Source organism: Diplotaxodon limnothrissa, linkage group LG10 (genome assembly GCF_057381915.1).
Source record: "Diplotaxodon limnothrissa isolate DT_005_m linkage group LG10, D_limnothrissa_male_GT1.1, whole genome shotgun sequence".
NCBI lineage: Eukaryota > Metazoa > Chordata > Actinopteri > Cichliformes > Cichlidae > Diplotaxodon > Diplotaxodon limnothrissa.
This window is the reverse complement of record NC_140605.1, coordinates 5,146,925-5,435,282: the sequence shown is the minus strand read 5'-3', so window position 1 is coordinate 5,435,282 and position 288,358 is coordinate 5,146,925. Positions and strand designations below refer to the sequence as shown.

Below are 288,358 nucleotides of genomic sequence, written 5' to 3'. Positions count from 1 at the left end.
CTGCACTGAGAAGCCCGGCCAGAGTAATGACAGGTCATACTCTCTGAGCATGCAAAGCAGAGAGTGAAGCGAAGGCAACTGGGATCTTGGTTTGGTAAACCTGTTTCTATTTTATTTTTTTCAACAGTAAGCCAGTTCTGTATTTCATGTAGTAGTAGATTGTAGCAGATAAGAGCTTTGATTTCAATGTGAATTTACTTTGACTCATGTAGACAAAAAGGAAGTGATAAAAAGTCTTGATGCATTCTCAATCATCCAGGAAAATAAATCTCCAAAAGTTGATTCTGTTCATCTGGACGTAGCATTTTCTGGGAGAAACGTTTCGTCACTCATCTAAGTGACTTCTTCAGTCTCAGCTGACTGCAGGTTTCCCCAACCTTATAAACAGTTTATAAACTGACTGCAGGTTTCAGTCAGCTGGAAACCTGCAGTCAGCTGAGACTGAAGAAGTCACTTGGATGAGTGATGCAACGTTTCTCCCAGAAAACGCTACGTCCAGATGAACAGAATCAACTTTTGGAGAAGTGATAAAAAGTATTTATCACTTCTTCACTTCCAGTATTTAACATTGGATTTTTGTTTGAAAATGAAAACATTGGGGAAAAAAACTTTTAAAGTACAAAAAAACAATACAACAAGAATTGGAAGAGTTAATTATCTCCTATGTGAAGGTCTGATGACACAGAATATATTTTAACTGAAGCAGAAGTGAGAATAAAGCTTAGTTATGGGAAATCATTTTTAAACTCGATACTTAAATCGAAACCTAAATCCACTAAATTCTAAACAAATGTGGATTCCAAGAAATTCAGCTGAATTAATTTTAATTGATTTTAATTCATTTCCAACAAAAGTCACAGAAGAAAATGCTCATTAATACTTAGTGGTAAGTAAACCACTGTTTTTCTCTAGCTGAGCACCCAAAGCACTTTCCCACACAGTGGATGTATGAATGGGTGAATGAGGTAAGTTGTCTAATGTCATACCAGCACAAACAGTCTGTCCAGCCAAACATTCGTCCACATTCATACTCTGATGGATGCATCGGGGAGCGACTTGGGTTTAGCATCTTGCCCAAGGATATTTGGCATGCAGACTGGAGCAGACAGGGATCAAACCACCAACCTTCCAATTAGTAGATGACCTGCTCTAGCTCCTGAGCTACAGCCGCCCCACAACACCCCACTGTTAAATGTCAAAATAAACAAGAGAAGGTAGAGATAATATCACTGAAATAATTTCAATCAGACTTCCATGCTTTGATGTGAGGAAGGTTACTTTGCTCAACACTTCACAAATCTAATTTTTTCATTGTCTTTTTAACATTTCTCTCTCTCCAGAGTGCAAGCTTCAGTGCATCACACATTTATCTTAGATCATTTAAGTGTATTTCCATTGGACGTGAGTAAAAAGCAAAAGAAAGAAACATACATTTTGCATTTCAAACTTTTCATCAGGTTTCATTACTTCCAGTTGGGAGCTTTTAAGTGCAAAGTGAAGAAGGGAACAGTGGGGTGATCAAAACTTCATAGTTTTATTTTTCTTAAACACTGGATTAAGAATATAGTGAGAACATTTAAAAGAAAACTGCAAGGCGCTCATGTTTTGCACTTTTGGGGCAGTCATTTTGTATTTAAGTTTGTACATTTCCAACTGAATAACAGGGTATCAGGGTACCACAAGCGTATCAGAGCTTCAAGTAAAAATAACAGCTGCACATCATCAGTGAAGCATTACTACTCACTGCGCAACAACTCTGATAAAAACTAATGGAAAGCAGAGGATGAACATCCTGTTTACATCCTAAGACGGTAACATATGAAGCTGTTTTTAATGTGCAGCAAAACTGTCTTACATGCACTTTATAAACTGTAAATACCATATGGATGTCATCTAATTCCTTTCACAGACCAGCTCACATAAGACATGCAGGTGCAAGTAGATCTAAAACTGAAGCTATGCTCATAAGAAGGGAACAAACAGAAAATGAAGTGCTGTTGGATTCATCTGAAATGTGAAGACCAAATAATGAAGCCAACACCAGCAGTGTTTGCTGCTCTTGGCTGGACAGGCTCTGTTTGTCTTAGTGTCGGGGGGCAAAGAGAGCTGGCAGCTGAATGGAATTCTTCGAAACACCAAATAAACCCATATTAAATTTCCTCTGCAATGCTTTAGGGAGAGGGCTGAATATGACAGGGAGGACGGACAGAAAGGAGGACAGCAGGAGCTCATTGTGTAGAGGCGAAGGTACACTGCAAAGTAGGTAGGTAAAGAGCTCAAAATATAGAGATGGGAAGGTGAGAAGAGACTGAGAAAGATGTTTGCAGGCTGTGAAGGGAGGATAGGGAAAAGGTCCAGAGGGAAATGGAGAGCGCAAGGTCGCAAAGGATGTAGAGGAGAAGCTGTGAAAAAGGTGAAAAAGAAAAGAATAAGAACGGTCATAGTAGAAAGACACGCCGAACAAATGAAAGTCACTATGTAGGCCCCAAACTGGATTCCTACCAGAAGAGAGGCACTCTGGGCATTTACCAGTCATAGTCATAGCCCTGCTTTTGTAATGGTTAACGTTACTGTGCACAGGTCTGAAATGAAGTTGAGTATCACACAGCTTTTTGTGGCCACTGCTGCAAAAAGTGAATATCTCATTCATGCAGAACAGATGGTGTGAAGTCTACGCACATCACAGTTTTGGCAAAGTGCAGTGCTGTGAAAAAACAATTGCCCTGTTTCTGGGTTATAGCTGTCACATGTGCATGTTTCAGATGATCGAACAAATGTTAGATTTAATATCAGACAAAGATCATCTGAGGTTATGATGATTACATTACATAGGGCCAATCTACTTGGCCCTATGTGAAAAAGTAATTGAATTAACTACAATTAACAACATTTGCTAGAAACCTTAGTTCAGTCTTACTGGCCACACCCAGTCCTAATTACTGCCAGACCCACTGAATCAAGATATAAAAGTAGACTAAAAAGCAACAAGTCACGTCACGATCTAAAGACACTCAAGAACAGATGAGAAACAATATAACAATAACACATCCAGGAGGTGAAGAACCCAAAACATCATCTAAAGTAGTTAAAGATACGTGTGGATGTCTGACAATCTGGAGCTGCTTTGCTACTTAAGGACCGGGACAACTTGCTGTAATTGATGAAACCATGAATTCAGCTCTATACTGGAAAATCCTGAGAGAGAATGTCTGGCCATCAGTTTGTTCCCTGGAGCTCAAGAAAACTAGGGTTGTGCAGCAGGATAATAATTGGAACACATCAGCAAATCCACCTCTGAACAGCTCAAAAAAAAGAAGGTTTTGGATGGACAGGCCACAGCTGAGGCTTAAGTCAGATTGGGATGCTTTGGCATGACCTTAAACATCTTGTTCATACTTAAAAAAACAAACAAACAAAAAACTTTAATGTAGTTAAATTAAAACAATTCTGCAAAGAAAAGTGGGACAAAATTTCTTCAGAGTACTGTGAAATTCGCATTGCCAGTTATCGCAGGTACTTCATAGTCCCCTCAAAGCATGCATGGGGTTAGGTTTGTTTGGTGATTCTAAACTGACTGTTGATGTGACTGGTTGTCTCTATGTGTTAACCCTGTCCCAGACTTGCTGACACGTCCATGGTGTATTGTGCCTGTGGCCTTTATTGGATAGACAGAAGAAAATTGATATCTGGATCTGAAACATGTAGCTGTGACTAACATGTAAAGAAATCAGAAAATACTTTTCACAGCATTATAAAAGTGAAACCTAATACATAGATGTTGGAAAAGACTTGTTACAGTTGAATTCTCCAGGTGTGATATTTAAAAATGAGAGCAGATTAACCCTCACAGTTAGTGAGTTGTAAAATAAGGTTTCCATGGAACAGTTCGTCCAGTGGACCCCGGGGGACTTTTGGATGCAGAGAGTGTGATAGAGTAGACTGAGGAACCTGGTCATTCAAGAGGGCCCAGAGTATAGCTGCCGCTCCTCTGCACTGAAAAGAGCCAGTTGAGGTGGTTCAGACGTCTAATTAGGATGTCTGCTGGATACCTCTTAGGTGAGGTGTTTCCAACATTGACTGGAGTCTCCAAAGCAGACCCAGGACACTCTGAAGGGATTTTTGGCTGACAGGCAATGCCTCAGTTTCACCACAGAAGAGCACGAGGAAAAGTCTGAGCTTAGAATGTGTCGCCCACAACCCTGCCCCAGATAAGATATCAAATACAAGGATGGATGGAAAACTCAGAAACTTCTCCGAAAACTGCACTCATTAAAATTAGCAACCAGAACAAGAGTACCATATGAGTACTGTGTTAAATAACTGTCACAGTTCCACAACGCCCCCCCACCCCCACCCCCTTAGCAACTATATACTTAGCTGTTTGTCTGCTGATGACATGGGAAGGAAACAAAGCTAAAGACAAAAAATGATATATGTAATCACTATTATTTTGAAATGAAACTCAACAGCACAAAGCCCCAGGTGCACCGGCAAGAATCCCCCAAACCAGAGCTATAGGCTGTGAGACAGCTAGAGGTCTGCTTTGAGGATTATAGCCTCCAATTCTCTCTCTGCCCCCCTCTCACTTCTCTCTCTCTGTCTCTCTTTCTTTCAGCTGAAGGGACATCTGGAGTGCATTAAAGCGTTGAGGACATTGGATCTCCCCAGAGCGCTCAACTGGATGGGTGGCCCACTGTAGCCCCTTTTCAGCAGCAGGACCCAACCCTTCCTGATTGATAGAGGGAGCCCCACATGCACACTTAACACTCACACACATCCTACATGGCTGACATACACCATAGACCACTGAAACACCGGTAGTGCTGCTAACGTGGATTAATTTGAACACATGTTTTTGCTCCTTTCAGTGTGTGCAATTTGGCCTATCAATCATCCATTGATACATTTTATGTGCTGTACATTCCTGCAGATTTAGGCCATATATTAGTGAAGTGACTTTGAAGCAAGCATGTCGACACTAAACACAAACCAGCTTGGTTTAATGGAAGCTCCTGACATGTGGAAGTAATATAGGAACACGGATACTCTGATCCTCACTGACAACATGCAGTGACTAAGGCTTTTTACAGCAATCCTCGACACCTCATTCACAGACATAATGAAGCAAATCAAAACCCAGAATTGTACTTTCTCATTAAAGTACAGGATGGACAATTCTATAAGAGTCTTTCCTACACACGATTAGAAAACACAAACTTTCTCAAAGAGGGAAAGTTCAAAGAAGCTCCTCATTTCCAGTAAATTGCTTTGCCTGATTTGCCATTTCAAATAAATTGCAGCGTTGGCCAAAATTTGCAATTCACTGGAAGTCGTCCCCTCAGCCACACAGAAGAGGTTAATCCATATTTCGCGTTTGAATATAAGACGGAAAAAGAGAAAAAGGGAAGATAGGTAACTCTTTGCCCGGAGATGGGGAGCTGAGGGGAGGGGAGTAGTGAGAGAAACTGTGGGAGTGGAGGAAAAGGCGAGAGAATGGGAAGAAACAGGCGTCATTTAGAGTAAATGGCATCCAAAAACCCTCTCCAATTATCTTTGCCTACCATGCCAGTGAGACTGACTTAATTAAAATGACTTGAGAGGGAGGGGAGAGAAGAAGAATCTGCCAGTGATTGAGGGGGCAGGCAGGCGACATATCTGCACTGAAACACAAAGCTCAGGCATCGTGCAGGCTGTCGACCACTCTCCCTTTTCAATTCTCGACTTCAAAAGTGAATAAAGAAATACTAATAAAAAGAGAGGGGCTCTCACCATTTGCAGCCATGTAATTGCGCTATTTAAATCCTACATTTTTTATCATTGTTGGAATATTGGTCGGGAGGGGGGTTGAGTGTATAAAAATGGATAGTGAAACAGCCCCATACCCTCACCACCTATAATCTCCGTGCCTTCTTTCTCAGAAAATCCTCTGACAGTGACCTTTTCGCATGAGGTCTGTTTCTATGGAAACAACGTCCAGCCCATCTACGTTTGGTGTTTTCCTGTCACCGGTCTGCCAGAACTGGCCCACTTGTGACTAAGAAGAAGAATGTGGCACATTTCAAGATCCGTCTCCTGTTTGTTGTTTCCACTGGTGTGCAGCCACAGGCCTGGGAAGCAGCATGGAGCATCTGCTATGGTAAACACACGTGTGTGATGTCTGAAGCCTAAAATGTTGCAGTCCTGTGGATGTGAAATCATACAAATTTCATGTTTTATGATGATTTCATGTTTGTTTTTTGTGCATCACACTGCAGCAAAAATTTTGAGTTATTATAAAAGTATTTTCCAAAACAACAATTACCAAAAAATGGATACTAAAGATATCCAGGTTGACAAAGATATAGTGACATAGTTACTCTAGCAGTTTTACAAATAGATCCCTCAGTTTATTATTTCAACTCTACGTCTTCATCAAATAAGATTTACTGTGGGTTACCCACTTTTCCTTTCTTGTCTTTATTTTTGCAGCCAGCTGGGGATGTATATGTGATTTATTTGAAGTGGCAGTTCATCTTATCAGTGTAAATCTAAAATAAAGCCAACGTTTTGCAGTTGTTACCACAGATATAACATACAGAAGAACAAGACGTCATTGTAAGAAGCCATTTGAAATCTGATATAGGTATCACCAACAAGGTGCACTGCAGAAATACTACTTAGCTTATTCCAGTATTATTAAAACTATTATGACATTTACTAACTAAATGTCCGTTTTTACACACGTTCACACTTAGCATTAACATGTGCCATGGATAATTGGTAGATAAATCTATTGTGTCTGTTTAGGAAGTGCAGTCACGAGCATTTTCGATAGCTCTGTGTAAATGGATCTCATCTTTCTCTTTTGGTTTGCAAAGACTAACTATTCTCTTTTCAACTGTCAGAAGGCAACAATTCAACTTCTGTTACCATTTTGTCAAAAGAAAACGAAGAAGCATACATCCATCTTCTTCCCTTTATCCGTGGCCGGGTCGCGAGGGCAGCAGCCTAAGCAGAGAAGCCCAGACCTCCCTCTTCCCAGCCACCTCCTCCAGCTTGTCCAGGGGAACACCAAAGCGTTCCCAGGCCAGCAGAGAGATATAATCTCTCCAGTGTGTCCTGGGTCTGCCCCGGGGCCTCCTCCTGATAGGACATGCCCGGAACACATTAGCCAGGAGGCGCCCAGAAAGCATCCTTGTCAGATGCCCGAACCACCTCAACTGGCTCCTTTCGCTGTGGAGGAGCAGTGAAAGGAGCTCTGAGCCCCTCCCAGATGTCTGAACTTCTCACCATATCTATAAGGGAGAGGCCAGCCACCCTTCGAAGGAAGCTAATTTCCGCCACTTGTATCCACGGTCTCATTCTTTCAGTCACTACTGACAGCTTGTGACAATAGGTGAAGGTAGGTCGACTGGTAAATTGAGAGCTCTGCTTTTACACTCAGCTCTCTAGAAGAAGAAGCAATCCATTGATTGATTTGAACACGCAATCAAAACAATATAATTCATTATAAAATTGTTGGCATATCACTGAGTACTTCAACTAATACACTGTACATCAAAGAGTTAGGCAGAACATTAACACAGCCCATGATACATTAATATACACTCTAAATAGCAACCTGCAGGCTTCAAAAATTAATAGCAAAACTGCACTTTCCATAATGGCCATTGCTTAAAAAATGCTAAGAGTACAGTGGGTGTTTTTTTCTCCTTATAGCCTGTGCACTGGAATGTTGGTGTCTGCTAGGCCTCAGCTCTCCATGTCAACGCGGTTTATTATAAGAGATTAATGAGCATATCAGCTTTGGGCATTGCCAAATAATAAAAGATTTGCTCTTTTAGATTTCATGAAGTATCTTTTGTCCATCCTATAGACATTCTAGACTTTGCATCTTTATCAAGAAAATACAGCTAGTGCGCTGTGGCAGCTGCTCTTTTGGAATTTAAGGCTCAGTTTGCTTGCCAGCAGATTCAGACACACTCTGGCTGATGAAAGAAGGTCGTTTTGTGGTGTAGTGTACACTGGGGACACGTAGCAATGTTAAAAACAATGTAAACGCTGATTTGAACAATATGTTCTCTTTAAGTGTTGTCTTGTTCAAATGACAAATGCTTTAAACACGTTTGTCACAGCCACTGCAGAAATTTCCATTTAAACATGAGCATTGTGCCATTTCAGTCTAAAATGTGCTTCTCTTCATAAGTTGCTGGCTTAAAATAAGGAAGCAAAGAAAGAAAAAGTGAAGTAAATTGAAATTCATTTTGCACCAAAGTACAGTATGTGCTGCCAGTGTCAATAAAAAAAGCACTTCTCTGTCGCAAATACACACACATTCACAGACACACACACACACACTCCTCTCACACCTTGATCAGCCAATACACAATACTGCTCATGTGTCACAGCTAACACCTGTTACTGTGCTTTTGCCTTGTGAGCTTATTGTAACGGACTGTACAGAATCTTCCACTGAACACAATACAAACTCGCACCTGTCTCAACAAATGTGTTTGCACAGAAGGTTGGTGGGCGCTATAATTTCAAGTTAAAGTGCCAGGATGCACTGTATAGGATAATTGCCAAGACTCAGCAACCACTGTATCAATATACATTGACTGGAGTGGGCACAGACAGCTTGGATATAAATCAAAGCTTAGAGGAAAAAGACACAAACACACACACACACACAGCAGTGACTAAAACTTTGAAATCACCTCTTGGAGCATTTGTGTAAAAGTTAGTGCATTTTCAAGTCAATGCAAAACATGACATTTTAGCAAACAGAAAAAGAAGAAAGAACTCTTGACAACAAACTAATCTAAGGCAATATACTTGTTTCCACTTATAGTAAAAGATTCATTCTTAAAGGTATAGTAAGTGATTAGACAATGTCTGAGAGCTCTGAGGCCCGGAGATGAAGGAGCACCTCAGTTTATGTGAAACAGAAAGGGAGGAAAGGGGGTGGAGTTAGCATGACAACTGCTATTTTGATGGGGCCAAAGCCAAGTACCATCATTGTCCATCCCCCTGCTTTTCCATCTCCAGAGCCCTCTCGTCTCCTCTCCTCTGCATCCCCTTGTTTTCTTTCTCATTCTCGTCAATATTCTCTCTTCATTCTTCTCTAAATTCACATCTTCCTCTTTCCACTGCTTTTCTCCTCCCCCATTTTCTCTATTCCTCCCGTTCTCAGTATCTTGGTCTTAGAGAGCTTCACATTCCCTTATGTTGAGAAACAGAGGGAGAGACCGAATATTAATCATCCCTGTGTGGTTTCAGCGGGCTTGTTTGTTGTTTTTTTAGGGAAGGAAATTTTACACTTCATGAACTCTGTTGACCTCATTCCATATCATCTTAGGGAAACATTTGATGATCGTTATATTGAAGGTGGTACTGAAAAAAGTAAGGAACAGCTCGGCACCTTTACCTCCCTAAAACTCACATGTACCGCATGCACAAACACACAGACACACACACGAGACCGCAGTCAGTCTCAGCTCTGGTTGCCAGGGAGACCGCCATACCAGGGCTCTGACCCAGGAGGTTTGGGACTGTTTTTCAGCCTCCCCACTGGCACCTCCCCCTCTGAAGCAGAAGAGATGGCAGCTGTAGGACAGCTGTTCCTACCAGGATCGAGCCTGAAACCACAACCACCATCCCACCATGAGCGCAGCCAGGACAACATATCAGGGGACAAAAAACACTGAAAAGGCCCAAACGATTACACACATCTGTTTGTTTCACGATAAGTCTGTGGAAAAGATTCACACTGAATTTATTCTATATTTCAGTATGACTCAGTATGACTTTTTTCTATCTGGAAAATGATCCTTTTAGCTTTTGTTTACATTGTTAGTCACTATATTATTATATAAATAATGTAACCTGGTAGCTCAGCTGACTGTGAAACTTTAGGACATAGTTATAGTTCTGCAATTACTGCATTATCCTAAACTGGCATCAGTTCACATGTCGCTTTAGATTTGGTACCGGTAAGTACTTTAACCCTTACCATGGGCCTTTTGCTGGGCCCATTTTACAAGCTTTATTTAACTGGCTGTAACTCCATTAGTGTTTGTTGTAGAGACAAAATTCACATGGTTTTGCAAGAAGAAGATGAGTTTCATGGGGATATTTAATGCATCATAGTCACACAAGGCATTCACGAGGTACTGCTGTCTGAACACAGACAGAGTTTACCATCTGTGCTTCACATTACCTTACTCCTGAACCATTTTGACCTAGAGAGAAACTTCTACTTGCTACTGGAAGATGAGAATTTTTTTATTTTAAAGCAAAAGTAAAAGTAAAGTAAGTCCATTAGCTTGTGTGAATCTTGGTTAATAAAGAGATAAGAATAAAAAGTATAACAGAGTAGTATAATTTTCAACTTTGGCAGGTTCTGTTCTCAACTGTTTTCTTAGTATTATTATTGTTGTTAATTATTGTTTACCTTACAATATACAGAAAAGTGCCTTGAGACAGCTGTTAGGTAAAACTGAGTGAGAAAAGAAGAATTTAGGCAGTTTGACTGAGGCAGATCATGATTTTCCTTATATTATGGCTGTTCAGACTAATACAGGATGGATTCCTACACTGTTCCAAAAAATACTAATGTCAAATTATTTTACTGTGTATTTTACAGTTGTGTACTGTTTTTCTAGAACATCATTACATTTACATAAGTAGACTGTGATCTGACACGTCAAATGTAAAATAACATAACATCACTGTAAATGTAATAAAACACAATTTACTTGTTTGTTAAATATATTTTGTTGTACATATGCATATTTAGATCGTAAAAATACATCCAGGAATGTCTCCCATCATGCCTTGGGACATGTGCTGCTGTTTAGATGTTCTTGTTTTATTGTTTATGGTTACGTTACTTTAAACTGTTATCTTGAATGTTGTGTTTACGCCGTGGTGCAGCGTCACTGATAGTTGTTGTTTTGTAGAGAGAGTGCTGTACCATGAGTGACTTCTGTTGTGCTGTTGTTGAACCTTGAGGCACATTGTAGCACCGCAAGTGTTTTAATAAGGAGCTCCCCCTACCAGCTTGGGGTTAAATAACAAGCTCAATCTCTCTCTGTGAGCTTCTTTGTTACGATTTCTCTGCATGCCACAATGTAAAACATTGCACGGACACGCTGTGCTAATTATATATTTTGAAAAAGAAATGTAGAGGTAGGAATTGCAATAATATAAATAACATGACGCTAAGCATCGGCCAATGAATGTGAACTAACAACAAGGTCGCGGGTATGGCTGCGACCGTAGGAAAAAAACCCTAATATGAAGGTATTTTACTGTGCATTTTACAGTAATGTTCTGTTCTTCTAGAATATCATTAAAGTTACGTAAATAGACTTTGACTTCACATTTTGAATGTAAATTAACGTTAAATCACTGTAATGTAATACAACATAATTGTCATGATTATTAAATGTATCTGTCTGTGCATATGCATATTTAGATTGTTAAAATACATTCACAAATGTATCATGATTTCACAAATATCTGTCCGTTATTTGAAAGATTGAACTGTTGAATTCAAATGTAATGCTATGGAAAAGTATATAACATGATCCCTATAAGCGTGTGTTACATCACATAAGTATTATTATCGTTGCTAGTTAGGGCGATCGTGGCTCAAGAGTTGGCAGTTCGCCTTGTGATCAGAAGATTGCTGGTTCGCGCCCCGGCTCGGACACTCTCCGTCGTTGTGTCCGTGGTCAAGACTCTTCACCTACCGCCTACTAGTGATGGCCAGAGGGGCCGATGGTGCAATATGGCAGCCTCGCCTCTGTCAGTCTGTCCCAGGGCATGCAATCAATTATTATTTAAACCAAATGTTAACTGTATATTTCTGTACATTTACGTATTATGATTCATATTTCCACATTCAGTGACCTTATTTATAGGTAATTTCATTGTTTGATCGCGTAAAAATGTTCCTAATTTAATGTCTAAAAGCACTTGGAAAAGGCAGAATCCCATGTAAAATTAGCGCAACAAACTGTATTTTCATTACTGAAAATGACCGTATTTTTATGGGACAGTTATTTTCTGTTATTTTACGGTCGTATTTTTGGCGCCCCAGCTGCCGGAATATTACCGTTTTTTTAAGATGTTTTTTTTTCCTATTTATAGATGGTTTCATTGTTTCATCACATTAACATGTTCCTGATTTAATGTTTAGTGGCACTTGAAAAAGGCGAGATCCCATGTCAAATTAGCGCAACTAATTGTATTTTCATTACTGGAAATAACCGTATTTTTATGGGGAGTGATTTTCTGTTATTTCACGGTCGTATTTTGGCGCCCCAGCTGCCGGAATATTACCGTTGTTTTAGGATGTTTTTTTTAACAGTGTAGATCAAAAATATGAAATAGTAAGAAAATAGTGCTTTTTGCTTGAAATGTCAGAAATGAAGGTCTGGCTTTGGAGTAAATCACATTTTTCTCTATGGAATTAAACATGTATTTAAACAACATTTTAAAAATAAGGACAATTCTGAAGCTTTTTGTTATAGCAAATTTATCAAGTTGAGAACAGGAATTCTTCCCAGCACTTAAAATTGGCAGATTTATAAACCTCTTGGAGGAAAACGGGTCATATGAATATATGTGTGACGAGCTGAGGATACATATTTGATGAAGTGTTTGAGAATCTAGAAGGGTTTTGTCAGATAATCAGATCAGATATTTTAACCTTAAGTCTATTAACTGTAAGCTACATTTGAGCCTAAAGTCTAGAGAACAAAAACACAAGGATCGATGTATTTTACTAAAAATGTTCATTTTATTGTAGCTTCTATGGAACACTGTTTTTAAATTATGGTGGTTTATAAACCTGGCTGGTGATTTTTTTTGTCCATGGCACAATAATAAAACCAACCAATTCAGTTTACTATGAGCAGACTTCTTTGCAGTGTATTAACACAGGTTTAGTTCATCATTACTTGATTATGCTTGCTCTGACTTAAAAACACCTTGGGTATATGTCACACCTGTATGTATATATAGGCAGTACACCTGTAGAACTTAAAAACGCATGATTCATTATTTAATATGTCAGTTTTAAACTAAACATTATGTTCTTAAAATGAAATAAAGTCAACATTGTATTGTTAAAAAATGAAATAAAAACTCAGTTTTACCTTTCTGGAATCCACAGCAGATCTAGCTTCTGGATAATTGGCCTTATTTCCACTGTGTCCACATACACTTTGCAATTCTTCACCACTATTTATATCACTGAATTTCCTTGGATAGCGGTTCTGGGATTCATATTTGCATGTTGTCGAAAGAACAGATACATTTGCATTGTCTCTGATCTAAAACAAGATGACTAAAATTAATTTAAAAAAAGAAACAGTCGACCAGTTGACAGCAGATCTTTCAAGAATTGCTTGTATGTCTCAGTGCAGCACTCACAACCCCACTATAAAGTTTATGCTGCATAATGTTTGATTTGTTTTGTAATTGTCGTTTTTCAGAAATTCATAATAATTACCCCTGCCTGACCCACACACACAAACACACACACACAAAAGAACCTCAGAAAATAAAAATAAAAAATGTTTCTATTGTGTAAAACTAAGTAATCAATTGAACCAATAAATTAATCAGGATAATGTTTAACAAGGTTACAGATAACATTAGCTGAAGAGATGTTTTTATATGGATTTCCACACAACTGGACTTTTTTCCAACCAGAGGAGAGGTGAATTATTGGTTAATTCTCATAAACCTGGAATTTATCAACTAAAAATACATAGGAGGGGGGCACTGGTTTTTGAAAGCTGCCATGTTGCTCGACCATCTTGAATACAGTGACTCAGATGGATATTGCAATTCTACCTAATCAGGTTCTATGTAGGTGATGGGTCAAATATGTATTACGTTAAAGGCAGAGAAGAGAACTTGTAGGCGATCACGTGCCGCGGAGGCACATTTGAATTTGTTTCTGCACTTTCCAAGACAACATATCAAGGATCATATCTACGATTAGTCATTTGTAATTGAGGTCCTTTTTACCAAAGCAAACATGTGAAGGAAAGAAACAGCATGACCAGTATCATCTTCTTCCATACATAGGTGCATTCTTCAGGAGGAAGATGCAGGAGACACATCTATTCTGATATTTAGAAAGCGTATCTATGCACTTCTATATGTGAACATGATAAAGAATGCCTGAGAGCCTTACTGTATTTTATTATATGTTGAACTGTTACCTGTTTCCTTCTCCCAAATGTAGAGATTTTAACCACTACATTGATGCAGAAAAAGGAGTTGCAGTAAAAATCCTCAGAATGTAGGAAATAGTGTTTGATCTTTAACGTTTCTTGGAAAAGGACTTCTAAGACCAACTTAATGTACATTCCCCAATGATGAAGTGAAACCTGCACCCAAGTACATATGTTTACAACAATACATCATAAGATAATCACAATACCAGCTCTGAAATATTACGCGTGCCCTCTCTAGTTTCTGGTTTCGTGATTTAACTTGTATGCAGTTTTACAGTATTGCTTTGGTCTCATAACATGGTTTTGTGTGCATGCTATGCATTCGCATCTTTCTCTGTGAGAATAACGTGTGAAAAATGTGGGAGGACTTGACCTCGACGTTCTAGTCTATCCACAAATATATCATTTATATATACGATGTTACTTTGCCAATAAAGAAACAGTTGCCTTGAGACTGTTTCCAACAGCCTGAGATACATAAAATTGCTGCTTTTTATGATCAACTGGACAACCAGAGAAATGATGCGCACTTATCTCTTTAGCAGCGTCTGTTTTTTCATTGTAAGGCACTGTGCAGTTTTCAGTAGCACTGTATTTCTCTATAATTAGGTAGTATTCGTGTGCAAGAAGAGTAACCTGTTCTTTTTTGTCATCGGAGTGCCATGGAAAGGAGCAAGCTAAGTTAGTGTGGTGGTGATTTGGTTCTCCCCCTCCATCTGTTTTGTTTTCCTTCCATCTCCCTCTTTTTGATGAGCTGGGTCTTCAGTCCCCCTTATAAAATCCCATTAGATCTTAATGAAGTCAGGCTCCTAGCCTCTCGGCCTCACCTCATTTAGCACGATTGTCTGGCGGCCATTAGCATGGAGGCAATTACAGCCGCACGACAAGAGTAATTGGAAATGCCGACAGGGACCCTGAGAAATTGGAATAAATAAATATAAAAAAAAATATTCAAACTAATAAGCTTCCATTCAGATGGCAGGGAGGGAGCCGCATGTGTCTAAGTTAAATCAACGTAATTACAATTAGGGTTGGTAGGGTAAAGAGCCCGGGTGAGAGAGAAATGGATATGGATGGATTGGAGGATGTTGGTTAAGCACAGAGGTAGCAAATGTGATGGAGGGGAAAGCATAGTGAGGATATTAATGAAGAACTTAAGTGTCAAACACATTCAAGTCACAGAAGTTTGGAAGAAAATATCTATCTGAAGGTGAATTTTGTATTTTGTTGCCCAACTAGTACCTAAAATCATTTCATTACTTCTTAAAATATCAGCATTATTATTTGTAGTCTGTTGTGAAAGCTATAGTGCACATATACAGCTTCAGATCTGTCAAAAGCAACCAGCTAAACGACATGAGGTATACCTGTAATAGATACAGTGTTAACATTTTTGTCCTTTTTTTCCCCAGTTACAGTAACTGTAGTTATAAAGTAGATATGTATAATATGCACTGTCTATTAGCATCTCCATGCTAGTTTAACTAAACCAGCAACAATCTATAAGCACCTAATTCATAATAAATATGTTGGGCTACTGAGAATGACTTACACCAAGGGATAATTATTAATAGTATAACATTTTTTTGGAAAAGGATGGCCAAAAGAAAAACCCCATCTAGATTTGCTAGGCTGCAATAAAAAGCCTCTGGCCATCATAGCAAATACAACGTTGGCAATAACCAACATGGATTTTTCTTTGAGTCCACTGAACTGCACTGATTGTGTTCTTTCAATCATAGAGAAGATATGTACCTTATTGTGCAGGAACTTTAAGAAAAAAATAAACTGACCAAAAAGGACCGCTTGAGTCTGAGAGGCTCTGAGACTACTGAAACAGCAGTGGGCTGCAGGACCTGAGCCAGATTGCCATGGCATCTCTCCTGTGCTGCCACCCCCCAAGTCCATCCCCAACCCTCTCACTCCACACCACCCACTAGCAATCTTGCCCCCTTTCCTGCCTCCTAAACTGAATGACAGGTGGCAGAAATCCGATCAGCATGGGCCTTCATCAAGGAAGCACTCACATCTGAAACGGGCACATTGCCCACTCGCCCACCCGAGGGCCACAGCACACATGTGAGGCTGTTTGGTGTGTATGTGCATGTGCATAAATCAGACAGAGGATGGGGGAGCAGGGCTACAATGGACACAGAGGCTTCAGAGGGAGAAGATGGGGGAGTGTTAGGGCTATAATGGACTTCTTGGCCAGGGAGCCAAGCGGCGAAGCTGGCACTAGGTGTCCGGGACTCAAACGGGAAACAGGAGGTTGGCTCCCACTATAGTCATTGCAAGAGTCCCATTGGGTCATCCACAATAGCAGGGCAACCGGCTGCTGTCAACAATGACCTCCAAGGCCTCACTGCTTGAACTGAGAGAGTCCCACCCTTCAGCACTTCCCTTTTAGCACTCCAATGCAGCTAAGCAGGGATTATTATTAGGGACATGTATTTGGAACATGTGTGCATGGTTGTGATGACCTGTCACTTGGAGTTGCTTTAAAGCTTTGGCTACTGTGCTTCAAAATATGGCTGAAGAACAGCAGTACTGAAGTTAATACACATAAACTGCCACTTCTATTGTATTGCAGCTCATCTTTTCCTGCCCTTACAAACCCAATCAAATTTGAAAAACTCCCACTGTCCTGTTTCTCATAAAGAAAGTTTATTTGTCTAAAACGAGCACAATCTCCATGGGCAGCAGTGGTAGTAAGTGGAAGGGGGGTAATGTAAAGGGAGGTAGGGGGTCTCCTCCAACCAGGAGGAGATTTAATTAGTGAAATCTCATTAAGTCTAACAAAATTAAGCGTAAAACAATCCTTGGTGGGGAATCGTGGTGGAGGTTCTGGGTGTAGAGGGTAGGAGGTGGGGGACACTTAGGGGCTGAGAGGACATGAAGACTGGCTGTGCGATTAGTCTTGCCTGTGTGTACGAGGAGACAAATGGCTTAGTATAACCAGACACCGCTTGGCAAAAAACTAGATTGCCATGTGTGTACAGCTCCTCCATTGTTTTAGTTCTTAACTCTTAACTTCTTAACTAAGCTCTTCCTAGGGAAGGTACATTTATAGAAATTGATACATAGAGTAGCTACAATATAGAATCAGACATTTCAAACTGGAGGCTTGATGAACGATATCAAGAGTGACTCTGAAACCTTCCTTTGGTGGAATACAGGTGGCTGGAGAGGATATCATCTGGACAGCCTGCCAATCTGACATACAACTAACACTTAGAGACAGGCATTCATTCACATTCACATTCACAGCTGTAGCCAATTCCCAGTACATGTGACAGAGAATATGCCGACTCCATAGAGAAGGGCCCCTGGGTCAATCTCTTCTTGACTTGAGCATATAGTTCTACCCACCATAACAACATGCAACCCTCAGATACTACAATCCTATCCTTATATGGACTATGACTATATAGGACTATGACTTTCACCATTTGCTTCACAAACATTTTAGAGTTGATCCTGCGTGAAATAGCACTAAACTACTGCTGTACTGGGTAGCAGTAGTACAGCTGTAATGTAATGCTGTAGCATGCTGTGGTGCTATGTGATCATTTCCATTCTTCCAACGTACGAAACTGACAAACAAAAACACCAGTTAGTGTATTTTTTACATCAAAGAGAGAGATAGAATCTGAAATTATTCCAAGGGCAAAGTAACTTAAGCCACTGGTAAATGTAGCCTACTAGCCAAAGAAATAATGTTACAGCTTAAAGCGTTGTTACCCACTATGGCAACATTGTTGATTGTTGGCTTTTTTTTTTCCAAGAAGTACATGTCTGCTCTGTTTTAAAACCATGAAAGTTCGACTTCTTCGTTATAGGAAGTACCTTCACAGCACAAATAGGCAAAACATAGTCTTTACCTGCCTTAGAGTAAAAGCTGTCCAGTACAGAATGTACTATACTGGCTTTGGTGTTATGCTACTGAGTTTTTCCATTTTCCTCAAATAATTCTAAAATAGCTAATTAGAAAATAACCTAACCTGTTTTTTTCTCCCAACAACCCCTTTGATATCAATGTCCCCAGTGAAAAACTAGATAAATGAACTGTACACTAATGAGTGCCTATAATTTACTAAAAGTGGAACGCTACAATTTTACTTTGCTGTCTCAATGACTCGGCAGCAAACTAAGTGTTTTGTGGGAAGAAGTTCCAGTCATGAGGATCTAAAAAACAATTTGAGGGCATTAATGGGTTGTTTTGTCATGTAAATGTAATATAGAACCACTATCCAGCCCAAAGTAACATTCAAAAGCCAGACAATTGTTTCTTAGAAACCAATGAAGTGCCCTATTCTTGGTCTCCGGGAGGTCCAGGTATCATTAGAAAGTAATGGTCTTTTTAAAGATGGTGGTTTCCATCGCCACATAATTTCTGCTCAACATTATAAACAACATACAGAAAATATATGTTTTTCCCATCACCTGATTTTTCTAGTTTATCATTCATGACTAGGACACTTTAACACACTTTATATTTAACTAGTATAACTTTAAAGAAAATGAAGTCACATTTTTACATGAGATTGCTAATATAAGCCTGACCTCACCAGTAAAATAACAAGAGCAATAACTAATTGTGGTAAATGGCTACTCCTCAGGTGACCTCTTGCTGTCTTCTTAGTGCACATGCACCTAGGGTGGTATGTCTCAAAAGCCTGACAGAGGAGGCTCATAATGGGTAATTTAAGTAAAACTATCTGTTCCTAAACTTCCTAGTTTTGTTGACTAACACTAACTAAACAGTAGCTAAAGACAACAGTAATAAACAAAAAAGGAAAGAACATGGAATAAGTGAGTTACCTAAAACCCAGGTCTTCTTTTGTGTGGATGTGTCATTGGTAACTGACTCTATTGTTTACTTGTAACATGTGCACAAACAGTTCATTTACTAAAGGGTTAATCATAATAATCAACAACTTCAAAAAACAGAACCACAGACAAACTACAGCAAGAAGCGAGTAAACATAACAATTCAGGGGTTGAAGAAATAGGGATAAAGTTTGCTCAGGTGATTGAAATTCAACTGGTTAAACTGAACTTCAGCAGGGTAATCAGTCACAGTGTACCCAACAACAATATGCCACCATGTGTAAAGTATGAATTACATGTGACTCTGTGCTCCTAAATTATTACAAGAACTGATCTTGATGCCGCTTTCTCAACATTTCTCTACAAAACAAAACCGCACATAGATTTGCTTCTGATACTTATAATAATATCCAACATCACACAACAGGAAAATGGCACCTTACAATTAGCTTTCCCACAACAACGCAGCACCTTGTTGTATTATCTTCTGTCTGTCTGTCCTCCACTCCCAGCCTATTGAGACATTATAGAATTATTAAACATTTAGCAAAAGTTATTATTAATACTGAAACACTATTAAATAATAGGAGCAGGAATGCAACTGGTCAATCGTTTGTTTAAGAAGGATATAAAGTTGTCATTCAAACCAGATTTAACCTCTTAAAACCAGTCTGCATCATAAACTGTCACATTAAAATAATAAAGCCAGAATGTTCCAGATTCTAGATCGACTTCTACGAAAACTGGTCTAAAACAAGTTGTCCTTTTAAAAACTAGTGAAACTATATTGTATCCAAGATGGCCGACTTCTAAATGGCCACCATGGTCACCACCCATCTTGAGGAGTTTGCCCCCTCACATATACTAATGTGCCACAAACAGGACTTTAATATCACCAACCATTCCCATTTTATGACGGTGTATCCATATAAATGGCCCACCCTGTACAAATGTGATTATAATTTTGAAGAGGTGAAAACAGGGAGGTCAGTAAATGGCTGTGGTTAAAATTCCATTGAATAGTTGACTGGCTGGCTGTGACTGATCCACACGGAGCATTTTTGGTGCACATGTAAAAGATTTAAGTTCAATCAGGCATTCAGGCCTGGACACCTGATCTTTCACTTAAAGCTCCCCCAGAACAGTGGGAGTGTGGTTCGGCCTCACAGCAGGCCACCTACCTCCAGCAATCTGTGAACACAGAGCTTCTTAAGGGATGGTATTTATCCAGTTCTACACAGCTCAGTCGGGAGTACTCTGTGTGGTATGCAGGTACCACCCTATGAGTAGGGAGGACTGGTATGAAATCTGCTGATGTCTGAGCCCAGATACTTTTCTCACTTTAAAGTTTATCAGTCTCACTAAGAAAATGGAAAGAGATTTTTTATTTATTTATTTATTTTGAGGATGCAAACAAAGTGGTTAATTTAATTTAACATTTAATTTTACTGGGCAAATTGCCATGTCATCCAAAACCCATTTCATTTCCATAATCCATCTAGTTTATCGCTACCTATGACAATTCAAAAAGGAAGAAAATCCTGATTATTATTGTTGTTGTTGTTTTAAATTGTATAGAACTTGTTATTTCTATTAGCTCTTTCTCAACTTGAAAATGTCAAGCCTGTTAATGTAAAAAGGACAATGTGGGGATGGGCTGTGATATAGATATAGGCATAGGGCCACTCCAGTGATAAAATACATCAAAATAAGTTGAACACATTTACTTTTTATACAGGAAAATGAAGCAGCAAGACTTTAATAATGCTGCGGCCTTCGTTTTTCAGCTGCTCCCATTGGGGGAACATGTGCCTCCATCTCACAATCTCTCTACTATCCTCTTCTTTCCCTGTCCTCCTTCACTGCATCCTTGAATATTTTCTGTGGTGTTTTTCTTTTCCTTCTGCTTGGCACCTCAAGCTACATAAAACCTTTGTCAGCCATGTCACTATCCCTCCTCTGCACGGCCATACCATTTTAGCTTTGCATCTCTCATTTTTTCTGATATACACTCAACCTTAGCGGCCCCTCTGTTAGACTCATTTCTAGTCTTGTCCAGTTTTGTCACTCCAAATGAAAACTTTAACATCTTCAACACTACCACTTCCAGCTCCGCCTCCTTTCTTTTGGTTAATGTTCCTGTAGGTCTCGCTGCCATCTTATAAACCTTTGCTTTTGCTCTTCCTGCTGTCCTTTTGTCACATAACACTCCTGATGCTTCACTGCATTTTCTTCTACACCTTTGACAATGTTACTGTTGTTACTGCGCCAAATGTTATTTTCAACAAAAGTCAACTTGGATCATTTATAAATTTCAAAACTGTGTGTAATTGAGTATCAAGTTTTTGGGGGTTTTTGCTTCTGAAAGGGGGCGTATCAGAAAACAGAGATAGTAAAGAAAAACTTAAATCTGGGGGGAAACAAATATGTTGAGGATGTACAGTGCCAAGAAAAAGTAATTTCCCCTCCCCCTGATTTCTTTGGTTTTTGCATATTTGTAACATTTAAATATGTCGTATCATCAAACAAATTTTATTATTTTGCAAAAATAACTTGTGTAAATACAAAATGTAGTTTTTCAATGACGCTCTCATTCATTAGGAAAAAATATTTTAAAAAGTAATTGCTGCCATATTAAAACTGCATTTTATATTTACATGGTGGCAGATATTTTTCACTAATATTAAAATTTGTTTGCTGAAACATATAAATGTGACAAATACTGAAAATTTGAAGAACTCAAGGGAGGAGCAAATATTTATTCCCAGTACTATCGGTTGAGTTTCGCTGTCAAGCAGCCACTTCAGACCAGAGATTTGGGTAAGAGCATTTCTTAGATTTCCTTCAGCCACAAAGAAAACATTTTAGCCTTACGGTAATCCTTCCCAGAGCCCTCCCTAAGCTCAATGGCTCTTCCTCCCTAGGTGATCCCTCTGGCCCCTGTGTGTGATCCTAGAGGGGAATCTCTTTATACCAAAACCCACCGTGCACACCATTCCCCTCCTCTCGCTCCATGGCCCTTCTGAGACCCAGCTGATCTTCCTGTCGACGTCAAAGAAAAATCAGAGTGGAAGCTAGAGCAGTGAGGGTCTCCACCCAGGAGAGTGGAGGTCTAATCACCCTGTTCCTCACGAAATCCACAAGAGAAACATTAGCATTCCTTAATCTGCCCAGTATCAGGTACAATCGCTGGATCTGTACTTGCGCTTTTCTACTTCCATTTTCCTCTACGGAAAATAACATTTTACTTCAGTATAGATTTATATTTCCCAAGAAAATTATTTTTGCAACCAGACATTATAAAACAGAAAAGTTTGCTCTCAGTCTTGGAGTCTTGGCTGTCCAGGCATGTAAACCAAGCAGCAAAGTGAAAACGAAGCAACACCGAACAGCCAAAAATTGTTGTTCCTCTTCCTCTCAGGGCAATTTAAGCTTGGGTCCAAAGGCAAGTTAATCCCAACAGACTCCTATGTTAAAATTCCAAAATTTACACCAGTAAAAATCATTATATACAGCTGAAGCTTAAAGTTGGTTTGACATGTGGAGCAGCGGCAGCCAATAGCTAGGCCCCACCTCTGCTAATTCATGTTACTGAATTTCACCTGAATGTGTTTGCGCTGTATATACTTTTCGGAGCACTTTTAGTACTTTTAGTACCTTTAGTACTAATCAGCAGTTTTGTTTTGTTTTTGTTGTTGTCTCTTTTTTTTTTTGGGGGGGGGGGGGGGGGGGGTCATTTGTTTCAAGGTGTTTTTTTAGGATTAAGGATAGCTACTAATACTACTACTACTACTTAGCTACTCCATAATGTGTGTCTGTGGATTAGTCATTAATCATATAGTAGGGGACAAATTGTTAATGCTGAGGTTTTGTCCAGAAACCAGTTGGTTACATCATGTTGGCTATGTTCATTTTTTGATGTTTTTTTTCAATGAGTGAGAAGTGATAGCTCTCATTTTAAGAATTTCCAACAGGCTTGTCGCAATTTTGCAAGGAAAGTGCAGCAACACATCCTATTTTTTAATAGGATGTGTTTTAAATGTATATTTAAAAGGAACGTATAAAATATTAAATATCCAAAGCACTAGAATTCTCACCATTCCCCTTTATCCATTATAACTGATATTCCCAATAACCAACTCAAAGCCAGAATGAAATTTAGATTGCACCTGTTTACAATTTCTGTTTGTAAGGGGCAACCAAAAAGAACTTAAAGGGCCCTTTTCGCAAATTTAATCAGATGAAATAAGGATTATTTTGAACTGGGAATCATGCAAAGCTAGTCTAGCAGAGTCCAAAAAGATAAATATGGAGTACAATTACTGTAAATATGTAAAGATTCTGCCTTGCTTTCAAAAGAGTCTATGTGCAAAAGCATTGTAATGCTGAACGAGTTACAAAAAGGTAGTATTCGATGTAGTGATAGGTTCACACCACCCCAGTCAGCTCTGCATTAAATCAAATAGTGGGAGGATGAGTCTTTGCTGTTGGTTCACGTTTCAGGGTTTATTATGACTGAAGGAGTGGGGCTCACAGAGTGCTACTCCCTGGACAAGTTGTGCTCCTTGTAAAATGATTGCTTTATTGTTGCACTGTGTACAACATTTGCTCATATCAATAATGGGATATGCTCCAATGCATCAGGCAAACCCTGGGAGAGAATGTAGCCTCATTTGGTTCATTCAATTTTCACTGTTCGCTTTCATGGCAAAGCAGGTTTTGGGTAGCCACAGGAATGAGTGAATATTCACAACTTCTTGACTAAACTTTATCTCTAATCATATGGAATCTCTGTACAGGGAGCAAAAAAATTCCAGATGGGCATCTTTAAGATATCTAAATCCCCCTCCGTTTGCTAGTAGGTTCTGGGGTCAAGGTGTGAAGGGAGGACCAAAAGACCTGTTTCCCACAATCCCTCCACAGCTATAGCCCCCCAGCTGTTCGAGGGCTTTCATAACAACAGCTGCGCAGAGGTTTAGTGGTTCATGTTGCTATGACAACAGCAGGATCAATTGGCATGCACAGACTCTCGGTGCTAATAGCAAAAGTGACATTATGGCATAATTTCATTTCAATAAAACACAGACAGCATTTTTGGTGCACAGAGATTCAGGGGCACATAAAAGGATAAAAGGAAATAATTAATTTTGCACGACAATTCTAGCAGCTCATATGTACAAAACTTACAAGAATCTCCCACACATATTGACAAGCCAGCAACATCTCATTTCAAAAACATTCCTCTGCGTTAAAGATAAGCTCAGTACAGAGCATGACTGTGTCCAAACTCATACAATAGAGGCTAAATATGTCTTCATGCCCGGCAGCTGTATTTGCCACAGATCGCTAACCGGCAGGATGTGCAACAATCAGAAATATTTCTGTTCTCCTGACAAACAGGATATCAGGTCACTTGGCCTCCTCAACAGTGAGGAATCTGATTGTATGGGGAGATTAAAGTATTGCGCAGAGTCAAGAACCAGCCCCAGTTCTACTTGAGGTTTACCAATGGAGGACATCTTTATTACTTAAATACACTCATTGTTCCTTCACATATATTCAACAGTTAGTTAGAGTTTAGTTTTATAGCTTTAATCTGGCCAGTGAATGACAATAGTAGGTATTCCCGAGGGAGTAACCGGAGCTGGCATGGCGTCACCACGGATTTAAGCCCAGCATTTAATGAGCATGCAGCAGATACAGGCAGCTGTGCCAGACAAAACACAGCACAGGCAGCCTATTCGCACACTGATGTGAGCATGTTATCCAGCTGCTACACTGTGAAACACAAGGTTTTTTAACTTTGTATGTACACCACTAATCATCATTCGGCTGATATTTGACATTGATTATTCCTCTCTGTCTCAAAGAATATGATAGGCCTTGTGAACGGTGTGGGGAAAGCCAAACCGGAATTTACAGCTAAAAATACCCACAGTGATGAGTCAGGATGGACTGAGCAAACAAAAAGAGACCCGTCTAATTTCCTACAGTCTGGCCTTTCAGTGAAAAAACTTCCAGAGTCCTTTCTAGTTAATGAGAGCAGCATCGAGAAGAGAGAAAAGATAATCTATAGACTAGTGGAATAAAAAGAGATTGTCCAATTTCAGTTCAATTCAATGCAATTTGATTTATAGAGCACCAAATCGCAACAACTGTTGCCTCACAGCACTTTACACTGTAAGGTAAAGACCTTAAAATATTTGAGAGAAAACTCCAACAATGAAATAATCCCCTATGACCATGCAGTTGGCGACAGTGGAAAGGAAAATCTCATAACAAGAAAAAAAAAAAGAAAAAAAAGAGCAGAGTTTAAGTCAAAGTTTAAAAATAATTACCCAGTTTGTTATCATATTGTATCTAGAATTTTCAGGTGAAAATGAATTTAATTAATTTTTGGAATAAAGCTGTAACATAGTAAAAATGTGGAACAATTTGACCTGTGAATACTTTCCAGAAGCACTGTAAAGCAGGGTATCATCTGCATAGCAATGAAAGGTGATCAGGTATAATGTAAATAGCAGTGGTCCCAGCACAGAACCTTGTGGAACTCTGTGACGAACTTCTGTGTGCGAAGAAGCCTTCACATTTACACGAACAAATCCGTTATTCTTTTACATAGATATGATTCAAACCATAATTCCTTTAATATGGTGTTCTGCTTTGTAATTAAATATTATGGTTAACAATATCAAATCACTGCACTTAGGTGAGGTTTAACATGAAATGCACAGAGATCCACTGTCAGAAACCATAAGACTGTCATTAGCAGCTGTCTGTTTTGATAATGAGCTCTGAAACTTGACTGAAATTATTCAAATAAGCTATTCCTCTGCAGATGGTCAGTTAGCTTTTTTACAACTAGTCTTTTAAGAATTTCTGAAATAACAGGAAGGTTGGAGATTAGTCTATAAATCGCTAAGACAGGAGGGTAAAGTAAAGGCTTTTTAAGTAATAGTTTAATACCACCATCTTAAAAGCATGTAATCTGTTGTGGCAGGGCATGGGCTGTGGCACCGCTGCGGGGGAGGCGGACTCACCTGAGAGGCATCAGCGATCACGTCTCACCGGCTTAGAATGATTAACTGGGTCCTGACTGGGTTGTTGTTGTGTTGTGTGTGGATGGCAGCTGAAAAAGAGCCAACAACCGGGAAATAAAAGTGTGTAAAGTGAACTATGTGGTTGGGTCCATCGCAATTTCCATTCCACCCGTTAACAGAGATAGATTGACTACTAATGGTATGACTTCTTTCAGCAGTCTAGAAGGAACTGAGTGTAATAGACACATTGATGGTTTGAAGGAAGTAATTACTGAACAGAACAATCAGAGAGAGTTTAAATAAATATCAGCTGTTTTAAAAGTTTTGGATTAGCTGTTGGATTAGCAGTTGGATTAACAACTTCATTTTAAAAATCCTGCGACTATTCAAATTAGCCACACCGTGGGCTGTAAGGAGCTCTCTGATTGGTTGGACAGACACAGGCTGTCTGTCTGGATTTTTCTAGCTCATAGCTTCGCCCTGCTAAGTAGCGTGTGTGCTTTTACAAAGGCCGTTCAGCCTCAGGATTTACACTCGACTTGACACGGATATGTGAAAACCCTGCAGCAAAACAAACAGCGCAACCTCTGACTGAGTGCCTGTTTATTCAGTCTGACCACCTGTTGAAGGTAACGTGCTAACATGGCTAACGATAGCATCACCGCACGTCGCCACGTTATTTTAAGGTCATCTTAGTTTATGAAAATTTTACGTCACATCTGTACGAGCTGGCTACATGTTTTGTAAACTGCTGTGCTCTTCACAAATAAAGCTGGAAGCAGCTCAGACTATTAGAACCAGCACTGAGCCCTGTTACATTTACACAGTGTTAGAGCAACGGCTGCAGCCTACAGCCTTTAAACTAGCGTGTGCAGTTCCTGCTTTAACCTCCTAGGACCTGGCGTCCACATATGTCGACATCACATTTTCACTCATTACATCCCACGGTGTGGCTAATTTGAATAGCCGCAGGATTTTTAAAATGAAGTTGTTAATCCAACAGCTAATCCAAAAGTTAATCCCTGAGCGAACAGGAAAGGGAAATGGATTTTGAAATGAGGAGTGGAATCGCCATTTTAAAAAGCATTGTGAAAATCACTTTATTAAAGTGCAATTCGAAAAAGGGTTTTGAAATGAAGTTTTTAAAAAGCATTTTAAAAATCAGTTTACTAAATTGGAATTCAAAAATGAATTTACAAATGCAGAATTTATTCTACAACTCATTATTTAAGCACAGAATTCTTTATTTCCATGCGCATGGCTCTTGTGGTCCTCCATATTTGTTAACCTGGCTACAGTACTGAAAAGAAACCTGGGATTATTCTTTTTTCTTCTATCAGTGATGAATTGGAAGATGTCCCAGCTTTACAGAAGGCTTTTTTTATAGAGCACAAAACTATTTTTGCAAGCCAGACAAAGGTTTTCTAAATTAGTGAAACACTATCTCCTCCTCTTCAGCTAAAGGTTATCTGCTTTAAGGTGTCCATTTGTGAGTTATACCAAGGACTTTGATCTGGAGCTTTCTTTTTTAGAAGACTCATAGTATATATGTGTGTAGCTCTGCTTTGTGTGCCCAACTCTGAATAATCACACTTTGGGGGCTCAATAATTTGATGAGATTACTAGAAAAGAGAGCTGCTCCATGTAAAGTGGAATTGATGCCATTTCTCCTAAAAAAGACCACATAAATTTTTTGAACATGACACAGCCAGTGGTTTAAGAAAAACATGCAGCTAAGCATGTCACTACTGTTCTGAATGGAGAGGATGAGTCTGGTATTTTTTAAATCAAAATTACATACTTTGTCAGTTTCAGTATTAATCAGTAATAATTTGAGTGACTTAAGTAATTTCAAAATTAATGCAAACAGGTGCTTTACTGCTAAAGTGAATTCCAGTCTTGCAAAATCTAATTTATTCTTAGTTGGCAGTTTTATATTTCCTTCAAGGGGGGCTACTATGACCCCAGGAACAGAATCAACTATGGCTGCTCAAGTCTCTAGTGTTATGTTTCACAGACTAGAGTTTTTAGCTTGGCAGGTGTCTCATGAGAGGGTAAATTCAATTTGAAACATGAACAGGTTAGTGGAGTAGCAGGGGTACAGCTAACTGGGGTTAGCTATCTGGGAGTCCAAAGCTACAAGTTTTATTAAAGTACCACTGATGCTAAAGGAAGCTGAGAAGTAATTAAACATTTGAAAAACTGCACAGCAGCACGAGGGTGTGCTGCTGGTGCTTCATTTAAAGGTGTTTCTATAAAAGGGGCATCATTTTTAATTCTTCTTATCACCAAACTATTCACTGAGCTGTCGTGCCCTATGGATTGGTGCCAGTCATCTCTGAAGAGACCAGACAACTTCAGAATAAAACTGCTTCATCACAAGATGAATATGATAAAAGTGACTGCCCTGAAAAACATAATATTAATTTCTGTATTGAATTTGAGAAACTTGCCTTTAAGAAACGATACTAGTAAAATGCCTCTTATCAACTGTCATTATAGGTATCAAAAGTTAATACCACTGTTCTCTCGACCTACGTCACACATCTGCTTGTCTAGTTGAGAATATAATGAAACTGACTATATCTTTACTCTTTGCTTATGTACGAGACGTCAAAAGGAAGGCAAAAATGTTTTTATTTTTTTTAATACCATGATATTACTTGGCCTTGCCTCCATGTACTGGGATAAATATTTTTACTTGAGAATACATTTATGTCCGATTCAAAACTTGCCCAAAAAAGTTTATATCCCAAGGCACCAAAGTGCATCTGTTATGCAAAATGTATATCAAGATTTACATGCATTATCTTTTGAGGCAAACACACAGGTAAAAACACACTGAAAACATAAAGGATGTGTTTTCACTTCATTCCAGCTGTCAGACTGTCAGATCTAACACACAGAGAGGAGACACAAGAGGCATTTCCCAGGTGGAATCCTGCCTTGATTCTCACAAAAATGAATCAAACAATCCAGACAGACAGCAGGCCAGTTAAAAGAAGTTGTCTTGGCTCATATTATGCAATATCCTGCAGAGGTATCTCTATAATGTGACTGCACAAGTTTAGATATATTTTGAAAAATATATATTTTGAAAACTCCTAACTGATGTACATGTAAGTCAGTGAAATGAATCACATCTTTAAGATGTGGCCTCTGTGATAAATCAATGGAACTGCTGTGTTCTGTGGTAAGTACAAAGCACTGAATGGGAAGACTGAATGGATTAAACAGCCAGTGACCACAATTTACATTATTTTATATGGGTACATTCATTGTCAGATGAAGTGATGAACTGCAGTACGAACATCACTGATTTCTGATTATCTTTTTATGAAACTACAATCAGTGTTCTGCTTGAAAACCTTTGGCTGCTGTTACTCATATCCTTTCCCAAACATATAAAGGTAGGTTTTACTGCTTAAACCTATGTTAGGGACTAGAAAGGTGCTCGTGTAGTACCTTTCTAGTCAGTTGAGCATTCAAAGCACTTTCTTACTATAATCTCAACCAGTGACACACACATTCATACAACACTTATTTACGCGTAAGCACTTTCTAACATTCACACTCCATTGGATGCATCCGGGGCAACTTGGATACTGCCCAATGGCAGTTGCCCTTACACAGCATCAAAATGCATGTTATTGGGTGTATTGGACCAATACAAGTGCTCAATACTTTCACCCAGCTTCTCAACAAGCACATTTGATCAAGAGGTTTGCTGGAATATGCCCAATCCACAGCGCTCACAGGATCCACTGCCAGCATCACAGTTCCAGACACTACAGGGCACGCACAGAGGTCCCAGGCCCATGCCTTAGGGCTGTTTTGGTGGCACAAAATAGAACTAAAATATTAAAAGGTACTTTTAAATTTGTTGCTAATAATACATCATAAAATGACTTACAGATTACAGATTTTCACATCTTGCACATAAATGATATAAAGCATGAAGACATGATCTGTTATTTTAATGTCCATCTTGTATAAAATGTCAGAGTCATGTGGTAGAATGAAATTTATACACTACAGTACACGCTGATGACAAAGTCATAAATGTAGTGAAGAATGTTGATAATCTCCTCAGCCTGGTGCTGTATAGCAGTAGTAAATTTTGCACATAATCTTTCAATGTCTCTCAGACAGAAAAAAGTGCTTCCCATATGTACATTAAAGAAGATGGATGAAGGAAGCACAAAGAAAGCTTCGGTTACAGCAGACTCATTCTCTCTGAATTTAAACAGCCAGTGTCTGCCCATTATATAAATAATGAGGCCATAGTAGGAATAAAGGTAACACTTTTTTTTGCTGCAAATTTAAACACTCTTTCATTGTCTGAGCATGAAACAGCTCGGGAAGGCAGAAGCACAATGGACTTGGCAGAGGCGGCAAAGGCAGAACAGACAGAGAGGAATTCCCCATCAGTGTCTGAAGCAAACTAACCTTTCTTTTTTCTTTCTGACTCTTCCCTCCTGGTGAGAGTCCAAAGGAAGAAAGTTAACTCTTTCACTGGCACACTGAATGTCTGCTTCAGTTGTTTGTTCAGAGTGCACAGCTCCTAATAATAATTCATGACATTCCTGTGGACTGAGGCTGCAGAATTTACTGACACCCTGGTTCTCTCTGTAGCCTCCACAATGTTTTTCCACACATTAGAGATGCACCACTTAACCCCCCCCCCCCCCCCCCCTTCGCCACCACCACAATCCAGCTCCATATCCAGGTAGTTAAATACAAAGTACTTTCTGTCCTTTTCCCAGTACAGAAAATAGTGTCTTGAAGGTGCTTCTCTGTCTGTAAATGTCGGCTGGTGATGGTTTATAAATACCACTGACCACGGGGGAGAAGAAGAACAGTAGCATGCCATTCACTGAGATTGAGAGATTCACACAAAAGACTTATAAGAAAACCTCAAAACAGTAAACCGCTTTCTCAATTTCCCAGCCCTAGCTTGTACAAACACACTCTCATATCCTGGAAAGATAAGCAGGCCTGTTTTGAAGAGGGCATCAAGAAGGCAGGTGTAAGTCATCCCTCATCTCCTGTCATGGTGGGTCTCACCTTCACAGTCCAACTGACACTACGCTGCAGCCAATCCTTTCTGAGAAGCTTAACCACGCGTCTCTTTTTGAGAGTGGCCCATTGGTCAACTTTGCTCTGAACAAATGGGGAAAAAAAACAAGAACGAAAGCAACCACAGGTAAAATCACGTGTTCCACGTCCACATTTCCAGCAATAAGTCAGATTCATTCCCAGTAGATGCCGGACTTCACCAGGGCTGCCCTCTGTCACTGATTCTATTTACAATTTTTATTAATGCCAAGTGGTTTAAGGCTTCCACCTTGGTGGCTGCAGGATCACGTCTTTGCTTTTTGTGGATGATGTGGTTCTGCTGAATTTATTAGACTGTGGCCTCACACTGAAGTGGTTTACAGCTGAGAGTGAAGTAACAGAAATGAAAATTAGCACCTTCAAGTCTGAGTCCATGGTTCTCAGCAGAAAAAGGGTGGAGTGCCAAATATAGGTAAGGATGGATGGATGGACGTGTTACAAATGTTCTAACAGAAAAGTTTGATATTTTTCATATTCAAGCTAGATAAGAAGACTTATCTAGGTTACCACTAGATCTATAAGAGACTGGCAGCCAGGCACTGAACTTAGTTTGGCAAAATCTGTAAAAAGCAACTCACAACAAGTTTTTGTGTTGTTTGTGAACAAAGACTGCAGTCTTGTCGTCATCAGCTAGCAGGAGATCCAGGATCCAGGAGACCCACATGATTTTATTCTGTTTGTATGCAAGCCCAGTGTCCCAGGTGTCACATGCCAGTTTTGATGTCACATCATGTCACCTTGCCCAGTTGTGTAGCTCTTGATTTTTGTAACCTGGCGTGTTGCGCCACAAGACTTTGCAACAACAACAACAAAAAAACACTTGGCAAAGTCTTTGCTTACAGTTTTGAGTTTTTCTCTTCCTATAACATCACTTACATGGCAGTATTGTCTAAGTGGCGACACCTATCGTTCTGCAGAGGCTTCCTGTGCCTTAACAGTGGGCATAAATAGACTTCAAGATGATATTGCAAAGCAACCTTAGCTGTCAATTTCCAAATGGGAATGAGGAGTGAGTAAACCTGAAGATGAATTTTGCAGCATGAAAGAATTTTAAATATTCCAAATTCTATCCTTTGGTGAATATATCATTTCCAACATGAGTTCTCTGACGGAAAACCTTCAGTTGATCCAAATGCTTTAAGAGGGAGCATTTTTCTCTAATACTGGGTTCTCTTCCCTGTTCATTTCAGAATCAAATTTCAGCTCCTACTCCTCCCATACAAGGTATTGGATAATCAGCCACCGTCTTATCTTAAGGACCTTACAGTACCATATCACTCCAATAAAGCACTTCACGCTTAGACTGCTGGCTTGTCTACGGCTCCTAGGATATTTATTTACAAAGGTAGAATAGGAGGCAGAGCTTTCAGTTTTTAGGCCCCTATTCTGTCAAAACAGCTCCCAGTTTGGATTTGGGAGACAGACACCCTTGCTACTTTTAAGATTAGCCTTAAAACCTTTCTTGTTGAAAAAGCCTAGGGCTGGATCAGGTAACCCTAGGCTGCCAGAGGCTTCCCATGAGTGTTTCTTCTTCACTTGTTTGTTTTCACTGCGTTTTTATACTTTATTTAATCATTCATTATTAGTAATCTCTGTCTCTAGTATGTCTTTTGTCGTGTCCCCTGTCCTAATTCCCAACCAGTTGCAGCAGATGGCTGCCCCTCTCTGAGCCTGGTGCTGTTGAAGGTTTCTTCCTGTTTAAAAAAGGGAAGTTTTTTTTCCTTTCCACTGTCACTAAGTTCTTGCTCATAAGGGCTTGTCTAAATTTTGGTAGTTTTCTCTGTATCACTGTAGGGTCTGTCCCTTACAACATAAGGAACATCTTGGTAAGACTGTTTTTGTTGTTACTATATAACAGGTAATAACATGGAACAGAAATGATTGACCTATTGCAGAAAAACCTATCTAAAAGGCTTTTTCCTAACAAGAAGTTTTTTTCAGAGGAAACATTGCAATCTAGAAAAAAAGTCTTCCATAATGAGGCCAATTGGATTAGCAGTGGTGTGGTCTGAATCTGTGCAATTATTGTTTTAGACATAATGGCGAGTTGAAAGAGGCATACTGCAGGCTTCAGTTATTAGAGCTAAAGGCTCATTATTGGAGGCATTAACTCAGTTATTGCTACCAACCAGAATGGTTGGGTTTTCATACATCTTGGATAAACTACAGGACTTGCTCTGGCTACTTAATGCTTCCCCAACCAGGCCAGAGAGACATTTTTAAAAACTTCTGTGCCACCAAATCCAAATGATAAATCACTTAACAGGAGCCTTATGAGTCTATGAGACTGTTGTTGCTGAACTTGTTCTAAAAAGATAAAGACTGAGACACGGTCTCCATTTGAACCATTTGGAGAATCCCCTTACAGTCCTGGTACAAGACTAGTGTTAAAGTTCAGATGTGTGGTACTAATCACATTTAAAAACAATGTCACATACAGCAATCTTTAGGTGTGAGCACAGAGCACTAATGAAACACTGATGATTTCAGTGAGGCTGTCGAAATTACTTATCCCCTCTGAAAAGCTCTTTAAACTAAAAAAACAAATTTCATCCACAATCAGCACTATCAGATTTCAAATTCCCATTTACACCACACTAACATTACAGCAATGCCAAGGCAGTGCCAGCAGGGATCCAGGCATAGATACAGCAGAGCGGTATGGAGACCTTGACCAGATGAGAGCAGCCAGGGGGAGGGGGATCTGGATAGCTGTCTTTCTTCTCCCAGACTCGAGCCCAGACATACAGAAACACACTTGACTCTGTACCGTCTCCAGACGACGCCAGTTCCACAGCTGTTTATAACTCACTTTTAGCACAAAACCATCATCACTCTTTGGAGATGAACCTTTATGAAGTCACATAGTGCGTGGGAGAGCTGTGTGGGTGCGTGACTATGTGTCATTTTTCATTCTTTTACTCAATTTTTTTTTAGTCGCTGGTAATTAAAGTGCTCTTTCCTATGAACTCCTCTGAGGTGCTTTTTCACCTCTTAGGCTGAAAACTTCTCTGTCTGGATTGATCTCAGTGGAGTTTGTCAGATTCTAATGTTATTTTCATTTAGAAATATAATAATGTATAATAGTGTGGGTTTTATGAATGTCTACGTGGAAAATAGGTGGGAAATTTTTTCTCAGCTAGGTATTGGAAACATTGCATGTTGCACCACCCACACCCACAGCCCGACACATGCACACACAACATTTTATTACAGAGTTAATTATATCTGATAGCAGAAGACACGCTGATTTTAATTGTACAAACTCTGAAACTTTCAGGATTTTGTTTGTTTGCCTTTCTTCTTTTTTTTGGGATTTTTGTTATCGGGGGAGGGGAGGGGTCAAATAAAGCCACTGGGCACAATATGGATATGGCTTTTTATTTTTGCTATGGCAAAATATAACTCCTTATTACGGTGTATTGCAGGTTTTAGGCACTTATCAGTGACAGGTGTTAGTGCCAAAAATATTGCAGGACAAAGTATGTACCTGAAAGTATCCACAATGTCACTTTCAGCCTTGAAATACTGATTTATGAGCACATACTGACACATTAAACTTTTTGAATTAATGTAGCTGCATGCTTCCTGCATTTAAATACATAAAACTATTTTAATACCGTAAACGAAACAGTCTAAATTTAGGCTCGATGATGGTTTCTCTGCAGAGTAGTGACATCACCTGTATTTTAAGTTCACGTTTTTTTCTCTGTTTATTTACATGACAGACACTGCATTTTAATAACACTTTTTGAAAATTGGACTTTAATTGAGTAGTAAAATTTGTAGCTATTGCATTTTCACAAATCCCAGTGTCTTTATAGGCAATTCAAACTGCCGTCCTGATTGGCTCCCCTTATTAAATAATAGCTGAACTGTTTCCAAGCAGGCAGCATTAAACTAGGATGCATCCAGCAGCAGGTTTACTTATTTCAATTGAAAGAGTTGCTGTTGTTCATGACTAACAGCTGTATCACAATGTTATTTTTTAGTTAGCCTTTAACTGACTTTCATTTATTTGTAAAAGGCAGGATAAGTAATGTTGTATTATAATGGAAGCTTGTTTGAAGACAACCTACAAATATTCTGAAAATGTCAAGAAGTTTAAGAAATATTAAATGCCTATTATATTAACAGCACACTATAACCTACTTACTGAAAGCTTGACTGAAGTGCTGCACATCTGTCCTTTGGACTGAACAAGATCTATACAGCAGACTGCTGCCAAAGTCAAGCATTTACAGTAGTCTCCATTTTCCTGCCATGTCTTTTTGCATCTTACGCATATTAACTACTCTGTGTGAAACCTGGAGTCCAAGATAACATTACTTCTTATGAGAAATGTACCCGAGATGTGAGTGCAAACACACACAGAGAAAATAAATAGACACTTTATAGAGTGATCATCCAATATTTCAGTTCTTTCTGCATTTCTCACTTTTCAGGAATGTCTTGAACAATAGCCTCTTTGAGAGAGCGAACCTCTTATCGTGGCACATATCCTAACATGCTAATTACCCACACAGTTTGAGTTCATTTATTATGCATGAAATAATCTAATATGATGACTGTGATAATTATGCGCACATAGATAAGATAAAAGAGTAGTAACCAATTATGGCACGGGAGTTGGGAAAAGTAATTATTCTTTGTAGTGGAAAGAAGTCTCGGTAGAGAAAAAGGGGGTTCGGTCTGTTTTTCTTTTTTTCTACTTAGTACTGGATTTAACATGTGAAATCATGTCTACACTCCCAGATAATGTTTAAGGGATATTTTCGTGATTTAAAGTCTTATTTTTTAGCAGGCATTTCATTGACCAAAATGAAAAAGTAAAACTGCAGTAGACCAGAATTTGCTTCAGCTGCTGATATATCCACTTACAGTGATGTTTCTGTTATAATTGCACACGCTCACCCCCCCCAGCAAACTCCATAAATCTGACATGTTTACATTAAGACTTGAAAGGCAATGCAACTAAATGTCTTGGTTTTCATCGGCAGTAGCAAATCAGAAAGGACACCAAAAGGAAGGAGTGGTGCTCAGAGTCAAGTACTCACAAATCAGACGGGTGTTGTAGAGTCATTAAATATTACCACTTCTAAAATCAGAGCTGGCATGCGGTTAGCCCGCACCACTGTACAAACACACTTAACACAGCACAGCTTTCTTTGACAAATTATGTGCCTGCCACCACAAATCACAGGAAACAGAGACTCAGCAGTAATTTTGTTTCTCTGTGACTGTTTTGGCTCAAATCTTCTTATGAATTAAACTTTTATGTAACGGAATGTGGCAGCCTGGAAACGGTGCTGAATGTGGATTAATGTGTCGGCATGCTCACACAGACAGAGAAAGAAATGTTTTACGGTTGCTCGTAATGTCTTTAAATGAGAACCAAACTTGACTGAGTCACTGCTGCAGGCCAAAATAATGAGATACGGGAACGATAATTAAATGGGGGAAAAAGAGAAATTTTGCTAATTGCAAAATTTGTGCTATGTAAAGGAGGACTATTGTCTCTGACCTCAAACTAAAACCCAACTGAAAGTGACTCAGAAGTGCACACGTCATGGTCACACTCATCAACCGTCAACCGTGTCCCGGACCAAGTCTCCTGTGGACTCCTGTAGCTGACTCATAATTATTTGCAGAGTCCAAGCTTCAGGCCAAACACGAGTCCAGAACCATCCAGAAGACAGCTTTTAAAAACAATACTGCATCAATTTCGACAGGTTTTTCAAATCAGCTCAATTTCCATTTCCATCAGTGTCGATCCCGCCCTGTTTCAACTACACACAGGTCTGAACAAAGGGACTGGCTCTCTGTGTGCTCTGTCACTTTAAACTGGAGGTTAATGTCAGTGGTGCTCATGTTTCCTTACACACTCAGCAAAGTCATAATGTTCTAAATGCAATGAAGTGAGGAAAGGAGAGAGCAAGGACGATGGATACGGCTAAGACGGAAGCTACTGCATATCATGCATTTCATATGAACAGCTGATGTTTGGAAAACATTTTCATGGATTTTTTGATGGATATTTTTTAGGGGCATTAATCCATGTTATTACAAGCTTGCAGTGAAAAAGAAGATTACTTCAGCTCTCTAAAAACAGGTCATTCTTTGGTCCAAATAAAACAAGAAAGACGTATGGACCATAAAGCCAGTTTTAACTGCTGCCTTAAGTTAAAGTTCAACAGGAGTATGAATAGACTGTTCTTGGTTGACTTCACTAAATCATTGATCATCTCTTAGACATCATTTTCAATATACTGCCAGGAATAAGTTCACCAACATGTTTTCAATATGTAATTTTAGAATAAGGCTGTTGTAAATGCTTGGGGTGTGTAAAGGACAATTTGACTCTAGATCTATCATATTGGTTCCCAAGTGTGGTGGGGTTTAGGTCCCAAAAGCTCTGGTTCAGATTAGGAAAGATGCAGGTTTCCACATTAATAAATAGACTTGTCCTTTCCAAGTTATTCTTGGACTCTTTGATAAGTTCGCAAAAACCCGATCTTTCTAATCTGCATGTTTTTCTCCAAAACATAACCACCAAAATGAATATTTTATCATGGAAAGGAGATTACTCTTATGAGCTGAAAACTCATGTTTTGTCATTGTCACTGGACAGTGGTAATCAAGGAAGTGCTTAATGCAGTAATGTGTGTTTAGCATTGTAAAACTATGTACTTTTATTCAAACTGTGGTTTTTCCTTCTATAACCGAAAAAGCTATTTTGGTGCCTAAACCCAACCAAACAGAAAAAGAAAGAATGTGGAGTTAAAAACAAAAGTGCAAAACCAGGAGAACAGAAGAGTTTCCCAGGAGAACTCCTGTCTGGCTGTTTTCTTCTCTTTAGAGGGTGTGTAATTATGTCATCCATCGCCCCACCTAACACAGATTTTTGTAGGTTTTTATTGTTTTCCATGTTGAAAGCTGAACGCTAAAGAGTTGTCCCAATGCATCAGAATTGAGGCTAAGTGAGGGTGAGTTAAAAAACAAATACTTGGTCTTTTTTTAAAGTGAGACAGGTTTTTACATCTACACATTTCCCCCATATCTAACACTCTGACTAATAAGACTCGGTTAATTATTTCCACACCCAACTTGTTTAGTCCCGACTTTGAGAATTTCCACGTTGATATCAACCAAAAATGAAGTGTGAGACCTCAGTGGACTGAGAAGTGGATCATGGTCAAATGTTGGTGGCTCCCAAATCAAACTCATCCATGATTTATTATTTTTCTTTTGATGTTTCAGCCTTTCACCAATTACAGGACGTTACAGCCGGCTATTGTTAGACTTGGAAAAAAGAAGCACAAGAGCAGAGGATGGAAACAAGTTTTATTTGAAATATGGTCTGATGCTGGTGGGGGGAAATGGTGAATTGACCGATGAGATGGACACTTGGTTTTGTGGGGTTTTTGTTTTTTTGTTTTTTGCTTGTTGAAGACGGATAACAGTTGGGCTGCAGCTTATTATTATCTTATTATTATTATTTTAACAACTGGATATTCTGTTGATTATTCCATAGGTGAATCGAGTAATCGGATATGTTCTCAGTGGTTTCCATTTTAAAAATTTTAAGGTTTTTAATAGTTTATCTGCATACAACATCTGTCAAAAAACTAAAGCCTTTCATTGTCTTTATGTAAGCTGTTAACTTTCTTAAATGCAAAAATAAATAAATGATCGTAAGTGCGGTAATGTCAAAGAAAATAAGGTCTACATGAAATCTAAACTAAGGCATAAAATAAAACTGCCTTTGCTCTTTCTCCTTGGAGAGCTTTCTTACATTAGTACGAGGCAAACAGAGTTCTATGTTGCATCTTTTTGATGTTCGTTCGTGTGTGTGTGTGTGTGTGTGTGTGTGTGTGTGTGTGTGTGTGTGTGTGTGTGTGTGTGTTACTGAAAACAGAGGCTCTGATGATTAATCTTAATAACAATTCTGTGTCCACCCTAACAATAATAGGTCACAGGCTCAGAGTATTACTGGCACAGGTACATTTTTATCAGCCTGTGAAGAACCACTTTTAATTCTATATTTTAAGATATTTTTGTTTACTTTAAATATGAAAAAATGATGTAAAAGCCTTAAATATGGTTTAGTACACCCCTGCTTGCTGCTGGTATCACTACAATAGAAAGCATGACGCCTGTAGTCGGCCTTCAGCAAGCTCATTTAAATATCGTATAGATATTGGAGCTTGCTAAAGATGTGGTTTGATCACGGACTCCTGCTGACTGTTTCTAGTAAAGTTTTTAATAAGAAACAACTATTTCCGTGGTGACAACTAAATGCTACAGAGCCTTGGATTAAACAAAGCATGAAGCAAAGAATTTTCATAGAGGATTTTTTTTAATAGTCGAATTATTCAAGTTACTAGATGAATCACTGCAATCCTGGAATAGAAAAAAAAATATGAATGACAGAACACCTATATCAGACATGTCTGTCTACAAAACCAGTCAATATTAGCATGTATAGTGTTGATGACAGAATGCAGTATTTCACTCATATGTATATAGTTAATAGTTAATAATTAATAATTTAACATAATGCATTTTATGAATGTAGTTGCTAGGGGACTGGCCATTTTGTTAGGTTACCGTGTAGTTATATATATAAAATGTTATTTCTACTTTACCATTAGCATCCCTTTGGATGAAAAAGCTGCTGAAATTTAGCAGCAGTTCGACATCCAAGATGGCTGATGTTTAGTGAAATATAATACAGGAATGAAAGAGTGTAGTGCTCCTTTCACATTTTAGGAGTGACAAGTCTTGTGAAACACTGTGACAGATATAGCCTTCCTGTGGAAAATGAAATGCGCCTCGACTCAAGCCTGTACTGTCATAAAATCATGGCACTTTTATAGCAGGGTACTGGACTATGTAAAGGAAGTCATTTGCAGCTAATAAGAACGATTACTAAAAAGCACTGGGACAAATCATTGTGTCCTTGCCACTGCATAATGTCTTTACTAGTCTTACTAGTCTGCTGATAAGTCACAGTTTTAACTAACGACTTGTGCATTAACAAGAATTTCCCCGGGTGCCTTCAAAGACCTCTTAGAGATTAACAGCAAAGTATACAAATGGATTTGAAGAGACGACTGCTTTTGTTCAACTCTAATGCCAAGAATAAAGGAACAGCTATAGACTGAGTGAAAATATTGTCCTTCAGATCAATGGTGTCCTAGAGTGCAGTAGGCTGAAACATTCAGATGAGTGGCAGAAAGAGCAACACACTTGAATAATATCTTTGGAGAGGACTGTGGAAAATGGAAGTGTACTCCAGTAAATAGCCATTTGGAGGTCACAGCTTTAGCGTTGGTGTATTTCTATTCACAGCGCAGCAGACTTCAATGAGCTGCTGTGCCAACAATCAAAGGAAGCTGATATCTAAAGATCATCAACCACCATTTCAAAAAGGCTAATTTCCTCATCTTCTTGCCTATTGCCTTGTATCTCAATGTGTTGGGGTTTTTTTTCATCTGTATATTAATTTAGCTGTAAAACAAACAAACAAACAAACAAACAACAACAGTGATCTGAGATAGCTTAGTGCTCACAGAAACAGCCTGAATTCTTGTGTACCTGGTTGTAAAACTAATAAAAGCAGATCTGCATCACATAGAGGAGACAACGCTTTTCTTAATGGCAACTGCACTGCAGTGCCGAAAACCAGCTGGAGCTGTACCTGCAGTAAAAAGACGCTGGAGTTTCAATAAAAACAGCAATTTTTGAAGTGACATCAATATAGTTGCATTAAGCTAATTGAAGCTCCTGCCTCTGTATCAGTGCATGGTGTGAAGATGGCTTCATCAAAATAAGTAACAGTTCTGAGGAAACTTAAATATGTTTTATAGAATATTGCAGTGTGTGAAATTCCCAAAAGTGGCAACAGCATTTTGGCCAATGCATTTATTCATGTATTCATTCTCAATATGCAGCCACATAGTACTTGGTCGGATTTACTCTGCTGTGATCTACTGTTGAATTCAAATCAAATATTTTGAACCTCACCCAGCTCAGCTGTTACCAGGACTCTGAAATATAATAAATTCAGGATTTGCTGGCAGGATTCATATTTCTCTGTGAGAAGCTCTACTCATTTATTCGGATTATCTACATTCCACCAGAGATAAGAAGCAAAGGCACAATGAGGTTCAGAGTCTTGCTAAAGGTCTTCAAATGCAGAATATATAATGTGCTGTAGCTAATTTGATTGCACGCTTGATCTTTGAATAGTAAGCACCAATGTCTAAAAATATTATGTTTTAATTGTTTTCACTGCAAAAATAATGACATCAAAAGCAGCTGATATTAACACTACTGAATACTGACGACATGAGAGAGAGGCCGCAGCCTGTTTCTGAAGAATCTTTGAAATACTTTTCACCCCCAGTAAACAATGCACATGCATCCTGCTGCTGGTGGAAAAACTAAGCTGTATTGGACTTTCCATTCTAAGCCACAACTTTGACTCATTTTAGGGAATGTGTCCCTGCTGGGCTTTCATTTCCTCTGTCTGAAAAAAGGAATGCAATCAGAGAACTGATGCTAAAATCATTATCTAATGACTAAAGCCCTTATTTGACTCCTTCCATGCTGTCGTGTTCACTGTTCAAGCACACATCTGTGATTGTTATGTGAAGAAGAGTATTTCTAAAAGTTTAAGAACGATCTGCAGGGTAAACTGAATGTGCTACACACTATCATTCAGTGAATAGCAGTCTGGAGGCAGACATGGATTTTTCTTACTTTTTTCCAGCTGGAGATGAGCAGTGCTATACTGAGAGAACATTGTAATAACATTTTGTGGAGTAAAACAACACAAGAAAAAAAGAGTAGCCTGTGTCGTGTAGACAAGTATGTAATCCTCCACATGCTCATGTGCAATGGAATCACTTTTAGTTCATATTTTAAAAAAAATAAATGAAGCAAAACAATCTATGCATTTAAATAGTCATTAGGAATACTGTTTTACATCAAGACTTGTAAGTAATGTAATGACTGCCTTAAAAAAGTGACTATGAAGTGTAAATGGTATCAAATATATATTAATTCACATTTTCTCACTAACTTTATCTTAAAAATGCTTCCTTAATGTTTGCTTTTGCATTGCAGTTATTTGTAAATTCTACAAGACATACATCTGGAAACACTCATTGCTAAGGCACTAAGAGGATGTCTGTTGTTATACCGATCACCAACTGGCACTGGGGAGGAACCAGCTAAATGTACTGCTGTTTGCTATTTTAATAAAAATGAAAATAACTACAATTGTGCTCAGATGCAATTATGGGGCAAAAATGTTAAATTACATATAAATGTCAAAATGTTATTGATTACTATGGGGTTATATACCACTATTCAGACTACATCATTTATTTATTGTTATTAAAGTAAAATGTTTTAATCGCTTTTTCTGCCTCACACTCTTTTCATTGTTGAGCGTTTAGATTAAAATACATTTCAGCAGTACTGTATGCCGTTACTGCCTGATTCCCTTTTTAAATTAAATTACAGTTCTAATCAACATGCCTATTCATTATAGTTTGTTTATGTCTTTCCAGAAACAAAGTCTGTAATGTTGACACTATATGGAGAATCGCTAAATTTGCCTGCTGTTCCTCTTGAAGCATAAATCAAGCCAATCCATCTCTCTCCGAAGCCCACTCCCCGGTGGCTTACTTAGAGCCGTGCCAGCACAGCACTGGCTGCGGAATGAGCATGGGTAAGCATGCAAGGGCTGTCCTTAACCTGTGCTATCTGACGATATAAAAAGGTCTCTGCCTCCTCCTGAGAGCAATAGGGATCAAGCAGGCTTAGTGGGCATGACCTACGAGGGCCCAGACAGGACCAAAACATGCAGCGCAACACAATTGTCTAAAGAACTGCCGCGCTATCGAACATGAGAAAACTAGACTACATCACTTTGCTCATGGGCCAGAACAGGAGCTATATTCACTTCGCTGAGGATACCCAGCAGACTAAAACCCTATGAATAATTCAAAACATCCGCTGTTTTTCCAGCCTGATTTTAAAAAGCCGGGCCCTCAAAAAAAACAACAAATTAGATATTTCACAATTTGATTGCTAGAAAAAAGACTCCTGCAAAGTAAGCCCTATTAGTCTTACAAGAAACCCTGTGAAAAAAAGAGAAAGAAAGGAAAAAGACTGTCTCCAAAAATGATTCCACTGGCTCCATGCAGGGAGGAATTAGCAGCAAAGGCGAAGAAAATGACAAGACATTCGCTCATGGTTTAATTTCCTCAATTGCTTTATGGCCATACATAAATGCTTAAATTGGTTTGTAACATATGCTCTCCTCGCTCTGTTTACTTCCTTCATTTAGTGTGACTGACTCACTTTATTAGTGATTATCCCCCAAAAAGCTGTAGGAATGCACAGCATCACATCTCATCATGTAATTTACCCATATAGTAAGAATGGGAATATGCAAATGGTGCCGGAGTATTGTGCAGCCCTAAATGTGCCCCTGGGCTGCTTGTCCAATGACACAAATCATCAATTAAGATCTCAGCAGGGTTTGGTGGATAAACTAAATTGGCATTATCGCCTTTTGACAATATGTAGAGCTGCGTGGGGTACATAACAACAAAGAACAAACATCTCTGAGGGTGACTAGTGATGCGTATCAACTCGTGTGCTTGCGTATTTGTGTACGCCGTCTCGATCCATTCGCAGGTAAATCATCTACTGACAAAGGGTGATTTGAACGGTGTAAAAGGTAAAAGGGCTTCTCTTGCTCTTTTAACAGCAATTCACAGAACAACAGCAGTATCTTACAAAGTGTTTACTTTCACAGTGGGTGCAAATTTAGCCCCTCGTGGGATTTCATGCTCAGCATTTTGCACCTGGTGAATGTGTCTGACAAAGGGACCTAAAGTGGTCCAAATCGCCATCGTGATTTCTCAGGGAAGCAGATGATTAGTAAACAAATGGTTCAGGCATATTTAATTAAGCTAATGTACTCTTGATGTTCACACTATGGCCTTAGTTATTAGGCCCTCAGTTAGCTTTGTATAGCCAGAGCATTTTACCACTGAGAGAAAACAACTGTGTCAGTTGTCAGTTTAAATTTTATATCAAGAAAAGCGTTTCTGTTTTTAAGTCACATGTGTTTATCAAATCTGCGCCTGCCTATATGAAATACTGCCCAAAGGGACACAGGAGTTGGCTGAATTTGACTCAAAAAAACTACTAAGACAGAGCAAAAGACCAGCAAATCTGGGCCTCTCTAACTCAAGGATGTAAGTCAAATCATACAGGCTAGCAGTGCTGAAAACTAGCTGTCTCGCAGACAGTGTTTTGTGCCAGTCAAACAAGCTCTACGGTGAGCAAAACCGTCATTCAAGCAATTGTGGAATAAACAAGTCATCTGAAATAGAAAGTGGTGAGCGGCACACAAAGAGGGCCAGTGTTCAGACTAGGGAGGTTTTTGCAGGGCTGGGTAGGCTGAGTGTAAACTTTAGAGCTCACTTCAGTCAAACATTGATTGAGAAAATAAGAAGTCAAACATGCCCCTATATGAGGACAACTTAAATTACTACATGTAATATTTTAGCTTTATATATTGTTTGTTTTACTTTAAAATACTGCTGCTACACTAATTTCACTGAAAAGCTTGGGTACTTTTGTAAGTCATCAGCAAAAAAATGTAATTTTAAAGGTAACTATAGTTCACTTTTTTCAGTTTGAGATTGAAAAACATGCAACCATCTATTTTTCCTGCAAACCAAAATAATTACACACGCAAAACTCACGAGCATTAAGAAAAATAATAATAAAATTCAGTGAATTACATCAAATTGCAAGTGTGCTACATGACACCCCCCATTTACACCTCACCTAACTCGGTCAGTCAAAATAAAAGCCTTTTTAACAGCCCAACAACGAAACTTCAACATCAAGAAAATTGCATTACATTACAACACAACACGCCTTTTGCACGTTACAGACACGCCGTAAAATGAAGTGTTAATTTGCGATTAATTAGAATGGGATGAGGCGTTCCGAAGCTTTTTGACAAAGAAATCAAAGCAAACAGAACGCCAGCTTCCTGCACGCTTTACTGCTTTTATTCTCTTTAAACTATTACATTTGCACTAAAACATCCGCTTTATACATTTAAAAAAAATCTGAGATAACCGCATCACAAACATTACCGCGACAATTTCAAAAATCCAAATGCCGCATCAAGCAAAGGAAAAAAAATCCACTGGTCTTTGAGTCCAGCACAAAAATGCTTCTCCTCTCCTTTCCCTCTCTCTTTTTTCACCCCCTCCTCTAGGCCCCCTCCCTTCCCTCAGTCTCTCGCTCTCTCTTTTTTTTTTCTTTCTCCCTCCCTCACTCTCTCTCTGTCTCTCTTTCCCTCCCTATCTCTCTCTCCCTCACTCTGGCCTGGCTGGCTGTCTGACTGTATGAATAATGTCCTGCCTTTTGTAATGAAGGGGGGGAAAGGGGGAAAAAGGACGCTGGAGTGCTGAAGCCCTGCTCCCATGCACTGACATTGAAAATGAATGACAGCTTACCTGCATGCCAATCTTCATCAGACTGACACTGGGCTGACAGCACAGCCTATACTCCTCCACACAGTCGCTGACGTCAGTCATGTCAGGCCCCTCCCACCTCCATCTTCATCTCCGCTCCCCGTTTTCCCAACACCGGGCTGCTGATGCCTTCCAGTGTCCATGGGAAATACCGCAATCAGGTGTAGGGCTCCAAACACACGAAACCCCCAAGAAGAGCGCATTGACATTTGCGGTCGAGTTACGGTGGTGCAACTCGTTTACAACAATCACAGTAACAACAACAGCAAACAACAGTTCATTTCAATAAAAAAATCTAAAGAATTTAGTTGATTTTGAATCAAGAGAATCAGTCTGGACCAGCTTAAAACGCAAAAATGTGAACATTTAAATGACATTTTCAAATGATTTAATATATGAACACATTCATTGAGCTCGGGCGGACTCTGTTATAAACCTGAAAAGTAAAGTGACCTACATCTGTTCGGTCATCCTCTGTGCTTTCGGTCTTTATACAAACATAATGTGACAGCCTTTGTCAGGAAAGTGTGTCCAGTTACAGGCAAGCTTGAACCTTTTTAGTATAAGAAACCTAATTCACTGCGTGTTGATTTCCTGCTGTTCTAATCCCTACAGGAATCCCCAGTTTTATATTCACTTCATTGGCTGCCCGTGCATTTTAGGATCCATTTTAAGCTGCTTTTATTTGTCTTTAAGTGTTTGTCAAATGCTGCCCCTCTGTATCTCTCTGAGCGTCTTCATCCATACATAACTTCCCGGTCCCTCAGGTCGGCAGACCAGCTCCTCCTGAGCGTGCCCAGGACAAATCGTAAGCTCAGAGGGGATCGGGCGTTTGCTGTGGCAGCACCAAAATTGTGGAATGAGTTGCCTTTACATGTTAGACAGGCACCTTCATTATCTGTTTTTAAATCACGTCTTAAAACTTATCTATTTACCTCGGCTTTCAGCACAGCAGGACTTGTTGATGTCTCTTAATATGTTTCTAATTAATTATATTATTTTTAATTTTAAGATATTCTATATGTAATTTAAACTGTTTTCTCTTTGTTTTATATTTGTAGCACTTTGGCCAACATTGTTGGATGTAAAGTGCGTTATAAATAAAGATGCTATGCTATGCTACAGCTGTGGGTAGCTGCTTCAATGTTAAATGTCTCAGTTGTAGTCACCACAGCTCCACTTATCCTCGTTCTTTTTGTTATATCCTCACTTGTTCAGGTTTACCACTGATTACAGTTCTTCGTTCAAACAGAAAAGACCTGAGTTTAGACCTTCTTTATCGGGAATGTTCAAGCACCCCTGAATTTGGACATAGAACCCCTAAAAAATGTTCTGTTATCATTGTCTAATTTTGCATTTATATTCCCACCTGGTCTGCTGGAGACAGTGCAGGTTATAACAAGCACAGATTTAGATATCCAGTGTTCTTAATGTCATGATGTTACAGTGCACTCATACATGCTTCAACATCAACAGTGTGGATTTTTATTAATAGATTTGTGTTATTTTGACAGAAAGAAGATGAAGAGGTCATTCCACGACACCACTCACTTGTGAAGATTGAAAACACACATTACCTAAATATGTAAACATGCAAGGAAAAGTGTAAATTGTCCTGATAAAACAGGGTCATTACCATCAAAAATGTTAATGTAGGCTAGATTGTTAGAGTCTATTAGCTAATTTTAGCTTTCTGAGCCTTAGGTCTGCTGGTATATATGCATGTGCTTTATCAATTTCCTATTTCTGTTCTGGTGAAATCGGGGTGCAGTGTTTGTTTACAGCAAAGCAGACCTCTAGACAGAGAGAAAACAGCTAAGAGTGAATATGTAGTGAAAGCCAACAAAAGTTACAAAGCCATGGTAGCTTCTGCTTTGCTCACACTCATTAATAATGATTTCACATTCTAAATAGAACATATTAATTGATACGAACTGAATAGGGTTCCCATCGCTAAACATGGCTTGAACAGGATGGATGCCATTACAAATCTATTCTCCACTCTTGGATCAGGGGACCTGATATCATGTGTCCTGCAGAATAAATGAAGGGTTTGCATGAATTTGGAAACTTTAGTGTAAAATAAACTCTACCAACTCCAGGTGTATGGGGTGGCAGAGTGATGTTTTTTTTTTAAATGTTTTAATTTTAATTGCAATTTAATTGAAGTAAACTGAACTGCCTGTACGTGGTTAAGAGACTGAAAAAAGAGAGTGACAAAAGGCTGTGCATGTTTCTTCTCATATCTGCTTTGTATAGTTCTTTAATGTACCGTGGTCATTTCTGGTCAACAATTGAACACAATTGAGTCTTTGCCTTCAGTTTGCCCGCTATAAGACTGGTGTTTCATATGGAAAACTGTGATTATTCATTCCAACTAATTGGGTTGCTTTGAAGGTAATATTGTAATGTGCATTCCTTTGAACTGAGGGTTGTAAAGGGGAAAAGGACAGCAGCGCATGTTTACAAACAGAATATTCCGCTAATATTAATTGCAAGGAAGTCTGTGCATGTCATTATGATAGGGGGCTGAGCCCCCTTCAAGGTCTAATCCCAGAATCGCCCCTTCCTGGACACTTTGATACAACATTGAAAGTGAGACGTTTGTGTGCGCTTTAATCTGTTTGATTGCAGTGAAAGTGTAGAAAAGATCAAATCGCCCGATGGAAAGTCAGGCAGGCACAGGCAAAACACAAAGAGCGGTTTAAACTGCTCTAAAAAAAATGTAAATATCTAATAAGGCGACATATTCATAATTTCTCTCACACACGCGCGCTAGAATGCACATGCCTTTGAATCGCGGACCTGGCTAGCCCCCTGTTGGTCACCATGAATATTACCCATGATAAATCTTAGCTCGGAGTGCACGTGAGACATTCAGTCACTACTATTAATACACTTTGTAGATCAAGGAGCAGAATATTGTTACGAATAAAAACAGGAGTTTAAAATACGGCGGGATACTTTATGGACACGTGTGATAATCCCTTGAATTAAATGTGTTTTGTGCAAGACAATACTAATACTCCTTTGGGCTTACTCTGGGGATACCTTCAGATAAGTATTCATACAAGACTTTATGAGTGTTTCAAACACCGCCGGTTCATAAACTTTAAGGAAATCTACCTCAGTGAGCCGAACCTAACATAAGGCGCTGAAACGTGGCCTGGCTATAATGCAAGGACCTGGCTGTAAAATGGGACCCTTCCTCGGAATAAATGGGGTAAAGTTCGACATTCGCATAAGAAGGCTCTACTTCTTCTCTGGTGTTGTGTGGCAGCTTCACAGTGGGGCTTAACGCTTAAGTAACGACGCATTTGATTGGTTAGTCGTCTGGCTCATTTACCCAATTACATTACAGTTTGTTGTTACCAGGAAGCAGATGAAGCCATAGAGAAGGCTTAACCGATGCTAAGAAAAAAAATAAAAGGCTTAACCGATGCTCGGCTCGTTTTTATGTGAGAAATGGCGAGTTAGCTGGCAACATTAGTTCGCAACTGTGTCGGCCTGATATTTTAAAGCCTTCTGTCTCAGCGCTAGTAGAGACAGCGAACTTACTTGTAAGGCAGTGTCTCGACTACCTTTAGCTGCTGCAGCTGTCGGTAGTTCGATACCGCACAGCGTTGTTAAGTGTACAATTAGCATTTTTCATAAATACAAAGGATTGGGCGTTCGGTGTGATGAGTTAGCTCCCTTAAAAACGTTGCTTTAAAATGGCAAATACTGTCCTTGAAGTCGGTATCGGCGTTTTCGTTATTGTGGCGGTCTGGATTGTTGCTCTTGTGTTTGGGATTTTGCTGCTGAGAGCGCCAGGGTCCGCAAAGTGAGTGGCATAACAGCACACACACAGGCTTAACTCTGATGGAATATAGGAATATTTATAACGAAAAGCCGGGATAACATTTATCTCAATGGGCGCCGCATTTCCTTGAAATGCGCGCCACTTGTCTCATAGCTGGGCTCCAGTGCACCTAGGAGATAACACGTTGTAACCACTAATGAGGCTTCCTTGTAAATTCGGCATACTTTTGCATCACACAGTAACCACAGTGTAATCCCAAAAAATGTCCTCTGCTTTCCGCTGCTCCCTTTAGGGACCTGCAGCGGGTTATCTGGCTCCATTTCAGCCTTTCCCTACCATCCTCCTCTGTCTTTCAGTCCTCTTTCACTACATGCATGAAGCCGAAGATCTTTTTTTTGTCCTGCCTGACAGCTCCATCTGAAACATCCTTCGTCCAGTTTATCCACTGTCCCTCCACTGTACATGTCCCAACATTGTCAGGCGTGCCTTTCTAACTTTGTCCGTCCTGGTCACTCCTAAAAAAAAAACCTCAGCATCTTCAACTCTTTCACCATCTGTTCTGCCTCCTGTCATTTTGTTAGCACTGGCGTCTCTACAGCCAGATGTATGTGATGTATAGCAGGTCTACACCTACACCCCTCCAGGCTCTTTTCCACCTGTTCTCTACTCTCACTTTAGATTACAATGTCTTCTGTAAACATCATAGTCCATAGAAACCCCTGCCTGACCTCGTCTGTCGGCTTGTCGTACACCAATGCAGACAAGAAGGGGCTCAGACCCATCTGTAATCCCTATAATACCTGTAATACATGTCCTGCACCACCCTCACATACCTCTCTGTCACTCTTGACGTCCTCATGCAGTACCACAGTTCCTCTCTTGGAACCCTATTATATCATTTCTATAGATCTAAAAAAAAAAAAAAAACACGGTGCAACTCCTGATTGTCTCTATACATTTACTCCCCCCCCCCCTTCAATGAAGCAGCTCATCCTTCATGACTACTCCTACTTCAATATACTCTCGGCCTTGCATTCCTTTCACCTGGTCTCTTGCACACACAATATATCTACCTTATGTCTCTCTATTCTGTTAGCCACTTTACCAGTCATTGTCCCCAAATTTATAGTTCGTAGAGTCATTTCCAGATTTCTGTCTTTCCTTTTTCTGCCTCCTAAGTGCCCTATTATACCTGCTTTTTGGTCCCTGGAGAAAAGCACCGTATGATAATGTTGACTTAATGCTTTAATGCCATTATTAGTTCACTGACTTGCGGCCACGTCCCACCCCCGTCAGCTGGGTTAAAATTACAAAAATTATAATGTCTCAAATATCATTAAGGGCTGGAGCTGGGTGTTTGAGAGGAGGCGAGGGACAGAGGAGGTGTTAAGTGCTCAAAAACAATCTAATTAACACCAAGGGAAGGGATTTTTGCACAGTCACCATGAGACATGTTGAGACATTGTTTTGCTTTATAGGCTACTCAGTGAGACCAGCAAAAATCAACTTTTCCATCAAAGTTTTAACAAAACACACGCTGCGTCACTGGTTGAGTGCTGCAGCGATACACCTTGCACTCCCTGCTGATTAACATTTGTGCAATTACTCAATATTGGACCATTATACCACTAAAGTCAGTAAAATTTGAACTCCTGTAACACCAAACACTGTGCAATTACAGTAAAGTTTAAATGTGTGAAACATGGTGCTATTTACTTGATTGGAAAGTTAACAACTTTTGAAAACCACAATAAAGGCTGCCATTGTTTAGATTGCTATTGGCTATGATGACATTAGCCCCAGGTAACCCTGCATGCCTTACAGATCATTAACTCAGTAGTGGAGACCTCATCCTCAATCCTCTGTCTTTGAATCCCATGTGTCTTCTCAGGTTAGGAGTTCTTCCTGTTTTCCTCTCGGCTCTCACGATCACTTTGGTGTTGGTGTTTTTCCCCCGCAGCCCAGAGACACCTCTGCCTTTCAAAGATATAGAGGTGAGCTTAATTCACTAATCACAGACACATTAACATAATATTAAAGAGTGTGTCAGTGTCTGTATCTTTGTTTATTGGGTAACTCAACTCGACTCCAAGTCTCATGTGCCACCTGGAATAATAATTAGTATGATTTTGCTCATCATTTTGTTCACTAGTTTTTACTGTAAATCTGCTGCAAAATCGATGTCAGGAAAACACAGAACACGATACCATTTATTGAAAATGTATTCATTAAAACAAAAACACATTTGCTATTATTATAAAACCTAGCTAGGGATGCATTGATTGATCAGTCACAGATCAGTACTGCAGTTATCCACCATACTGAACAATATTCATCTCAGTGGCTTCCCGTGACGTAAATATTGCTGATTTTCACTAATAATATTTCACCAGTAGCTGAATTTGAGGCTATGAGTTGAGGGCATCTTTAAAGAGTTTAAGCAGAATTGAATCCTGCAACATGACACTGACCTAAAACATACCAGTAAATCCACCAAGAACTGGTTGAAAACTAAGAAATTGAGAGTCCTGGGGTGGCATTGTAAAGACCTATTAATTGTTGAGATGACTATTGAGAGTCTGCCACCACTGATGGTATTCTGCTATATTGCAGACTGATGTCAGAGACTGCTGGATGACTACAAAAAGCGTCTCTGAAGTTATTTTAGCCCAAGTCAAAGGGGGAAAACTGGCTATTAAGTGGTGGGGTAACCCTTTCCTCAGTTAGAACATAAAACAAGGTTCATTTTTGTTGTTTAGCTGTGATTAAAGCACTTTTCCCCCAGAGATAAATAAAAACAAGATTAGATATTAACATGTAAACCTTTTTAAATAAAGTGCTGAATGTTCACTGAGGTATCCAAATGTTTTCACATTGATGTATTTCAGCTGGCCAGTGTAATGTCGTATAAAAACTTGCATGTCTTCTCACACAGAGATTGCAGTTTTTGAAAACACATGGTATGGAAAGAGTGACACACATGTAAGAATATTTTGCAGACAAGTAAACTGGTAACAAAGATGGTGAAGAGGTGAATCACATTGCCCTAGAGCAAATAAGAAAGAGCCAGTCATTGGTGGCCATGACAAATGGTTTAAATGAACAGCTTATGTTGTTATAACCCACACTTATGCACAATAAATTTATAGTTTGGCAATAAAGCCACTGACAGCACTCTTTACACTACACCATATATATTTGAGTGCTTATGATATTGTGGGCTAGGCTAGACATTCAATAGTTCTGTATTTTTTAAATTTTTTTTAGTATCCCTCAACTGTAAAAGGCTGATACTGCTGTCACCCTGCTAGGTGGGCAGTGTGGACAAGCAAATTTGTAAATGTGATAACTTGAGAACAAAGTGACGTAGGATTTTCAAACTAATAACAGAGGTAGATCTACTAGGAGGCTGCTCAGTTTCAGTTAGCCTGCCAGAGTATGGTTTGCTTGTTTTTGTTTAGTTTTTGTTATTAAAAAATGTTTGCTTCTGGTTTGGTTTTAATAGTTCAGTACAATTCAGTTCAGAAAATCAGTACAGTTATTACAAAAAACTCTGTATAATGGCTTTTTTCGAGCAGTTGACTCACAGTCTTATAGACATCAGCAGTCGCAATAAACACATCCATCAATTCCTTTTTTAATTTTTAATTTTATTTTACTTCCTTTTCCAAGTTCACAGAATTTTTTGTTTTAATTTTTTTAAGAATCTAGTTTTTTATTTTAGTTATTTAAAATCCTTTGTTTCAACATCTAGTTTTAGTTTTATTTTAGTTTTAGTTAATCATAATAGAAAGTTGTGGCTCAGAGAGTCTGATTGCTGTAAGCATGGAAGTAGTGAGGTGACACTCATACGTAATACTGCATAATGCCTGCACTGTCACAGACAGAAGGCAACGTGACTAAAAGAGCCCCTGATCAGTAGGTTCATCCACACCTGGTTCAGTCGGAGTCAGATTTATTAAGAGAACAATGCATGCAGGTATGTGTACATGTGTTGTAGAAATCAGATGTACTTTTTTTTTTAAAATAAATAAGGTCCCAGAACTTTACAATTGGTGTGTCCCTACTTGTGTTTCCTGCTTAATGACAACATAATGTAGTTCATTTAGAAATGATGGGGGTCTGCGATGTCATCAGTCTTGATGTAAGGCCATGTGGCATTCATTTCCAGCCAATATATTGGGTGCAGAGGGAAAAATGAGGATTTAGAGCCCACAAATTAACAGCAAGCTTTAGCTGAATGTTTATCTCATGTTCAATACATTATGTTATTTATTCAGTTAATTATAGTGCCTGCAATCCTAATTCTCAAAGACAATTTTATCATAGACGGTGTTATTATGTAGAAAGGTGAGTTATATTTAGTTCTAAATGGCAAAGCTCTGATCATGCAGGGTTGTAAAGTAAAGCATTCGCTACATTCATTTGTACTAATTAAAGATCTACATTCTACTTAGCTTTAAGATGCAGTGAGTGTATATAAACAGCCGATGCAGAATGAAAGCTTAATTTTACTGTAATGTAAGGCAGTATCTGCACAACACTGTATGCCTGTAAATAGTGTCAGTGTGTGCACTTCTGTGCATGTGCTTGTCGTAAAAGGCCTGGTCTGCTTTATCTTAGACCAGCAGCAACACAGAACAAACACTCCCCCATGCTGCCTCGGGGTCGTGCCAATAAGCCGGCTAGATCTGCCAAGCAAGCTGCCACCCCATAGAAATAGCAGAGCGGAGCAGCATTCTGGCCAGCTCATGTTTTATATCCTTTGTGCAAAGGCAGATACCAGACCAACAACAGAGAGAGGGGGAGGCAGCAAAATCAGACTTCCTGGATTTCTGTACAAGGTTTCCAAATAAAATGAACCTATGCTGACTAATTATCACACACAGGTTTTCTTACTTCTCAAGTCATTATTGAGACGCACATTATTTCCCATGATTTGAGATAAAGATTTTTAAAAAATCAAGTCCTAAAAAGGGTTCTCTCATCATCATTTTTACAAAAACCTCAAAACAGAAAGATGCCACCAGAATTCAAATATTATAATAGCAAGACGCAAATTGCTTAAAGAAAAGAAAAGAAGAAAAAGAGGCGTGAAGAACGTCTTCATCTCCGTTCTTTGGAGTATGTAGTAACACCTGTAGAAAACAGATCATCTACCCTCCCCCGTAGGATCCAAAACGGTATTTAAATGAAGGCAGATATGCATGTTAAGGTAATAAATTGATCTACTGGGCACAGTTAGTGACTTTTTGTGTTTGTATCATGTTGTGATGTACACTCATTTTTAGCTAATACACACAAAGACACACAAAACTTTGTAACCTATCTGCAAGCAGAAAGATAAGTGAGAGAAAAGAATGTCTAGCCTCCTGTTAAAGAAAAGTAAAATATCATAGTGCCAATTAGGCCAGTCTTAGAGCAGGAGTGGGGGTGGTTTGTACCACACCCCATAGTTCTCCCACCTCCCCCACCGGCTGCATGCTCACACTGTGCATCCTGTGGCACATTAATAAAACATGGGCCGCTTTTTGGGCTCCTGCTTGCTGCGTAATTGGCAAATTAAAAAGTGAGATGTGTTAAATGCACCTATAAGAAACAGCATACATCAACCCCACCTCATGCACACCAGTGGGTTTACACGCGTGCACACACACACACGCACACACCTTCTCTCATTTCACAGCAGACTCTGTGAAATCCTGTTTAAGACTGCAGTAGAATTGCAGCTCTCCTCCCATTATTTAGCTTAAGGGCGTTTTCTCCGTTTGTCTTCTTGTATTCATGATCCAAATTATAACATGCAGCCATTAATGACGTGCTGATGAATCTTTTTGATGGCAAATTTTAAAAATCCAAACTTCCCCTTATCCACGAAACAGCATCATCAGTGTGGCAGATGTGTTGTTTTTCTGAGCCCTGCATCTTGCTCGCTTCACATCTCTTAATTGACATGTTGCTTGGGTGAGCTGCAGTGCTGTGTTGTTGGTGTCCCTGCTGATCATCTGTCTAGATAGGGAACAGCAGGATTCCAAAATAAAGAGAAGCCCGAATCAGCATTAAGTTGTGTGAGAGCGAAACAACAAACATGTTTTCAATCACAGCTTATTCCGTGAACAAACATAGCATCAGAGGTTTGATGACCAATTCTCGGCCAGTGGTTTAAAGTGACATGACCCTTCCAGCATGTTCAACCTATTCCACCTATTGAACTGATTTTCTTGTTATGCTATCTGGGATCATTTTTCTATGTGTAAGATAATAACGGGCTGTGTGGCTGGATAAGTTCTAAATGTGCACAGGACTTCTTTTAATGAGAGTCTCTAAGCTTATATAATGGCAGCTTTGTAACAGCAGGGACTCAGAGACAGCATTTAATATGAAAAAGTGCAGCTGGTTGTTGTGCAGTCTGTTAAAGAAGGTCAATTTACCACAGACACCCGTGCATTACATCAAATTAATTATTGCACTAAAAGTGTCAGATAGTGAACTATTAGTATGGGGGAAATGATCGTTTCCAAATGCAAAGAGAAACAAGAGTACAGCAGGGATTTTTTGTCTACTGTTTGAACCCAAAAGTGGCTGAACCCATAGAAGGTCACACTATATCACACTATATACTGAATACTGTACTACCTGCTGCCTTTAATAGCCAGCCAGTGGTGAACACTGTGAACACACAAAGTGTTCACCACTGTGAGTGAGCGTAGGCCAGAGCCAGCAAGAAATAGATCTGTCTCTATGCCTGCGAGTCACAGCCTGCATCATGGTTTTCTCCCATCTGCCATATAACGAACTAAACTGAATGTTCACCAACACCAAATTAACTAGAAAGAGATCTTTGAATACTATATGTATTTATAGCATCACAGTTAACCAAATGTTTCAGGCTTGTCTGAGTTATGGAGTGATGTAGTTGTCAGAAAAGGCTTTACTGTTCAAGGATCTCATTGTTGTTTCCATGGATGCTTTTAACAAATAGGGCTTGACAGATACTAATAAACTTCAAGTCATTTTTTCAGCACTTCTTCATAAAGAGAGACTAAAAGCTATTGTGGAGCCATATTTGCTCTGTATATGAAGGGAAAATGTATAGCATATGGAGCAGTGGTTTGTGCTTAGTAAGACTAGAAAAGCACCATACAAATGCTAGTCCATCCCACTCCTTTGATACAGGTGCTCTTGATTATTGCTCATCGTTCTTCATGTCACTGCTTACAACACTCATCAAACTTGTCTGAAGTAGGTGAAAGCACAGATTGTGCCAGAATATGCAATGCAATCTGAATTTGGGGGGGAAAATGTGAAAATTGCAAAAAATAAATAAATCCAGCACCGATTTGGGGAATTCAGCGATTTCCGGCCACCTGAAGCCAAATCAAACTGTGTTTCCTGTCAAATGCTCAATTTTGCTCTGCCTCCATAGTTGACAGCAGTCATGAGGTTGTTGGTAAAGAAAGCCAGGTTAAGCTTAACTCGACAAAAAGAAATCCAGATAATGTTTTACTATCCATAGAACAATTTAAGAAATGTTAAATGAGTGACCTTCTAAAGTTGATTTCTCACTGAGAAATTTGCACTTGAGCCTTTATGAAAGCCCTGCCATGACATCTAGTGGCTAATAGAGGAACTTTATGTATAACCCTGTGTTTTCCATACACTAGAAACTACAAACTTCTAATGGATTTACTTTATTTTGCTCTGTAGATAGTGGACACCTTGTTCATCGGCCGCTACGTGCTTCTGGCTGTGGTGAGCACCATCTTTCTGGTGGCATTCTTTGTGCTGCTTCCCTTTCATTTCCTGGAACCCGTGTATGCCAAGCCCTTAAAAACACACTAGAGTTGGCGCCTGAATCACAGGCTGATTTACCCAGTCTGACAAGTCCTGAAGACCCCAGCCTGCCTTCACAATAGATTGTGGAACACATGTGAATGGAAGATCCAGTTTTGTCTTAGCACTGCTGTTTGTGTCTTCATGATTTTGTATACAACAATATAAATTGATATATTTGGGTCAAGTTTTCATATTTTGTATCACTTAGCACAAGTAATGACCACATCCTTTAAATTTTGTATGGAACAAGCCAGTAATTCTTTGTCATTCAACTTTTTCATCCAACAATAAATAAATAATTAAGTATGTGATTATGACTCTCAAGTTTTTGCTTCTGATTAATTTCTGCAGTACTCTCAAAGTACGGTAACTGATAATTGTGATGGTACATGATGCACATTTAGCCCAGAGTGAAAATTGCTCAATTTTCCACGATCTGCCATTTACAGCTGGATTATTTTTGCCTTTTGTTCTTTTGCTTTAAAGCTCAAGTGTATGCTGGCGTAATATGACTTGTGTTTTCCAGAGAAGCGTTCCTAAATTGGACAGTTGAAAAAGCTTAAATAGGACAAGGCAAACTATAATTAGACTTCGCAATGCAAAACATAACCTTGTAACTATATTAGGCAGAGCTTTTTTTGCCTGTAAAACAGGCCAGTTGGGTTTACTTTAACCTAGCACCAGTTGCTGAACATAAGCATGCCCAGCTATCAGGGAACACCAAGAACTGATCGTGATGCAGGCTGGTTGTTGGAGGATTTTGCTGCTGCAGTGTCTAGTGACCACAGACGTGGACTGAGTGCTCTGATGTTGAACAGACATTAAAGAAAGTTGGGTTAGGAAAAAAAGACTCCAGACACGCTCTTGGAGATTAGCTGTTGAGGATAGCAATGATACTCTTCTAAACTAAGATTTTCTAAATACACATTTAAATGTAAGTGTTGGATAAGTCAATCATGTCATATCGTGTAAAGTGTTGTCAGTACATTGAAGAACAGGGGGATGCATTCACACAATTCCACAGGGTCGCAATAAGCGGATGATTCCATAGAGTAATGAGCTTTTGCAGTCCAGAGGCTCAATTATAAACACTTACCCCCCTCCCGCCTCCATTTTAAAAGTGTGAAGCCTGAGGAGACATGGAGTGGAATTCCAACCAGGCCGATGAAAGAGAATCTAATGAATCAAAACCAATCCTATTAGTTCCAGCCCACATCTCCATACTATGGTCCTTTTTCTGCATAACAATCCACTGCATGATTTCGCACAACCTGGGGAACTGGGGGGATTTCATCACGGTGGGGTAAGGGATCCGAAATCTTTTCAACCTGGAGGGACTTGTTGGCTGTAATTGACCGCATGAATACCGCAAAACATGATCTTAGCCCCAGTAGAAAGTGCCACCGAGTGTCTTTAAAAGCAGTGAAATTGAAGAAGAGGCTTAGCTGGCTGACTTTAACTTGATTGAAAACTTTTTTGATCTGTTCCTTTTACTTATCAACAGAATGGTCTTTTTGAGAATATTCCGCTGCAGTTTCTGTTTCAAGGTCATAATGCAAAAGGTATTTACACCAACTCCTCACTGCCTTTGCAGCCTCCACGCTCAAGGTTTTACATTCCCTGAAGTCTGGGCCTTGAAGAAGCCAGTATTCCCTGGCTCTCATTTTCACACACCCTCTCACTCTACCTCACCTTTTTAATCTTTCTCTATCCTCTATCCTTTCCTCATTTTAATTTTTGCTGTTAAACTCCATCTCTGGGGAGTGGGAAAATGAGCAGAACAAAGGATGTGGGGGTTTAAGGATCATTTGGAGCTGGGAGATGCAGTCTTTGTGGCGCAGCCAGCTGGACATATAAAGAGATGGGGGGTGGGAGAGATACAGAAAGAGAAAGCTATGCAAGGGCAAAGAGGTGTGAGCATGGTTTTGAAACTGCAGAGGGGCTGGTTGCTCTCCTTGGGGTAGATCCTGCATTTAGATGCACTCAAGCAGAACTTCTGGCTTGCCCTTCACATCCTTAGCCATCTTTGTTTGTGATATGGACACTGTCACCACCCCACCTAGCTCCCACAACATTCACAATCCATTAAAGATTTCAGGCAAAGTTGATGCACTTATCCCAAAAGAATGACATTCAGTTCGTGTTAAATCAAGCAGATGGCAATGTTTGCTATCCTTTCAGCAAGTTTGGTAAATAAAACCTGATGAGACTTTCGAAGGGAAACACAAGCAGGGTCATTTTAAGTCCTTATAAAGTCTTGAATTAGATAAGGACTGATTTGCCAACATGGGTGTCTGGCAGTGTCTGTTGAAGACACTAGAGTTCACTGTCTGCGGCTTTCACTGAGGTATGAGAGAGTTTGTGATAGAATGTGAAAATGAACCAAAGCCTTGTCGCCCAAGCAACAAACTATGCCGTTTTGGGGCCAAGAAGAGGGCTTTTTTTTCTCAGCACTGCCTGGTTGTGCTCTATTGTGCACTTTTGTATATCGCTAGGGGATGCTATAATTGCAATACACACTAGGGGGGCAAAACCCTCAAACTGAGATCCTAGTGTGGACTTAGCCTTTTACCTCTTGCTCAGGAATGAATTAATGCATAGCTCTTTCCTTTGGTAAGAGGATGGTGGCCCAAATTGGGGGTCAGGTTGCCCACGAACAGCCCTTTGCTGTTTGGACATGACATCTCCTTGAGGGCCAAAGCTTGGCCTATTTTCCATTCTGACAGTGCTGAAGACCTTATTGAATATTAGCTGGGTGTAGAAAGGCAATGGCTGCAGAGATCAAAGGCCACACGGGTGGCCTTGGTATTGCACAGAACATGCTTAGTTGTTACCAAAGTCACCTATGTTTGAATTTATCTAGATCTTTAGAAGCTATTCCAAAAAGTTGATTGTGTTCATCTGGACTTGGTGTTTTCAGTGGGAGAAATGTTTCATCACTCATCTGAGTGACTTCTTCAGTCTCCATTCTGTTGGCTATATATAGCCAGCTTTAAGTTTTTAACTGCCTTGTGGCACACATATTCTGATATTCCAGGGTTTGTGGGATTTTAAAAAATGTATTTTTGTAATATAGGAACAATTTTTAGTCACAAAACAACCTTTGATCCTTCATGTTGACTTTTTGGGATGTTTTTTAAAGCCAGAAATGAACACATTTGTCAGGATAGAGGTGGTGATTGATGTGAAGGCCAACAAAACGCACATCAGAAAGATGTTGCAATTCCCAGTAATTCTGGTGTTTCTATACAATGTATGATTGGTCGTAACAGAAAGTATAAAGATAACTTTTTTCTGTAGGAAACACAAGTGACAGATGCACTTGTACAGTGCAGTCCGGGTCTGACGGAGAGCAGAGTTTCCAGTCAACTTGAAAATAATTATAACCAGCCTTCTGGCAAAGCTCTTTATTTTTATTCACGCAGTATTTTTAGACTTGTGCATAGGCAATGAAAGGCCCATCACAGGCATTAGATAAATGCACTGAATATGTCTGAGATTGGTCACAATTTGAGATTTGTTTGTCACAAATTACAGACATACTGAAAGGAACTGGTACAGAGCAGAAAAAAATGGCCCAAACTGCTACCTATCTGTGCTTCTCTGTTTGGAAGCCCATTTGTTTTTGTTGATAGGTTGATGTAATGCAAATCAAATCAGGAGTGTATTCTTTGTGCACTCTGGGAGGCCACTCAAAGCAGGCGAACTGACTGCGTTTGAATTGCAAGCAGAACATTCTGACAAGGTTGACTTGGTACTTTTGTTTGCCTCTTGTGGGCGAGCCAAGATGATGTATGAGACTCATACTGTGCAGACAGGCAACTACAAATTTGCTTGGCTACTTGGCTGGTGGGAGGTTGGGTAGGGAGTGTACGGTGGTGTTGATGGTGGTATGGGATGTGTGTGTGTGTGTGTGTTTGGGAGGGGGGGAGTGTCACTTTAAAGCAAAGCAGTGAGAGAAAAAGGAGCCTTTGTACCCATTTTGTCCTTTTTTAAGCTATTGTTTGTCAAGCGACGCAGCATTCCTCTGGTGTTATAATTCACAATTGAGCATGTGAACTTAAAATAATATTTCAGATGTGCCTTTGAGCAGTCCAAATAAAGGTTCCTCTGAAATCTGACGAAATGAAATAACTTTCTGTCTGTTCTTGTGCATTTTCTGAAAGTTATAAGCCTCAGCTTCAGAATGATCAAAATAGGTCCAGTTATTCTGTTTATGAGATGATCTCCATATTTAGACACTGTTACGCTGCATTTCATCAGTCAGTAGGTAGACATTTGATTGATGAAAGTGACCTGACTTAGTGAACACAGGCCTCACTCTCTTACCTCCCACTTATTTCATCTTTCTCTCCCCTCCTTCCTGCCCTACACTGAGCCCTGTTTTCTGTTCCCTCTTTATCCCAAGACAGTACCCCCTGGTCCCCTTCTCCTCACTATGTGCTCAGCATGAGGTCTGAAACTTGTTTTTTTTTTTTTTATCATTGTTTGCCCCCAACCCAACCCCACATCTCCCAATTTCTTACTACTCAGAGGGGGGGGGGGGGGGGGGGTGGAGACCAAAGAGGAGGGAGAGAGTGAGAGCAACCAGAGTAAGAAGGGAGGGAAGAGGAGCTGAGGAATATGGAGAAACATAAATCTCCAAATAAGAAGTGGGGCGTAAGATAGGTCACATGTTGAATGTCTGTGGAGTGCCACGGTAGAGAGTAGACTGAGGGGATGGTTGATACAGCCGAACCACAGTAAGGAGTTGGGGAATTGCATCCTGGACCCGTAGCATGAAGATGCGTGTCTGTGTGTGGCTCCTCTGGGTGTCCTGGTTCTGCACCTGTGCAGAGTACTCCAAGTGGTGCAAGTGTCATGGCATCGTGCCGGCAGAGCCAGGTTTAGACAAGAGGTCAAAGACCCTGTTCAAGGAGCGTGCTCATCACAGTGGGGGACACCAGCACACACCTCACAGGAACAGGGCACACCGGAGAAAAGGTGAGTGCTAAACTCACAGAGCTGACAGACAGCACTCTGCTGCAGAAGAGCTGAAACTTTTCGTGCAAGACCTTTAAGTGAGAAGGTAGATGACAGCACCTTATAGGCTGGCATGTAGCGCATCTGACAGGCTTAGAGCTGCAACTAAATTTGTGATTTTAAAACAGATAAATATCTTCTATGTTACTAACATTGCCTTTTGCATCCTTGTTACATAAAGTGTAAGTATTGAAAATCAAAAGTCATCATAACTTTTCTTCAAAATGTTTACTTTTTTTACTCTTTTTTACATTTCAAACTCTAGATCTATAAATGCATTAAGTTAATGACCAGATAAAGTAATGTAACTGTAAATGTAATCCAATGTTTATTTAAATCTAACTGTTTTACTAAACAAAACATATTTAAAATTTGTGATGTGTACTATATATGTCACAGCAAAAAAGTCAGTTCACAATTATGTTTCAAAGTAAGTCTCATCAAAGAGAAAACACATTGGCTGTATGTAATAAAGTCTCATCTATATTTTTTCTTCATAGTAGTTACATCAGCTCAGATTTATTAAGTGTATTAAGATCGGCATTTCGTTGTTGTCTTCAGTCTTTAATTATTATCTTAAGCCGCCAAAAAAGACAACCTATTTTGGGTTAAATTAAGTTAATTCAGCCTTTTGTGTTGACAGTGATTGTTAATTCCTTTACAAGCGAATTTACTCTGAAGTCACATTTTGTCACATTCCTCACTACAGCTGACACATTCTTTCTTTTTTCTAATGCCTTCCCACCCTCTTTTCCTCATTTCCAACACCTTTGCTGACCTTTTGGTCTACAGCCTGAAAGAGGTCCCTTCCCTCCGCACATCTTGGTCCCAGCACCATTCCCATGGGCTGTGTTTTTGCAGGGGCGACTCATCCTTCATCCTCTCTAAAGCCTTTGTTGTAGGCTGAAAGCTTGCCGATGCTGAGGCCATCCAGCCTAAGTTGTTGGATCAATATAAACATCCATCACTTAGCCCCGGGCCTTTCTGACCTTCACAATGCACAGTTCACTACACAATGCTTTATTTATGTGCGCCATTAGAAAGAATGAACTAGTGGTAGTCCATTTATTTGGGAGTTGTCCTCACTGTGGAAACTTGGAAGTAACTCAGCATCAGGACTGTTTTCTGTCTTTAGGAGATGTAGTAGAACTTATTCTTATATGGCATGGTTTTTTTTATAATCAAAAACTCAATTTATTGTATATTTGTACAAAATCTCTAACCTGTTTTTAGTTCAGTAATTTAAGATATCTACAAAAAGCTATAGTAAAACCTACTGTGACAAAGCCTTCAAGCTGAATTGCTGGACACAATGAATGAGGAGCAGATGTACAGTTTCCTTCTATTGTTAAATAAAAACATGGAGAGATTCAAAACTTCCTGCCACATAGGAGTGCTAGCACAAAAGCTGAAAATGGACAACAGCTCATGATTAAATGGAAAATGTAATACTTCCTCCTCCGTTCCTTTGATTAAACCTAAAATACAATATTTAAAGGCAAAACCAAACTCTACTGTTGAAATTGATATTAATATTAGTGTGAAGTTTTGCTTGTTTGTTTATAGCAGTGTTTACAGTGGTCATCAGAAATGTATTTTCTTTTATTCTATTTATTTTATAACTGACTCCACAGAATATAAATTAGTGCTGTGAGAATCACTGGCAAATATATTTTAATTCGACAAGGTTTTCATTTATTCATTACTTTTCTTTGTTCAATAGCTGGTTATATTCTGTAATATTGTGGCATGTAAAAATCCAAAGAGCGTTGCTGGTCTCAGGTATTTCTGATAGTGTTATGCGATTTACATTTGGTTGTAAGGCAAGGCAAGTTTATTTGTATAGCACAATTCAACAACAAGGTGATTCAAAGTGCTTTACAGAGACATTAGAAACAAAAACAAATAAAAAGCATGATTTAAAATTGATTAAAACAAGCAAACAAACTAACTAATTAACAAACAAACAAAACAGTATATAAAATCAAAACAGATAAAATCAGAACAGTAGATAAAATCAGTAGTTAAAATGTAAGTTTTGAAATTTAAGCTTAAGTGCGGATTTGGTGCTTTATTCAAATGCAGCTGAGAACAGGTGAGTCTTCAGTAGTAATGTAGTAATTAAACGTTTCTTCCACGATGACATGTGACTTCTTTTTACCCTGAATTTCTTGCAAAGTATCTGCAATAGATACAACGAGAGAAAAGAACTTACTAAAACATAAACACAGGGGACACAGATTCATTAATCTAGATAGTAGTTTGCTTCATATAATGTAGCGGTTAACTTTCTGTGGTCAGAAAAGCGGAAACAAACCTTGCCATTTTGAATACAAATTAAAATCACATCAATTAAAATCACAGAATGCAGTTTTATGGACTAAAGCAAATAAATTTATTATTTATTTCCAAATAAAAATAATAACAATAATAATATTTATTTCTACACTAATAATAATTTCTATTCTAACATTGCGGGTTTTTTTCGTGGTCTTCCCAGGAAGTTGATTCTGTTCACCGAAAACGGAATGTCCCGGTGAACAGAATCAACTTTCAGGGACGATTGAGCCTTGTGCCTCGAGACCTTTCGTGGTTTTATTTTGAAAACCATTCCATCAGGAAGCTAAATTTCACTGCACCTCCCAGCTGTGTGGAGTTGGGACTGCGAGGGAGTAATCGTTATAGAGCAGTAATTAAGTTTAAGATATATATATATATAGTTGCGGTAACTTTAAAACAAACAACAACAACAAAAAAACAAAAAAACAAAAAAACCCTCAAATGGCAATTTTGTGAAAATGAGGCGTAAATGCTACGTAACAGGTTAGCTTTAAATTTAATATCAGAGGAAAATATCCTGGTTGTTGACTTGGCTGCTCAGAATGATGAGCAGAAGTTATTTGGAGAACATATTTCTACCCGTGTTTGGAGTTCTCCTCCTCGGTAAGTACTGTTGGAACTCTTCCTGTCAACTAAACAACCTGTGTTAGAAAAGATGAGCATGCCTTTTAACTGTAATGTGTTACTTTGAATCCTTGACATGAAATGAAAAATCTAAAAAGACCTAACGTAGAGTTTTGAGGGGGATGTTTGTAATACTGCTGCAGGGTCTGTGTTCAGGGTTCCACTTGCTTTAATTCTAGCAGCTTCACCAATGCACAGATAAACTGTAAAAAACTGTAAGACAATTAATGTGTCAAAGTCACTAACGAGACCTCACAGACCAGTTCCACAAAGAAGTGTAAAATGATCTTTCGGCCGATTTGTTGTGTGACCTCTCCTGATGAGTTTATGGTCTCAAGTTACTCACCAGTTTGAAGTGTACATATATGCATGGATGTTGTGTAATTTCCACATCCTGTCTGCATTGTGCTTCTGCTGCATGAGCTGAATGGATTTGTTTTTTTAAATATAGTTACAATTATAATGAATCTGTTGCCAGCTGATCTTTGGGTAAACCTCTAACAGTTTATGAATTCATAATTTGTTACCCAGCTTGTGCAGCTTGTTTGAATGGAAATGTTGGTGACGTTCAGGAGCGTCCTGATTACCACCTACCTCCCAAGAATAAAGCATTTTAGAAATGTCCTGAGAGTGTTTTGACCACGACATGCTGGTATTTTGACTGCATCCTGCCTTTGCTCTGAATGTGAAAGGACACAGTGACAATGAGGTTGGACAGCTTATTGTTAGCTGTAATGGGAAGGCATTTCCGCCTATAGTAAATGAAAGAACAGCTCAAGAGGGACAAGAGCTGTTTTGTTGATTGTCCTTTCCCATTTCAGACTCCCAAAATGTTGGGTCAGATTAAGATAATATTCAGTTTAGATGTGAATTCAGTTTCCTGTTTTCCTGATTATTTTCTTTAAACACAGCTGGTATAAATTACATTGAAAGCATGTGTTTTTCATAGTATAAATTAAATAAGAAGCAGCGTCTGTGCTGTAACTTGCCTTCCCAAACCTTGCTAACCTAAGATGATTTAATGATGTAATTTAACACACTTGTAGGACTTTGTTTCTTCCCACATTTTAAGTTTTCAAAAGTGAGTGTTAAGTGTCTCTTGAAGATGGTCTTTTGTTCTGTGGTGGATGTCCCGTTGATGAGGAAGTTCCCGTCAGCTTTTGTTGGCCTGGATGTTCCTGAGAACCTCTGACTTCCGCTCCTGTCAGGAAGCTGATCACCATCTGTGCACCGTCTTTGGGTATCCAGTCCCATGGGAAGCTCAAACAATGGCATTCCATTGCAACTGGCTGCAAATACACATTGTTTGTTGGTAGCAGAGCATACGTTTGTTTGTTGTGGGTTTTGCTAGTGGCTGGAACTCAGGGGTGGCGATGTGTAGGGCTGAGGTTTGCTTCTTACAGAGAAAAGTGCTGTAATTTACACCAAATCTCCTGTTGTGAAACACACAGAAACAAACTCAGGAAATCAAAGCTAACATGAGCAGCATTGCTTAACCAATTCTCTCTTTATCCTCCTCAGGTTCCAAGGTTCGAGCAGAAGAGAGACCTCCCCGCATTGTCCACCACCCCTCTGATGTGGTGGTGAAAGTTGGCAATCCTGCCACCCTCTCCTGTCGCGCTGACGGAAGCCCGAAGCCAACTATTGAGTGGCTACGCAACAATCAGCTGCTAGAGACCGCAAAGAGAGATGGCCAGCTGCAGCCGATGATCCTTTCAGACGGGAGCCTCTTCTTTCTGAGCGTGGAAGGGGGAAGACAGGGGCAGTCGCATGAGGGTGTCTATACCTGTGTGGCTAGGAACAGTGCGGGGAAGGACACCAGCCGTAATGCATCGCTGTTTATCGCAGGTGAGACTGGGACATGTGTGGCTACTCATAGGACCTGCTGTACCACAGAAAATATTTCCCTACAGGCATAAAAAGAACTGTCTGTCTAACTGACAACTAAAACACTTTGATTAGATTAGTCTTTTCATATACAAGGCTCCACAGAAACATGATGTGCACGAGGTAACCAATCAGAAGAAAGTTGGCTTAAAGGGTGGTTGGCCTTATAGATAAATGAGGGTCTGCAAGAACATCTGGTGTCTGCGTGTATGTATGAATCATGCAAAGATGTAGTCCTTAAATAATCATATCGTAGTGCAACTACACTGTAGTCATATTTCGTATTTATTTTATATTTTTACAACGTATCAATAGTTGTTTGCCTTAAACATGAGTAGTAACAACCTTAATAATTTATATAATACATTTAAAATACAAGACCTATGAAGTGCATTACAAGACACCACACAACATAGAAACACTGAATTAAAAGCAACATAAAGTTAAATGAAAACCAAAATGACACTGAATGTTCAAATATACAAATACTGCAAAAAAACTGAGAGTAATAATAAAAAATAACCACTCAAAGTATAAAAACTGGTGTCAAATTTTTTGCACACTCAGAAACAAACTTGTTCTTTATAAGCAGTCTGTTCAAGGTCCAATCATGTTTTCTTCTGTGGGAACATCGGCCTCCCAGAGGCACAGAGTTCAAATGTTCATGACCAGTGTTGGTCAAGTTACTTGAAAAAAGTAAACTGATTACTTCTCCAAAAAAGTAATCCAGTTGATACTGATTACTAATTTTCAAAAGTAATTAGTTACTTAGTTACTTTTAAAAAACATGATACACAACTTCAATAGGTAATAAAACAATACACCTTTCATTTTCCATCATATAAAATGTAATCAAATGAAAAAGTCTCTTTTTAAAACTTGTGTTATTAGTTTTAATCCTTTAACTTTATGCACATTGCATCAAGCAAAAATGTAATTATATGCAACAGTCTTTGACTTGAAGAAATTCATTTAACATTTGAACCTATTTTCTGCACAGTCCAGCATATTAAAAAAAATGTTTTGTGTTTACACTCACTCTTTCAAATAGATGCAAGTAAAACACAGCAGAAAATAAATAAAATCAAAGACTTGGCACTGAGTCCTGTCGTTCGTAAATCTATTTTCACCTGTTTAGCAGGAGTGGAGCAGGTGGAGGTTTGCCCAGTGCCGCAGTGGTCATGTCAGTGGGGGGATCCGGGGGTTTCTCTTCTATTTTCTATTTCACATTCCCGTGGCAGCGTGCTTGGTACTTGCTCAGAAGTTTAAGGGTTTTTTTGCTGTAAAAATAAGTTTTCTTCCCCCGCACTGTACAGCAGACGCTAATGTTTTTGTCACTTTTTTCAAAATCAAACTCAAAGTAAGGTCAGTACTTCCACGCTTTAAACGCTGTGTGCTGGTCATACTCTCCCCCACTCTATATATTATCCATTGTTGATCTGCAAATGTCTGTTACCATGAACGTCGCACGCGCCTACATCATTGCTATGAGACACTCTCACAAGCAAAATCACGGTTTAGTAACGCATTAACACAGCATGCTTACGGGAAAGTAACTGTAATCTAATTACTTTTTTTGCAATAGTAATCCCTTACTTTACTCGTAATTTCAGGATTTTACTACTGATAAGCACCTCGCACACAGTCATTCACATTAGAGTAATGAAGTAACAGATAAGCAATTAGTTCCTTTTGTTTCAGTCTCTACTTTATCAGTGTCTGTTTTTTACAATGTATCCAGTTAAAGACATAAATAAATAAATAAAATAGGAAATGTTCTTTGAATTAAGGAAATTAACTAAACTTCTCTACTGTTACGCATTTATTTCATACAATTCAAGCCCAACAGTCATGCTGACAGAGTTTACTTCATTACTTCATTTACTACAGCATCATTTCTTTATCACGTAGAAAAACGGCATAGTAAGAGACGCTGTTGAAATTGCACTTTTGTTTCCTTCTTATATTGAGATATGTCAGGGACTAAATGTGCAGACAAACTGCTTCACACTGCAAGAAATGAGATTTTCACAGGTCTGGCCCACTTTTGGGCAGTATGTGTAAAATTAATTTGATCTAGGGGGTTTATGTCTATATTTTTCACATAGTTTCATTACTGAACCAATCAAAACACATTTCCTGTCTCCTGTTCTGGTTTGTCTCTAGACTTATTTCCAACTCCATTTTTAGCAAAAATAGTAATCAGTAATGAAGTGCTTTAGCAGCTGAGATATTTGATATTCTCAGTTGCTAAAGCACTTAATTGACAGTAGAATTTCTTCCAAGCACATCAGCCTTATTTCCACAGGAGAATTCTGGGTCTTTGAACATCGGAATGCTTTTTAAGCATCCATTCTCAAGTCTCGCCCGAGTACAGACAAGTGTTTGGCTGGATGCATGCATCTTAAAAATAATTTCTAGATGCGCTTATAATTTGTTTTTCTCTAAAAAAGACAATAGATGAAACCCTAATCAGAAAACAGAGGTGGGGCAATAAAGACATCACACAGACACTCGTACAGAGAGGTGATGAAGACGTGCGTGGTTACAGTCACAGAGAGACAGTGTCAGTGTTTGCTGGAGTCAAACAGTGTCCCAGTGAGCTGTTGATTTAATTCAGTTCACTTCAGGTAAATTCAGCTCAGCTGGATTTATACAGCACTACTTCACAACAACAGTCCCTACAGTATGAGGACCAGAACTCCCAACATTTCAAACCACCTGGCTCAATATCACTCCCTAAGCCACCCTGTTACCTAGTCATCTTACTCCAGTCTCACATGGTAGGTCTGACTCATCAGCCTTTATATCACAGTCAGATTGATGGTTGTTCATGAATGTTCATTAATGCATTATTTGTAGTTAAAATAATGTATTCCTTTTTGGAGTTTATTTTATAAAACCTTCTATGTTTGTATAGCTTTTCACTATGTTCATAGAATAGATATAATATATAATGATATGATTAATATAATAGATAATATCCTTCATATTCTGGCGTCTAAAATTGCAAAATGTCATGTGGGTCAACTGTCTGATTAAATAAACAGACTAATATGATTTCTGTTTAAATAAAAATGTATTCAAAATAAATTAAAAAATAAAATGTGTTAATGAGAAAATGTTAAAAATGTTGAGATCAAACAAATTTTCTTAAAAAGTAAAAAGCAATAAGAATGAAGAGGATATTTCCCCATTCAGAGGATGGCCATTTATGGTAGATGTCTGGTTATTTTACTTGGGAAAAAAGGTTCAGTAATGATGAGTAAAGCCCACAGAAAATATGAATTGGAGTTGATGGGAGCAGTGAGACACATGAATTTGTCTTGCTGGAAAAGTTGCAGTACAGAGAGGAATGCCTCTCATAAAGGTTTCCGACACATTCACAAGCTCAAACTGAGAGAAAATACACTGCATGCTTGTTGCATATCTTTCTTACATGCGAGTGAGTCAAGGCTGTTCTGTGGTTGAATATGAGGAAATGTCACTTGTCCAACCCTCTGGGCTGAGGGTTGGACAAGTGCAGAAATAGACATTTTATCTCATGCAGACAGTTTATCTCTCAGTGTATTCAAAGATATAGGTCTCAGGTAAGCTTAACCTGAACTCTCTGATTTTGCAGTGTTGAAGGAGGAGTTCAGTATGCAGCCTACTGATGTGGAAGTGGCAGAGGGGGAAATGGCTGTTTTAACCTGCAGCCCCCCAGTGGGACATCCGGAACCTAATGTTGTCTGGAAGAAGGATGGGCTGCCCATCAGCAGTGCTGATCATCATTACACTGTGAGCTGTCTGCCCCTAATAAATCTATTACAGCTATATAACCTGTGTAAAATAGATTCTTACAACTGTTTGAAATGGAACTTCTCAACTATTAACAAATGCATCGGGCACCGTCACATGATGTTTCCTCTTAAGAACTTGCACTCTGACCTTTAGCATCCACACCTTTGTGCATGTTCCAACCCTTTTAATGACCCTGCAGGACCTCTTTCAGGGCAGTTTCTATGGTAGGAAAAAGCTGGATCCAAATAGGTGAATGTCAAAACAATCCAGTATCAGTGTGAAATTTGTCATGTCGGCTAAACCAACAAACAGCAACACAGCAGCCAGCTCTTGGAGGAATTCTCATCAAATTGACAACAATATTACATTCGTTTGACAGTAACGCTCTAGAGGGTAGAAACGGATCAGATGAGGAATACTGGCACTGAAATCAGCCTTGTAGATGCAGGTGCAGACATCGCTGTCAGATTAACATAACAGCAGCAGCAGGAGGTAAATGCATAGTTCTTAAGGTAACACTGTTTGCATTGATAAGAGCATAGTACTGGATTGAATTCATTCACTAAAAATCACCATTGTATTAAAAAAACTGGAAAAAAGTCAGATTATAAATTCTCGATAAATGCATTTGCAGAGGTTTGCCTGTGAAAGAAGGTCAGTACAAATCAATTTAGCTTTGAGGTCTAAAAAGTGCATGCTTTTACATTTCCAGCAGGGAGTTACTTCTGGTTCCACAAAGAAGTCTGATGGAAAATCTTCTGGCTGTTTTGTTGTGTGACCTCTACTAATGAGTTTATGGTCTCAAGTCACCAGTTTGAAGTGTACATATATGTATAGATCCTGTGCGATTTCCACATCCTGTCTGCATTGTGCTTCCGCTGCAGAAGCTGAATGGGAAGCTTATCATCGGTCCTGCAGAGAAAAGTCACTCTGGTGCTTACGTGTGTGCGGCCATCAACACTGTGGGGGAGAGGGAGAGCAGGGCAGCTCGGCTCTCTGTGCTGGGTGAGACAGGAACTGAAAACAACTCATCACTGCGTTAGCATCGCTAGTTTCCAATGCAATGTCAGGATTCCAAAGCAATATTACCCTATGCAAGTTTTCCTTCTGCAAACAAAACACTTTGATACATGCAAAGCATAGTTTTGAGTTTCTCTTCTGTTGTACTGCAGCCAAGCCCGTACTGGTGCTGAAGCCAGAAAACGTATCAGTAAGAGCGGGAGAGTCTGCCCAGTTTTACTGCCAAGCTAAAGGTGACCCTCCACCTGCTGTGGTCTGGAGCAGAGAGCAGGGACCACTGCCCAATGGCAGGTAATATAGAACCCTTTCACATGGTCACTGGCTAATATTCATTTATGCTTTATGGGTGTGGAAATATTGCAGACTGTGGCGATTTTAAGTGTTAACATTTTATGTAAAACAGACACAAAACACCAAAAAGCACTGCGCTTCAGAGCAGTCTTTGTTTTTCAAATTCAAAAGTCCAAATTATTCTTAATCTTTGTCTACATCAAGCTGTTAAGTTATATGGAGGCTTGTAAATGAAATCAGTTGAATCTATGCTATGTCTAAATGTTGATTCTTTTAGACGAGATGAGGGGGACGTGAAATTTCAAATCCATGTGTGCACATGGATTTGGCAGGGATAGCTCAGTAGGTAGAGTGGTGGCCCCATGATCGGAAGGTCGGTGGTTCGACTCCACTGAACGGCTACCCTGAGGTACCCCTGAGCAAGGTACCGTTCCTACACACTGCTCCCCGGGCGCTGCATTGGTGGCTGCCCACTGCTTCACTGGGTGAATGGGTTAAATGCAGAGGAACTATTTCCCTACGGGGACTAACATGCACACTTTACACTTTACTTTACTTTACACAGGTACATCGTAAACCCAGACCAGACTCTCCAGATCCATTATGTGACAGCCCTGGATGCCGGGAAGTACACCTGCACTGCTCTCAATGATGTGGGTGTGGTCACTGCCAGTGCACAGCTACTAGTTGAAGGTGAGGTTACATGATAATGCTGTTAAAATATATCTGGTGTCATGTGTTTTACAATCACTCGATGAATGTTAAAAACACTCTGCTTCAGTGTGGGCCATCAGAATGTTTTCCTACGATTACTCTAAGTGTAGGAAATGAGTGCTTCCTTCACACAGTGACATTTCTGTTTTACAGCAGTCAGAGCCACAGTTTAGAAATGATTGTTATGATTTGATATGCTGAAACTAATTCATTTCATCATGTGGTGTCTACGACTTTAGTTGTAGTCTTCTGAATTCTGTAATTTAGACGCGATTGTAGTAAGTCCACACTTGGGAAGTAGGTTTGTGATTAGATTATTGTTCGTCTTTGTGCAAAGGTCTGCACATGAAGGAGAGAACAGTAATTTCCCAGAACGTGCTGTAGGTTTTTTATTAAAACAAAGTGACATTATATACAGGATGCAAAGGCAGAGGTGTTTTTCATAAATTAGCTGATTTGGTCAGTAAAAAGCTGAAGAATAGCAGAAATGTTAAGCACAGCTGCTCATTCTGGAGTAAGATCTTATAAGCTGTGGGCGTGCTTTGCTGCATGCATTTGCATTTGAATGAGTTGAAGCAGTTTTTGAAACTCGTGTTGGAGTTGTCCATGACAATCAACTGTGTTTTCTATCATCGAGTATCTGTTGTCTAACTGAAAAATAACTTACCACAATTGTATATGCAAAAATATGATGCAAAAAATACCTTAGTTCAGCTTCAGACATTATAATATGCTCACTTGCAGATACTAAAGTGCTTATGCATGCCACAGTTGAAGATATTTATTCATCTCATACACCTTTCTTAAACACCTCTCCATAAAAAAATCCTTATCTTTGCACTGTCCAATGCACATGATGTTAAAATGTTTACTCATAGATTTGAGCAGTTAATGAAAAATAACAGAGAGGGAACCATGTGAATCATATGTTATGGTCTTCATAACTGCAAAATCTCCGTCCATCTGAACAGCTGTGAGGGTTTAGCAATCTCCCTACCATCATCATTGCACCAAATGAGGGTGAAGAATGATGTTTATCCTTTGGTTAGCAATTGAGGGATTTGAAGTATCAGTGGAAAGACTTTATGAATCTGTAATGTAAGTTTAGAGTCTTTAGGAACATGTTTGTGTTCAAAGAAACCTTGCAGTTCTATGTCAGCGGTAGATTCTTGCTGTGTGAATGAATTCATGAAACAAGTATGCTCTAGGTTAACGTTGGCTAGTGAATTTTCACTGCACAATCTGGCCAGCAACAGAGAGGTCCTCACACACTGCTGCAATCATCTGTGGTTAATGCAATGGGTTTGAATAAACCACTTGTGTTTCCAGAGGCTGCCAACACTGAGCAGAAAGACCTCCACAAAGAGCTGTCATCCCTGCGTGTGATTCTGGAGAACGTCACCGTCATGGCCCCTGATTCTAACATGTCCTTCTTACAGTGGAAGGTAAGGGAAAGCTGTTGCACCACGTGTCAGAAAGAATGCAGGAGTATGACACGTACACGATCCACATTGTATTTTCTCCCTGACCAGCTCCAGTCACTCCCAGCGCAGCCGCATTACCTTGATGGCTTTGAGGTTCTGTATCGCTCTCTGCTCACTGCCAGCTCAGACTGGGCAGCAGAGAAGGTGACATTCCCCAGCTTCCAGGCTCAGGTGGGCCCCCTAAAGAGAGGCTACAAGTATGATTTCAAAGTTCGGCCTTATGGCAGCGGCTTATATGGGAGGGAGAGCAACACCCGGCACCTGAGAGTTTCTGAGACAGGTGACAAAGGTTTTTACTTTATCTTTGTGATGTGAGAATATTCATTGTGTTTTGCTGGTAATAATAAGTGCTCTGTTTACAGTGCCCAGTGCCTCTCCTCGGGCTGTGTCAGTAACAGTCAATCATGAGCAGAATAACACCATCCATCTGAGCTGGGAGCCTCCTCCTCCTGTAACCCACAATGGGATCTTACAGGGATACCAGGTAATTACAGTAGGACTGCACGACACAGTTATCTGCTCAGCAGACTGTTGAAACCCTCAGGGAAACATAAATCCTTACAGATTGTAATGAATCATGCTGGAGTCATTTTAAGAGGGAAACATGGGATACAAACAGTCCTGCATACAAATATATGGAAGAATTAATCAGCAAGTGGAACAAGAAACAGATTAACCAATCACTGTGCACTAAGATTCTGAGGCAAACTTTGTGATGGAAGAAATGTGTTGTATTGTAGACATATTAAATATTTAATAAAGAAGAGCACATGGTTCTTAGTAGGAATGTTTTATTCTGTTATAACTGGAGTCTCAGTTACTGGTATGTCCATGTGGAGCAGCTGATGAATTGTTTAGTGATTAAAGCTTTATCCACACAAATGATTTTGATCATGTTTGGGGTGGATACAAGCTTCAATCTCACTCTTAAAGATGCAAACTTTCTTCAGGTGTGGTGTGTGGAGCCCGAAGAGCAGCAGTACCAAAACTGGACTGTGGATAGTAGCCAACTGAGCCTTCATATCTCTAGCCTCAAACAAGGGAAGCAGTACTGGGTCACCATAGCAGCAGTCAATGGGGCTGGAGTAGGAATGCTGAGTGACCCTCATGGATTTGTCATCAGTGAGCAATACAGCTGTCAACTTTTTATTTCTGTATCAGGACAGATAAAGACCAGCGTGTGTTCTCAGACTGGGTTGTATTCATTCATAATGTGCTTCCATTCTGCTGCTCAGACTCACAGTTAGGTGGACTACCCGAGGCAGATAGCCAGAGGCGGCGTTTGTCCCCGGTCCTGGCCTTTCTTCAGGACCCTGTGTTGCTCGGCAGCATCGGCGCCGTCTTGTGGTGTGTTCTGATGGGTGCAGCGATCTGTCTCTTCAGACACCACAGCAGGACCGGTCAGCTGATACCAAGACCTGGCAAGGCTAAAGGTATGAGTTTAAGGCTTTAATGTTCACCATAGTAAAAAGAAAAAGCTGAACCTCCAATACACCCACAAAGGCTTTGTGATAAACAATAATATGCATATTTTGTTGATACTATATCTTCCTTTATTTTTAGGTTTGCGAAGACTAGCCGGTGAAGATCTCATTATAAAACACAGGTAAAATGAAAAGAAGACGCATATTCGATTCTGTTGCGACAATAAAGTGACAGGAATACATTCAAACCACTAAAACCAAGTGTGGATGAATCAGCTTTACATTCATTCAAGTAGTGTCTTGAATGTATACAAACCACTTTGAATTATAGTCAGCAAGTCAGCTTTTAAAGTGTTGGTAAGACAGCTGGTTAAATGTATTACATTCATTCTCTTAGATGTTTGTTTACAGACAAAAAAACACCTGCTTTTAGTTGATGGCGCGTTGAAGAAGCACAGGAAGTAAGCAGTAGGCGGAACAGAAGCAAAATCTGTTTTCACCACCTAAAAGTATTCACCTGGAAAAGAAATGTTGGGGGGGGGGTAGTGTAGGTACAAGGTAGAGCAGGTCTTCTGCCTATTGGAAGGTTGATGGTCAGATCCTTAACTTAATGACTAAGCATTTTTGGACAGGATACTGAACTCTCTGTAATGCGTTCATCTGTGAATGTTAGTGAAAAGCACTACGTAAGAACCAGTCCTCTTTGCTTTTCCTCCATCCAGTACTTTCCTAAATCTATCTGTGTGAGCTTTAAAGGGAACGACTCCTTTTACTGACTCAATACTTTACACAGGAATTACTGAGTGACCTAACCCTTCGAAACACGAGCATCACAAAATATTGAACAGAAACCACCAAATGGTGTTACAACTTTTAGTAGAAAATAAACTCACCAACCCCTCAATTCAATTCAATTCAATTTTATTTATATAGCGCCAAATCACAACAAAAGTCGCCTCAAGGCGCTTCGTAGATGGCTGCATTCACTCTAAAAAAAGTTCAAAATTGTTCCAAGTTACCTTCATTTTTTTCTCTTGCTTCCATCATTGCATGGTTTGCAGTACTGGTGCCTTCTTATTCAAACTCGGGATGTGCCAGCCTCTGACATGACTATGGTTAGGTAAATACTAGAGCACCACTGCTTCTTATATAACGCTTTTCTACTCTGAGCACTTACGGCGCTTTACATAACTCGCACAAGCACTTCTCCTACCAAACATTCACACGTATTCATATGAAGCAGCTCGGGGTTAGTAGCTTGCATGCAGACTGGAGCAGACGGGGATCGAACATGCTTCATCTTCCCCTCTACTGTCAGAGTGTTTTGTACTATTCAAAAGCAAAAAGCCATTTGTTAACAAGAATTCCACGGTATCCATGGTAGAGAACACAAAGTGAGATTCTTATAAATATTATATGGAGATAATGAATCTATGCTACAGCATAAAAACGTCTCTAATATTTGACGTTTGGTTACAGCGAGTTCATTTTGGTTTGATTTGGTTTCTCTCCAGGATGGCAGCTCCAGATTCACCGTGGATCCCCGGAGGCTGGAGACCTTCTTTGAGTCAAAAGTACCATGACCTATGGGCCCAAGGTCAGCATCACCCAGGAATCCGAAGCACCAGTGAGTATGGACTGCAAAACAGTAGACTGATGATGACTTCTTTCTCCCAAACTGCTGTCCTACAGCAGACCTGACTAGATTTACTTGTTTGGGTTCGTGGTGACCTCTTAAAATCCACCAAAGATTTTTTGCTTACAGTTGAGGAAACGAAAAAAATCAACCAATGATTCTGATGATGCTACATAAGCTGTTTTCAGACGTCATGTAAAACAATCTGGAGAATTAGGTTAGGACATTGTCTGAAATTGTGCTGCTGGATTGAACTTACTGGACTACAACATGTGCTATTCTCACATAGACATTACACTGTGTGTAACATTGTATGTACACGAGAGGCGTGTGGTGACTGTGGTACAGAAAGGCAGTTTAGAATCAGAATACTTTATGAATCCCTGAGGAAATTATTTGGCTACATTTGCTTCAAGACAATAACAGTAACAGACTGAACTAATTAAATAATACAATATATATTACACAGTTTACAAAATATAAGAAATGGCTTTAATATATACAAATTGCTCAAACAAAAATGAAATATATATGATTGATATTCTATTTTCACTGTAAACACTCCATCGGTGTTAAAAGAATTACTATTAATCCTGGATATGTTTAATATTGAGCTCATTTTAAGTACAGGTAAACTGTCAATATCTATGCGGGGAATCCAAATATTAATGAAAATGACTGTGGAGTGTTGGCACAGCAGGTGGGCAGACATTTAATTGGATGTTAATTTGAAACTGTTCTGATGCTGAATCACCAAAGCATGTTTACTGGCTAATGCAAACTGCGTTTTCATACAAAGTGGAGATCCTAGCTGATTCCAGAGCAGTGATAGCTGAGCCGGTATACTTTGTGCTCAGTTTCCAGTGAGCATAAGCACAGCTTTCAGTGACAATACCTAAATGTAGCCACAAGATGGCAGTAATGTAAAGACTGGATCCAAACATGGGAGGAGCTTTATGACAGCACTGTTTGAGATGAACAGACACATTTATGCAGAGCTTCTTTTATTGACCATCTTTAGCTTCCTCACATCCACAGTCATTTTAGAATATCCAGTTAACCCAGTATGCATGCCTTTTCACTATAGGAGGAAGCCAGGATACCTAGAGGCACAGGGAGACCATGCAAACTCCACAGAGTTGCAAACTCCAGTTGAGGTTCAAACCAGGAAGTGACACTGCTAACCACCTTATGGCTGTGCCACATGAAGCTGCAAGAAGGGAAAGCAGCAGCAAGACCCAGAGTAGAACAGAACAGGCCTTAATGGCCACAGCTACTACAGTGATTAGAAAGACAAAGCCTGAAAAGAAGTGATGGTTGTAGAACAGCTTGAAGGTGCTACATCTGTAAGATTCTTAGGCATCTGTGTGCAGGCTAAAGCCGCTCAGATAGTTCGTCGTATATAAGATTTGACAGCTGTGTTTGTTCAACTCATTTCTGGGATTACTGCCGAGCTTGACTTTGTGGCCCAATGCGTGAAACATAGAAACCTTTTAAACCCATGCAGTATTTTGCAATTTGGGATGCAGCCTTTTGTTCTACTTGTGTTCTTATAAATCTCTCTGTTTTCTTAGGCCTCCCAGTCTCATCCAAGAAGGACAGCAGCTGCCTGGAGTCGACCGTTCCCATTGTGACCGATAGCTGCGGTGTCTACGGCACCTTTTACGTGGACCTCATGGGCAGTGGTCTTAAGACCTTCAACAGTCCGGGACGTGTCACTAAAATGTCTCATGGTTTGCCCCACAAAGAAGGAGCCGAAACTATCCAGATATTTACTCATCCTGCCAGCAAGCCCTCACCCATCATCAGCAGGGAGGCTCTGCCATGGAAACAGGCCATACGACCCCAGCCCAAGATGGGTGTGCTAAGGGAATCATGGGAAAAGAACCACAGCAAGCAAGGTAGATATGGAGCAGTGGATATCTGGAAATGCAGTGTTAATTTCTTTCTTTCTTGAGTAACGTGAATTGGCCAATTGGTTTTCTCCACAGAGCTGCATGCAGTGAGCAGTGTCCCTATACTTTCAACAAGAACCCAGGGACATAGTCACATACCAGCTCTCCAGCACGGTACTTTCAATCTGTGTAATTAAATCATTATTGTCCACAAACCTCGTGGAAGTGTAAAAAACATTTTGTACACAGATCAAACTTTTTTGTAGTCCCGAAATTTAAAAATATACTTATAGAATCTGGAATAAAAGGAATTATTGGATAATTATACTTTGCTATGGTTTGCTATGGTGTATCCAGGTGGACATCCAGACAGTGGTAAACCTGTGGGTTGTCCTCGTCTGCTGCATTACTCAGCATCACTACATCTTATGAACATGTTGCTGCCCCCTCCCCCAGTACCCACCGAGGACGCCACTGACACGCAAAGCCTCACCTCAGATGGAGGGTGAGATAAACACTCAGACTGGGTGTTAGAGGGTTGAATGGAGATGTTGTTCTGGGAAATGCAGGTGTTGTGTAGAAGGGGAATAATGAAAAAAAAACAGATTTAGTTGTTTCTGACTCCTCATCAGCAACTGAAAAATTAGACTTGACAATGCAGGTTTTCAGATAACCCTATAAAAACCAGTGTATACGTCAGTCTTTAGGATAGTTTAGTTGGCATAAAGGTAGTACATTATCTATATAATACAGGATATTTCCTTCCTATAGTGCAGCTAGAATGCAGACTACCTTTAACTCTAAGGCTGTGAGTTTGTTTGTTCAGGTACTTTTGAAGAGTAACAGTAAACTCTTCAACAGTAAAACCTCTGTTTTTGTAACCTCTCCAATTCCACTGATAAAAACAGAATGTATTTACTAATCTGTAGCAGACACTAGCTGTCACTGTGACAGCGATGTGAGATTAACCTTAATATGACCCTCAAGTCAGTTTGGGACACACTGTTCAAACTCTGAAATTGTTAAATAGATGTGATTGTGGTTCACTCAGTTGGACAGTAGTATGCTTTAGTTTTGTCACAGTGGGAACTTTGAGCCCTCTGAAAATGTTAGCTAGCTAGTCCAGAATGAAAGACTGAAATTCAGTTCAGTTTTATTTACATAGCACCAGACGACAACAACAATGTCCTCAATTCACTTTATATTGTAAATATCCTACAACAGTACAAATCCTCCCACCTTCTCTCATACCTCCTGGATATGTCCTGCCCCTCTGGTTGCAAAGCATTACAGTAGTGTGTATTTTAATATTTCTTTCTATGCAATGTTTCAGTTGTTTTATGCAAATAACCAGCAGAAATGTTAAAAAATCTAGCAAAGTTTTCCTGCTTCCTGCCATGTATCTTCTATTTTTTTAGCCATCCATTAATGGCCAGCGATGACTTAGACTTCGGTGCTTTGAGTATGTTTCTGTCCCAGAAAGTGCCCACTTTAGTGGAAACACTTAAGGAGAACAATGATAAGGATCCTATTTGCAGATATGTGTAACACTGAGTTTAAAACACAGGACACAAGAAGACTGCTAGTTTGGAAGTGTAACCAGTAAAGTTGTCATTAATTTATGACACCTTGTATATTTATAATTGTGGTTGTTACTGATCCCAGTACTTCCAGTAATTAAGCTGCCTGATGCAGAACATTTTGATCAGTTCAACTACTTGTTTATTTTTGTAGTAGTCTATTCTGTATTAGTCTAGTATTGAAGGACCTCAGGGAGTTGTTTCAGATATTGGTTTGCATGGACATAAATGAGGATGAACTGATTTATTTTGTTAGTTAAAGGCTTCTTTGACATCGTGTCACATATTAAAGGATTAACTCAATATTTCATAATTAGGAAGAAATTCACTAAATTGTTGAATAGAGTCAAATATTTGTTTTGTTTTTTTAATTTGCAGAAGTCAAACGCACAGATCAATGTTCAGCTGCATGTTAAACAAATCTTTTATATTCTCTGTACTTGCTTACAAAGCATTACACTATATCACAGACATACCAGGTTGTTTTTGCCCTTGTACTAGGTACTCGCTTTGAAACATGGAATAGTTTAACGTGGTGGTCTTTTCTTGTCACTGACTTCTTGTGCTCTCTGTTTAGCACTCTGTTACAAGTCACTTCCTACAAGTCACTGTGTGAATGTGTGTGTGAATGGGTGAATGACTGAATGTAGTGTAAAGCGCTTTGGGGTCCTTAGGGACTAAGTAGAGGGCTATACAAATACAGGCCATTTACCATTTACCATTCCTGTGTAGAACCTAATTACCGTATTTTCCGGACTACAAAGCGCACCTAAATATTAGCCGCACAAGCTAAAATCAGGGGAAAATCCTGTTTTGTACATACATTAGCCGCACCTGACCAAAAGCCGCAGGTGTTTCAATGTTGACTTATCATATGTAAGAGAATATGCACAAAGGGAATTGTCAGGAAAGAGATGGCTGTTTGGAGACATCACTTTTATTAATATTTTGAAAAACAAGTTATGGGTACATATTTGCACATGTAGTACATAACAGTAGCCTACAGCACACCAGAAAAATAGATTCGGACTACCTTTTAGGCTCAGGTGCAGTGACACAGCTTTAACAAGAAGAAAAGTCAGTCATTCACCACCATCTTTCTCTTCTTCCTGCGCACTAAAACCACCAAAGTCCTCTTCTCCAGTGTCGGATACAAACAGGCTCAGGATGGCTTCGTCATCCACTCTTCTTCTCTCCTTCGTTGTCACTTTCAAAACCAAAGAAATCCTCATTGTCAGTGTCAGAGTCGAACACCCTCAGAAGGGCCGTGGCGGTGTCCTCCTCTCCATCATGCAGCAGTCCAGCCCTTCAAAATCCGTTGGTGATCGTGGATGTTTTCACACTTTTCCACGCTGTCAGAATCCACCGGTGGAGTTGGGCATAACTTGCTTTTTGGGCATAACTTGCAAGTTTATCGCCGCTCATCATCCACGCCTCCCGCTGAACGCGTAGCGCTACTTTGAAGTTTGTTTTTCGCGCTACTTCGTATGGCACTACGTTGCCTGGCGGACGGACATGTGACTAACATACCACTCTTGAACCCCGATCCTTCCGCCAGGCAACGTAGTGCCGTACAACAGCGGAACACACAAAACAAATCGTCTTACGATATGACAAAAATCACGGACAATCCATAGAAAAGCCGCACCTGACTAAAAGCCGCAGGGTTCAAAGCTTGTGCAAAAAGTAGCGGCTTATAGCCCGACATTTACGGTACTATACAGAGCAGAAAAGTCAAAGCTCTGAAGTTTTTTTTCTTTTATCATATTTGAATGGTTATTCTTTTCTTTATGTAGTTGGTAGACTTTTATGTATAGAAAGGTACAAAGATAAAGACAGCTAAGAATAAGCTTATTGGCATGAATAGTGTTTGTGTCTGACCTCAGCAGGACAACTGAACTCTTATATACTGTAGTTCTGTTATGTAGCAAACCTCACTTTATATATATGTTTGCGAATTGATTAAATAAAGGAGATAAAGACAGCAACAACAATTTTTATGAACAAGTGGTGGTTCACTTTATTAACTTAGCTATCTAATTTCACATTTTCATAAATATATTTTATGTAAAAGAAAAACTTCCTGTGACAATGAATTGCAGCTACGAGCACTTCTAACCTCAATAAAATCATACATTAAGTCTTACATGATATATTTTGTTAAGCTTGTGTTACGTTATGTTTAACAAAATGTGAGAAGAAAGCATAAAAATCAGTGATACCATTTATACAGTGTGATGTATACAGTGGTTTCCTGTATTTCTAAAGGTTGTTTGACAGAAAAAAAAAAAAGACACAAGTCTTACAGTCTGTTTGCGTCTCCCTCAGCTCTAGTCGTTCCACAAAGCTAACAATGGACATGGGCTCTCTTCAGTCAGTGTGTCCTGCATCAGGCCCCCATGGACAACTGGGACCCAGCAACAAGAACATCTGCCCATCCTACAGCCACCTGTGCACTGCATTATCTTCTGTGTCACAGAGTGATGAACAGGGCAGCATGCTGACAGCACAGGAAGCTGCTGAGTACCTGGAGCTCACTCCTAAACCAGAGAGATGCAGGTAAAGCCATAATGAATCCATTTACAGTCAGCACTGAGCAAAGGTGAACACTATAATGACTATTCCATGATATTATTCTGCGTATCGGCTTAGTTTCTCCTGTATGCAGCCTACATACAGATGCATGCACAGTTACTGTAGCTGACCATTCTGCTCCTTTGTGTCAGCAGTGCCCTGCCAGAGCAGCGTCCTTCCCTGTCCCGTCATTTTGCCTCGACGCTGAATTACATCTGCGGGCCGACTCGCTCTGCTCAGGTGCACGACGCCTTCACTGAGCCCGAACCTCCATTAAATAGTCTCCGTCATGCCTGCCGTCAGAGCTCGCCTTCCTCCTGCTACAGCGAATGGGACAGCTCTCTGTGGAACACGATCAGCTCAGTCATGGACAGCAACCTGTCCAGTGCCCGAACCAGCCTCATCAGCTCCGTGGACAGCTGCTACACTAATGACAGTGCTAACTTTGCTCATCTCCTGGCCATGGCAGCGGAGAGCATGAGCGGAGCCTCTTTGTCAGGTAAACAGCAGAAATGTCACTTTTGAAATAGGAAAATCAGTTGTGGCAAAAAAATGTATAAAAACATCCGTTTTCATGAGATGATGGTGGAAATGAATGAGATTTAACTACGCACAGTTATGTGAGCTTTTTTGAATGACCAGCTAACCTAACCCCACGGCACTTAGTGGGTGGGGTTAAGTTATAAAATACTAGTAAAAATACTATTTAAAAAACTACAGAACTCCCACAAGTGATCCTGTGGAGTTGTTTTTTAATCTGCTACTTTCAACAACTTGTAGTCCTGAACCATCAGTGTGTTCAGTGTTGTCACCCATCTATATTTTGTCTGTGTTTTAAACTCATTTACTCACAAAAACATTTGTTTTTAAAAAGTTTATATTTTAAGAAAACAATTTGGAGGCTGCTTTCCGAAGGATTCGTTTAAGTTTTTATAGTATCAGGACAAAAGATACGTAAGAAGGAGAAATACCTAAGTCAGCATAAACTGTGGCTTATAGTTTTTACTAAAGGATAAACAGACTCATGTTTATGTCGTACTTTTTAGTTCATTCATTCATTTAGCACTTTAGTCTATGCCATAAACTTTTGCTAATTATTAGACGCACACACTCTAACAAGTGTGTGTCTCATTTTAGCATGTGGACTCGAGAAAACAGGGGATCAAACTACAGACCTTCAAAATAATAGAAGGTCAAGTGTACCTCCTGAGGCACAATGGAGCCCTGTAGCACACAGAACTTATACAGAGCAGTGTCTCAATACACTGACAAGTTGGTTTGGTTTAGTTCATTCCTACCAGTGGCTCCTCATGAACTGCTCTATCCTTTGGAGCATTATTATTTATTTATGAATGATAAATAAACAAAGATCAAATGATTCAGTTACTAAAAAAACAATTTGAACTTTGAAATGATAAAGTGTAGTTGCCAGCTGATGTGCTGTTGTCTCATAGCGCAAAAGTTCAGGTTCCATGTGCAGAATCACTGATTTTTCATGTGACATAAACAAAGCTGTGAGCTGCTGCTTTTAGTCTCTATTGGAATGGATGAAAACAAACAAGTGCAAAACCACTAACGCTGTTGTACTTACCACTTTCCCCCACTAGATGGGGCCTTTCATCTATGAAAGATGCTCAATGGTAAGGAAGAGCAGCCCTAAGTTGGTATGGAGGGTTACAATGTTGTGAAAATGCTTTGTGGAAGTAGCTTGGCCTCTCTGGCCTTCTTCGTATATTTCTGATGTCTCACTGTGTGCAGAAACGTGTCTGAGCAGACTTTCTGCTTTGGTCCACGTGCCCCCTGTGCAAAGACAAAAACTCATTCAGTCTAATATCTAGTGGCACCAGGCAATTACTTAGGGACCTTTCAACAGATTGAACCTCCAGATGAGTCATCTACTTCCCTCTTTGTCAACTCATCAGTCACCCTGCCCTCCCTCGGGGTCCGTGCAGCTTTATTCCACTCACTACACTCACTTTTGGCAACGTTCTGCCTTGCATGATTTTCACTCTATCACACAGTATGAAAACTCTTGAAGTGGCTTCTCTGCAGCTGATTATGTTCCCTCGCAGTTACTCTGAGTTACTTTGAGTACAAAGCTGTGGATCACATGCAGCCAAACCGTACCCGTTTTTAACATTTGTGCAATGATGGAATCAGGTCATGGGTTCATTTTATTGTATGTCAAGTGAAATTTTCTGTGTGTTCAGGACATCCTATCAGTTGTGTTTTCAGTAACATTTAAAATGTTTTGCTTTACAGTTACCAATAAAAAAAAAGTCTGTGCAGTTAAGTGCACACACAGGTTCAGTGTACTTATCTGAGACCTAGCTTGAAGGGTACAGTGTGGATTAATCCTAAGAAAACAGCAGGAAGAGGCTTGTCACAGATTGGTGCACTTTCACACTCTCACATTAATTGGCAGAGCCTGTATAGCTTCAAGGCTTCAGCGTCGTTTTTGTGTTTTGTTTCTGGACATGAGCTCGGAGCTCTTTGAAATTTGTTGCTACCACTGGACTGCACAAAGCGGTTGGTGTGAATTGGCTCGGTTTGTTTCAGAGCCTCAAACAAATTAGAAAAGTTTTATTTTCAGGGACAAACTGCTGCTTCAAAGAAGCTTCGAAATGTTCATTTCACCCCTGAGAATCATCATGAAAGGTGCTCCTCAGAGGGCTCGAAATGTTTGCTTCTCCAAAGGCAAATAAAGTTTCACACGCGCACACACAGACACATGCTTGATATTGAAATGTCAACATGTTGTCCTCTCCTGTGTTTAGATTTCTCTCCGCCTGCCTCCCCCCTCAGCGCCTTGTACCCATCTTTCCATGCAGAAGGCGACTCATTCGGCGAACTGGAGCCTGTTTCTGCTTGGGACTGGAGCATGGCCTGGATGGAGGAAATGGAGGCCCAGTACTCAGAACACTATCCTGACAGAAACACCAGACCCTTCAACAGTTAGGGACTCTGCTACAATGGTGACTGAACTACCACAGCTGAAGTTTAAGAGCTGCAGATACACCTCCCAAGACCAAGGGACAGACACTGATCCATTCACGTTCTCAGAAATGTTGGTAACAGTTACGCGGTTGCGTTTATTCAGGTTTTTATTTTTGTTTCTGTCTGATCTGGTTTCATATAGCTCATACTGTATATGTTTGGGACACCTTCGCAGGCAGATGCATGCCTCTCTTTTTTTAAATACTTCTCCCCACTTATCTCAGGGTAGCATCCTTGAAATGACTTCCACAGAGTCGAAGAAGTTCTCTTTTTTCCTTCTCTACATCCTTTCCGCTCATTAGAGAAACAATAATGAGATACTTCCCTCAGGATATTCTCACCCAGCAAAAGGCCAGAGAGATGCAAAGGCAGGATGCTAGATGGTCAGAAAACAGTCATTAGGCAGAGATCCTGTGCTGGAGGTTCCCTCTCAGCACATGTCTGTATTTTTTGCAGGACATTTTATTTGGTGCTGAAGTCGTATGACACAGAGGATTTCACTCACTGATCAAACATGTGTATATATATCTATATATATAAATGCAGCATATTAAGCAAATATTATTTAAAGAAATCCAAGACACTGCATGTCCTGAGTTTATTGTTGTTTTTATAAACCCTGTTTGCAATAAGCTGTAGGTACAGAACTAGGAAAAAAAGTTAAAGTAATTAAGCGAGTTAACCTTTTATCACCAAATACCTGGAACTGTAGTAAGATTTGAAGTATTTGAAATGAAAATGCTGCGTGCATAGTTTATCCTTTTATATATGCAGGTATTTCACTAATTCTAGCAGAAATGTACTTGTATTTTGAATTTTATTTTGTTCACATTACATTGCAGATGGTTTTATAGTTTGGAATAAAGTAATTTTATTGATTGAAAGCCACAAGAATAAGTTGTGAAATAAAATCATTTTTCTACTCAACAATATTTCACTGAAGCTGCTTTTCCTTTGACACTAGTAGTAACAAATCAAGCTAAAATGATCTTCATATGCTCTTTAAATAGTATATTGATGAAATTGTATTAATACCAGTACCATTATTGATTCTGTTTATGGCTTCCCTCATTGATTCCTGTTCACAGACACATTACAAACACTAAAAGTCTTGCTGTGTGCATGTTCTCAGTCATATGACGACTCCGTGTATTGGTTCTTAGTCATCAGAAATTTGAGCAGCCTGAGTGTGAGTTGGCTAACTTCAGACTGCCCCTCTTTGGCCTGTGGGCTGGATTTTTAATTGACCTCCTGCTGTTCTTCATAGCTGTGCAGAGCAGGAAGGGTGATGTATAGAACTCATCTGTTTGGCTTGAGTAACCAATAATGCTGCTCTACCTGATATTGGCTTCTAATTACAAAGCCACTGGAGAGAATAATTAAAGCTTAATATGTCTGTGTTTAGACGGGAACAGGAAGAGTGTAATTTTTAACTCTCCCACACTCTTCCTGTGGTGTCTCCCTGGAGATTGTGGAGATTATGTTGCAGCATTTTGACTTGATGTTTCAGTCAAAGTTCAGCTTAGTTGACGAGGAATCGGATTTCCTCAACGACTTTTGAGTTCTGGATGAGCCAATAGAGCCACAAATCACAGCGTGCTCCTTTTATTTGCTTTTTCAAATGTAACCCGCGCCTGTATCTGTGTTGACCCGGTCAAATCAAACTGGGACCGCAGAACGCTAAGAGCCGTTTTGTTGTCTGTTCCATTTCTAAGCTGCACAGTAGCAAGTGCGTCGGGAACAGAATTAATGTGTGGAGTATGAAGAAAAACGTGTGGGGCATGAGGCACAGGGGTCATTTATAGTGTTTCCTTTATGCAAAGAATGGGGAAGGCTCTTTAGTTCCATCCTAAAATCTAAAAGGAAGAAGCTGGAGCTCTTCTCATGTCAGCCTGCTTGATTTACTGTCAGATAAAGTGCAGCAGAGCAGCAAGCTAAAGCAGGCTGAAAAAACAAGTAATTAAGACAAAAAGCAGACCTTCGAGGACCAAGCTTTAAACGGTGTTAAACTCACAAAGCACACATATGCAGGACTAGATTATGTGTGTGTGTGTGTGTGTGTGTGTGTGTGTGTGTGTGTGTGTGTGTGTGTGTGTGTGTGTGTGTGTGTGTGTGTGTGTGTGTGTGTGTGTGTGTGTGTGTGTGCTAGACTGCCAAAGGGATTATCCTTCATCTGTCTCCCTCTCTAAAGACCATATGTTTTCTACATGAAGCCCCCAGCTCCACTGAGCGGTGCAGGCACACATTTCCTGGTAGAACAGACCACACAGTACTTACATAGTAATGAATCAAAGCCTACTGTATGTTTTCTTGTCTTATTAGCTCACATTCACACACACACAGGCACACTGCCTTTGGGATTTGTGCATCACAGATTTTGGCCCATGTCAAAATACCAGCTTTATATAGCATGTCAGCAAACCAATGACCCATATTACACATGGCCTGTAACCACACACACACACACACACACACACACACACACACATGTAGATTTACAGTATCCCTTCCCTGTAGTCTGTTATTTTATTTTAACAAATGGATAATTACCATTCTAAGACCAGACGTGTAGACACAGGCAGAGTATTATTTGCTGGATTTCTAATTGTTTTACTTCAGCTGCCTATCAAGCATCGTGGGATATGACACTACCATTTGTGTCACACGTATTTGTATTACCAGATTATGTCTAAATCCTCAGTTTGAATCCATAGCCACATTTGGATCCAGTTACAGGACCGAGAGCTTAAACAATACAGTGGAGCTTTATTGATTCATTTACAGTCATAAAAAACAGCACAGTAAAAGAGAATGTACACACAACACAAATGGAACCTAACGTAAGGAGAAAATAGGCATAGCGATAATACTAGCACAGTAATCCCCCAAAAGTACATTTTCGAATCATACAGCACACTCACCGCATATTGATTTGATAAGTTGCTTTCATAAGAAGCATGTGCCTGGGGCAACACACACCAGCTACAGCGTTTGCACGTGTGAGATGTAAACCTGCTCTCGCTGTTGCACAGACAGCAGCTCAGGTGGCAGCGACGCATTCGTGCTGATTGACAGCAGAGGTTGGCTGTGGTGGTGCATGCTAAAGTGGTAATCATTCAATTAACTGGAAATCAATGGCAGCCATATGGGTGGTGTGTTTCAAGATTGCTCTGTCAGTCACACCGCTACACTCGTGCACACACGCACACGTTTCTATCTTTGTGAGTACCCTCGCTGACACCTCATATGGAAAAGATATATATAAATCGTATAAAGTTTGTATCTGTCTTGTGTGAAACTTGTATGAAAAGCATACAAGAGTGAAAACAGATATAAGTAAACTTGTATGTTTTGGATACTTACTAAAACAATATATGAAAGTGGCCACTTTCATGAGTAAATCATATAAGCCTTATATGATTCACTATATGAAGTCTTTTATAAGTTTTTTCTATTTCTTTTCCATATAAGACATGTCCTCACTTTCAAAGCTGCTGTACAGTACAACAACAACACATGCATCCACGTTTTCATATTTACTTGCTGCGTCCTCTAAAACCCTCATATTTCCATAATGTCATGTGAAAAATAGCTCACAGCTTTCATTCTTTTTCTTTCTTTTGTGCCATTTCCCATTTCTTGGTGTTTTGTCTGTCGTTTGCTTTTGTCTGGTACAGTAGGACTGTGAATATTAGGCTTCTAAACAGTTATACGATTAAAAAATACATGGGGGTGAAATATTGATCATTTTGCAACTTCCCCTAAATGTTGAATATTCCCTCACATATACAAACAACACACATGTCCTACTTTCAGTGAACTAGCAGCCTCCTTAATAGCTTCATTTGAACTCTTCTATTGCTGCATCCCATCAACCAGCCAGCCACTAACATCCATCTCTGCTGTCACAAAGCAAATTAACATGGAAATTGGTGTGTTGTATTGTGGAAGATGGGAATGTGGCTTTTAACGACGCCATCCCCTTTCTTTTAATCCTTCCTCTTTCGGTCGGTGGTTCTGTGCTCTCGGGCAGCCGGCCCCTCTTCCTTCAGGCTCAGTGGGCGTTACAGCGCTGACACTGACCTAATGAATGAGTGAGGTGATTTATAGTAGAGGAGGAGAGAAAGAAGGGAAGGATGGGAGGATGGAGGGGAGTCTGGGGGTGTGGTAGAAGGTCAGTACATACTAGAAGGTCAGTAGCGTAAATCTTCTTCTTATCTGCGGCTGTCCTTTGCTCTCTGTTGTTTCTACAAGCTTGCTTGTGTAAGAACTAATGAAAGCTAACAAACTGCAAACAAAAGCATCCTGTGTGCTTGGAGGACAAATTTAGACAACCAAGTTTATAACTGAGGCAGCAAGTTTCCAATCATTTAAAAAATCCACTGTGTATGTGTATGTGTGTATACACTGTACTTTAGCAGGAACCACCATATAGATACTTTGATATACTTATTACTCATTTTGGAATTTATTCAGGTATTTATATGGGCATGAATCTGCCTCATAGAGTTAGCGGTGGATCAGGTGACGTTGAATCCTCCCTTAGTTATGCTGCAATCGGTGTAGGTTGCTGGGGAATTCCCATGATGCATTGAGTATTTCTCCTTCAGTCACCTTTCTCACTCACTATGTGTTGATCACCCCAACGGCAGATGGCCCCGCCCCTCCCTGAGCCTGGTTCTCCCAGAGGTTTCTTCCTGTTAAAAGGGAGTTTTTCCTTCCCACTGTTGCCAAAGTGCTGCTCATATGGGGTCATATGATTGTTGGGTTTTTCTCTGTATGTATTATTGTAGGGTCTTCCTTACAACATAAAGCACCTTGAGGTGACTGTTGTTGTGGTTTGGCGCTGTATAAATAAAAATTGAATTGAATTTTAATTTCATCAAGACTGCATGTATAAACTCGGTTCATTATGATACCACAAAATATCAAAAGTTTCAAGTTTTCACTTTTGTTAGCTCTGCCATGGCATGACCCAGCATGAACACATCTATGTTGCTGATGGTATTCAGCTAGCCATGAAAATGCTGTGTTTGATTAGAAGTCTCTACTTTTTTCTTTCTTTAGCACATCATTCTCAAACTAAACTAAAAAGTATATTCCAAAGATCCAGAAATAAAACATTACTCATTATTTTTGGAGTAATGCATCCTATTCATACTGCCGTTCATGGTTTATCAAGTATATTGTCTATGACCTTTGTTCACTTTCCTCAGTCTATACTTTTCACTGTCAACTTCCAACCTGATACTGCCCCATTCTGCCGGGGTCCTGGGTTTTTGGTTTGTGGACTTTGGATTCATTTATGTTATTATATAGATGTTCTATTTGATCTCAGCTATATACGTTTATACTTGTTGATCATGCCCCTTTATATCTTAGTTCACTGTTTCATTTGCTGTATTCTGCTAAGTCTCGTGTTATTTTCTTAGCCTTTTCCTTGTGGCTTTCTGTGTCAAGGTTGTGTATCACTCTGTCATCTCTGTTTATCTACCAGAGCTATTATAGTTTTATATTTTATTTTTGAAAAACAAATTATTTCATTTTGATTTTTTGGTTTCAGTTTAGTTTCAGTTAGTCTCCAGAGTGGATTTTCCATAATGACTGGTGGATGGGGGGCATGACAAAGGATACACTGTGCAGGAGAGCCAGAGATGAATAATAATTAATGATAATGATTAAATGCATAGTGTGAATAAACACATAATAATTGGAAAAGAAAGTGCATCATGGGAAGCCCCCAGCGGCCTATTGCCTATGTCACGGTACTGGGCCATGAGGCCCAGGGTTTAAGTTCTAATGCATATTTTTGTATCCACATGTGTAGTTTAACGCATCTAGTTGTTTTCTAGTTTGCAGTTTAGTCCTTGGTTTCTTAGTCCCTTTTGTCATCCCTCCCTGGTCCGTGTGTCTACCTGTCATGTTTCATGTCTCTGGTTAGGTTAAGTTCATGTTCTATCTCCATGTCTATGTCTCTGTGTTTCCTGTTTTATTTTGAAAGAGTATGGTGTTCTTTGTTCATTGTAGTTAGTGTTACTCTCCCCTGTATTGTCATTATGTTTCCTTCTAGTCAGCTGTGTTCTCATGTGTCTCCACTTCCCCTGATCACCTCATGTGTGTATTTAAGTCCTCAGTCTTCCTTTGTTCGTTGCCACGTTGTCTGTTCAACTTCCCCCATGTTACGCCAGGTTTCAGGACTCTGTGCTGCTCATGTCCATGTTACTTACGTATATACGTTTCATAGTTCCTTGTTGTTCCAGCACAGTCCTGTTCACAGTTGCCTCCGTCATGTGCATCATTGTCACCCTGTCTTAGCCTTCCCTGCTGTCTGAGTTAAGTGTCAGTTCTTAGTTTTCCCAGTTCAGCTTCTAGTTTAGTTTTGCCTCAGTGCTTTCTGTTGTTTGCCACGTTAATCAGCCCAAATAAAGGCTCGCTTTTCGTTTCAAGTTCGGTAATGTCTCCTCGTCTGTGTCTGCACCTGGAACCTCACACTCCCACACTCGGCACCACCCACCGCAGACCGTGACAGCCTATAATCAAAAAGGAAAGTTTTAAACCTAATCTTAAAAGCAGAGAGGGTGTCCGTCTCCTGGATGTAAACTGGGAGCTGGTTCCACAGAAGAGGGACCTGAAAGCTGAAGGCCTCCCATTCTACTTTTACATACCCTGAGAAGCACAAGTCTGAGAGTGAAGTGCTCTCAGATGTGGTTGGTGACCTGATACACATGACTACTGAAGACTACTGTGAGTAGAAGGATTTAAATATTACTGAGAGTGTCTGTTTTCATTCCCCATGTGTTTCCCTGTGCTTTAGATTCATTTACGATTCTCTTTTGGACTTTGTCGTTTATGCTTCTTTTTGGAATTCATTTGGAACTCAACAGCAGCTCGCTTTTTTTTCTTTCTTTTTTTTTTCTTTTTTTTTAGAATTTCTCATACACCCGGTCTCACCGGACCTGATGCATTTCATCTGTAGTCGTTCTGTAAAGCTGCTCTGCTGCAAAATCAGGTCTAAATCTGATTTATGCAAGTCCTTCAGCACAATCAAAAACAGAAGCTTTAGCAGTCTATATTTTGGTGAATCAAATCTGTTTTTATGTAACTGAGACCATCATGAAATAAAGCCTGTTGAGAATCCCATCTTAATAAGCATGGAAAAATCAATTTAGCACCTAGAATATTTTCCCCTAAGGCTGTGCGCATTGCTCACAAGAATACACTGTAACTGTGTGTGGGTTATTGTAGTTTTTGCCAGTCAAACACCAACACATTCATCAAGTTTAAGCTCATCCTGCATCTATCAGAAGATTTCTTAATGTATTCACTTGGTTTCCACCTCCAGCATCTTTATCTGTGGAAGTCAACAAAGCTATGCTGCAGCATCTTATCGTGCTCCATTCAGGTAAGAGCTCTGAAAGAGGAAGTATACCCCTGGCTGTTCATGTGTGCCTGAGCCTGCAAGCCATGATGCCAAGACACAGCGAGCATCTGTAGAGCAGTGGAGGGTAATGCATGCCTTGTCTCTGGTGGACAGAGGGGAGAGTGTGTTGAACTCTCCGAGAAGTGAATTTGGCCAATTTCATGCGTGTACAGTACTCACCCAGGTGCAACGCACTGTGAAGCTGGAGAAAGAATTAGAGAATTAGGCATTAGGAGAATAAGAAGCAAACAGAACTTCAGCAATAAGCAAGAGCTTTTGTTTATTTATTCATGTAGTTCTAGCTGGAAGTGGTGGATGGGGAGTTAAAGACTGCATGCTTAGATGATGCATCTTTTTAGAAGTTTGCACCAGAGTAAATAATTTTCAGCCTTCGTTGTATTGATTACTTTCTGTATGTCAAGAAATCTACTTGAATGTGCTGCACATCCAGGAAAATCCCATAAGAATGGTAGTGAAATACCAGAGTATGGCTGGAAAACTAAGAAAATTACCTTTCCTATCTTTAGAAGGTCTTTTCAAGAATTCACACCATCAGACATGCCCCATCAGTATGACTTTTTAGCAGCCCCTGAAAGAAGTCCATTGTGGCCTTATTTTCTTTTTCTTTTTTTTTCTTTTTTTGCTGCAGTTGTCCCCTCAAAATCAGCTCCAACCCGTGTCTTATGGTATCAGACACCAACATTAGCAGCAGATATCAGGAAGTCTCAGAAGGTGTAAGAGTGATCTTCCATGGATGGCACTTGTATTTCGTGCACATCCCCAAGAGTAGAAATGAGATGTGGGGAAACAGGAAACATTGTCCCAAATTGTTTGTCATGTGAGCAGCATGGACACAGAGCTTCACCCTAACAGGGGTCAGTTTTTTGCTTTTATGGTAAATGGACTGGTTCTTATACACTTATGGTCAAAAGTTTTAGAACACTCCAATGTTTTATTGAAAATTATGCAGTTTAATGTCACATTGCGCTCTGAACTGAACTTACAAATAAGCAACTGGAGTGAAACCAGAAATCAGTGAATCAATTTTTAGACCAAAATGTTTTCTAAACTTTTGACTCATCAAAGTATCCACCTTTGGTAGATATAACAGCTGAACACACCCGTGGCATTCTTTCAACAATAGAAATCAAATATTCTTCAGAAAGTTCTTCCCATATCTGTTTCAGAAGTTTCCATAAATGTGGCGCTTGTAGGTTACTTTGCTTTCACTCCTCTGTCCAGTTCATCCCAAACCAGCTTGATGGGGTTTAAGTCTGGAGACGGTCTTGGGCACCCCATGTTTTCAAGCTTACCATCTTGTTCTTTTTTCCTGAGGTAGTTCTGGCATAGCTTAGACTTATGTTTTTTGGGTCATTATCTTGCTGTAGGATGAACCTCTGACCAACTACATGAGGGTATTGTGTGGCGCTGCAGAATGCTGTGGTAGCAGTTTTGGTTCAGCGTGCCTCTCACTCTGTAGAAGTCACCAACCCGAATCCAGCAAAACAGCCCTAAACAATCACACTTCCTCCTCCATGTTTGACAGTTGATGCCACCCACTGAGGAGCCATCGTTTTGCCTTCTTGATGGCGTACAAAGATCTTGAATGATGAACCGAAGATTTCAAATTTTGATTAATCCGTCCATAATACCTTCTTCCTGTCTTCAGTAGTCCAATGGCCGTGTTTCATGGCCCAGGCAAGCTTCTTTGTCTTATTCTGACGTCATAGCATTGTCCTGTCAAACCTGGAGCTCAAAGTCTTCTCTTCACAGTTGAAACTGAGATTTGCTTACTATGACCACTATTAAGCTGTGCTTTAAGCTGTTGTGAGCCGCCTATCACGCAAGCTGTTAACTCTCAGAAATGTCCTCTGATTCACCTGTGGCTTTGAGTCTGCCAGACCTCTTCCTTTCGTCAAAGTTTGGCCCAGTTTCTGAGTGCCTTTTGATGGTGAAGGAAACTGCACTCACTGACATCTTGACTTTCTTTGCAATTTCTCTGTTGGAAAGACCTACATTTTTAAGTGTTATGATGGTCTGTCTCTCTTCCATTTTTATTTTTATTTGCCTTTATCTCACCATTTTTGTCACACTACTTTCTGCAGTACAATACTGTTCAACTGATACTTCAGTTCTAAGGTCAAATGGTGTCGAGTCCCAGATTTAAACCTAGTGGGAGTATCCCACCTAGTGGGACCATTTACCTTAGAACTGAAGAAGCTTCTCGGATGAGAGGTGAAACGTCTTCAAGCAACTTAAAGAAGTCCAGACGCTTTTCTTTGCAAGCTCCGTTGTCAGTTTTGAGTAAACTTACCTTTTTAAAAAAAAGTCTCTGGCGGTTTACCACTTACCCTTTTACAATTTTAAGCTGACTTGAACAACTTGAATTGCAATAAATTGAATTGCCTGTTTACATTCTGAGTCCATGATGATTCATAATTTAGCAGCCTATCCTGTTGTGCAAATACGATCACCTTAAAAAGTAAACTAAAAAACATGACAGTTCCCACAACACATATACTTACACTTCAAAATCTGTAGTCCATAAACCAACGGATAACATACATCCTATATACAGTTATGGGCAGGAGTTAGACTAACCAGGCATTTCATTAGGTACACTTGGCTAGTATCAGTTTGGATCCGTTTGCTTTCACAGCTGCGTTCAATATCCAAGACTCAACAAGGTGCTTCAAACCTTCCTCAGAGGTTTCATCATAATATGTTCATGATAACATTAGAACACATACTGCAGATTCATCATGATTTGAGTTGATGTGAACCTCCCATTCATTAACATCCCAGTAGTGCTAAATTGGATGGAAATCTAGTGACTGTGAAGCCCATTTGAGTAGTGAACTCATTATCACATTAAAGAAACCAGAAAATTGTGACTTTGGTACAGTGGTCGTAAAGGAAAGGCAACGTCAGCACCAGCACACAGGTATGTTGTGGCATTCAAATGAGGCTCAACTGGTACTAACAAGCCCAAAGTATAAACCTGATATTAAGGCCAGAAAAAAGATTTGCACAAGGATTGTTGTTACAGTGAGTGTCACAAGCTATTGTTATACGTTCATTCAGACCTGAGATTACAGGTTATGATGCAATGTAGTGATGTGGAAATACATAATATTTAAAAATGTTCTTTTAAAAGGTTTTTATCCACAGAGTTGAATGTTGTTGAACTGAGTGGGAGGATTTAATTTGATTTACGTAAAAAATATAGAGCTCTTATAATCCCTGTGAAAAGTTATGCCAGTTTGCATAAAATTGTTTTTCTACTAAATAACTGATTAGTGTTTGAGGTTAGTTATTCCGATGTAGATCAGTTATGAAGCACGGTCATTAAATAAGTAATAGTGAAAACCTTTCAGAAACTGACTCTGTGTGCGACAGAACTTACCTTCACCTAAGGTAACTTTGTCATTCACTGCAACACAACACAAAAAATCCAACACACATGCATGCACACACACACACACACACGCCGCTAAATGCAGACAAAAAGTCTTAATACCCTTGATATAGAGTTTTTAAAAAGCCACCACTGAGGCAACTAATGGCAACTGTGGCACAGTTAAAAAACAAACAAATGCATGCACTGTCTTATGCTTTCTGAAAAAAGAATGAGTACAGGCAGAGGTCATCAAATGTGTTTTACTGTACATTTACAAAACAACAAGAGTACAAAAAAGTCAGTCCACAGACATTTTTTGTTTGTTTGTTTGTTTGTTTGTTTTGGAGGGAGTATATTGACATTTCATCTGACAAATGCAGCAAACAGCCTCTCAGACAGACAAGAGGGGAAGCAGAGGGATTACAATCAAACTTTCATAAAGTCTGTCTGTCAGTCTGGCTGCAGAGTGGAACACTTTGCAGCAGAGAAACCAGAGGAAACATAGAAAAATATGACATTCGTAGCGGACAACATGGCAGCAGGGATCCTGGTGGGGAAGCGCTGGGGGGCGGAGACGTCCATCTGGGAGCGAGACCCAGCTCGTTTTGGTTTTTCTGACCCCCCCCCCACCCCTCATTCTCGACCAGAAAACACACTTTGTGCTTCATATTTTCTGTTGTTTTGCCATCACAACAAGAGTGCAACAGTAGTTAATGCTTTTCCAAAAAGTATACATTTTGAGAAAAAAAGTTGGCACATTCAAGAAGACTTTTTTTTTTTTGTTTGTTTGTTTGTTTTTTTAAATATCAGACGTTTGTGGTTTTTTAATCCTCATAAATACAATATACATCTTTTACCCCTGTATCCAGAGCTCACAAAATACAGACACAGGTATTTACAAACCAAAGGTGAGGAGTGATCAGAGTGGCTCATAAATATTCGGAGCAATACCAAAAGCAGAATGTAAAGTCTGTTTACAGCAATAACATAGGTTTGACTCTAGGTTCCTGAAACCCTAAGCTCCATGTCTTGTTCAGCTTATTGTCTCCACAGTGGTTAGATGGGCGGGGAGCAGGAGGGTGATCAAATCATCAAAGGTACACTGATAGAATTTCTTTATCTTAATTCCTGAAAGAGAGAAATATAACATCAGTAGCTTAAACAATCAGTCTCACAGAACGAGTTATCAGGACACCGTAGTACACAACTTATTCTAGCAGCAACTTGGTATCAGGGGCCAATTTAATCCATCCATGGAGATTGAATCAGTTTTTATCAAGACTGTTTAGCTGTCAGGGTGAAGAACTTCAGACAATTTCCTCTCGATCTGAGCCACATTCCTGCAGTAATCATCTATCTTGTAAATTTTGGGTCAGCACCACTTAACAGGAAGTTAAGTGACTTGTTGACATTTCCACGATGTACCGGAGGATGCTGAAAACAGCTTCAAGCTAAAATCTGTTTCTGGAAGCTCTGCAGTAACACAAAACACATGCAAGTGTTGCAAATAATATGATGCAATGTTTAATACTCATCTTTTAATGTGAAAATTAAGCTTTCAGCTCCATGCTGATCACAGTGAAGTTGCTACTACAAACAGGAATTCCTCTCCAAGTGGATCTAAAATGCATTTCCTTATTTTTTTAATCGCATCTACAGTATACTGCTACAGTTATGGATGTAAACCAAAAGCATGCGGGGCAGCCAATCAGAAGAAAATTAGCTCAAAGGGCAGAGGGAGGCAAAACAGCTTGTCTGAGGCAGTCTTTTATGCATGTAGTGCATTTTACTGACTGTCAATCAATTTATTTATAAGCACATTTAAAAACAGCACAGATTGACCAAAGTGCTGTACAAACAATCATGTGAACTATGCTTGAGCAGACTAGGTTCCCCATATTAAACACATATTAAAGCACTGCCAGTTGTTCCAGTTTCTGAAGATCGTGTCATGCACTGCATTTTGATTGTCATTATTCTGCATTCAGTCCAGAAAGATTGTTTCAAAAGAATCAAAAGTGATGCTACTTACTCTAATTACTCTAATTAACTTCATACAAAGGTCAGGATGGATGGATTTCACAAAACATGCTATGAAATTAAAAGGAGATATAAAAAGTATGAAAAAAACTTCAGTGTCTCAAACGTTCATACACACCTCTCTAATACCACTGTTACAGTGGCCTATTTAGTTCCTAGCCTCGGAGCATTTTTTAACAGGCTTGACGACATCTGCTGCCCTTCCGTCGCCCATCCTAGACTGGCCGTCTGCATCAAAGGCCACATGATAAGCAGGCAATAACACCACATGAGGAAGAGGTAACCTAATCCAGGCTTCCTGTAACTTTATTGCAAAGGAGGATTGTGCTTTCATGTGCCTGGGAAGGTGTGAAAAAGGTCAGCGTGGGTCAGTTAGGAGCATGTGGAGCAGGGGTGAGGTGTTCTTTAGTTCTCCACCGAGGGGGTGGAGGGGAATATAAGGAACCTTTGTGTGTGTGGCAAGAGAAAAGAGTGATTGTGCATGTGTGTCACTTTTACAAGTTGCTTTGCAACACTCATGTCTGATGTGCACTGAGAAGTGACCCGTGACAGAGCCATCCTTTCTCTGTTTCCTCACACATGCAGCTTTATAGTGATGCCTCGGGTTACAGCTGTAAGCTTAACAGCTACAGCATTAAAGGAATGCATCAAAGCTGCTGCACTAACCATGTCTCATAAACCACTGCGTATGTAGGTTAACACTGAATTTTGAAAGTAACCAGAGTCAAAGTTGTGGCTGAAAGCTATTTTATCCATTTAATTACATAGAAGAAAATATTTGTCCTGATCCTTTTCAGCATTGTGCCTGCATGAAATTAATTAACACAACCTTTTCAGTTTTTTCCGTGCAGTTAACCAATCCAAAACACAGATTACAAACTGAATTTACATACAATTTGAATTTAACTTTAAAGAGCTCCCATCACTTTGGATTAAGCTCCTGTTGGGTTACCCAGCTTGCTGCCTACCTACAGTAATGTCAAACTTTGTAAGCACAAATTCCCTTCAGAGCCTTCCATTCAGCTGGCACAGCGTGCTCCACCATAAAAGACACTAGCACGTCGCAAGGGAGCCTGCAGGGAGTGCATTTAAAAGAGTGCTCCCACAGTTAAGTGTGCCCTCAGAAGTGTACTCCAGAGAGAGCAGTGGTTGTGTAGGCTTAACATTGTTTCTTACTGTAAAGGTTTTGAAGCAAATGGTAGTGGCAGATCTGTATGAATGGGCCTGAGAGCATGACGGTGTGAGTGTGTGTGGGGGGGAGTGTAGAAGCCCTCTCTGAAGTGCCTTCACATATTAGTAATGATATGTAGATTAAACTGAATCCCATGAAGAGGCTTTGTTCTCATATTCATGAATATATAAAAGAATCAATTATTAAAACCATTAGAGGTGCACAAAACTCTATAACTGGTTTTTTTTGCAGAATTTTACCTCATTGTGTTTCCTGGCTGAGTTGAGCCCCCGGGAGCCTGTGGAGCCTCTCGATGAGGAACTTCCTGTAGTTGAACAGTTACTAGACATCTGACCTCTGGAGAGGTAACCGGCCTTGCTGCTGTACAGGATCATCTCCTCATCTGGAGAGACAGATGCAAATGGGAAAATAAAGGTGCATTTGGACATTTTGCAGCTGATCTGGACAACACTTTTTCAGATGTAGGCTACGTCTACACTAATCCGGATAAATTTGAAAACTGCGTTTTCGTCTAAGAACGCTCCACGTCCACACTATCGTTTCCAAACAGTTGTTCATCCACACTGAAACGCTTATGGTCCTCTATTGCGCATACGTGAAACGTAAGATGATTTGACCTGCGGTATTTCTGTCTGCTGTTTATTTACTTTCCGGCTCTTTAAAACGCCGTGGCAAAATGTCGAGGAAAAGTTTTTTAAATGGACTAACAATGAGGTGGAGGTGTTGCTGCGAGTAACGCAAAAGTACAAAGTTGCAAAAGTGAGTGAGAATTAAACAATTTGAAGAAAAGCTATCTGGAGCATGTACAGGCTGATGTCAATCTTTAATAGAGCAAACAAAACAACGCCCTCTGCAATCTTAGTTTAATTGGTCACATGACTGGATCATATGACTAAAATGCGTCATCGTTTCCGAAAGTCTGCGGTTACGCTGTCCACACTGACTAAATGACCTCCTCAGCAGGTCTTGAAGTTCTCCAGAGGCCTGGTAATGACATAGTCATTTGATTCAGGTGTGTTGACCCAGGGTAATATCTAAAACCTGCCTTCAAGGCCTGGAGTTGGACACCCCTGCCTTACAATATAAAGCACCTTGAGGCAACTTCTGTTGTGATTTGACGCTATATAGTTAAACTGAAATTGAATTGAATACATTTCCATCCAAATGAATTCAATAACCACACATTTACCCAGATTTATTTTTGGAGTTGGGTTTGGAAAAACAACACTGAGTTTTCACATGATATTCTGTGAGGGATACACGCTGGAGGGTTTTTAGATTCTCTGAGCCATGCCTTTTGTTTTTGAAAATGGCCAGGAGAGCTGGCTTCACGGTTATTTTGCAAAGTCATTTATAAAGAATGACATGTTGCAAACAGACCCGTTTCACTCTCCCGTGTAACACTGCAGTACAGTAGTGGACCGTGGTGCATCATTATGTGGAAGAGGCTTCATCAGCCGAGTGCATAAGTGCTGCCTTTTCTTCCGCTTTCTTCTTCTGCAAGAAGCACAACATTTCCAAGAGAGCCCACACTCTCTGTCCTAAATTTGATTTGTCTAACCTTAAACTGCATTATGGCTGAAATTCAACACACTTACTGTCAGTGTGTCTCTGTCCCGAGCCTTTTCGCTGCTGGCTATTAATGCTATATTCAGTCCTCTCCAGGGAGGACAGCGTGCCGTTTGTCACACAGTTGGCCTCCATGCACCCCTGGGGGTCCTGTAACCGGCCCTCTTCTGGGGGTGGTTCTGGAGGAGGGGGCAGGTCTAAAAAAAAATTAGATACAGGGAAAGAGCATTAAAACTTTAAGAAAGAACTTTGTTTCCATTTTCATTGTTAGGTTTCTGTTAAAAAACAGTTTTCTTAGTTTCCAAAAAATGACAGCTTTTTCTTATTTCTCTCTTTGTTTTCTTTGCTAAGTGAGAAAAGTGAAGAGACTTACAGTCTTGATTTCTTGATGGAAATTGAAATGATTATTCACTTATTAAGATGAAAGGTCTTGTTCTTGTTCCTGCCAAGGCTATGGATTCACAGTGGACTGCAATTTCAGATTTTTATTTCCGTTTCCAGTGATAATAATCATGCTTATCCAGTAAACATATTACAGTCTGTAAACTGAGATTACAATTTCCATCCATAGTCAGGAATGCCAGCCTCTCATCTTGCCTTTCTAACAGCTGTGGACAGTCACAGTATCTGTGATTCACATATTTGAATCTGCCCACCTCCTTGTATGTCTCTTCTGTAAGCTGAAGTCTTAGACACTTTTTTTTTCACTCTTGATTTTTGGTTTGGTGGAGTACTTGTATCAGCGGGGGAGGAGCGACTGTGCACTGTGGGTGAAAAGGTATAAATAATCAATAGCAAGGAGACGATGCAGAAGGATTACTCACATGACAAACACTAAATCAACTTTAAATCAGCTTCCAGGGTGGGGGCTGCTACTCTGTATTCTGTATGCGTGTGCACGTCAGCCACTTTACCCGGCGTGGTCGTGCTGATGCTGTCTTCATTCAGAGCTGGGCCCTGGCTCTGGAGGCAGCGATGGGCAGGACTCTGGCACTGCAGCATGCCAACTTCTGATGAGCTGTGATGCTGTTGGCCGGAGAGGCTGGGGTTGGACTGGGTGAGCAGCGGGCTCGGTGCCTGGGGAACTGGCATGGGACCGCAGGGTAACCTTCTGCTTTGGGAAGTGAGGGCAGCATGTTACTGGAGCAAAAAATAAACTGAAGCAGAAGCTAAATCTTGTAATGTTTAGGAGTGAGGTTTACTATACAGCTAAACACATGATTTTTGGCATGATTAATAATGTGATTTTATTGGTTTTGTCATTTTATTCTGTCTGTCACATCTGACAATAGCACTCGATTTAGCTAGGCTGCTTATCTGTAATTGTGAATTCTACTGAGAAGTGAATGAAGCACTAAACAGTAAGCAGTAAAATGACTGTGATTAGCAGAGAAATCCCCTTCCATCAGCACATTTGCTGAACTTAAACACATTGACACAGTGCAGTTAAATGGACACAACCTTTAGAAAATACAGTAAGCACGTACCGTGACAACTGCTGGCTGTTTGATTGGTTCTGACGGGGGAGGTCATGGTGGGCTTGGGGCTCCTCGTGCGGTGACGGAGTGAGCGTGGCGGTTGACTGGTGACTGTAGGAGGTGGCTGGAGAGGAAGCGTTGTTCCTCTGAGGGGGCGAAGGTCTGTCCTCGCAGCCTTCCATCAGGTATGTCCTCTCAGGGAGGGGTGGACACCATTCCTCATCCGATCTAGATACACAGTGAAGCAGATTACAGCTCAGCGAGGCCGTGTGCGGCTCTACACCTCGATGTGTTGCATAATTATTGTCGAAGTACAACCTGTTTACTCAGTGATACCTTCAAATCCAACTAGCTAAGAGGCTATTTAAAGATTAATGATGTTCTTTCAAGTTAGGAGGCTTCGCCAACGGCAAAACTGCAGGAGGCTAAGCTTCCCATTGAATGGTACTGCAGCTATGAGTTTTGCTATGAGGCTGCAGAGTGCAAGTGGTAAGGGTCAACATTGCTAATTGCGTTTCATGGGTGGGGAAAACAGCTAAATCAGTCAAGGAGTTGACCAAGGCTGAGATAATTGAGTTGTTAAGGGCAGGGCCTTAAGAGCAATGCTGGCTTTTATACTTAATGCAGCTGTTAGAGGTGACACTAAGTCTAAGTGATGATACAACAGTGTCATACTAATTCAGAGAGATGTGCATCTGAGGAGGCAGGACTGTGACTCACCCTAGGTCCATGTTCTCTGGAAGTTCGTCATCTTGCTCACACTGCTTCAGCTCTTCTATGGGCGGAGGCGGGGGCAAGGACTCCATCCAGGTCAGAGATGGGGTCTTTACAGCCTTACCCATCACCTTCTGCTTGGGCTTACCTAAAAAAATGACATACATAAATAAATGCAGCGATTCAATTGAAGGGGAGGTTCTGGCACAATAAGCTGATTCGTCATGACCGTATTTTGACACATACCCCAGCAGGCCTGTGGCTCACAAATAGCAACACGGAGGCAGCAAAGTAGGATTTGTAGCATGACTGAGTGCATGTTGGCCAAACTGCTTCCACGAAGGAGAGCACAAACCTCAGCTCACTCTCTAAGGGAGTAGTTTTGTATTTTGTACATTTTCATTTTGTTTTCTTATGAAGTTTGCAAGAAAGGCAGGTGTGAAATGTAAAAGTGACATCACTACATGCTTTTTGTCAATTTTCAACCAATATATCCAAATAAACAGATAAATAAAGTTGACCGTGATGGACCATTGGTGGACGTAAGGCAACTTTTCATGGATTGTTAGCACAAGCCCACTCTACCCCCCTACAAATTTTTATCAGCATTCATTGAAAACTTTTCGATCTGTCACCTTGGCAGATAGAACGATTGCTCTCTTTCAGTCTTGTTTTTGTGTTCCTTTGTCTTTCATTGTTACCCAAGTCCACTCCTGCTGTCTTGCCCAGAGTCACATTTGGATGTGTATTCCTGTTTTACGTTGGTAATGGTCGTTCTCCGTGTCTCAAGTTTTCTTCGTCATCTCGTTATGTCTGTTGTTGCATCCCACCTGTTATCTGTCCCCTTGTTATTCTGTGAGTGTGTGTTGTTTCTGTCTTCCTCTGTTTTTTGTTGCATTGTCCCTCATCCTTCACAGCTGTGTGTACCCTCGCTCTGTGCCTCCCTGCTTCGAGTTTCCCAGCTATTCTATTTCTCCTTGTGATTCTGTTAGCTTTTGATTCCCCTGCTCACCTTGGTTCTGTGTATTTTGGACTTTCAGAATTAAATGCTCATTTTCAATTTGCTCTGTATTCAAGTCCACAAACAAGCTTTTACATAGCCCACAAAGAACAAAAACACTATTTTCTGATTAGTATTTTTCATTAGAAAAGCAGAACAATCTAAAATCCGAAGCGATTCTGAAGGCAGATGCAGACTGTTTCAAATCTAATATCAATAATCCATCCATCTTCATCCACTTTATCCGTGGCCGGGTTTTGAGGGCAGCAGCCTAAGCAGAGAAGCCCAGACCTCCCTCTCCCCAGCCACCTCCCCCAGCTTATCTGGGGGAACACCAAGGCGTTCCTCCGGATAAGCTGGAGCTGATTTCATATCAATAAGTGATGACAAAATATCCATGTAAAAGGAAGGAAGGTAAGGAAGGAAAGTAAGGAAACACTGGAATCTAAAGCCATATTTTTGGCATATTTTGGGTTTACATTTCACCTTTTTTTTCTTATTTCCTCGAAGTAATCAACGCAAAAGGAGACAGACGTGTATTTCAAATTCACAGAACTGAAATCCTTCCTCACCACTGCAGCGGTCCAGCTGGGCGTACTGAGCTCCAGATGGACCGGGCTGGGTAATCCAGTGGCCGTCGTCTTGCTGCTCACCGCCGTGGGGTGGAACTTGTGTCTGGTTGGTGAAAGGCATGATGGAGGTGGAAGCGTAAGGAGTGGTGGAGTTGTGCTGGGCGTAGGTGAAACTGTGCAGGTCCTCGCTGGTGGCGTCAATCGTGCTGTAGATGGGACCTTCGGTGGAGCCTCCCATGCTGTACTTCTCAGTCTGATTCAGGTAGTTGGAGATGCCAGCTTCTACACAGGGATGGAGGTAGGATTTAGCAAAGCTCCTGTTGTTGTAAGCACAGCATCACAAAAACAGACACTCCTACCATTGTAGTATCTCTCAGCTGTGTCGGGATTGGCCGGGCAGCAGTTGACGGCCTCTTTGCCATTGTGAACCAAGTTAGTGGTGGGCCAAGAGTCTGCCAGCCATGGGTAGTTGCCCATGTTGCCCCCAAGCACTCCTTGCCTACAGAGACACTCTGGCATTAGCTGAAGTCGTAGTGGGGCAGTACAACATCAAGTATAACTGTCCAGATGGAATTAGAGAGTGGCAGAGAAAAAGCTGCATGCATGCAGTGAGAAATGTGGTGTGAATTTAAAAAGATTCACATAATAAAATATCACAAAGTTCAGAGATATAATTCTAGAAATGTCTGTATGTCTTTGCTTAGCAACCCTATCCTACTAGTTCACACAGAAACAGCACTAGTAGGATATAAACCAGTTACCTTCCATTTAGTCCCGGTCCTTCTCCATGAGGGAAACCGACTGCAAAAGCAAGAGAGAAAGAGAGTGATGAGCAGAGGAACAGGGATTCACAAACAAATTATTCTGTTATCCTTCTTACAGATCCTTCAGTCTATATCCTATTCTAATAATGTAGAGTCAGCTGTTCTCATGTCCACCAAAAGCACAAAAAAGTGCATCTATGTTTTTATTTTTTGATTATTATAATTATGTGAGTTCATACTTAAACTTCTAGTCATGTATTAAAGCTTATACTATTGCAGTACAGAGAACAGAACCTAAATAGTAGGTATATATAAAGATTATTAAGTATTCAAGCCCAAATTTAGCCTAGGAGGGAATTACACTGAAACTATTTGTAAGTTTTTCCTTTTATTTGGCTGTACATATGTCAATGGCAGCATTCTGGATTCGACTTCCTTCATAAGTATCATCCCAGCTTCAGGTCATCTTCATCATCCTTCATCCTTACCTGCTGGTGTGTAGGCGAAGGAGGCCGTGTAGTGGCTCAGCTCCTTCCTCTTCTTGCGGCGGCAGTAGATCCAGACGCTGAAACCCATCAGGATGACCCAGCAGGCTCCTCCGATGCCTGCGATGAACGCCGGCTGCTTGACCACATCTGTAATCTGTTCAGCTAGACTCACGCTGCTCTCCTCACCACCATTGGTCTTGTCACCACTGCCTCCGCTTCCACCTGCTAATGAGGGCTGTTCAGCTGGCAGCTCTACAGGAGAAAAACAAGACCAAAGATTACTGAACCATTTTATTTTTGGCTGGTTTGTTTAGTTTTCATACTCCAAAAAATAGCAATCAGTAAACCGTGTGTGTCTTTAATAAAGTGAAACTAAACTAAACTATTAACCGTGGACATAATTACCTCTTTCCTGAATAAACCTGAAGCAGGTGATGATGACATAACCTGAGATGTAACATTAATTAGCATCTTCTAATAACAAGTTTTTGGATGTTTTAGGTATGTGATTGCTGGAGCCGCACTATGGACTTCAATATTTTCCTGCGTCCTCTGGGATTAGTGTCTACTTAATTCATCTACTTTCGCACCTTGGCCCACTTTTTATTCTCATTATTTTTGTGGACTCACTGATGAGGACGGGCACCGGCTGACTGCGAGTGCCAATCCCGGCGCTAGTCACTGCTGCCACCTCCACTTGGTAAAGCACTCCGGGCATCAGGCCCTTCAGCAACGTGGACAACGTGTTTCCATCCACTGTCTTGTTACTGTAGTATCGGGTCTGGTTGTCATCACCAGTGCTCATGCACCAAACCTGTTTGCATACAGAAAAATTTGCCATTAACTTTTTTTTAAATACTTCACATTTTAATTCAAAGATAAACTAGTTAACTACTGTCCTTTTTTGCTTAAAACTACATCAGAGTCAAATATTTTTCATGTACCACCTTCAAGCTTCTATATGTAAAGTTTTCTTTTCCCATTTATCCTGACTGAAGAAAACATCATACTCACAATCCGCCAATTACCCGCTGTTTCCTTTTTATCTATATCTTATGGGATTAGCAGTGATTTCATAAGAGAACCGCCTTAACATTTGGGTCAGTGAGTACACATTTTGTGTGTAAGGCACTACTTACATGTCAGCTATGATGTTTTCTTGTGTGAAGTGTGAAGGCAGTGAACAGAGAGTGGTTACTACACATTGCAGAGGTTTTCCTGGGCAGTCACAGTGCTGCCCCCACTAAAGCTTTATTTAATTCAATTCAGTTCAATTTTATTTCTATAGCACTAAATCACAGCAGTCACTTCAAGGCACTTTGAGTGTGAGACTTGTGACTTGACTAGGCTGAGGTTTGTTTACCCTGTACTCCTGGATGATGCCATTTTGCGTGTCACTGCGTGGCGGCTCCCAGGAGACACTGATGCTGGAGCTGGAGCTGTTGCCGAGCTTCACTGTTGACACTGTAACAGCTCTGGGAGGGGCACTGGGTACTGTGAGAGGTGGGAGGAACATTTCTCTCATTTCATCAAGATGAGCAGAGTAGTTGAGCGCAGTAAATTATGAACATACACCCATATAGATACATATACATATTAGGACTGGGTATCGTCACTGATTTCTAGAATAGTTTCAATTCCGATTCACAAGGTCCCGAATCGATTCGATCCACGATTCGATTCAATTCGATTTGAGAGTCAGAAATATTATAATTCAGATCATGCATCAGTACATTTCCATATTTTTATATCTATAACAAGAAAGCTGACACTTGCGAGACTTTATCAAAGATGTGAGCATCACAGCAGATGCCTTTGTGTCAAAGTAGCTGAGGATAAAACACAGAAAAACATGAAGGCGACTTTCCTGGCCTGGGATTTTATAAAAATATTCTGCAGTAGATCAAAAACGAAAGAAAACCATTAATCAACATATGAACATTACCTGATGCTGCTGAAGTGAAGCAGAGCAAAGTTACAGAGGTTTGATTAGAGACACGGCTAAGCGTTATGAAATTTTGCATAATTTTAAAAAGTTTAAGTTTGTTCAGTAGCCTACTGAACAGTAGAAATGAGGTTTTCTTTTCGGAAGTAAAAGGAAAAAAAAAACAGCGGCCAACAGCGCTGTAAACAACGGTAGACTTGTGCGTAATAAGCAAGCGAATAATGCAGAAAACAGATTTTTAGACGGGAAACTGTTCTTGAAGTACAGAGAGGGAGAGAGAGAGAGAGAGAGAGAGAGAGAGAGAGAGAGCTCTGCATGAAGTGTGATTTTATCGTGGTGGAAGCAAAACAATTTACTCATTTACTGTTTTAGTTGTTTGGTGGTTGTGGAAATTTTGTGAGGTTTAACCTAATTTATATTTAAAAAATCGATTCAGGATTTTAATGAATCGATATCATGTTATCCAAGCTAGAATCGATTTTAATCGATAAATCGATAATCAAAACCCACCCCTAATACATATGTATATGTATACAAAATAGAGCAGATATACAGGATGGAAATACAACCTGCGCTTGAAAAGGAGTGGGGAAAAAATAACACTTGTGTGCTCCTAACCCCTTCACATATTTATAGCTCAGTCATTATTAACAAATACATAAAGTAATAAAAGAGAAGACACATGTATATAAGTTAATGATGTTCCTTATTCAGGCAGGTCAATCCATAAGTGCTCATGGCACATATGCCTCCTTCCTTGTGTTTTACTCTGGAGTTTGGATCAACCAATATAAACCCCTGGCTGCCAAAACTGCAGCACACAAATTTAATGAAAACAGTGATCAGTATAGATGAACTCAAATTCCAGAGGATATAAAATTAACCTCAAAATTAGATAACATAACGGAGATTCATGTGGTGTCATACAGGCTAATGAAAATGCCGTACAGGCCCTGCAGTGTCAAAGAAAACCAAGCCCAGTTTATTAGAAACACTTTTCTTTGAAGATTTCTTGATTACAGACTCATTTCTTCATTTACCAGACTTATTACCTTCTTCTGGGGTCCGGACTAGCAACGTTCTGCTATCTTTGCCCTGGAATTCATCAAAGTAGGGACGGATCTTTATCTCGTACTCTGTTCCTTTGAGTAAGCCGGTGAGGACGGTGCTGCGCTCCGAGGGGGAATTGATGTCCTGGAGGAGCCACATTCCCCCGCTGGGCCGGTAGGACAGACGGTAGCCCTGGACGTACTGAGACTGACGGTCGACCTGGAAAAAATTGAGGTCCGCATTGGGGGAAGATGAGAGAAGATGACGGAACGGCGAGATGGAGAGGAAATGGAAGATTATTTTTCTCTCTTTGCTAACCCCAAATGAATACTTGTTCCCCAAAAAGCAGGGAAATATGTGCCACTCACGTTCCAGGATACTCTAATGGAAGCTGCTGTTAGCATCACGGGGTCCTGAAGCTGAACAGCCACCTCTCCCAGCTCCCTCTGCACTTGCTTGTGGTCCACTCCCTGACCTGTAGGGCTCACATCTGAGGGAAAACACACACATAGAGTGATGCTGTCAGCGCATTAACACACAGTCACTGTTTCTAACAACTCCAGGTGTGAGTCTTGCTGTATTTGGTGAAAGGGGGGTGCAGGCTGACCTTGTGTTCTGACGGGCTCAGAGATGGGGCTTGGGTCACTCAGGCCGTAGGTGTTGACAGCACGGACGATGAACAGGTAGACGGTGTTGGGAAGAAGGCCGGTGATGGTGTGTGTCTCCATTTTAACCATGTCAGCTACAGTCTGCCATGTGCTCCCTGCTGATTGGCTGTAAAAGTACAGAAGATGAAAAAAAGTCAGATAAGCAGTGCGATATTTAGTGGCAGTATATTATTATAATCAAGAAAATGTACTCAAACTACCTAGTAGAGATGTGCACGACTAGTTGACTAGATGACTAACTGTTGCTTCTGTTGATGGTTGGTACCAGATGTACTAGTCATTTATTCTTAACATTTTAAATGATGCCCAATGTCGATAAATTGTTGCGTCCCAAATGTTACGCAGCCATCTGCGACCAGCTGCCATGGAGCTACAGCCCTGGTATTGTTGTAGAAAACCTCCATAACTCAGTTAATCTAGGTCTGATCTTTTTGTTAAGCCTATTATTGTTAGTTATTTTGAAAGCAGAGGAATAAGATCAAGTAGCGGAAATGAGCTTTCTCCGAAGGGTGGATAGGCTCTCTGTTAGCGATAAGATGAGGAGCTGAGTCATTTGGGGGGGATGGATGATTTATTGTTTTGTTATTGTTTTAGATTTGGACTTTTATTGAGGTAAAACTTGTTACAAACTGTAGAACAATGTGTATCATTCATAATGCATGGTTTTTCTGCTTCTTCATTGTCTGCTTGGTGTATAACATGCAATGTTCATAATGCACAAGATGCCACAAAGTTAAGCAGCAAAGTGTGATTAATGATTGAGGAATGTGATTTATGGTTCAATATTTTCCTTATTTAGACACTTTTTGACATTGTCCATTAAACTTTTGTCAAATCTAACTTGATATTTGTCTCTTAGTTTTGACTACACAGTTAATCTCATTTTTTTCCTCGTTAAGTTGACAAAATTAGTCACTAGGAACATCCCTAATAACTAGTAATTTAACCTCTTAAGCCCCAAGCCTACCTGATCTCCTGCCTTTTGCCCCTGTATCAGGGGGCGTTGGGGCTTAAGAGGTTAATTCAATTTTATTTAGACAGCTCCAAATCACAACAGTCGCCTCAAGGTGCTTTATATTGTAAGGTAGACCCTACAATAATACATACAGAGAAAAACCCAACAATCATATGACCTCCTATGAGCATCGAATGCCCCAGCAGCCTACACCTATTGCAGCATAACTAAGGGAGGATTCAGGGTCACCTGATCCAGCCCTAACTATATGCTTTAGCAAAAATGAAAGTTTGAAGCTTAATCTTAAAAGTAGAGATAGTTTCTGTCTCCCGAATCCAAACAGAAGAGGGGCCTGAAAACTGAAGGCCTCCTATAGTATAATTAGCTTGCATGTGCCTACTGCTCTTTGTCTCTCAGCATGACTACTCCAAAACTTCCAAACTGAACTGAATGAAAGCTCCACCTGAAAAGTGGAGCAGAGAAAATGAAGAATCTCACGACGCTGATGTGAAGATTCTTGTGAACTTGTGAAATACGTCAGTGACCTTGGCAGATGATACACTCTCTTATTGCCCGTCCAGTTATTCATGCAATAATTTTTTTGAAGAGGCTGCAACTAAAGATTATTCTGCAACCTAATTCATCTGCTGATTATTTTCTGCTTTGTTGACAAATATCCAGGGAATAAAGACCACCAGAGTCTAACCAAAAGATTAAGAAAACAAAAGTAAATCATTAATAAAACCAATCATCAATTAAAAAGGGATTTTTTTACCCACTTGTTCCACTTACTTGCTCACTTACAAAGAAATGATCAGTCTCTAACTTTTACAGTAGTTTTTTTTTTCATTAATTGAGAAAATATCAACTAAAATTCAGGAAAAACACATTATTCCCATATTTCTCCTACAATATGAACTGAACTACAACAACAGGTAAAATAAACAACTGCTGTAAACTGATGACTAATATTCGATTGAATTATTGTATTGCATAGCATTTTCCACCATCTTAGACAGTGGCTAACAGTAGCTTAACCTTCATATTATTTTCACTATATGAACAATTTCTATATCTTCTATAACATGCTTTTTAATGTTACCGTGAGTAATTCATATTACTCAGTCATATTGTAAATCTCCTCATAATATGTTTGAAAACACAACAGCAAATATGTAGGTCTTATCAACAAGAAGGCAGAGTGACAAGCAGCTTCAAGCTGCTTTGTAATACCGACTTGATGTGTAACCTCATAATTAACCAATGCATGGGAAGCTCTCTGGGCAAGAGCATGATCTATTTTTGGTTTCCTCTAATATTCAATTCAGTTTTATTTATATAGCGCCAACTCACAACAACAGTCGCCTCGAGGTGCTGATATTATTTATGAAACAATAGCTGAAGTTTTGCAGCTCACACAACTTTGTGCTTGAAAGATCTTCTCCCAGTGATACTATTTGTTGTCCTGATGAATAATGTAATTGGGCTTGCAAGAAGGCACAGCTGCTGACATAAAATGAGGGCATGTTGTTGGCCTTGTGGCACTGCCCCAGACAGATGCATTATTCCACCACCGCCAACCACAATCCCTCCTCCTGCTGCCTTTCTCTGTTCCTCTGTGAATTTACCATCACCTTGGCAGAGAGGCAGTCACAAAGGCCTCCTCCACCATGAACTACCTTTATGCTGAATTCTAACAATTAGACCAACGGGGAAGTGGCTCTAAAATACTGTGTGTGTGTGTGTGTGTGTGTGTGTGTGTGTGTGTGTGTGTGTGTGTGTGTGTGTGTGTGTGTGTGTGTGTGTGTGTATTCATATCTTTGTGGGGACCAAACATTGGAAGTTTACTATACTTGTGGGCACCAACAGCCCTTACAGAGACCAAAATCCCAGTCCTCACAAGTTTGAAGGCATTTTTGAGACTCAAAATGTGGTTTTAGTCTCAGGGTTACAGTTTGGTTATGGTTAGGTTTAGGAATTCATTTTTTATGGTTAGGGTTAGGGTAAGCAGCTAGGGAAAGCATTATGTCAATGAGATGTCCCCACAAGGATATGAATACACACACATGTGTGTGTGTCTGGATGTGTGTGTGGCGTGTGTTTGTGTGCGTGTGCGTAAGTGAGCACAACACCCTGAGTACTGGCTTCAAGGCAACTTTATGGTGGAAGAGAGTTCACACAGGTGTACAGAAGACAAAATCGATACAGCATCAGCAGGAAAATGGAAAGTGTGCCTTTGTGCATTAAATAAACCCTTTTACATACCACATATGGCATAAGCAGACATAGTAGTGCTCCTACAAACAAGCCTTATACCTCAGGCAAGGAAATGTTATTGTAAACATCCCTGTGGTCCCCTCCAGCTGCTTTAGAGAAAATCCGTTTGCTTTATTCTGAAATGTTCAGGCGTTGCCATGGGACACAGTGGACGTCTGGATCTGATTAAGCGCTGCCGGTGTCCCCAACTTTATCAAATTGGCAGGACATATTTCATTTGCCTATCTTCATCTAGAGGCTTCCTTCCAAACCACCCGCCCTGTTTAGCTAAATCTATTCTGGGTCGAATTAATCCAAGGCTGACCTCTGCTCAGGTGAAGATACCTGTAGGGTTCTGTGGAGGCCCACTCAGATTTAGATAAGCCACAAGAGAAAAGACAATATTATTTTAGGTTGTTAAGGTGTCAAGGTGTTTTTTAGCGACTTATCAGCAACATGTCATCAAATTAATAATATTATTATTGCCAGATTATTACTCAGTTTAAGTTGGAGTCACATTAAAGAAACTAGTATTTAGTATTTCTGGGTTCCAAAAGGAGCACGGCTTCTGCAGAAAAAAATCCTAAAACTGTTAAATAAAGAAGACAAATGTAACTGCACTTGTACTTATATAGGACTTTTCTACTGTAACTGAGCACTCAAAGCATTTTTTAATTTCAAACTTCATTCACACAAACACAATGATAAAAAACGTTCTTTTCTGAAATTCACACACTCACTGATTGCTGCATCGGGGCCTACTTGAGATTCAGTATCTTGCACAAGTATACTTCGCTATACAGAGCCAGGTATCAAACCACCAACCTTCTGATTGGTAGATAACCCACTCTACATCCAGACACACAACCACAGGTGAGAAGTGCAAAAAGTATAAGAGAAATGAAGAGCTCTGGATTAACATAGCAATGTCAACTTACCTGAAGGCCTCAATGATGTAGGAGGTGACAGCGGCTCCTCCCTCGTGGGCATTGGGTTGCCAGGTCAGAGAGACACTGTTCTTGGACACATCCGTGACTATGGGCTTATGTGGCGGGCCTGGCAGCTGGAAGGGTTCAGTGGCCTGAGCTACCAACACGTCTGCGCTCTCTGAATGGAAAGGGAAGCAAACAGGAAGAAGGAGGAGTAGCAGGAAAGGTGAAAGAGAATAGTGCACATTTAATTATAACAGCTGGCTCTAGTGCTACTGTTTCATTACGTCCTCTCTGTAGTCCCACTAATGTTGACTGAGCATTAGCATCCTCATCGCCGCAGGTGGAGCTCCTCACTTCTAACAGACTTTGTGATTTTGCTGTTACACCCGAGCCAACTGTTCTGACACTAATAGTCAAATAACAGACTTAGGTGTTATCAGAGTAGCTTGTTAAGTCGTTAAAGGCTTCATTTAATGTCATATAAACAAATCTTTTACTGCTTGAAATATTTTATGTGCTAATGCCTGCTCCACTGCAGAGAAAGTAAAAAAGGGCAGAGCCACACAAAGCACTTAAATAAATGGGGTGTTTTAAGACAGATGATATCTCACATTTGCACCCCAAATTTGGTCATCAGCATATTCTCACCTTTGCTTTACCTCTCTTGTCCTTTCTCTTCACCCCAGGATTCACATGCATACAATTACTGACATTTAGATTTGCAGTTGGCTCAGGAACAGCAGGGGCTAAGTGCTTTAATTAGACCCAGCTACTTGTTTCATTTAAGCAATTACACAGACATGAGGAACACTACCTACACTCTGGCTTTTTACAGTGAAGTCACACATCCTACACTCAGTCACAGCTGATGAATTTTAAGTTGCCCACATTTAATAAGGAGACATTTAACAAGTGACAATCAGCATTACTTTTTTTAAACAGCACTTCATATACATGGACATTTTCTTTCTCGTCACATGTAGCATCTCTGTGTTATATGTAGACACTTCATAGAGCTTCCATTTGCATGTATTTAAATCACACAGAGACAATTTACCTTTGACTGTGAGCACTCCACTCCAACTCGTCTCTCCGCTGGAGCTGCTAGCCAGGCAGGTGTAAACCCCAGAGTCTGTTTCCTGGCAACAGTAAAACGTGTATCATTAGTTTATTGTGCATGCGTGTGTGTGATACTGTGGTAATGCACCCATTACCAGTGATTGAGACTAAATGTCATATCTCTCCAAACAGATTGTTTGCAGAGAGAGTGCTGAGCAGTTGGAAGTTGGTGTGGATGCAAAGCTTTTGGAGCAGGGAGATTTTATTAATGCAAAGCCAACCAGGTAACTATACCTTCAATGCACTTTCACAGTACAGAAAAATGTGCTTATTACTGTCAACTTGTAGCATCATGCAGCTCCCATTTGTGGCTATATGTCTAAGAAAGATGAACCTTCTTTTAGCTTTGTGTATATTCATCCCTAAAGACCTTTTGAAAAGTAGAATATAGAAAATTGCTACCTTCATCAATCTGCCATACAGGTGGCTTTCTCTCATTCAGACCTGGGCCACTTAGTGCCACTCTTGTTTTTATTCAGGAACCAAGAGGAACATTGGAAACCTTTCGCCCCATGTTGCTGACTCATTGTGCTTGGACAAGCTGTTGTGGTGTGCCAACATAAAAGGAGATATGAAATATACTTAAATAAACTTATCTGAAGGCACTGTTTTCAAATTCCCGACTCTCAGCCTTTATATTACTATAAGGCTAAACTAGTTTAGTTCAACATTAGTTTATATTAGTGTTGCCACAGAACAATCTGTCATCAAAGACCTAAGAAATACTAAAATGTGATTCATCCACTATTAAGAACAACTATAAAAAGCATCTAAGTCTGTTTTCAGCTACAGTCTCATTCTGGCAGAGACAGCCTGGAGGCTAGCTTTACCCATGTGTTGTCTGTTACACTGGCTAATGATACCCAAGGCCAAGGCTGCCATTCTAGCAGACGTGCCACAGCACGTTTCCAAAGAAAGCCATACTAAACTACCCAGAGCAGATGAAGAGGGCAGCAAGTGAGACACAATAAAAGCGCAGAAAAATAAATGAAGTTTCAAAATAAAACACAGCATGCCCATTAAACATGCCACTTAATTATGTTTTAGAGCAGCACCAGCACGTCCTCAAAAGTCTGCAGATGCCTCGAGTCTTTAGAGGAAGCTTCTGCCCTTTGACCAACATTCATACTAATGATGTGTTGAAAATCCAACACGATTGTTACTGTAAGTGAGACAGCCGTTACAACTTTTCCAAAATTAAGAGTACTGAGTGAGTCATAACACCAACACATTCATATGTCATGAGATTCTTGGAAGAACGCTCATGTCTGAATGCTGTGATTCTTTTAATGACATCTACTTCTGACAGCAGCACAGAGTCACTGGTGTGCTGATTGATGGAACAACTCACAGATGAAGTTTAAAGGCACATGGGCCACATGGTAATTCAGATGGAGTTCATTAGTATTGTTTAGACCTATAGTGACATCCTACAAGATTTATCATCTACAGTTCAATACCTTAAAAAAAATCACATTTCTGTTAAGGCACTTGAAATAATATTTACAATGTGTTTATCTTGTTCTGCTTTTATTCGTCATAACAGTATATTAAAAATCTGTTTCTCCCAGGAATCACTTACACATGACAATCTCCATTCTGATTAGGCTACCTCAACATAACATCTGTTTTAATTAACTTCTACTTCAGGGATGTTGTCAAATGCAGTTATTTTATTTTCCTCCATAAATGATAGAATCTCAGTGGACCTATCTGAAGTCAAAGCTAAAGTCAAGCTGGTGGCTTTTATGTTTCTCATCTAAGGAGGAGAGTTAAAGCAAAGGATCAAAGGCCAGAATTTTAATGACCAGCTAGAGGTCTAGAAATGTCTGAGGCACCAGTCTTTCTACTCAACAGCTACTTAGCATTCTGGACAGGCTATGAGCAGATGTAATTAAGAAGTGTGTGATAAATGTGCCTGTGTTTACGAGTGTGTGTTTAGCTGAATACTATTAAGTTTTTGGAAAAGCAAGCCAAAAGCTAGGTGGGCTGTGAAATTGCTTACAAGAAGAAGCTGCTAGGGGGTCTTTCACTGTGACACTAAAGGTAGCAGCAGTTTGCAAGAGCAGTGCCTCTAAACATGCTTTTTAATTACTTAAACTTTATCCCTTCAGGTTGACCACTTATTCATTTCATTCATTCTGTTAAAAATCATCTCATATTCAGTGTTAGTGTTAAACAGTGCTAAAACATCAAGAAAGGGGTGGGAATATTTACTGTGTGTGAGCCATAACATACTGAGATGTGTACTTAAGTAAACGGAGCACCCACCACTTGGCTAATCAAATAGCATACATGCTGGTAAATAACACAAAGTCCTTCTAGATCAGAGGAATCTACATCACCAGGTGTCTTAAATTTCCCGTTAGCTCTGACACCAGGATAGGTCTGTAGCACACTACTGATGTGAATTGATTGGTGTAAGTAATAATATACTTTTGCAGCACTAGCAACTATTAAACCTATATATAAAAAAAAGCATAAAAGCATGTTTCTCCGACTCTGTTTTCATCATAAAACCTACGACACAGAGCAAACACACAGCTCCAAAAAAAAAAAAAAAAGTCTTATTGATGTTGTTGTAGTTGTTACTGGGCCAAATTCCAGCTGGCTATTAGGTCATGTTAGCGCTCCTATTGGTGAAGAAAGAGTGCTTATAATGTCAGGGCTTCTTGGGCTGCAACCTCAGAAGGCAACTACCCTCTGCTCCCTTGAACTCCTTGGCGATTGTTACTGTATTGATGGGAAAGAGGTAATACGTGCTTTTATGTGAGAAAATATGTCAAACAAACTATTTGCATTAACACACATTTAAAACTCCATGTGTCACAGCTCAGTTTGCAATAAATGATGAAGACAAAAGACTGTGGTTAATATAAGTTACGCCTACGAGGCCTCCTGGCTCTATACATAATTATTTCCAGCTCTGTGTGTGTGGTTGCAGTTAGTTTTTCAGCTGCTTGCTGTGAGATGTTTCAGTAGTTCATCAATTTACATGGCAATTGATAAATCCACTGCAAACACAATTAGCCTTCCCTTACTCACTTATTCTGCCACATCAGCTCATTTTACTTGCAATGAAAACCTTTCACATTATGCAGAAGATGTGGACAGCAGAACCTCTCACACCTAATGCCTCGCTGATCACTGTGCACACGCTCAGTCCCTCTCCCCTCCTGCTCAGGGTGACTCATCTCTCCTCTTTCTAGAGGCCCTGACCTTGAGTTGACCTGTAGGCCGGCTTGTGCGTCTGTCTGAGGGGAAAAAGGGGGCCCCCAGATGGTAGCATTTGATCGGTGGATAGGGACTCCGCACAGAGGGTGGGTGGGGTAAATAGCTGGGACACCTGACTATTAATCAAGGCTGGCAGCTTTGGGCAAGCGCGCAAAACACATTTCTAAAAAATGTATGAGGCAAGAGGAGAGCAGAAGGGAGGAGCGCCAATCCTAAAGAAGGCACATGTCAATGTTTATTTTTTATGCTTTAAATAGCACATATTTGATCTTTGAGATATTTTTTTATACAATCTGCAGAAATAATCTGGCAGTCCTACAGAGCAATGTGAACATCGGTGCCTTTTTCATTTACCCTCCACCTGCACCCCATCCCAAAAGCACCAGCATGAACATCCTGCACATCAGCAGCCAGAAGGGTGATAATGATGTCAGAGCCTATTTTTGGGTGTGTGCAGAAGGAAAATCTGATTATCAACTATAACGCGTGTATGCCGGGATTTAAAGTCAACATAGGAATTTGATTTCCTGCTTTAATCTGATTACTCCCAGAAATCTGTTTAGCTGTGTCCATGTAGTCCTTCTCACACTCCCCAGGCTTTGTTGGCCTTCACCTGTTTCGCTTCCTTATTTATCTAACATTAGTAGCCCCTATAACGTACCCCACGGCCTGCTATGATTTAGCAGCGCCATACACACACACATACACGTCCCGTCTGGCCTGGGAGTCTTGGCACCAAAGTGACGGACAACGATAGAGTGTGTCTGGCAGAGATCCCAGGATAATGGCATCTCCTCATTGCCAGGGTACAAGGAACAAACAGACCATCTGTCCTACTCCAGGGGCACAGCGGAAATTGACTTATTTATACTGAGTTAAATGTCTGATTTCATTGTTTGTCCATTTTAAAGGTTATGCTTATTTTGGTATTTAATATGTTTAGACTTTAGAGCTAATTCATAGAAGAGCTTTTTAAAATGAGCATTATGAATCTTTTAAACTACCCCAGGTTTAACAACTGTCAGTGTAGATGGCAACAAAAAAAAAATCAATCACTGAAAAAGCATTGTAAACATTTGCCTTTACCTATTTTAACATATATTATTAAGAAAAAGAAAATCTGTTTCTTAGCAACTTCTTTTCATTGCTTTGACACATTGTCCACAGCCAATCCTTGTATAATAAAAAATATCACCAACAACAAAGCAGTTTAGTCCCATTATCTAAAACATCTTGATGCATGCTCAATCATCCAGGTAAGTAAATCCCCAAAGTTTGATTCTCTTCATCTGGATGCAGCGTTTTCAGTGGGAGAAACGTTTTCTCACTCATCCAGGTGACTTCTATGGTCATGGGAATTTGCATATTAATGATAATAATATAATAATGATGAAGGAAATGACCTCCCAGCCCATTGTTCCTTCAGTGGGCTGGTTTCAGTCATTATGCAAATGTACTGTTTATAAGGTTGGGGAAACCTGCAGTCAGCTGAGACTGAAGAAGTCACTTGGATGAGTAACGAAACGTTTCTCCCACTGAAAACGCTGCGTCCAGATGAAGAGAATCAAACTTTGGGGATTATCTAAAAGACTTTATTTGAATTGAATCTCTTATAATCCTATGCCATGGGTCAAATGGATGTTTAACCACAGTGTGTGTCACTTGGTTAGCCTACATGAGAAGACTTATAGCTGAGTCCCCTGAGATATATAGTGGCAGGTGCTGCAGCACCCAGAGCTGATATGTCCCCTGTTCTGTTTTTCATCATCATCATCATCATCATCATCGTCGTCATCATCATCATCATCATCGTCATCAGTAACAGGTTCCTTTCAAAACGACTGCATTTCATTTATGGGACATTTGATGGAACTGGACTATGTTGATAAAATGTGTTGACATTTGTGGCAATGAATGAAATATCTTTATAGCTGATGGATTATCAATGTAGCAATGAAGCTATGATGTAACAAATAGCATTACTTCCTGTCACAATGGCATCTTTTAAACACATTATTAGGCAGCATGTAAATAGAACAGAATGAAAAGTTATTGGGTTTTTCTGAGACACTGAGAGGGAGTATGGCTCAAAGCATGTCAAAAACTCTTGTCGGTGGTTCCAGTGTGGGTGTGGGTGGGCACCTACTGAATCCCATCTCACAACGTATGTGATCTGAATGATCTGCTACTAAAATTTTAGTGTCCAATACAAAATGTGTTTTTTTTTAAATCCAAACTTCAATGTCAAAATAATTATTTTGTCTTTGTATTTGTTGCCGAAATGTCAAGATATCTACTTTCATAAGCAAAAATCCTGGATTACTTAACCATTACTGGGTTAAACATTTACCCAGACCTTTAGTTCGTTACCAAAGACCTATAAAACATATTATATATCAGATCTACATCCTGTTTAGTGACAGCTGGGTTAAATATTCACATGCTGTCATGCTAACATAATCAAAATGAAACAACTTTCTTTTCAATGCACTTTATCGACTCTACAGGTAAATTCTCTACAAATTAATATTATAAGATGACGAGCCTGTGTACTAAATGAAAGGACGTTAGTTCACAGCAGGAGAGCTGCTTGGATGACTGTATTTTGGGATTTTTTCTACCGTCATTACAGCTCAAACCACTTGCCTGTACAGCAACACAGACGATGGATTTCGACATGACTCTGGGTCTTGATTCCTTGTGTTAGTGATGGACTCCACAAAAAAATGTATGACATCACTGACAAGGCATCTTCTTAAGTTTATGGAACAACATTTCAAAATGAATAATTTTTATGTGTAATTCTGTGATCTTGTTCCTGCAGTCTTAGGCCATAAATACCATTGGTTTTGATGTTCCAGATCAAAATGAATTGAAGTCTGATGAGAACTTCAACATGCTGTCTGACAGCTTCAAATGAGTTCCAAAGGCTGAGCACTTCCAAGATGGTGCTCTCAGCTGTCAAGACATTTCCTTTTATTCCACCATGACACAAATGCATCTTAAAATGTACTTTAGGCCTCTGAGTCTCAGCTATTTCTGCTTCTATCCTCTCCCTCACCCCTGTTTCTCAGTTTCTAGCCCTCTCTTTTATTCATCCAGTCCTCACTTGTACTGATGCATTGAGGATTTAATTACAAGTCTCAGCGATCGTTAATCATTGAGAACCCACAATCAATTAATGCGCACGCCTCCTCGAGTCTCTTCGAGGCTGCGGTGACCTCAGGTGCTGCTTCGTACCCAGGAGGGAATTCTGGGCAGAATAGATTTCATTAGCATGGAGTAAGACGGCGCTAACGACCGCTAATGGCCTCACACGCTCATTGTCATGTTGATCACACCTCAATGTTCCCCACCTCTCCTCCGCTCATAAAAACTCATCGTCTGAGTCAACCGTAAAATTGTCCTCTGTTTAAATGCTTCATACTTTCCTGGAATTAAAGCTGTTGTTTTATCTCTTGGATTAGGTTTATCTTCTGTAAACTACATCACGTTTGATGTGCTAATACTGATACATGCAGACAGTGGATACATTTTAATGAGTGTGGTGGGATTACAGGGACTATAAAATACACACTGCTGAATGTCATCATAGAAAAGCCGCGAGTTTAAAAAGCAAACGGCTTCGTTAACATGGGATTGGAAAAAAATGAAACGCACTATATTTGCATTGTTATTAAACAGCAAATGAATGTAAGAGTATGAGTCTTATTCCAGTACCTGGAGGTTGGTGATCTGAAAAGTTCCATTTTCCATCAAGCTGATTCGACCATCATTTCCCAGGATCCTTTGGCCATCTTTTTCCCATTGTATGCTGGGCATGGGGTTGCCCATGATGTGACAGTGTAACTGAGCCATGGATCCAGGAGCTAATGTGTGATTGGCTGGTCCTTGGCGGATGATGGGAGGGACCCGGTCTGAAGGTGCTGTAGGAACATAGAACATTCACATAAGGATGGGATTTGAACCAAAGGTGATTACTTCACTGTACTGAAGCGTTTGCACCACTACACTTTATCTAGCATAAATGCAAATGATCAAAAGCCTAGAAAGTATTCGAAAGGACGCAAACATCTAAATCATTTTATATGTAATGACACCTAAGATTTTGCTCCCTGGGTAAAATGCTCAATTTAACAGAAGAAAAAGTATTTTTATAGGTCTGTAAAAATAATTCCAGAGGGATTTTTTAAAAGTTAAACACTTGATTTCAAATTGCGGACACAGTTGCTTGACTGACAGGTGAAAGCTTATAAAGCCGGCTAGAACTTAACCTCTTGACCATGTTTGTGGTATTGGTGCCTTCAATTTCACAATTTCCCCTGGTTTTTCTGTGTGATACTTAATATAACCAATAATTAGCGGGTATTTCATCAGGCCAATAGTCTATCAATCCAGTTTATTAATTTATTAACCTAGCTTCACTTCTTGCACCAAAAACCACAATATTATAGCAGTTGAAACTTCAGAAAACAAACTTCATAAACTGTCCCACTGCCTACCATCACGAAAGTAGCAGAAAGTTTATTGTCATTATTCAAAGGATCTTTGTGATCTATCACTGTCTGTCTCTGTGTTCTGCAGAAAGTAGAAATCTACAGATAGTCATGTCTAAGACAATGAGACGGACATATAAGTTTGTTTCAGTGTTCAATAAAACTACTATAATTACTGGTGTTGCAAGCTCTTTATACTTTTACGTGTAGAGGATCTGTGAAAGAACAATCTTTTGACGGAGCCTTTCAAAAAGTAAAAATTACTATTCTCAGATGTCCAAATAATTTTGATGCGTTGCCAGACTCGTCCAACAACACACCAAATCAACAAACAATAAATATTACAGAGATTTCAAACAGTATTATTATTATTTACTTGTCAAGAGGTTACTATGACGACATTATTAGTAAATGTTGAGTTTTGGGTCTAGAGTCTTTGTTAGATTTGTGGCAATTCGACAAGAAAAAGTTTCCAGAACCACACACAGTACTGCAGTTTAGTAGTAAACTAAGGTGAATCCACACTTTTCATTGGCTTCATCATCATCACCATTGACACAAGAGACTGGTATAGATCTTCTAAGCAGCAAGACAAACAAACACAACTATTGAAATTTCCAAAGATGCCATTACATTAAAAATAAAAATTAGATCTAATTTTGCTTTAGATAGCTTAAATTTTTTGCTTAAATTTTTTCCAAGTAATCTGATGTGACATTATATGGGGTTTTTCATCAGAAAGACTTTATTTATCCCCAAGAGGCAATTAAGGCACTGTGAGAATGGTGAAGCAGTTGTTTGCACTATCACCTGACAACATGAGAGTTCCTGGTTTTAGGCTGGCTGGCTCTATTCAGAGTCTGTGTGTTCCGATCCTGGGTCATTTGACCCAGCACTTTGAGTTTTATTCTATTTTGATGTTCATCAGCTTATCTAAGTTCATTTCTATTTTGCCCGATGTTGCCCTGCCATACTTTATTGCTTATTAGATTCTCCTTGTGTCTTCACCCCTGTGTTTAAGTCTCCCTCGCCCTTCATGTGTTTAAGTCTCCCTCGCCCTTCATGTGTTTCATGTCTGCGTGTCCTATGTTGTCAAGCTCGTAATGGCATGTCTGCATCTCATTATGCTTCCCGTTTTATTCTGAAGAGGGCTGGTGTTCCATGTTCATTGTGTTTGGTTTCACTTCCCCTGTAGTGTCATTATATTTATTCTAATCAGCTGTTTCCCCATGTGTTTCCACTTCCCCTGATCACCTCCTGTGTGCATTTAATCTGTGTGTTTTCATTCATTCCTTGTCTGTTGGTCTGTTGAGTTCATGTCATGTTTCCATGCCTCCATGTTTCCAGGTTTTCATCATGTTCAGGGTTTTATGTTCTTGGTCTCTTGTGTTTAGCATTTAGTTTCTCACAGTTTAGCTCTAATTAGTTTTGCCTTAGTGTTAATCTGTCTTTTTTTTTGTACCTTTTTCCCAGCCACAAATAAACGGATCGCCCTTTGTTAAATTATAGATTCGCTCTAAATGTCTGCATTTAGGTCCTCCTCCTCTCTCCACACAGTCTGCCAGTGCAAACTGTGACACCCTATGCCAACATGATTTCTCTGATCTGATAACCTGATAAGCTTTTTGAAAACAGATAAAGTTTGGAATAGTGAATATGCAGGACATTGTCACAGGCTAACACAGAATTATGATTCTCAATAATGGACAATGCATGTTGTCTCTTATTTGATATGAATTCTTTCAAAATAAATGTAACATCAAATATTGTCATTTAAAGGTGACCTTCGACCAGGAGAAAATGCCTCATCAACAGGGTTTGTCTTCGTTTATATTACAGTGCCAGCTGTAGGTGATATTTCTCTCTGAGGTCTACTTTGGTTTCTGAAAGCAGTTATAATGAAACCAAAGTCACAGAGAAAAACACACTAAAGTCAAGCGTGTGTAATCTTGGGGTTACAGATGTTCATACTGACCCATGAAACCACATTTTCTCTCATGTGGAATGTAAAGTATCACTATAAGAGAACATTTACTGCCAAAGGCTCTCAGGTTACCTTTCTCTGCTGCTGCTCCACTTCAACATGCAAATCAATGGCACAGATTTGTCTCAGGCAGGAATGTGTGGCTAGAGTGACCTCCTGTCAGTCATGGACCGCTGCATCGCACCGAGTAGTGGCTGAATGAATTTTTATATTGGATTTTAAATGTCTTTAGGTAACCATGCAACGTAAGATATTTTCAATAACTTTAAACCAGTTAAAGTATAGATATTATTTAAAGAATATTTAATTGCATAATTTATCTGTTGAATATTTCATGAGTTGGTTTGTTAAAGACAAAATACTGACAAGCATGTACTTTATATCTCCATCTCATCCAGCAATGAAAGCTAAAGTCATTAGATTAGGTTAGATTAGATTATTAGACTCAAATCTCCCTCATCTACGAGGCCACTTTTGGGAATGTGGATGTGTGGCTATGCATGCAGGCAAATTGATTCTCACACCCTTTTGACTCTTTGAAATGAAGACGTGTGCTGAACAGCTTCACTGATTCATTGTCTCAAAATGAGAGATAACAGAAGGTTTTATTGTCAAAGGTGTGGTGAAGGGGAAGAAGCTTACAGGAAGAGGAGATAAAAATGAGCTCACATTTTTATAAATAGTTTGAGTTAAATTTTCCATTGATTTGAGGGTTTGTTTTGGACTGTGTTATTTTTAAGTCCTCCTTGCCTGTGTGGTTTGTAATGATTATCATCATAATTATATCAGGCTGAGCGTTTCCGTCTTTCACTTCCAGTTGAGTATTTATGGAATTTATTATTAACGTTTAGGTTCTTGTATCTCTTTAGAATTTTTGTTTATCATATTTGGATCTTAGTATTTGGAGCCTTTAGTTGTTGTTAAATTTTAGTTTGACAAGTTGACAGCTGTGCTTGCAGAATTTAATTTTCATTTCCGTTTGTGTTGTTTCCCCACTACTATTGTTATCCAGACTACACTCATGTTATGTTTTCCCCAGCTGCGTCCATTCCCCCTGACTGGCCTCAGTGTGCGTATAAATAGTCCTGTCTCATTTTGCATAATCTCTCTCATGCTTTCTCAGTTATTCTTGGGGCGTCTGGACTTGTTTGGTTTCCTTTGTGAATTTTGTCCTTGGCATCTGACCTTAACAAAAATATATATATATAAATATTCAGTCAGCCTTGGGAGTTTGCATGTGGGTCTGTCACCTGCAAATTATCACACTGCCTCATTACATCTGTGTTGAAGCCATAGACGGTGATCTCAGAGAAAGTCATAGTCATATATGGGTGTGCTCCACAGCTGCACGGCTGTAGGCTCAAGCTCAAATGTAAACAGAATGGCACATGTGTTGCCAACTAGCAACTGAGTTATGATCAGTTTAGATAAGCCAAGTAAATTCCTGCACATTTATAAATAGAAGTGGAACAAGTTGAACACAAACCCACAACATGATACCCCAAAATAGAACCTTACTATTTACCACTGGCCCACAGTCACGTTGTATACCCTCATTTGTATTCTGAGCCGTCGAAAGCTCTGATATCATCAGCTAACTGAAGCTAAACTGGAAATGTGAACACACCCAACACAGGAGTTAGTCTAGATGGAGCTGAACAAAATCCCTGTTTACTGCCACACTGGAAAGGATGCAGCGAGGAGAGCATATGTTGCAGCAAGGTTATTTGCATAGAACTATCATCATATGTCCCTTTTGATTACATCAGATAGGGCTCCTGCTGTTTGTTTATTTGGGAAAAAAGGATGTTTAATTTAAGATGGATGACAACTTTTTCGTACTTCTACTGGTGCACATGTGGGGCATGGTCGTGAAGAATGATTAATCAAATCAGAATCTGAAAACAATGTAACAAGACAACGTCAAATATGACACATTGTTAACTTCAGCACTTTTTTTCCTCAGAGTTCTTAAAGTATTGGGTTAAACTGGATGCACAAGTGTCAGTGATATGTGCACAGTTACCATATGTCAATTTCTGCTGCTCTTTTGTTCAGTCGTGTCCTCTCACAGCTTTCTTGGAAAGCATATAGGTTTTCTAATTATATTACTTTGTAGGACAGTGATTGTTATGATGTCAAGATGTCATTTTAACTAAACTTAGATCTTGAGTCTATGTATAAATACCCGAAGCCAAGAAAAACACTGATTTTGAACAGAAAATGGAGACTGAATCAATATGAAAGGATTGAGATAGTCTAGTTTTTCTCCATATATAATTTAGCTGTCGTTTTAATGTTAGCACCATTAAGTTTAATTTGTTTATACTGTGAGCTATGATCTCATATTTCTATACTCACCACTTTCTACCTCGAGCAGGGCTTTGGTCAGGATGCTTCCAGCCACGCTGATGGCCTGGCAGATGTAATAGCCAGAGTCTTCAACTTGGACATCATTGATGGTCAGCTCACCAGTCAGTGACACTGTGAATCGTCCTGACTGTGATGGCTCCTGGACAGGGAACAGCAAGATCTGGAGAAGAAAATGACCACAGGAGTCGTTTCATTATTTTATGTGGGCTGAAACAGGGCCAACATTAAAATGGCAAGTTGTGAAACTATCAAGCAACCATTCAACAATTTTATGCGAAGTGTCTTAAAAACACAATTTAAATAGGATCTTTTCCAAGTTGCCTGTTTTGCATGGACACAAAACTGCTTCATCTCATGCATTATGTGCCATTTTTATGATTCATATGTCAGTGTTAACTGGCTTAACATATGAAGAGTTCTCTGAAAATACTCGAGTACAAGGACTGGACTGAAAATGAGTGAAGGACAAGCTGAGAAGTTTGAAAGGTATTTGGAGCCTTGTGCTGGAGCCTCAGGGCGAGAGGCAGGGTTTACCCTGGACAGGTCTAACACAGTCTGTTGCAGGGATAACAGATAGAAACAGACAACCATTTGCACTCACATTCATACCCTCATTTGCACCTATAGGCAATTTAGAGTTTCCAGTTAACCTTTCCCCACTAAATGCATGTCTTTGGACTGTGGGAGGAAGCCAGAGTGCCCGGAGAGAACCCATGCAAACACAGGGAGAATATGCAAACTCCACACAGAAAGACCTTGGCCTGCTGGTGAACTCAAGACTTGCTAGCTGTGAGACAACAGTGCTAACCACCATGCTGCTATTTCTGTTTTAATTTTAATTTTAATTGTAATTCTGCTTTTTTTCTGCTCAGGCAGGTGAAAAAGTCAAGCTCTGCACATTAGCCGATGACTCAAAAATATGATATAGGGCATAAAAAAATCAGAATTCATCTTCTTGTGCAGTAAGGTTGGATGCACATATTTTGAGCTGCCGCCGACAAACAGGGTGGGAAGGGGGAAAAGCTCCCATGCTCCCCATTTCTCATGAAAATGCGACAAAATGTCAAGAAAGGTCCGGAGGTCTCAGAACCAAGTCATACTACCAAATAATGAAGTATCAAATATCAAATACAGGGAGTGCAGAATTATTAGGCAAATGAGTATTTTGTCCACATCATCCTCTTCATGCATGTTGTCTTACTCCAAGCTGTATAGGCTCGAAAGCCTACTACCAATTAAGCACATTAGGTGATGTGCATCTCTGTAATGAGAAGGGGTGTGGTCTAATGACATCAACACCCTATATCAGGTGTGCATAATTATTAGGCAACGTCCTTTCCTTTGGCAAAATGGGTCAAAAGAAGGACTTGACAGGCTCAGAAAAGTCAAAAATAGTGAGATATCTTGCAGAGGGATGCAGCAGTCTCAAAATTGCAAAGCTTCTGAAGCGTGATCATCGAACAATCAAGCGTTTCATTCAAAATGGTCAACAGGGTCGCAAGAAGCGTGTGGAAAAACCAAGGCGCAAAATAACTGCCCATGAACTGAGAAAAGTCAAGCGTGCAGCTGCCAAGATGCCACTTGCCACCAGTTTGGCCATATTTCAGAGCTGCAACATCACTGGAGTGCCCAAAAGCACAAGGTGTGCAATACTCAGAGACATGGCCAAGGTAAGAAAGGCTGAAAGACGACCACCACTGAACAAGACACACAAGCTGAAACGTCAAGACTGGGCCAAGAAATATCTCAAGACTGATTTTTCTAAGGTTTTATGGACTGATGAAATGAGAGTGAGTCTTGATGGGCCAGATGGATGGGCCCGTGGCTGGATTGGTAAAGGGCAGAGAGCTCCAGTCCGACTCAGACGCCAGCAAGGTGGAGGTGGAGTACTGGTTTGGGCTGGTATCATCAAAGATGAGCTTGTGGGGCCTTTTCGGGTTGAGGATGGAGTCAAGCTCAACTCCCAGTCCTACTGCCAGTTTCTGGAAGACACCTTCTTCAAGCAGTGGTACAGGAAGAAGTCTGCATCCTTCAAGAAAAACATGATTTTCATGCAGGACAATGCTCCATCACACGCGTCCAAGTACTCCACAGCGTGGCTGCCAAGAAAGGGTATAAAAGAAGAAAAACTAATGACATGGCCACCTTGTTCACCTGATCTGAACCCCATTGAGAACCTGTGGTCCATCATCAAATGTGAGATTTACAAGGAGGGAAAACAGTACACCTCTCTGAACAGTGTCTGGGAGGCTGTGGTTGCTGCTGCACGCAATGTTGATGGTGAACAGATCAAAACACTGACAGAATCCATGGATGGCAGGCTTTTGAGTGTCCTTGCAAAGAAAGGTGGCTATATTGGTCGCTGATTTGTTTTTGTTTTGTTTTTTGAAAGTCAGAAATGTATATTTGTGAATGTGGAGATGTTATATTGGTTTCACTGGTAAAAATAAATCATTGAAATGGGTATATATTTGTTTTTTGTTAAGTTGCCTAATAATTATGCACAGTAATAGTCACCTGCACACACAGATATCCCCCTAAAATAGCTAAAACTAAAAACTACTTCCAAAAACATTCAGCTTTGATATTAATGAGTTTTTTGGGTTCATTGAGAACATGGTTGTTGTTCAATAATAAAATTATTCCTCAAAAATACAACTTGCCTAATAATTCTGCACTCCTTGTATGAGATACAATATAATAAGTACTTTTGTTGTCATGTTTGATTAGATTTGGGGGCCAAAAGTACTTCGTTAGGTTTAGAAAAAGATTATCCGTAGAGTTCAAATGCATTCTTTTACAAAAAGGACATCTTCCTGTGATCACATGGTATCTTTCTCAGGTGATCAGTTAAAAAAAGTATATATACGCATTGCAATACAAGGTAACCGGTGCTGTGATAGCATATAGAGTGAGAACAGGTTGATTCACAATGAGCCTTAGACACTTAGCCTGTGTTATTGTGCAATAATAAATGACAAACACGTCCCTTCATTTCTACTTTTCTTTGTCATATATCACTGTGTAAACCCAGTAAAAATCTCAGCATTTCACTGAAAGCGGGGCCAAAATTTCGAACAAGCTACCCACATTCTTCTTCTCTTCCTTCTCCTTGTCTTCCATGCTTTCTCTGCTTTATCTCTCTCCTCCACACTCGTTCTCCCTCTCCCACACATTCTCCATCCTACCCTGCCACCCCCTGTTTCCCTAATCTGTACCTGGAAGCCAAGCTACAGGCACCCACGCAGTCTCATCAGGCCTTTCAGTGCATTCCAACAGGCTGCAATGCTTATCACAGGGTGACTCTCTCCCACAAACACATACACGTCTCAATACATCTGAAAACGTGCAGGTCTTTGGTAAATAATACACTGTGTGGATGATGGGAAAGTGTAAGTGTGAGTGTGTGTGTGTGTGTGTGTGTGAGAGAGAGAGTCACTCTGGCAGTAAACTACAGCACACAGCGAAGGATGATAAAAGCAGAGACCATGACAAGGAAGGGAAATGTTGGCTCTCTTCAAAGCACATGTAGCAAAGTGGCATGCAAACAGAGTCGGTAATTAAAATCCTATAAAGGCTCATTTAAAGCACTTTTTTAATCTCGTCAGGTGTTCTTTTAAATTTAAAAAATGTAAAAGTTGTGTGAAGTTATATTGGGATTTACTTTAAATTGGGTAAAATAAATATAAGAAAAAGTAATGTATCTATAGCACATTACAATATGAGAGTTTACTGTTTCCCTCTTTACCAGAGCCCTGCTTGTGATGATGCAATTCACCTGTAGGTTTTTCTTTATTTTATGCTGATGTTATTGTGCAGCACATTTTCAGATAGCTTAAAATCAACTTTTTTGAAAGAAAAAGGTTTAAAAAATGCACATAGTACTGTTAGCACCAAATCCCTTGGAGTTAAAAGTAAAGGTCTGTATGTACTTGGTAATTAAAGGCTTTGTGATGTTTGGGGGCCAGTACTGGTACTGAAATGTGGAAAACAGCTAATGTTTTGACTTTACATAAACTGTACATAAACAAGCCTATTAAATCTTTATAATAAAGACTCATTAGAGTATGTTTCATAACTACTGTAAACAAAATCATGGAACGTTTCCCACCTGGCTGCCTTCTTTTTGCCAGAAGACGGCTGGCGGAGGGTTTCCTTTGGTGCCACAGAGGAAGGTTACGGTACGACCTGGAGTTGTGATCTGGTCCCGCGGTCGAACCACAATCTGAGGAGGCACTGCAGCACATAATTCAGAAAAAAAAAAATCTTGAAATCCAGTCATTATGTGCCATTATTTTATCAACATGTGACTGAAGTACAGACATTGAAAAAATGAATTCATAACATTAATTCACAAAAGTTATTCTAATTCAAGACATTTAACAAAAGTTTTGCATGAACTACTTAAGAATTACAACAACTTTTACACACAGCCCCCCATTTTCATAAACATAAATTTAAATGTAAATACACCTGAAGGCTATACCTGGAGCCTAGAACCCACTGACTTCACCAAATGTTGTGTTTCCTGTCTTGAGCCTTGAGTGGCCTTTACTGTAGCCACCTGCTTGTTGCTTGTTTGTGGGTCTTTCTGCATTTGGTTTTGTATTTAATAATGCAAAAGCATGCTCTGTTGGGTTGAGATCAGGCGACTGATTTGGCCGTTGAAGAACATCCCATTTCTTTTGAGAAACTCAATTAGCACTATACACTTCAAAATTCATTACATGCATTTCTATCAACAGTCAAATCATCAATAAACACTAACGCCTGATTCCATGACAGCTTTCAAACAGTCAAGGCACAAGAGAATAAAATATTTTAGAGACAGTGACAGTAAACAAAGACAGTAGAGAAATGACATTAAACCCACAATGTCATTTCTCTCGGGGTCTGAGAATCAAAGCAATACTAAAAGATGCAGTTTGATGTCATCATGAAATGTGGTGGGCTCATGGGAAGCTTTACCACCACTGAAAATCTACCTGACGTGACTCAGGCAGAAATCATGGTTCTAGCTGAGATAATGCATTAAAGTTTTTTGTTACATTAAAACATTTATTTTCAAATGAATTCATTTTAATCCAAAGAAACAGCTGGACACATTAGCCACATTAGCTCACGTAATATTAACTAAACCTTTGATGCATGAGCTAAACATAGCTACTGTAGCTAACATCATCTGGCAAACACGGTTAACTGGTAGGGCAGCCCTGCTCTGTGTGATTAAACAAATCATAACTTCATAACTTTATGCTTGTGTTGAGCATCAACTCAATGTTATAAGAATACCATACGCACTGCCTTAGTGGTTAGGACTTTATTTAATTGACAGGCGATTAAATGCAATGCATAGTAACACAGAATAAAATGCCGTATTTTTCTTGGATTATTCAGTGGCATTAGGTGACAAATTTAGCCAGATTGAAACGTGCCCTTTTTGTGCTGCCTCTTTTAATTCCTTTATATATGCTAACAGTACCGCCATACTTGTCAATGCTCTTATCACATCTCGTTTAGATTAACTCTCTTCTCTATGGTTTACCTCGTAAATCTCTCCATAAACATAAACTGCAGTTAGTTCAAAATACAGCTGCTCGTATTATATCCAGAATGAGATCTACTGAACATATAACACCATTGGCTTCTAATTCACCTCCGTGTCAATTTCAAGATCCTGTTTCTTACTTTCAAAGCGCTTCATAACCTCGCTCCTCCATATTTATCTGATGTTCTCCATATGTAGTCACCCCCTCGTACCCTCCGCTCTTCTCCAGCTTCCCTTTTGTCTGCTCCACCTGCTCGCCTGACTACCATAAGACTCAGAGCCTTTAGTTGTTCTGCCCCGAGGCTTTGGATGCACTCCCACCAGATCTCCGGACTACAAACTCTCTCTCTACTTTTGAACTGTGTCTTAAAACCCATCTATTTAGAATTGCATACCCTTCATCATGACTCCACCTTACTCTATTTTACCTTATTTAGCTTTTATACTTTCATACTTGTTTTCATTTTTTGTTTACCTTGTGTTTTTATTTTATTGTACCTCGAGGGTCTTTAAAGGCACATATAAATAAAATGTATTATTTTTATTATTATTATTAAAGAATTATAAAATATTATTACTTCTGGAGTTAAATAAATATTTACTATTTTACTATATAGTTACTATAAGCTGACATGTGGTAGTTCCCCACCACTGTTATATGAATTAATATTACTGCTGCAGATGTTTAGGGCTAAGCCCATTTTAAATACTTTCTGTTGTTTAATCTCCAATAGTGGATGATATTCTATAAAATCATGCCTGTAGTGTGACTGTCCTGTGGTGACCACATGTTTTCTGGACTCAGAAAAACAGGACTAATAAAACTGATTTTTAAAAACTTATTAAATATACATAATAAATCAAATCAGAGCTCTAATAAAAATTTTGACCGTTATATTAAAAATATACATGAAAAATGAAGGTGGCTATTAGCAAAACCACTGCTTAAGCTTTGTAAATTCATTCAACCAGACATGTTAGCCACACATGCTAATCTGAACAATTGAAAAAGAGAACATTTGTCTTGTTTTTATACATTTTTATGTGAAAGCCCATATATTTATCGATTTAATGACATTCTGTCTTCATCTGCAGGGCTGATATATTGGCCAATATTAGTCATTTCCTGATATATCAATATCGGCACTTATAACAGACAATAAATGAAAACTATCCACCCACTCTCATTCTCCATTTCAATATATCTACTACATTTATCAGATACAAAAAGGAAAACAGAATGTGACTTTAATGAGAGAATCTGCAGGTTTTCAGTCGAGTACCTAGCTGTGTCTACCACGAGCGACCATAACAGTCCTTGATTTGTTTGGCTTTTTGTGTTTGATAAATTGATGGTTATTGCCTAATCTAGATGGCTTGACTGTTTATCCCACACTACAGCAAACAGCCCATCAAAAAGGTCAGCCCAGACCCCACAGGAGCCTGAATCCAGGTTTGTGGGTCACCATTCTGATTCTGAGCATCAGACATCTTTGAACACAGATGGAGGGCAAGGGGGATAAGGGACTGCAAATAAATGGTAAGCTGTCTCGCTTTCTCATTGCTGCACCATGCCACTGCGTGTGCACGCGTTCATCCACAAAGACACACGCATCTTTGATTTCTATTGATTCTGTAGCAAAATGACAGTCCTTCCTCCACAGAGGGGGGTGTGAATGCATAATGATGCACCGGGCCTAATTGATTTCTCATCTTCCCACCTGATCTCCTGCTTCACTTTAATTCTGACTCTCTATTAGCTTTGAGAGAAACACAAAGAAGGAGAAAGATGGGGAGGAGGAGAGCCTATGGAACGGAGAAGAAAGTAACAGTAAAAAACACTTAACAGTCACAGTGAAAGACAGAATAAATAACTAATGTCCTTCTACTGTTTCTCCATGAAAGGAAAAAATCCAGAATAAAGAAACTCCTAATCCACTACATATATCCTCCTTAGAATACTGAAGTAAACATAAAATAACGTCTTTTCCTCAAATTTTCTTCCACTGACTGATGTTCTGGGGGAGGAAAAAGCTTTGTTTGGTTACATTGCTGGGACTCACAAACGTTGCTTTTTTAAGTCAGCTCCTGTGTTCAAACACAGCCCAACATATACTTTGAGAAATGTTTCCAGACATTAACTATCTCAGATGAGGAGAAAGCAGCAGAAACAAAAATAAATAGTAGCAGAGTGTGAAGAGCTGAAACATTCCCAATCTCTCCCACTGACCCGCCTGCTCCCCCTAATCACTTGCCTCAGATGTGCATGTGCAAGCTTAATTTCATGCCTTGTATACAACTTATGCACTTTTAAAACTGCTTCCACCACGGGCCCCTCCGCACAGCAGGAGGACATCCGTGTGTCAACTGCGGGATAAATTACAGCTAATGGGGGGTCTTGGCTGAGCTAGTCAGGGTCATGTCCTGGGATCAAACTTCCAGCCCTTTGCTAACCCTAAAGGTTAATGCCCAAACATACACCCCTAGTTTTTGTCAGCAAGTGACATGGGAACATCTGCCTCCACTCTCCAGTTACCTCAAGGACAGGCCTCCTGTCGCAGCTGATGCAAGGCCTGAAATATTAAAGAAACACTGTGTAATGCTCACTTCTTATGTAATTCATATCCATGCTTGTGCACACACACGTAATGAAAACACATAGAAAAATATGCTTGTGCACTTCTCAGCAGGGTATTTAACAAAAACATGTCAACACCTGAACGTTTTCTCCTCACACCTGACACAACGCCGTAACTTTGACCCAAATACACTGACAACTAGGAATATTTGAGCTATTAAAATGCTGTTTTTGGCCCACTACACAGCCGTGTCTAGAGAATAACAGTGTTTGATTTGAGGAGGCAAGCCGGCACATTGCCTGAAGCTGTAATAAATAATTAGCAATAATGGGTGCACCCGGCATGACACTGAGCCTTAGATTTAGGGCAGGGAGATACATTAGCATCCTCAAATGGGATTGAAATGGGAGTATGGATTGTAACAGAGCAGCTGAAATATAGATGAAAAAACAAGAGGGAACAATGCCTGCATGTCACTCTTATAATAATTTAACTTTCAGAGATGCAGGGTTTTTTTTTTTTTGGTGAGTTAATTTTTGCTGTGCCTTAAACTGACTCGACTTCTAAAATACCACGGTATGTTCATTTACTAATTTTATGAAACACAGAGCCAGCACACATTAAGCACCGCATACTGCTAACTGTTGCTGTCGGTGTCTGGGAGGTACATTGGGAAATTTCTAAATACAGAATGCAACACTTAAGATAGGAACTCAAAGGATCTTGCAGACTTCTTTTGTATGCTGCGTATACTGCCAGAGCTGTAGAACAGATAACAAAGCTAATATGCCAAGAGGGAAGTAAAAATAGACATCAGGCTGTAGCGTAGCTTTCCACAGCTTTTATGAAAAGAAATGCAACACTCAAGGAGGAAAGTCTAGTCTACATGTAAATTGCTTGGTGTCATTGAATGTTTGTGGATGGTTGTAAATGTTCTCTTACAGATCAGAAATAATGTTTAATTTTGAGGTATTTGACTTGTTTTAACTTTATTCTTTAAGTTGAGTTTAATTAACGTTGACATGGGAACCCTGGAGGTCTAGAAAATTTAGCAAATTTATATAAGTTTGCCAAATCTTCCTAAAACAATAAGATGATGCCATAAGATAAAGGGCATGTAATTGGATGGAGCGAACATCATAAAGGTTTCCTGCAAGTGATCAGCATATGTCCTCCAAACCCACAGAGCTCCTCCAATAGTCAAACGTGCTCGGATTTGTAGCTTTTTATTCAATTCAGTTTTACTTGTACAGCTCCAAATCACAGCAACAGTCACCTCAAGGCACTTTATATTGTAAGGTAGACCCTCAACAATACATACAGAGAAAAACTCAACAATCACATGACCCCCTGTAAGCAAGCACTTTGGTGACAGTGGGAAGGAAAAACTCCCTTTTAACAGGAAGAAACCTCCGGTAGAACCAGGCTCAGGGAGGGGCGGGGCCATCTGCCGTGACCAGAGTAAAAATATTAATGAAAAATTTCCAAAAGGTTTAGTCAATTCCTTGAATTTCATGATATGGGGGAACTATATATACAGATATTACTGGACTGATAATCTATTTGGATCTATTCCTTTAGTGGGAATATACAGAATTAGTCCTTCTGCTATCCCTGATAAAATAACTCTACAATCAGCAAGGATTTTCCACACAACTTGAATCTACTTGTGGTGTTGGTTGCACTGCTAAGATTTCAGATTTCAAGTACTGTGTGACAAACAATAGATTTGGGTGACTCTCCAATTCCACTGTATGGGACAGAAGCAGGTGATGGTAGTCCTTGTTCACTTCCCAGCCTGCAGCACAACAAGGAGTAAGTAAGTAAGTAAAATGTTATTTGTATAGCACCTTTCAAGTCAAAAATCCCAAAGTGCTTCACAGAAAAGCGTACCATCAACAAAGGGTCAAAAAAATTAAAAAAAACAACAACTTAAAATGCTTTTAAAAAGCAGGAAATGAAGATCATCTACACTGTGGATGAAGTGGTTCTATCTATTCATCAGTGATGGAAACTGTCGAACTTCATTCAGTCAGCACTGAATTAGAAAGATTTGAAAATGGTCAGTGTCTTTCATGCAGCTTTCTAATGTTTAGAAACAACAGCCCCGCCCCCCGGCCAGACAGTATTGAAAGTATCGAAACAGCAAGTTGGTGAAAGGGTGTGGAGATCAGTGTGGTGAATGAGCAGGTAGCAAGTGTGATTTTAATGCAGGAAAAAGCCTTTTTTCAGTGGAGGTAGTAAAAATCATCAGTGGAATATCCTCATAAACAAGATGAAGCAAACCAGCGTCAGCCTGAGCTGTTCCCCACACACTGCGCTCCCACTCACACCGTGTGTTCCACTGCTGTCACTCACGTAGCAAAGCTAAACAAAGTGCTTACAACGAAAACATCTCACCTCCCCTGCTCCACCCCACCCATGCTTGACATATGATTTTGAGCAACACGCTGAAGATATCCGCACTTGTATCAACACAATCATACACACACCCCTCGCTCCCTAGGGGCGTAGATGTGACATGCAGCTGTCAGAGTCCTGTGGTGATGCAGCTCTGCATCTGCTAGAGTAACACACTCCAGTGCTGTTGCCGCTGCTGCTTCACCTTTTTACGAAACATCACACGCCCACTTAAGTACACAGACTTCATTCCTGAGACTGTTTCCATTCTGAAATGATGATTGAGGAGGTGATTATTTCCAGGGCATAATTTATTATAGCTGGACTATATCTCATTTGTGCTTATATTCAGTGTGAAGTTTGTGCCTAGAATTGTATCCCATTTGTCCAATATCAATATATAAATTGGAAGGCTGGTAAAGTTTTAAATAGGCCAAGAATAAGCAGGCAGTCCTTACACAGTGAATGGGACAAAAATGGAATTGCATAAAAATAATAGGTATGTAGAGAACCTCATAATTCAAAACATTTTGTGGTTCAATGTTTCTTCCACTGAACACTTTTTTAGGGGTTTTTTCATTCTTCATCCCTTTTTCTCTATTCCCCAACATTAGGCACATTTAGAGATGGGAGTACGCATTAAACCCCATTTGCTTAGTTCAAGCCAAACGCTGGCATTTTTACTTTTGGTAAGTAATCATCAGTGCATTTGTGGCAGAGTTCAAAGGTGAAACCACAGCTCACGAAAAAGAACACAATAACCCAATTCATGTACGCCAAAAACGTCTTGATGATCCCCACGACTACTGGAAAAATACTCTTTGGACTGATGAGAATTGAATTTCGTTACATCAGATGTAAAAGCAGCACAGCATTTCATAAAAAGGCTGTCACACAAACAGTCCAATACGGCGGCGAAGTGTGATGGTCTGGGGCTGCTTTGCCTTATAACTCTTTTTTTTGTTGTTGTGTGGATTAATCAGCAATAACCATTTATTTTTCAAAAGGTGAGTGTTTGTGCTCTAAATCGGAGACTGCACGTTTTACAGTGGGTTTTTTTTTCTAGTAACTGAAGCTCTATGAGTGTAACGAAAGGTCAAAACCCTTCTACCCTTCAATTTTTTTGTTTTTTGTTTTTAGCTTTAATACTTGGCTGTCCTAATTGGCAGAAAAAGCACCTGTGCTAGAGGGTAGAGGTTTGGGTCTCTAATGTAGCAAACAGCTTATACCTGTAGGACTGTATTAACTCTCATAAACAAACACACAAACAGACACACAAAACCATACACAGATGGGATGAAATGGAATACTTACAGGATGGGCCAACTGTGATGGAGTGATGCAGAAATGGGTGGAAGAAAGAAAAGAGAGAAAGAAAGTTGAATAACATGATGAGATGACGATGGATGGTGAAACTAGTTCAAACATTTGAAATTTTGGAACACCATACCTACTTAACCGTGTAACTAGCTGTGGTTTAATAGAATATATATTTTCCTTTGTATGTGTTTGTGTTGCATTCCTATGATCCCCACTGCAGCTACAGTGCTGCAAAATTTGCCTTCTCTTTGCTCTTTTGCACATTTGCAACACTTATGACAGTGATTCAGATCAAACAAAGATAATGTGAGTAAATACAAAATTAGGATTTTAAATGATGATTTCATCTATTGACGGGAAAAAAGTTATCCAAACATATTTGATTCTATCCTCCTGAGAACCGAGGAAAAAACAATCTTCCCATTGAACTTTTTTTGGTATTTCCTTCCTTCTTTGGAGCCAAAGGAAGCCACCCAAACACATGAAATATCATTGGAAAGCCCAGGATGTCCTCTATTCAGTACATCAGGACTTAGTAGGGTATCTCAAAAACCAACATGTCATGCCATGATATAAAGACACTCAAGAACAGATGAGAAACCAGTTAGTAAGACTGGTTTCTCATCTGAGAACTCCATGATTCACTGGAGTCTTAAAGACTCCAGTGAATCATGGTGAAAGCCATTATCCACAAACGGAGGAAATCTGGAACAACTTTCCCAAAAGTGACTGGCCTACCAAAATGGCTCCAAGGAACCCAGAAAAACATCTAATGAACCGCAGGCCTTCCTTGCCTCAGTTAAGGTGCCACCCATGGGAGAGTCCTGTGGTGAAAACCGCTGCTGATGTCACGGCGAGGTACGCCGATGTGTTTGTTTGACAGATCCAAGAGCAAACACTGCACTCAACTTGAACCATTTTGTGCTGATGGCAGAAGCACAAGAACATGAAAACTAAGGCGAAAAAGGTACAATAACTAAACTAAGAAACTAGCGATAAAAACTATGAATCTATCTGTGATAACTATGGTGTGGTGTGGCATAACAGACAACCTGACAGTGAGTGAACAGAAACTTGCAGACTAAATACACACAAGGGATGATCAGGGGGAGTGGAAACACATGAGGAAACACGTGACACAAATGAACCTAATGACGTCACAGGGGAAGTGAACCTAAATACAATGACAAAGACACACCAGACTCTCTCAAAATAAATCAGGAAACACAGAAAATACAATGATCAAAGACTAAAAACTAAAATACACAAAACACTGGGTCACAGACGCAGTAGACAGCTGACTAAAACGAACACAAAGGCCAATTTCAAGTTTGCCAAAAGATATTCTGATCGTGCCAACAGTCAAACACAGTGGCAGCAGTGTTATGGTCTGGGGCTGCTTTGCTGCTTCAGAAGCTAGCCAGCCATAAATTCTGCTCTTTACCAGAAAACCCTGAAGGAAAATGTCTGGCCATCTGTTCATGCCCCAAAGATCCCTGATAGACACCACCAGCCTCTAAATGGCTCAGAAAGACACAAAATACACCTTCATTTTTTGGCCTTAAAAGCTTTGGCATGACCTTAAACTGGCTGTTCATACTTGATGTGGAGGAATTTAAAAAATTCTGCAAAGAATAGTGGACTAGAACGCCTCGTCAGTGCAAGACTCATTGACAGCCAAGGGTGGCACAATCCTTGAGAGATGTTTAGCGGGCACTTCATTTTTCACACAGGGCCAGGTAGGTTTCAAAAGTGCATTATGCACAGGTAGGTGCATGTTGTGTATTTCTGCATGTTATTTTTTTTAAATGTATCAGTCTGTCTGTTCACTGCTGAATTTTTATACATATACGAGCATAAGGTGTGTGCGAGTGTTCAGGAGTACCAGAGGGCCCACTCACTGCACCGAGTGTTACAGAATAAAACTCTAAAAATTCCCTTTTATCATCTCAAATGACAGCTTTCTCATTTGAGCATCTCTCTTCAAGGGACTGACTTTATTCCCATGCAATTTCAGTTCTTTTTGATCTCGGATCTCTCTCCAGAGGAATGACGAGCTGAGGCTTGAAAGGAACTTAAAATCCATTTTTCACTTCATTTCTCTGTAATCTTCAGTTAACAGTGGATTACCAATGGCATGATATGGGGGAGTTATAACCAACTCATGTCTAGCAGCCTCTTTTTCTGATGTTTTAATAGGCGATGTCTCCACGTAGAAACAATGTTCTTAAAATCCTGGCCGTCTGACATAAACAACCAGAATGAAAAGAACAAGAATGAAATGAGACAGCATTCCTGTAGGTGACAAGTGGGCAGATTGTGGTGCATCATAGCAAAGCTGCCCATCTGTGCAAACAGTTTACTCGTGCGATCATGGCTGTTCAAACCGTATTTCTAGAAAGATTCTTCAATAAGTCTGTGCAATTGTTGATTGTTTCTAATTTTCAAAAAACATCTTACATAAATATGTGAAATGTTTAAATAAAGCCTTTTACACTTTGAATCACTACGAATGCAGTAAAACTAAAACATCTTATATATAAGTGTGCCTGTGTACATCTGTACCGTGTACTTGCAGGGCAGCCGACGCCTCCGCTTTGCCGACGCTGTTCTCTGACACGCAGGTGTAGGTGCCCTCATCTTCAGCTCGCACCTGGGTCAGACGCAGACTATTCTCACTGCGGATTTCAAATCTGGGAAAAAAAAGTCAACGCAAGTGTTACATTCATGTTCTGAAATCTTCAAAAGATGGTTTGAATGAATATGACGTTGTCTGGTTCAGTAAATGTGTGAGCGTTGTCACTACTAGAACAATACATTTTGGTAGTTTTCATGTTTTTAAAAAAAAATATGGCTGTTTAAATGTTCCAATCAGATTTTTAAACATACAGCTTTGTGTTTACTGCACAGCTCTGTGGACACAGGCCTGAGTCGTGCTGTTGACAAGGGAACATTTTACCTTATTTCCCCTGACAGGTCATTAAAGTTTCATCCAATCATGCAGACAGGTGTGAGAGAGTAGGGCTCTCACAGTAACACAGTGATGGTGTCATGGTGCAAACACCACATGATACTCCTTTCTGAGCATGTCTCGTAGTACTAAACTCTACTGATTAACAAATAAGTAGCTTACGACAGGGATGGCTGTCCATCCGTTACTAACACAAGCTGCTGTGCCACAGGACTCACACATTTAGATTCTAGTAATAACTTTCTATTTGTATTGTAAGCAGCACAGCACTTAAAAAGCAATCATTACGAGCTCAGCGGGAGCTTTGATTTGTTTCCGTTTCTCGGTCGTTACATACAAAAAAGCGAATGATAGTGTTTTCTCTTTTCTTTAATATGTTTTTTTATACCGGTACATGTAATTTTTGGGGCAAATTCAAGTCAGCTGGACTTCCTCCACTCACAGAAAATCATCTGAATTACTTTCCTTCACACCTAACTATAAGAAAATCGGATGGACAAACAGTTGCTCTCTAATTGGAAGCTGTTATATTATTAGTGAAATGATAGTAACAAGTGCGATTTGGAGCAACAAATGATGTATCTAAGTAACAGTGAGGCAGTGGGGATTGAGTTTCAGTGCAGTGATTTGTGAGTGTGCAGCAACGGCACTGCGCTGCTGTTGTCGGACCTGCCCCGAGGCAGCTCGCCCTCCTCTCTGCGCCAGCGGACAGTCGGAGTCGGGTCTCCGTGTACCTCGCAGGAGAAGTCCACTGTATCGTCTGCCAACACCACCTGGTTCACCGGCTGTTTGGTGAACACTGGCCTCTCTGAAATTAGACAGATATGAGTGCAGAAAGAGGACAAGAATTCATACCTATTAATTACAGCTTGACTTTTCACATTTGTTAGCACTTTATAGGACTGCCCATGTAATGGATGAGTGGACACATATGGAATAGGCTGGCCGTATAAAGAGAATAATTTGATGTCCATTTGCTGCACCATAGCAGTTTACTCAGAATGATGTGGGGGGAAAAAACACTGAGGGATTGGAATTGTTAAACCTCGCACTAAAAATAATTTCAAAATGGGACACTCTCACCATGACTCTTAATACTTGATTTGAACACAATTAAACTTTTATTAAGACAAAACGAGGAACAAAATGACCCCACACCAAATCACACACAAGCTGGTAATAAATATTTACCAGCTGTTGTTAGCAGTATCTCAAAATTGACAGAGCCTGTCTAGCATTGGAAGTAGATTGCTGCAGTAGGTTAAATTCAATACCCAGCAAATAAAAGCTTTTAAATACCAAAGTCCAATCATCACAGTGAAACATGTTGGAGAATCAAGTAAGACTAAGTAGACTCAGAGCTGCAGGTACTTCCATGATCATAGTCAGTGTGAAAGCATTCCCCACAGCTGGAGGTATAAAAAGTCGCGGTGGTGAGAAATGTCTTGACAACTTTGTTCAGTCTGTGATTCGAGAGCAGAAAATGGATGGGCAGAAAAAACAGTGCAGATGTGCTGGCTATTATCTTTCAATTTTGCAGATGGCAGTAATATTAAACATTAGGGAAAGCGCCAAGCCATGCATTTTAAGGAACCATAAATTTATAGATTATGCATTACATGCCAGGGTTTGAGTTTACTGCTGCACTACAATGTGCAGAAGGAGCTAAATTTTGTGGCAGTGTGGGTGGTGGTGAACAGGAGATCCAAGGGACTGAAAAGAAAATATCAATTCTCCATCCGTTTCCTGGGATCGATACACACTTTGATGCCTGTGGTACTGCTCCACTGAGAGCACAGCAGAGAATCAGAGACAGGAGGAGAAAAGTCAAGAGAGCAAAGCAAAGAGCAGCTGGGTGGGAAAGATGAATCTAATCCTCCAATATCAGCCAAGGAAAGAATGTCCAACCCCAGAAAAATACAGACAGGCACAAAATACAAGATACTTTCACTGTTTTTTGGAATCTTATAGTGAACATTTTAACACAGTTGAAGCAACTTAACTCAAAGAATTATTTCTAAAAGGATCAGAGGAATTATATTGATAATTTGTCTTAATATATGAGCCAATTGGCTAACAGCTAGAAGCAAATTAGCTCCAATTTATTCTGTTAACAATCTATCTTTTGCCATTACGTTTGTGTGAGCACTACAACAATCAAGCACGCTCCCAAAAGGTTATTTGATACTAATAAGGTTGACTGTATGACTTCATGTTTAGTTTCCCAGACGATATTTGCTAGCTGAGTGTCCTTTGATTAATTACAGTACAATCCCAGTAAAAACAACTCACCAAATACCACTAGTTCAGCAGGATCACTGTCTTTTTCTCCAACCATGTTGGTTCCAACGCACACATACATGCCAGCATCACTTTTCCTGGTGTTTGAAATCATCAACTTTCCTCCACGGATCTGAAATCGAGGGGTTAAAGACAGAATGAAGAGCAGAAAGATGAAACAGAAAGGAACAGATGAGTGGATAAGTGGACAAGGACGAAAGGAAACACGACGGTGGAGGAGGGGACAGAGAGAAGACATGGAAAGATGTTGGAAACAGGATATTGAGGCATGTTAGTGAGGAGAGAGAGAAGCCACTTTGTCATTTTCAGTGTGTGTTATGACAGATGGCTCTCTGGCTAGTTCTTAAAATTACTTGACAAGGGCTCTCGCTCCAAGCCAGTCGTCACACAAGCATCACTCACTGCTCTGTTTGTGGTAACTAACTTCAATAAGCCGCAATTCATCATTTGGTCATAGTGGGTAATGTGTGTGGAAGTCTGGTATTCTAAATGTGTCTTTTAACATCTATCAGCTCAGTGTCTTCTGTTAATAGTAATACAAATTAATGAGTGAAAATTACCTGAAATTTTATTTTAAAAAAGTATAAAAAGCTGACAAGTTAGTAACAACTTCCACCAGAAGTAAAATGCAATTGAACCTTAAACCAGACTTGTTTAGGTTATTTTTAACTTACAGTAATTCTTTCATCTCGATCATTGACCCGGATGTTGTTTCTCTTCCAAGAAATGGTGGGCTCCGGATGGCCCCTGGGAGGGATACACTCCATGACAGCCGGCTCCCCTGCTGCCACCACCACATCACTGGGCGTCTGACGGAAATCATCTCTCAGAACTGGGAAAAAAAGGTGAAGATGCGAAGGCAGATGGTAAATGGACTGTCATACAGTGCTTTTCTACTCTACTTGAGCACACAATGCGCTTTATGCAAAACATTTAATTCACCTATTCGCACAACACTGGTCACCAGTGCTTTCTGTATAACACTCACACTCCAGTGAATGCATTGGAGAACAACTTGGGCTTCAGTCTCTAACCAATAGATACTTGGCTTGCAGAAGCCAAATATCCTGCTCTCTGTAGCTGGCTCAGAATGAGTGTAAACTTTTTGCTGTTTAAATGGGTTTATAATTGTCATATGTGGTAACAACGATATTTAGCCTTTAAAATCAACAAAAAAGGTGAAAAGAAAATCTTAGAGTCGTCTTTCACCGAGTTGAATAATAGGAAACATAGTAAGGCACTGCTGTTGATAATATTGATACTGTGTCCCTGAGGTCTCCATTGACTGGATGTCATTCATGCTTCATCATAGTACATCAATAAAAAAGGCTCTTGTAGGTGGTGCACACGAGTAGGTAAATAGCTCATTCTGAGATAAACACACACATTCCCTTGGCAAATATATATGCATAAATACACACAAGAAAAACATGAGCATTCAAACAAACACATCAAATAAATCAACTACATCGACTGCAGGAAGTCACTTTGAATTCAGAAATAACTCCCTTTCTTATGCCTTGCTGGAGTCTATTCATAAAACATGAGAGATTTTTCTTCGGGTCACAGTGCCTCCTTTCAAATTCATCCCTCTGTAGTCAACATCTTGTGGCTTTTACCTGAAGGCATCGGGCTATTTTTTTCTCAGTTCAGTCTCTAGAGCTTTGTGACCTCTCAGATTACAGATGTGGAAGATGGTTTTGTTGTCTGGGATGATGTACTGACAACAATGGTCCACGAGGAACAGGCCAACACCAATGCCGGCCTGCAGGCTGTAAGTCTGGCCTAAGCCACTCTAGGGATTTGCAAGCAACGAAAAGACTTCTGTGTCATTCTTATCTGCTCCAGACACCCTCCAAAAAGCCTCTCTAACTGATCTGAAAAGTAAATCAAGCCATATTTTCTTAAGTATTTATTAAGAAACTTCCAAAGTCATTCGGCAACTCTCTCAAAGTACAATTTTGAGTGGTTTTACAGTTCTGCCCTAAAATATTCCACAACGTTTTCTTTGAAGGCATGAGGAGACAAGAGATTTGAACATCAAGGAGCTGATAGATGATTAATTAATGTAAGAGGATGGTATGTCTGATTTTTATACATTATGGGGGTCTCGCTGATATCAGTGAGTCATATCAATATAATAACATTCCAATCATGTCTCTCAAGTCTCTCCTGAGTGTTCAAAGATCTGCATGGCTCTTATGGCTGTCAAACAGAGAGAAAGCTGTTACTTCATCTTAAAAGTGCAAGTCATGTCAAAAACTGGCATCCTAATTTACACTGGCAGTTCTTCACAGACTACTCAAAAAAGCTGTCGAGTATATCACCTCCCCATGAAAGCACAAATCTTCTTTAAAATGCCCTGCGCACAAAACTGACAGATATGTTTGTGACGTTCGGGGAAAATTTCAAAGGGTTGTCTTGCTGTTGCATAACATGTACAACAAATTAAATGCAATTCTATATTAATTTCTCACCTTGTGATTTCAAACAGACGAAACACATTTTACGTTTTTTCCCCAAATTTGAGGTATGAATAAGTTGGAGATTTTAGACCAGAGAAAGAAGTTGCATTATTGTGTGAGTGCTCTTTTTACTGCAGCGGTCCCCAACCCCCGGGCCACAGACCGGTACTGGTCTGTGAGTCGTTTGGTACCAGGCGCAGGTGTGAAACTTATGGTTTTCAGGATTTTTATTGGTTTTTATCATTATTGTTTATTTTTATTGTTTCTCTGGGTCTTTTCCCGTGTGTTATGAATGAATCTCCTTTCTTTTGCTACTGGTACTGGTTTTATTTTGTTGTATTTATCCACGAGCCCTTAAAGGCCAGACCGTGAAAATATTGTCGGACATAAACCAGTCCGTGTTGCAAAAGAGGTTGGGGACCACTGTTTTACTGCATTAGTACCAGTACATTTCTACTGGTCTCCCAAGTGTACATCACATGGCTTGTGCCACTACATGCAAAAGACAGCTACTGAATATAGAAAAGAATGTGTTTCCTGCTGCTTACTCTTATGCTCAAAGATATCAGACCATCAATCAGATCAGATCATCAGGAACACATAGTTGTGGTGGCTGGTGTAATCCCTAGTGTTTAATTTTAAACTCAGCACCAGTGCAGAATTTATGAAAAAGCACTCCAATAAATACGAGATAATCTCTACATTTATGAAACAGGTGGTGGGCTTAATGGTCAAATGACATCTTTACTGACACTAAATTAAAAACTAAATGTTTAGATTTAATCAAAGTAAACTATCCTAAATTGTCAGCACAGTACTGTAAGCTAATAGCTTACTGTAAGGTATCAGATTTCAGGACTGAGCGAAGATGCTTAAATATATTTATAAGACATGAGTGTCTATGCACACAAGAATATGTGATGGACCTTTGGAGTGGAACAGCAGCAATGTCGCTGTAATGTCACAGGCCAACAGGGGAGGGTCACTGGCTCATCTGATTAATGACACATCTCCCCTCATGTCAACGCCCACAGGCCAAGAAAGCCCCCAGGATATTATGGTTATCATCACCATCCATATATCTATCGGCCCATCCATCTATCCATTCATATGAGAGCATTTCTTTATCTGAATCACCTGGCTTTGTGTGGTATCTCAGTGTCAGCCTGTACACCACAAAGGCTCATTCTTCTTCCTGTCAAGATAGCGTTGTGTCCTCTTTGAATGTGAGAGTGGGGATAACTCAGTCAGCTCTGTTTGTAATCAAGGTCATGGGAAACGGGTATATTGGTGTTTCAGCAGAGAATAGGATATTTTTCATTTTCTCATTAGCTAACACAGCTGGTACTTATGTTTGCCTTGAAAAAATACCCGTCTACTCAGTTCATTTGAACTACTACGTTACCGTTGTCTTTATCTGTGCCTCTTTCGGGGCTAAAACGACAGCTTATGACTGCATTCTGCCCCATATCCTGATGGCCAATTACTTTGCCACAGAGTATTTGGGGCTTGCTGAATCCCACTGGTCACTCCAATCCTTGTTTGATATGCCAAACTACACCCCTGACCTTATCTATGCCTGCTGCCAACATTTCTCTTACCACTATTCATAGCAGATTACAAAAACCTGACTAAATTGCTCAGGATCCCATCTTGTCACGCAAAGGGAGAAATGAAATAGGACAGCTGATTGGACCGAAGGTCTGAATTACCATGCTGTGGGGTTAAAGGACTGCAGCGATGACCTGTCACACACCACAGTGAAATCATGGCTCCAGGGGCCCCTGATCCTTCCCATTCTACCCCTCCACAAGCACCAAACCTGAGCAAAAAAAGGGTCTCTAGATGTTAATTAGGCACCGGCACTTACCTAGAGGCCCTTGGGGGCCCAAATTAAGAGGGTGCACTTTGACCCTTTCTTTAAACCCCTTCAACAAAGCCAGAGTAATCCCCACCACTGGGCTTGAATGCTGCACTTTAATCAAAGCACAGACATAGAAAATAAGGAGATACGAGACACAAGATTAAAGTGAAAATCCTGCAAATGGACAGTGAAAAGCTTCTCCCATTCAAATACATACAACTATGACAATACACATTTGTCCAAATTCAAACAGTTGTGGACAATGTTGTGGCAAAATGGGATTCATAAGATCAATCCATGAGGTTTCTTTATTTGTCAGCTATTTCATTCATTGTGGTATTTAAACCAAGCATTACTGATCATTTCATATTTGATAACAATTTTACATTTCAATTTTATTTTAGATATATATTTGTCCAGCTTATTATCCCAGCAGGGTACCTGACGACCGCCAAGGCGTAAGTTCTGAATGAAAGAAAGATCTTGAAGGAAATGAAATATGTTGTTCTTCCCATTCAGCTGACTCCTCAGGACTTGCCTTATTCTCTGCAGGTATTTGGTGTTTGCAGCTTTCCTAGTGGCCTCTTCACGGTTCCTATGAGACTCTCAGTTTTAAGGTTTTATATGTCAAAAAATTATTACAAAAACACATTCCTTCCTTCTTGAACCTTGCCAAATTTCAAATTATTAAATGGTAAATGGCCTGTATTTGTATAGCGCTTTACTAGTCCTTAAAGTACAAATATTAGATGAACAACAACACGACTTGTTACATTGTTACATAATATTTAACTGCATGATTTATTTATCAAAAATGAAGCCAAAACACCAAAAACACTGTGTGATCCCATATTTAATAGCTTGTAAAACCACCTTCACTCCAAGTAATTATGTTCTATATTTAGTCTCTTCCATCTAGAGCTGGGCGATAGAACGATAACGATATGTATCGCGATATAACTTTTACTCGATAGAGAAATTAAGCTATCGCGATAGACCTCGCCGCTCTTGTCCTCAAAAAAAAAAAAAAAAAAAAAAAAAAAAGGTCAGCCAATCCAAATTAAGTAGCGCAGAGCCGAACCAATCACAGCCGCAGCGTCACGTCGCGTGACTTGTTACGTACAGCACAAGTGCCAAGCCGCACGTGTGTTTGTTTGGGAAGCAGCCAGCGGGTAATGGAGCAGTGCGTAATGGAGGAAATGAGTGTGCCGACTAGAAAAATCAACCGAGCGTGACCGAAGAGAAAACAGATGATGGTTCCAACGCCGGAGAGATTGTCAAACGGAAGAGCCATAGAAGTTCCGTAGTGTGAAGGTATTTCGGCTATTTCAAGTCTGACAAAAAACAGAGTAGCGTGCACTGTAAATTGTGCCGAAAGCAAGTCTGGAAATACAATAAACTGGTGCATGCGTCACACTGTGCGCCACGTTATTGTTTCGGTGAAATGAATTTCTACAATACTGTTACTGTTAATTCTACTCTCTGCAGTGTTTAAATGCTTACATATACACACAGTTACTGTCCCTCCACACATACGACTCGGTTCTGCTTCTATGCCCCAGCTTTGTTTACTTTTTCCCACCGAGGCTTCTAGACTTCTGATTGGCCAACATTTCTGCACGGTTAGGAATCTAGCTCCACCTGCTGCTTTGGCATGTTCATAGCAGCGTTTTCCTTCATTTCTACCTTTATGTGTGGACGGGATTATTTTTTAAAACGAAAACGGAAAATCTCCGTTTTCAAAAATACCCGTGTACGTGTGGACGTAGCCTCAGTCTCTGACTGGAAGCGCTAATTCGTCATTCGGCTTTTGTCAGACTAAAGTAACTGTTACAACTGTTTGAAAAGCTCAGCTATACAACAAGGAGAGATTGAGAATTTCCTTTTAGTTCTCAGTTTATTTGATATTGACAAAAGTTAGTCAGTTTTGTCTGTTCTTCTGTAAAACAAACTAAGATTTATTTTTAGAATTAATATTTTGTTTCTAAGTGGAATTGACAATTTAGTCTGTTTCGTTTGTTCTATTTTGAAACTTAAACGCTTTAGCGGCTGCCTTTTGTGTAGTTTGCAATATTTGCCTTTATTTATCTGAAAAAGTCTCATGTTCCTTAAGTACATCTACCCTGTTGAACTTATTATGGGAAATAAATATTTAAATAAAAACAAGCTGCTGATTATTTCACATTTTACTTGTGAGCAACGGCACATTTAAATCTTACAAATATAGTTATTTGGCTTATATCGTGATAGATATCGTTATCGCCTGAAATGAAAAAAACATATCGTGATATGAAAAAATCTCATATCACCCAGCTCTACTTCCATCTTTGTGAAAGGATTTCTTTATAAAGTTACTTTAGTTCCTTGAGATTTGCAGAAATTCCTTTATGCACATCCCTCTTAAGGTTCCGCCACAACATTTCAATGTGGTTGATGTTTGGACTTTGATTAGGCACCTTAATTCTTGTTTTGTTGATTCTGATACGCTGTGTTTGTTTTTTTGTCAAACATGGCACTGTGCATTATGGTCAAGAAACAAGAGGTAGTCACACTTGCTGATGATTTAATAATCTGATAAGAAGCATCTGGCAGCTTCTTTCTCTCTTAATTCCTACACACTTCACACACTGTTTCTGCATTTTGGCTTAATTTTTGCAACATAAATATTGAAATGGTACAATATGTCATGGTTTGTTGCTCTTTTTATCTCATTTTAAGACTTGTCAAAGAGCAGAGTGGTCAGCAGATATTTTGTGTTCATTTCTTAATAGAATGAGCTTTAAACATCTTAATTCATATACTTTTAAGCAATGCTCAATGGTCTCTATGGATTCATTCAGAACCCTAAAACCTAAACTTTTCACCATACTGATCTCAAACAAAGTTCCCAAATAGACCAGTTTGGGTATTTTTAACAAGAATTTTATCAACAAAAAGCCCAGACGAGAAAATAATCACCCACTTAAACAATAGTTAAAGAGATTTCTTTTTGCATCCACACTTTTAATCTCTTGAAAACAGATTTACACATCATCACCCTCTCTTACGTGCTACCATATCTGTTTGATTACTGTCAGCCTTTCCACAACAGCTTGTAGTGTACAAAATGATTGATTTGAAAATTATAGAGTACTCATCCTGAAAATGAAGCCATCATAGCTAATCTGTTTCATTAAAAAAAAAGTACAGAAGTAATACTTACTGTGACCAAGAGACTAGTGTGATTTACCACGTGGGTAAAGTATAAGGACCCTTCTGTATATCAGTGCACCACTTAAGCATTTAATTGGACATAAAAAACACCTCTGGGTGTTAGCTCTGGCTCACTTTTGATTAAATGCCTTTATCACTGTCATTAATGTTCCAAGGAGTGAAACACACACACACACACACACACACACACACACACACACACACACACAAAAGAATAAATATTCATACGGTGGAAGGAGGGGGAACTGAAAAAAAGCTTCAGGTTCAAGCTCTGCTGTGGGGGATTGAGCTGGTCATGTGTCAATCCATCAGCTTACATCCTTTCCTGACATGAAGCAATCTGCTTTGGTGTAAACACATGCAAAGACATGCTGATGTTTTTTGCGCCTTTGCTCAAGTACAACATCCTTCTTATCCCTTTATCAGGCCTGCTTAGACACACACACACAAAAACACATATACATACATCTTATCTGTTCCCTATAGGTGCTGCTTGTTCCTCAAGGCAATATCAGTCTAGGCCCTCAGGCCCATCAGGGGCCCTCATCAGAAGCCACCTTCTATCAGCCACTGTCATTACCCCGAGTGGACCCCCTCCGATCCCTATCAGCCATTACACCATGATGAAACGGCCCACGCAGGATATTGGTGTGTATGCGTGTTGCTTCCCTGGTGATGGAAGGCCTTTAGAGGACGTGGGGGAGGTGGGGGTCTCACAGTTGGAGACAGATGTCCTTGTAAGCACCATCCTCCTCCTCCTCCTCATCACCACACCCAATACAAATACTCACACTTGTGCAGATATGCTGCACAGCAGCTGTAGCAGCAAATACAGTAAAGCACCGTCTGCATCCAATATGACCAGCTCAGAGCAATCTACAGGCTGACTGGAGATTACAAATCCCCCGCAGTGCACACACACACACACACACACACACACACACACACACACACACACACACACACACACTGTGATGAAGCTCTTACCATTTCTTTATCTACATTCTCTGACCTGAAATGTGGAATGTCATGACTTGGTTTGAAGTGCAATTCCATTTTGTGTCCTGGTGCTGCCATTTAGTTTTTTGACCTGTGTATTTTATGGCCTTGACTAAACGACATAATGTGGTTTAGGTTCCTGGAAATGCTCGTGTGGCCAGTAGTAAAATTGAGCTGAAGTTAAATGAATGAGAATCACATCAAGAGGATATTTCATTTATTCCTTTGAGAAGCCCACAAGGGTCACCTTCTCAGCCCAAGTAGTGCTGCTTGATGCCTCCCCCTTCAACAACACACTTGGATAACGTGTTCACTGATGTCAGGTCCACTTCCACCAACAAATGTATTCCCTCCATCTTCTTTTGTTCCTTAATGTGCCATAGCACGAGTGCTACTGCTGAGTCCATTTAACAGCCACAGCAGCTGGCCCACCCCCACCCACCCAACCTTAACAAGACTCTCTCCATGCAACCACTAAACCTAATGGCTGCTCTCACTAGATATACTGATAAGAGCACGAAAAATTATTTCCTTGTTTAGATGAAAAAAATTAGGTCCTAAAGCCTGAGAACTAAGTCACTTTTTTCTCACTGTGATTAAAAGGGTCATGCATTGAAAAGAAAGCAACTCAAATAATAAATTTGATAGAGCACTGAAGTGGCTACCAATCCTGGACAGAAGCTGACAGAAAAATCTCTGCAGTCCAAATTAACATTAGACGAAAGCCCTAGCATGTCTCACAGCAAACCCCTGGAAAACCAATTATTAGCCACTGTGCTCAGACAACACTGAAATGACATCCACAAGTCCCCATGATGCATTACAAGCAGATTATAAGCCTGTTATTAACATAGATAAACCTCCTCTTACAACACAATCATGAAGCAAGCCCAAGAAAATTACATTGGATTCAATATTCATGTCATGCTCTGATTCTGTTTACGATGCTTTAATATATACTATCACAGTCACTTAATATAAATTACCACCCAAAATTGAAATAAGCGCTAAAATGTGAGAAATCAAGAGTGCCCCTCCCCTGTTTGGGGCAGGGGGAAAACAGATATAGTTATCTGTCAAATGGTAAATGGCCTGTATTTGTATAGCGCTTTACTTTGGGGGAAAAGGCTTTTAAATACGCTGCCCCTGCTTCCTGGAATAATCTGCAGAAGGAACTGAAATTATCAGAATTGGTTACCTTGGGAGAGTTTAAGTCTGTCTTAAAGGAATGAGAGAATAACTCTTTTACTCAGTGTGATTGTTTTTAATGTACTCTTAATTTGATCTGTTATTGTATATTTTACACATGTTGGTATGGGATATTGTATTTGTTTTAAATGTTATATACTTATGTGGTATGTGTATTTTGACTTTTGTTGCCATGATGCCAGGTCTCTCTTGAAAATGAGATTTTTAATCTCAATGAGATTTTTTACCTGGATAAATAAAGGACTAATAATTAGTCCCTATGGACCCCAAAGCGCTTTACATTTCAAGGTGCGATGTTTCATGGCTTTTATTGTAGCCTAAATGCCCAGCAATGTCAGTGGTCTCAGTGTCTTATCAAACCCAGACGTGTTTAAAAGGTGATAGTGTAAGGATGGATGAGGAGCAGCAAGTACTGGGTAGTAGTGGTTAAGAGGTAATGCTTGACAGCGGTGAAGTCTAGAGTCAATATGACTGTGAGGCCACATCGTCTCGCCCCACATGCATCAGCGAGACGACACAAAAGGCGCTCATTATCTCACACAGACTAGAGGGACGCTAGTGTGTGTGTGAGTGTGTGTGTGTGTTGTTGGAAGATCAGACCAACTTGGAAGCACAACGTTAGTTCGGAGTTGCATCGTGACATGTACCTTACTTGATGTGGTTCATGCTTTATATGTTTGTTTGTTTGTTTGTTTGTTTTTTCAAAAATGACCTCAGACAAGAAAGCCTCATTTCTGTTGTTTACTACCGAAGAAATGTAAACTTTTTAAAATTATGCCAATCTGACAATTATGCCAAACATTTGCTCAGCTTCACTTCAGCAGCATCAGGTAATGTTCATATGTTGAGTCATGGTATATATACACACACACACACACACACACACACACACACACACACACACACACATATATATATATAAAAAACACCCAGCACGCCCCTGCGGGCGGTTTATCCTTCAAGCTCGGGTCCTCTACCAGAGGCCTGGGAGCTTGAGGGTCCTGCGCAGTATCTTAGCTGTTCCCAGGACTGCGCTCTTCTGGACAGAGATCTCCGATGTTGTTCCCGGGATCTGCTGGAGCCACTCGCCTAGCTTGGGAGTCACCGCACCTAGTGCTCCGATTACCACGGGGACCACCGTTACCTTCACCCTCCACATCCTCTCGAGCTCTTCTCTGAGCCCTTGGTATTTCTCCAGCTTCTCGTGTTCCTTCTTCCTGATATTGCTGTCATTCGGAACCGCTACATCGATCACTACGGCCGTCTTCTTCTGTTTGTCTACCACCACTATGTCCGGTTGGTTAGCCACCACCATTTTGTCCGTCTGTATCTGGAAGTCCCACAGGATCTTAGCTCGGTCATTCTCCACCACCCTTGGGGGCATCTCCCATTTTGACCTCGGGACTTCCAGGTTATACTCGGCACAGATGTTCCTGTACACTATGCCGGCCACTTGGTTATGGCGTTCCATGTATGCCTTGCCTGCTAGCATCTTGCACCCTGCTGTTATGTGCTGGATTGTCTCTGGGGCATCTTTACACAGCCTGCACCTGGGGTCTTGCCTGGTGTGATAGACCCCAGCCTCTATTATATATATATATATATATATATATATATATATATATATATATATATATATATATATATATATATATGTGTGTGTGTGTGTGTGTGTGTGTGTGTGTGTGTGTACAACACTAGAGGCCAACTCCAAGCCCATAGCACAAGTCACCATCAAGTGCGGGATCTACCAAGGAGATGCTCTGTCCCCACTGCTGTTCTGCATAGGCCTGAACCCCCTCAGTGAGATCATTAACAAGACTGGCTACGGATACTGGCTACGGAACGGAGCAGTTGTCAGCCACCTCCTGTACATGGATGACATCAAGCTGTATGCCAAGAGTGAACGAGACATCGATTCACTGATCCACACTACCAGACTATACAGCAATGACATTGGAATGTCGTTCGGACTGGAGAAGTGTAGTTGAATGGTAACAAAGAGAGGGAAGGTAGTCAGAACTGAGAGGATTGAACAACAGAAGGCAACATTGCAGACATAGAGGACAGTTACAAGTACCTGGGGATCCCGCAGGCAAATGGGAACCATGAAGAGGCCGCTAGAAAGGCCTTTTGTTGTGGGCAGTCTGAGGTACACCTGTGCACTACTCATGATGTCAGATCAGCATCCTGATGTGGCACACCTGTGAGGTGGGATGGATTATCTCAATATGGCAGATGTGCCCACTACCACACATTTGGACTGATTTGTGACCACTGTTTGGGAGGGATGGTTATATTGTGTATCTGGAATGAATTTTAGGTCTCTACGTCCATCCCATGGGGAATGGGAGCAGTAACAAAGGTGTTGCGTTTATATTTTTGTTGAGTGTATATATTAGAGCTGGGCGATAGAACGATAACGATATGTATCGCGATATAACTTTTACTCGATAGAGAAATTAAGCTATCGCGATAGACCTCGTCGCTCTTGTCCTCTTAAAAAAAAAAAAAAAAAAAGGTCAGCCAATCCAAATTAAGTAGCGCAGAGCCGAACCAATCACAGCCGCAGCGTCACGTCGCGTGACTTGTTACGTACAGCACAAGTGCCAAGCCGCACGTGTGTTTGTTTGGGAAGCAGCCAGTGGGTAATGGAGCCAGCGCGTAATGGAGGAAATGAGTGTGCCGACTAGAAAAATCAACCGAGCGTGACCGAAGAGAAAACAGATGATGGTTCCAATGCCGGAGAGATTGTCGAACGGAAGAGCCAAAGAAGTTCCGTAGTGTGAAGGTATTTCGGCTATTTCAAGTCTGACAAAAAACAGAGTAGCGTGCACTGTAAATTGTGCCGAAAGCAAGTCTGGAAATACAATAAACTGGTGCATGCGTCACACTGTGCGCCACGTTATTGTTTCGGTGAAAGGAATTTCTACAATACTGTTACTGTTAATTCTACTCTCTGCAGTGTTTAACCCTCCTGCCATCCTTTAAAAAACTCACACCCATCACCCTAGGGACCATTCTCAGCCACGCCATAAAAAGACCATATATCCATATTTTATTCCACTTTAAATTAGCCAACCTTGTAAAACTACTTCTCCCTGAAATATTCATGTAAAGTTTTAATTATATTTTCGTTGTTTTAACCCTTCAAATCCCAGTGTTATTACATGAGCGCCCTGTGTTATAAGCCCCAAAAACCAAAAAACGAAACTAAATATTTCCACAAAAAACCAGTTGAAGTAATATGTGATTGTCATTATAAGTAGGCCTTTAGATGGACCAAAGATTGGCACCAACATACATTTTGACCTGCCATTATTTTTTTTGCATTTTTTTTGCAATTTAAAAATTAAAACTTCAAGGCCCTGAGTCTTCATTGACATCCAAGAAAAGAAGAAAAAATAAAATCATATGATGATAATTTGGGGTTGAAAAATAGCGTTTATAATGGAAGTCAATGGGCAGAAAATGGTCCCCAGGGTGATGGGTGTGGGGATTTCTGCTGCTCAGCCATTTTAGGCTGATTTAAGGAATTCACACTGGAATATTAACATTGACAGGTAAAAACTATCCTGTGGCAAGTTTGGTTATATTCCACTGAACACAGTGGAAATGGCAGCCATTTAACACATAGCAGTGGCACAAAAAGGTCCCAAGAAGGCAGGAAGGTTAAATGCTTACATATACACACAGTTACTGTCCGTCCACACTTACGACTCGGTTCTGCTTCTATGCCCCAGCTTTGTTTACTTTTTCCCACCGAGGCTTCTAGACTTCTGATTGGCCAACATTTCTGCACGGTTAGGAATCTAGCGCCACCTGCTGCTTTGGCATGTTCATAGCAGCGTTTTCCTTCATTTCTGCCTTTATGTGTGGACGGGATTATTTTTTAAAACGAAAACGGAAAATCTCCGTTTTCAAAAATACCCGTGTACGTGTGGACGTAGCCTCAGTCTCTGACTGGAAGCGCTAATTCGTCATTCGGCTTTTGTCAGACTAAAGTAACTGTTAAAACTGTTTGAAAAGCTAAGCTATACAACAAGGAGAGATTGAGAATTTCCTTTTAGTTCTCAGTTTATTTGATATTGACAAAAGTTAGTCAGTTTTGTCTGTTCTTCTGTAAAACAAACTAAGATTTATTTTTAGAATTAATATTTTGTTTCTAAGTGGAATTGACAATTTAGTCTGTTTCGTTTGTTCTATTTTGAAACTTAAACGCTTTAGCGGCTGCCTTTTGTGTAGTTTGCAATATTTGCCTTTATTTATCTGAAAAAGTCTCATGTTCCTTAAGTACATCTACCCTGTTGAACTTATTATGGGAAATAAATATTTAAATAAAAACAAGCTGCTGATTATTTCACATTTTACTTGTGAGCAACGGCACATTTAAATCTTACAAATATAGTTATTTGGCTTATATCGTGATATATATCGTTATCACCTGAAATGAAAAAAACATATCGTGATATGAAAAAATCTCATATCGCCCAGCTCTAGTATATATGTATAATATATATATATATATATATATATATATATATATATATATATATATATATAATATATATATATATATATATATATACACATGCTATATTACTTTGACACAAGTGTCAGTTTTCTTTTTATACATAGATATAAAAATATAGATATGTAATGATAAATTATCTTAATTATAATATCTCTGATTATCTGAGTCAAAGTCTAATCAAATTGAATCACATCGAATCAGGACCTTGTGAGTCGGAATCGATACCCAGCCCTGTTTCCAGAGTGGGAGAAACTAAAAACTACCATGAATATCATTTGAATCAAATGCCATCAGTACATATTAAATGGTTCTGGTTCTGATGGCAGACTTAACCTCTTAAAAAGGAGTTCTTCTTACGTTGGGTGAGTGCTGAGTGTTTGTATATGTGTGCATGAGGGTGGGAATGCATGTTTGTGTCTGTGTGTTAGGGCTGGGCGATATGACCCAAAATTCATATCTCGATATTTTTTAGCTGGATGGCGATATAAGATATATATCTCGATATATTTTTTTAAAGCCATAAAGTAAGAACAAAAAGAGAGTTCTTAGTCAAAGCTGTGTCCCAGATGTCACACAGGCACTTTTATTAACATAGAGCAGATGTACATAAAATTTACTCAAAAATACATTATGAGCATTTATTAAATAATAATGCTCCATAAATAAAAGAAAACAATGTTATTTTTGTGCATAACAAAAAGCTCACAATTGTGCAGTCAAAATGTAAACTAAAAGACGCTGAGCACAATAACAAAGACAGATTTCACAGCTGCTCTGTTCCCAACTTGTACTGCGTGACTGACAGCCTGGAGTTTGAAATCCGCTTCGCAACCACGTCTCTTAACAGGTGCCATTTATGGTCCTTATACACAGTAGGGTAATATTACGTTGAAGCACAGTACGTATCACTCCGCGAGGCTCAGCCGTAATGCTCCGACAATCCATCAAGCGGTGCAGCTCCGTAGCTTACTAAAGTCGTACTAAAACATTTTTTGACAGATTGCTGAGCACCGTGTTCCACATAAAATCGGTTCGCGGCCATCAAGCACAACCAGAATTCATACATAAGGCGCGCTGTCAACTTTTGAGAAAATGAAAGGATTTTAGTCCGTGCAGCACCTCTGGGCTGCATGGCGTTAGTGTGGTTAGCTCGTTAGCGTGGTTAGCTAGCTAACACGTTGACGCCGTCCAGCCCCACACACGGGGCGATGCGCAGTAACTCGTTAACGGAGATTTGCCGTGTCCATCTTGTCGCTTCCTGCAGGTGAAGCGATGGGGGAGGAGGGGGAGTTGTGTTCAGTGAAGGAGAGGCGAGGCCGAGTAATGTTGCGTAAAGACGAAAGTGGACGAAAGAGAGGCAAACTTGCGGCTCCACAAGTATAATTATAACGTAACATAGACTATATCGATATAAAGGATATTGTCACATCTTATATCTCGTATAAAAATATATCGATATTTTTTAAAAACTCGATATATCGCCCAGCTCTACTGTGTGTGCCTGTTTGTCTGTGTCTATATGTCAGGTCGGGTCTTAGACTCCACCTCTCTGGGAACTCCCAGGCCCTCCAAGGCCTATCTCCCCTCACCACACTCCCTGCCGGTGACTGATGCCCTCAGGGGTCGGTGCATTGGTGGCTCTTGGTGTCCGGGGCTGGGCACTCAGGTATGTACCGGCTCACTCCCGGTGGCTACATGGCGGGGCCTGGCGCCTGTTGCTCGGTCAGGCCTCCTCCGGGGTGCGGGGGGCCCTCGGGCCTCCGGCCTCTGGGCCTGCGGCTCGGTTCACTCTGGCACAGCTGGCTGCCGGCAGAGCCGGCGGGCACGCCGGTGCAGCCCCCTCTAGCTTCTGCTCGGTGGCTACTGGGTGACGCCTCGTCTGGGGATCCTCAGCCCTTCCCATGAGGGTGGCACGGATGCCCCTCCGGTGGTCCTCCTTGGGCTCTCGCACTCTGAGGCCTCTGGATGTCTGGGGCCTGGATCTCCTCCATGCCTGCTTCATGCCCTGGGGGACGGGGCTATGGCTCGCTACATCCTCTTGCAGACCATTACATGTGGAAACCATTTGAATACAAGCGAGCTGATCCACACAGGTATGCACACGGGTGTTCACTGCTCGTAGACTTAAATTACACCTTTCTTGGCTGCTACTTCAAAGTACATTGTGCGCTGTCTGTCCTGCGTGCTGCACAACAATATTGAATATTTAGTATTTACTGCTGTTTACACTTAGCTAGATTAATGCGATGGTGTTGTGTTTAGTATGTTGCTTTGGGGTTTTTTTTGCTTGTTTTCTATTCTTCTTCTCTCAACAGGTGATCCAGGAGAATTTTTTTTCTCACCCCCTTTCTCACTGTCCCTCTTCCCTTCTGTTTTTCTTTTCCTTCCTCTTTCTTTCTCCCTTTCCTATCCCTCACTCATGTCTGTCCCGTCTGTAACATCTGAAAATAAAATATAATAAATAATAAAAACAAAGGTCGATCAAATGGACCAATACGGCAATGCCACGATGATCCATTTGGCAAAGTAAATCCATTGGGTATCCTTGTTGGTCTTCAGACAACAATTCTGATGGCTAAAGAACCAAATGGGACAGGCAAAAAAAAAGGAGTTCTTCTTTCCCACTGTCACCAACTTATTACTCATTCTTTTTCAGCTATTTACTAATAAGTGACTTTTATGTGTATATATATATGCCTGTATATATTGTGCTATTCTTAGTTAGTGTATTGTCTGTCTTTGTTAATGTTTGTTTATAATGGAGCACTGTAACAAAAAATAATTTCCCCTAGGGATTAATAAAGTATTCTGATTCTGATAAAGGATTCTCTCATTTTTGGGTTTCTTTCTCTAATGTGGTGTTTATTTTAGAATATAAAGAATCTCTTTCGTGAATATCATTAAGTGGCACTCTATAAATTCAACAAATTCAATTCAACTGAAAAAATAATCAAAATAATCTTTGTAATAAAAATAATAAAAATAAAATAATAAATAATCCTGGAGATGGTAGGACGTAAATATAATTTGTATAAACAAAGGCTGGATTTGCCAGGTGATAGTCAGATCTAGCCAATGTTAAGCAGATTAATGGTCATTTAAAAGAAAACCCCACAAACACTGTGGTGCACGTTATTCTGGAGCACCAAGACTCAATATATATCATGCTTATATGATATCAAAGGCCTTGGCAAACCCTGCATGTCTCTTGCTGGATCTTTGCTATCCCTCCCTTTCTTCCCCCTTACACTTGGACGCACACTCATGAACCCACTCAGAGCTGAACAAGCCTGAGGCAATGCTAGGTCCATTTGATTGAAATAGCCATATTTCAAGTCAAGTGGGGGGGCATATTAAAATACTACTTGGCAGGCAAAATCTTCTCACACTGAAGAAGCCCTACAGCTCTCCTGCCCAACCCTAGCCCGGCCCCTCCCACTAACAAAAGACTAATAAAAATCTCCCAAGTTTGTGCAAACACACACAAATGAAGCCAGTTTACTGTAAACTATGACACACAAACATATTCTCATTTAAGTGCAAATCCTTCCAACATCAGAGAATGGGGCGTGTTCACCTATGTGTGGTTCAGCAGAAGGTTCTCATCCCAATTCTGAGCATGCTGAATCTCTGGCTGTGCTCACCCACCCAGCAACCTTGAGGTTAATCCACTGCAAAACTCCACTGGCATGTCATGCCATGTGTGTCTGTGTATGTGTGAAAGAGAGCACACGAGTCTCTGTGCCTTTTTATTTCCATCTTCGTGTTTCAGAGCAATTCCTGGTGGGATGCACATGACTACCCAGACCTGGGCAGCGTGCAGACCAAACTATGTGCTGACACTTTAATGCTTTAGGAATTAAACTAACACCGGTGGCTCCCTGGCTCATGAAAGTAATAGGAAGCCATAGCACGGACCAACAGAGGTATTCTTTAAACAGAGAAGCCAGCTGTCCCTGACTTCTGACCTTTCATCTGCAGCTAGAAGTAAGAAAAAAACAATTTCCTGGTGTGGATCAATACAATCACATTATCAAAAAGCTTTAGTTAAGATTTATTTCTACACTGCCATATTGTCCTTACAGGAATTTATGATATACAGTGCTAGATTGTGCCCTCTAGACGGGGTATGGTCAAGGTGAATGGCTGTTCAATGTTCAGTCTATATCAGATCTATCAACTAAATGAAGTTGTGTACTGATTTAGTGGCTCATGGTTTCCAAAAGTGTATGTTTGATGATAAAAAAAAGAAGGCAGTTGATTATCTTGGATTGATAGTAAAGGACTTTTTGTTAACTTGAAACTGGTATACATCGTCTGGGGAGCATATGAAGTTGAATCCTGAAGCCACACAATGGTTTGTTCCCCCCCAAAAAAGAATGCTCCTCTCATGGACATGATGATGAGATGTCTCCTCAAATTACCACAGCTATTTGTGAAATAGTCAAACTATTTGTCAATATTTAATTCAGCTTGAGTGGAATAAAATGGTCAGGCGATGTAGCTCACACGTGATCTGACAGGGTTGTGGGGGGAAAAAAAGCTTGCAAGAACAATCTCCCAGCACAAACATACACACACATCTTGGAGAGGGTTTAAAGGCCATTTTCTGCTTCAGTTGGAAATGTGCCATGACTTTAGCAAGCAAGCAAAAGAGGAGATGAAACAGCATTTTGATGAGAGTTGTTTGGCAAAAACAAGATGGGAAAAACAATTCAAGGAAAAAACATTTGGACCACAAGTTACAAAAAGCAAGAGAAAGGAGAGGAGGATATGCAAATATGCACTTAATGTGATATGATGTGCAATTCAATGAATATGTCGACAAATATGAGACTTGGTAAGTAAATGTTTGTATACCACTTATAAGACGTATATGTGTCATGTTACAATTTAATGAATGAAATTATTCCGTTTAAAATGTTCCACATACCAAGGTATGGTGCAGGAATGTGTGTTCATTGATCGCCGAATCGTTTAATCTCCTCTACCCAAACACTTACATTCAGAAAGCATACAAAAGCTTAACCAAGGAGAATTGGCGCATTGGTAATGTATGCATATCATTGCTAAGGAGAACGGAAATGACAATCCTCCTCTCTCCATCTGCCCACCCGCCACCAATACCACCCGAAACGGTTCCCAGAGGGTCCCCCATGACAATACAGAGGTGGTTGTACCTCCTGTGTGTGGTCAGCTAATAAAACAATTGTCTGGCCTTGAAAAGAGGATTACTTTAATCTAGCATCCTGCTGCTCTAGGCACATAACGTTAACCTAGAGCAGCAGAATAAAAGGGTCCCTGAGAGCTATTGAGACGCCCATTGTAAAGCAACTGAAGCTCCCCCATCAACCCATAACCCAAGATGCCCTGAACTGACCCTCAGGTCCAATCAAGGCTACTGTAGTTCATCCATCTGGAAAACCATAAACACTCTTTAACTCGACCTTAAGTGAATTGGGGTGCACAGTCAACTATGAACAATGGATGCCCCTACACAACACTATTAATTATTGACTACTGCGTGGGATGGTGGCAATGAGCCTTATTGTTAGAGCTGAATTCAGCTCTAACAATAAGGCAATTCAAGTGAAACTTTATGAGAAGAATTTAGACTATGGTCAGACCAACAATAGCACCTAACCTTAACATAAAACTTGCATAAACCCTGCAGTCACTGAAAAGGGAAAACCACTCTTTTCTTTTCTTTTTTTTGTAAAGTTTTGGCATCTGCTTAAAAATCCCTTTAAATTATTCACTTAATGTTTACTTGGAAATACACTGACAAAAACCAAAGCAAAATCTAGAGAAGCCGAATCACAACAGTTGTCTCAGCAGTGTTGACTGGACACACAGGTACACACACAGCCCCGTCTCTTTTATGCGTTCATGTTCTTTCACTGTTAGGTCGCCTTTCCTGCCACACAGTCAAAAGCAGAGAGGTGCAAACCAGTCATTGACACATGCAACATAAGCATCTTTCTGTTGGAGACAAGCCGGTGTCTGTGTCAACTAACCCCTTGTCAGCTCTCTCTGTCCACTTAAACAACTTATGGCTGTTGCCCAACTGATGCAGCAGCTCTCCCTATTGAAAACACTCAAATGTGTTCACATAGCTGGAGCAGATGGTCCAAACTTGCATCCTGCCATGTGCCCAGCACACTTTTTAGCCTGTTTGTATGCCATGCCTGATCATAACCCTGCACTAACAGGGAAGGGGTGGCTGTGGTAGGACTGAGGGAGGGAAGAGCAACAGTTTTAATTTTCCGCCCTGTCAACAAACTCCAAAAACAGATGGATCTTGGAGCAGAAATCCCTTTAGCTCTGCTTGAATGACTAAAGCCCCTGTTCACTGACCTTTTCTAACACAAATGCATCCTAAGGAGAAATGAATCTTGTGCAAATACACACCAGTAGAAATCAATAAGCATTCTCCACAGCCGTTTGCCCTCATAGCTACCATTTGCACATAGGTCAAATATGCTTAAGTCCCCCTGAAATGCCTCTTTTACCACAAAGAACTGCTGATCTGTATTATTCTGGCATTGAATAATAAAAAAAGGAAAACTTTTGTGGCTAAATGAAGATGTAAACCAGTAAGGACTGTGACCATGCAGGATCAGAATAACACACCTCACATATCTCACAATGGCATATATCAAACTACGGAAACTTTCCAAAATGAACTAAATTGTGACAAATGGGTAGGAGTAAAGACCAAAGCCACTTTGACAACAGCCAAATACCTGAGTGCTCCTCGTCAGCACCATAGAGTATGTGTCAAGAGTATGGATGGGTACCGGTACCTGACATAAACGGTAGTAACCAGACCGAAAAGCAGCGCACATTTCGTTGCTTTATTTCGGTGCTTTTTTTTTTTTTCCTGAGATGTCATACACTTTGAATTCTAGCCAATCATTTTACCTTTCCAAGGATAGTAGGCGGGCCCAGGTACGTACGTTCTTTTAGAGCAGAGCTACAGATTAAAAATGCCCAAGGCAAAGCGGTCAAAGTCTGGCTGTACTTCACAGCAAAAGATGCAAACTCAGCAGCCTGCAACAAGTGCTTTAAGCTGATACTGTGCAGAGGAGGTAACACCTCGAATCTGATGAAACACCTGGCAACGGGTTTTTTTAAAGCCGAGAAATGCACCGTATTTGATAGCTTGCTGCAAGAGCTCACACCGAGCACATCTACTGCGGGTGTGGTGCCTGTTATCAGACGCAACATCACCCAAGAACCCGAAGAGGAGAGTCCTGGCCCCTAGCCCTGCCAGTGTAGCAGAAATGATGACGGATGATGATGGCAACAGCAGCCGTTCTTCTCTGGGTGAGTCGCTTAATGTTGTCCGTGTGTAATTTACGTTGAGTAGGCTAACCACGTTATTAAATTAATGCACGTAAGGTGAACTATTTATACAGTAAAACATGATTGAATTGCGAAAGAATTGAGAGATTGGTCTTAATAAGACCACAGCAGTCCTTAGGATACAAGTGAAGAACATAAACTCCTTATTTATATGGAGACAGGGAGCAATGATAATTTAACATTTAACAGTAGTGATTTGGGACAGAAAGATATTTTCTGCTAAGAAATCATTAGAATCATCATATATATACTTTACCATATTTAACCTAAATTTAGCTCGAGGGGAGCAGTAATGAGAAGCTGTCCAACTACTAGAGCGAGATGACTAATGATTGCTGAATTGACTGACAAATAACAAGGATGACTCTTAAGACTACTTAAGATGGACTATACACCAATTGAAATGAGATTCCCATCTACTGGGATCTATGATCTAATGATTTTAGGGTTTTCAGTCACCAGGATAGGATGGAACATACTGACTGGACTGCATTGTCCAGCGACTAAATAAAGTCAACCAAAACTAAATCTTCAGTTCTGACAGCCGTTTTCTGCTAATACTCTCCACTGACCTTTCCTTTAATTAAGATGTGCTCATAAACGACAACAATCTGTTGTTTAATAATATAATGACATTCCCAATAGCTCTTGGTTCAGTTACAGCAAAGAGTCCTGCAAACTGCTCTATTTTGAGGCTTAATGTCTACTTGGATACTTGTGCCTCTGTTGCTTTAACAAACGCTCTTTTTATCTGCTCTGTTATAATACTCTGATTGCATTTGATTGATTTCTTTCAAAGCAAGCATTGATTGCGTTTGCCTCTCGTGCTCACTGTATGTCATGAAAGATGCCTGGAACTCTCCAGGATGTGCACTGCGTCATGTTGTTTCTGATGAATTGATGGATTTATTTTACGCTATCCCCTCCGTAGCTCTTACCAAACTGCCACTTTCCATGATTCTTGTATTTGTCTTGTTTTTTGCCTTGCCGGGTATTCCATGGTTGCATCTCATTATTGCTGTCATTATAGTTGTTGTTCTGCTTTCTCTCTAGCTGTGTTTTATCATGATTCCCCCTACAGACACTCAGACCGACATTAGCAGCACATTAAAAAACACATAATCTTTATTAATTTCAATGAGGCTTCTCCATTGGTGCAGTAGGAGTGCTGCTGCAGGGGGCTCAGGCTCAAAAGAGCAGAGCAGTCTGGGTAGGTTTACCCTAGCTCTACTTCTGCCCTGTGCAGAGCAATATCAGGCAATGCAAAACAATGGCCTTTCAACTACATACAAACAATAATTACAGGAATACATTTAGCATGTAACCTGAAACCGAGTAAATGATTGGTGCTTTATCACCCTTTCAATCTTTGTGTCTACTAAGCTACCAACTTCCAGATTTGCTTTTCTTTCTATTCTGTGCCCTGGAGCAATACATTCACACCACACACCCCTTGTGTAATTCTGCCAGAGGGCTATTGTTGGCCTCAATGAGCTCAAACAGGAGGTCATTATGCATCCTGTAAGACTGCCAACAATGAATTATATTCTTAACCAAATCACATGACTAATACATATATGCAGACTAGGGGTGCAAAAGTACATGTGTTCATTCCAAATTGTTCACTGTGATGTTTGGTTTCCTCCCTGTTAGCCAAACTCCTAGAAGCCTATTTACTTTGGCAGCCCTACAACAAAGCAAAATTGTTGTCCATTGGCCCTAACATTTTTCACATTTTTCAGGCAAAAATGGCAAACATTATCTAGTTTCAGTTCCACATTGGTGATTTCTTCTTCTGGTTCTTTGTGTGACTGTTGATAACATAAAATAATGCACACATGCACTCTAGGCAGTAAATTTTCTTGGATATGTGTAACAGGCACAATCTGATGTTGTTCCTAGACCATCATAATAATGTTTATAAAGGATCAACAGTGCAACTGAACAGTTACGTTGTCGGAGCATTCAGTTAGCATTAGCCAAGAAGTTAGCTAATGCATTTTTAAACTATCACTAGCAAACCAACATGACTAAAATTAATTTGGGTAACATCACTATGATGATGCAGGAACAACACCAACACATGGGTGCATGTAGTGAGTGGGTGCCATGTTTAGTCAGTTGAACCTTCAAAGCTAGGTCTTCACAGACAGAGAAAACAACCCTTCAGTTGTGCTGATGGCTCAAATGGTTAATTTTAGTTCATCTTGAATATCTTAAAGAACAAATGCAACATATTCATGCTACCAACTAGCACTGTGATTTAGCAGAGGACCTTGTGTATAAGGCAGTGCAGTGCCTACGATCAGTAGCGCAGAAACACAATGGGGCGTGATTGGACACAACAGTTGGAGCACGGGACCTTTATTGTTGTCTGCATCCCCCATGGCCTCTGTGTTACACTGTTGTTGAAGAGGGGGAGGAGGCTACATCACCTGTTGTCAATGCCCCCCAACCCCCAGTCTAACCCCTCACCCTTTGGCTTTTGTCTCTCGGAACACACACGCGCACACACACTCAATGGTCTAATTAATTCATGGTTATCCTCTAGAGAAGTGTTTGGCTAGTGGGTCTAGCTCAACGACCAGCAGACGGTGGGATCATACAGAGGGGGTTAAGCTGACGGCTTCACTCCGGCCATCTGATCCCCCCTTTCTAAGATCAGAATAACCACCAGCTCTGTGCTCCGCAAGGCCGAGACCTACAATCCCATTAGTGAAGCATGAATACACCTCTGAGGTCACACAAATACACACACACACGCAAACACAAAGAGGATGGGTCTGTTATCTCTGAGCAACTGAGAGTTCTGCTGCTGCAGAGTTTAGTAGGAGTGGTGATGGTAGTGTCACTCTGTTAGTGCGGTGAATAAAAACAAACACAAACCTTTCCATGGTAAGTATGTAGGTATAGTAAAGGATATTGACCCTGAAGTCCTCATGGAGACTCATCCACTGAAAATCATATTTTTCATATCAGGCAGCTGGTGGAGAACATTACCATGCTGCTGTGGATGCAAGCAAAAATGCTGGGAGGTCTGAATGTGAGACTCAGCAAGCAAATTCTTTGCTAATGAGAGGACTGCTTACTAATGCTATGAGCAACCAATTATGGAGAAGTTACAAGCATCACACTTATTTAACTGCTGAAGATTTCCAGCTCAATTTTAGATATCAGCACATGTCAATAACCTCTCTTTGAAAGACATCTAAGACATAATGATATGATAACATCAGCTGATTCAAATAGAGTAACAGCTTTAAAAGGCTAACTGAAAAATCTGAAAGGTTATTAACAGTGTAAAAGAAGCTTAAGTCTATTAGTAATGCAGCCTCCACACACAGGCATTTGAGTATTCTTTGGTCGATGTGGCAAGAAAATGACGAGAGCTGAATGGGGGATAAGATACAATTTCAGAAATCATTGACTATTATGTGACAAGAAAGTGACTTTTTTGTCAGCATTTATAGTTGGACTGCAAACAGATGTCCAATGGAACAGGAGATCTTGGCCCAGACATCTGCTGATATACTGGAAGGCCTGAAACATTGGCTGTTACTCAAAGATACTGAGTCATCAGCTGATAGTCAGTAGGTTTCCAAATTATGCTAGCTTCCACCAGCCTTGTTTCATCTTTAATCACTTGAAGATTATGTTGTTATGTTATGTTTTTATACCTTCTTTAAGTGGAAAGCACACTAAAATGTGATTCAGCAACAACAGCAGCTTTATTTAAATGTCCATTTTCATTCTGGTGTTAACAGCACTGACCTCAGCCTCTGTTTACACTTGCCTGGCTGCGGTATGAGTGCGGGTCAATGGCCACTTAGCCATACATATACAGAGTGCATAAATCCACGGATCAGCACGGCTGTACTACACTGTTTGTGACACAGCCTCAACAGAACTCCTATCACGTCCCATATGGCTTCAAACCACCGGGGTTACCAGCAGAGATACAGATCAGTTCTAGGACGGCACAGGCAGCGTGGAGAGTGAATGCTCTTTTAAGAAAGCCACACCACTTTTCTGTCCTGCACTCCTAACTTCCCTAAACCCACCAAAACCCTTTCTCATTTCCAGATTCATAAACCTTGAAATCCATTTTTCTGCACAGGGGTCACAGTGATCAAAGCCAGTATGACAGGTGTGTGTACACACACACTGCGGTTTTTCTGTGTGCGTGTGTGTGTGAGAGAGAGAGAGAGAGAGAGCTGGAAAAGGAAAGCAGCATCCAGCTGGTAACAGTGCAGTTCAGCTGTTTCTCCCACACTGACACTACTGTAGAGGATTACACAGGGTGAGAAAGTTGGCCTGGACTATAGGTACAAAGACTTACACATGTTTACACACACACACACATGAAATTCACAAAAAAGAACGAGGAAGACAATTTTATCATGTCTCCACCTGTTCACTCCCTAAAATTCTCAAGACAGCTGCATCTGTGAAGGTTAACCTCAAAATGACCTTAGATCAAAGGGTGTGAGTTGGTTTGGGGGGCAATAAAAGTCTCAGAGTTTACTACAGTCAGCTTTATTTGAAGTTCCTTTGACTCCGCCCCAAGCACGTTGGAAAAAGCGCCATTTCCCCTTGCCGGTTGGTGTGAATATTCATGAGCAATAAAGCCAGGCAGAGTAGCAGGCATAATAAAAATGTCAGAGTTGTAAAGCACTCAAAGTAAAAAGCCGCCAAGAGCTCGGGCAAGTCACTCTGAATGTCAAATCTCCGCCCAGGGGTCTCTGGCCCGTTAGGACTATTGTGCTGACTAGCTTCCAACAGACGTGCCATACAAGTTTGTATGGCACATTTTCAGAATCGAAGGATCCTTTTTAGCTTGCAAAATCGGATAGGATTGGGGTGAAAAACACAATTTGGGCGGATATACTAGAGATGGAGGATGTGCTCTTAAAGCAGGGCAGTGCTACACACAGGCTGGGACTACTGCTAAATAACAGCTACACAAACAGCACAAAGTGAAAGAAATTGTGCAGTAATTCTGTTGGTATGACTACTCCCTTTTGTTCCAGCATTTTTTTAAAAGCTCTCAAATGTATTATGTAGCAACACATCATCTGATGCAAAATATTTTTTTAAATGTAGAATTACTTTCAGCTGCTAGCAACATCACCTGTGAGGTTTAGCTACATCTGCTGATACTTCAAAAGACTAACAGTTCTTGGATCCAGCATCCATTCATCAAATGTGTCATTAATAAATGCAAACTAAGTCGGCAACTAAGTAGAACCATCCTTAATGAGGTATTGAGTGTGTAATTAGCATGGAATAAATGCTTGCAAAAGAACAATGGTCTGTTTACTGCTGTGAAAAAATGATTAAACACAATTGTACCTGCAAAAAACTTGTGAAAAGAAAAGAAAGGAAGAAAGTTATTTAACTTCTTCTGAATAACTATGTTTATTAAGGGTTCATAAATTCAACTAAAACTTCCTAATTTTAGCTCTCATCATCATTTGTAAAATTCCATTCCAAAACCTTGGAGTGATGCTGACCCATAAAATTTTTTCTAAGGCACACATAGATATCTTTTTATTTGGAATACTACTCTTTGTATTCACACAACTTCACTAATAAGACATATGTGGTGATTTTTTTTGCCTTGTACTTTATATTGTAATTGGGTTTATTTTAACCCAAAGGCTTTCCCCCCCCTAAACCTAACCAAGCAGTTTTTTTAATAGTCTATAGCGCTGGGAAATTCTGCCAGTTTATCCATACTGCAGCACACTGGCTGTCATCACCCTGCCTGCTTCTCAGCTTACAGCAGATGGTCCGTGAGGGGTTAAACCTCCTGAACCTTCCACCCTTCCCGCTGTGTTGGCTTTCACCTCAGTACCAAATATACACACCAATACACAATGCAGCTCTCTCTCAGTTTGCCCTCAGTGCTTCCAAGTCACCGGCTGGGGAGCAAAGTGACACCATGCCACCAAGTGCCATCTTGCGCCTTTTTGGTGCCATGCTGAGCCCCCCAGGCAGCTCCAGGCAGGCTTATGTGCCTCTGGCCTCATCTCAGGCCCCATTGGTGCTGTGCAGAGGGGCCTGGAAGGAGCTGGCACTGGCCTGGCTTTGGCTTTGGCAACTGTTTGTTCTATACAACCTCCGTCTCTGTCTCTCTCTCTGGGGGCGATACTCCAAAAGTGTGTCTGTGTGCTGGCATGAAGACACAAGTAAAAATACATCGGTTTTCCCTCTACCAACATGGATTAGGGATGCTAATCTGTGAAAGCAACCGCTGTGTGCCAAGTTATGTCCATGTACATGTGTGTGTCTGCAGGCAGCTGTGCACAATGTCACCTCATGACACCACAGTATTAATGGAGGAAGCTGGATATACAGAAACAGGACTGATCAGCTAGTGGCACTGCAGGCTGAAATCACACTGGTGTTATAGATAAACCCTTGTGACCCTCCACCACCTCACAGAGACTGAGTGTTAGATTTTGTTGATGTGGGCCTACAAAGAAGATGAAACTCTCTGGTAACCTTTAACAGCTGTCAGATATATGGTAAGGGTGCTGGAAAACATAAAAACATTTGGTTAAGCGCTATGCTAATGTGATGAATGAAGAAAAGCAGGAGGAGCATCTTTGCATGTCTTAAGAAGAGCTTAAAACTAGCACAGCACGAAGAAAGAGTTGAGGAAAACACTGGGGATTATTCATGTGGAGCGAGAAATGTAAGGCCTCTGTCGCTGATTCATTCCTTTCCACTTTTTGAAAAGTGAAAAGTGATTCACAACACCTCCACCTACTCTACCTGTCCAGGTTTCCACATACAGCTTACACTTCAAAAAACACCCCGCAGCTGATGTTGATACTGAAACAGAGCGAGACCAAAGTGAAAGGTAATTCTTCACGCTACTTGAGGAACGCTTTAGTCGGGGTGACGGACACACTCTGCAGATCCCAGCTGCTTATGGAGGATGTAGAATGATTCATGGGCCGTTCTTCTGTTGAGGTGAACGGGGGGAATTCAGTCTTATTATTAACTTTGTGGGGAGAGCATTTCAAGAAAATATGAGACCTGGCTGCAAAGTGTTGCACAAGAAGCTAGGGCTTTGCTAGTTTTTAGTGGGGATCAGGGTTTGTTTGACCATATTCAGCTGCTTTCCGTTAGTGCAACAAGAGATGGTTATAGTTTTAAAGGGAGGTCGATACTAGGAGAAGCCTGAGTGAGGGGGATTAGAGGAAATGTGAATCTGCAACAGCTGCTGGAGGCAGGTTTGTCTAAATGAGCAGATTAAGAAAGATATCAGAGTAGAGCCTGGCTATCACTGTCACAACAATGATTCTGCTCATTATAGATGTCATCTGACAAGTCATATTATATGTCTACACAGAGAGAGCAATTAACTAGTCCCCAACTATGTTTGTATTATAAACTGACAGGATTTCTTGAAATTACCTGCTGGCGCTGTCAAAATAAACTTTTACTTTATAATGATTTTCTAAAACTAAAGGAAATAAGAGACTCTAGCAGCAAAGATTTAATTGGCTCTGCCCAATCTCACTGCTAACAGGAAGCATGGTTATGGGGAAAAAAATCAAGAGGTGTTTGTTGGAAACCCATCTGACAGGAGAATGTTGTATTTTAAGGATCGAACATCTGCTAGTGAGAAGCTGCCAACTAACAGTGGCCTTTGGTCCCCTCCCTGCGAGACAGTTTTTCAGCTTTCCTGTCCAGTGGCGACAACTGTTATCTCTGTTGTCGGAGCTAGCTGTCATCTATCTACATTAACAGGCCTGGTCACAGAGGCCTGGGCAGTGGAGGCTGGAGAGAAGGGTGAGTGGGCCATTTGTGGCGGGGTGGGCTCCGGGTAAAGCTGCCAGGAGATCTGACACCAAGGTCAGGGGTGGTGTCTTAAGTTAACTCAGCCAAGTGAAAGCGATGATAAGAGAGCAGAGTGTTTTGAAGTTTACTCGGCACACCTCTGCTTTTAAAACGCAGCTAATATTATTTTTCGTTGAGTTTTATCTGTGATTTAGTTCATTACTGAAATTACATGATATTTGACACTTGTTATGTGGACTGCTTTTCTCAATATACACCATATTCTTTTGTTTCTTGTTGCCTCTGCTGCTTAGTATTTTGCCGAACCAGCAAAGCCCCTCTGCTGTGGAACCAGCTCCCAGTTTGGATTCAAGAGAGAGAGGGCATTCCCTACTTTTAAGTTAGACTTTAAAGGGCTGGAACCTGTGATGCTATAGGCTCAGGCAGCTGGGTGACTTCTCATGAGGCACTCTTTTTTTCTGTCTTCCCTCACCTCCCAGCCAACAGATCACAACAGATGGTTGCCTCTCCCTGAGCCTGGTTTTGTCTGTTAATGCCGAGTTTGTCCTCCCCACCATCGCCCAGTGCTGCTCATAAGGAACCATCCTTTTTCTCGTGCTATAGGCTTTTTAATTTATAATACAAGCATAAAACACTGAGATCACGGTTGCTGTGAACCCACGCTAAAACACACACACACTCACACAAGCTCCACAACTGAGCCTTATAGCAAAAACATCAAAGACACTTACTTGCCACTTCCAGCGATGCATTGCGACTGACTGCTTCACCCAAGTAGTTGCGTGCCACACACACATACACACCCTCATCAGGTTTGCTTCGCCTTCCATGTACAATTCGCAGAAAGAAGAGGGAGCCGCTGGGTAATAGCATCCTGTGGGACCGAGGGTCCTCTCGATCAGTCTCGACCCGCTCTCCGTCTTTGTACCATTCCACCATCGGGGTCGGACGCCCCTCAGCCTTACAGTTGAGGGTAGCTGGCTCCCCCTTGGACACAATTAAATCAGAGGGGTGCTCTACAATCCGAGGGGCGGCATCCTCTAATCTGGGTCGGGATCCTGGTGGGAAAAAGACACCACAGAGGAGAGACGAGTTAAAGACTACATTTGTGGTGTATGTTTTATTGTGATACAGCCAATGTCATTTGACATATCACGTCATGAGGAACACAGCATCTGCTTAGTCATTAATGCCAAATTATACAAAAACCTCATTTTAAGGCACTGAACTGAGTATAAGCCAAAGTTTGTACGATGGGAATACCGTAAAACTACATTGCTCACAGACTATGGATGTGAAGAACATGGTTACAAAAGCATACCAGTGGAAAGAATCGCACCTAACGAGCCTAAAAGTCCTCAGCCTTTTTTTTCCTTTTTATATATTGGCCACTACACACAAAAGGCAAGTGGGCGGCAAAACTTGTAAAAACACACTCAGCTCGCCTATTTCCAAACCTCTTGAGCTGGACTGCAGCTGAACTCGTCATTTTATCACCAACAACACGACTGTGTGAAATGAGCACATAATGTTACATTTCAAGTATAACTCGAGAGGACGTGTGAAATTACATGCTCTAAATTCAGCATCTATAAAACTAAAAGCAAATCCTCGAGCCGTGGATGAGAAGCATGAAGGCAGTAAATGCGCAGGAACCACTCTGATCTCAAGCCGATGAGAAAGTAGGCTGACTGAACTGTGCACATACTAAGATACTGAACACGTATAATCAGCTCTGTACTTTACTTTCAAAGAATGCTTTGCTGAATTGTCTCGACAGGTGTTTGGGGTTCAGGTTTGTGCTAATCTGTCCAAATGTATTGAATTCTTGTTCAGAGCTCTGCAAGTGTTCTCTTTCTCTTCTGAAAATTGGATTGAAAGACAGAAGCAGAGAGAGATTAAAGTAGGGTAACTCCCCCAGGTTCTTCTACCACCTCCAAATGTTGCTCTCCTTCGCCCAATAATCAACCTCGCTCCAGAAAAAGTTGGGACAACTAGTAAATCCATATTTTTTTCACAATGAAACATAGAAAACACGTCAAATATGTAAACCGAGACACTTTAAAAGCACAATAAATGCTGAAAGGTTTATGGAAGTTTAGGATCAACATATGCACCCATCTATACCGCATACTGTGTCTATTACAACACCATGGCATCGTGCTGAAATGCCCTGCCTGCAGTCCAGACCTCTCACCAGTTGAAAACATTTAGCACATCATGATGTGATCTGATAACAGACAAGAACAGGACAACATTCCAGCAGCTGGTCTTCTCAGTCCCCAGACTTTCACAGACTGTTGTTCAAGTGTGGATGCTGTTCCTATCAAATTCAAAGTCACACTGTTTTTCTCTGTTTAAACATTTGACGTGTTTTTGTGTTTGAATTTAATCCAAATCATTACATTCTGTGTTTTTTGTTTTTTACATTTTAGACGATGCCTGATTTTATTTTTTTTTTAGAATCAGAGTTGCAAATGATAGCATGAGGGTTGTGCTGTAACGTTAGAAAAGCAATAACATAAACTCAAAAACCACGAGGCACAAGTGAAACATCACCCTGGAGAGCAAACAAAAGCAAGAGAAGAGGAGGTGCATCATCGTCTGTGTTTTTCAGACGCTTGTGGGATTCATGAGTGTATTTCTGATTTGTCTTGCCTCACCACTATACTACCAAGCCATGCTGTTTTGTAAATTATAAGAGTGCTGCAATGCTTAGCAATATCCTAATGTTGAGCAGTGTTGTCTTTTTAGAACATTCACAGCAGGAGATTAGCCTGAGCGCTGTGCATTTAACAGGAAAACAGAAAACATGAATTGCTGTTTATTTTTTAGGAGCGCTGCAGCTGAGCTCCAGACTGTAGTTTTATTCCACACCACTGAAGCCATGATTGTTCAAATAAGACTTAAATAGGTTTTGTCTAAATTGCTTTCAATCATGAAAGCTTGTGTAAATTTGCATGTAAAGAAGACTGAAAACAAAAAGAAGACAGAGCTACAAGTGAGCAGATAGTGACACTGTTGCATTTGGACAAATCTTTAACCTAGGAGGTGATCAGCTCCCTGTGCTTATCCTCTAATATTGAGAGATAGCTTAAAACGTGCCTGCAGCATAGGAAAGTTGTAGACTGTATGCTGCAGGGTGACAGAAAAGAAAGACAGCTACAATAGTTCATCCCACAGGTGCATGGATAAAAGGAAGTTCAAAGGTTAAGACTTTCCTGATAACGTCTGATAAGAAAAGCAGTCAAAATTCTCGCCTTCAAAGCGACAAATCCTCAAGAAGGTTTTGGGGGATTAAAAACTCCACTTAAGTGCTTCCTGCCGATGGGATATAGAGTACCATATGACAGTCTTGCTCTCGATGAAATTACATTCAAAGAGATAGGAAGCTCAGGATAGGAGGAAAATGTGCAAAAGCTTTGAAGTTGCTTTTAGTTAGAATCAAATAGAAGCTGGAAAGCATGCACTGAAAGCACGACACAAGATAAGGATACACCTAAAATTACATTTAAAACACTGTTATTTGTTATCTTGTATCAAACATTACCACTTTCTTCACATTTCAGTTGACTAAAATGTTTTTACAGTTTTCGTTTTTTGATGACTTTGAACTGGGGCTGAAAGTGGTTGTAATTTAATTCAAGAATTCATGATAGTTTAATTTATACAAACGATTCCCAAAAAAGCACCTTGTGACGGAAAATATAAGCCTGAACTTGCACTGATCAAATTTAGAATCAGCGCTGTCGTTTTCTTTGAAAACCCAAATGGAATTCTACGCTGCAGCACTACCAGAGAAAACTTTTGATGTGAAGGATTTCTAAAAATGAATCAAATAAAGTAATATTGTTAAAAGGTTGCTCTTCTGTCGAATGCTAACAGAAAACAGTTGTCATTTGGTTAAGTGCTCTCTGACCTCCCTCAAGGCCTCTGAGCTGTAGACTGTTCATCTAATAGCTTTAAGGTAGTAGCATCGTGGCTGAGCTGAGCCTGTCTGATCGGGGATATCTGGAAGAGAGGAAGGGGGGTGTCTGTTGTGAGAACTCAGCAGGGCACAGCCTTTAAGAGCTGACTCATAAATTTTACAGTAAAAGCTGGTTGGAACAAGTCATGTGGAAATGTAAAGCAAAGGCTTTTAAGTAGGACGAGACCATCATGTGCGACTGAGCTAAATATTATCAAGAGAACGTCCAAGTTGCAACCACTGAAGACCAACTCTTGACAGATAATACGCCTGCTATCCACAGCAAAGCAAGCTTGGAGAAATGAACTTTCTCCCACTGTAGGAATATGTGGCATGTCACACAGAAAACTACAGCTCCACTGAAAGGATGACAGCAAACTGTCACTGCACCTGAGAAATCTTCAACAAGTATTATGGGAAAATGTCATTTTCTCAGCGTATACAATACCCACATTGATTCTGACATAGATATGATGTTACAGAAAGGCAAAATGGTTACAGATCAACATAACAGAAAATGACTATACTGCTATGCATACAAGGATATTTGAATTTCTAAGGCAAGTAGCACTGCTCAGCTACTGAGCTCAAAGTGAGCGTAGACGTACGGTATGTAACGGATAAGGGCAAGGCTGGAAAAGATGAACTCCAATCAGGTTAAATGGACAGTTTGGAGTCTCGACAGTCTGACTGCTTGTCTTGAGAAGACTTTCTAATAGGAACGTCTGGGCCCTCTAAGGACCTATTAGCTCCCGTCCATCGTGTAATACAGCAGGATGGCAGCAACTCTCAATGATACATGTGAGATAATAAAGCCACAGGGATGCTCTAGGAGTCTATCCTGTGAGAACTGCAGTCTGGTTAACAAAGAGTGAAGAAAAGATGCAATACTGTCTAAATTATCAAATCAAAAACAGATACTGTGTGAGAGTTCCTGTTTAGATCCTGTTGCGAAAATTGTTTTTATTTCCTAATTAAAAAACTGGACAAAGAAATACAAGAAATGCAATATGAAACTTTCTGCAGCTTTGCAGTCACCACATCCCATCTACAGGAGAAACTTCAAGACATTCTCATCACGGCTAAAGAACAGGACTATTGGCAATAATGAATTATGTAACGCTGTACAATGTAAGGATAAAGGCTGTGCAGTGTTGTTTTGTTACACTGCTGAATGAAGGGTAAATTTAGACAAAGGGTAAATTCTTGGGAGTAACCAAGGAAAAGTCAACAAATTAACATGTGGATATAATCTAAGTGCAAAATCTCAGGCTCCTTAATGTCATCCTCTCCAAAAACAGGTATGGGCAACAGTTCATCAGTAGTAACATTTCTGGCAGACTGAGAATTGCAGATTGAGCCCAACCAATACATTAGTGGGGGCAATATATAAGATATCAGCTATTTGCTGATATACTAGCCTCAGCACATAAAGAAGAGACAAGAGAAACACCTTATAAGCACGTTAGAAGGGTTGATAATGCAGTCTGTTCCCCAGAGGGCAAAGCAACTAAGTACAGTATGTTATTAATTCACTTGTTGTGACTTGTAAATAACTACACTTGACAAATGATTTGAGTGTCTAAAAGATTCAGATCAAGTTTTTAACTCACCAAACGTTCAGGTCAGTGTTGATCCTACATCTGTATCAGCTGACACTAATCTAGACCAACCAGACTTTCTAATATTTCCAATTATTGTTATCTTTACTTCACTTTCTGCAAATATCTCTCAAAACTATGTCTGAAAAATGTCTTTAATTGAACTGTTTCTGATGCATGAACTGTAATCTCTCATCTATGAGGGGAACCCCCCACCAACACCCCACCCTCACTGCATCTACAAACTCATTAGCCTATAGTGATAATGCTGGCAGGGCTGTGATCAATCGCGGCTTCTGGTAAACCTAGTGGAGTTTTTCTTTTTCAGGTTTAATCAACTACAAATGTGCTACATGTGTGCTGTCTATCTGCATTGTTACTACATCACAGTAATTCAAAGAGCAGATAGTTGGACATCTTTACCATAAAAATTAAAAGTAAAATAAATGGAAATAAATAAATCAGATCTAATTTTTTTTACATGTCAGTATGTTAACATATATGCGATTATGTATTTTGAAATTTTAGGAAACCTGTTGCATTTGAATTTGCCTGCCACTTAAAAATGTTACTCCCTTTACGTTCGCTTCTCTTCTGTAGCACTAGCTATACTGAAGCACCACAACCAGAACATCTCTGGATTGTTGATGAGTGGGTACAGTAAATGATATGCAAGTAAATGTACAGTAAATGATTTCTTAAACCTCCTACGTCTATAGGATTCTCTTTTATGTGTTATTGTTCCTTAAAAATTGGATTTGAATTGGACTGGAAGGTGGACAATGATGTAGAATATTAACTCTCCTCAAATGTGCTAAACACAAAGTAGCAAGTCTGTTTTGAAAATGTGAGCAGAAAATAAGGATAACTTTCTCAAAGTGTAGTAAGTAAAAATCAAATGAATTCAGTCGCCTCGAGGCGCTTAAATAAATCCTCAAGTGCAGGTACCAAAAAATAAAACACTTAAGTGCAGTATTTGTACTTCAGTAATTCCCACCCCTGCTTATATACTTACAGACAGTTAAGTCTGTAAGTATTTATGTCCTTCCATAACAGCCTTTCTTCAGCTGTAAAGTGGGATGATACAGTAACTTGATTCTTACTTGGTGTAACTACAAAGGTGCTTATTCCAGGAAATAATTCGTCCTATTCAGCATGAAATTTCACTTCTTACCTGATGAATCTGAAGCACCAGACTCAAAATCCAAGAGCTCAGCCCAGAAAGCACTCTGTATTTAGAATATTTGGTAAATGGTAAATGGCCTGTATTTGTATAGCGCTTTACTAGTCCCTAAGGACCCCAAAGCGCTTTACACATCCAGTCATCCACCCATTCACGCACACATTCACACACTGGTGATGGCAGCTACATTATAGCCACAGCCACCCTGGGGCGCACTGACAGAGGCGAGGCTGCCGGACACTGGCGCCACCGGGCCCTCTGACTACCACCAGTAGGCAACGGGTTTATATATATATATATACATATATATTTAAATATATATATCCTGAAACATCAGTAGAAATGCAGAAACTTTCAAACATCTTCAATGATTTTCACAAACAGGGGGAGTTAATTAAACCCGTGAGGGTGACGGAGAAATAGCGAGGACAGTGAGTTCACAAAACAAATGAAAAACTGGGAAGAAAACAGCCGAGGGGAGCACCAACCACCACTGCAATGTCCTTTCTGTAATGGAGCCAGAAAAAGTATCGAGCTAGAACTTTGTCTCATCTAGTACAAGAATAAATGTCTTGGTGTGTCCTGTGCTTTTAAAAGGAGTACAAAAGAAAAATCACAGATATCTACAGTTGATTCCGAGCCCCAGTCCTGCCTTATTGCACAACAAACACAAGAGACCTTTCATCATTTACTTCTTCTTAAATGATAAAAAAAATCAGAACACCCAGTAACCCGGGATCTGTCCAAATGGTACAAGACTGGGGCTGATGATTGATCTGCATTTGATCACCGCACCACTGGCGTCTTCCAAGACATAAAGTAGAAAGATATCTATTCTGTATCTTTCAAGAACACCTGGACAATTAATTGAAAATGAATCAAAGCTAATTCAGAACCTCTAATTGTGCTCTAAAGTGATTTTGATTTGAAGGCACATCACCCATTGCTGACAGCATTTTCCAAACACAGATGGCACAGTGATGGTCAGACTCATGCAGCAAATCCAAGAAGGGTCCTCATTTTGTCTGATATTTGTACAAGGCTCAATCTTGAGGTCAACACAAATCTTGCGCTGCAGCCATAAGTACAAGCTGTCTCCAGCATGCAGCCCACCCCTGAGCAAACCACAGCGACTCACAGAAGGTTTCAGCGCATTAGTGGAGCGTGAATCCAGTCCACTAGTCAAATTATAGGACACACAGAAAACAAATATTATATTATGGAAAACCATGTAAGGAGCTCTGAAACGCTCTTTACTTAGTTTGTCAAAGAAAATTCTCACTAAGAAGAATCTTCGCAATTAATAATTGATTTATTTCTGGTTTGCAAGTTAAAAGAATCTAAACTATGAATAAAAACTAGAGCAACAAGCTGAAATCATGAAATTTAGAACATTTCTATGTGCAAAAGTATAATAAATAACACAATAAATAAATTAAAAAAGGATCAAAATATGTGATAACTGAACTTCTACCAATGGCCCGATCACCTCACTTGTATCTGTAAATTTCATATTATAAAGTGCTGTGAAAATGCAGCAAGGAAGTTAGGTATAAAAGTTCTATTGAAATACATAACAACACTGTGTATGTATCAGAAACGTTTGGTTGACGATGGCCTTGGAGGGAAAAGGACATAAAACGTGGACGGCACTCCAGCCCAGCGAGTCTTCCAAACCAGACAGGCTGAGAAATGCCTTTCATTTCAATGTGAAGGACTTGAAAATAAATCAGAATACTGCAATACATCAAACACTGCATTCCTTATCGCTCTGTGGTGATTTGTGGTAAAGAAGACAGATTAACCCAGGCTCTGCCTTAGCAAGTCAAATTAAGCCTAAGATGAGCTAACCCTCACACTGCGCTCAAGATAACCGACCTTCCCTCCAGAGTCTGCTCCTTCTGGTTAGAAAAAGTCTCTTTCTGTTGAAATAAAAGTACCTCTGACTGGCTAACAGGGGGAGCGTAATAATCTTTAAAGAGGGAACAGTGGAGTGAAGAAGATGCTGTAATTCCTTTTCCTCTCCTATTTTTCTTTGTAAAGATTTCTTGTTTTACAGTTCCTCCACCTTCTATTTACTGAAGCTGCAGGAAGTGATTTGGAAATGTGTATTCAAAGTTAAACTGGCAGCAGCGAACGAGGCAAGCTGCAGTTTTTTCCTCCAGCTTTGTACTCTTTAACCCTCTGGGGAACATAAAATGAAGTACTTGCATGACAATACAAAGTGGCTTTAACTGAGCCCGTGTTGATGCTAAGCATCTAAATGAGTGGGGTCAACTTTGGAAAAGGAACTTCTGTGTTTTTTATACTGTCTCTGCTGAGGTCGTGAACAGTTTGGTGGGAAAGGGGCCGAAGCTGCTTCGTCCTGCTCCTTTCTTTGAAAAGCAGGGATCATGGAAATGTGAGTGAGAATGGCCCTGTGAGTATAGCCTCTTCCTCTGGTGAAGAACCTGTATGAGCTGGATGTTCGTGCACGCTGACCAGGCAGAAGCTTGAGAGCAAAGTGCATTTTCTGCTCCAACAGGAAGAAAGCATTTTCCCACTAAAAATGTTCCTGGTGGTACAAGATGCCTGAGAGACTAGAAAGTTGATTAAGCTTTGATTTACTTCCACCTACAGAAACAAGACTGAAGGGCTGTGAAATGTCTTAAAAATTGACATTTCTACTGTTTACTTTGAAACATACTTCAACAAGACCCCACCTGACATTTTGGTATGAATGATCATAATAATGTGGGGGATGTTTCAGCTAAACTATTCTTTCCAGCCCAGCATCCTTCAAGTTATCACAGACCTTGTCAGTTGGAGCTCCAGCAGCCCGATGGTAACAAGCATCGATTTTGTTTTCTGCTCACTCCACCAAAGCGGTTTCAAGCTTTGAAAGAAGAAGAGAACAGCAACTGTATTTGGTGACTGAACTCCCACACTTCATCCCATTTCACTGTAAGTGCTCTTTGTGATGAGCGCAGAGCGGGGGTAGGTGGGTGGGAAATATAAGCATGGAGATAGTTAGTGGATGGTTTGGCTCCAGAAAGGCTGTATGATGATGGCACGATTGTTCATTATCTCTAATTATCTGTCCATTAGTGATTGCTGACGAAGGTGCAGTCTCTCAGTCGTGTCAAAGAGGAAATCCTCGAGGGGACTCCAAGACAGGAACAAGGCTGGTTGTGGGTGGCCAAACACATCAGTGAGGAAATGCCACTGGTTTCCTGTCCCACAACAGTATATTTCAAGATTAGCCCCTATTGGATGTGTGTCCCCTTATACAAACAGACACAAATGTGCAGGCTGGCTGCTATCTCTCTGAAAACACACATTACACCACATCGTATTTTGAGGGAGGAAAGGGTCGAGACAACGACTTCCTGAAGAGGATCCACGACATCACTAACATGACAAAAATAAACTACGGTGCGTGGTTTTATTTTGTTTTACTGACTCTTAGCTTGCTAGTCAAACATGAAATAATCTACATGGAGAGTGCCTGTATTATTAAAAAACAGCTCATGAGACCATGATAGCAATTAGCTCAATCATATATGATACACATTTCCAAGACCCTTTATTTAAGTGGTAAGATGCAGCCTTGACATACTGTTGAGGACATTTCAAGTAACACTGGTCCTGATGTATCATTAAGTCATGAAGTGAAAAGCTGTAAAGAGCAAGAGCTGGATTAACATCCAGCTGCTGTCACTTCTATAAGTGCTACAAATTCAAAAGGTTTTTGAGGTGAAGGTAAGGTGCCTATTAAACAAATCAGTCAATTAGTCATAGCTATCAATCACCCACCAGGGCAAACAAACAGCCATAGAGACACTCAAATTCCTCCTATCCCCAACTCGATGTGTGTATCGACACCGTCGTCAGAAAAAAAAGTTGTCCCTGTCAGTTTTTTACCTTGCCATTAAATCATCAACAGTAGCTGTCAGTTTCTGGCTACTACGGCATCACCTTGACACATCCGTGTAGAAAATAATCCATTATCAGGTGGCTTTTTCTCATGCAGAGCTTTTGAGTGCCAGACTCACAAATATATCCACAGCACTGAGTTACTGCTCTGACAGCTGTGGCAGTACCCACGGGCTTTTTCTTTGACTCTCCAGCAGTCAGAGTTATGTCACTGCTTCAAACATCGGCAGATAACATAAACAGGATAAACATGAAATCTGACTGGCTGCTTCACCAGTCAGATTTCATGATGACCTCACCCTTTATTAGACAGATAGTCAGACACTGAAGCGATAAAAGGATGAGGAGTGTAAGTGTTTGTAAGAACAATGCAAACACTGCTTACCCATATGGAAAAGAAATAGTAAAAACTTATAAAAGACTTGCATAAGATGTGGCCTACTTCATATAGTGAATCATATAAGGCTTACAGTGGGGCAAAAAAGTATTTAGTCAGCCACCGATTGTGCAAGTTCCCCCACTTAAAATGATGACAGAGGTCAGTAATTTGCACCAGAGGTACACTTCAACTGTGAGAGACAGAATGTGAAAAAAAAAAAATCCATGAATTCACATGGTAGGATTTGTAAAGAATTTATTCGTAAATTAGGGTGGAAAATAAGTATTTGGTCACCTCAAACAAGGAAAATCTCTGGCTCTCATAGACCTGTAACGTCTTCTGTAAGAAGCTTTTCTGTCCCCCACTCGTTACCTGTATGAATGGCACCTGTTTGAACTCATCATCTGTATAAAAGACACCTGTCCACAGCCTCAAACAGTCAGACTCCAAACTCCGCCATGGCCAAGACCAAAGAGCTTTCGAAGGACACCAGGAAAAGTATTGTAGACCTGCACCAGACTGGGAAGAGTGAATCTACAATAGGCAAGCAGCTTGGTGTGAAAAAATCAACTGTGGGAGCAATCATCAGAAAATGGAAGACATACAAGACCACTGATAATCTCCCTCGATCTGGGGCTCCACACAAGATCTCATCCCGTGGGGTCAAAATGATCATGAGAACGGTGAGCAAAGATCCCAGAACCACACGGGGGGACCTGGTGAATGACCTGCAGAGAGCTGGGACCAAAGTAACAAAGGTCACCATCAGTAACACACTACAACGGCAGGGAATCAAATCCCGCAGTGCCAGACGTGTTCCGCTGCTGAAGCCAGTGCATGTCCAGGCCCGTCTGAAGTTTGCCAGAGAGCACATGGATGATACAGCAGAGGATTGGGAGAATGTCATGTGGTCAGATGAAACCAAAGTAGAACTTTTTGGTATAAACTCAACTCGTCGTGTTTGGAGGAAGAAGAATACTGAGTTGCATCCCAAGAACACCATACCTACTGTGAAGCATGGGGGTGGAAACATCATGCTATGGGGCTGTTTTTCTGCCAAGGGGACAGGACGACTGATCCGTGTTAAGGACAGAATGAATGGGGCCATGTATCGTGAGATTTTGAGCCAAAACCTCCTTCCATCAGTGAGAACTTTGAAGATGAAACGAGGCTGGGTCTTCCAACATGACAATGATCCAAAACACACCGCCCGGGCAACAAAGGAGTGGCTCCGTAAGAAGCATTTGAAAGTCCTGGAGTGGCCTAGCCAGTCTCCAGACCTCAACCCCATAGAAAATCTGTGGCGGGAGTTGAAAGTCCGTGTTGCTCGGCGACAGCCCCAAAACATCACTGCTCTCGAGAAGATCTGCATGGAGGAATGGGCCAAAATACCAGCTACTGTGTGTGCAAACCTGGTAAAGACCTATAGTAAACGTTTGACCTCTGTTATTGCCAACAAAGGTTATGTTACAAAGTATTGAGTTGTATTTTTGTTATTGACCAAATACTTATTTTCCACCCTGATTTACGAATAAATTCTTTACAAATCCTACCATGTGGATTCATGGATTTTTTTTTCACATTCTGTCTCTCACAGTTGAAGTGTACCTCTGGTGCAAATTACTGACCTCTGTCATCGTTTTAAGTGGGGGAACTTGCACAATCGATGGCTGACTAAATACTTTTTTGCCCCACTGTATATGATTTACTCATGAAAGTGGCCACTTTCATATATTGTTTTAGTAAGTATCCAAAACATACAAGTTTCATTTATATAATTTTTCTAGGGATCTTATATCTGTTTTCACTCTTGTATGCTTTTCATACAAGTTTCACACAAGACAGATACAAACTTTATAAGATTTATATATATCTTTTCCATATGGGTAATCATCCAGGTAAGCAAATCCCATTAAGTTGAATGTGTTCATATGGGAGAAATGTTTTGTCACTCATCCAAGTAACTGAAGGTCAGCACCACTGACTAGCAATGGGCTGTGCGCTCAGATTTGTGTCTCACTGCCAGCCTGAATGCAATTCGCACAAACAGTTATTATATTTAAGGGAGAATTATTTTTTCACAGAGGGCAGGTAGGTTTGGATAACATATTTCCCTTTTTAAGTGAAATGATTATTCAAAAACTGTACTTGAGATATCTTTGTCTGAAATCTAATGTTAGGGGTAATCCATCTGTCTGCAGCCCAAGGCTGGAAGCTTAGGTATACTGTGTTGGGCCCTAAAGGCAGTTGCACTTGAGACCTTCAAGGAGTAGGGAGTGCTACGGTAACTTGGCCTGCCAGCACCCGCTGCTAAATAGAGATGAGTTTAAGTCCTTTCCCTTGATGCCTGATGAAGAAGGAGCTCAGTGTTTGTTGATTTTGGCTCGCTGTGGTAGGAACATGCAGCATAGATAATAAGCAGTGCCATTAAGAGAGGGAGCGCAAGCCTTAGTTTGCAGATGAACGAGCAAAAACACCCCACTGACATGTTTACAAAGTGCTTTTATTTATTTACTACAGCCCAGTACACAAATAACTTGTTATTAATGCATCATGAGGTGCAGTCAATCTGATGTGTAATGGATATTTGTGACTGTGAAATTCTATTATCATGGGTACGCATAATAAGCGGCTGTTCAACGACTAGCATACGCAAATTCACCTCATGTTTTTTTTAGCATTACTTATTATTCATTTCTAGAACTGGTTGACCAGCAGCTTGAAAAAAAAGCAAAACTACTCAAATAAGATTCAGAAAGTGGATGGATGATTAACGCTGCTGATTCTGAGGTAACAGGAGGAGGAGTTTTAGTTCCTTGCCCCGATTTCGAGTGTTATTTTTCAACCGGCGCAAGTTATGATCTTCTTGTAGCTTGAATGCTACACTGTGCCTCCTTTCAGTGCATCATGCTTGAATGTATTGACAGCCTAATTGATCTGTGCAGAACAGATGGGCAGGCAGGTGGGGGGAGGAGGAAGGTACGCTCACTGTGCGAGTGCATGTTTGTTCTCGGAAATGACTACAAAGCTTTTTGTGTCTTTTTTCTTTCTGCAGAAAAAGGAATGTTGTCAATATTCCAAAAGCAAAAACAAAATGAGCTACTGCATATTGGAGCGCTGTTAGGAGCCATTCCAGTCGGCAGTGATGACTGTAACATAAAAATAACAAAGTAAATCTAGGTTTACAATGTGGAGTGCAGCTGGTAAAAGTCTTGCGCTGGGCTTCCATCTGAATAGCCACCTAAATGGAACGGTGCTATCTCATTTTTGAAACACTGTACTGGTTACTGACTGCCAACAGAATTCACAAGAACTGTTTTGTATCAGTGTCCATTAGTACGTCCATGGGTTTGTGCAAAAAGCATTTTTCAAACAGCACATTCATCTCTGTGGGACACATCTTAGAAATTCGGAAAAATAAAAATACACATCTTTTTACTTTAGTCATTCACGTGGTTTTGGTTTTAGAGTGAACTGGTCTTTTTGCCACCAGGATCTAGTGGTTGTGCCCCAACTTTAAAGAGGACTACTCAGACATCTCAATACAATCTCGGCAGCAGTTATAACTCCTGTCAAACTGTCCTTGATCAATCCATTAAACCCCTCCAAACCTCCTCCACTGTAACTCACTGAGGCTGACAGCATGTCTGAAAAACCTTGTGCGCAAAATGCACAACTGCCAGAAACAGAAGAAAGGGTTTTAAACAATGGCCATCTCGGTAATTGTGCTATTTCAGCCACATTACACCCCACGGTACTTCCCTCCCTAAAGGAAATTGAGCTGTGTGCTCAGACTGTAATTACAGAGTGGTTATCTAGGTTTGGTGTCGGCTATTTCATCTGGCAACTAGTCTGGTGAGGACATCCACATTGCAACAAAGCAGCTGTTTTCAGCTCCTGCCTTGAAGTCACATCAATAAAGTACATTGTAAACACATGAGTCACTGACAGTCATTGGAGAAGAGTTTCCTGAGGTCATCGAGGTGACTGATAGTGACAGCGGTGATTGGCAGATTCCAGTGTCATATTACTGGAAAAACAGTCTGAGACCAGACTCTGTGACTCTGGCTCCGCATGAACGGCCCCTTCACACGAAGACGAGGGATGGAGAATCATTCCTAAACTCTTCTTCATTGCGTCTTCTTCTCCACATATATCTGTGCTGGCACTGATCTGAAGCTTCTTCTTCCTTTTAATCTATGCCACTTTGTATAACAGTATCAGAGTGTGACAAGAACACACATTTAAATGTAAATTTACCGATGGGGGGGGGGGGGGAGTCTGCTGCTAAAAACAGTACAGTTCTCTCTTTTTTTTAACTCACCATGTGTTTGCTAAAGTGAAAATAAGCAGCTTTAATCCAGCCTTTATAGTCCCAGAGGAGCATCTGGAGTCAGTGAAGGAGCACTTTCACAGATGCTGAGTTCATAGGCAATGTTTACAGGCTTGTAAAAGGGAGCCTCAGCAGTGGGGCTGGGCCCAAAGACACCACACTGACACAAACGATATCATCCCACTTGTGTCAAAAAACATTGCTTTAGTACATCGCACATGGAGGTTCATCTGTGCTGAACACAGACATGAATGCATGTTGACAAAGAGCCTGTAGCCAACTGGCAGCAATTTCAGTTATACACGTGTGATTGATGGAGGATCTGAGGATCCAGCAGTCTCATTTAAACATATCTCTATCATCCCAGAGGTGTCTGATGTCTACAAGAAAGAGCCATACTATGACTCGTAGTGTGCGTATGTGGCAGATTTCGCTTCTGAAAGCTGAAATCAAAAGCACCATATGCATACATCTGAAGGCAGAGTCATGAAACAACAAAAGCCAATATTGTGCATCATACATTTATATCCAGGGATTCGGTGACACTTAAACCTACACTGTTTGGTACTCTCCACCACACAGACTGGGACATAGAGGAGCTGCTTAACATTTTACACGCAGCAGCAGCTGGTAAAGGCTTTTTCCACCAAACCTTGTACAGTAGCAAGAAAGCATGCATTTTTTAGCAATGCTGTCCACAGAGGGACTCAAACTTTCAACCCTGCCACACTCACTTACAGTAGTGGAGAAGAAACTGAAGGGTTTTTGTTTCACAATTGCATTGTGTCCATAATTCATCTAATGGGCCCAATGCTAGAGATAAATGAGCCAGCAAAGTCAGATTTCTGTGGGGAGCAGATGCTGGTGATAATCCAATATCCCCTGGGCAGGTCACACAGTAAAGCTGCATATGGGCTACTCTGCTGTCTGTTGTTCCTAAGTGGCCTTTTAAGTGACATCATCTAGGAGGATTACTCACTTATGCACAAATGCTGACATAAAGGGGGCTTCCTACAAGATCAGCTGACTGATGTGAAATAGTAACTTTGTAAACTTTATAACGGACATTGTACAAGTGTTTTGTTTGTTTGATAACCATAACCACAAAATAAGCAATTTAAAACTTACCATATGCCAAACTTCCGAGTGCAAATACAACCAGTAAGGGAACCAGAGCCGGACTGTACTCCATTATACAAATGTGCACATAGGTAGATAAGGTTGGTGGCAGTCTTTAGGCTGTCAAACAGCAGGAGCAGCACTTATAATTTCCACACAGACCCACAAATGAGCGCCAGCCTATGGTATGAAATGTCAGCAACTAGCAGCGGACTCCGCAGGCAGCATCTCAGCCGCTCTACAAATAAACCATAAGTTCAAACTTTAATCCCTCAACGCTTCTGCAAAATCTGCGTTTAGTGTCGTACAAAGCAAGCTGCAGGTGATGATCGGAGGGGCGGCTGAGAGTAAGGTGAAGGCGGCGCCCGGTCAATGAGTCCCGTTTTTTCCTCTTTTTGTTTGTTTTTAACAGAGGAGAAACATTCATCAGGGCTTAGTCCTGTAGAAAAACAGCCCCAAAGTAGCCGGAGTCATCGTACCAGGACGAAACGTCCACTTTGTTAAAAGCTCAGCTCCATGTGTGTCACTGCTCCGTCCCTCTCTGTCGCTCCGCCACCAGCACTGAGCCTCAGCAGCAAACAGTGCGCTCCCGGAGCCAAAGCGCACCACGGTAACAGTGGCCACAATGGCATTACCGGCTTCCGCTTGTGCTTTCAAAATAAAATTCTAATGAAGCAACCTGATGCAATGCCTACGGCTATATTATAAATTGATAAGTTAGAGAAGCATATCTTTAAGAGGGTAATCACTGGAAAATGAATATTAAAAAACAGCTGTGTTAATGCCAGTGGAGCCGGCAGGTCCTGACTGACCTAACAAAATGTGAATGATTGGTTACAGAAATCATTCAACCTGTCAGGGTTGAATGGCACCTCATCTAATAGTTTCGACTCCGGAATATCTATCTATCTATCTATCTATCTATCTATCTATCTATCTATCTATCTATCTATCTATCTATCTATCTATCTACACAGAGAGAGAGGGAGAATCTACACTATTAACAAAAGCACATCTCAGTTAAGCTGTGACAAAACCACCAGCCTGCTGTAACAGTATGCTGAAGGCAGACTCAGCATGCCTCCGGTTCATCCTTGTTTAATTCCGACTAACTTTACCACTCCAGTACCATTCTCTTAAAGGGCCAGTGCGCTCAATTTCAATGCGTATGTTGCGGGAGCCTCCGAGGGACCATTACAGTGAAACCTTGTCAGGCTATGTATGTAATGTTCGTATACCTTCTAACCAACAAAACACGATAGGACCATGACCAGTTAGTCATTTCTGTTAAATTCAGATTTAAATAAACTTCAGGGTCTTAGAGACACAACAGAGGCAACTACAGTTGAAGCAAAACGTTTGTGAACCTTCTCGTAACTCCCATAACATCTGCCTGGATTAATAATAAAATGGCAAAAGTTACTAATGGAAATATTTACTTGGTTTTTTTTTTTTCAGCCATTACTGTGGGTGATTACTCAGTGTGCTTGATCTGGACATGAAAAGTAGATACGGTTAGTGTTTCGTCAGATTGTATTTTGGCTATAATTGTAACTTAGATGAAGATTAGAGACGAGTAACCAATACAGAATCCCACAAGTAATCCAAACAGTTTTGTACTTTGTCTCTGTTACTCCGTTTCTGTGTCCTCCATGCGCTGGTAAGATGTTTCCCACTTAAGCTGTGAATTTTCCTCAGCATTGAGAAGAAGTCACCATGCTGTTCAAAAAAGTCCAGACGTATAATATGCAATCAAAGACAGCTTGGACACTTTATCTTACATCTATATAGTTATATATATGAATATTTTGCATCCTTGAACACGCTATGAAGAGCATGAATGCTAATGTAGTGCTGCAAAGATTCATGATCTTTGCATTCATTCAGAAACCACCTTTTTTTTCTTAAACTGAACTCATAATACTCAATGAGGCGCAAATGTCAGCTTTTATCTCATGGCTGTTATCTAAACACACAGGCATAAATAATTTTGGCAATAGTTTGAATCCAAATGCAAATTTCTCTTACATGTGTACGACCTTTGATTGTGCCGACTGTGATGCTATGTATACAAATAAGGCGATAGAAATGACTCAGGCACTAAAAGATGCAAACAAGCCCCCCACACTGCTGCAAAATGTCACTATTTATCTGAGCACAGGCTCTGCCTGCAACTGATGGAAAGCGAAAAGCAATATTACATGTGCCAGGAGATACGGCAAACTGCAGCCAATGAAACTTGACTTAAGAGCCACAATTCTGCAATAAGGAATGATTGGCTAGAGTGCTGTTGAGCTGAATAAATATTAGGGGTCAGAAAGACCTGGTAAACACACAGCTCTTGACATTTATAGAAATGCATTGAATGGTGGTTTGCATCAAGCTGCGCATACTAAGTTGAGCTTTAACACATTCTGTCTCGCTGTGTTCTCAGCATTGCATGAAACAGAAATAATTCCACATCAGTAAGGTCACAGTGTCTGCTGCAGAGAGCTGAAAATAAATTCTCTCTTTTTGGGTTAACAGGAAAAATGAGAAGCAAGCGCCACTTAAACACCCCTGATATTTCTTTCATGTTTTATGCATGTACATGTTTAATTTAATTGCAGAAACTGATTAATTGAGCATTGCTCTGTGATTGAATAAAACATGATGAGGCCCTCCACTTAAACGCATTTCCGTTTGTCTGTGACTGATGCCGCTACTTTGGTGCTTTCATCAAACATTTGGCATAGCTGTCAGTGGAATCAAGCACTCCATGAATTCAGACTACCGTAATTATCCACATTAGGAACTGAATTACAATGACAGCCCATCAGTGTGGATTGGTGCTGTGCAACACATTTGCAGCTGAGCCATAGACCACAGAGTTTTGCCCTTTCCACGCACAAAGATTTGCGTGTGGAAAGGGCATAATTTTTGCTATTCATTTGAAAGCATTGTAAAGGCCACGTAGAGTCAACTTTTGTGAAATGCCAGCATTAAAACATTTCCTGGAATTCCTGGCAGCATAGGAAAAGACGGCCTCTATAATATATAGAAGCTAATTGATGGTTTGGTTGGCAGGAGACTTTTCATTGCCCTACCTCTAGACCAGCCAGTGTTTGAACAGAGTCTCTGGAATCTACAAACAATAAATGTCAATCCAAATAAAAAAGAGTGTTTCCACAGTTGTTTAGAACAGATCCACTGAAAGAGTTGAATTCAGCACATGGCAAGCACGCTTCAAGACAAACGTATCGTCATATTAAGTAATGCACTGGGCAGCTGAGCCTATATTTATAAATAAACTAATGACTTTAAGTGAAAGGAGCCTATGATGTATGAAGGATCTTTTTTTCCCCTCTTTTGGCCGAGGCTGCACTGTTTCTGCAGGCTGTTTAACTGTTCCACTCTGAATGGCTTTCAAATGCCTTTCAGAAGAGTGAGAAATATCAAGCATCCCCCAAACATCAATTTATGGAAACCAAATCAGGCTTTCAGACCAACGTACCACACACATATCATTTACATATAAGCTCCAAAATAATCAAAAGGAAAGAGACTTGTTATTTAAAAGTCTATTCGTTTATTTAAGATGAGACAGAGCTCATTTTGCATGCATGTGTGATGCAAACAACAAACTATCAGTGCTTTGTCATTTTAAGGAAAATTAATCTCTTGCACTTCTCACCATGAAGGGTTTTCTAAAGAGTGCTTTCAGTATATGAAGCTGTCCCAATGGTATTGAGTAGTTGTGGAGACAGATTAATTCTTAAAAAGTATACAATTTCTTTTGGCTTCATCCTTCTTCTTTAAGCAGCATTGTTGTAGGTCAAACCTGATGATTCATGAAGTGTCATGTAGAAATGTATTACTTCCTGTCCAAGGATGTCTATAGATGTGACTGACTCTGAGGACAGAACAATAAGTGACCTTGGAGATGTCCATTAAATGGAAAATGACATATTTTGTTCTTTCTTTGTGTCTTTTAAAATAGGGGGTCATTTTAAGGAGCCAGTACATGGCTAGTAGAGGACCATTGTAAGTACAATAGGTGGATTTATTGTTGTGTTTTTAAAGAATGCATTATATTCATCATATGCATTGTGTTCCAGTTTTCCACTTTTAGAGTTGAACAAATAAAGACACAGTAGACATTGAGACACTGATAGTCCACATGATATGATATTCCCAGGGTGTGGTTGTGTTTTTGAGATGAGCATTCTTATTATATTTTGAGTTGTGCTGCCAATTACAGTTTTTGTTGTACAGTTTTATTGTTTAACTTTGAAGGATAGTTTTGCTTTGCTTTGTTTTTTTTAACCTAGTTTTACTTCCTGCTTTTTAAATTAGCTGCATGTGTACTTTTAGTTCTTTGTCACATTATTTCACAGCCTTCCTCCATCTCTCTGTCTTGGGTCGTCTCATCTAATTTCATGACCTTTTGATGTAAAGATGGAGCGCTACACATGGCAAACCTTGGTATTTTCTTTTCTCGAATTTGCCAACATAATTTTCTCCTGTTCGTTACTGGAAGGCAAAAAAGATTTTCCTTATTTTCGCGCTTAAAAGACCATATGAACTGATGTATTGTTCTTCCCACAGAGAAATGGCCAACATCCTTTACCAGAACCACTTCCTTCCTGGCTATAAATCACCATTAATGTATAAAAACAGTGATGGCAGTCCTGATATTGCTGGGAGTGTTCAAGGAGCAGTTTTGCATGCCGACAATTACAAGAGCTGATAAAGCTGAGGAAGAGGGAAAGTAAAAGTCTCTCAGATATATACGCCCACAGCTGTTGATGTCAGAGATTAGCCTTCTGTGAATTCATTGTGCAAATGCTTAAAATAATTGCTATTTAGCTGCCCCAAACTTGAGCTCTGATTTAAAGCTAAAAATGTTTTTTCAACAATGCAAGTTCATCTTTTAAAGTACCTTTAAAATCCCTGAAAGGCTAACCTTGAGAGAACACTTTTAAGTTGGAAATAGCCAAAACTTGAAGCAGAAAATAACAGACTATTAAGATGGAATCAGTGGCACACTGCCTACGAGGCACTCTGTACATTCTGAATCACATGCATATGCCCCTATATCTGATGATGCAGCAGAGCGGGGAGAATAAGTCATTAAGACTATTGCTTATAATCTCGGTAGGCAGACCCACTCGTGGTGAAATCACTGTTACCTTGAAATGCCATTAAATGCTTATCATCTGCATCTATAACGAGACATTTGAACCTTTTCAAGGTTTCTTCTCCATTTCTAGTAATGAGACCCCCATATGTCTGCACCTTTTTTTAAACTCATAGCGGGTAATAAGAGGACAACCCCCTCAAGAGGATCCAATGAACGAATTCTAGTATAGATTAATTGATTAGGAGGGTGGCGCTCTAAGATGACAATATATCTCTTTATTGATCCACCTTTCAATGGGAATGGCTGTTATCCAACTTCCCTCAGGGATGAAAAGAAAAAAGAGGAAAAAAATACGAGGGGGAGGTGGTAAAGCAGTCCAGCTATTAGGTGGGCAACTAATTTCCTGTTTCTCTTGCTGGCTTTTCTCAACTTGGATTCAGTCCCACAGTGTGAATAAAAGGAAATATGGGCAAGAGATCCAGTGGATTGCCATTTAGACTAGAGCTCTATTGTCTCTCTACTGTCTCTGCTCCTATAAGAATCCATTTCTTTATCTCCACTTCTTCTCAGAGACCTCTTTCTTTGCCATCACTCTATATTGAGAGCACCCCCCCCACCCCTCGCCCCAACCATTAATTTTAGGGCTGTGAAGCGAGACGCACCTTCTGCTTTCTCCAACGCTCTCTGCATATATACGAACTGATAGGGGTATATGACAGGGCTGGGCGTCCCGTCTGTTTGCCACCACACATTATGATGAGAGGGGCAGATTGTGGTGTCAAAGCAAACATTAAGCTCTTGTTTATCTGCTGGGGTTAACCATCCAGTGGGTTTCATATACTGACTGTATTCTGTAATGAGTGGGGATGAGGTTTGGCACTTGTACTATAAGCTGTGTGGATGTCTCTCTGAAGACAGTAGCTGAATGGGTCACCAACAGCAGAAACTAGTTATGATGAAGGACCAAAATGGGTAATAAAAGCGGTTATTTTGAATGACGGACAACAATTTTGCATTTTATGACTTGGCTGTCCTTTCAATTTGTGAGATGACGAGGACATGGAGGAATCCTGAATGCGTTTGTATTGGCTTCAGCAAACCTTGAAATATATTACAGCATTGGTGTCACTCTACTCTCCTCTTTACTTAATCTCTTCCACTGGGTTTTGGAACAGCCGTGGCTGTTTAAACCATGGTTTTCTTTTCTTGAGCGACTGATTCCTGAGAACACTGGAGAGGTGTTTTGAGGATTGATGTTGCCTCTGATGCATCACTTTCCTCACTGGAAACATATTTCCTTGTTTTCTAAAATGTCTGGAATAAAATTCAGCCTATTAGACTCAATACTTGAAATGTGCAATTCACTTGTATTTTTATTTTTTATTCCTATTTATTCTATTTATCCCCTTTGTATATTTTATTTATATTTGTCTCTGTATTTATATATGTGTGTGTGTGTGTGTGTATATATATATATATATATATATATATATATATATATATAACAATTCTGTAACTGTAACTTCGGTCGTTGCTGTGCTTTTTGGAAGTCGAATTTCCCAGAGGAACCCACCCGAGGGATTAATAAAGTTCTATCTTATCTCTTATCTTATCTTATCATGATATTCATTTTGTTGCTCTCTCCTACACAAAAACAAGCTCGCTGCTCCTCACTTTGTCAAAGATGTCTGGTGTCTATATTTCTGGTTTGTTGTCTCTATTGGCTGTGTAGCAGAGACCTCCTATGCCCCCACCTGTGGTTTAGCTGAGAGAGCTTATTGGTATAATGGCAAGTAATGAATGGCATTACCTGACCTGACAAGACTGGACTTACTGTGATGTGGTCAGTTTTAGAGCCAAAGCTTGTAGTAACAAGTGTTGTTCATGACTTTAAACTGTTGCTGTTCTTTTATTAATACATTTAGTAATATATTTGCAAATAAACCGTGAAAAAGTCATTTATGTTTCTATACTGAACAATGCAATTTTCACATGACTGCAGTATAGGATTGTATGAAGTTATGCAGGATGCTACTGTGCCCGACCTCTGCAGTTTCTTGCAGAAGATGCGCACCTTGTTCAAAATAGTCTTTTTCTCAGGCACCAAGTGGTGTCAGGACAGAGGGTCAGAGCCCACAGCCGGCTAGCGCACTGTGCTGCTCTGTAATTTAGCCTCCTCTGCTTCCCCACCCCACAGAGCTCCCATCCATTCCTTTCCTGTGAGATGAAATGACTCTTCCAATTCTCCCATTCTGCACTGGGGCTGCGAGGTGGCAGGGTAGCAGGGAGATGGGTTGGTGAAGTGGCAACTGCAATTATGGCCCTCCCCACAACACACATACCCTAGAGAGCCTGAACAAAATTGTCTCCCCTCCACATACAAGCTCTTCCGACTCCATTCCATCTCTCACCTGCCGTTAACAGGCAGCCCCGGCCAGCTGTTACGGTGTGTGACAGAAGCCATTCATGCCTAGCAGCTAGCTGCCTTATTTTCAGTAGGACTACATGAAGGAAAGAAAAGGCAGTGATTCAGTAACATGCATAGTATTTCCAACTAGCAAAGTAATAATTTCACTAATTTCAATTGGATATTATTAATTTAAAAGTCTAAAAAGGATTAAAAAAAAAAAAGCTTATGAAACCAATTTTGCTGTAAAGAGAGCTGCAGAATACATCTTTCTGAGGATGCAACCAGGAAGCCAAAGACAAAATCTGTGTGACTGAAATTAGAGACTGCAACCTGAAATAATTTGCCATTTCATACTCCTGTTTCATCATATCCACTTCCAGGGAGCAGTAATCACACACATAGACAGATCAGACAATGCTAGATTTTACACAGTGATTACGAACAGACTGCCAGTCTCCTGCATTGAATTTGACCCCCCATCTCACTGGACTCCTGTGGAGAGGTAAGCTAATATTCTGTTATTACTTTAGCTATGTTTCATGCAAAGTAACCCATTATATTTCCAGGACAGAGCTGTGTTGTCTGGCAAATTGGAAAGGGAAAGTAATTACACCATGAATACACACAGCTAGCTCATTTGTTAGAACCGAAAATTGATCTAATAAAGCAAAATAACACTCACAGCAGACATTCTCATTTTAATGGGAGATGGCAAACTATAGCACAATGCTGAGTGCATACAATATCACAGTGGTCCACTAAAAGTGTAGCCTTTTACTGTTTGCCAGTCCTAGCCTCCAGTGACAGATCAAATAAGACTTGTAAGTATACCTTCATTGTGTCAAAGGTCACTGTGAATGAAAATGAAAGAGCATGACAGCACATGTGCAATCAGGAGGGAAGATCAATGCTATTCAGACCACTTTGGTTTCAGACTGCAGTGCTCACAGTTGATTGTGGTCTTAATGCTTTCTTTGATTACATTTCTTCAGGTTTCTTCATCAAAAATAAAGCTCTGGATACATTTTGGTTGTTTTTGTAACTCCTGTAGTGGTTTGCTGAGATTACTGACCCATGAGTTTGAGATTCTTTACTTTTTTGTAAATACATCATCTGATATTTCATTTAGAAACATTCCCATGAAAATTTAGCATACACGTGTAATTAATGCAAAATAATCTAATACTCTGTCTATGAAGATACTGTACGTGAGCTTTACCTACGGTCAGAGATGAGCAGAACTGTTCAAACTGTTTTAGAAGAAGACTGGAACAACTCATTCCAGACCACAGAACTATTCTGTACAACCAAGCATTTCTGGATTTACTGAGAACAGTCCCACCAGAAAAAGGACACATGGGTCAGAGTATTTTCTTGAGTTTATATACACCTATAATGTCACCACTCATTCTACCACTAGTTACTTGCCCTATTTTCTCTATTTGCCTTCTATATTGGGTGGAGTTCCAGCTTCCAGTTGATCAGACAACAGTCCAGGCTGTTTGTCAGGATTCATGGATGGCTGGGAGGTCATCTCCTAGAAAAAGAGGTCACTAGTACACATCAGTAGGAATGAGTCAACCAGATAAAGAGCAATGTTCTGTAGAAATAGTGCACAGAAAACTGTGGAACCAAGCGCTTTCAGTTGTACGTAGGGATGGGTAATGGCACCAGATACCGGTAGTTACCGGTAGTAACCAGACCGAAAAGCAGCGCACATTTCGGTGCTTTATTTTCTTGAAATGTCATACACTTTGAATTCTAGCCAATCATTTTAACTTTCCAAGGATAGTAGGCAGGCCCAGGTACGTACGTCCTTTTAGAGCAGAGCTACAGATTAAAAATGCCCAAGGTGAAGCGGTCAAAAGTCTGGCTGTACTTCACAGCAAAAGATGCAAACTCAGCAGCCTGCAACAAGTGCTTTAAGGTGATACTGTGCAAAGGAGGTAACACCTCAAATCTGATGAAACACCTGGCGACGTATAGCATTTTTTTAAAAGCCGAGAAATGCACCGTATTTGATAGCTTGCTGCAAGAGCTCACACCGAGCACATCTACTGCGGGTGTGGTGCCTGTTATCAGACCCGGAGTTAGCAACATCCCCCAAGAACCCGAAGAGGAGAGTCCTGGCCCCTAGCCCTGCCAGTGTAGCAGAAATGATGATGGATGATGATGGCAGCAGCAGCCGTTCTTCTCTGGGTGAGTCGCTTAATGTTGTTCGCATGTAATTTACATTGAGTAGGCTAACCACGTTATTACATTAATGCATGTAAGGTGAACTAATAAACACCATCGTAGTGACATGCGGCTGTCTTCTAGTTTGATAGAGTGATGCCATATATGCCCTATAGCTGCAGAAAAGGCTAACATTGTTATCTTTTTACAAAAAAAAACCCAGCTAAACATGAGAGGTTTTAGGACAAAGTTTGTGTTTTCCATTGTTTAAGCACCAATTCCAACCAAAGGAGGTATGTTGTATCAACAGAAAAGGCTAACTTGGTTATCATTTTGCAGAAAAAAAGGGACTGCTAAAAATAAAAACATAAGAGGTTTTTGGACAAAGTTTGTGTTTTCCATTCTTTAAGCACCGGTTCGAGCACCGTTTAAGCACCGGCACCATTTCAAAAGTACCGGTTTGGCACCGGTATCGGATAAAACCTAAACGATACCCATCCCTAGTTGTACATATGTTATATATGTAGCTGGGTGGTAAAACTTAATTTCATAATGTAGTTTCCCACTTGGGTTAAATAAGTATTCCCTCAGGATGTTGGGGTTGGAGTAAATGTATTATGTGTCAACTTGTTGCTGTTTTGTTGTTGTAAGGTTTAAACGTGCTGCCAGAAGTTACATATAGTTTGTTCTGTCTCCATTTGTTTTTCTCTTTATTTACATAGCTTTTTTCTCTCTCTCTATGAAACTTATAGCGGGAGTCTACATTGTGATGAAGAGAGATAATTTTATTACCGGAACTGAAATCAGATCTATGAAACCCTGAGCTCCAAATAACCAACAAATACATGAATTTAAGAGGCACTCATGCTGCAATAATCTCTTATTATTCTCATCTCCAGTTTGAATAAGCCTTTAAGGTCCCTTTAGAAGCTTTCTTCGATTCCATACCGCTCTCCTTGTCTGATGAACAAATGTAAAAAGTCTGGGAAAAATGGCACCGACATTCCTCCTCAAACCCCCAAATAGAGTGTCAGGGTTAAGCGTTACTGTCTCAAGGGGGAAAACGTGAGATAACGAGTGAGAGCCTAGTCCAAACACTCGAAAGGGAAAACAGCTGGAAATGACTGGTTTACATTTTCATATCATGACAGCACTGTTAGTATGAATACTAACGGCGTTAGCATGTTGAAGAAGTTTGTTTTTGCATTAGCATTTATCATGTGGTGGAAAGTAGAATGTCAGTCATTTAATTTTTTTTATTCAAATACTATCCAAAAAATGGCATTATACAAATATTGCAATAATATACAAATGACATTTCCGTGAGTACCAGACGGACTGGATTATGAAAGCTCCAATAATGAAGACGTACCAGAGGTTTATGCTAACATATTTCCAATTAGCTCCCCAAGAGAACTTAATCTCATGAAGGAATTTATATACACATATAAACCAAAGCATTAAAACCATCGGACCAGTGTTGCTTGAATCCCCATCTTACTGTCAAAACAATTCTGACCCATCAGTGGTATCTGAAACCTGGATGCTAACAGCAGATCCCATAGGTCATCTACAGTCCTCAAATCCTTCCTGCAGATAACCAGTGAGATGGGGGTGAGTATGTTACACATTTTTTAATCACTTAATAAAGTTAGAGATACTACTTGAGCTACATAGGTTGTGCATATCTGAAGATCAGCAGATAAGGAAAAACAATTATCAAAGTACCTTTTTTCTTTACTTGCCTTACAGTCAGCTGACCTACACTTTAGAGGGCTGGAAAAATTGGCAGTAAGTGTAAATTCATTGGATAGAAGGAGACGAATGTGATGGTAAAATAAGCCCAGGCTAGTGATAGCTGCTGATAACACCACACTGACTTTTGTGCATCTGCAAAGACAGCATGCTAACGCAAAGTAGGGAAAAACCCAGAGTGATGTTAAAGCTGAATGTGTGCTCTCTCCAGGCAAACAGTCAGACTCTGATCTTTAATACAGCATTGTAGCTTCTACCTGTAACTTTTCAATCAGCGTGGCAGTTGAAGTGCTCTTTGAGCTCGTTTTCACATTTGCTGCAGGCTTTGGCTCAAAACTAAAACACTAAAGCTTCTGTCTTCATTAGGACCAGCATGGTGCGTAGTATTATAGCTTTATGTTGTTAAATGGTAATTATGGGACAGTACATGTTAGGTGTAATGCAGCAGTAATGTACTAAGCAGTGCAACAAATTACTTTCTAATGCAATGTACTACCTTTAAAAAACATAATGAGTAATGTGTGCTTCACTGTCAGTCACATTGTGTTGTCCCTCACTCCGCTCTGGTTGAGGCTTCCCCTTGTCCTCATGGGGGAGGCTGTTGCAATTAGAAGCGGCAGGACAATGATTGTGTGTATTTGGACTCCATTGATGTTTAGATGGATGGTAGATATCAAGCTCACATTTACATGAACGTCAGAACCCAAGACTTCCAAGCAAGTCACTGGACCGTAATGAGATGATCAGTGTTATTGTCTTCACCTCTCTTTAATGTTCTGCTGAAAATTGGCAGCTTCCTCAGCACACATGTAATTTCCCAGTCCAATTTGGGAAGTCAAAAGATTTCACCTTTTTTAAACCATGAACTATTCTGACCTTCAGCTTCTGTGGCCAAATAGTGGAATAATAAAAAAGACTGAGAGGGATGAGGCAGCCCAAAGCACATGGATGCATTAAAAGTCTTTTGTTTGTTCAGGTTCAGAACCACTTCATCAATAGTCATCATTAGTATGCTGACGAGTGTGAGGACGGAAGCTGTGTCTCTATGTGAAGTTTTTTAATAGGTTTTTCACAGTATTTCATAAAAGGAAAAAAAGAAATATATGTAAGAGGGTAGACTAAGACATACGAATTAGAAGTTACTGCAAAAACATACATAAGTGCTGTGCTAGAAAACCTCCACTGATTCAGAACTTAACCTTAAATATAAAGTATTAATTAAGGTCATTACATTTAAAAAATGTAGCTGTGTCAATGGAAACACAGCGACATAAAGACGCACACAAAGGTGCAACTATTCAGCTGTCGCACACACACACCTACACACACTAATTCAGCCTTATCCCTTTCATCACTGCTTCACTTCAGCCTCTTTCTTCTCCATCAGCAATTCTTTTTTCCCATCATTGTCAGAGACGGCTTTATCCCTGTGAAAGCAAGGACATTGCTTGGCTGTAGGATAGGCAGCGCTGCACTAGAAGAAAGCCCTTCACAGATGATTTCGGCTCTCTCTTTCCCTGACGGGGGGAGAAATCACAATCCCTTGTTCGCTGAAAATTATTGCTGGATTACCTGTGTCCCCGTGCAGCAGAGCTATCACAGCTAAACCAACCCAACATGGATTTATGAATTTCATGATTGACGCAGAAAGCGCAAGAAGAATTACACACAAAATCTTATTTTCATTATTTACGTTTATATATATACCACTGCCAGACCCCATTTCTCTCATCCTGCCTTTGTTTCCTGTCTCTTTGTCTCTAATGATGACAACAATGACCAGGACAGGACACACCAGGCTTACAGAGATCCAGGTTTCCTCTCCTAGCCTTACTTACTTGTTCTTGGCTTCAGTTTCTCCCCACCATGCCCTCTGACATACAATGTGCCTGTGGCTGATAGGGAGAAGAGACAGTACTGGAAGCAAGGGAAGGTGGTGGAGGGGGTTGGGGGCTCATTGTTTTCTTTCACTCTCCTGGATCTCTCTTTATTTATGATACCTCCTGCACGACCAGGGACATGCAGCGACCCCAGGAACTACATTCAGCCATAATGTGCTGGTGATTGTGTCTTGCAAAAGCAGACTATCCTCTTGTGTGTTGACTTTCTGGCTGATCACAAAACAATAGCCCCCCTGCCCATCACTCTGAGGGAGACAGTTGGTTTGAAGTTTCAGTGAATGAGGGCCACTGGGGGATGGTATCCAAGGCTGGACCATGAGGGGGAATAATGTTTCAGAGGGAATAGGGGGAGGTTTAATTTTAACAGTTAGTGTTGCCTTCATCTTCTGACAAAGTCCCTCTGGGAAAATGATTGCAAACTATTCAGCTTTGTTTAAAATGTATTTGGTTATTTAGGAAAAAAACGTTAAACATTTGTGAGCAACTGTCCTCATGCCCACCATGCACAGCAGCACTGAGTCAGCAGCTTATGTTAAAACTGTATGCCTGTGAAAGAGCCCATGCAGGTAATGAGCTATTGGCAGTTGTTAAACAGACTGTGTGTAATGAGTCGTTGGAGCAGTGAGTGCCCTGCTCACCTGTTAGCCTGAGCTTTGGACCAGCTGGACAGGCCAAAGAGCAAAGGTGGGCAGTCTGTGGGAAGGAGTTCACATTTGAAGTTGCTTAGAACGGCCTCTTCAATAAATGCAACAGCTGATATGAATCAACCTTACAGCTGTTCATGCAACTGTTGTTGGACATTATTTCGACTCCATTACCTTTTCCTCAGTTCTGTGACTATGCTGTCATGACAGTACGCACCTATCCAGCCTGTGTTCAAGAGGGCAGATAGGGTTCATCGCACTCGCTGTATACATTTACACCATATGCTTCATGAATATTTCATGCTAGATTAAAGTTTTTCAATTTCCTTTGATTTCCTTTTAAAAACAAACAAACAAAACAATAGTTGGTCACTAGTTTAGGTATGACCTTCCTGAGAGTACAAAAAGATTCAGGGCAAAAGTTGGATTTGCAAACAGACAGAAATGTCACATGTATATAAAAGATTAAGATAAAAGTATTAGTATTGGTTTCTGTACTTAAAAGTTTTCTAGCATTTTGAAGACACAGTGTTAGCTGGTAGTGTGTGGACCAGTTCTGTTTACATTATACATGCTTCCTTTAGCCAGTATCATTAAAAGATGTAGCATACATTTTCACTGTTATGCAGATGGAGTCATTTTTGAGCAGGATGTCCTTCAATGCACGCATTAAACAAATATGTAGGACTGTGTTCTTCTATCCATGCAATATCTCTAAAATTAGAAATATCCTGTCTCAGAGTGACGCTGAAAAACTAGTTCATGCATTTATTACTTCTAGACTGGACTAGTAGAATGACAGGCAGAGCCTTCAGCTTCCAGGCCCTTCTTCTGTGGAACCAGCTCTAAGCTTGGATTTGGACAGACAGACAGACACCCTCTACATTTAAGATTAGGCTTAAAACTTCCCCTCTTTGACAAAGTTTATAGTAAACGCTGGGTCAGGTGACCCTGAATCCACCCTTAGTTATGCTGCAATAGACTTAAGGCTGTCGGGGGATTCCCATAATGCATTGAGCATTTCTCCTTCTCTCACCCCTGTTCACTCACCATGTGTTTATACACCACCCTGCATTTAATTATGACTTATTACTAATCTCTGGCTCTCTTCCACAGCATGCCTTTTGTCTTGTCTCCCTCCCTTCATCCCCAACTAGTTGTGGCAGATGGCCACCCCTCCCTGAAACTGGTTCTGCTGGAGATTTCTTCCTATGAAAAGGAAGTTTTTCCTTCCCATTGTTGCCAAAGTGCTTACTCAAAGGGGGTCATTTTCTGTATTATTGTAGGGTCTTCACCTTACAATATTAAGCACCTTGAGGTGACTGTTGCTGTGATTTGGTGCAATTTAAATACAACTGAATTGAATGTAACTGAATTATGAGTGACTTTAATTCTTTATACCAACTGGATGTTATATCCCCACTACCTTTTCATACAAGTGGCACTGATTCCAAATAGTAGAAGTAGCCTTGTAAAGCAAATGTAAAAAAATAGTTCACATGTTAATACCTGTCCTAGACTAACTCTAAAAGTTGTTCACCTATTAAGAGTTGCAGACAAACTTTGATTATCACACTCATGAAGGAAAAAAAAGCCCAATCTGAACTCAGAAATGGATTCCTTAACCAAACAGAGCAATGAGAAACATTACAGATCAGTGTCACTGTGAAACATTGTGTCACATCTCAAGACTGAACAGTTTCTTTCATTGCAGCAACTCATTCATTGATGTCAGAGCCACGACTCATTTGAAAAAAAGATTAGTCACCTGCTTCGACTGACACAGTGAGAGTATGAAAATAACCACTAGACAGTTTATCTCATTCTTTGGGTTCATATTATTTGTAACTTTTAACAGCTGCCCTGGGGCGCACTGACAGAGGCGAGGCTGCCAGACACTGTGCCACCGGGCCCTCTGACCACCACCAGTAGGCAACGGGTGAAGTTTCTTGCCCAAGGACACAACTACCAAGACTGTCTGAGCTGGGGCTCGAACCGGCAACCTTCCGATTACAAGACGAACTGCCAACTCTTGAGCCACGATTGCCCCAACAACATTTTCCAAGTCATATTTTTTTAATTTTTTCAAACTATTTAATATTTTTGTTTATGTTGATTATGCGCAGTAGAAGGGTCAATAGGAGAAACTTATAACTGGTTGTTAGCCTTGAGCTCCAGTCTGCATGCCCCAGGGCAAGATACTAACCCCAGGTTTCTCTCCGATGCATCCAACAGAGTATGAATGTGTGTGAATGTCAGAATCAAAGCACCTATGTAGAAAATAACGTATAGAAAATGTGCTTGCATGAATGGGTGAAGTCCAAAGTCCATGTACCAACAGTCCTATGCTTTGGTAGATGTGCTCAGAACAGCAAACGTCTGATTGGAAGATATATTATCCTTACAGAGCAAATTGTTGTTTGTTGCTGGATAAATAAAATGTTGCTTACAGAAGAATTGGGAGAGATGCAGTACAATGCTATCTTATCTAAAGCATTGCATGTATTTAAATGTAAATATATTTAACAGATATTATTCAGTCTAACTGCAATGCAATGCAATCAAAGCAGACTGCGTAGCTCATGTCGGAGCTCACTGTGACAATGAAAAGTTCTTCCTGCTAGTGGCAGGCATCATTAGCTTCCTGTAGTGTCATCACTTTCAGTTTTTTTGTTTTCATTTGAACTGACCCGTGACATTGTGACGGTCAGCTCGTTAATTCGCAGAAGCTTAAGCCAGAAAAAGCATCCCAGTTATGAAATTGGCCAATTATCTGGCAGTGTTTTCATTTTGGACGGGCAAAGCAGTGCCGGCCTGCCAGCAGCTCATTAGGAAATGACTGGCTGCATCTCCGGAGCTATTCTCCATTTTGATATCCAAAACAAGGCTGGGTGAGCAAACGCACCAGTCTGTTACATGTGGCATCTCATATTGCAAACAATGATTTCATTCCTCTGTTGAGTTACAAGTGATAAAGCTCCAGGAATACAATGGATGGGATTTAGTTTGGATTGAGGAATCCAACCTGGGGAGTGAGGGGTTTGCACACACCAAAGGGCCACAAGATAAATGCGAGAGGTCACAAAATGTTTATATATATAGTCAATCATTTAAAAACAAAGCAGAAAACATTCGTCTTTGTGTGTCTGAATAAGCAAAAGAAGAATCGAGGACAGTGGATGAGGGCGGCTTGCCAGCAGATGGATATAGTATGGATAGTATAGATAGTGGCTTTGCTTGGCTGTTAAGATGTTAAATGCTGTTTTCTTAACAATAATTCATAAATAAAAACACCCTCTAAGAATGCAATGCAAAAATCTGCAGTGTTTTAGAGCATGAGGTCTAAACCACAGAAGCTAGCTTTGATCTTTAGTGGGCCGGACGAGTGAAACTCCCCTTTCAGTCAAAGATGTTGTTACCAACGTTCATGAAGACATTCTCAGAAAACCTATTGGTGTTACGCCTTTTTTCTCTTCACAGAGTTGTGTGATGCTGTCCTTATATACAATTATATACAATTTCACTATTTCTGGAGTCTAAATACAAACATTTTTATTTTATTTTATCAAATATCACTTACAGAATAACAGAGCTGATCACAGGTTGTGGACACGGTGGAGAAAAACGTCAGAAGAACAGCATGTGATTACAGTTTTTTACAGACGCTAGGACACATTTCTCAATACTTAGGTCACGTTTGCAAAACTCCTCACACAGTGAGCACAACAGAAGTCTATGTGGGCTAAACTGAGGATCAGTTATCATTGTTTTGGCACAAAATGCATTCAATGACTACATCTCTCAAATTTCATGAATTATCTTCTCACTCAGACACAACAACTGCCAAAAATCTTTGTACGGACAGGACATTTTGCATGTGCTTACATACTGTTTTCAAAACTGTTAAACTTATGGCCAAAACAATAACACAATGCAAAACTTGAAAAGACAGCAAAATCCAACAATAATATTTTATTGAAACATATTTTAAATCTAAAAATGCAGTTTAACCAGCCACAGCTTATTCTCATTGTAGATGAACATCTACACAGGTGTTACTCCTTCAATTTTTCAACTCCTTCAATTCTGGCAGCCAGAAGATTCTTTCCTAGGTGTATTGCCCTAGATGACATAAGATGTGATGTGGATGAGAACCTGTGGCCAAATGGAGGAGACCGGGTAGATTAGCATTACTATTGTATGTGTATCAGTGGATGGTGTGTATACAAATTCTTGTATTTTGGGATTACTTAGTGCAAAAAAATAAAAATACATAAACAAATATTAACGAATTCTGCATGATGTCTGATTCATTCCAGTAACATATATTGAAATTATAAACAGAGATGTGTCCTTGTTTTACACAAGGAAACACTGTAATGCTACATGTTGTTAGTGTTTTTCAGGTCATTGTTTTGTGGGTGACAAAGTGTGTTTGTCGGCTGTCAACCTTTGCTAGTGTTCTGGAAGAATGAGGTTATTTGAGACCTGAATGAAGTGTTTTGGTAGTTGTAGTGCATTTTGAATGTGAAATGAACTGCTTTGCCAAGCTGACGGTCAGTTAGGAGGATTGTGTGAAGAGTTTTGCAAAAGTGACCTAAGTATTGAGACATGTGTCCTAGCGGCTGTAAAAAACTGTAAATGTAATGCTAGATGAGCGATGCTGAAAATGACTACTAATGTAAAACCTTCATAGCTTGATGCTGTAGGACGACTATAGTACATATACATCATTTTAAGCACAATATTTGTTTCTTTGGCTCCCACCAAAGTACCTAACTGAGTGAACTCAGCTCAACATATAGTCTCTAAATTGGTGTAAATTGGTGCTGAAAATACCTTCAGCACCAATTTACACCAGAGAGCAGAGTGAACCAGCACAAGAAAGCTGCAGCTTCCATGAATTAAGGTTTTTTACAATATAGATTATATGCTTTTCAAGCAGTGTTGTTCTAACAGGACAAACAAGACAAGCAGCACTTGCAAAAAAAAGGCCACAAGTTAAAACACACCAAAGTAAAGCCATCGTGCTTCTCTTTCATCTCAGACAGCGCTGTCATGAAGCATGTCGCCTGTTTACATCCATCCTTTAAATTACTGCTGTCTTGCAGTCGCTCTGAGATCAGTTATGATCTGGACTTTGTGTGGAAACACAGCTACAGGAGCATTAAGTAGTAAATGAGCTTTAGTGATTAAGCATCATAACGGATTACTTAATTAGTTGAAGGAATCGTTACTACTAACATTCATTATTTGAAGTACAGATCCATAACAGGATGCTTCACATCCTGATTTACCAAGGCCTGTGAACTTCTGTTTATTTGTTAGAACTATTTACATTTTCCAAAAACAAAATTCTTTTAACAATCAGTTTAATACTTGGTTGGCCGTTATATTGCTATGTGTGCATCGGGTGCAGGAGTCCCCACTATACTCAATGCAAACACAACAGAACATCTATGCAGGTGATTGTCTTTAGGAAGGAGTCCAATGAGAGATTCATCCATTTGCAGCTTTTAAATGTCGGGGTGCACAACCTACACAAATAGTTCAATTCAATAAAATTTTTTACAGTGCCAAATCACAACAACAGTCACCTCAAGGTGCTTTATATTGTAAGGTAGACCCTACAACAATACATACAGAGACGAACCCAACAATCATATGACCTCCTATGAGCAAGCGCTTTGGTGACAGTGGGAAGGAAAAACTCCCTTTTAACAGGAAGAAACCTCCAGCAGAACCAGGCTCAGGGAGGGGCGGGGCCATCTACTGCAACCGGTTGGGGTGAGAGAAGGAAGACAGGATAAAAGACATGTTGTGGAAGTTCTTGGTCCAGTTCTCAGATATTATTAATGAATTCAAATATCAAATATCAAATATCCGTTTTATCATCCATTGACGAGGTCATCTTGTCATTTAGTTACCTCACTAAGTGCAACAAAAATGATCAAAATGTGACCTCACTCCAACCTGCCTTTTCTTATATGTACATGCTATAGAGGTTAATTATTTACCAAGTTGAATCCTTAAAGAGACAGACAGAATGATAAAAATGATGAAATGATAGAAATTGCCTTCATTACACCACCTGTCAAAGGACTTGGCCATTTAGTGTCAGTATATTCATCTTATTATCCACACTAATATGACTTAAAATAGCGCAATAAATCTCTGACAGTTTCTGCAAAAGCTGCATTTACCAAAAAACAAAAAAACAAAAACATGATTCAGCGATGATTAATGTATGGTAGTCAATTAAATAATTAACTGACCACTTCTTACTCTGCAAGCATATGATTACTGAAAGTCATTTCCCTGAGAAAACAATTCATATGTTCTGACTTTCCATGCTGTATAACACTAATTTCCCCTGTGCCACAAGCCACGGTGAGAATGTGGAATGAGTCCATCGCTCTGATAAAAGGTCTAAATTAACTGAGATACTTGTATTTATTCATTCATTGCTATTGATTCAGGGCACGTATATGTAGCCAAGGTAAGGCCTTGCGCACGAGTCTCTCTTTAATAGAGATATCCACACATGGAATCATCAAGCAAGAGCGCGTAAATAACTTCCTGCAGTGTGCAGTGTCTGTGTAAAATGAGCTGCAAAGAAAGGAGGAAAGATGGCAGTCATCTAGTCCTTGTGAACTATTATTATCTAATCCACATGCAACACACACTGAAATAAATTCCATTAATTACAGCTTTGCTCATAGCCTGCAGAACAGACTGTGCTTAAACCAACAGGAGCACGCCTCTGACTGAGCCTCACTACTCTCAGCCCAATTAAATGAAGCTCGTAAATAACATAAACAATACTTCACACCCTTCAGGCACTGTAGTAATCAGCCTAAAGAAACCCGGGCATAGAGGTAACAGTACACACACACACACACACACACACACACACACACACACACACACACACACACACACACACACCATGGTAACATATGCAGGTGTTTCAGGTGATGATGATAAAAGCACAAAAACATTCTCAATTATCCTTTCTATTATCATAATTGTGACAATCACTGTAATGCATGCTCAGCCAAAACTTGCTCATATTGGATAAGGTGATGTGAACCCATATCTGGAGTCAATCAAATGCAATTTATAAAAAAGCAGAAAAGCATGATATTCAAGAGTCTAGTTGTAAAATGTGATGCTAAATAACTAAATGTGTATTTCACCCTGCTCACTAATTGCACGGGCTAAATTTATTCTACTGCCGGAATAGTTAATGAGTCGTTTGGGACTGCAGATCTCTGGAGTCTGTGTACAGTGGCTACTTTTTTTCTCAGCTTTGTTCGACTTTCTCCCCAAATGCTATGCAAAGCTAATGCTTACCCACAGCCAAACCCAGACACAATGCATACTGAATCCTTGTACTTTCACAAAGTTCCCTGGATAAATTGGCTGAGGCTTATGCATACAGATTGCAGTTATTTTAATTGGCTGTTGTTTCCCAGTAAAATTATGAGGAATTTCTATGAACACAGACAAGAGTTGCACATAACTCACACACACACACACACACACACACACACACACACACACACACACACACACACACACACACACACACACACACATAAGCATTCACTGAAAGCAGCAAAGGCAACGTGCCTGTGGCCACATGGCTGAGTGTAGCTGTCAAATTACGAGTCCCAGATGGCCCTCTGTGGCCCTGGGCCCTCTGCTCTCACATCAGTGGCACGTAAACACGTTCACATCATTCACTCCTGATGCATTAGATACAGCCTAGCTTTTATGATTTTCCCTAGCTGCTTAATTCCCCTCGCTGCTTGTTTTAAATCAGTGCATGAGTGCGATTAAATTTTAATATACTGCCTCTGCGGTGACCTTGAGGCTGATTCTGCCCTTGTCAGCTTTAAAAGGGGAAATTAGCAAAAATGTATTTCTAATTATTGATATAATGAGAGAGGCAGGCTTTGTTTTGGGACAGCGCAAACTGAAGCTACACAAGACTGAACCATATATGGACATACCTGAATAAAATGTGAAATTGATTTTCAGGATTCAGCTCCCAAGCTTCTGGACATAAATTCCTCTGAGCCAGGATAAGGTAGGAAGTTCAGTTCTGCTAGAACCAGTAGATGGATCATTAGGCTAAATGTCACCATGCTTTAGTTTCACAGCTGCATCATTATTGGGTAATTGTTCCTCTCTCAGGTGCTCTAATAAAGTTCAATAAGCAAAGGCTAAGATCAGAAAATGTTGAAGCCTCAGGACAAAATTTTACATACCCAGATTTAGGCATGCAACAAAAATACAGGTAGAATCAAAATAAATGTAGCCCATAGTGCTAAATATGGGATGTTGTAACAACTATCCATTTTCTAGGGCATGGTACATGTATATTCCCAAGCAATAAAAGGTTCATATTTCTGGATTATACCAGCCTTTCCTGACCCCATGCCTAGTAGATATAAGAAAGGCAAAGTCACAAGTTCACTAGCAGGGTCCACATCTGAATCCAAATCTGAATGGAAAAAAGTGTTCTTAATAATTTATTAACAACCTAGGTGTAGGTGTACTCGATGTATTTAATGTACTCAAATGAATGGGATACATACAAAAGTAGTAGTGCAGAAGGTACTACCCCAGTGGCAAATAACTTTACTTCAAATATAACAATATTGAACTTAATTTTCTGAGAGGGTGTGGCAAAAATGCAAGATTTTAGTCATTAAATATGTGAGTGTGCATGCATATAATATCTGTTTGCCAAGAAAGAAGATGTGTAACCTTTAACACATCATTCTATGTGCATGTTTGCCCTCTGAGACACACACATGCTGTCATTCTGGGCTGTTGCCTTTTTTGCTCACATGGGAATAGTTTATTGATCAGAGAGGAATCTCCCTAATTAGGCCTGAACTGGCAAGGAAAGAGAAAGGGTAAAGCGAGGGGGAAGGGGAAACAGTGAGGAAAAGAGGAAGACAAGAAAAAACAAAGAAGAAGAGAATGCAAAGAGGCACTTTGACTTGTTGTTCTACAATGGATTGGGACATGAGACAGAGCAGAGGAGCAAACAACAAAGGGGACGTGCAGGGGATGGAAGCGACAGGAGGAGGGAGGAGGGAGAATGACAGCAGAGAACACAAGAGAAAAGAGGAAGAGCACGACGCAGAGGGCAAAGCAAGACAGAAATACGATGGGCTGCGAAGTGGGGCTCTGAATTTACTACACAGACTCTAACATGACCACATCCCAGAGTTCATTGCTCTAGTTTTAGGAACAGGGAGGAAACAAAGGCTCCACTCACCCTCTGAGCATTTCAGTACTCCCGGGATTTAATTAAAAGATGCATTTAGGTTTTTCATAACACCCCCAGCTCCTTTTTCTTTTACCCCTGCAACCAGTCATTTTACAAGAGTGAAATTAGCAGGTTTTTCGATGCGTGGTGCTAGCATGAACACAACGTAAGCTAACACCTCACCGTAAGTGCATGGGAGTCCTTTTCAGGCCTCAATGAAAAACAATGGTGACCCACAGAGAGCAGCACTGCTGCATCTCATCTTACTCCAACTGAATGTTCCACATAGTCATTTTAACTTTTAATTCAATCAGTTTTATGTATATAGCATCAGGTAAGTCAAAGACTCAACAATCAACATTTTGTAAAGACAAATCTTTTCCACTCTAAATGCTTTCACTTCACTCTGAATCTATTTTTTTTAAGAGTTCACAGTTAGATTAACTACAAATTGTCTTGTAGTGTTACACAGCAATGTAAACACAGAGTGTAGGGCTTCTTTATTTATGCTTGTGTTTGTTGATTTGCATTGCCAGATCCATGTTTATATTCTTAATTTATTCTTATAGGTTAGCTTTACATCATTTACATCTGAAAAACACTCTTTATTTGTCTTAAACTGGCACTCAGTTCATCCTCTCTCTGAATCCAGCGAGGAAACTTTCTTTCAGCAGTAGGTGTGCAGGGCTGCTGTGCTCATGGAGACAACTGTATACCAAATCGTTAAAGCATCCTGAGGGTTTACTTATTCATACTCTCATTATGTTGAACATTTTGTTATGTTTCATATGCATCTCCACCACTAGAATGAATATCAAAAGCATAATATGTCAAGCGGTGCATCTGTCTTTGGGACTTCCTTCCTTAAAAACCTTGTGGGCTCAAACTGAAACACCCAACAAAAATGGTTTCTATTCAAGATGTCTGTGTGTCCATGCCAACACACGTGAAATCCTGCCTAAGAAATTCTGTCTTGATCACATCAGGAAACTCAGTTCTGGCTGTCCTATTACAGTTTTTTCTGAATGCTTAAACCCTAACTGTGATTCCTGTAGCACAATCTCTAAAACTATTCAGACTTATAGCAAAACCACTCACTGAGTTTGCAAAACTAAAAGCACAAAAACTGCTTTGCACTCAGTTTGCAATTTTGTAACACACACTTTGCAAAACTGTAGGCACAATTCACTGCACAACACTCAATTACCAAATTTCCAACACACTCCTAGCAAAAGTATACACATGTATGACTATCATTAACACTAATTTGCCAACTGTCTGGCACACTTTCACATGTGAAAACTTTTTTAGATAATTAGTTCAGTTTGCAATCAGCCTAAGCACTATAATACAGGTAAGCTGTGTGTGCGGAGTACAATGGAGGGAGCAGAAAGAGTGAGAAGTAGAGGAGGCCGAGGAAGAGGACGTGGAGGTGAAGAAGTAGGATGAAGAGGACGACAAGGACAAGGGGGAGCAAGAGGAAGATGAGGAGGGGGGAGAGGAAGGGTAGGAAGAGTAAGAAATAGAATTGCTGATGACATCAGAGCTACAATAGTGGACCATGTAATCAACCGTGGAATGACCCTGAGGGTAGCTGGCCAACGGGTCCAGCCTAACTCGAGCCGCTACACTGGAGCAAGTACCATAAGGACATCTTGAAATGAGAATCGGTTAGTACAGTCACTTCGCACAAAGATTTGTAGCACTGCCATATGCCAATGAGAAACACACCAATACCATTGATGTACAAATACTGAAATTGTTACTTTACAGAATTGCTAGATGACCAGATGCTGGGGCAGAGGAAGCATGTTCACTGCAGACCAAGAAACCCATATAGTCATTATGGCGATTGCAAATAATCCTATACTTGGAAATGAACACTTGTGTTTGTTTTGATGTGTTTGAATAAACACCAGTACTTGAAGTTTGGATCCCTCTATGCTTATGGATCTATGACAGAAGTATGAGCTCAAACTGACATGGCCTACCTTGTGCACAGAGAAAGCAAAAGCCAGATGTGTTTTGTATTCATACCATCAGTGTGCAGTTGGTGCATTGTGTGCTTAGTAGATGATGGCTTGTGTGTACTGTTTGATACGGAAACACTATTTTTACGAAGGTGTGAAGAGTTAATCTAGCTGTGTTTGCTTTTGCAAGAGAACTACAATGTTTTGATAATTGGGTGACAGGTTTTCTTATTTGTGTGAAGAGTTTTGCAAAATTAGCCAATAGTTACAAAAAATGTGCTTAAGCAATCAGAAAAAACTGTATAAAAGCAGAGGACTGTGTTTCCTAATTTCAATTTTCTGCCACAGATCAAATTCACTTTCTCTCTGCTAATTGTTCAGAATGTTAGAAGAGGAAAAATCCAGATTACACAAGATCTAATGAAACAAATGTCAGACAAACAAAACAAGACAAAACAGGTAAAGTGCATTTGTGTCTATTTGTGTCTGAGCAGGTGATAGTTGAGACAGATTCAGAGTTCCAAAATGAGGCGTACGTCATGCTTGTTGAGGAAGGCGGCATCGGTGCCAAGCTCATCAAGCAGCCCATTTTCACACAGTCGGTACACTCCAACTAAATCTAATAAAGCTCCACAAAAACACTCTGCAGCAACATCAGAGAGCTGTCTCACAAAGCTCTTCTCCCCCCCACCACCCCCGCTCATGTCTCTCGAAAATTGCACGGGCATACTGCCTGAAATGGTTTGGAATGTTGAAGGCTGGTGCGTTAAAAATGTGTTAATTACGTGGGAGTCAAAGCAAGCTTTCGAGTGTCATTGGTCTGGAAATGTGGAAAACTGAAGAGCTTCGAGCCACCAAAGGCCACAGATGTGATTATAAACTTAAAAAAAAAATTTTTTTTCCTACTGTTTGTCTTTAAATGGCTGAGCTGACCAAAATATAGCCAGTCTTCACTTAAATTGGGATGAGGTAGAAATGTGGACAGTAAATAGTGAGAAAATGAAAAGCATTGTTTTTTTTTCATGTTAGGCACCTCTCTTTCATCTTTTCATCTAAATGAAATTTTCAATCAGTAACAACTTTCAAAGTCTAAGCTTGTGAGTCATTAAAGATGATGGGTAAAAGCCCCCCCTCAGCCTCCTTTTGTAGGTCTGTTGCTTTTTTCCCAGATATTTAATCACTCTGAGATGAGGGCATCCTCATTTAAAGAGGCATGCTGGTGTTAAGACACGTTTTTCTAATCTGAAATGTTCGTCTGACTCCTCACATCAAACCCCTGCTGTTTACAGCCCAGTTTCGTGTTGGTGGATGTTATTATTGCCTCATGTCTACACCTCAGATCTAGCTCTGATGTGCATTTGAAAGCCTGCTTTACACTGAAGAGTCAAATAAAACAAATTCAGAATATTAAAATGAGAGGCTGCTGCTTTTTGTTGCTGGACTCTAATCAGTCTCTTTAATATACAACACACAGAAATTAATATTAAATTATTATTACTTTGTAACTGGAGAGCATAGTGCTATTGGAAAAGAAGCACAGCACACATCTCTATTGTTGTCACCCCTGCTGGCGTCATTATGATTTTGGTACCCGTCTATTTGATGGTCAGCGTGATACCTCAGAAATCAACAGATTTCAGTGAAATTAGGTGGAAAATGAAACGACAAGCATTACAAACAAGTGATTAGTATTTGTTATGGATTCAGAGCCAGGTGTAGATGGAGGGTTTGCTGCACCGGTGAAAGTGTTAGTACCAAAAAAAAAAAAAAAAAAAAACATAACAAAAAACAAACAAACAAACAAACAAACAAAAAAATTACATTAACATTGAAGTGACAGCTCGCGGGGTCAAGTCAAGTAGCATAAAAGAGCATGAAAGCTGACACAGGGTAGATCAGGGTCGATACACGAATAACAATATGGCAACAGTTTTTTGAACTGACCCAATTCTATTCAGTTCAGTTTTATTTATACAGCACCAAATCACAACAACGGTTGCTTCAAGGCGCTTTATATTGTAAGGTAGCCCAACCCAACAAACCCAACCATCATATGACCCCCTATGAGCAAGCGCTTTGGCAACAGTGGGAAGGAAAAACTCCCTTTTAACAGGAAGAATCCTCTGGCAGAACCAGGCTCAGGGAGGGGCGGGGCCATCCATGCTGTGGATTTCCTACCGACAGTCATGTTTTTTTCTTTTTAATGTCACAGTGACCCCTAACATTAGACTAATGGTCTGATCCCCGATCCTCAACTTGTTTGGTGAACTTCGACCAAAATGAAACTGACACAAGGTGGCTGAGATCAAGAAACAGTGTATGTACAACAAAAGCACCTTTGTTGAGGGGGGAAAAATTGTGTATCCAAATAAATATGGTCCTCAAATAATAAATACCCTCAGTTGTCATTTAATATTCAGGGAGTGCAGAATTATTAGGCAAATGAGTATTTTGTCCACATCATCCTCTTCATGCATGTTGTCTTACTCCAAGCTGTATAGGCCCGAAAGCCTACTACCAATTAAGCATATTAGGTGATGTGCATCTCTGTAATGAGAAGGGGTGTGGTCTAATGACATCAACACCCTATATCAGGTGTGCATAATTATTAGGCAACGTCCTTTCCTTTGGCAAAATGGGTCAAAAGAAGGACTTGACAGGCTCAGAAAAGTCAAAAATAGTGAGATATCTTGCAGAGGGATGCAGCAGTCTCAAAATTGCAAAGCTTCTGAAGCGTGATCATCGAACAATCAAGCGTTTCATTCAAAATAGTCAACAGGGTCGCAAGAAGCGTGTGGAAAAACCAAAGCGCAAAATAACTGCCCATGAACTGAGAAAAGTCAAGCGTGCAGCTGCCAAGATGCCACTGCCACCAGTTTGGCCATATTTCAGAGCTGCAACATCACTGGAGTGCCCAAAAGCACAAGGTGTGCAATACTCAGAGACATGGCCAAGGTAAGAAAGGCTGAAAGACGACCACCACTGAACAAGACACACAAGCTGAAACATCAAGACTGGGCCAAGAAATATCTCAAGATTGGTTTTTCTAAGGTTTTATGGACTGATGAAATGAGAGTGAGTCTTGATGGGCCAGATGGATGGGCCCGTGGCTGGATTGGTAAAGGGCAGAGAGCTCCAGTCCGACTCAGACGCCAGCAAGGTGGAGGTGGAGTACTGGTTTGGGCTGGTATCATCAAAGATGAGCTTGTGGGGCCTTTTCAGGTTGAGGATGGAGTCAAGCTCAACTCCCAGTCCTACTGCCAGTTTCTGGAAGACACCTTCTTCAAGCAGTGGTACAGGAAGAAGTCTGCATCCTTCAAGAAAAACATGATTTTCATGCAGGACAATGCTCCATCACACGCGTCCAAGTACTCCACAGCATGGCTGGCAAGAAAGGGTATAAAAGAAGAAAAACTAATGACATGGCCTCCTTGTTCACCTGATCTGAACCCCATTGAGAACCTGTGGTCCATCATCAAATGTGAGATTTACAAGGAGGGAAAACAGTACACCTCTCTGAACAGTGTCTGGGAGGCTGTGGTTGCTGCTGCACGCAATGTTGATGGTGAACAGATCAAAACACTGACAGAATCCATGGATGGCAGGCTTTTGAGTGTCCTTGCAAAGAAAGGTGGCTATATTGGTCGCTGATTTGTTTTTGTTTTGTTTTTGAATGTCAGAAATGTATATTTGTGAATGTGGAGATGTTATATTGGTTTCACTGGTAAAAATAAATAATTGAAATGGGTATATATTTGGTTTTTGTTAAGTTGCCTAATAATTATGCACAGTAATAGTCACCTGCACACACAGATATCCCCCTAAAATAGCTAAAACTAAAAACAAACTAAAAACTACTTCCAAAAACATTCAGCTTTGATATTAATGAGTTTTTTGGGTTCATTGAGAACATGGTTGTTGTTCAATAATAAAATTATTCCTCAAAAATACAACTTGCCTAATAATTCTGCACTCCCTGTAGCTGTACAACAATTTCTATTAGACAGAGCGACACTGACACAAGGCGACAATCCAGAAATCCATCTGTGTGTTTGATGGAATTAGAAAAGCAGTTCATGAGATCTACTGCCACCTGTCCTCAAGGCTGCATGTGTGAGCCAGCTAAATGAAGCTGCACATAGCATAAACATTTGTATGTTGTAAAGTTTTATGTGACCTGCTAGTACAGATATAAAATAGCAATTTTGCTTTAATCTCTCAAGTTTCCATCTTAAACAATTATTACTGATGTTCATTAGGATTCACTGTCCCCTTCTAAATAAGTAAAATAAAGAAAACACAAATCTTCATTGAACTGAGATAAAGTTTATGCAAATATAAAATATTTATACAAAATGTTTAGAATTTTTTTTCTTTCTTTTTTTCTCCTAAATGACTGTACTGTATATTGTTTAGAAGATTTGAATAAAATGACAAAACCAACACATTTACTATTTTAATTATCAAAGCAGAATCAGCTCTTTAATGTATAAAAAAATTGGAGTTTTTAGTACTTTTTATACATCTTTAATGTTTTCATACAGAAATGGCAAACATGTTGTAAGCAGCACTGCAAGGTGGATTGTTTCTGGATCTTATGTTTGTCACTTCTTTTAGGATTAGGCTACATGATAAGTAATTCTTTCCTTGGCTTAGACGACAGGGAAAACATTGTCTCAAAGAAGAGCTGAGAGTTAGAGCAGGTTTTGTCCTTGTCCTCCAAACCAGCTCACTTCTCTCTTCCTCCTCAGCTCTTTTTTTGTTTAAAAACTCAGACCACTGGCGTTTATTCTGGACTGAATTGTCTATCACAAATTGTTTGGTGTAACTGCAAACTAAATGCAAGACAGAAAAGGGGTTTTATAAAACATATTGTTAGAAAAGGTTGTGCTGCATTTATCCAAGTGTGTCTAACAGTGCTACACTCTCTATGCTGCTTTGCATGCTTTAGTGAAAGTATACAGTGTACTCTGTTGCTGTGTCTGTTTTCATTGTACAGCAGACGGAACCAGGGAGACCTCAAGAACTGTCTTCTGTCCAGCCTTCATACATCATTGATTACTTATTGGTATTGATTCAGTCTGTCCTTCAACATGGGGGAGACCACTCACATAAAACACCCAAACACACACAGAATGCCTGCACATCACAACCTGTGCATGTCGGCCATGTTGCAGGCACACAGAAGCAAATAAAAAGAATTAAAGCTCTTTAATGTTTCCTTCTCCTTCTGTGTCCATCCCTTTCTCCCTTTCATTCCTGCAGGTAACAATGTGTACCAAAATCACGCAGCAAAGAGTCGTGGCTTCCTTGGTTTAATTTGTGTGAGGGCAAAGTGGAAATCTCTTCAGTTTCAATTGCCCCCAGTCAATGGGCTGTTTCCAACAATGAAACGCGAGCAGATGACCTTGTAGAGCCAGTGACCAAGACAGGAAGCATTAAAATTTCATTCTTATACGGCCTGTTCTTCACCTCTTCTGTCAGCCTCTCTTGAAGGGGGGTGGATTGTGATTGAGGCCTGCAGCAGACCTCAAGCTGCTGAAATCTTCCCAAGCTTACATCTTTCTTTCTGATTTGTTGTGTTCAGATGAATAACGACATTTATACGCTTCCTGTAATTGTGTTTATGCAGTGCATCTCTATGTTGACAAAATAAGTATGTGGAAAATGTGTGTCACAGTGATACTGCTTGCTAAGAAAAAACACATATATACTCTCTTTTCATGTAATGTATGTAAGCAAATGCAACAAAGCTATTACACAGACCCTGCTGCCATATGTGAGTCCACGCTGTGATATTCACAAAGCTGCTGTTTGTGTCATTCAATTACAAAAAACAGGTTGTAATTGTATTTAATTGAAATTTAGCCAATAAAAACCCATAGCTCTGCCAAATTACTTGCTGCAAATATATCCTTGGGGACTTGCTGGGGAAATGTACGGTAACATGCTACAGGCATGTCAAAGAAATGGCCTTTGGGAAAAAATTCGATTTAGCAGCAAACAGTTAGAAATTAGCATATCCAGATGTTGCCAGCTAAATTTGATTTCATTGCTTTAATTGGATTTAACCTGCTTTGCTGTAATAGCTATAAAACTAGAGTCTTGGATATGCACCACCTTGGATAATATTAAGACAATATGAGCTGGGAATATTGATATGAGCATCATGACAAGTGTGGGGAAGCAACACTGGAATTGCAATCTCTTTATTTAGAAATGAAGGACAGGTGGAAGATAGCAACAGCAAATTAAAATCTTCCTGTCATCTGACACATGTACCATGTATTACATGCTCAATAAGGGTGTAGCTCTGACACAGCAATCACAATCAAAATGTCAGAATACATTTGTAGGTCAAGCAGTGAGGATTGGCAAATAATGTCAGGTGCTTTGTACTGTGGTTGAGGTTAAATGGCTGCATGATCTGCAAGTCAGTCCATTTCCACAAAGCACAGAACAGAAAAATGACATAAGATTTCATTCTAAACCAAGTCTGTAAAAAGATCATGCTGATGCTGCCAACTATAACTAAACAGCAGGTATGGTTTAGTACATTGCATTTGTAGTCTCACTGACTATAATTTAAGCCCCTTTCACCCTTTCACAAGCTTTGTTCTTTGCACTATGTGAGCTTCATTTTTTTTATAAACATTAAAAAAATGCATCAGTTGCAGTATCTGATCGGTTTCATGTATATAGAGAAAAACTTACTGTCAGTTTTTTAAATTATTATTAGGCAACCACTGTCCAGAAAAGACAAGAAGGTCACATTCAGGAACACTAATAAATAGATTCAACAAAATGAGAAATACATGAGAAAGTGATATAGGCTTTATAAAGTGCATGTCGTTTCACCTTTGAGCATTTTTTCTGTGTTTCCGCCTTTGTGTAGAAAGACATAAGGAATCTGAAACAACCTTTTAACATGAAATGCTCCCCTAAACAAAAATATTAGCATTTTCATCAGCCTCTTCTTCCATGTGCTCACACATGAACTCTAGGTCTCATCGTGGAGCCTGAACTACATCCTTCTTCACTCGAAGGCCCAGCAGGTAGCTTTCGCTTCCCTTCGACCATAACTAAAAACCAGTGGTCAGCCGCCTCAGTGGTCAGGTCCTCAGAAATCATTACTATGTTAATAACTGCAAAATACTCTTTGGTAGCAGGAACAGGGAATAGTCGGACAGCAGGACACAGGGTTAGAGGGAAATATAGCTCCTTCAAACCAAAAGGGAAAACAAAATGGGAGAAATATAATGGAGGTGGAAAAATAAACGTGCAGAGGGAGATGTGGGGTGGGCCCAGAGAGTGCTGCGGTTTTTAATTCCAGATGATTTCCTCCAAGTTTTACCCGAATCAGGCCCGAGAAGCACTGATGGAGATAGCAACCCCTACCCTCATTAGCCCTCTCCAGCTGCTTCACTGACATTTTGCACTTCATCCAAAGCCTCAGCGTCCCCCCAAACTACCGTCGCTACCAGAACACTTCAAACACACGAACAGTAATTTGGTCCAATCTTAGACCCTTCTAAAGCTATAATGGAGGCCTCCTTCCAACACAGACATCAATAAAATTGCTACGTGTGTCTCTGCGTGCGGACGTCACATTTGTTTTCTTTACTTTCATACCTCCCACATAGTCCCGCCACCATCACCTCCACCACAGCCGATATGGCTGCTGCGAACAAAGAGATGGTCTTCCATTAATGTAATTGGCCAATTTAGCTGCTGCAGCAGCAGCTGAGGGCGGCTTTATACAAGTGGCTTTTCATGAATAACAAATTAGCCGTTACCTGGTGACTGAAGGTCCAACAAGTGGGTCTGTCTTCAGTGGGAAAAAACACTTATCAATAACTTCATTTGAATAGAAATTTGCTGCTTAACTTTTCTAATGTGTAGATATTGTTGTAGTTAGGCGTGTGTAGTCAAATAACATTTATATTACACATTTTAGAGATAAAATAAGTGAAGGCTAAACACATTACTTCTGTTTTCTGTCCTTCTGGGGGTTTATTTTCTCTATGTATTACAGGTTTAGCCATTCAGCTACACAGGAAATTCCACTTATGATACTGCATGTGGTCAGTGGAATCTCTTTGTTCTTTTCTCTTTCTGTTTCACAATAGTTCATAATTTGGGGGTCACTAAAACACTTCCAGTACATTTGTGTTTATTTAAAATGACAAAATTTTAATAATATCTACACAGACTTACAAAGGCTTCACTCTTTCACTCTTTGTTCACTTTGTGCTACCTTTACATACATTTACAATATTAGAAAACCATTTTTCCAACTGTATCAACTGTTCCCACCCAGAACAGCAGAAACTGGATCAAACCAGAAGAAAAAGGACAGCGGCAGACCCCAGTGCACAACAGGAACGTCAGGGTGTGTAGTTTGATGAACAACTGCCAGTTTCATTAAATGGTAAAACTCTTCTCAGTGTCAGCAGAGCCGTAAAGAAAAGGCCATGTCTGAGCCTGTCCAATAAAAGGGAAAAATTATGAAGGACAAAAGACGAGAGACACTGGACAGAGGAACATTGTGATATCTGGAAGAACAGAAACAATGTTGGATTCATTTGTTAAGGATTTGGGAGAGGGAAAAAGATAATCCAGGACTTCTGGTGGTAAACTGGGAGTTTGTATGGGATCAAAGAGGACTTGAACACAAAAGGTTACCACAGCATTCTGCAACAGTCTGCAACATCAATTCATTTTCTACTTAACTGCTGGCAATTTCTTCCAACAACAGGATAATAATCCACAACACAGCTCCAGTCAGTGTAGTCGGCTGGCATCCTGTGCCACCAGATCTCAACTGTCCTGTTGTGCGAACAGCTTGACGGTTTAAATCAGAATAGTTATCAAACCAATCTTAACATGGGAGGTGGTTCGGGAGGGGTGAAGAGTGAAAATCCCCAATTGTCTACACATATTCACAGCTATGATTTATAGTTAATGCTAAAGTGGACTGGTACTCATACAGCAGTGTTCCTACATGCTTGATTCACCCAGTCACACACAAATTCATGCGCCTTTTCCTGTGGCTAACACGTCTAACACTTACACGCACACTCCAGCGGATGCACTGGAGCAAAGGCCTTCTAATTGGTAGATGACCTGGTCTGCCTCCTAACCCGCAGCTGCCCTGAAAACCTGTAAATCTGTGATTGGTGCAAATGCACAATCTCTTTTCCTTTTTCAATTTCGCAACTCGTTTAACAAACAAAAACTACGAACCATGAGAAATGTGAAATTTTTGCATTAACCCAAATGTTTCAGCCTGGGTAAAAATAAATAGTTATATTTATTTTTTATTTATATATATAACACAGTTCTAGAATTATATGAAAAGCCAATAAAAACCAACAGATCCAGCATATCTGATATACATCATCAGCTCCAATAAAGCCTAACAGTCAGTGAACAAAAGGTTACCATGTTTGAACACACGTTATTCTGCTTCTCTCTGATGTTTGTGTGTGTGTGTGACATACACACAAACTGCACGACTGCAGGGGCCAGCCATCAAAAGGAAATGACCTTTCCCACCTCCTCTTTGGCCGCCACGTGTAAAAGGCAGTAACCCTTCAGGTTTCTTCAAACAAGCCGCAATCAAAGCATGCAGGGAGCAGGGTGTCTGTCTGCATGGTTGTGGCACTGTGGTTTATTTCAATTCAATGCAGCTCTGATAAGCAACTTGTGATAGCCGTTTCCTGCCATTTTTCCCCAGGCAGCCAATCAGGCAGGCAGATAACAAGAATAACAGAATGTGACCTCTACCTGTCTTGATTCACACAAAAATAATTACAAGAAAATCGCTTCAATGTGCTGAATGATTGTGCTGTTAAAATGAATTTGTTCACAGTTAACTTCAGCACATCAATATTAAACAACTAATCCTCCACTTTCAAATCTGTTGACGTGCTATCATTTTCTGATTTAAAAAAAATGCCTTAACCTGAAGCATACTGGAGTGGAAGGAGCGTTCAACGCAAGCAAAATCTACCTAGGGTGCAACTATTCTTACTGGCTCTTGGTTTCAGTTTTGCGCACTTAAATTCTCAAAAGAAGATTGCTTCTGTTCTGTCTTTATGCTTTTATCTGTGAAAATGTGTTACTCTTCTGTTTCTCCTTCATTCCTGCTCTCACTTGCTCTCAAAATAATTTCATTCACAACTTTTGATGCCACCACACTCATCCATTGATCTTTCTGCACATGTTCTTTGACTCAGACACTCCCTATTCTTATAATATGGCTGTAAAGCAACTCAATGTTATATAGTCTCGGTAGCCTGTAGGCCATATGCAGAGCTGTGCAGACTATCGTGTGCACCTTGTAGCTGTCTACTGTCACCAAAGGGCAATACATAAAATGAGTGAAGCGACTTGTATTGTGGCATTCTCTTTCTTTTTTATCTTTGTGATATTATTAGTCCCTTGGCCTAACCCCTGCTGCACAGAGAGCTAGTGATAATATACAAACTGACTGTTAAAAGAAACGAACACTATTCACTGAAGCAATAGCCAGTGTTTCTAATCTTTGATGTGCTTTCCTCTCCATGGTAAACTGTGCTGTCTACAAATAGCATCACTACTGTAAAGCATCTACTGTACATTTGTGTTGGAGTACTGGATACAAGTGCCTGTGCCTCAATAACCTCTGTATTGGTTAAATTCCCTGATTTCCTAAGCAAATGGAGAAATTAATTTTTTTCCTAAAATTGTATTTACTACCGTGCTGAATAAACTTTATTTATCGGTCCTGCTAGGTGGCAAAATTTCTAAAAATGACTGTATATCAGGTATCATTGAGAAAAAATATGAAAACGTGGAGCACGACTGTCTTCTGTAAAACCATCTAAAAGGAGTTTTTATGTAGTTGACAAATTATTATTATTATTATTGTTATTTTTATTAATTTGTGTATTTAAAAAAGCTTTTTATAATGCTATAATGCTAACCAGATGTTTAGCATAAATCTGGCATTTGAAACACCACATGCATTGCAATGTAAGATCATACATGTAATTACTGTTCAACACTGACAAAATGATAGATCCTGTTGTTTGTGCTTCATTCTTATTCGCATGTTCTCTCATTTTCCAGTGACTTGCTCCCAGTTAGTATCAGCTGTACAAATTCACAAAGCATCTAAAGTCAGTCACATTTATATATGGTCTTGCATGGCAGTCACAGAAAGTGGGAGACTGTGAGTCTCTTAAAGTGGACGCAACGTCTGTGATCAGCTACTGGATAATCCATCAGCACTCTACAAACACAAACGGGTGTCAAAGCTCATGTGAGTGTGCACTTTTTCCTGTGTGTCAGTTCTAAACCTGATTTATTACTTCAATAAACATGGAGATGTAAGAGCTGAAGTCATCATATTGCAAGTCACCACTCTCAAGTCCTGTGATCACAGTCAAAACAGCCAAGTAGACAACATGTCAGCCTTAACGCAGTCACAGTTTAAGACATCCAGTCATTTTACACAGTTTCTTAAAAAAAATCTGGACAGTGTTGCACATCCCGAGCTTAAATGACATCTTAAATGATGAGCAAAACTGCCTAGCTTGCAGAAACAGATGCATAAGCCTGTGGACACCGGTTGGCATTGCTATTATTATGCAAATAGACTATTTTTCAAGTCCACTTGGAGTCAACCTGAAGGATGTACATGCAGTTAATGACTGTAATGTAGTGCACTGCAAATGATTCTGCACAGTCACAAAAAAATGCAGCCATCTGTTTAGACCCTTGTGTTCACCCTCTGACAACAAAATTGACATCACTTGGACCCAACTGGACCCATCCAAAATTGTGGTATTTTATATTGACTTAAGTCCAGTCACAAGTGTAGAACCAGTTAATTTAGAATGGGAGACACTTGCTCTGGTTGACATCCTGGTTAATGGTTGAAGTGCATGTGTGAGAAAGTGGTTGCAGAACTGAATTTACTTCTAGAATAAGAGGAGTAATAATAATTGACATACAATTATTTTCTGTGTTTAATTAAAGGCATCAGAGAAAAGAAATACTTAACTAAAGAAGAATATCTGACCCCAGCTACTGATAGGGTGACTGTCACTTTCTCAATGATAAGCTTTTATCATCTGCAACTCATACCATTTACAAGCTGATAACTTTGTAAAAGGCCAACATGCTAATAGACTCACATTAATGAGAGCACATTTAATGTGCAAATCACATTTGGTTGCACTGCTGTTTAAACTGCTGTGAGACGCAGCTCATTCAACTGTTAGCTTCTTATCTAATCTCCCCATATCTACAGAGCCCGATGACAGCTCCACTCCATGCACAAATGCTGTCTGGTTCATGTTTTTTTTTTTATTTCCCATCATATTACCTAGATTTGTTTAGCATTGCCATAAATCAATGAGACCACTTAGAACTTGGACCACAAAATAAATTACCCCAAATCCCCATCCTCAGTGACACTGCCAAAACCACTAGAGAGCTGTTTACCCCCCGTTTCAGTCAAATTGTAATGAGATAATTTCATTTGTGCCCAAGACATGTTCAACAAACCAATACTTGATTTGTTAAATTAATATGTCGAACTGGTTTGCATAAGAAAAACTTATACAGACAAAGTCATAGGCATATATATATATATTATATAGTGAGATGGGGCCTATGGTTTATAAACATTTTGAGAAAGTCAGAGTGTCGTGCTGTATGGCTGTGGATCATGGCCAGATGGACCAACACATGGTGCAGGCATTGTCATTCAGATGTGGCGTGGGCTGCTTCATTTTTAATAAAGGACAAATAAATTAATTCAAACGCTTTAAAGGCCACTAAGGAAATGAGTATCATCTGTTACTGTGTGATCTGGGAGCTGAACATGTGTTTGCTCAAGTTTATATCAGGTCCAGTATTTTTATCATAGAGAAAATCCCTTATTTTCTCTACATTTACAAGCCTGCCTCAAGGAAATTGTATTTGTATCTTAGTTTGTATTACAAAGTACAAATGGGAAATGTAATCCTTGGATATTTTGAGAACTGGGGGGCTTGTATTTTTGTGTTTGGGTCAATTGTAGCTGTAGAAAGCAGAGAACTATGATACCAGAGAATAACAGGGTTTGTTTTAAGTCCCATGTGTGATCTGGTTTACACCAGGATCCATATGGCACTGTGTTTTTCCTCTCCTTTGGTCAGATTGTCAGATTAGCCGATTAGAGTTATAGTTTCTTGTCTTTAGAGTAAGAGAAGAGAGAGGAGGGATGTTGGGGACACAGGGGATATCATTTTTTTTCATCTTAACAAACTCAGAAGGCAAATATCTCGTTCTTTGGCTGCTTTCTGCTTCATATAGTTAGTCTAACTGGTTTCTAAGTGTGTAGGTGTGTTCTTTGCTGCTGAGCAGATGGTGTACAAGGAGGTTTTTGAGCTTTCCCTTAGAAAACAGCTGCTGCCAAAAACAATGTTGTGAGTGCAATGACACTGAAGAGCAAAATGTGAGCTGAACAGCTAAGTAATGTTAAATGGACTGTAGAGCTTAAAAACTAATTCTAGTGGTTTCAAAGTGCATTACAATGACAACATAGATGTCATTCAACAGGCTGATCTGCAGTTGGGAAAAACTCAAATTTGGCACATGGAAAAGCTGTGATGGAACTGCAAACCCTCCAATTAGAGGACAACTTGCTATGCCACTGCAGCTCAGTCAGCCAACAGGACGAGTAAGCCAAGGTGAGCTTCAGATTTATAGTTAAATATTTTTAGATTCATTTAAATCTTACATCACATTGTTTTCCCTTTTAATTTGATTCATTAGCTTAAAAATGTGCATTGTGGTCAGCTTGACCTTTACTGAAATGTGTCTGTATCTGCATAAAATCTTTTCCTTTACAATGTTTTCTTTAGACATGAACATATTTTGAAACACACATATTCCTGTGTACCTGTGTATATTTCTTTGTGGCTTTATTTTGAGCATGTAATCCTTCCTGTCCGCTGAAGCCCTGTTTCTGTTGCAAACACTGCTGTAAGCCCAGTACACACTGTAGGTGAATGAAGGAGAAGAAGCCACGCTGCTGTTGGCAAACATTCTCCTATGCCATTCCTAGTTGAGAATGGAACCACGGCTCTGTGAAAGCATGACGAAAAACAGCAATATGCCTGACTATCATTTCCACTGAATCTGAATTAAATTGCCCACTAGCTCTATGCGCATGCATGCATACAGCTGCACACACACACACACACACACACACACACACACATACACGCACACACACACACACACACAATGTTTGCTATAAGCAGCTGGTGGAACCGTTATCATCGTGCTCTCCCACTGAACTTGGTTTACTGTAGACTGTAAAACAAAACTGGCATAGCACACAGCAGTTGGTCCAAACCAAAAATCCATGTCCACAATACTGGAGAAATCATCCAACGTAAAGCTGAAGCTTTAAATGGACCTTTTTTTTCTAAAATTACTCTCATACGATCAGCTTTGGTACCTATATTAGCAAACTTTGCACATTTACAGCTAGTTTGCATTTATATACAGTGGCTTGCAAAAGTATTCGGCCCCTTGAACTTTTCCACATTTTGTCACATTACAGCCACAAACATGAATCAATTTTATTGGAATTCCACGTGAAAGACCAACACAAAGTGGTGCACACGTGAGAAGTGGAACGAAAATCATACATGATTCCAAACATTTTTTTACAAATAAATAACTGAAAAGTGGGGCGTGCGTAGTTATTCAGCCCCCTGAGTCAATACTTTGTAGAACCACCTTTTGCTGCAATTACAGCTGCCAGTCTTTTAGGGTATGTCTCTACCAGCTTTGCACATCTAGAGACTGAAATCCATGCAAATTCTTCTTTGCAAAACAGCTCCAGTTCAGTCAGATTAGCTGGACAGCGTTTGTGAACAGCAGTTTTCAGATCTTGTCACAGGTTCTCGATTGGATTTAGATCTGGACTTTGACTGGGCCATTCTAACACATGGATATGTTTTGTTTTAAACCATCCCATTGTTGCCCTGGCTTTATGTTTAGGGTCGTTGTCCTGCTGGAAGGTGAACCTCCGCCCCAGTCTCAAGTCTTTTGCAGACTCCAAGAGGCTCCATCCATCTTCCCATCAACTTTGACCAGCTTCCCTGTCCCTGCTGAAGAGAAGCACCCCCAGAGCATGATGCTGCCATCACCATATTTGACAGTGGGGATGGTGTGTTCAGAGTGATGTGCAGTGTTAGTTTTCCGCCACACATAGCGTTTTGCATTTTGGCCAAAAAGTTCCATTTTGTTCTCATCTGACCAGAGCACCTTCTTCCACATGTTTGCTGTGTCCCCCACATGGCTTGTGTCAAACTGCAAACGGGACTCCTTATGGTTTTCTATTAAGAATGGCTTTGTTCTTGCCACTCTTCCATAAAGGCCAATTTTGTGCAGTGCACGACTAATAGTCGTGCACTGCACAAACTGTGAGATTCCCCCACCTGAGCTGTAGATCTCTGCAGCTCGTCCAGAGTCACCATGGGCCTCTTGGCTGCATTTCTGATCAGCGCTCTCCTTGTTCGGCCTGTGAGTTTAGGTGGACGGCCTCGTCTTGGTAGGTTCACAGTTGTTCAAGGTTCAAGGTTCAAGGTTCTTTATTTGTCACATGCATAGTTATACAAGTATAACACACAGTGAAATGTAGCCTGACACGCTCCTCGACATGTGCAAAAATTGGGGGGGGGGGGGGGTTGTAGAGGAAGAACATTATATATATATATATATATATATATATATATATATATATATATATATATATATATATATATCCGTCATCCTGAACCCCCTCAGTGAGATCATTAACAAGACTGGCTACGGATACCGACTACGGAACGGAGCAGTTGTCAGCCACCTCCTGTACATGGATGACATCAAGCTGTATGCCAAGAGTGAACGAGACATCGATTCACTGATCCACACTACCAGGCTATACAGCAATGACATTGGAATGTCGTTCGGACTGGAGAAGTGTAGTCGGATGGTAACAAAGAGAGGGAAGGTAGTCAGAACTGAGGGGATTGAACTACCAGAAGGCAACATTGCAGACATAGAGGACAGTTACAAGTACCTGGGGATCCCGCAGGCAAATGGGAACCATGAAGAGGCCGCTAGAAAGGCTGCAACCACCAAGTACCTGCAGAGGGTCAGGCAAGTCCTGAGGAGTCAGCTGAATGGTAAGAACAAGATCCGGGCCATCAACACGTACGCCCTGCCCGTGATCAGGTACCCTGCTGGGGTAATAGGCTGGCCAAAGGAGGAGATAGAAGCCACTGACATAAAGACAAGAAAGCTCCTTACCATGCATGGAGGGTTTCACCCCAAGTCCAGCACCCGGAGGCTGTACGCTAAGCGGAAGGAAGGGGGCCGGGGACTGGTGAGTGTCAGCACCACAGTCCAGGATGAGACAACGAACATCCAAGAATACATTGGGAAGATGGCCCCAACTGACCGAGTGCTCAGTGAATACCTCAGGCAGCAGAAACCCAAGAAAGAGGAGGGAGACGAGGAACCATCATGGAAGGACAGGCCCCTGCACGGTATGTACCACCGGCAGATAGAGGAGGTGGCTGATATCCAGAAATCCTACCAGTGGCTGGACAAAGCTGGACTGAAAGACAGCACAGAGGCACTAATCATGGCAGCACAAGAACAAGCTCTGAGTACAAGATCCATAGAGGCTGGGGTCTATCACACCAGGCAAGACCCCAGGTGCAGGCTGTGTAAAGATGCCCCAGAGACAATCCAGCACATAACAGCAGGGTGCAAGATGCTAGCAGGCAAGGCATACATGGAACGCCATAACCAAGTGGCCGGCATAGTGTACAGGAACATCTGTGCCGAGTATAACCTGGAAGTCCCGAGGTCAAAATGGGAGATGCCCCCAAGGGTGGTGGAGAATGACCGAGCTAAGATCCTGTGGGACTTCCAGATACAGACGGACAAAATGGTGGTGGCTAACCAACCGGACATAGTGGTGGTAGACAAACAGAAGAAGACGGCCGTAGTGATCGATGTAGCGGTTCCGAATGACAGCAATATCAGGAAGAAGGAACACGAGAAGCTGGAGAAATACCAAGGGCTCAGAGAAGAGCTCAAGAGGATGTGGAGGGTGAAGGTAACGGTGGTCCCCGTGGTAATCGGAGCACTAGGTGCGGTGACTCCCAAGCTAGGCGAGTGGCTCCAGCAGATCCCGGGAATAACATCGGAGATCTCTGTCCAGAAGAGCGCAGTCCTGGGAACAGCTAAGATACTGCGCAGGACCCTCAAGCTCCCAGGCCTCTGGTAGAGGACCCGAGCTTGAAGGATAAACCGCCCGCAGGGGCGTGCTGGGTGTTTTTTTTTTTATATATATATATATATATATATATATATACATATAGTATATACACTGGGTGAATGTGCAGTAGTAGCAGCAAGCAGGTGAATTCTGTACATTAATATGAATAGACATCTGACTATTTTACAGGATAGACAATATAAACATATTTAAAATTAAAGGAATTGAAATGTACATTGTGCCTTGGTTTAGAGTGTCTGGAAGAGAGTCCTGTCTCAGTCAATTATAGATGATGTGAGAGGGCGGGTGTGTGTGTTTAGGGCACGGATGGCTTGGGGATAGAAGCTCCTCTTGAGTCTCTCTGTCCTTGCCCGGAAGATGCGGAACCTTCTACCAGATTGCAGAAGTTGGAACAGTTTGTTGCCAGGATGGGACGGGTCCTTCAGTATCTGCGCTGCTCTAGTCCGGCATCTCCTGGTGTAGGTGTCCTGAAGCGGGGGGAGAGCAATCCTGCAGCAGCGTTTTGCTGTACGGATCACTCTCTGGAGAGCTTTTTGGTCCTTCACACAGCTGTTCCCGAACCACGATGTCATGTTCTGTGTGAGGATGCTCTCCACAGCGCCTGTATAGAAAGTGCCATCCCATATGGAAAGTTTGTATCTGTCTTGTGTGAAACTTGTATGAAAAGCATACCCAAAGTACTGTCATGGAACCGTTGAATAACACAAAGTACTCACTTCAGCATTTGCCCTTGTTACTTCTGGGGACAAGCTCTTGGCCTTCTGTTCAGTTTTTTATATACTGTTTAACAATAACCACCGGATTCTGTTTTTTTCATTTTCACTGACTGAGCGCCTCTACCCACAGTATACTCTGTTACTTTACTTTTTAACTCTAGGTCCCATGGCAAATATTAAGTGAACAAATGTTTCAGGTTATTAATACTGTGTAGGAGGGACTGAGTGCTTTTGAACAGTGTCCCCTGACACCAAAGCGTTTGTAGTTTTAAAAACACTAATCAAAACCGAAATAGAAAACAATTATGTCACATCATTAGGCACAAACTGATTGACTTATAAAATGAGATGTGAAATGTACTGATGAGACATGACACCTGTAAGGTCTGACAAAACCGAACCTCCTGGATCTGCATGGAAACTGTTAATGAAGACTAAATGGGGCTTTAATTGTTCATTCATTATCTAACTGACATATGTTCTGTCTGCAGTTTGTACCTATATGCAAAGCAGCTTTAGATACTATACAAAAATCATTTTCTTAACAGGCCTCATCCGTTCAAACAAGGTCTACACAGACTGGTGGCATATAATATGTGTCTCAATATTGCAATTTTTCAAGACAAGAGACTTTTATGAAGAGTGATGATGCTTTTGTCAAGACCAGTAGAGGTTGAAACATCATCAAAGAATTCAGGATCAACTGAAATTTGCATGTGCTCACATGGACAAACCTTGTGGAGAAAGGTTTTATGGTCAGATGAGGCAATTAGGCCACAATGACCAGATGCGTGTTTGGAGTGAGGTTTTCTAACCTAAGAGCACTGCCAGCTGCCAAGAATGTTTGTGGTATCATTATGCTCTGGGGCTGGAATAATAATGAAGAAGGAGGACTGCCTCCATACTCTTCAATTTCACCTCAGGCTGGATGATTGAAACTTACACACAGTTGGGTTTTATTAAACGGCAATGATGCCAAATATGCATTAGGACTGGTTTTGGAATGGTCTGTGGCTATTTAATATCCATCCAGAATTATGCCACAATCTTGTTGACAGCTGCCAAAAACATGTCGTCAAGGTGCAACTTGCAATGGGACATTTAACCAAATATCAGGGGAGGTGAACGTATGTATCTGAGCCTGTATGATTTTGACCATGTGTGGATTGGGGAAAAATCACTAACCCTTTTTTGTAACAATAATGCTGTCTGTGGATGAAAAACTAACAAATGCATAATCGCATTGGTACATACTACAAGGAAAAACTGTAACAACATAGGGCTATATTAATAGTAATATGTTAAACCAAGGTCCATGCCCATGAGTAGACTCCGAAGGAGAAATTGGATTTCTGCAGTCACAAATCCTGCTGTATATTGTAGTTTGGGTGTAAATCCAGGGGATGAGTGTCCTCCCTGACCTCAGCAACAATGCTACCCTACAATCACTCTCCTTTTTCATTTCACTCTCCTTCACGACTTTACAAGGCCAAGTCTTGCATTTGAGTGCTCACAGAAAAGCTCTGTCAACACTACCTGTGGACGAGGATTTCCAGAGGTACTACTATCAAGGTGGGGGGAAGGGGGACGAAATAATGGAGACAAGAGAGGCAAAGATAATACATCTGGGAATAGAGGATGGATACAAGGTGGAAAGGTCCAGTATGAGCCTGTTCTAATTTCCTGGGCATCAATTACTGATGTTTTGTCAAAGCTGCTGGCATCTCAGTGATACACACAAGGTGTCCTTTGGCATCAGTGCCTTGATGAACTGGCCACAGTGAAAGCATTGTCGACTTGTCATGTATGGATGTTTGTTCAGGTGCTCACCTTGGAACATCGATGTTTTCCTTACACATTTGATTTAATGTTGGGAATGGGTGTATTTGGTCCTATCAGATCACATCAGATCCTGTTCTTCCTCCTGTTTTAGAAATGGGTCGTTCACTAAACTTCAATGTTTTCTGGATGTTCTTCTCTTTCTTTACACTAATAATGGAGTTGTTTGTTAATTAGTTAATTAGTCCACAAAGTGGTTTTACTGAGTGTGAGACCTGCCCCCCCCTCAACCTGACCTCTGACACAGTTTTGTAAATTACTTATGTTCATAAATCCTCCAATACAATACACCGTAAAAATAATACACCATGAAACTGTATGCAGTGAGACAGGAACAGAAAAAAAAGTAGACGGAAAAAAGTAAACAGCAACAGATGCAAGAGAATAGAGAAATATGAGGAGAATATGAGGAAATGTGTTTTCTATCCAATCTCTGAGGGGAACAGAAAAACAAAACTTTGGTGAATATTGTCGGTTTTCAAAGCCCGCTTTCTCCTCTCTCCACTGTTGCTGATCGATATCAATGGCTTCTCAATTTTGCCATGCAATGAGTTCTCAATAAAACCAGTGAATGGGCATCGCACCCCCTCCCTCCTGTTACTGAATCCAATTCCTCAGACAGCTTCAGCCTTGTCCATAATGGATTCTCTGTTTCATAGGCTTTGGCTTGTGTTCCTGTGGTGCTCGGTTAATATTTCAGCCCACTGTCTGTCTTTCCAGCACAGCCCACTTTGTTATATTGATTTATTTGTACTTCCCTCTACATACCACCTCTGTGGTGGGAAGACGATCTATTATGGAATTTAATACCTTTCATAGAGCTCATTTTCTTCTTTTTCTCTTTTCCTAGAAAATGATGTGTGTAGGGAGTAGTGGGTGTATGCACTCCAACTAAACAAGAGTAGTGAGGAAGTTGAAGTCGCTTATTCATCCTTTTAAATCTAATTTTAACTAACAAACAGGATGGGCCTTATAGGCTGAGGTTACTTGGGCAAACTGTCCTTTTTCTTATCATGTGTAGTTTAGGGCTGCACTAGTAGGACTTTGGACAAGGATGCACGGTGCACAGATGTAAAGAAGGAGGCCTGAACTCGGGACAAACAGCTGCTATCCTTCCTGCATCCTGCATGTCAGATGTGGCACCGCTGTGTTTCTACATGCATCAGTAGATTTTAGGACACTTTTTTTAGGATGGAAATTTAAAGGAAACCAAGAGTGTGAAATAAACACTCTCATATCTCCCTCTGCAGCATGACATAGACAAGCCTAAATAAAAGCAAGACATAAATCTCTGGAGAAAAAGTGATGGTGGTAAAATAACATTTAAATGACTGAGCATGTTATGGGAAAGCACTTGTTATGGAGTTGCATCTTCAATTCAGCAATATATGAGCAGATGTATAGCTGACTTTACAAGGCTTTGACTGCATAAAGTTAGAATAAATGGTAGAATCTGGTGAGTGAATCTAATCAACAACATCACCTCAAATATAATTAGAGCTGGGTGATAGAACGATAACGATATGTATCGCGATATAACTTTTACTCGATAGAGAAATTAAGCTATCGCGATAGACCTCGCCGCTCTTGTCCTCTTAAAAAAGAAAAAAAAAAGGTCAGCCGATCCAAATTCAGTAGCGCAGAGCCGAACCAATCACAGCCGCAGCGTCACGTCGCGTGACTTGTTACGTACAGCACAAGTGCCAAGCCGCACGTGTGTTTGTTTGGGAAGCAGCCAGCGGGTAATGGAGCCAGCGTGTAATGGAGGAAATGAATGTGCCGACTAGAAAAATCAACCGAGCGTGACCGAAGAGAAAACAGAAAACAGAAAACAGAAAACAACGCCGGAGAGATAGTCGAACGGAAGAGCCATGGAAGTTCCGTAGTGTGAAGGTATTTCGGCTATTTCAAGTCTGACAAAAAACAGAGTAGCGTGCACTGTAAATTGTGCCGAAAGCAAGTCTGGAAATACAATAAACTGGTGCATGCGTCACACTGTGCGCCACGTTATTGTTTCGGTGAAATGAATTTCTACAATACTGTTTCTGTTAATTCTACTCTCTGCAGTGTTTAAATGCTTACATATACACACAGTTACTGTCCCTCCACACATACGACTCGGTTCTGCTTCTATGCCTCAGCTTTGTTTACTTTTTCCCACCGAGGCTTCTAGACTTCTGATTGGCCAACATTTCTGCACGGTTAGGAATCTAGCTCCACCTGCTGCTTTGGCATGTTCATAGCAGCGTTTTCCTTCATTTCTCCCTTTATGTGTGGACGGGATTATTTTTTAAAACGAAAACGGAAAATCTCCGTTTTCAAAAATACCCGTGTACGTGTGGACGTAGCCTCAGTCTCTGACTGGAAGCGCTAATTCGTCATTCGGCTTTTGTCAGACTAAAGTAACTGTTACAACTGTTTGAAAAGCTAAGCTATACAAGAAAGAAAGTGTACTTTATTGGTCCCCGTGGGGAAAATCCCTCTCTGCATTTAACCCATTCACTCAGTAAAGCAGTGAGCAGCCATTGGGCGCCCGGGGAGCAGTGTGTAGGGACGGTATCTTGCTCAGGGGTACCTCAGGGTAGCTGTTCAGGGGAATCGAACCCCCAACCTTCCAATCATGGGGCCACCACTCTACCTACTGAGCTATCCCTGCCCTAGGAGAGGTTGAGAATTTCCTTTTAGTTCTCAGTTTATTTGATATTGACAAAAGTTAGTCAGTTTTGTCTGTTCTTCTGTAAAACAAACTAAGATTTATTTTTAGAATTAATACTTTGTTTCTAAGTGGAATTGACAATTTAGTCTGTTTCATTTGTTCTATTTTGAAACTTAAATGCTTTAGCGGCTGCCTTTTGTGTAGTTTGCAATATTTGCCTTTATTTATCTGAAAAAGTCTCATGTTCCTTAAGTACATCTACCCTGTTGAACTTATTATGGGAAATAAATATTTAAATAAAAACAAGCTGCTGATTATTTCACATTTTACTTGTGAGCAACGGCACATTTAAATCTTACAAATATAGTTATTTGGCTTATATCGTGATAGATATCGTTATCGCCTGAAATGAAAAAAACATATCGTGATATGAAAAAATCTCATATCGCCCAGCTCTAAATATAATACAAAAAAAAGATGCAATGACTGGATGGGGCCCATGGGATGCCATTATTTTCTTCTCAGTTATTTTCTAGTTTCATATCTCCATGCTGTCGTTGGAAGTAATGCCAAGCTACACCAAGCTGATTTGAAAGTCATCTGTTTATCAGATTTAATTGCTAACTAATCTAAAAGGTGTTTGAAAGCCATTATGAAAGACCTCTGTGTCAAAGTAATCTTTTATAATAAAGAATTGCCTACTGAGAAAAGTACCTTTCATAGTACTTTGTATCAAATAGATAGTCCCCTCTTTGCACTTAGCTTGTGCATGTTAGGTGTTTTACTCAGAGGGTGTAATAGACTATAGATGTTCTTTGAGTGTATAGATTTAACTCATTGTGTGGTGAGTTCATATTAGTAGAATTTACTCCACTGCACAACCAGCAACAAACTCTCTCAGAGAGACAGTTTGAGCTAAAAGCTAGCTGGTGCATAGGTGTGCTACAGGTGAAATGTGAAGTAGAGCTTCTTAGCAGACGATGATCACTTAATATAAAACATATAAAATCTTACATCCTGACAGAATCACGATTTACGTTTGCCTATGCATGCCACTGCAAATGTGCTAAAATTGTACCGCTGACAGTCTGTTAGAAAAAGTAAGTAACTGATTACTTGAATTGCAAAGCTAACACTTTATGTACCAAGTCACCAACAACATTCTTCATGTAACTAATTCAGAAAGAGAGAGAGGAAAAAAAGAAGAACAATTCATACAGAAACACATTTCCACAATCGCACTTTTAGTAACAAAGCCGAAGCAAAAAAGATACAGCATAAACTCTGAGAACACTCAGACATTACAACGGGGAAACACTAAAAGGTGACCTAAAACCACAGTCTGATCCTGTCAGTCTGGATGGAAGCCATTACTGTCAGTCAGCTGTCTTTCCTGCTGCTTTCATGGTAAAATGAGGGCAGCACTAAGGCAGGCTATTAACACCCACATCATCACCTAAATGAATTATTGCATATTTTCACTGCTCATCTCAAAATGAGCTCAGATTGGGCCTTATTTTGGTAGATATATGAGCAAACTAGCCGCTGAGCACTAAAGCTGAGTGTGCAGATAGCTGCTGCAGTGTAAAGAAGGCATGAGTGACAGAGAATGGACGGCTTAATTCAAACACATTGGGAGTTTGTAGACAAAAAAGGATGGTGTCTGTGAAGTGTTTCTGTTGAGTGCACCTTTCCTGTCTCTTCATCTTGTCACACGCAATAACATCCTTAGTCATCGTAACTAAGATGGAGACAGCCATGGGGATGCAATATTTAGAAGACATTCAAAATATTGTGTGCCTACAGTAAAGAAAACCATCAATATGGTCATAAGAATAATCCAGTATGTTCCCATAACTGGGCTTTTCTCTGTGTGAAATATAGAGATGGATTCATTTTTTTTTTTTTATATAGCACTTTTAGAACAACTCCCAGCTGAACACAAAGTGCTGTACACCTGACATTCCAGAAATGATACATTGAATAAGTAAAAAAAAAAAAATTACAGATAAAAATAAAGAAAAATAGATGATAATTTAAATGACATTTAAAATAATAAAATTTGCACAAATAGCAAAAAAAAATTCTCAAAACAACTTAGGTTACTGGTAGTAACAGTATCTATGGCATGACACCAAAAGTCTTTTTTTTTTCCAACTGTTGTTCTTCTGCAGGCTGCAAATACAGCCTAAGTCATCAGGAGTCACTGAAATGTCTTGGTAATGTGTGAGAAGCTGAAGGCGTGCAGCCTGTCACCTTTATCTGCAGGATATAAAATTGATGTGCAGTGCAGAAAATGACTGTTGTTTTGAGGTAAGTGACATGCACATTGCAGAATTTTGGAATTTTGCAACACAGTTCATAATTCAGTAAATATGAGGTATACTACTATACCCGTTGTATAGTGTATCAGTAGTATACTACTGTACCAGTAGTACAGTAGTACGGTTTGATTGGGTCTGAGTGCCATATTTCAGATGTTCACTTGCTCTTCTCAATCAGTCCTTTCAGAAACTACACCAAACTGCACACACTAAATATTCTTTTGGTGGATCCCAGTAACATTTGAAATTACTTTGATTAAAACAGCTACACATCTATGCTGTCTGCAAGTGTCCACAAGCTAGCATTATAGAGCCTTTGCTCACAGCGACCAATAACAAATCAAAAGACTTTGATTTAAATTAACAGGTTCAATGTTGCCAGTTTAAAGGTTTTTTTGATAAAGGTAATTTTTACTCAATACTATTGTCACTCAATAGTAAAACATCTCTAATAATGACAATGGGCAAAAAGAATCACAAAGGAGCAAAAGAATCACAAAGAATTACTGGTTAGGGGAGTATTAAAAACATTATGAATGTTTTAATTATCACAAATTGGAGCAACAGGTTAATCACCTCGTTCCAAAGCAGCTAATCAGGGGACCTTTCCAGTGTGCAGCTCCGAAGATACTGACACTCTGACGCTGGAGATCCACTGTGGCCCATCACCTTACATTCACCTTTCATATGGACACTCTATTGAGTTCTGTACTATTAATTCTGAAAAGGCATCTACTGATGACAAAAGAAATTAGTGAAACTATAAGTCGCTGAGTAAAAACTTCTATGATCACTTCTAAGGAATAACAGCAGTCTCAGTTCATCAAGTAACAAGCCTGATGAAGTACCTGACCGGCTGGAATAATCCAATCACCCAAAAGGAAATTCCAGTTCCAGCAAATACATCAGTGTAGGAAGAGAGATGACTGGCTAGATGATAAAGAGATTCACAGTTTGTATGTTGAATCCCTTCAAATAATGGTTGATGCTTGGACATGATAACTGCAGTCTGTAAATTAGCTCACATTAGATTATTTCTCTGCTCGTTGTATCACTTACTTTGACTGGAAGTTATCAGATTGTGAGTATACTAATTCAGATAACAGGATTTCAGATTACAAATTAGCAAATAAATATTTGTTATCAAAAGGACAGTTATTACACAGAATAGGGGTCTTTCCATTTTGCACTATTTTAAGGTTAAAAATAGAAAAAGGAGGAAGAAAACCCAACATATATCTATATAAATTTCTCTGTCACACTTACACAGACACACATCAGAAAGGTTTGTGTTGCTCACTCAGACCTTGTTCTTGCTGCACAGCAACCCTCAGAAGAGAATGCTTGTTTCTTTTATGCTTAATTTAATGTTTTCAGTTCAGTTTCCTGCAGACGTTCTGATGCATGCTGTGCTGTGCTGTGATTTATGCACGCTTTATTGATTATGTGACATTTTAAATACATCCCTTGAAGTTTCAAAGCCAGCCTGAAATTAACAGCTGTCAGAGTTAACAAAGACACCATTATGTCCTGACACTGTTACCTCCTGCTCAGACACCAGGAGCTAATGATGGAACCATAACCACAGCGTCGTATTTCTATGGAAGCTTTGTTGTTCATTGAGAAAACAGAACGCTAGCAAGAGTTTTCTTCCCCAGACACAATAAATGAGAGCTGATATGCACACTGTGCTGAGCCGCCAGGTGAACTGAAGATGAAGGACGTATGAAATGTTAAACACCACCATGAGTGTGTCACAGAGATGTTTGAAGATGTTTTTAAAATGGGCTGGCACAGAAAGAGGGGGACTAGTGTCTGCATCAAATCATCAAGTTACTAAAGCACAATAAGAACTACTGAGTACAAAGTACAATATTTGCATTAGTAAATATAAGTATAAAGTATAACATATACACAGAAACCCAGAAATACTTTAATAAAGTACAGATGTACTCTAAAATTGAAAACATTTTAATTTGATTCCTCTAATGGCTTTACTCACTCGGGAGTAGCAGAAGTTGCACACAGCCCGTCCACGGGACAGCAAGCATACATCATGCCCCACTGGCAGCAGCATATATCAGAACTATAGTGCCTGGGCATCGATTGCCTCTCTGACAAAACTGTGATGGGAACTGTGTGAGGGGGAAAAATGAATTTCAGCTTGTGGCTGTGCGATACCCCCAAGTAGCCAAGCAGTGAGCAGGCAAATCCTTCCCCTTCTCCACCCATGTCTTTTTTAATCCATCAGTGGCGGCCTCCTTGCAAACGCACAGGGACAGGCTCTCTTTTTCTTTTCTTTTCTTTTCTTTTCTTTTTTGCACCACGCCACAATAAAACTGAAGTCTGGCTGGAGTGGGATTCACAGGTACTGTGAGCGCTTTGTGACTGTTTCATTACTTCAGCCTGACCTGGAGAAAGGGTTGCTGCAAAGGATGATGTAGCCACCTTCACACTGTCATTATTTAGCTCTGTAAGAACACTAGAGTGGAACAGTTTCATATCCTGGTGAACTGACTTGGATATAAATTCGGTCTGTGCTTCAAATGACAAATATTTTAATTAAAACAGGAGGAGAAACAGGATTTGACTGAGAGATAAAAGGCATTTTGGTTTCAGTTGCTCTTTTCATATGCTAAGCAAAGGAGCTATTGTGATTTGGGAGGTTCATGTGTAGAATGCACGCCCTGATTCAAAGCAGTGTCCTGCTCAAAGAAGAGCACAGCTGTCAAAGTCTAAAGACTCTGTCAGAGACATTTACATTTTAGAACTCGAGAGCAGAACTAAAGGGACACTAGGTCAAAAAAAAAGCCCAAAAAAAGGAAAAGGAAAAAAATCAATTCGCTAAATCTGGAGCACACATTCTCATAATGTTTGTGGATCTGCATACACACCTCCACGCAATTGGAGAGGCGCTCATGCTTAAACCCACACGGTCACACACAGATAGTGGATTTCAGATCAATGCTAGAAGAGAATCAATGCACAGTGGAGGTGGGAAGGCAAAATGCTCAGGGCAAAGATATATTTAGAAAGGTAAAAGACCTGCAAGTGGGACGGCTGCAGAGGAGAGCGAAAAGAGAGAAAATGAAAGCGGACGAGGAGAGGGGAGGGACACTCCTGGATCACATCCAATCTCCCCAAAGTGCTCACTGATACCAGATGCTGCTCACCTATAGCAAATTATGTTATGATGTGCATCTCGCACATTAGAAAAACAAGCCAAATGTGAAGAGCAATATTCTGCCATTCCTCTCATGTCTTCTATTTCCTGTTGCCCGAACTGTTAGTGAGAACGTGCTGAAGGGAGACGCACTATGAGCACATCTGCACAGAGACAGGACGTGTTTACAGGTGGAGAATCACAGCACTTGTTTTCTTCTCTGTTTCTCTACCTCTACTGGAAAAGATGCGTACTCACTGGAAGTCTAAATTAATTTGAGCTATAGAAGAGTCTGTACTGGCATGTGAACATATAGTATCTTTTTACCCTCCATCTTTGAGATTTAACTTTCAGGTGCAGCAGCGACTCTACATCCTATTGTTGAGAAGTTAGAACCTTCCAAAATGTAGACTGTATTTTCTTTGACTTTAACAAAGACCGGCAAGTAGACTGAACTCAAAACGTCATGGCATCCTTTTCAGGATACTGTGGCTAACTACATTTTAATTGCAGCCGCTCTCTCAGAATGAATAAAAAGCTTTAAAAGTCTGTTAGAGTGACTAAAGTGGAAGAGTCACTCAAGGCTAAAAGCGACTCGTTCCTCCATTCAAGCTGCAGCTATTATGTCTTGTCCTTCACTTAATTTAAACGTTGCATAAAACATTAATAGTGCTGGTGCAGAGAGTGCATACATATGAATGTATATTTTCCAATTTCCATAAGGAAAGAACAGTGGGCCCACCCACACAAATGCACATATCCACAATAGATGGAGAGGGGGCGTGTCAGCATGCCAGGGAGAGTGATGGATGTAGGTATGTCTGAGAGTGGAACGGGTTAAGAAGGGGGTATTTCAGATCAGTGACGCCCCCTCACCTGTCACAGCTATCCAACAAAACCCACCAAACATCAGACAAACTAAAGAAGAGATGATCCTTTAACATGCAGAAACAAATGCGAGGAAGGCAGAGGTTTATAGTCAAGCTACTATGACAGACAGTGCTCTTAAAATAGAAACCAAACCCCCCTCATTTTTCTATTAAACATACAGCGATAGGTTATAGTCTACAATTGAAGTTCTAGTTTCTAACACCACTAAAAGATCTCTGTCACCACCTAGTGGTCAAACGTGAGTTGGGCACACAGTGGGTTGTTTCCACTGTTTAGAAAGACAAATTCGGCCACATTAAAACATGCTGTCGTGCTGACTTTTACTCTTTTAAATATGCTCAGAGTCTACTGTAGCTCATTCCTGGCTGAAGAACTATGAGCAGACGATGAGGTTAACTGTTTTAGAAGCATTTATTCAACAAAGGAAGCCATTAACTACACATACAACTGTATTACTGGTAACCCTGGACTGGATCTTACTCAAAGCATTTTTTACAACCTGCTCCATTCACGCTTTCACACAAGCTCTTCTTTCTATGTCTAACTGAGTTCCATCTTCTTGTTTGGCTCTCAGCGAAGGGGGTCGCACTTTTCTCCTCTCCTCTCCCTTATCTTCCCTGCTTAGCTTCTTATGTCCTTGTCTTGTCTCGTGCTTTTTTTTCACTTCCCTGGCACACTGTCTCACAGTCTGTGTCTAAAAATCCTAAAAGAGAATTATGGATTTGATCAACTGGTCTCTGAATGCTACTGACACCCTTTTCTCAACGAGAAGTCTGAGAAAGGGGAGAGCCCGAGTGCCCTGGAGGGACTTTCCCTGCCGGATACACGATGGACGGGTGGCAGAAATGGAGGATCGTGTGCCTGGCGGGACTGTCGATCGAGGACACTGAAGATATCTACCTATTCGGAACCATGATAACAGGGTTCTTGTTGATCGGAGCTGGCTTGGCCCTGGCTTATCGGAGAATTAAGAACGCAGAACCGGCTGTTCAAATCCCCACAAGGCTGCCTGCTGGGATTGAAACGATGGGACGAGGTGCGGCTTCTCAGAAAGGGCTAACTAAATGCAGCATGGTTAAGAGCTTGGAGGTGCTTATGGCTGCAGTAAATACTCAGAATAATACCTCTGAGCGTATATTGGAGTACATTGGGGAAGAATCCACCCGGAACAACACTTCGGGGCGGAAGTTGGATTACATCGTGGATCAGTTGGCTGCGGTCGTGAGGTCTCAGAATGTGCTCTGTGAGCAAAAGACTGACAAGACCACGGAATTGAAAGTTAATAACATCATGGAGAAACTGGCAGCTATCCAACGGGAGATGGAGAGACCAGTGTCGGAGTGTTAAAAACAGCTTGAAATTCTCATGAGTTGTTTGTCAAAGAAAAACCACCATCATAATGCGGCTACCCCTTCGGCGCCAGCTGTGAGCTCAAGGCTGGAGCTGAACAAAAACTCCCTGATAACGACTGTGTTGAGTCTGTTCCTTCCCATTCCATGCAAGGCCACCTGGGTTGGCTGGAAGACTGTTTACTTAGCCTGGCAGGGCGAAGGACACTGTCTCAGCTGAACTATGGACACGCAGACACACACATACACTGATATGCAGACACTCATCCCCCCTCCCTTTCCAAACGCCTTCAATGCTTGCTCCCTCTTGGGATCTCCGACCTGTAACCCCATGTGATGTCTGTGTTGTGTATGTATGGTCGGGGGGGCGGTGTCCCATTTCACTACAGGGCAACCTGCATGTGGCGAATAAAGCCTTAATTGATTGATTGATTGATCTAGTGTCAAACACACGGTTACATTCAAATGAAAACATCAGAGAGCAACTTGGGGTTCACTATCTTTCCCGAGGATACTTAGGCATGCAGGAATCAAACCAACAACCTTCCTTCCAATTAGTAAATGACCTCCTCTACCTCCTGAGTTATATTCATCCCATTTTGCCGGCAAATTGTACATAAATTATCAAAATAAAAATACTTATTTTCTTCAGAAAAATGCTCCCCTTCGGTATGTGGACTATTATTTTTCATCAGCTTAAATACTAAATAATCCCTGCCATCTAACCTAACAGTGACCATCAAATAACAGGCCCTGAACCATTCCAACATAGTCCACTGATGTAAACTTCCATAATGCTAAACATCCCAGGTTAGTCTGTTCAGTTTCAACATGAAATAACCAGATCATTTTACATAAGTGAAGGACAGATCTAATGTCTGATCACAGAAAAGAAACAGAAAGAAACTAAAATGAGATCTGATGCAAACATCATTTGCTGATCCACTCACTTTCAAAATAACCTTACATCTTTCTCTCCTGGCGTTTGTCCATCTCTGCGTTAGCTTATTTCTTACTTATTACTTTCTGATGTACTGAGTTACTGAAATCTGCTGAGAAGAAGTGTGAAAAATAAATGCCATGTGCCTTTCCAATTGTGCTAAGAACTGAGGATACCATAAATGTAGAGGCCAGTTATCACAATCACTCAGGATACACTGTGCTAAATGATCCGATCCGGTCTTTTTACTTTTATTCTTCTTAAAGGCTCATTTTATAAAGGTATTTGTCATGGCTGTATATAAAAAAACACTATAGCCATGGATTTGGACCCATTCAGATTTGGAAATACACATACAGGGATCTATCGCTGACATCTGGTGTTTAAAACTGGTATTACAGAGATAATGTAGCCCAGCACATTAAAAATTCCCGAGGGAATTCCCAAAGGACCCTTTCCTTCTCTGCTCCTTCTGCATTCATGGATGAGTCCAGCAGCTGCTGCAGATTGAAAGCTCTGCATCCAGTGTGTCTCAGATGTTTTCCTGCTGGTCTGATGAGACGGAACTTCACTTATCAAACCACTAGAGGGAACCACAGATGTACAGAATACCTCACAGTGACATGACTGTGTCACTGTGCTAGTGTTATATACAATTATTCCTTTTTTTAAGTTTATGCCATGACACTGGTTGGATACAGACCTATGTGAGATGAGACTTGGAAAATCAAGTTCTAGAGTCGGGTGACCAACTGCGTGTCAGAGGCTCCTGTGAGCCACTGGAGGACACACTTGTTCTTATAACCAGTGCTTTTGTACCATAGCTAAAGGACATAGTTCAGCATAGCATCAGCTCATATAAAGTGACTAAACACCAGCAATGTTCTGTTTTCACCACAGAACAAACTAATACCTGTTCTTTTGTTTTGTTCTGAGACTAAATAAATTGATGTAGAATGAAAAAAGAAGCCGTTTCCTACTTTCCTCTCTTCGCCCAGCAGCGGCTAGTGACTAAAAACAAAGCAAATGATTTCCACCTTTTGCTCTGAGTTTGACTTTAAACCACAAGTGTTTCACTCAAACTCAGAGCGGTCCTCTTCCTTTGATCGAGTTCTGTCAGAGGTGGACTGACATGAAGGGGATTATATATTTATTTTACTGACTCAACTTTTTCAAATGCAAAGCATGAAGGAACTGAAAACAGAGGGAGGAAGAGAGCAGCACACAGAGCTTTATACTCAGTATGACTCTATGTGATCTTTTTCATGACAGAAGTTTATCCAAAAAAGCTGCTTTGTACTACAATGTGATAAAGTTACTGAAAGAAACTATCAGATTTGCTTATGAGAAAGTCAAAATAAAATTTTTTGCTGAAGTATCAGGAATCTGTGCATTTTATTATAATAATTGAAAAATCCGACTGACTGAGAAAATTCATGCGGATAAACATTTACACAGCCAGGATCTGGGTGGAGCAGCGCTGCATAACAAACATCAACACAACACAAACTGAGCATAATGAAACAGAACCTTACAGCACATCATCAATTCACACGTGACAAAATAATAAATAGTCAACAAAATAATCAAAAAATATGAAAATAAAATATGTATTAAAATAAAAGTTTTAAAAATGTCACACGAAGCCTGTACTCATCCCACATTCATGGATCAAAACACTTGTTTTCCTCTTTTGTGTTTTGCCCATTTTCCTATTCTGTTTCATCTAAATGTTGAATTCATTATCCAAACACGCTGGCAGCCACACATGAATATTATTTTGTGCACACTGATGTGGTTTTATCCCCTTCCCCCCTACTGGCTGCTTTTCTGCAGCTTCAGTTGTTTTCAGAGGGACGAATCATTTTAAATTTTTTGAAGGTAAACCCACCTTTATAATAACAGCACTGCTTGATATGCAGCGCAGTGGACAAGTCAAAGCAGATGTGGATTTATTTTCAGTAAATATTTACGTCTGGAACAAAGGCCCATGTTGTCAGTCAGGTGGCATCATATATGACCCATATTACTACAGTCGTCTTCCTAAAACAGCTTGTTTTCTTTGTATGGAGGTGAACGTAACTGCAGCACCTCTGTCAAGCTTTCAGAATATTACATCCTCACAGTGATGAGGTCAGCCCAGCACAGCTGCTGGACATTTCTGCACTTCTCACCTGTTCATTTCAAGAGAAGATAATAAGGTCATGCTCTGTGCTGCCCAATGTGTCAGGAATTAGCATTGCTTGCATATTTTAAGCTTAGACAACAGTTTTATAAGCATATGTCTACTGCTTATGCTTTTTACTCTCTTTTCCTAACTCTCCAAAGAAAGAAAGAAACTGATTTTTGAATTTCACTGTTTTAGGCGCTGGCATTTTATATTTTCACAGTTAGCAGTAGTTTAGTGTTTTATTTTATTGATCTTCATATATATTTTGTTTTAAAGTATGTTTAAACATTTGAAATTCTGTTTATATATCAGCAGTGTGATGGACCAGCTGTGACCAGACTGGTAAATCAGTGACACACCTCGTACTATTAAGCCTCTAACTCAGAGTCAGCTGGGACAGGCCCTGCATGTAAGTGCAGTGAGGTCAGAAACAAGAACTGGAATCTGTCAGCCGGTGTAAATGAGTGTGACGTTGGATGGTAATAGACATTTTAAATATTCCAACTACTATTACAAAGTAAGATATATTCAAACCGAGGCAAAAAGGCCAGCAGCTTAACCAACACAGCTCACTTACAGTAACAAGAAGAACTCGCGGCATCGATTTGTATTAATAACTTATGAGCCTAACAGCACCGGTGGCAAGGAGAGTTATAAACAGAACGACCTGCCTATTAACTCTCTGTCTACACAGTGTGGGTGTGTGCGTGGGTGTATGTGAAAGCTTTCATCCTTCTGAGGTGCTGCAAGTTATGTTTTAGGTAAGTGTGTTAATTCCTCCTTTACTGCAAGTAAAACTGTGGACATTTTTTTACTAAAACATCCAAATGGGAAAAAAAGACTTGAATAATTCAATAGATTATTGAAAGAAAGAGCAGATCAAAGGTTAAAGAAAGTCTTTAGTAGCTTAATGTTTGAAGGACTGACCTCTAAAAGCATAAAATGATTCCTGTTCTTGTATTTATGATTTATACTTAGTTTTTAATATAACTATAAACTAGGGCTGGGCCATATCATACCGTTCACGGTAATACCGGTATAATGTTGGGCAACGATAAGAAAATGAAATATCGCGATAGAATATGGGCAAAACGCGCATGCTCAGTGCCTTTGTTTACATATGCACATAGCGGAAAAAGCATGGCGGAGAATGAGAAGGGCGAAAGCGGATCGTTAAATGAAACAGATGAACCAGAACTGGTTTGTAAAAATGTTGCAGCTTCAGTGGTGGAACTGGTTTAGCTTTCGTCCGTCAGATACACAACAAAGCACTATTTTTGGTAGAGCATGCTAGCGGGCCGTCGTTATTACCGTGTTTTTTGGAAAATACGTCACACTTAAAATCAGTCCTTTGATTTCTCTGAAAATCGACAGTGTCCCTTATAATCCCTTGTGCCTTATGTATGAACTCTGGTTGTGTTTACTGACCTGGAAACGATTTTATCTCGAAAATCTGTCAAATGTTTCAGTACGACTTTGCTAAGCTACGAACCCACACCGCTTGATGGATTGTCGGCGCATTACGGCTATCGTAGGCAGGAGCCTCGCGGAGTGATACTTACTGTGCTTCAACATAATGTTACCGTATTGTGTGTGTATAACCTCTTTTTAAGTTTTGTGGATATTATACATGGTTATGCTGAGGATATGTCGGCCAGTTTCCACTGGAAATGCCTTTTGGTTTACATTACATTTTATATAACTTTATATAACTTTAATGCACATAAAAAACAGCTGCTTGTTTAAGTGAAAATACATTGATGGGTTTTTTTTTTGCACTAATAATGTCTAGTGTCAATTATATCGTCAGTTATATCTTTATCGCAAATTTTCAAATGTATATCGTGTTAAATATTTTTGGTTATATCACCCTGCTCTACTATAAACTCTTAAATTTTCATGCACTTTTTGAGCAACTTGATACTCACCCATATGGAAAAGAAATAGTAAAAACTTATATGTGATTACTCATGAAAGTGGCCACTTTCATGAGTAAATCATGTAAGGCTTACATGATTTACTCATGAAAGTGGCCACTTTCTCATTACTTTCATACATTGTTTTAGTAAGTATCCAAAACATACAAGTTTCATTATATAATTTTTCAAGGGATCTTATATCCGTTTTCACTCTTATATGCTTTTCATACGAGTTTCACACAAGACAGATTCAAACTTTATAAGATTTATATATATCTTTTCCATATGGGCAGTTCAGTTCAATTCAAAAACCCTAAACTGCTATACAATAAGCAATCTGGCTAATACTGACACTAATATTTCCAGTATTTTGGATTAACGTGCATTGTGTTTTTACTATGACAGCCACACACACACACACACACACACACACACACACACACACACACACACACACACACACACAGGCAAAACCTGATCACTAAAAAATGTTTTAATGCTTTGATTGTTGAATAATTATGTCAGCCCCTATCAATCAGTTATAAGTAATGTTATAAGACAATAATTAGGACAATTTCTGGTTAGCTAACTATCCCTCTACACAGGATCTGTGCCAAAAATCAGCATATTAATGACTTAAAAAAAATGTTATTTTTTAGCTAACCACAGTTTATAGTTACAGTGTAAAATCTTACCAGTAGATGTAAGTTTATCGTGTTTATTTTCTTACCTCTCCCAGTTCAAGTGCGTAATCCTAGATACAGGGGCGACTTTAGTACAAACAGCTCTGGGCTCACCTGTAGTGAGTGCAGGCTCTTAGTCTGCTGTTTACCTCAGCTAATGTCCATGTTTATTTACTTTAATGGAGGCTGTAAAACCTTGTGAAAGTAGTCCAAGTCAGTGAGTCAGTGAAGCTGACGTCTGTCCAACGACAGTGATGCTGAGATGAGGTGTTGGAGATGTCCTTAACTTTACTGTCGGTAAGCGCTGATGGTTTTGCTGATGATGGCTGCTGTTAGCCGGTGTTAGTGACGCTTTCTTTGAAGCGGCTCTAACAGAAAAGTAACACTAGCTCGCGTAATGTTTAGTGCTCAATGTTAGCTAGTATGTTAACTATAAACCAGCTCTTGTTGTTTAGCCAGTTTGCTGTCTACGTGTGTAATCTGTTGACAGTGAGTGATGGTGACACTATCCAGAATAAATAAGCATCTTTATGCAAGTATTGGTTTGTTAGAGCCCTGACCTCAGTTCAGGATATAAGCTTGAGGTGAGGAGGCAGATGATGACATTTTATCCAGTTACATTGTCTCAACGTATTAATCATATGTGCAGTCCTTCATATCTTAAGCCTGAAGGTGCAGAAACATGTATAATTTACCTCCAGAGCACCCAAACATCTAGGAGTTTGATGATTTCTAAAAATAACATCTTGCTTCCAGCGCCGAGTTTTAATTTCTTAAAGAGAAAAACAATGCAGACACAGTCAGTCATTTCTGTTTTACAGGATCAAAAATAAGGCATTACCCTAACGAAATACAACCACTCCATCAACTTAAAACAATGCACTTTGCAGAATACATTAAGTAAACAAATTGCCAGCAATGCATCATCTGAATATGGCCACTCAAAGGTTGTGTATAAACAAAAGTGCAATTTATTACACACATTTATTAAAAACTGCTTTAAACTACAACTAAACATGCACTTTGCCTTTTCCTCCTTACTCCCCCTTCCTTAAAAACCATCAAACAAACATTTCTGTTTGCTCCTGCACTTCAATCAGCTGATTTGTGTGCAAGTGGGAGAAACTGGCAGATGAGACATGGACATAATTTTTTTTTTTTTTGTTCAAAAAGACAAGAGTGGAAACTGCATCCAGGACAGAAACAAAACTATATTGCTAACAGAACATCTCTTCTTTTCAAGCCACAGACAGAATTGCTAACGCTAAGCTGGCCAAACACCCTGAGTGGTTTTCAGGCTGAGATCATGGCAGTCAGAACCTGATCTTCAAAAAGTAACAACGGCAGTAATGTCTGTCTCACTGGGCTCGCTATCATCTTTGCTTTGCGCTCTCAGCTTTGTGTTCATACTGAAAAAATGAAGAATGATGGTACAAAATGTCCTCTTTAGGATGGGGATATTACATTACTTTTCTTGAGTACTGATACTAGCACTACTCATAAGCCAACTCTGAAGCAGCCAGTTCCTATGGATATACACATTTAGTGGACAATGACACCCATGCAAGCATGCAAGCCTGTGCATTGGCTAACTAAAGATTTTCCCAAATCTGGGGTAAAATAAAATAAATCTTGAAAGCTTGTGTGTAAAATTGCTCCAATGATGGTGTCTAATGGGCTGTTATTTATAGTAAAAAATAAAATTAAAAAAACTTATCTATAGTTATATCCTTAAATAAATGAACAAATAAATATTTAAACTTTAACTGAAATAATTTTGTGGGAATTTAAGAAATAATAACAAACATAAGTGCAATTTGACACGAGTCACACATGGTCAGATTTTGTGATTTAAAATTATATACTGATTGCTGTGAAATTTTACCTTCATTATCAGATACTTTTATAGAAAAATGTATACATGTACACACTTCACTTCCAGCAACTTTACAAATCCGAAGCCAGTGCTCTAAATTTTTGCTGAACATCAATTTGTACAATATATTATTGTATGGAACATTATGTGAACAGTAAGAGACAGCAGTGGAAGTGGTGTCAGTGTACCCCGCTGTGGCCAGCAGCAAGCGCCTGATTAGCACTAATGAAGACCTGCAGGAAGTGTTCATGCATGTGAGGGGGTGTACATAGATTAGAGTTGTGTGCACGGTAAGCTTCTATAATGAGGCTAATTGCATATGATTTTTTTGCACGAACACTGAACTGCTTAGCCACCTGTAAGAGTCGCAGCTTATTTAACTTTCATGGCACCTTGAACTGGCTGCCATTACGGAAACTCCCCATGGTGTGCACACAAGACCTGATACTTATCTCTGACCCTTCACCTCATGCTCTGCATCTCTCCACCTGCAACTGGATGTCTAATATTTCCAATAACTCCCTGCTATCCTCCCAGTGTGTTTCCATGGCGACTTGCCCTTAACCTTCTGTCAGCCTTTCCCCGTGGTCTCGACCCCCTCCGCGCCTTTCCCTGGTCGTGGTTGCTCTCAGCCCGGGAAATCAGCCTAATAAATAGCTTTATGGTAATCAGGCTGGTGAACGGCAAGAAGAGCTCCCATCTTAATACATTTATTACAGTTCCTGAAAATATCAGTTTCCATTGTTGTCCTGTGGCTCTCAGCACACTCACGCTTCACAATTCACTTTGAACTGTACTGTGAGTCACTGTTTCTCTGTCCTTTCCCTCACAATATGCCATGCTGCTGTTCACCTCACTCCATGTCCTCTGCAATAATTCTTTAGCTTTGTCAGTGTGTAACACAATTTAAACACAGTCCTTATAGTTTGGTCTGTTTAACCATATACATTATAGACATATTCAGTTATGAGCAAATATTTTAGGCACCAAGGAAAAGTGGAGATCAAATATTTGTGTGAGCACCTTTAGCAGAACTTGTAGGGAACTCGTAGATTTATGTTGTTCCGGTGTCTTCTGTTTCTTATGTAATCTGTAACTGATGGACACCAGAGAGACTTTTTTTCTGTGGCTGGTTGTCATAGATATGCCAAAATATTTGAATTTGGGACCCACCTAGATGTCTCTGTGGTGGTACTGTGTGATGGATTTTTTTTCTTTTAGTTTTATAATAATTTTATAGAGGACATACAGCGTCTCAGATCGTCAGGTTACATACTGTCCTCACATAGGTTTCCTCTGTGGTTCGTCTTACCAGGGTTGCCCAGGTCTCTGTGGTTTGGACCTTTCAGCCACATCTCATAGCAATTAAAATATGACATTTGCAAAAAAAAAAAATTAACTTGCATGTAGAACTTTGTTTCAAAAAGTGCTCCAAAAATAAAGCTGAATAATATTATCATTGCAAATGTATTCAGATTTGGCCTTTTGATGATATTCTCCAATCACTGAGGAATTGTTTTTATACTTATGATAATAATAATGATCTCATTGTTTATCTAAGATTTAAAGGATTGTAACCTTTAAAAAGTATTAACTTTAAGAAGTATTTACGTGATCATAATGGGATGTATGTTATGCTATGGTTACTGTACAGATGGTGTTTCACTCTTACCTCAGAGAAGTGTAGTCTCACTGTTTAAAACTGGAGTCATCATGGCTTCTGCTCCTTGAGAGAATTGGCCTCATGATATCAATCCACAATGTAACTGTGGAGAGCAGCTGCTTCCCTTCCAGTCTTACATGTACATTTGTTTTCATAGCATGTGTGCATTTATTGACCTTGTGTTTCAAACACAACCCAGCGTGACTGGTCAAGAAATTCCAATAGCTTTGTCATCTTCCGTAGCTCTTTTATCTTTTCTTCTGGAAGTGTCTGGCTTTTCACCTTTAACATAATCTCGCTTTCTGAGATATTTCTTCCACCCATCCATCATCCAAAATTGTCTTTGACATTTTTCTCATTACATCTTCTGACTGTCACTTTTTACTAGTTTTTCCCATATATATTGTTTCCATTTGGCACTTCAGAATTGGGTCAGTACGCTTTGGCTTTGAATACCAGATTGGATCCATTGGCAGGTTGGATTTGAAAAGGCTGGGCTGGTAACATCTCAGAAATGTTTAATATATGACTAACGTGTCCTAGTATTCTGCATTCTGCTTGAACAACATTTTAGAAAAACTGTGTGTACGTGCTGGGGGGCAATACAGAGCATTTCACTAATTGCTCTGGTGGGACCCAGAAGGACGCCCATGGTGACCCAGACGTGCCCCACATTTCACACCAGTACTGAGACCCACAGTTTGCTGTCTGGCTCCACTGTATTATACATGTTACATGGGCCACATGTGGGCACTGAAAACTGAAGCTCACTGAATTCCTTCTTAGGGGCAAAATTACTACATATAGTAATATAGGTTTTCTATGGCCCGAAGAGAAGTTTCTCCAAGAAAGCCCATATAGGGCCCCAACGGGCAAAACTGCTGTTGGTTTTATGTGGGCACATCCACTTGAGGATAAGTGTGGGTTTGCCCCCACAGTCTCACAATTCACCACTACTGTGGGCCCACACTGTTTGAAAGGGCACTGTCTAATTTGGATGTCAAAAATGTGGGCTTGTTATCCAGCATTCACATCATTTTTATCCTCAGACCAAACCATTCAGTTGTATTGATAGCCACTAGCATCCCAGAAGAGACCCATCAGGATAGAAATCATTAGAAAAACTGATTTGAACTGAGCGATGTTTCTTAGATCAACATTTCACTTTATGAAGCTTACCCGACAGTAGTAACGTCACTAAAAAAGGTTCAGGATATCAGTTTACATCAGCATTAAGAGTGTGACTGGATGGCAGCAGTTTTGAGTCACCTGACTCGGGGCAGCAGAACAAGGAAAGTGGATGAATCAGACTGCCATCTGCTCCCAGCTTGGCCTACACATGGGAGACTGGTTATACTGGGCAGCTCAGGTGCAAATATGTTTAAACCCTTACATAATGAAAAATAACAACAGTTCATTAGCATAAGAGGATCTGATTCCAAACCAAAAATATACAAATTAATTATATTTTAGCTTTTTCTGTATTTACAAAGCAGGACATCAAATAGTCTTTAGTGGAGGAGAAGCCAAAGGATTTTATGAGTTTATGAGTCATTTTCTGTTTATTATTTCACACAGTTAAATCCAATAAACTGTAATCGGAATAGGATTTACTTCATATTTTTTTATTTTAATCTGTCCAAAGTCTGATTTTCACTTAAGGCACAAGCAAAAATGAAAATAAATGCCAAAATTTGATATAAATTTGATATATATGATATTAAGCACCTAGTTACATTTATATGACAGCAATTAAGAGTTAACTTTAGTCTTTATGTGTTAGCCATTTGGAGTTGGACATAGAGGAGAAGTGAACATTTCTGATCAAGTCAATTCAGTTTAGGCCTTTTGTTTGTCCTGCGTGTGTGTGACTGCATTTGTGTATATGTGCATGTACAGGGATGCCAAGCAGGTCACAGACTGACTGCTCTTATTAATTAGGGTTTACTCAGTAATTACCAAGTGATCGTTGCACCACCAGCTCGTATGATTTAAGCTCAGGCCTATATAATGAATCATTATTGGCATGTGACAATGCAGATATTCTGATCATGCATCAAATAACATTGAACAAATCAAACCATTGATGAGGTATTTTCAAGCATACTGACTGTTATTTTTGTATTTATCTCGGCCTGTTTTCTCTTTAAAGATTCAAAGATTCCTTTTTTTAACAGTGCAAGAACTCCTAAATGAGCAGCTGCTCTTCTGGTTTTAATTAATTCAGGCTTCGTTTTTACTCAGCCTAATCCCAGCGAAATCAAAGGTCTCATTTCCAAGGGAGATTTAGCTAAGACAAGAGTCTACAAGTGTTAGATGCAAAAAAGAAGAAAGTAAGAGGAACAAAGAGAGATCAAAATCTTTAATCAAAGCAGCTCTGTGATTGCAGTCGATTCCATTGTGTAACCATTTGTTGTAATCTTACAAACAGAAGCAGGAATCCTACAATTCAGAGGTATGATTTTATATTCCCCCGCTGCTTTAACTCACAGTTACATTAAAATGAATAGAAATGATTGAAAAAAGAAATCTCTCAGAAGATAACAAAACTAAACAATGGCAGAACAAATTCCTTCTATAGCCTTGTTTAACATTTTAATCCATCACATCTGTTCACATTCACCTAGAATTCATATACTGAAAACACAGAAAGGAGCAGAAGGAAAACTTATTACGGTATGTTACACAAACCCATCATGATCTGCACTCTTCACTTTGTTTTTATATCTTAGTATTCATAACCATGCATAACCAATTGTGTTGACACTACAGGGTTGTCATTGCAAGTTTCCTTCCCTCCAAAGGATTCAGAAGATAATTGGCAATGGGGCTGTGATTTGACATGGATTTTGGAGACGGCTATATGTATTAGATTGTATGTGTATGGTTGTGAGAGCAGAAAAGAGGGAGATTTGTTTTCTGCCTTTGCTAATAGCTTTTGTGTTTTTACCTGTCTGCATAGTGTTAGCAAATATAGAATATTGACATTTACTTCACTTTGTGTGTGCAGGAGACAGCCTAAGTCATTTTACTGCACCAGCATTCAATTTGCATTTAAAAACATGCACTTCATGCCTTCACTCTACTTACGCTGGGTTTCTGTTGTAACTCCATTTGTTAAACACAGGGAAAAAATGACTTTGATGAGAAGAATACCATGCATACTGGTTGTTCCATTAGTCCATAATGATGATGCAAGATCTGACTTCGGGAAAGCAATGTTTGCGTTATGATGTGTGTTTCATTTAAAGTACATGAATGGTTTCAGTTTAAGACACGTTTATGTTCCACTTTACTACATTCACTTAATTCAGTGATCAGCTTGGACAGGACATTGCTTACACCTTGTCATAACTAATCACACTGATTGGAATAACAATGGCGTAAGGCAGATGTGATAAACAAAAGAACTATGTCATCACACTTAATATCCCCAGGAAGCTCCCTCTGTTATTATGTTGTCAGGGTTAGAGGGTGTTTGTCGCTGGGTTAAGGGCCACAACCTCTCTTGCTGACCCCTGAGTCGTCAACACACTTAACCCCTCATTTTGATTGACCACCTCCTTGTCTGGGAGCTCCCAAATGAATCATGCAGCCAGTCTGTTTAAAGCAATGAAGTGGGAGTCATTGAGAATGGAAGTGTAGATAATTTATAAGGAGTCCTCATGAAGGCTAAACCTCTTTTTTTGTCTTCTAGTGATGAGGGATTTGATTGATTGTGCATCTGTGATGTTGTCAGCAAATTAAGATCTTAGTATAACTGGAGCATATAATTGAAGAATTTTAGGGATCCAAATGGCACTGATGGGCAGCAGTGATTCTGCAGAATACTGAAAATACTAAAATGTCTCAACTACATTTGGATGAACTGAACTACAATAACTCTGAGGGTCTTTGATGTTTATCAGGAGCCATCCATGGGTCAAATGCTGAGTCTGTCCACCTTTTCAGTTTTGAAGCTAATATCTAAGCCAAAGCAAACTATGAACAAAATTAAAAACATAATGAACCATATTTAAAACAGTGGTCAGTCTTCATTTTCCCAAGTCACAGGTTATGAAACACGTTATTAGGAGGTTAGGGCCAGGTACGTTTGGGTAATTTTTTCCCTTAATCGATGAAATCATCATTTTGTATTTATTTAAATATTTTTCACAGAACTGTACGTCTTCATCAGTATCTGCTTGCGTTCACCACCTGGAGAAATCCTTGGTGTGATGGAGGAAGGTTTCCAAGTTGCTATTAGCATATGCAGAGCTCTCTTCTATTTGCAAAGTAGCATCTTTTGCCCTCTCTCTCTCTGTCTCTACTTAGTCCCCTCTCCTCCATGTTCATCATTGCCACAGATGCTCCCTAATTTCCATTCCAGCTCAGTTATGTACATAATTCTGCATATGATCTCAGACACAGGGGAAATAAGCATGAAAAGCATGACAAAAGGGTCTGTCTGGTGTAAAATCTCAGCATGAAAGGAGAGAAAGATTTGCAATCAGTCCGTTCAATCAGCCATTTATCCTTGTCGTAATGTCTAACAGAAAAATTTACCTTGATATATAAAGGTGTTTCAATTCTCAAATGGCAGATGTAAATATACCCATGCCAAAGAAACTTTTACAATCTTTCAAATCTGTGAAAATTGCGTATGGAAAGAAAAGCTCGATGGGACCAATCATGCGAGCAGTTACGTGACAATTCTTCAAACAGTCGCCCCCCCTACTGCAGCGACAAATTGGGGCTTTAAAGTGAAATTGTGGATGATAAGCTTATCAGTGATGCAGCAGGTAATGGAAACTGCGATGAGCAGGCTCAAGCTGACAGCAGCTGAAAATACGTGAAGATGATCTGGCAGTAATGGGCTACCTGGTCGGACTGCCGAGCTGTTGTTGAGCCTCCTCTGCGGGAGGAAGCTGAGGAGGTTTCTTAATGGGGAATATGGGAGGGATGGATGAAGGGATAAGGTGAAGGAGCATGGAATGGATGGAGAGGAACAGGAGATGAATATGCAGTGACTTAGATCCTTGAGTAGCTAAACAAACACACACAGATATATTCACAAGGCAATCGCTGGCGTTTTTTAATTTCCCTTTAGTTATGTATTCACACAATGTGTAATACTGTTTATGCAGCAGACATGCCGATAAATCAAGGTGAGCTGACGTAAATTGAAGTGAGGCAGAGCAGCTCGTGGGAGTGAGCAAGATAAAGGGATAGATGGCCAGAGCAGAATGTGCAAGTGATGATGATGACAGTGTTGTTTTTACTGAAATTAACATCATCCACCTTCAATTTTGCACGCATCTTCATCTGCACCATCCTGGAGGTATCACTGTTTTATTTTGCCTAATGAGGTTGTGCAGATTTCTACAAAGAAACTACCAGAGACTCTAGTCTTGTATAAGTATGTTGGTCCTCTTATATCATATATTTCATAGCCTCCACTTGAAACCTAACTTTCTGTAGTCATTAATTACTCCTTGATATCACCGTTCCTATAAGTTGTGTACATGTGCCAGTTTGGCTTTGTGGATGCTGTTAGTCTTTTCATGTTTTCAGACATGAATTTCTGCTTTTAAAAACCATTATGCCAGCTTCACAGTTGCGGAAATCATAATCTGATTGAGGCTTAATTGTACTTAAAATACCATTTTGTTTAGATGTTTGTCATACTCCTGCATTCACCATCCCAACTAAAGCATCTCTATATGACAAGAGAAGCACTTTAAGTTACGTGTTGATTTTTTTGAGTATTGTGGACCATGTCATGCTGATAGCTTTTACTACAGTTGTGCACTGTAGCTGTCTTCATTTTGACAAGGTGTGATACAAACAGATCCTTTTTAAAAGGATTGTGTGCTCTGTTGAAGTACCTCATTCTTTTTAGAGACACAGTATTGAATCCTATTGTTTTTTTTAATAATGAGTGAGTTAAAAGAAAAGTTGGTCTATCTGACATTGCATTGCCAGGTTTATTGTGATAGTGTGCTTGCTTTGGATTGATGCCATCAGTATGTGGCGTCTAAATATCCGCACCTCCCACCCTCCACCATAGTGTGCCTGGCCAGCCACTACTGAGCTCTCACTGGTCATCAGGCATTCTCTTTCTAACCTGCTACAAAGTCCCAGCTGCGGTCGCACTGCCAGCATCAGCACAAGCTCAAAGAGAAAGGTCACATCTAATGATGCAGACTTTGTGCTGGAGCTGGAACCAGCTTTGACAGTAAGTAAGAGGTGAAATGGCATCTGTGTCTGCGTTTTCAGTGCCTTTAAATTAGCATGCATCTCAGTGTATTGGACCATCCATGTCTCGAGTCTATGAGATGTGAGACAGAGAAAGAGGCAGGGACAGTGACAGTAGCTGAGGTGAAACAACTAGTGGTTTCCAGACCTTTGTGCATACTATGAATAAAGATGTTTGGCTTCCTGAATGCTCCCTAGTCATTTATTAATAATACATCTATACTATCTAACCATTAAATGAGGAATGCAGGATGTAGAAGGTAAAACATTTTTTCAATATCCATTTTGTGTTATAGCTCCAAAGCCCTCTGCACATATGTACTCTCTACTAGATTGAGAGCCCCATTAACAGCAAACAGCCATCATACTTAACATCCAGCACAGCAGGAGCAAGTTTAATGTTCCTCCCGGTGGGCATCAGGGCACCACATTTCTAGAGCTTCAATAGGCTGTTTTTGATTTCAGAGTGTTGAAATAGTGTGTAAAATGAACAGAAGTGATTGTATTAAATGCTGATTTCCCTTGATAAAGATTCTGCAGGCGACCCTGCTTCTGCACAAATAAAAGTAGTTTTGGATGTTGTGTGTGGGAGAGTACTTTTTTAGGGGATTTTGCATATTGATATATGCAAAATATACATATTTAGAAGTAACTGTACTGCACTGAACACACACACACACACACGTTTATTCCAGAGTTGAAGTGAAAAAAGCAAAGAGGGACTAAGCTGACCTCCATAAAATGGTTAAATGGTTCCATTAGAGCACACACATACAACTTGACCACTGGTATCTCCACCCACAAGAGCCCAAATTCAGAGGTCTTTATGTCTATAAAATTCAATAACTACATAAAATATATATCAGAAGTACAGTGATTTTAAATGTGGCCGTTCAGTGACAATCTTAAAAGAGAAAATCTTATTAATTTTTCATTCAAATATTCTTTTTAAAGGCTTGATTACATTATGCTTTTACATCTTTGAAAAATTAAAGTGATTTCGTTCACGGTACTTGTGCATCACAGCTCCTGAACACTCTTCATATTGATTCACAAGCTGAATATCTCAACTCTGATTCAAGCATCTGTTCCCCAAAGAGCACCTGTCTCACTTATTGAACCAAGTGGAGGTTCAGAAGGCTCCTATGGATTATGAATGTATCTCCATAGTCTGGTGCTGGAGCCAGAGTGCAGCAGCAGAGAAGAATTGTTTTAATCCTTCGATTCAGGGAAGAATTATTTAAAGTTCATCATTTATGACAAAAATCACTTTTTCGTTCTTTATTAAATGACTAAAAAAATTCAAACAACATCTTTTGAATAAATTCTTCTGAAACCAAATTGAACAACAACATAAGGAAGCAAAGTTGTAAATATAATAAGAAACAAGCTTCCAACAATCAATTGCAAATGAATGAACCTCAATTAGTGACTGTCAGTTAAAGGAGTAAAAGAAACAGTCAACAGAAGAGGTGTGATAAAGAAAGAAACAGAGACAGAGTGAGAGGCAGAGAGTGAATGAACTGATAAATGTACCAGCAGTCCACTATAGTGCTGTGATGTCCATTATTTCCCAAATTGGTTATCGGGCTGCATTGATTTTCCCATTGAGCCTCCCTCTGAGCTCCAGGTTGACCCACACGAGCTGTCCGCCCACTGACTTGCTATTGAGCTTCTCGCCTGGATACCCACAGTTTGACCACCCATCCCCTCCCCAGTGATGAATCAGCACATGGGGGCCAGGAAAATACGTCTCTATTATGGTTTTTAAATATGTATGTGTCTTTGCGGGGTTGCAGTGCAAATCTGGACAATGATTACTTTTGCAGGATGTAATTTAGATATCAGAGGTTATCGTTTTCTTTCCTTTCATATAGTCAATCCACATCTCTGTGACATGTTCACAAAAGAAAAAAGCTTTTATACCTTCCCTCATTGATCATTGATTAGTCAAACTATTACATCTAACCCCACACGTCCTCAAGTGGCTGCCTGAATATATCTATATCACTTAAAGACTGAAGGGGGGGATTCAATTTCTGTGAGCTACAGAGAAAGATTCCCAAGAATATGAGGCTGAGATGCACAGCAGGCATGTCTGTCTATCAGCCTATCAGACTGTGTTTCTCTGCTCCAGCCTCAATAGATTCATTGCTGCCTCTCCTGCTTACTTTCTCTATAGATTTTAGGAGTGAACCCCACAAACACTCAATCTACACTCCATTAGAGTTTACAGATGGCAAGAGAGAGAGAGAAATAGAAGTGTGATGGCAATGAAAAAGAAGCTATAAACTCGGCATTATTGAGGCTGTTTGAAGCTGGCTATGGGGACAGGAGGGAGGAGGGAATGGGTGGCTCAGAAGCAAATGCACCTTTCACACCCATGTCCACTCATCAAAGGGAAGCATCACTCTCTTCTGTGACAGTATACACCCACGCAATCACAAAGAGAGTGCCAATGTCTGGACATAACTACAGAACTCTACCCCTGTACACTTGCACTAACACTCTCATTCTCTCTCTATCTCACTCAATGTATATACTTATATATGTGTGTGTATATATATATATGTGTGTGTGTATATATATATATATATATATATATATATATATATATATATATATATATATATATATGGTATGTAACGTGTAGTCACATGTTAACAACAAAACTCCTACCAGAACCATAAAAAAGCAGACATTAATAAATTCCGCCCAGAGCAAAAAGGAAAAAAACAAAGCCAACACAGCTCTGAGCTTCATCACTGGGTAAAGATGAGCTTGATGGCGAAAGTTAAAAAGATCTGACAGTTTGGGTGCATCGTGCCTGACAGCAGACAGCTTCATTTAGCAGAGTGAGCAGGCTGCCACTCACGGTTCTGCAAAACAGGCGGTGTTATTGGGTAATACTGTGTCTCTGTCACATTTCACTCATAGCCCACAAAAACACCCTGACAAGTATGTGATGCCAGTTTGCTGACTCCCAACTCCCCTTTTTAATTTCCCTGCGAGAAGAAAGCATGAGGCAAGTGGGGATGCAGTATTGGTTCGGTGGTAACTGAAGGATGGACATGTGATTAGAAAGTTTAGATCATAAAGTTTACGCTTAAAGATCAACACCTTCTACTATAGTCTAGTAACAACACTTTATGTTTGCTGATCGTCATATACTCCTGGACACAAGAGTGTCCAGGAGTATATGAATGATATGAATCCTGACATTACATCTGTTTATCTCCAGTGACCTCACACGAGGTCACATTTTCCTTTTCAGTTTCAGATCCCCGTTGCAACAGAGACTCAGGTGTCTTGTTCAAGAATGCCATGTGTGTTTTGAGGAGGTTGAAGATGGGGGGTTAATGAGGGGAAGATACACTTACCGTTGAAGCCGGTGAAGTTTCCCCACTCGAACAGCGAGCTGTTGAAGGGCGGCAGGGAGCCGTTGAAGGATTGCAGGGAGCCGTTGAAGTAGACATCAGTTCCATTGGAAGGGTTTCGGATGGTGTCTGTGAACAGATTCATCTGCAACAAGGTCTTGATCAGGTAGCGCAGCATCGTGGTGCACAGAGGGACCTGCACTCCCTCTCTCTGTACTTCTCACTGTCTCTCTCACTCTGTTAATTTTAAAAGTGTGACTCTGCCTGCTGCTGAATATGCTTTTCCTCCTTACTCGGGGTTAAGAAGAGCTAAAGAGATGCTCTTTTCATCTCAAGTTGAATCAGACATTTCCAAACATTTTGAAGAAAAAAAGCAGAGAAATCTTGAATAAAAAATAAAAGTGAGTGAAAAGAAGTCAGACGATTAGGAGATTAATTGCTTGTAGATGTCAGACTGAGTCAGGGGCCCCTCGCTGTGAATCCCTCCCAGCATCGGATTGTTCCTTCCTCCTTGTTTCTTTTGTTCTGGGATCAAATAACTTCACATGCTGTCTGCCGCCATACAAAACAACAGCTTCTCGCTGGTGTAAAAGAATCCAGCAATGTGATGATGACCCTTTCGAATTGCTCTCCTCTCTCCAACCCCTCCCTCTGGCTCCTCCTGTGTCCCTCCCTCCCTCTCCAGCTCTCCTCCTCTCTCGCGCTCTCTCTCTGCGGTGGGGTCCTGAGGGTTTCAGAGGAGTGAGAGAGAGCAGGTGCTGTTGGCAATAAATGTTTAATTATTAGATTAATAATCATCCCAGGAGGCTGTGAATCAGGGCGGTGGAGAAAAGGAGGTGAAAAGACGCATCGTCACCATCTTAACCATACGTCCAAAAAAGGTCATCACATATGCATAAATGAACACATACGGTATGTGTTGGACAAACAAACCTGGGACTAACTAAACTCCTGCTGGCAGTGTTTGTTTCCTGCTGTTCCACATTTTCAAAGCACATTGCATGCAGACTTTTTCCAATGTCCACATCAACAAATACCAGAGTGGCTCTGTCTCTAAAATGACTTTCTCAGCAGTAAAGTGTAAGTTGGTTACAGCATCCTATCCTATAGCATCAGTGTTTGTTTTAAACTAAGCAGCAGAAAATCACTTTAATTCATTTAATTTTTAAAAAGTCAAAGAAACAAACTTACTCAGCAATTAACTCATTTTCAAACATGCATAGCAAACATAACAATAACACTGTATAGCAGCCATCTTTAATTAATGCTGAATTTCTAATTAAACTTTATTAGCACTTTTTACTGTGAACAAACAATGATATTATAATAATGTTTACCATTTAATTTAGTTTCATTTTAAACTGTCTAAATCACAAGATTGCAAACTTTAACTATCAGTTTACGATATACTAGAAAATAACAGATCGAAGCAATGCTTACATTAACTATTGATTAGGTAAAGATGCAGTTATTTTTTGAGGTTTTTTTTGTTGAAAAAAAGCAGCATCTGCTTCATAATAGCGTGACTTTAGCCACTCTATGATGCAGTTTCTTTTAGCTTTGTTTGCCAACCACTATATATCCTGTTTCTATCCTGTGTCTATGTGGATGAACGAAATGTAATCACATGCCTTCATGCTCAAGCATGCTATAGCTCTTAAAGCATAGTCTGCATATCATCATGGATACACACATGCGATCATAGCAGCACGGTCACATGTGGCTCCTGGACACCCCACTGACAGCCTCAGTGTGACTCCCATTAATGATGCCCATACACCATCCGGGGCCTGTCCTCCTGCTCCATCACTGTGACAAAGGGAGGCAACAAACCAACAAAGATGCCGTGACGACCCCCGTCCCGCGCCCTCTTCTTCGTGTCTTTTCCAGTCCCTCTTTATTTTAGGCTGTTTTCTATTCATGGGACATGTGTGCCAGGTAAATCCACAAATACAGTGTTAATGGACATTCAATATGGGCATGCTATGGAAGAAGGCTGAGTTGCAATGGAGAATCGATAGCCACTGTCAGGCTACATTGTGTGTGAGAAACATGTTATCTTGTCAGGTTGTTCCAGGATTTTACATGGATGTACTTCAAAGAGTTTCAAAGATGAGTATGGAACACATTGTATATGTGTTCCATATATATATATATGTCTAAAGTCCTGGCATATAACATGAAGAAATAATTCTTCTCTATTTCATGTTAGTGGCACTGACCATGTTAACTTTTATTGCCACTTTTTTATTTCTAACATAAACTAATGAAGCGGCAGCAAAGTGCCAGTACAAATATACATCTATGATTGCATGCTCCCTGGGTGCTCTCCTTAGCCACTCGTAATTCTCAGTAATGACTCTCCTCGGCCATGGAAGCTGCCATTTTCATGATCATATCATTTCTGCTGTGTCCAGATGGTGCTTTTAAAAAATTTTGTTGTGTGAATAAATAAAAGTAGCATCATATTCTCTTTCAGGTCATCTGATAATTATTTTCTTGAATCTTCTGATTGTTCATGGTAAAAATATCTAATATTCTCACACTTTATGGTGTTGTGTGATGTCAAAGAATGCACTACATCCTGAGTTTAAGATCATACACATAATTCACTTATTATATACATGGAATAAAATAGCTTTTTGTATGTTTAGGAGTTCAGTGGCTCGGCCCCTGACCCCTGGCACCTCTAACTGTACTCTTTCATAGAGCAAGTCCACTACAGTGATCACTCAAAGCTGTGTCTACTATCTACTACTTGTTAACAGAATCCCCAGCAAACAGGACGGTGAAAACCCTGAAACATCTTGCTGTGAAAGATTACTGTTAACTCTCCACCACGATTCTGCTGATTTGCAAAAGTTAAAAGTGATCAGGAAAAACTGTAATTTTCTGCTCCATGTCAACCACCACTATATCTGACTGGTTGGGCAGCAGCTGCTTGTCTGTCTGGACCTCAGCTCTGTCGTTCTCAACCACCTTCGGCAGTGTGTCCCATTGGGAGTTGGTTACTTCTAATCCATATGTGGCACAGATGTTCCTGCTACTTTACGCTGGACTGTCTAAGCTGTTAAGCCTGCAACTTGGGTGAGTAAGCTGTGTTGAACTATAAACACTGACATTCAAGCTTGAGAGGATTGTAGAAACTCAGTTTTTGTCTTTTATAGTGTATTTAAATTTATACATATTTCATAATTACCAAATTTTGAGTGCAATGAGAAAATGAGGACTTTTACACTGTACTGTATGAGAGAGACACCTAATGAAACTTGTCAGAGTGTATTCAATGTTTTTCATAAACAATAAAACATTCAAATCTAAGAGTATCATTATTGCCTCATGGTACAAGTAAGTACCTTTTACTGCTTGGAATGTTCTTTTTGCTCTTCAAAAAGTTACAAAGTTACAAATACATTGCATTTATGCATAAGTGCACTCACCGATCCAGATCTGATTTGCAACAATTTGCCCTCTGCCTCATCCGGCTGACACACAATTTCACTCAGTGCGGCAGACAGGCAGGTACATAACCCTATCTCCACTAGCTGCACAAGCAGAAGCACAACAGACTCGATAAAGGATTTTAAAGCATGACTATGGAATTTCACGAGATCAGAAAAGCCCCTGTTTTAGCAACAGCAAGTCATGTTGACCTCTCCTGCAACAACAGCTGCAACAGTTATTTCTTGAAAAAGCTCATTTTTTAATTTGCATGTAATTTTTTAAATTTTAAGTAAGACGGGAATTATTAGTTTGTTATTATTAGTTTTATCAGTGATTTAGATTATTTAATTACAGATCATAAAGTTAAAATGCACATTAGAATAACATAATAAACTAGTGGTACAAAAAATAACACAAAGGCTAACATAATCACACATCTGAACAACATAATTGAATTTTGGATAAACACTCTGAAGCAGGAAAAGTCATGAAATATGAGATGATGGTGTTTTAATTTAACAGTTACAGGATAACTGTGTTAAACAGTTACCATAACTGTAGCTGTTACCTATAAACATTATTATTTAATTATAGATACCTTACCGACTCTATGTGATCAGAACATATAGTGCCAGGTCTGTAACAGGGCTGTAAATGAACACATATGCAGGTGTGGGAGAGGCTCCCTGCCCTGGCTGATATTCTGATCTCATTTTTTTTTTTAATTTTCCACCACTGAATCAAAAATGGTATCAAGAATTTGACATTCCTGTAGTATATTGTACCTGTAGGTTACCTGCGTAAGAGAACCTTCACAGACATAGTCATTAACATGACTGGAGCTTAAATAGCCATAGTGCTGTCAGAGTAAAAGCATTTGCGACAATTGTAGTAACATTTAGTAAAATAACACCTGTTTTTAGACAGGTTTCATTTCCGTTTAATCCATTTCATTTAATAGCTGGACATTTTCTAACCAAGTGTGACCGTGGTGCTGAATAGCAGGTATCTGCATGGTGACCTTTTGCTTTGTTATAAGGATCCCGGTTTGAGGCATGAAACCAAATTTCATGCAAATCCATCAAAAGGGGGATGAGTGGTGACACACTGGGTGTTTGGCCTTTCATACAAATGTTAATGCAGAGATGGATACAGATGGGTCATTAATGTCAGCGCCCTGTTGGACGGAACGCTCTGTCTCGCTTTGACACACTTTACAAGCCTTTTAGCATCCACACGCTGCTTTACAAAGAGAAAAACATGAAGTTATCTGTGCGATTCCTTTGATCGATACAATGCAGACTTTTTAGACTCACAGTTACATTGCCAGAGTCACGGGACGGTGGTTTCATCATGGTTACTATTCAGAATTTAACAATGGGAATTTTGGGCCATAGACTACATGCAAAATATGGACAAGTGTCTGGATTTGAAAAGTGGAGCTAGTGTGGAAGTGTCTTATATCTGCATTATATTTCAAATGACCAAACTGCTCCAGTCTTATTTAATATAATATGGCCCCATTTAGAGTGAAAAAAGAGGATTACCTTTTGACTGTCATCTCAGGTCACTGCTGCAAACCCTTAATCATGACTGCTGAACTGGAAGTAATAAATAAAAATGAATATAATGGTTTTCTCTTGAATTATCATATGAGTGTGCAGTCCTACAATTTCTCAGTCAGATCCACCCTCCTGGTGGTGGTGATACCCAACATTCTCATCTCAAAGGTTTAACTTTGATATATATAGTGTGATGCTGATTAAATAAAAGTTCTGATCACCAAACTGATTAGGACACATGAACTTCTGACCATGTCTATGCAGAATTGGATGACCAGCTATATAATCAGTGCAAAGATACTTTACTAGACATGTGGAAACATTTATTTTCTGTGACTAGCAGATATAAATTTGGCAAATCAACAAGGCAAGTTATTACAGTTAGTTAGTTAACAAACAACACATAGCAAATCCCTCACTGAGAAGCTGAGCTTAGCATAGGAAGTTACAGTGATGTGATTCTAAGAGGTGAGAAAACTATCCTGAGCTCATCCTTACAGCTGAAATCCTATTGCTCACTTGAAACTCACTATTGAAACAGAGCTCAGACTGCTGACAGTACCATGCAGGTACTAAACATCTCCCAGACAAACGTAAGAGCATCTTTTTGTGTTAGCCAGGTTAACATAAGCATTCTTACAGTTTCACTGAAACAATGAGAGATTGACAACTCAAAGCACTTTCTACTGAAAGTTTCATTACCCCAGTCACACACACTGTTATCTACACCTAGTACTTTTTACCAGTCGTACACACTCACACACCAGTAGATGCATATATTCTAAGTGTGCAGTGACTAAAACTCTAGAACTAGGACGACATTCATACATAACCAGGTGAAAAAGAAGTAGAAAATTTGCATCGTTTTCATTTTCATGGACTAGAAAATGAAAACATAAAGATTTTCATTTTGTTGTCTGGTTCTACTAACTTTGGACACAAGTGAAAATGTCTCAAACTTAAGTCCCTTGCTCAGAGACGTCCCAAAATAACCACATTTAACAGGAGACAAATTTTATGACAAAAGTAATGATCACACAGGGACATTATTATTATTCCAGAGTGCTGCTTAAATTTTCTGAAACTGCATATTTAATGAAGGAGCTGTATCATGTCGCGCTAATGCATTAGCCATTTTAGAGTCATTAAACTTGAATTACAACAAGCTTCCCAGCCCATGCATCTTTCATTAATCTTAGTTTTTTTAAAACACATTTTATCAAAAACATATTCTTTCAAAATACTGTAATTTTTTTACTCTAAGACTTAAAGTAGATTTAGTTTTGTGCACTTTGCACTGGGAGGATTTACCTTAAATGCTACATAGTAAATGGTCCTCGCAGAAACATGTAAAGTTTAAAGTAAAATCTGTCCTGATTGCAGGAACTCATAGTCATATCAGTGCTTTTCCTGTCAGTGCAAAGACAAGGCGTTATTCTAATTTCCCCAAACGAGTGTCAGCTGGGATGAAGTGCAGTAAATGTCTGAAGAGTCCTGAGCGCCGAGACGCGGTTTGCTGCCAGCACCTTTAGGCAGATGGGCAGAAAGGTGAAGCCTGTCTGGCTGCCACTAGACATCACACGCTACCAGGGTGTCACATCTGTGCCCAGGTCTGGTAGTCTTCATTTCTGGGGTCTGCTGCTGTAGTTGGCCCCTTGGGAACCTCTGAGCTGGGGCAAAGACAGCTGGATCCCCAACCCCTCTCTCCTGGCTGGAGAGTGGTGAGCTAAAGCCAGGCAAGCAGCCAGATTCAGCATCCCAACCAGGCTGCAGGTGTACTGCCATCAGGGAAGGAGGTGGCAGTAATTGCAGTAATTTTTTTTCTTTCTTTTTTTTGGCAGTAAATACCATGTGCCTCTGACCTGGGCAGGCATGCAGTTGGCAGGGTCCATCATTAGAGCTCGGTATTCGCTTCTGGCCATATGCTGGAGTGCCATAATTGGTGCTTCTGTCCTTTACATTTAGCTGGCAGACCAGAAGGAGAGGCCCACAGAGCAAAATGGCCGCTGTCTCCCTCTGGGGTGCTGTGTCCAATCACACCTCTCACAAACTGGCTCTCCAGGAAACCCTGCGGCTCATTACCTCATTTCCTCCAATTGCCTCATAACTTCAAAGCCAACTTCAAAGCCTTTGGATGGCCTGCTATCATTGGTGAAACCTAGACAACCAAGCCCCTTTAAAAGCAAGAGAAATCTTTGTGTGTCTTCTTCATCTATTTCTGCCCACCGACAGTTAGCAGGAAGCATAAGTGGGAGAGACAGAGCCAATATGCTTTAGTCGGGGGATTATCTGATCTCCAGGGGCCTAAGTTACATGCAGGGCTATGAATGGAGGAAGCTAAACAAAACACTAGCTGCACCCCACACCCCAGCTGCAAAAACCTTGAGCAAACTCTGGATAATTGCACAACAAAAGCACAATTAGACACAAGCTTATGGATATTAAGTAGGAAAAGATGGACCTGTCATTTATCCTATCACATATTTGCATCTCATGAATTCTCCTCCACACCCTTGCACATTTGTTTTCTATTCTTTCCTTCATACTATTTTATTTTCAGATGAATGCAGATAAATGCAAAGTACTCATTTAAATATGCATTAATATTAGAACTGGCCCCACCTAAACTGAAGGTGGTAATTTTGGTAAGCCCCCAACCATGTCTGCTCCCTCAGGTTATATTCCTCCAGTCCTGCAGTGGGCCACTGCCTTTTCAAGTGCTTCTTAGAGACTGACCCTTTGCACCATGCTGCAGTGAGACTTTGATGTGACTTGCCTGGAAAAAGACCTCGCGCCTTTCGATGAGATTAGTTCGCGTTCTCACAATCAGTGCCTGAGGACCTTCAAAACACAGGAGTTCATTCCAATCAGGGCTGGGGAGAGAAAATATTGAGGCGCCAGTGTGCAGAGGTCTGCGTTATATTGATTGGCGCTAAAAAAGATGACTTATTTGTCAGCCTCAGAATTTGAAGGAGGAGTAAACTTTTGAGCTAGATTGCTTTCCCACAGTGCTGTACGCAGCAGACAGCCAACTTCAAAGAGGCCATGCATTCCGAGGGAATAAAATCAATGGCGAGTATCAGTCCCCGCTTGATAAGTGCTTTAACTACGACTCACCTGGTGAGTCTTTGCAGACATTCTCCTTCTTATCTGATGAACCTGAAAATCTCATTTTAACTGTTAAATGCCAGACAAATGGTACAAAATAATATATATATATGAAACAAACTATCAAATAAACGTGTCCTGCTGGGCCTTCTCTAGCCTCCATCTAGGTATATTCCCCAGGTGCTGAGGCCTCCTCCTAGCTCACTATACCATTTCTCCCAAGCTTGAAAGATGAGCATAATCTGACTAGGAGGTGGGCTGCTACTGACCAGTAACCATCACCCTTTATTTCTCTTTCTTTTTTCTTTTTGTTGTGGCAGTGAATTATGGATTTTAGCCATCTGGCCATCCAGGCGGGGTAGGGAGGAAAATGATATGCTTGACAGACGACTTTAACAAAGATGTGGCAAGAGAGAGGGGGCGTGTCTGAAATCACAAGCTGAATTATCGCAAGCACGACTGGGCTATTGTGTGCTTTGATGGGTTGGTTATTCACAGCTGGGGCAGTCCAAATTGTTCTTTTATATTCTTTTATTGTACTTTATTGAGGCCAGAGGGGCTCTGGAAATGATTAACAGACAGAACAACAAGACAGACCCATTGTTAGCCTTTCCCTCTTCATTTAGTCCCTATCCATTTATTTCCAACACCGTCTCAATGATGTAAATGCATAAGCTTTGCTTGGTTAACTGTGCTATCACTGGTCAGGTTCCGGAAAATTGGATAGGATAACACAGCAGGTGTAGTCAAACTGAAGAGGTCTATTTTTATTACTGTTTTACAGAAAGCTTCATAGTTTGGAAAATCTAGCCATCTCTACTGCAAAAGTGTAACTTTTTCTACCTTTCACAAGTGTTGGTAGAATCCGGGGAACATGGAGTGACATAATTTGGAGAGACATAACATGATATAAGTGACATAAACGTGAGGGATATGGTGGATTGACACTCTGTATAGTCCATCCGTTGTTTTTTTTTTGTTTTTGTTTTTGTTTTGGGTTTTTTTGTTTGTTTGTTTTGTTAGTTTATTTCTGTCTTGTTCTTTGTTTTCAATTCTTTTTTCCTTGATAAATATTCTTTCATATTTCTGTATACAATTTATTTGACTTGTATTTTGTGTGCTCTAAAAACTCAATAAACATATTGTTGCAAAAACCCTTTTTCTGCCTGAAACTTTAGAAAACTATCTTGGTGACTTGATTCACTCATCGTCCTTTCTGCAAATGCCTAACACGGTACTTTGACATTAGAATAACAAGGATTGTGGAGCAAGCCAAGTCGCCCACTCTGTATGCAGCCCCCTCTTCCTCCTGCTCTGCCTTTCTGTTGTGCTTCTTCCATCTGATGTCCATTTTACAGCCCACCTCTTCTGAGCCTCAGGGGTGGTCGGGGGGGTGAGAGCAGCCAAGGCCAGCTTAACAAAACCTCTCAAAGGGCACCAGTCCCTCCTGCCACTCAGGAAACCAAACTCGACAAAATTTTTATGGCAATTAGGGTCGAGTGAGAGTGGCTCCTTTCCAGGCACCCACTGGCTTTCCTCTGCCAGTGCATTTCAGTCTCAACTTTGTGTCTAATGTGAAATTGGGGTGAAATTACCCCTCCCCCGAGTTCAATGTAGCGTGGTGATTTTTAATATTTAAGGAGTAATGGAGGAAGTATCTTGTCAGCCTTACTGTGTTATCTCTTCTTAAGTTTTAACAATAGAGCCGGTATCCCCTGTTTGTTCATCCGTTCAAAGCTCATGTCTTTGTCTACCAAAGCTGTGAGTGATTACCGTTCATTGGAAGGGGCAGCCCTTTAATTAGCCAGGGATCCCAGGGGTACCATTACCACGGGGTAATCTTGCCCCTCTTTATTATCCCATTTTAATATTGACTAAGAAAGAGATACACGGGGTGGGGCAATTTGGTTTCCTCATACAGGACACGAGCTCCCTTGAATATTCATGTGGTTTTGGAGTAGGTGCGTGGGTATGGACGACATGTGACAGGGATGATGGACGACCTGGGTCAGGCATCATCTGGGGACCCTCACACTATAACAAAAGGGGATGTAAGTTCCACAGGACTTAATAAAGTGGATATGCCGCAAGATAAAAGATAAAATACTGGAAAACATTCCAGTCCATTATGTGAATATTAAGGAATATATGCACAAAAATTCCTGATTCCATCTTCGCCTGTGTTGCAAGCAAGATTCACATTGCTTTCCAAGGGCAATTAGGCAAAACCCATACCTGACAGCACAGGGATTTGAATCAAAGTCTGGGAGCTAAGGAGGAGTTATTCCTCACTGGCCTTTCCTCCCTGAAAATTACAAACAACTGATGGTATTAGGTTAAACTGTCAAAGAGAAGACAATTTCTTCAAAAAGTAAAGTCTTTCCTGTCAAAGTCACCTTTTTCTCTGGTAACAAAGTTAAAGAAAGCAGCATCCATCAAAGCACAGAAACTAATTCCTGCCAAGGACAGAGCTGATCTATTCCATTTTCACCCCAAGAGCACTTCTCTGAAACCTACTTTAATTAAAAGTCTGAGTGGAAAAGGAACATATTTCATTCAGCAACTTCTCTTACCTTCCTTTTCTCTCTCTTCAAGTCAGTTTTCCTCCCATTGTTCCCTGACTCAGCTGCTCATTTCAAATGATGTCAAATGAAGAGGCACATCACAGGGCCCGAGTAATTACCAGCATCTATGAATGTATTTTAGCCATCGTGTTTAGGAATAGAAAGATTAAGGATGAAGAGACATATGTTGTCAAGCACTAACCTTGGAAGGACCTGACATGCATCTTTCACAAACATCTTTCACAAAGTGGCTTCAGCAGCCTCTCAGAAATCTTCCAAATGCAATTACAGCAGGGGATTATGTCCCTTATTCAAATTCAAATTGGCCACAGTGTGTGTTTAAGAGTATGTTTTTTGCATGTGGAAATGAAAAAGGGTTGTTATTGGCAGCTGATCCCCTCTCAGGGCTTCAGACATCCTGTTTGTGCTTGAACCACCTGGTGAACAGAATCAGAATCAGAATCAGAATACTTTATTGATCCCTGGGGGAAATTATTTTTTGTTACAGTGCTCCATTTTAAACCAACATTAAGACAAGACAGACAATACGCTAACTAAGAATAGTACAATATATACATATATATACATACATACATACATAAGTCACTTATAAATAAATATTTGGAAAAGAAACATGTGTAGTTGTAGCAGCAAACAGTGTGTTAAGTGGATGCGTTGTACAGGGAGATGGCCACAGGCAGGAATGATTTCCTGTGTCGTTCAGTGGTGCTTTTCGGTAATCTCAGTCTCTCACTGAACGAGCTCCTGTGACTGACCAGCATGTCATGGAGTGGGTGGGAGGTGTTATCCAACATTGTCTTTATCTTGGACAGCATCCGCCTCTCCGACACCACCTTGAGGGAGTCCAGCTCCATCCCCACAACATTGCTGGCCTTACGGATCAGTTTATTAAGTCTGTTGGCATCTGCGACCCTCAGCCTGCTCCCCCAGCATGCAACAGCATAGAGGATCGCACTGGCCACCACAGACTCATAGAAAATCCTCAGCATTTTCTGGCAGATGTTGAAGGACCTCAGTCGCCTCAAAAAATAGAGACGACTCTGGCCCTTCCTGTAAAGTGCTGTGGTGTTTTTAGCCCAGTCCAGTTTATTGTCAATGTGTACTCCAAGGTATTTATAGTCCTCCACAATGTCAACACTGACCCCCTGGATTGAAACAGGGGTCAAGTGTTTCCTGGTCTTCCTGAAGTCCACGATCAGTTCCTTGGTCTTTGCCACGTTGAGCTGCAGATGATTCTGCTCACACCACGTGACAAAGGAGTCGACCACAGCCCGGTACTCTGTCTCATCATCCCTGCTGATGCATCCAACCACCGCAGAGTCATCAGAAAACTTCTGAAGATGGCAGGTCTCTGTGCAGTGGCTGAAGTCTGTGGTGTAGAGGGTGAAGAGGAAGGGGGAGAGGACAGTCCCCTGTGGTGCCCCTGTGTTGCTAATCACCTTGTCAGACACACACTGTGGGAGACGTACATATTGTGGTCTTCCTGTCAGGTAATCAACAATCCAGGACACCAGAGAAGCATCCACCTGCATCGCTGCTAACTTATCACCCAGGAGGGTCGGCCTGATGGTGTTGAAAGCACTGGAAAAGTCAAAAAACATGACCCTCACAGTGCTCGCCGGCTGGTCCAGATGGGTGTAGACACGATTGAGCAGGTAGATGATGGCGTCCTCTGTTCCGAGACGAGGCTGATAAGCGAACTGAAGGGGATCCAGATGTGGTCTTACTATGGGTCGCAGCTGGTCCAGGATGAGCCTTTCCAGGGTCTTCATGATGTGGGAGGTCAGTGCCACGGGCCTGTAATCCTGGGGGCCACTGGGACGAGGCGTCTTTGGTACAGGGACGAGGCATGATGTCTTCCACATCACCGGGACCCTCTGCAGACTCAGACTCAGCATAAACAGTTTATGAAAGACTCCACACAGCTGGGGGGCACAGGCCTTGAGGACAAGGGGACTCACTCCGTCTGGTCCAGCAGACTTGCCTGAGTGAAGTCTCCTCATTTGCATCTCAACCTGGTATTGAGTGAAGGTGATGGGTGGGGGAGGGGTGTCAGGAATCTCACAGGAGGCAACATGTGAAGAGAGAGGCTGGCACAGTGGTGTGGCTCTGGATTCCAGGCTGACTGCAGGTGAGGTTGTGGGGGTGGGAGCAGACACTGTGGTGTCGAATCTATTGAAAAACAGATTCAACTCGTCGGCTCTATTCTCACCTCCCTCAGCTCCCCTGCTGTTGGTTGGCCTGAATCCAGTGATGGTCTTCATGCCCCTCCACACCTCTCTCATGCTGTTCTGCTGGAGTTTCCACTCCAGCTTCCTCCTGTAATTGTCCTTAGCCTCTCTGATCTTGTCCTTTAGTAACACCTGGACCTTCCTCACCTCCTCTTTGTTGCCCCCTCTGAAAGCCCTCTTCTTGTTGTTGAGGAGGGCTTTGATGTCCTTAGTCACCCACGGCTTGTTATTTGGGTAACAATGAACAGTCTGAGCTGGAACAATGGAGTCGGTGCAGAAAGTTATGTAGTCTGTGATACACTCAGTAAGCCCATTGATGTCCTCGGCGTGAGGCTCACAGAGTGTTTCCCAGTCGGTCACCTCGAAACAGCCCTGTAGTTCCGCTATTGCCTCCTCTGACCACCTCCTAACAGTCCTGGTGGTCACAGGTTCCCTCCTCACAATTGGCACATAGCGGGGGGTGAGGTGAATCAGGTTATGATCTGACCTACCAAGTGGGGGGAGGGAGGAGGAGCTGTATGCATCCTTGACGTTAGCATACAGTAAGTCTAAAGTTTTCTCTCCCCTGGTGGGACAGTCCACATATTGTTTGAATGTTGGTAGTGTATTGTCCAGTGATACATGGTTGAAGTCACCCGAGATCACAATAAAGGCACTCGGGTGCTGAGTCTGTAGCCGAGCTATGGCAGAGTGGATAGTGTCACATGCAGCTGTGGGGTTAGCAGAGGGGGGAACATAAACAGCCACCAAGATGACGTGAGAGAATTCCCTGGGTAAATAATATGGCCTGAGTCCAACAGCACACAGTTCAGTGTCCGGGCAACAAATCCTTTCTTTGATTGTTATGTTGGCAGGGTTACACCACCGGTTGTTAACTAAAACAGCAAGCCCACCTCCTTTACGCTTACCGCTAGCGATGCTGTCCCTGTCCGCCCGAACAGTGTGGAAGCCTTCCACGGAAGCATTCTCATCGGGAATGACCTGGTGCAGCCATGATTCGGTGAAACACATCAGGCTACACTCTCGGTATTCCCTCTGACTCTGTACCAGTGCTGAGAGCTCGTCGATTTTACTTGCCAACGATCGCACATTTCCCATCACGATAGACGGCAGACACGGTTTAAACCTCCTCCTCGCTTCGAGCCTCCGCTGTCTCACCGTCACCTTTTTTCTTCTCTTCTGTCCTTGACCTCTGCATCCCCGATGTGTTTTCCTCCAAATTTCAGCTGGTACTTCTGCGGGCACTTCTGCGGGCCTGGCCAGCGAGCCGGCCGGCATCAGGGCAATCAGCTGATCTCTGGAGTAAACAGTCCGTGCGTGTAGGAGATGTGCCGCGGTCCCGTTCCATGATAAAAGTAACAGTTCCACGGCCACCAGAAGAACAAAAACTCTCTCAATCCACATGATTGAGTAAGAGATAGAAAACGGAGGAAAATACAAGTCAGAAAAAAAAAAGAATACGTAAGAAAAAAGAGCTAAACTAAGAGAAAAGCAGGAGCGACTGTAACAGGCTGCACGCTGGTTGGCGCATGTGTACAGTGTGTACACTATAACACTGTTTCTAGATTATGAAAATCTGCTGCTGTCAAAAGCACTTTGTTGCTGTATTCCAAGTGATAAAAGTCAGGCCATTTCTGTAATGTGACTTGCAATCAGAGCATAAGTGTTTCAGTGCTTCAACACTGCACAACAACACACTTTATGCATCCATTAGTGCTGTCAGTATTTACAGGAAAGGAGGAGATATTTTATTAAAAACTATAACCCTTTTTCTATTTGTCCATCCATCTCTTCACGTTATCCTGAAGGCTGAATTCAGCCACTCTTTGGAGAACACTTGTATCCACCATCGCATTCTCAGTCTTTGACTTCCCAAAGATCATGACCGTATGTGATAGCAGCAACACCTGCTGACACCATGCCAACTCCCCTCTACGCTCACTCGTGAACAAGACCCTGAGATGTTTAAACTCCTTAACTTATTCCTAAATCATATTCTTATCAGGGTCGCGGTGGGCACTGGAGCCTATCCCAGCTGTCGTAGGGCGAGAGGCGGGGTACACCCTGGACAGGTCGCCAGGGACAGACAACCATTCGCACTCACATTCACTCCCGCATTCACATATGGGCAATTCAGATTTTTCAATTAACCTATCCCCACAAAGTGCATGTCTTTGGACTGTGTGAGGGTGCTGGAGTACCTGGGGAGAACCCATGCAAACACGGGGAGAACATGCAAACTCCACACAGAAAGAACTCAGGACCTTCTTGCTGTGAGGCAACAGTGCTAACCACCGTGCCACCGTGCTATTCCTAAACCATTCGAGAAGATAATTCTCATCCCAGCTGCTTTGCCCCAATTCACCCCAACGTGAGCTGGAGATCATTGCTCAGTGAAGCACATCATCTGCAGAAGAAGAATCTGAAGAAAATGCCTGGATGGATGGAATGGACTGGTTCTTATATAGCGCTTTTCTACTCTATCTGAGCACTCACTGCGCTTTACAGTTACCCAATCTAAGTGCTTCCTATGTGACATTTACACAAATGCATACTCAAGTGGACGCATTGGGTTAGTATTTGCCCAAGGATATTTGGCATGCAGGCTGGAGTGGTGACCTGTTCTACCACCAGAGCTAAAGCCAGGATGGATGGATGGATGGATGGATGGATTTTTTAAATTTACTTCTTGTGAATAAAGTTAGATTCTACGGAGCCCCGCGGGGGACATGGGAGAAAAAAAAATTAAGACGGACTTTTGCGAGATCTCGCAAAAGTTTTGCGAGATCTTGCAAAAGTTTTGCAAGATCTCGCAAAACTAACTCGGGAACTTGCAAAACTTGAATTCCAACAATGGCGGCAGCTACTCTTTCTGGGTCACAAAATACACTTTTAAGATATTTTGAGGCGTGACTGTAGTTGTGTAAACGTCAGATACCTGCTCGGTTTACAAGACATCACATATTTGCAAAAGTGCTCCGACGTTTTCGGAGATCTGACACCCACCATCTCGAAGCTAACGGGAGGTCGAGACCTACTACAGCCAGGAGGAACACCGCTTTCCCGGCACATCGTGCCTCGACCTCCCGGTCGGCTTCGAGCTGGCAACCTCCGAAGAATGCGGCTAAAACTTTTGCGAGATCCCGAGTTTCTTTTGCGAGATCTCGCAAAAGTCCGTCTTAATTTTTTTTTTCTCCCATGTCCCCTGCGGGGCTCCGTAAGATTCCATGCTTGGTGCTATAGGTTGGGTAAAACCAATCTATAGAGTCAATGTGACATTAAAGATAGAAAGTTATGTAGAATCCCTGTCTGAGTGAAGATTTGTTCAGCCGGAGCTTTGCCAGACCAGTCCAAATAAAAATGATAGGCTTGTTCTTTTTGCTCCATACTGCAATATTTCAGTTTGCATTTTGCATGCAATTCACACAGTAACCTAAATGTACCTCACATAGCCCAGTGTTTGCTGTTTTGCACAGTGAATGTTCTTTTCTTGTCTTTAAGGCTTGGATTCAGTTTCCATCACCTTCAAGTGTTTTCTTGGGTCAAGTGCCGATGACACGCTCCGTTTCAAGTATTCACACTGGAATATAAGGTGAACACTTGAATAAGCAAGAATCAATGGGAAATGCGGCAGTCAGGGAGGACACATAAATATACTCTTGATGGACACAAACTTAGTAAAGTTGGCTTTGTGCATTTTGTTTAATGAGTCATTTCACTTGCCAAACATTTGAGTGAAACAGGACTTTCCACCCCTGAGGTTTCTCTATAAAAGAAAGAGAAAGAGTACTCTCTCTTCTTTCCTTAACCAGAGAGGGGTCACATGTGTGGTTGTGTTTGAGAGGCATTAGTGCTCCATGGTAATCAAAGACTCTGGATAGAGAGGGAGGGAAGAGGGGATATAAAGAGACTCGGTTGGGTGCCAGAACAGCCCCCTCTGCACCCGATGCCTTTTAATTAGGCTCACAGCAGGGACGCTACACCGGCACACACGCTGCTCATCGCTCACACACAGATGCATGATGGTCCTCATATAAGCTGACAGTCACATACCTCTTTCTGCTTCATTATTCCGGCATATGTGTCATCTCCATTTTTTTGTTAAATTGGGGGTTCAGATGTCAGCTGTCTAGGCATCAGAGAAGCAAAGAAGCACTGAGTGTTCTTAAGTCCGGTGACCCTTTTCTTTTAGGTAATCCTGCCATTGCATGGGCTTTCTGTCCAACAAGTATTATTTGTGATGTATCCTTTGCATCTAATTTCTGCATATTAATGAAAATATAGAAGACAAATGGGAGAAGTGATTGATTATTAACTCACTTTAAGGTTTACCATGCACCAAAGGATGTTAAAATTATGCCTGTAATGCATAAAGCTATGAAAGGGACATTGTTATCTACTATGTGCTACTTAATTTTCCTTCTTTTCCTTTGCCTCTACAGCTTCATAATTTCAACCATGAAGTTTTCTGCTCATTAAATTTACTGACATGATCAATATTCTTTGATACAGAGCTCACCATCTGCCTGCACTCTTCTGATTGTTGACGTTTGGTCAGTGACCCTTAACCTTGCAGGGACATGTCATGACACTAAAAGTCATCCTGATGCTTCCTAAAACAGTAAAGGTAAAATCCTTAACCAGCAGGAGAATTCAACTAGACAGTTCAACCAGACCTTCTTCTAGAAAAGTCTTCTCATGAATATGAGGCAGGCAGATAGATATTTTTTTCTGTTGGTTTCCAACTGGGATTGCCAGGAGTTAGCATAGTGGTGTGATTTTAAATTCAAGCTGCACACATTATCATCCACCAATTCATATCCATCAGGAGGCAAGGAAGGGAGTCTTTGACACATGAAGGTCATAATGATACACTCTTATCCTTGAGATTTAGTTCAATTATGGAGGGATGTAGTTTGGTATTTTAAGAATCTTTCATTTCCCTGTTCTGTCAAAAAACCCTGCATGGGGAATGTGGATTTTTTTAGACTACTGAAACTCATTCGCACATTTGTATAATTATGGTAAGGAAATCAGCATTATTCATGGTTTGTCTATTAGTCACTGACTGGACCTCTTTTCACTTGCAAGCACAGCTGGGATTGTTAGAGCTGAGGTGGTTAGTCTATTTATATATTTATATTACATACATTTTTTAGATGTTTCCTTCTGCATCCTCCATATTCTGTCCGTTTTAATCTAAGCTCCGTTAATGAAGCTCATTTAAAAGGTACAAGTCATACAGGCCAAAATCAAGGAAAAGCACTGACCACCATCAATGAGTAGGTGTTTCGTGTGGCGCTTCCTGCATCTCACCTGGACCTCGTCAGCAAGCAATCAGCAGGGGGGCTACTGAAACCAGTGCAACTCGCTACTTCTCGCCAGTTCATTATGTGCTCCATGGTGGTAAGTTGTAAATCTCCTTTACCTGCTTTTTCCCTGTGTAACCTTGTGTTTAGAGGTTGTTGTTTCTCACGGTTTGGACTCACCTGGACATCTGTTTCGCCTCCTTGCCTGCTTGCTTGCTTGCCTACCCTCCGGCTGCCCATTACATTCAGACACTCTGGCATGAACCTCCCCTCCTCAGAGCTGCAAGTAAGGAAAATAAACTCACCACCAAACGTTTCTCAGTCACCTGCTCCTTACCCATACAATAACTCCTCCGTCTGTTACAGAATCCTCTTGTTCCTCTGTCTCTTGCCATGACCTCCTCAGTGTCCCAATTTCCTAGGGCCACCCTTTCCTGCTACAGTCATCTTTTCCCCGTTGCCATATCTAACTAGGATCACATGTTTCAAACATTCTCTGTTACAAAATAAACACTCTTGTACATAGTTATACTACGTATTTGGTGTCTGCATTAGCATCAACTCCTTGGGAAAACCTTCAGTTCATGACAGATACATTCATTTTCATTGCATTAAAGGATAAGAGTGTGATGGTAACAGTAAACTGCATCCAGGACAGAAACATTATGCCACCAACACAAGTTTGGCTCCTTAGTGTATTTCAATGGTTAAATATAACCCATTAATATCTCTATTAATGGGTTGCTTATAACAGCCCTTTGAGCTGGTAGTGATTAAACCATTACTTAAAAAGCCAACACTTTAACCAACTTTCTTAGTTAATCATGAGCCAATCTCCAATGCTCCTTTCATCTAAAATATTATTGAAAGAGAAGATAGATGTAAAACAGCTATCTGATCATCTGCAGAGGGATGATTCAGGAACACTGAAACATTTTTTTTAGCTGTTTACCGAAACATATTCCAATTTTAGTCATATATTGGACATAATGTTTAGACTCAGCTTTCATTTGAGGGTATCCACATTCAAACTGGATGAAGGGATTAGGAGTTTCAGCTCTTTAAAATGTGTCACCCTCTTCTTAAAGGGACTAAAAGTAATTGGACAATTGATTCAAAGACTACTTTATGAGTAGGTGTGGGCAGTTTCTTTATTATGTCATTATCAATTAAGATGAAAAAAGACATGGAGTTCATTTGAGGTGTGGTGCTTACATTTGGAAGATTTTGCTGTGAACCGACAACATGCAGTCAAAGGAGCTCTCCATGCATATAAAACAAGCCATCCTTAAGCTGCAAAAACAGAAAGAAATATCCAAGAAATTGCTACAATATCTACTGTTTGTTACATCATGAAAGAAAGGAAGCACTGGTGAACTCAGCAACACAAAAAGATCCGGACGTCCACATAAGACAACAGTGATGAATGATCGCAGAATCATTTCCATGGTGAAGAGAAACCTCTTCACAACAGCCAACCAGTTGAACAACCTCCAGGAAGTTGGCTTATTATATCCAAGTTTAAAACCTCTGGAACAGTTCATGATCCAAAGCATACCACATCATATGTAAAACACAGCAGAGGCAGTGTGATGGCCTGGCCGTACATAGCTGCCCGTAGCACTGGGACACTAGTGTTTATTGATAATGTGACACAGGACAGAAGCAGCCGAATGAATCTAGAGGTGTTGAGACATGCTGTCGTCTCAAATCCAGCTAAATGCAGTCAAACTGATTGAGCAATGTTTCATAATATAGATGGACAATAACCCAAAACATACAGCCAAAGCAACCCAGGAGTTTATTAACGCAAAGAAGTGAAAGATCCTTGAACTGCAAACTCAGTCATCTGATCTTAAACCAACTGAGCATTCATTTCAGTTGTTGACTAAACTTTGCACTCAAAGGCCTTCACACTGAAAGCCGCTAGAGTAATGAACATTTTATTTTCAGTTATTTAATTTCTCTAATTACCTTCAAGCCCCTGACAAGCCCCATTATTGATTTAATTACAGGTAAAGTCAGCAGTGCACATCTTACAGCACACACTGCAAGTCATTTTAAAAATTCTCAATCCGCAGTAGTTCCCCCTGAAATTGTCACTGTTCTGACAGGCCCTTTTTTTTCTTTTCTTTCTTCACCCTCATTCTCTCTTTTCTTTCAGGTGGAGCTGGGCAGGGTACTGGTCTTATCCCACCTTTGGATGGGGTTGCTCCTACCTCCTGAGCCAGCTAGAACAGCTGTTTTAACCTCTTCTTCTGACTGTTGTCACCATTGTGATGTTCTAGTTCTGTTTTGTGTGTTGCAAGCAGTTTTGGGCAAGTTACTTTGAAAAAGTAATTAATTATAGTTACTACTTACTTCTTCAAAAAAGTAACTGAGTTAGTAACTGAGTTACAAGATTCTAACAGTAATTAATTACTTGAAAAGTAACTATTGCGTTACTTTAAAAAAAATGTCTGTGAAGGTTCTCAGTCACCCAGGTCATCGTAGTCAAAGGAGCTTGCAAAGAAAAGCGTCTGGACTTCTTTAAGTTGCTTGAAGACGTTTCAGCTCTCATCCGAGAAGCTTCTTCAGTTCTAAGGTGAAATGGTGGGGAGTCCCAGATTTAAACCTAGTGGGAGTCTGCCCCCACAGAGGGACAAAGGACCCCCTGATGATCCTCTAATCGCCTGAGCCAAGGTGTGAGACTGGGTGTGGGTCCCAATCAGCCAGGGTTTCGGGTGAGCTCATTGTGAACAATGTGGTGTATGCTGTACAGTGCAGCGAGGAATGCACAGACCTCTACATTGGAGAGACCAAACAGCCACTTCACAAGCGCATGGCACAACACAGAAGAGCCACCTCCACAGGACAAGACTCAGCAGTCCATCTGCATCTTAAGGATAAAGGTCACTCTTTCGAGGATGCCAATGTTCACATTTTGGACAGAGAGGACAGATGGTTTGAAAGAGGAATGAAAGAAGCCATCTATGTCCACTGTGAGCGACCATCTTTGAACAGAGGCGGGGGTTTACGACACCAACTCTCTGCCATCTATAATCCAGTTTTGAGTTCCCTCCCCAGACGCCTTAACGCCCACTCACATACTGGGCCATCTGACCTCAGGAATTCGCATGATAAGGTGGGGCCAGGTTTCACAATGAACTCACCCGAAACTCTGGCTGATTGGGACCCACACCCAGTTTCACACCTTGGCTCAGGCGATTAGAGGATCATCAGGGGTCCTTTTGTCCCTCTGTGGGGGGAAACTCCCACTAGGTTTAAATCTGGGACTCCCCACCATTTCACCTTAGAACTGAAGAAGCTTCTCGGATGAGAGCTGAAACATCTTCAAGCAACTTAAAGAAGTCCAGACGCTTTTCTTTGCAAGCTCCTTTGACTTGATGTTGACTAAATGTTTAACCCTCTGGGGTTCAGGGTATAACTGGCCATTTTAACCACTTCTGATTTGACCTCTACATTTCACCTTTAAAAACTATTTACTTTGTCTTGTTTGGTATCATTCCTTTCAGCACAACCTCACGTGTCTGAATTTACAGTTATGTTTTCATTTTGACATACTGTATTAACACAATTGATCTAAAATCAGACAAAAAACATAAAATCCAAGTAGAAAAAGTTATATTTTTTACTGCAACAACCACAAACATTATTGAATCATATTTCATAACTTTAAATGCAAATATAAATTGTCAATTTTAAAATCCTATGCACAAGTTTTGCAAACAACAAAGTTACTTGCAGCCGTTTACCTTTTACCTTTTTAAAAAAAAAAAAAAACATTTCAAACTATTTACATAACAATCAGCTGTTCTTCAATAAGATGCCACACAAATTATTTGTGCCACTCCAAAAAAATAATTTCTGTCCACTATAAAGGAGAACATCACAGCCTGATACCTGCAGGTCTGACAGCAGCAGGTGTATCACTCCTGTTTCTACCTGGAGACAGCAGTCGCCTCATTGTTCTGACACACAACACAAAACTATCCACAACACCACTAGCTAACTACACAAGACAACACATTAACTACACACTCCAAACACGCCAAACGTCACAAATCTTTCACATCTCAAAACTCGCTCTCTCTCTTTTTCTGCTGTCTTTCTTTCTCTCTCTCTCTCTCTCTCTCTCTCTCTCTCTCTCTCTCTCAGCAGCACTCATGCGATTGTTTTGCCCCTTAGCTCCAGGTGTTGTGCCAAAAAGTGATTATCTGCAAGAAAGTGATTGCCGTCCACGGGAGCGCGCAGC

At 40.3% G+C, this 288,358-nt stretch overlaps 4 protein-coding genes and 1 pseudogene across 5 annotated transcripts in view; 3 read left to right on the top strand and 2 right to left on the bottom strand.

The window, feature by feature from the left end:
• The window catches only part of LOC146623786 (homeobox protein PKNOX2-like), a 103,740-nt gene extending 57,887 nt beyond the window's left edge, over positions 1–45,853 (bottom strand). Inside the window, exons 1-2 of one of the 2 annotated variants that reach the window (XM_085364292.1) lie at positions 45,790–45,803; positions 26,108–26,196 (exon numbers count right to left, since the gene is read on the bottom strand). The gene's annotated coding sequence lies outside the window, so the exon portion shown is untranslated. Of the gene's footprint in view, positions 1–26,107; positions 26,197–45,789 lie in introns of both variants that reach the window. The other variant, XM_085364291.1, reaches the window with a different exon arrangement.
• A 3,667-nt stretch (positions 45,854–49,520) lies between these two features.
• Positions 49,521–57,451, top strand: tmem218 (transmembrane protein 218). The gene is made up of 3 exons (XM_085363358.1): positions 49,521–49,630; positions 51,501–51,603; positions 57,317–57,451. The coding sequence occupies exons 1-3, from the start codon at positions 49,521–49,523 to the stop codon at positions 57,449–57,451; spliced, it is 348 nt and encodes a 115-aa protein (XP_085219484.1).
• Positions 57,452–65,131: 7,680 nt separating this feature from the next.
• robo4 (roundabout, axon guidance receptor, homolog 4 (Drosophila)) lies at positions 65,132–87,292 on the top strand. The gene is made up of 19 exons (XM_085364290.1): positions 65,132–65,410; positions 66,953–67,279; positions 70,941–71,098; positions 71,986–72,106; positions 72,274–72,412; positions 72,978–73,105; positions 74,456–74,571; positions 74,659–74,890; positions 74,973–75,094; positions 75,561–75,732; positions 75,846–76,043; positions 76,174–76,216; positions 77,549–77,661; positions 79,245–79,571; positions 79,662–79,739; positions 79,923–80,070; positions 83,474–83,704; positions 83,875–84,218; positions 86,497–87,292. The coding sequence occupies exons 1-19, from the start codon at positions 65,350–65,352 to the stop codon at positions 86,676–86,678; spliced, it is 3,240 nt and encodes a 1,079-aa protein (XP_085220416.1). The 5' UTR covers positions 65,132–65,349; the 3' UTR covers positions 86,679–87,292.
• Positions 87,293–99,720: 12,428 nt separating this feature from the next.
• Positions 99,721–266,042, bottom strand: robo3 (roundabout, axon guidance receptor, homolog 3 (Drosophila)). The gene is made up of 27 exons (XM_085363356.1): positions 265,868–266,042; positions 175,683–176,009; positions 146,159–146,316; positions 145,476–145,596; positions 143,853–143,991; positions 142,778–142,905; positions 132,477–132,601; positions 128,354–128,525; positions 123,233–123,438; positions 116,217–116,298; positions 115,166–115,334; positions 110,956–111,122; positions 110,717–110,838; positions 110,351–110,567; positions 108,717–108,847; positions 107,984–108,167; positions 107,354–107,605; positions 106,863–106,902; positions 106,461–106,600; positions 106,102–106,383; positions 104,536–104,677; positions 103,825–104,043; positions 103,252–103,451; positions 102,994–103,101; positions 102,367–102,534; positions 101,008–101,150; positions 99,721–99,804 (listed from the first exon to the last, which is right to left on the bottom strand). Exons 1-27 carry the CDS (start codon positions 266,040–266,042, stop codon positions 99,721–99,723), a joined length of 4,401 nt encoding a protein of 1,466 aa, XP_085219482.1.
• On the top strand, positions 246,367–246,997 carry LOC146623783 (uncharacterized; annotated as a pseudogene).
• Positions 266,043–288,358: the final 22,316 nt, after the last annotated feature.

Bases quoted from the DNA above. Each gene is read 5' to 3' on its own strand.
- tmem218 (XM_085363358.1), top strand. From the start codon at position 49,521: ATGGCAAATACTGTCCTTGAAGTCGGTATCGGCGTTTTCGTTATTGTG. The intron at 49,631-51,500 runs GTGAGTGGCATA...GTGTCTTCTCAG, and splicing joins AGAGCGCCAGGGTCCGCAAA to GTTAGGAGTTCTTCCTGTTT. The intron at 51,604-57,316 runs GTGAGCTTAATT...TTTGCTCTGTAG, and splicing joins TGCCTTTCAAAGATATAGAG to ATAGTGGACACCTTGTTCAT.
- robo4 (XM_085364290.1), top strand. From the start codon at position 65,350: ATGATGAGCAGAAGTTATTTGGAGAACATATTTCTACCCGTGTTTGGA. The intron at 72,413-72,977 runs GTAATATAGAAC...TACTTTACACAG, and splicing joins GGACCACTGCCCAATGGCAG to GTACATCGTAAACCCAGACC. The intron at 76,044-76,173 runs GTATGAGTTTAA...CTTTATTTTTAG, and splicing joins AAGACCTGGCAAGGCTAAAG to GTTTGCGAAGACTAGCCGGT.
- robo3 (XM_085363356.1), bottom strand. From the start codon at position 266,042: ATGCTGCGCTACCTGATCAAGACCTTGTTGCAGATGAATCTGTTCACA. The intron at 103,452-103,824 runs GTACGTGCTTAC...CACTTCCCAAAG, and splicing joins AACAGCCAGCAGTTGTCACG to CAGAAGGTTACCCTGCGGTC. The intron at 102,535-102,993 runs GTGGGCAGATTC...ATTTTTTTTTAG, and splicing joins CAGAAGAGACATACAAGGAG to ACCTGCCCCCTCCTCCAGAA.